Below are 238552 nucleotides of genomic sequence, written 5' to 3'. Positions count from 1 at the left end.
GCATACCAGCCATTCCATGCACAAATGAACCTTTGAATGCAGAAAATGTTGGCATTAGAGCTATCTACTCATTTAGTAGGGCTATTATGTATGTTTAATGATCACTTGCAGCACCATGAGAAATGTCCAGTAATGGTCACCGATTAAAACCATTAAGGAAAGATAAACTATGTGTATATATTAAATTCCTCCTTGGGCTGACGCTAGGTAAGAAAATGCAGCCAAGTAGATTTAAAGTGAATGTGTGACTCTTTGCTACATATTCCAGTAAAGCTGCTAAACTTACAAAGTACGTAATTTGTTGGCTATTAAGTTATGTATGTATGCTAGAATTCTCCAATAACAAACTATACCTGAATTTAAGTTTGAGCAACAGATCTGTCTAATGCTAGCTGGCACACAATTGATTACTACTGATCACTCCAGCTTCACTGATGCTCAGCAACAGGATGTTGCCATTTAGGAAACACAAATTCATTTCTAAGCTTTAAGCAGAAGGCAGTACGTGGGCCATATAGGATTTTCCAATCGGCATCTGTCCAGAATAGATATGATTAAGTGCATTTTTGTTTAGCTATTGATTTATTCACCTGGCTTCCTCAAATGTCAGATATATGTATGTTTCTTGTCCAAGAAAAATAGGGCTCTTTGGAGTATTGATTGCAGCAGTGGAGTCTGCAGAACACCTGCAGGTTTGGTGCACATTTAAGACATTGGACTGTTCTTTAATAAACTGTGGTGGGTTGACCTTGGCTGGATGCCAGGTGCCCACCCAGCCACTCTATCACTACCCTTCCCAGCAGGACAGGGGAGAGAGTAAGATGGAAAACAACTCATGGATTGGGATAAGACAGTTTAGTTGAAGCAAAGGCAAAGCGGAAGCTTGCACACGTGAAAGCAAAGCAAAAGATAACAAGGTTTATTCTCTACTTCCCATCAGCAGCAATGGTCAGCCACTCCCGAGAAGCAGGGCTTCAGCACGCGTGGCGGTTCCTCAACAGGCAGCCATTGGAGACAAGGAGCCTTCCTGCTCCTTGCCTTAGCTTTTGTATCTGAGCTGACGTCATATGGTATGGAATATCCCTTTGGTCAGTTTGGATCAGCTGGCCTACTTGTGTCCCCTCCCAGGATCTTGCCCTTGATTGAGGAAGGAATGTCACAGTGCTGATGCCGTGCTCAGCAATAGCCAAAACACTGGTGTGTTATCAACACCCTACAAGGGCCCTATGAGGCCCTTTCCCTTGAGAATTTTTTCCTTCTCTGAGAACTTGGAAGGCAAAACCTTCCAGGTTATATCTTTCCCAATCTACAAAACATTCCCTGATAATAAAAAACAAATGTTATTTGCCAAGACTCTTTGGATTTGTGATTTTCATAAACTCCAGCAGTTCTGGACTTCTTTTTCTCAAATGTGTGCTGGAGCCACAGCACTCTTACTGCAGATACTTTCCAGCTCTGTGCAGTTGCACCTCTAAGTTTTGCTAGTGTCTTTGCCTATTAAGAACTCCTTTACCTTTCTTTGATTTCTTTTTGGACCTACACTTTCTTCATATTTACTCTGGACTCTTGTTTTCATTATTTTCTCTTCATACCATACTTTTGTGGGACATCTCCTAAATTTCATCATCAATCTTCTTTTTCTCATGTCAAATAGAGAGATTTAACATGGAAATCTCATATACAGTTACTTCAAACACTCAGACTAGATGATCTGTCAAGTTTTGGGTGGGATGGATACGCCACGAAAGTACCTATTTATCTTTTACTGAAAAAAAAACCCCACATAAAAAGTAGGTCAGATTTAGATATTTAAAGCAGGGTGAGATGCATTCCATCTCACAAGACTTCTCAGTTGCCAGTGAAGTCAAAGACAAATTCTGAGTAATTTCAGTACTGAAAGATAAGGCCCAGAAAATTTTATGTCCTGTTAACAATGGTACCTGAGATGATGGACAATGAATGCCTTCTTTTCTAGCTCAGCAGCTACTTCAGAAGACAAGTGACAATTAGTTATTACTGTCTGAAAGCAGTTTGGTAGTCTTGGAAAAAATGAGAAATCCACTTGGCTCTTAATCTATGTTCTCAGAGATGGCTTCATGATAGATGTCACTCACTGAATGGTCCCAGAGACTATAATACTCTTTCTCTTCTGGAGAGAATATCTTTGGAGCTTAATCTAACTATGATAGAACAAGTGTATCAAAGAAATGCTTTAAGGAGCTCATCAGCTATGAACTGGAAGTAACTATGTAGGGAACAAGGTCTTAGGAACAGATTGTTTAACTAAAGTTAAAGCTCAACATTTTCACACTAAGAATGAGATTAAAAGCATACATCTGATATGACTTAAAATTTGTCAATACTAATAATGGCTAAACTGAGACAGGATGCTTTCCTGATTTGGGCCCAGAAATTATGATGACCTCTATATATACAGAAAACAAGAGTAAATGATCACGGCACTTTCTTCTGACTTTAAAAACTATGCCATATTGACAAGGTTATAAAGTTGGGTTGTACCGTCACCATCCTGCAGAACTCTTTTTTTTCTGAACTCTCGATAACAGTTTCACAGTCACAACAGTTTGCTCAGTGTAGAGCCTCAAATAAGTGTTAGAAGAAGATGTGAATTTTTATAGAAAACAAAAAACTGGATTCATCTGCTGCTGTTAACTAGGCATTTGAAACTAAGACTAAAACGCACTAAGACACTATCCTTTTTCCCTACTATTCCAAATCACAGCAGAACTCTTGGGCTTCAGAATTCCTTTTTCAGCAGGACATGATGTATAACATTCTGAAAGACATTATAGAAATGCAAACTTTGCCTGATCTTACCTGAAAAAATATAAAAATAATATTCAGAAACTCCTGACAGGTAATTTACATTCTGTATGTTGGATACACTACAGTAACTATTACATTTTGCAGGCTAATTCTGTAGTGCAAGTTTAGTCTTTTTACATTTCATCTGCTGTCACAAGTGATTAAATGACAGATAAAAAATTTACTTGATAATAATTGAGTGACTCATCTGCTTTCAAAGGCTCACAGTTCCAAAACTGAGAAAGACTGAAAAAGGAGAAATGTATAGTGTCTCATTATACTTTATCTTTCAGGTAGCTAAATATTGTGACTAAAAGTCAGATTAGACAGCTTCATCTAGTGTCATGTTTTACAGAAGTGGAAAGACAAGTCACAGACGTGACAAAGCTTTCTTCAGTACAGACTATTGAAAAAAATGCTTTAGTAGATCTGCTTGTAATTTTTCACGCTGTGTCCTGCTTTGGCACTGAACCATATGAAATTTACAAAAGCAACACCTGCAGCTCTCTAAATCACAGCCATTTGGAAAGCTGATGTCTACATATAACATTCTCACATTCAATCAACCTAAATATGTTAACAGTTAGGTGAATTATGGTGAATCCCTGAAGGCATACGCTTGGGAAAAGATTTTCTTTGTCTCAAGATGTCTTTCTCTCTGAAGAACCTGTCATACCAGTCAGACTTTCAAACTCTGCACTATAAACACTGTGGTGTAGTGCTGAGCAACTTCCTGGAAGTTACTAAATGCTTTCAACTCATATTATATTGTAGGAATTGAAGGAAGTTGACTATTTACAGGAAGAGCCGAGACCTTTAAAGAATAAAGTGCAAATTAATTCTATTAGCTTACATCTTTGTAGTTACTTTTAGGTATATTTTGACATTTTCTATTTTTATTTCTTGACATAAAAGTATACTTGACTAGCAAACACTTTGCTGTCACTTCCTTTAAGATTCTCACACCAGCCATCAACTTCTTCTGTTGCTGTTGATGTTAGAAGACAAAATGTTTTGGAGGAACTTATGTGTAAAAAGCTTTAGTTCTAAAAGTTAATGTGAAGCTCCATGTATTTCAGTAGATAATTTGCCTTCCTTATGCATATAAATGTACTAATGCTGTGAGCTCTTTTATATTTTTCCAAAATCATAGCAGCCAGGTATCCAAAGGACCAATTCGTTTGTGGACTTTTCTCTAAACAATCAACCTGTTTCCAGACCAGAGTTGTTGACTCCTCAATGATCTGTTGAAAGATTCAGTAGCTTTTGGCACATAGATGCTTACAGCATGTCCTTTATTCTTTCTGGCATATAATAGTCTTCTGCTTCCTCCTGCTTCCCTGATTATCGCCTTACAGTGACTGGGGAAGTAAAATAGTATAATTAAAGGGAGTGTGGGTATCTCCAGGTATCATTAGAAAATCACATGGCAGTATATCATTCAGCTTTGTGCTTAGCGTGTTTAGCAGAAATATGGGTTCTGTGCTTTTTTGACATAGGCGTCACTATAATTCTTTGTGATGGGTCTTCACATTTGATGACATTGCAAAAGCAGAGTGGAATAGATTCAACCTTGAAATAAAATGCAATCTGTGAGAATAATTAAACAGTAGAGTGCTTTAACAAGGAAGTGGTAGATCATTGTAACTTAGCTTTTTTCAAAGTAGGAGTTAATATCTTTTTTACAAAATATGCTTAGATCATCTGGAAGAAACCTACAGCCCCTGTGGCTGAGGTTATCAGCTGGAGACACTGCAGTTGCTTTTGGTCTCAGGAACCATGAATCTGTGAAGCATTTCCATTCTTTGTGGATCATGGCATAGTGAGCAAAATTGTGTCCACAGTCCTTGCTTTGCTCATATTACTTGCAGTTCTGTAATAGACCAATGTCTGTAATTAAATGTCATATCTCAGCGCTTCAGATGATTTTCTGAAGTGATTAGGAAGTCTTCTCTTCCTTGCCTCTCACTTGCCTGGGCAAAACTGGACAGATATACTTTTATATATCTTTTCCTCCACCAAAACCATCAAAAGTGAGATGCTGGATAGAGTGGACTGGTGGCTAGAGGGTGGTGAAGATTTTGGACTGGCTAGTGGAACGTCTTATTCACGAGCCAACTTTTGGCCTAGGAAGAGAGATCGGTCAGGCTTGGACCGTAAGGTGGATGTATGTGTTTATGTCAGATGGGAAGGGTTGGGGATTTATGCTTACAGCTGGGTGGAGCTGTGGAGTAGATTCTGGCTGTGGATCAGCTGGTTCCAGAAATATCATTAATGATGGCACTATAAAACATTTCCATACATAACATAATAAGAAGAGAATGTTTTGTTCCTGTTTACCTGTCACTGAAAAGAAGTTTGTAACTTGACTGTAAAGACCTTCCTAGCTACTACATTTCTTGAAAGCTTAAGCAGTGTGAGGGTTAAGAGTGTGAGGGTTATATTGCCATGCAAACTGAACTAGGCAGTAAAGACCCGTCCCTTATAAAACTATGTAAATTTAATTCCACCCCCAAACCTTTTTATTTATTAATATCAGACTTGGAGATTTTAGGAGAAGCACAAGGAACCACCTTGTATAAGCAGTTCTTTCTGGGCTCAGTTCCAAAGTCTTTCTCCACGTTCTATCTGTGGATATAGTATCTAACATTGTATCTGTGGCCATTCTTAATAATTCAGTCCTGTGGATCCCAGAGGCCATGTTCATAACTTTTATTTCTTTCCCTCAATGTTCTATACTTATAATGCAGAGATACATATTGCGCTTCTTTTATTTCAGTGTTGTGAGAAGTGAAAGGAGGAGATACTCTTACTCCCTTCTCCTTCAGTCTAATAACTTCCAAGAGCAGGTGCTACTCAGCATGAGGGACAACAGGAGCAATCTCACCAAGCTGAGGTGGGCATGAAATTCTGTTTTGAGACTGGACCCACATGGAAGCCCACACTCAGAGGTGGGGATATTTGAAATAGTACATTCCTAATGGCTTGAGATTTGGAATTCTAGCTTTGGATCTTTTCCCAGTGGAGATAAACATGATTATGCACCCTAGCAGTTCAAATAATCTCTAGTACATATGGATTCACTGCTATATATGTTTCATACTTCCTCTCATATAAAATAATAGGGATTAGTTCTCTTCACCTCCATCTATGTAGCTGGCTTTTTTTCCTATAAAATTCAATAAGAAGAAAAAATCCAATGCATTTATACTCACAGAAAACCAGTCATGCAAAGCATTCATTTATGAAAGAGAGATGGTTACACTGAGTCAATACTAGTACAATTACCTACTTGAACATGCTCAGCTACACAATGCATTACCTAATTCTGCCTTTTGAGATTCTTGCTGGTTTTTTTTTTCTTTTCCTGTAAGGTTCTCTTTCTGTATTCTCTTATTCTTGTGTTTTCAAGAACCACCAGTAGCTGGAAATGTAGAAGTACACACTGTTGTCATGGAAAACCTGACTTACCTAGACAGATACCTTACCATCACTGTAAACAAAAAAACAGATGCAAGATTTGCAAGCTGTATTTACAGCTCTGACACACAGTAGTCTATTTGGTAGAGCTGACTGGAAAATATTTTTTTCAGTCTGTGAAAATCCTGAAATAACCTTTTCTTATTCCAAATGAGACAGAAGTTTTCCTTATTCCAAGTGGGACAAAAGTTTCTTCTTTTTCTGATGGGCAGGGAGATGAGTGGGATGAGAATTGTCTCTGTTAAATTTTTAAATTAAAAAAAATGATTCTAGATGACTTCCCATGTTTTACCTTACTGTATTCCAAATATTTTGTTTCAATTTAATTTTTTGTATGAGCTTCATCACTAAATGGCATACAGTATTGAAGTCAAACATTTCTAATTTGGAGAATACCAAAAGAGGAAGGTTTTCACTATTTCCTAATAGAAATTGCTTTGAAATTGATAATTTCACATAAACTCCCCACCTCTGTAGAAATGGTGCTTTCAAAGTAAAATTTGGAAATTGATTATATTAAAAAGTGTGACTAGTCTAGTTTGTCAGTGATTCTTTAAGGTGAAGACTTTTGGTTTGAAGTCATTTCTGTGACCGTCTGAAATTAATGAGAATATTCTTCTAATGTCCACTGATTGTATTAATCATTTTTTCATAAATGTTATGTGTCAAGATCATTAAAAAAATACCCTAACAACTGGAAATAGGCTTCACTTCATCTTAGAGACCTACTGAAGCCTGCCATATCTTAACATTGTTCCCCAGCAGTGGAACAGGAGCTGATTTAAATGACTGCACAACCGTCTCTGCATCCAAGGAGTGTGGAGTTGCCTGGTTCTTCCCCTTTAGTTGTAGTTAGAGGAAAATGCTCCACTGTGCTACACCCGTATGGTTGCACTTGATCCTCCAAAAATTTACATTACCCCAGAGTATTGCACTGATCACAGTTTGAAGTCACTTCAGAAGGCACCAGAATCCAATGGTGATCCACATCAGAGAAATGAGTGGTAAAGGTGCTCCTTTACCACAGCAATTCACCTTTGAGTACTGTTACGAACAAATTTAAGACTGTGTCGTACATTGCCTGCCTAGCATTCATCTTAAACTTTCAATAACATACTTACTAAATGAAAGCTCATATACTCCCTGGAGAACAGATAAGAAACCCCATCCTGTCTTTAGTGTTCACCTTAATCACTAAGTTACAAGCCATACTCTCTCAGGTCCCTGTTAATATCAATTATTCTACATATAATGGAATAGCTTCAGCAAAGGTGGAGACATTCAGAGGGCTCTCTAACTTTGACATTATGGCACTTCCAAGGGAAAACAAACTCAAACCTCTAAGGCAAAAGAAGCAACTGGGGCACTTCTGTCCTGGGCTGGATTCAAACTTGAATCCTTATCAGTGAGCTGTTAGGTAAAACACTTATCAGGAGCATCCAGCAGGCACAGCAGAGCTTAGCCTTGAACCTATCTAAAGCAGTTTGTAGCAGTACAGTCATCACAAGATCATGGCTCATATTAGTATGCCTTCCTCTGGTGTTAATCGTTATTTAGAAATAATCACTGCAGTGGTTTGTGTTTTATTCATGCAGAAGGAATAAGGGTAGATCAGCCCTAACACTCTCTGTGTCGCGAGGGGAATGTGAAGCAGTAGCTCTTTAGGAAAGCATACTGCCGGAATTCTGCATCGGCTCAATCGCTCTGCAGTTCACCATGGTGAAATGGCTGGTTTTGTTAAGCTTGTCAGCAATGTGCATCATTCAGTTGACAACACAGAAAGCTGGGGTTGGCTCATGCACAGCAATTTCCAGATGATGAGTGGGATCAATTGATACATCCACTTTAGGAGATACAGTAGGAATATTCTCAGTTTGAGCAAGGCTACACTGCATGAGTATCTCCCTCATTGAAAACAGAGATGATGCCTGCATACAAGACAGGCATGATTAGCAGGAGGGAAAATAAAGAGAAGTAATATGTCTTTTAGAGGGAATTGTTTCATTTATTTTTTCTTGATCTTTTTGAAGGAGATTTTTTTTCTTTTATCGTCATGTATCCCATTTGAAGCCAATGGGAGTCTATGCTTGCACCCTTTCCCCTTTTTCCACATAAACTGCATAGACTGCACAGCTATGGGTGTAACTTAACAGTTGTGCACAGACTGTGTTTCTTCTCTAAAGAAGAGGTCCCATTACTTTGCAAATATAGAATTAAAGACCTAGGAATTAATGACTCTTTTTGAGTGTAAAAGAAGTGCAGCTGGACATAGGAGGGGATCAAACCCTATAAGGTTACAGAATACCAAGAGTAAAATAACAGGAATGATGGATCAGATGCCTAGCAGTAAGCTTCACTCTGTTGCTTAGATTCTGAGCTTTCTGGAGCACAGCAGGTTGTTTAGGGTTTTTGTGATGTTGCATGATATAGTATAAATAAGAGCAATTCATGGTTCAGTACTGCTCTTCTAGATAGTACCTAGTCTTTTTTGGTGCAGGGAAACAATGAGCTCTTGGGGTTTTTTTATTTTTTTTTTTATATGGTGTGCGTAGAAGGAATTCTTCATGTTTGATATATTCAGTTGCTGCTAGCTTTTTTCTGCCACTGGCATTCAGTCTTCTTTGTTGTTGCTACATTTGCCACAGGTCTAAATGCGTCATAACAATACAATACATATTAGCAAAAATATAGTGGCCTGTCGCTATATAACTTCCTGCTATAGCTGCTGCAAGAACAGTTTTCTCTTCCTGTTTCTCCTGTGGGAAGAAACCGTTCACCAGGCCCAAGGGATTGTCCCAGATGTTGTAGCTGATGTCATCTTCCAGTTGGTACAGCCCTTCCACTCTCGTATCTTCCCATTGGGACAACTCTTTGACTCTCACATCTTCTAGAGTTATGTGCCACCGGTAGCCTTGCAATCCTGCAGTATTAATCAAACCATCCAAACAAAGGGCTTATTTTGTTTCTAGTACAGATACAGATCCTTAATTACTCTAGTATTGTTTTAACTACCTCAGCAAATTCTTAGCTGTTTTGTTACACTTCATTGCATATTACATATTTCCAGTTGGAGACTTGACAGGAGGCAGAAGCAATCAAACCATATTGTCTTGCGTAACAGTAGGGAAACTGCCATGTCTCTCATGCGAAAGATTAATCATACACTGTGTGCTGTCTTTGTAAAACAAAAACATGTCTCGCTTAAACAGCTTAAAAGTTACGCCCTGTGTGATGCTGTCAGTGTAGGGACCAAAAGTCAGAGATCTAAAGGAGTCTAATCTTTAAGAAGCAGCTTTTTATTTTCCTTGTAAATCATACCGTAAATTCCTGCAGTTGATCTCAGAGCACGATGTTTACATGAGACTTGCTGCACATAAGAAGGGAAGGGACAAACTGTTGCTGGGCAGATTAGTGGGGAAAGCCACAAGTACCACAGGTGGAGAAGGAATAGCCTGCTATTGCCAGGCGAGGGAGCTGTTTAGGTGCAAGCTTGAATTTTAGATCCAGACATTATCTCTGGAATATAAGGAGCCAGACTGCATTACTGCTGCCCTAAAATACCTGTGAGGACCAGGCATTTAATTGCTATGTCTGACAACAGCTTGGAAAAACCTCCATGGGTGCTGTCTCCCTCTTCACTGTGTTTAATCTGAGGAGGTAGGGATACGTCCAGAATTATTAACTGGAAAAAACAGGAGGAGTAGCGAGACTTTAAGAACAGGCAACAAACGTTTGTTTGGAAGTCCTATTCACAGATCCACTAAGAAATACTTTGGAAATACATGAAGTCATTCTAGAGACTGATTTTCAATCCACGAGTATAGCTACTCCATATGGCATTTACTGCGATCCATCTTGTCATAAAGATCTGAATTGAAGGTAATGCAGCACAGAAGCACTGGATTTTATTAATCTCACCAAAGCACAGGGAAATGGCTAAACATAAAAAAAAATTGCAGGTGGTGGGGAGAAGGCAAATAGAAAGTGGCTGGTGCAGGGATTTATCCTATACTTGCAGGGAATGTATAAACTTCATTAAAAAATTCAAAGCCTGCTTGGCATGGATCCTAGCTGTGTAGTGGTTTGTTTAGTGATGATGGAAAGTTCACTCTACAATAATTCCTAATGGTTTATTGCAAAATGTTCTGTAATGATGACGTGCTTGAGCTGTTAATTGATTATGAAATGCCTTGAGAGCTTTATGAAAAGCATAAGATAAAATTATTGTTGGATTATGCTGCTCATTAACTTTAAAGAAAATAAATGTGCTGTAATTCCAACTGGCCTGTAAATCTGTTTTGTTTGTCTTCTTTCTTTTTCCTGGTAATATCAATGTTTATTGCTTGTTTGAATGGAAGTACATGCAGGGAGATTAAGGGGCCTGAACCAATCTGACTGAAGTCAACCTGAATTGTTCCCATTGACTAGAGAAGGAGCTGGAGGAGTCCTTGTTTGGTCTGTCCAAGTCCAAAATGAAAGTCTATGGAAGACCAGCCATGAGACTCTCTGAAGAGAGGGGATGTGAAAATTCTTTTTTCTCAACTGGGAGATTTACTTCATCCTACAGCTGTTTCAAGTGCCTAGACATCTTTTGTTGTCAAAATAAATTCTGCATAAATGGCAGGTATAGGAAATTGGGACCACGTTTGCAGTGATAAAGCTGTGCCCATTCATTTGGAGACTACTGCAGTACTTCTGCAAACCACTGTCTTACAGCACTTTACATTTTGTTTTGTAAGGAACTGGGAAGGTAAATCCTGTGAGTAAGCTTAACTTGGCAGTAAGCATTTTCCTCTATTCCTGGTCCGTGCTTTTGAAAGCTGCAAGGTCAACTAAGAGAGTGCAATTCTGAAGGATTCCAAAGGCTATTCCATTGGTTAAGCATGGGCCTGATCCTGCCATATCCCTGACTGACTTGCCAATTTATATTATGACAAGCGTCTTTTAGAAAGCAAGCTTAACAGGAGGCTGAGTGCTTTAGGTGTGGGTGAATGTAACCCCAGGGAAGGTTATTCATGCTGCAGATCTGGTCATACACTGACACTGAAAAAGAACAGTCTCTCACCCTGTGTCTCTGTGACCAGAGTGGGGAAGAAGGCAGAGAATGGACAGAAAGTGGAATGGGGACATATCCCTCCCAATCCTCGTAAGATTACAAATCCAAGTGTAAATCATAGATTTCCCCCAGAAAGACTATATCTCATTATCTGTATGTCTGCTTTTAGCATCTAACCCTCATTGTGTTTTACTAGTGTAATAATTAAAAAATAAAAGGGGATATGCCTTACCCTAAATAAGCAAACATCAGCCAATGAAATAGAATTCACTTCCATGGTTATTTGATAATACATTCTGTGAACAAGAAAATTCATACATTTCTAATGTATTGTACAGGAAGGATGTTATTACTGTTTAAAAAGGAAAAGTTTTCCCCACAAAATCTGTTAAAACTCGCCAGCATCTCTCATGCTTTCACTTGCTGCCATGGGAGACAGATAAAAATCACCCTGATGATAAACTGTACCACAAAAAAGGCATCTCTGAGGCATCTCCATACCTTTTTAAATGTTGCCTTTGATTTTTGAGATTAGTAGAGTTTTCTCAACCTCAGAGTCTTTGAAAATTTTTGGAAATGGACTACAGCCTCTAGAGTTCGGCTAAAATCTGAATGGATTTAATTTTCTGCCTCAAAGTTGGTCTTGCAAAGATTTTTACATAATTGATATTCTTATACTCTTACATTTGGAAGGAGTTCCATGTGAAGAAAAAAACCAGTTTGGAAGAAATAAATGTTTTATTTGCTATTTAGATTTTCAGATTTTAAATATTTAATTATTTTAAATTTTCAGAAGATTATCAAACCCCATTGGAATATTAGTTTTAATTTCAGCAAACCAAATTCTATAAGAATTTGCATTTGTGTACTGTCAGTGATAACACTGAACTGGATCATGAAATTTAGCCTCCTTGTTGGTTTCTGACCCAGAAAGCTTTTCAGAAAGTTTTTCAGTCTGCAGATCTGATATTATTTCATCTGGAATACTCAAAATTTAGTTACTGTTATCTTCTGACTTGATATCAAGGGGAATTTGAATTCTTAGGGTACCACTCAGGCATGATAAGAGAACACTGGTCAGTGCATAAGGGCGAATCCGAGCAAGGAGATTAATGAGTGGGACTTTAACATTGTTCTGAGTGGAGCTTAGGCATGAGGCTTGGTAGTGATCCTCTCTGTAAGGTTGAATTTCAAATTCAGTTCCCAGATTTTCAGCAAATCTATTATAAATGGGAGCTAACAATTTTTATAATGGATATATTAGAATTAACTAGGAGACATGAAAGTTGTATTTGTAAGTGTCTTCAAGTTATACTGCTTCAGAATTAACGCTGTTGCCACCACTTACTTGGGAGTGAAAACGTGTTGCAAAAATATTTACTATTTTATCAGAAATAGTGTAGACCCCTAAATTCTGCAGAGCATTTTGTCTAGAGAAGTCAGCAGACTCCCATGTTACTCCAGACCTCAAATGCTGACAGGTACCACTAGATCTGGAATAACTGTAAGCTGAAAGTGAATTCTTGGTATGCATACTGATGCCTAAAAGACTGAGGGAAAAAAAAACTCCAGGCCCAATTAGGTAGGAAATAAGATAAGGAAGCAGAAAGCTTTAATGAGCCTCCACGCTCCGGGAATACAAACCGTCGCACGTGCATTTCGACTCAGGTGTTACAATTTTTGTAATGATGTCCATCCAATCCCCACTTGTCCATCCCTCAGTTCTGCCCTGTTCCACCCCTTGGCACACCCCTTTGGGAATTGAGTCTGGGGGAGTTTGGAACCCCTCTTTCATCACCTTCCTCTTCATCAAAGCACGTGAAGCCCTCGGAGGCCGTTGTCCATGTTTACATTCCTGGGGCAGGCATTAGGGTGTTTTCTGCAAATCTACATTGAAAGAAGACTAAACAACTAACAGACTTAATGGAATTGATATGGGAAGGGGGTTTGATATGTACAACCGTTAGGCTACTGCCGTTACTTCTACTGGAAAATACTGATAGAAGATATAACATCATGAGAAACACACTACAGCTACATTTAAAATCTACATTCACTATGTAACTACTTCTAAAGTTTATAGAAATTTAAAAAATCAAAAAACTCTAAGGTAACAATATGTAAATCAAAGTAACTGATATCCCGTTGTTCGTTTGTTTTCAATTAAAAAAAAAAAGGAAAAGAGGAGAGAAAGAAAAACTAAGAATGCCTCCCAAATATAATTAAGTATTTGCATATAAAAGACTTTTAACTTACCTTCTTTGCTCATTGGCAGCCTTTGGAAGCCCATTATTGTTTTCTGCTGTTAAATTTACCAGAAAAAACCACACTTTTGGACAAGTAGGCGTTAATAAAAAAAAATTTATTGCTGTTAATTTATTTCCATAGGATGCAGACCTTTGTAGACACAACAATTATTTCTCGACACAAGTAGGAGAAAAATGTAAGATTCTGTGGTGGTGTGAGGGTTTTTTAAACATCCTAGATAAAGGTTTATAGATGCTGTTTCAGTAGAAAGTCTTATTATAATAGCAAAGGAAACATGGGTATCTTCAGTTTCTCATCCTGAGTGTGCAGCTTTGTGACTAGATAACTGTGAGCAAATGACTTATTCTTTTGAGGACTTAGTTAGTCTTATTTCTACCAGTGTAATTCTGGAAAAATTCCACAGAAGTCAGTGGAGTTACAATACTAATCCAGTGCTGCTTCCTCATCTGTAAAAGAGGTTAATGACATTACCCTCTCTTGGGGAATATGTCAAGGATATTTAGTTAATGTTGACTCTGTAAAATGCTAATTAATTTTTACTGCAAAATTTGTACTGTACAGGTGAAAGAAACAGCGCACAAGGTACTCACGCTTAACCCACTCTGCTAAAGACACATCATGATATATTGGCTTTCATTATAACATCTCAAACAACTTTCCCATTATCACTTTCATTAGTGAGGGAAGACTGCTCTATTCTATTAGGAAAGCAACCAGATGCATGTAAATAAATTAACACCAAAAGGTTACCAACCGTAGCATGTGCATATGTCCTACACTGTGCAGCTTTGCTTATGTACAGGTCAAAAGAGAGCATTATAAGTTTAAAATAAGCAGTTTTGATTCTGCTAAGTAATTTGTTGTTACATATAGACTGAGAGAGAATAAAATATACTAAGACAAAATGATGGACAGATAAATAATTATTGCCTGAAGTGATCTGCAGCTTTCAGGCAATTCTTTTAACATATTTCTATCTCATTGTTTATGTATATAAATGAGAAATGTCTTTGTAAGAAGTAGCAAGGATACCAGGCATGAAAGCTTTGGTATGTGTCTATCCAATGCCAGCAGGAACATAACTATAATTCTTAGTAACTCAGAATTAGCAATTTATGAAGTGATCATGGGACACTGTCACAAAGCAAGTAGAAGCGTGTAAAACTGCAATAACAATAATTTCCACTCCTGTTCTGAAGTTCACGCTGGTAATTCTTGATACATTTTTCAAAAATGGGTGCATTATTCCCATTTTGCAGATGTGGAAAGTGATCACACTAGGACAGGTGCCATGCCTAAACAAAACAGCTGGTGAATGAGGTGTGAGGAAGCCATGCAGCTGAGTGCAGAGAAGAAAAGGGTAGGAGTGGAGGGTCCCATTTCCAGCAGCAGCCATCCCATGGATCTGCTCCCAATACTGCTCTCACATTTGGAAAGAGAAACTTGGCCTACCAGCTCCCATCATCTATCCACTGACATTAGATTAAAGGTAGAAGACAGAAAGATACCACATAAAATAGTATCAGCTTGTTAGAGAACTCTTCCTTGTGAATGACTGTCTCAAGTGTTTGGATCTCCTGTTTTGTTCCAGATGCCACTCTTCTCAACAGTGTGTTAACACTGACTTTTTGCATTCCACCTTCAACTATCAACTTACCAACCTGCTTTGTTATCCCCTCTACTAGTGCTGCAATGATGAGGAGGTTAATTGAAGTCCTTTCGTGTTCTAATCTTTCCAGGGGCTCAGCTGTGATCTTTTGAATTATAGTACACAGCTTTCCACTGTGAACCAGCTCAGGTTTCTGTTCAGCTTGCAAGGACTGGTGAAATTAGACAGTAATGGTTAAAGGTTCCTTCTGTCCTAGCCAGTGTGACTGTGTCCAGTGAGATAATTTTTCAAGAGAAAAACATTGCTAAACCAGTTCTGTATAAACCAAGAATGTTTTTACACTGAACTCTTGAACTGGCAGTGTAGCTAGAGTAGCTTAGGCACCAGCTGTCAAGTATTTACACAGGATTTCAAGCTGGCTTGTTCAATTCATGCTATGATAGCTATGTTGCTACTGGTTCCTCAGTCATCATGCTACATAGCTTTGTTTTAACAACACGACATGAGAATATGCTAGACTTACCTTTCTTGCCAAAACATTTGCAAGAAAAAAACAAAGACATTACCACATTGGAAATCATACACTGAGAAAACATTTTATTTCCAAAATTAGGCTTTTGTATATTCACATGCTAAAAGGAAGAGACAGTATTTCCTATAAAATTTCAATTTAAGAAAAAAAATAATCAAGTAACTTTTTCCATAGCCTCTATAAATTAGCAATAGCATTGGTTTGGCCAACTTGTCCTGAAAACGAGTTCATTAAATCTAATTGCACACACTGTATAGCAAAGAATCATATGAAAAAGGAACCTATGAGTTTTATGTCCAATTAGGAAAATACTCTGTGGTGTTCAGCACTGATTCCACTGGTGGATGTCTGCCAAAATACATTTAACTAAAATTGATACATTTTAAGATAGAATCAGCCCTGACAACAGGGAAATCATCTATTAGAGGCAATAACTCAAAGATCACAGTAAAATTGCTTGTTAATAGAAATCGCAAACTTTGGGAAAATATCAGTGTTTATTAAAATTTATTATCTGTGATGGCTCAGTGGAAGAGATTAGAATATTCTTAAGATCTTGTAACTTGACTGTAGTGAATCAAAATGAATGAACATATGCCTTGTAAGTAGAAAATAGGGCTCATACCCTTCCCTACAGTCAAAAGCCAAGGGAAAATGCACATTTAAATGATGTGAGGATGAGATCCAGAGTGCCTATTTATGCATCACAAAGTCTGGGCTCAGCAGAGTGACTCAAGGAACTGAAATTATGCATGTAAGGTCCATATTCTCAAAGAAAATAATTAAACGCTTTCCGGAGTAGCCCAGAATGCCACAGAATGGCCTTAGTGGCTGGCTGGTATGAGATACTGAGGATAACAGGTGTCTGAGCAGTTCTCTTTCCCTGGAGCTTGGAGCTTCTTCCTGCTCAGAATATTCAGTACCGAGCCTTCCCCCCACTGCAGTGGCCTAACTGAGCAGGCTCATTCTTTCTAGGTGAATGTAATGGCTGAAGGACAAACTTAACTTGGAGTCCCTACTCATTCATTAACTTTAAATGTTCATCTCATGATTGCCTAATGTAAAATGCAATGATAGATCAGAGCACGGCAGAGAATTCAGTCTTTGCCTGACTTCCAGATCCCCTCACCTTTCTTTCTGGGACCGCCCTGTCTGCTTTCTTTTCAGTCTCATTCCCAGATTCACAGCAGCCCAGTTGGCAGAGGGTGTGACCCTAAGAGACCTTCCTAGCCTGAGACAGGGCATATGCAAGCTAAGGGTCATCCCAAATCTCCACTGCCCTGGGCAACTGCTTTGACTGCTAAGCAACAGCACTGAAGAAGCAATAGAGGCATCACTTTTAAATGGGGCAATTGGCTGTCATGTGTTACACTGAAAAAAAATACAGTCCTTGTGTGATATATATTTAAGTTTATAGTTCACCTAGTCATTTCTGTTTGCATCATGGTGGACTTCTGTTTTCACAGAGTAGACACCTACTCTCACAGAGAAGAGCAATAAACAGAAGTCTCATCTGAAGCATCAAGAGAGCTTCCAAGTCAAGTAGGGGCATGCCATCTCCAAGAGTAGGTTTTCTGAGGAACACAGGATTTTGAAGATTAATTTCTTATGTTCTTCCCAACTTCTTGTCTCTAGGCACTGAAGGGATGTCCCCAGAATTCCTCTGAACTGCAAGGCATGAGATGTCCTAACAGTCCGGGATTCGTTTTGCACAGACACTCAGAGTGTTGGATAGAAGGAAATGGCTACTTGAGGTCTTGGCACAGGGTAATGCACGGTGAAGTAGATCTCTCAAATGGGATAGTTGGTTGTTGTCAAGATGACAACATGAGTTGCCATTGCAGGGAGTCTTTACAAGAGCTTCGTGACTGGATCACGCAATCCAGCTTATTAAACCACTGTTTTGTTCAGTTCTCAGATGATCTGACTGTCCTGTGATGCTATGTGACTCTTCCAGCATGTATATGATCCATTTCTACACGTTATGTTAAACTCCATACAAAAGATCTGCTAACTGTCATAAGTATCTACAAAGGTCCTATGTGACTGTTTTTATATCTGTAGGTAGAGTTTCTACTGCCGATTTACAAATGTCTGGGTAAAGGTTGGTCAGTTCTGCAGCAAGAACCATGTAAGGGTGTCTCTTGACCAGATTCTCCACTCAGAATGTTAACGAACACACGCATATAAATTGATACAGGGACAGCAGGAGCTGTCTGGGAAAATCTCTAGAACTGTCCAAAATTCCTACCTGGAGAGCTGCTGTGAAAGTCAAAATTTTAACTGTGAAGGTGGCTGAAAGTTCAGTCAATTAATTACCTTGTCTCAAGTTGGACCATTGTTTCAAATTAATCTAAATGCTTGATGCAGGTGACTACCTGGGGAGCTCCTAGACCACCCAAGGAACTCATGACTTAAGGGCTCTGGATGTGCATAAAGGTACGACACCCAGATATAGCGCAGTTGCAGCTAAAGGATAAACTTGAGTTTCATACTACAACTTCAGCTCCGTAACTCTTATATTTCATTAGCTCAGTGCCCAGTCTGTATGGTCAGACATGGACAGTATTCTTCAATATACTTCCCAAATGCCATCTTTGCTGGATCAAGTTTCTCAAAACAAAACCTCATATTAAATCTCTAGTGAGGGAACTGAGTATTTTAGAATAGAAATTAAAATACCATATCCAGTATAGAAGCTAGCAAACAAGCAGGAAATCTAACTTTTCAGTAAATCTAGATATTTGTGCATTTCCCATCACTAGAGTACCTGAAGAATTCATTGCCTTTATATATTATTAGTATTAACCTCATTTTATACTTAGGTAACAGAGACTCAGATTTTTTGGGTCCCAGTCCAGTATCTTCTAGTAGCTCAGGCATTTTGGTTTTACTTGATAATTGTTTTTTCTACTAGTGTTGCTTTTACAGATAAGAAAATCAAGAACATAAAAATTGTCTGATTCTATCTCCTTCATTCTTAAACCAGTGTTCATTTACATGGAACAAAATTTAACTTTCAGCAGAGGGCTGAGTAGCATACCTACAAATACTGACAAGCGCTGATTGGCCTTGTGTGCATAGAATTTAACCTTGGTCAATCTTTTCCATCCAAAGAATATCACTGTCTGGCACTGATTCGTGCCTATTTGTTCTTTGCCATCTGCAGTGGAATAAGGTGCCTGACCAGCCAATCCACCCTGTTTGAGAGAAAGTTAACAGATAATCTGCAATAGAGCTTTATTGTTTCCCCAGTATGTGTTTACTCTGCATCACAGAGAATTCATTTGCCAAATATTAATTGAATTCTCCAACATTTGGCATATTAGCATAACTATTATGAAACAGAGTATTATCTCCCCTGGTATTATACCCATTTCCCTTAGATGGTGACTCTTTGATCCATTAATCATGTTTCCTGTATCCTCCCACAGAAACTTAATTGCTCACATCCTGCAGAACCCACTCACAAAGAAAGAAATTAGCTCTATGTAAATCTAAGGTTATTACCTTGCCTCTATAAATATAAAACAATTAAATTATCCTCTAAAAAGGACAGTGATAAAATTCCAGATGAGCATTGATCACCCAAGGAAGCAGATTGAGGCAATTTTATTGCACCAGTGGGAAAAAAGGGTTTTTGCTCTACCAAGGACATTACTGGGGCAAATGATACCGCTGTCTGTGTCTTCCTCTACTACTGTTGCTGTCCTCTTTACTGACTTCAGTCTTACTTTAATATCTGAAACAAAGGGTTAGATTCAAGAGATATCTTCAATTTTAAGGCTGACGTAGGCTTATACTAATAGGTACATCACTTAGGCTTTACTGGAACCTCAAGGTATGATGTGAAGATGTGAGCACACCATAAGGGAATCACATAAAGTCAAAGTTGCAGCTACCTAGCACTAGCTTATAGGAAATACTGAGAAAAGAAATATATTTTAAATTCCACCTCTCAGATCTGGAGGGATATGATTTTCAGAAAATATTTCCTTAGCCTCAAATCTCTACTAAATATAGCAACCCACGCTAAAATGGCTGCATGAAAAACTGGAGACTTGATCTCCAACTGCCTCTTCTCTCCAATCACAGAAGAAAACAGTAACATGTTTTATACAGAACTCTGTGCAGTTGCTGTGTTGCATGTACTTTGAGTACGCTAAAGGTTGACATGTATTAAAAAAAAGTAATTCCTGAATCTTGTTCAGGTTTAGATTCTGAACCATTTCAGTCCTGTCAACATTAGAACAGTTTGAGCATGTAAAGATCAGCAAATATAAAAGCTTAGGGATCTTTGGGATTAAAAAATTTTAACAACTTCTAGACTTCAGTAGCTTAGTGAGGCTGTTCAGGATCAGGATTCTGGGACTAAGCCCAATTTATCAGATGAAGCCCAAAGAGACTAAGCCAATATCAAAGGGACTAAAATCTATGATCTTTTAGAAAACCAAAGGCAAGACTCCAGTTTACCAAGCTAGCATCTAAGTCATCAGTATCTTCCCTTCCACATTTGTTTTGCTCAGACTTGACTCTAAGTTTACCTCTTTGCAATCACTAAAGACCCTTTGTTCTTTCATTCCTCCTTGGTTTCTATAATAGTTAGCAAAATCATGACAGACAATGCCTCCATGTCTTTAGAGAGATTGGTTTCTGTTAAAAGGATAAAATGGGAGCAATAAGAACCAGTATATCACTGCTCCATGCTCACTGATTTCTTCTAAACTCATTTGTTCACTCTAAAGCTTTTCTGAGTTTCTCCTCTTGATGCAAATTCATTCTCACTCCTTGTAAATCTTTCTTCACCCCTCATTCCTTTTGTAAGGTTCTCTTTGAAACATATTTCATCCATAAAGCCTTTTAATGACTTCATCTGTATAATCAGTTTCTTTCTACTAAAGAAAACATCAAAGCTAATTTGCAGTATAATTGTAATCTGGTATATCATATGATCTGTCTGATCATATAGTCTCTTTGATTTAGACTGTGAAGGTCTTGATCAAACCAGGATCCACTCTTTTACACTGTGAACATTTCTGCTGGTATTCCATAAACTATATTAAGATATTATAACAGTTATCCAAGAATAATGGCATGTATTTTCCCAAGAAGAGACCCACATCCTGTATCTTATCCTGTATGTCACCCACTGTGGAGGTCAGTTGTCAGAAAGATGCATTGATGAAAGGGAGCATCTAAGATACATTTTTAGTTGCTTTATATATAAATGATTATTAGGGAAGCAAAAAGGATTCTGAGATTCTGTGACTGAACTGGTCATTAAGTTGTCAGGACCTGAACATTTACTTCTTTATGATTTCATCCAGAACCTTAAACCTCTTCTTTGGAGACCTATAGACTTAAAGCCTTAAGCTATTCTTCAAGATGTTTTTGCATTAATTTTATTGCTTATGGCATGGTATTTGGATGCACATCTGAGAAAAGCTGAAACTTGTGAAAACTTCAGTGCCTCTTGTATTAAACATAATAAACATAAGCCATCAAATGGAGGAGGCAAACAATACAAAACAAGCCAAATCATACTGGAGAAAAAGTAATCATTTTAAAATTAAAAAGAAATTAGTTTTCTCCTCTTGTCTGTACTACATGCTGAAAATACAATGCTTACTACTAATACAGGACTTAACTAAAAAAGCATTTTTAATCGCATAAGGAGGCCTTTTTCTACAAGGTAAAATTTGAAGCCATTTGAAGCCATTAAGAGATCTTGCTGGAGTAGAATCTGTTATTTAAAGGAAATGACAGAAAATGCAGCACTGATCTATTTTCTGCTTGAAACTACCTGCAATAAAGAAAGGAATGTTCAATATAGTTTCTGAAATTGAATAAAAGTAGTTATTACAAGAAGAAACACAGGAAGGTTAGCCAAACAAGATATGGCACGGTAGTTGAGAAAAGCTGGCAAAGCCCAGCTGTAAACTCACTGGACTGAGCATAATTGGCCTATTAGTGCACATAGTTACTATGCATATCTTTTTAACAATTGGAGAAAATTCTATGTGTGGTTCCCATATATTTTAGAAGGCTGAAAGCAGGTTACAAGAATTTTACCAAATTAATGTGCACACACCAAGTTTGTGTTGTAGAATTCTAGATACACTGGCATCACTGAGTAATTAGGCAGACCAGTTCTGAGGACATACAACAGCTACATAACGCTCCTTTTTGTCTGTAAAAACCTGAATCCAGCTCAGTTCTGTTGGCTTCAAGCTTCGGGAGAGTTCATTTTTTTGAGACTTTGGGAGCCCAATCAAAATGACCTTAGGCAGCACCATGGTTCATGCATGAATAATAAGTTCTTAATCACTTGTTGCTGCTCTTACCACCTCAAGGCTGGTTGTTTTCCAGAGACCCAAACCATTAAGCTGGGCTAAGGATGCTGGGAGAAGTCCCAGGAGCATTCGTGACAGAGAATGGGCATTGCTTAAGGTTGCTGTTTGTTCCCTAATAAGAGCTTCTGGACCAATGTCATAGGACAGCATGTTTTTTTTATGTAAGACAACACTATTTATATCTAAAACCGTATCTGAATTTACAGCAATTTCTTTGTCTTTCCAGGACAATAATTTTAGGATGTCCGTTGTATTAAATTTAATTACACATAATTATCCTTTTTCCAGCTACATTTTTATGCTTCATGTTTTACTTCCCTTTTTTTTTTTTTTTAGCTATAACATCTTTTTTTATTAATAGAATCTGCACGTTGAGAATTTATACAGGCACAGCTCTGAATATAGTTGCTTTGGTACTGGAAAGCGTAGCTTAGCAGCTTTTTATTACATGACACAGAGTATAATAACAAAAGCTAGCCTTCCACATCTGTCAAGAAAATTTATCTCCAAATCAGTCTCAGGCAGAGGCTATTACAGGCTGTGCTTGCACAGGCTGACCATAGTAGATTAGTCAGTCTCAAAGAGAAAGATTAACCCTTTTTCCTTCTTAGGAAACTCCATCTATTTTTGCAAAGCTTACACATAAACGCACTTAATGCAAACTCTTTAACAAAAGCACTTTGCAGTTTTGAAAATGTATAAGCTGGAGGATCACAAACATTTGTAAAACAACATCCTGTTAGTTCCTGGCAGTCATGATAACTAGACATCAGGTGTCAGGTACTAAAAAAGAGAGAACAGCATGGGAAAAGTAATCACAGATCAAACCAAAATGAACCACAGGGAAACATTTAAAACTATGTGACAGTGTGGTATGTGACACTGAGGAATACTGAACTCAGAGAAAGGCCAATTCAAACTGAGAGAAGTTCTCATTTCATTCTGATACTTCAGTTATGAGCAAGAAGGAGACAAGAAGCAGAAAACTGCAGTACTGTCTAATGAGGTGTTAGAGAACTCAGGGTGGAGGGGTTTAGTGTCTGAATACGACACTTTCTCTAAAGCTCTTCCTTCAGGGGTTTTCAAGGAGAATACTTAATTCATGCAGGGTGCCAAGTCCTGCACAAGGGTGAGCTGTCAGGTGTTTGTACTGTTCCATTACTAGACCTCAGAAAACCTATAAAACCAGTGCCTCCCTGCTGAAGATGCAGAAAAGCCTACAAGGTCATCCTTCCCTTGTACAAGTGAGAGACAGGAGTGGACAGTGAAGAATTTCTAATGAAGAAAGGAGCAAGTGCTTCTATGTGGCAGTAGGAGGTACAGGTTGCATATGCTAGACCTGCCCATGAGACAGGAAATCTTTTCTCTCAGGCCACACAAAAGCAACTCCAGCCTCACTAATCTCATATTCAGACTAAACGGTCCCACAGAGCACACCAAGACAACGCTCCTGTGCCAAAATCTCTTGCAATGGTTCATGTGCTGATGGAATAAACATCCTGTGATAGGGAAGTACAGACAGGACTGCTCTAAAAAGCTGCTTTCTGGAATAGCACAAGGCCTGTACTGTGATTTGAGCTCCTGACTGCACACTGCAGGCCAATTCAGCAGCAGGCTTCACAGTCATACGACCCCTCTTCAACTTCAAATGCATGAAACTGAAATGATTTCTTCCAAATCTGTGTATTCACATAGACTCACTCTGTGAGACATTTTTTATGTATGGAAAGCATTCTGTTCCTGAAAAGAAATTCAAATTTTCCACCAGCCATCTTGGGACTGTGTAGATAACTGCTGCAAGTATAACTCTTTTTCCGCAGGAGAAATGTGACCAGTAACTGAAGCTCAGGGGAGCCAGTACCTCCAGTTTTATATATGCCTGACTAGATGCACCGATACTGCTGCATCACTATTCACCTTTTATAAAAGGAACACCGTCTACTTCACAAGGGGAAGGAATTAATGCAGGCCTGTAATACTGTAATTCAAATGAGTGTAGTAAAAAGTAGAAAACATTACAGCATTAAAATCACTGGTTTTCAATATACGTATGTAAATTAAGTGGTAGCAGAAATAATTCTGCAAGACAATGACAGAAAACACCCTTGAAACAAAATTCTTACCCAGCACGTGTAGGTTTCATAATATCCCTTTTATCCAATAGTATAATTAAGGAGCACATATTTGACCTCTTTCACATTTTATAAGTAGAGGATTCTAAAATCCATAATCTCAATTACTCCCTTAATAGACTATCTTCAATTTTTTTTATTATCCGTTGACCTGCAGGATAAAGCTATTTAGAAGAGATGTTATTGTGGAAAACGCTGCCATAATGAAAATGCTGAAGGACAAAAAAATCCAATAAGGAGACTGAAAAACAATTTGAAAGTGCACTTCTCAAGTTTAATTTATTCAATATGCATACTGTGAAACATCTCGATGTCTAATCAGGTATTAACTTGGTATCAGCTATTACAGTCAGGAGGTTGCAGCAAGTTGCAAGCACTTGTCAGAAAGTAAAAGTCTGTGAACAAGAAGGTAGTTTAGCAGTGAAATGTAAAAGGTGGGGAAGAAAGCACATAAAGCTGCTGTGTTACCTCTTCTTCCTATGCTCATGTCTTTTCTTTTATAATTCTGTATTTTTTAGCCTATTTCCTGTGTGGCCATGCATCTGCATGCACCAAACCACTAAGTTTTACCAAGTAATCTCAGCCTACTGGTTTCAATCCTGCAGGGCACAATTAAGTAGGTTACTAGGAAAGTTAGCTCCTAATACAAAATTTGTTTTTTCCTTTTTCTATAAGAAACTGCCATAGAAAGTAGCTACATTTTGCACTCAAGTTTCAGCATGAGACAACCAATTTTCTCCTTTGTGCCTGGTTAGTTATGATTAAAAAACATTTCTTCGATTTTTGCAGCAGCAGCTCAGAGCCTGGGAAGGTGCTCTATGCAAAGAAACAGTCTAGCACAGCCTCTCTTGCTTCATCTATATGTGTGGCAGAATTATTTCTCTCAATGTGAATAACATTCACATTCTTCATAAATCGAGGATATCACACAACTCCACTTTCAATTCCCAACTGCTGCAAGTCTCACACATATGATAAATGGTCTCTTCTAGTAAGAAAAGTAAAACGTGTGGAAGAATCATAGATTCATAGAATAGTTTGGGCTGGAAAGGGCCTTAAAGATTGTCTAGTTCCAACCACCCTGCCACAGGCAGGGACACCTCGCACTAGACTAGGTTGCTCAAAGCCCCATCCAACTTGGCCTTGAACACTTCCAGGGATGGGGCATCCACAACTTCTCTGGGCAGTCTGTTCCAGTGCCTCACCACTCTCACAGCAAAGAACTTCCTCCTATTATTTATTATCTGATCTAAACCTACTCTCTCTGAGCTTGAATCCATTCCCGCTTGTCCTGTCACTATATGCTCTTGTAAAAATACCCTCTCCAAAGCAAAGAAGTAAGCACAAAAGCAAGCAAGTATTGCATCATACTTACAGGGAGCAGACTTAGTTAAAGTTAGGTTTATAATGGAAATATCAGCACTAGTTACGAGGTTGATGCAGCAGCAAAGATCTGCTGATTGTAGAAGTCATATGCAAGCCTAGAAGATGGGCAGAGCAGCACTGCAAGTCCAGGGGCACTACCATGACCTAAACAGGGCCGGAACCAGGTGATCTTCAAGGTCCACTTCCAACCTTCCAACCCAAACCATTCTATAAATCCATGATACTCTTACTGATGCAATGCATCGAAAAAGAATGCTGAACAGGGAAGCTACACGGAGGTAACATCAGTGAGGTAGAACTAGCAGGATTCAGTATTATTATGCTCCCTCAGCACTTCAAGCGTAGCCAGTGCCCCTCCCATGCGAACACTTGGAAACTCCGACTGCGGGCTGCTGGTGCACTGCTGTGAGACAGCCGGGGTGACTAACCCTTTCACGTACGTATTCCTTTCACGTACGTATTGAGATTGCACGATTAGGGGAGCGAGGCATTGCCCTGACTTAGATCTGTCCCGGGAAGGGGCTGATAGGAAACAAACTACACCAGCGTGAGGTGACAAGGGTCAAGTGCCTCCCTCCCCCATAACGCCCATTTTATATTCGGCGCGCGCGGCCCCGCTGCCGCCACGAGACTCCATTGGCCACGGGGGGAGGGGGCGGGGCTCGGGTGGCTGGGGGCGGGCGGAGCGGGCAGGTGCGCATGCGCCCTTTACTCCTGGCGGCGGGCTCGGGGTCACGCGGCGGGAGCGGCGGCCGTTGGCGCCACGGCGGCCGGGAGGGCCCAGGCGGCGGCGGGTACGTGCGCGCGGCTCCGCTCCCTCCCTCACTCTCCTCGCCCGCTCCCGCCTTCTCGCGGCCGCTCTCCTTTCTCCTCCTTTCGCGCTGTGCCCCCTCAGCTCTGGTGGACCCAGCTGCGGCCCCGGCGGAGGCTCCCAGTGACCGAGCAGGCTCCGAGCCTCTCGCATGCTCCGTCCCCCGCGTTGTACTGCGGCTGAGCCGGGGCGAGCGTGGCGTTTGCACTCTCCTTTGGCTCTTGTCCTTTCGGTTTTAGATCTCGGCTTTGTGTTGGTCATCCTCTACGTTTTTCCTCTCTTTGGGAGTGTGTGTGTGAGAATCTAGCTTGCTCCTTAGTTACATTGATAAACTTCTGCTTTGTGGCTCAGACGCTGAGTAAGGGGGGGCTGGCAGGAGCCATGGTACTTCTGTCCCTGCTGATGCTGTAACAAGCTTGAGATTCATTGCTTTAATAACCTTGTACCGAGAGTATCTTATGAATAATTACTTCGGCTTTACACCTCACCTGATTTCTTTAGAGTTTTGCTCTTTTATCTGTGATATTGTGTCTATGTCTAAATATACTAAGTATATATACTTATCTTAGTATATATATCTAAATATATATACTTATCTTAGTGTATTTAGACATAGATACAATATGATACATGATGCTGAAAATAAATCTTTCCAGGTGTCACATGTTGGTTAAATCGTTAGAGGGGTGTGAATTGTTCATTAGTAAAAACCTTCTGGTTTTTTAGAATTAAGCAGTGGCTTTTGAAAGTCATTGTCACAACCAAAGACTTTCAAAAGTCTTTGATTTGTTTTGTGAGAGTATTTTCAGGGTTATAAATATTTAAAGATACAATAAAGTATTGGGGAGGGGGTGTGAAATTTTGGAGTAGGCTGCATATCAGATGAAGAAGTCCTTTTTTTTTTATTTTTGTGCAGATGAAAATTATAATAGCAGGGAAAATGGGAAGCAATCCGTAGAACCAGCAGATTCTGATTTCACAGTGAAATCTACAGGGAAACAGAATTTGAAATGGCTGTGTAAGACAGCTTGAATAAAAAAATTGTCAGTAAGCAATTTCAGCTTTCCAGCGAAATGCTTGGCATGCAAACTGTTAGAGTTTCACAGTCGTCAAAGCAGAAAACCTTGGACTGCAGCCAAAATCATTAACAAGCTCTGTACAAGGGCTATGAGAATATTTCAATACAAATCACCTAGGTGACCAGTCTGCTTTACTGTGTGGTGTGCTTTTCAGTAGCTTGTGGGTTTGTTTTTTAAATCTTCCCAGGAATGGGTATGGTGTTCTCTGTTCACTTTGCAAATGTGCATGGCTGGTCCACAAAGTAGAATGTGATACTATTGCAGAGTTTGGTACATAGCTCAAAATAGCTCAGAAACAGTACCTTTTGTGACTGTGACAAAGACAGTGCCAGTGTTGTTGATTATAATTAGAATCATAGAATTGTTAAAGTTGGAAAAGACCTCCAAGATCATCAAGTCCAACTGTGAGTTGGAACAGATGTGAACAGTTGTAGCTCACACACTTAGATACCGTGATAGATTTGGCAAAGTTATGGCAATGCCTGTTTTTTATAGCTGGTTTACCTATGTAATTTATGCACAATTTCTGTTTTTCTTTGTGTTGTTCTCATAGAAGTTGATTATTCACGATATCCAAAGATGAAGAGGAAAGTTACAACAGCTGGGAAATTGAGGCATAGTCCTAATGAAGAAGCCATGCTTCTGAAAGAAGAATATGAAAGAAGAAGAAAACTGAGGCTACAACAAGTATGTCTGTATTTTTCCATGGTTTGTATTTCATGTGATGCTATAACAAATAATTTAGAAAAAATCAACTGAAAAATAATTTAATGTAAGCTAAATTTCAGGGTAATAGTATTGTAGAATCATGGAATTGTTTAGGTTGGGAAAGACCTTCCAGATCATCAAGCCAACCATTAACCCAGCACTGCCTAGTCCACCACTAAAACGTGTCAGTAAAGTATTTTCTGGCCAGATGGTTAATGGAATAGTAGATGAGATGGAAAGCTGGAAGGAGAGTGGACTTATGTTGTGGAAAGTCTTGCTGCAAAAAGTGTTGGGGTTTTTTGAGTTGCTAACAAAACATAAATGCTATTTCTACAGGTTAGAGAGCAGCAGAAGTATATTGCCTTGCAGATAAGGCAGAAGGTAAAGCAGAGGAGAGAAGAACAATTGCATCAGTTAGAGGAGGCACTGAGAGCTCAATGGCAGAAAGCACAGGATCAAAAGATGAAAGCCCTGGAAGAACTGTATTTATCAAACTTAAGAGCAATTGGTGAGGGTCACCGACAGGCCAAGGAGAATGTAAGTAAATACAGTATTAAATTATTGTGTTGTGGTTTAATCCCAGCCAGTAACCAAGCATCACATAGCTCACTCCCCCACCAGTGGGGCACAGGAGAGAACTGGAAGGGGAAAAAGGTCGAAAACTTGCAGGTTGAAATAAAGACAGTTTAACTGGGAAAGCAAAAGCTGTGCACGCGGGCAAAGTAAAACAAAACAAGAAATTAATTCACTGCTTCCCATGGGCAGGCAGGTGTTCAACCACCTCCAGGAGAGCAGGGCCCCATTACATGTAACAGTGACTTGGGAAGACAAACCATCACTCCAACTCTCCTCATCTTCCTTCTCCTTCCCTGAACTTTATATACTGAAATGATGTCCTGTAGTGTGGAATATCCCTTTTGTCTGTTTGTGTCAACCTGTCCCAGCTGTGTTTCTTCCCAAATTCCTTGCCAGTGTGGCAGTACAAAAAGCAGAAAAGGTCTTGGCTCTGTGCAAGCACTGCTCAGCAATGACAAAAACATCACTGTTATCAAACCTATATTCATAACAAATCCAAAACACAGCCCCATACCTCTGCCAAAACCAGCACATGTTGTCAGAGGAGTTTTTTATGTTCTTAAAATAGCAAGATTGCTGTTTAGTTTTGTTTTTATAATAGTTTTAGTTTTAGAATCCTAATACCTAAACAGACAACTTTTTTAAGAATGAAAACTTTTTAGAAATGGTTACGTAGTTTTTTGCAGATGCCTTTTCACAAGACTGCTCTACAGGCCTATCTGCTAAGGCTTTTGCTATGCAGACTTTAAAGGTTATTTTTTTTGCACTAGGTTGTATACATATATTATAGTGTATGTTTGTGCTTGACTAAATTGCATATGGTGACTCCTTGTCTCAATTATGGCAGTAATATACTAGGTTTTTCTCTAACCTCTATCTTGTCTATGGTTAAGATAATACACTTAACATTTTTTCCCCTTCAATGCTCAAGTGACATGGAAAGCCTTGGTAAGAGCTTCAGAGGTCTTTGACTAGATTGCAAAATGATGTCACTTTTTATTCTGCACCTATAAACTGGTTTCACTGTCTTTAAAATCCTGTAACTTGTGTAGGCTCTGTTTGAGAGATCATTGTGGCTGTTGGGTAGAAATTTTGTATAGATTTGACTCTGAACTGGGTTTATAGAAATCAGCCAGTGGTCCCACGGATTTCTTACATGAATTTTGCAAAGTAGCTTACTTCCTGAATTGGTCAGGATCTTTAACACAAGTAAAATAGCATTATGCCTTTCCATATCTGTGTCTTTAGATCAACTTCTTTGTAAAGTCCTTTCCAACGCTAGGATGGGTGAATTTCTGAAAGACTGTGGAAGCAGTGTCATAAAAACAGAGAACGAATGATAAAGAAATGTTTCTGTTGATACGTGACTGTTGCAGTTAATGACTGAAAGGTAGTAACACGCTTTCTCTACACAGTCCACATTTGCTAAGCTGTGTATGTATGTAACTATATTTATATTATCCTCTTTGTCAAACTGATGCAGAGAGAAGCTAAGGTTTCTACATCAATATTTGGTTAAATTGGCTAAGGAATGTGGCAGGTTTGCTGCTGTTGGTGGTAGAGAGGAAGAGAATAAAGATGGCAGAAAAAGAAAAGTTATTATTTTTACCCTAATACAGTTAGAAAGTCGTTTCTAGCTTGTGCTTCTTACCAGCAATACGTAATTTGAAATATCACACTGGCAGTATGAGAAGTGAGTAAAATCTTGTATTAAGTGCTTACAATATTTTATTGTTAAGGAACCTGACTTAGAAGCTCTGGCAAAGCAAGCAGAAGAAAGGAAACAAAGAGCAGAGACGAGACATAGAAAAGCTCTGAAAGAGCAGAAGTACCAGAAAGAAAAAGTTCTTCATGAGCAAGCCCGGTATGCAATAGTTGTTTAGTTTTATTAAGAATGCGTTTTACAGTGTCACAAGGTGAAAGGCAAAAATTTTGATGCTTGGAGCTTTTTCATACTTGAAATTTTATGGGCTAGAGAATTAATGGTCATGGACAATGCTTGTGGCTTTTGATAAGAGCTGTAGCTATAAAACCAAGACAAAAATGTCTGGTATACAAGCTGGCCTTATAGACTCTCCATGAGTGGGGGAGCTTTCATCCCTGTGTTGCTATTTTCAGTCAAGCTTGTTGGCTGACAGCTGTTCAGTGACATGAAGTGAAATGTTCTCAGGCCAGTTTCTGATGAAGAATTACCCACTTGAAGAAAAAGACCTATTGCATTAGTCATGGTCTTCCTTGTTAGGATTTTTTTATTAAGCAGATTGGACCAAAATTGAGCTGGCATGAAAAATTATCTGTGTCCTCTTGGGGATAGTTGTGCTTGAGTCGATCTGAGACCTGTTGATTAAATAGTTAATTTTGTCTACATTTGAGCAGTTAAAATCTGGTGAAGTGACATGGGTGCTTCCTTCAGAAGTGGAAAACAGGGATTTTGCACTGTTCTTTAGAAGGTTGCGTGTATTAACATTTTTGCATTACTTGAAATTAATTTTTAGTGGTGCCTTCCAGCGTAAGTTCTCTTGACTTTTCAGTGTGCTTTTCCTTATGTCTCAAACATTCAGTGCAGGTACATCGAAATCTGTTTGGTTTTAGGTTTGCTTTTTATTTTGTACAGTGCTCTCACTGTTGCTTGAATACTTGAATAATTTTGCTTCTTTTTTTTGTTTGTTTGTTTTGTTTTGTTTTGGTGGGATGTTTGGTTTTTCCCCCCAAGACGAACAGATGCGCGTAAACATGCTCTGGAAGTGGAAAGGCAAAGAGCAGCGAAAGTTGCAAGCCTACCACCCCCTCCACCACGTCCTTTTGAGGTATGTATCCATGATGCAATAGTGATCACAATTTCAGGGTACCATGTAATGTAATGATTTGTTTACTGGTCTGACTCCTCACAGCAGGATATCTAAAATTGGTATTTGCATACTGTAAGGAGAGTGGTTCAACAAAAAACAAGAGAACTAATGAATTATGTATTAACAGACTTCATACTACTAGACTTTGGTATTTTACTTCTGATCTCTTGTTAGGTGTGATTTTTATTTCTTGTCATCTGAGATCTTATTTTTGTGGTTAACGTGTCTTTTTAAACTTTTTTCATTATCTCATTTTCACTTAGTAGCCACAGTGGTATTAACTCTACAATGATCTTTCTCAGCATGTACACACCACCTCAGCTTTCTGTCACAATGATGCAGTAATAGCTTTTTGTTTAGTTCTGTAATAAAGACATTACTACCTTTTTAGCTGTGGGGTTTTTGTTGGGTTTTTTTGTCTCCAATTTCTTTGGTTCTTGTAGGGAATGCTAAATATAGGGTAAGCTGTTTAATTTTGATAGAAAACCAGCACCCAAGGCTATTGAGGAGGCTGTAACCTTTTTAGGGGTAACTTTGTACCTCCATCATGCTGCTTTGATTTTACAGAGATTCTGCATAGGTGTAGAAGCTCCTGTAGGATTGCAGATCTATGCTGCAGAAGGAACATTATGTACATTTTTCTTTGGAGTTAACTTTTAGTAAGTTTAATTTAACAGAACTTCATTAATGCAGAATTTAAGTTGCCTTGTCTGCTGCTGTGCCCTTTCAGACCATTGGGTTCAGGGATTTTCAGACCGTTGGATTCAGGGATATTCAGACCGCTGAAAAGGAAAGGAAAGAAAGGATTGAAGTATACTTATGCCTCTCACAGCCAGTGAAGTTATCAAAACTTTTCCCAGCAACATCCAGCACTATGTACAGGTTAGGGTGCGGGATGATGGGGGTTGGTATTGTGTCTGGAAAAACCAATTAAGGTTTGATACTCACAGTTTGCAGAATGTTTAGAAGGAGTATCTGTATACTTTCATTTGCATCCCTCAGTACTTGCTTTCCGTAGGTCTCCTCACTGTCTGTCCAAGGACTTTCATATTATGGAAGTTGGATATGAATGAGGATTAAAGCAAGTGTTGGAGTGGTAAAGTTTGGGGTTATTTCTGGTGAATTAAGTACATGCAATATTGAAATTTAGAACATTTGGAATAAGAACCTGTATAATACAGTTCAGGTAAATTCACACACTCCTTCATGCTGCTGTTTTCCTCTACACGTGTAGAGGAACATTCTCCTCTACGTTGTTCCTGTTGTATCTGCTGTAGTGCAGATGAAGTCTGTATCAGTCCAAACTTTGAGTCTTTATTTCCTGCATTTCAGATGTTTCTGTTGCTCAGTCTGGCATTGTTGGAAAAGCATGAGGTGCTGCAGCATTGCTTTCTAGAAACTTTTGCAGTTTAGGATGTGTTTTATGTTGCATTCTATTTTAAAAAACCCCACAGGTAGTCACTGCAGTTAACCTCCATATTTGTAGATGATGTAACAGCTAAAATGACATGGTAGTTACTATTTAATATTTTTATCTAGCAACATCAGTAATGCATCCCTGCTTCTGTTTTATAAACACAGAATTTTCTCCTCGTTCTTTAGTCTTTTTTCACAAGGGTAGCATTAGACTTTGTTTTAGGGTTTCCCCAGGTTCTGGTACAATTGAATTTGTGACTGTGTTGGATGACAGGTCTGGGTCAGTACTCTGTTTAAGTATTGCAAAATCATAACTGCCTTTCCTAAAATCGATGTGAAAAAATTAATGCATTTCCACCCATGAGCAAATGTCATTTACTTGTCTTTTCAACAGATGTGATTTTAACTGGTTTTAGCAGAGTTTGCAAACATCTGGATTTTCTACAATGTGTGGGTTTTGTTTCTTTTATGAAGTTCATGCTCTGATAAGGGCAAATTGAATCAGTAATTCTGCAGACATCTTGAGTTTTTGTTGAGGAAAGAGGTTGCTCTGTTTCAATATATCACAGTGTGTCAATTTGTTTCATTTAAAGACTGGCTGACTGTGAGCCTTTTTCCTAGTTATTGTATCTGTATGGATTTTAATCCTTTTGTGGTAGGCCTGTGTTGCTGGGAGGGCACAGGGTGAAGAATAAAGTTATTTTCTTCAAAGAGTTGTTGGGTGCCATGTACTTCATGGGGTAAAATGCTAAGTAATTGAAAGATGAGAAATTTTATTCCTGTTTCTCTTTTGAGAGAGAGAAAACAAAAGATATTGACTGTTAGTTTGGGGGAGGTAAATCTGGGGCTTTATCTTGTAGATGCATTACTGAAAAGGCAGTGAATTTGAATTGCTTAACTTTAAAATTTTGTGAATTGCAGCAAATTACAGGGTCATCTGCATAACCACACTTGTTTTCTTGAATCAATTTGCATAAGGAGCTTATTGAATATAACTATAATCATAATCTGATGCTTTGTTGCAAGAAAATTGACTAAAATTTTATAAAATGGAGCTAGGGCCGTGCTGTTCATTGGATGATTACTTGGAATATAAGAAACACTTTCTGAAGATGCTCCTATTATTGTTACTTTGCCCAGTTACAAAAGAAGTATTTTTACTCTATTGTCATAAACAATTTTAGTTCTCAGAAAGATGGATTTCAGGAATTGAGGCCATATTTATTTAGACCAAATGAGGAGTTACTTAACTGAAGTTAAACTGTAAACACCACTTTATTAACAAGTGTCACAGAGTTCTTGTAAACTTTTTTTTTGGTATGATCTACTAGATTTTTATGTAATGAAAATAAACCCTAAAAAGTGTCACTATACTCTTATGGAGTATTCATAGCATTTGTAGAGTTGGGGTTGTAGCTTTTATTTTGGGTTTTTTTTCCCCCATTTCATGATACATTGCTGTTCCAGTTTTGCCAGATTTAAGTATGAGATTCCTTGCTTTTTGGGGGCAGTAGGGGGAGAGGGGAAAGAAGGAAAGAGTTACAAAACCTTGATGCAGAGTATGGTATTTTATTCAGCCTCAGTTGCTTTTGACATTAACTGGAAAACTGTAGCCTCCAACATAATTCTCATGTCTTCTTAGCTTTTGAATAAAATTCTGAAGATTTGATTGATTACATGTAATTATTAATTATTGATTTGTTAATTTTACGTTTTTAAAATAATTCAGAAGACAGGTTTAATTGTACGTTCTGAAAGTAACACAGTGCAGGGCAAGCAGGTGGTGATCTGGCTAATGAGGTTTAGGCATGGGACTTCTCTGTTTTCAGAGCTATAATCAATATCTACAAGTGTTTTGGTTAGTGTAGAAACTGCTAAAATTCTATGTCTTTTATTGATTAAGAAAGTTAGCAACTATTTTTTTTCCTGCTAGAATAACATGCATTTACTTAAGGACCATAAAATAAGTTACTGAAGTTCTGTTGTGAAGGCTAAAACTAGTTTCAGCAGCTGAGGACCCCTCACTCCATGAAAGACATTGAGGTGGTGGAGCATGTTCAGAGAAGGGCAACAGAGCTGGTGAATGGTCTGGAGCACAAGTCTGATGAGGAGCAGCTGAGGGAGCTGGGATTGTTTAGCCTAGAGAAAAGGAGTCGCAGGGGGACCTTCTTGCTCTCTACAACTACCTCAAGGGAGGTTGTAGCCAGGTGGGAGTTGGGTTTTTCCCCCAGGTAGTAAGTGACAGGACAAGAGAAAATAACCTCAAGTTGCACCAGGGGAAGTTTAGACTGAATATTAGGAGAAATTCCTTTACAGAAAGACTTGTCAACCACTGTAACAGGCTGCTCAGGCAAGTGGTAGAGTCACCGTTCCTGGAGATACTTAAAAGATGTGGTGCTCAGGGACATGGTATGGTGGACTTGGCAGTGCTAGTTGGACTTTATGATCTTCAAGGTTCATTCCAACCTCAATGATTCTGTGATTCTTTGATTTTAATTTAAAGACTTCACTTTCTATAGTCTTTTTAAAATAGTAAGTGATAATCAATATTAAAATTTGTATGCCTAATCTTATGCAGAGATAAGTTTAAGATATTCCTGAGACTTAATGCTGCTCTTTGTGTATATGCATTTGTTTACAGTCATGTTAGTTTTAAAACACTCAGGCTATGAAACCTGCTGTTTTAGTTACTGTGGACCAGAATCTCTTTTAGGGAAAAATCTGAGGAAGAGGAAGCTGAGAGAAAATTAATGGAGGGGATGTTAAAGAAGTACAATGGCAGGTCTGTATCAGGGCTTAATTAGATGTTAATACTTTTGGTCTATGTTTGGCCGAGCCACCTGTGGGAGTTTATCTTTTTCCTGCCAAGTTATGAGAAAACAAGCACTGATAAATGGGAACTTCCTCCTTGAAGGAAGAGTTTGGTACAAACTACAGTTAACTGGTGTCTTATTATTGGCTGACCGCCTTCTAAGGGCATTTGAAGGAGAAAGTGAAGAGGAGGAGGATGAAGTAAGCCCCTAGACTCATTTAGAAAAGACCCCCCTGAGGTATAGCTTGCAAGCTCGGGGGGAATTCCAAAGTACACACGCATGCGCAGTAGGGGTACCACTTACATAATATTGGGAGGGACTGAAGGCCTCTAGTTGGGCATTGCTGGCCACACCTGCCCAGGTAGGCGTCACCAATTAGTTGTATAAAAAGCAGATAGCTCATGCTGGGAGGGAGAAGTAAGCTTCACATCAAAGGACAATGTTGCCTTTTGCGGGGACACCCGCCAACTCATGAGCCTGCCGACACTCCAAGGATGCAACTTCTGCTATGGGTAGTTTTAGGCATTCTGGGGTCAGTAAGATAACTTCATAAGTAACTTCTGGGTGACTGGGGGAGTCGTACTGAGGGCTTATTTTTCTCCTTCTTCCTCTCTCCTGTTTTTTTTTGTTTTGTTGGCCACCTCTTGATGATAAATATTGTTTTTTGTTGACCTTTCAATGATCTTTGGTTTCAATCTTGGCATCCTTCAGAACTCTCCCTGGAACACAGGTCCTACAGAATACTAAGAATACCTAACCTAGCTACCTCAGTACTGAGAACATCAGGCTGAAGCCAAAGAAGAGGGAGTGTCTCACGCATCGTTCAGACTTTCAGAAAAGAGTTGAAATGTGTACCCAAAATATTAAAAAAAACCCAGCAACTTAGCATTGTATCAATTGACACTTTGCAGTGAAGTTACAGAAAATGCTCTTTGGTCAGCTGATAATTGGACATAATTGTTCTGTGTTTCCTGGAGCAAGTCTGTACTTGGAAACTGTTACTTTGCTGTTAGGTGTAATTACATTGTGGATCAGTGGTTGCCCTGCTCTTAGGTGAGTGTGACAGATGTTGTAAGTGGGATTAGTGGGATTTCTATTAGTGCGTTAAACTCAAATGCTTTTGAGTTAGTGCTGTTGAAACATGACGCTGATGAATGTCCGTTTCTGTGGAGGAGTTTGCCTAAGACTTTTAAATGCTCTCAGTTGTTAAAGCCCTCTATATCTACCTTGTGCTGATGTGGTTTATTAATTATTACATGTATAAGTTTTAAACAAAAATATTTTCAGGAGAGAATTCGGGGGGGTGAATTTCTTTTAATAATGATCTAACTTTACAGATCATGTATTTTCTGTTTAATTGCTTTGCTAGAGATACTCTTCTGTGATACAGCTGTAGTTGTACTTTTCTTCCTAGACAGTGAAAAAGATTCCTCTGGTGAAGCCCTATGGTTCTGGCAACTTTTCTGTTACACGTTACCATATTTCTGGAGCTTATGTGGACAGAGAAGTGGACGAAGAGCAGGTGATTAACTCCAAGTGTTTGTGCTACAGGCTTCCTTATAAGTTTCTCTACATTGCATAGTGTCTGGATATCAGCTGTTTGGTTTTCTAGAACTTGTTTAAAGGTATGAAGTTATATAAAGCAGCCGCTACGCAATTCACTAAACAGAATCTTAGGGCAAACTTGTAAAGCCTGTTATGTGCTCAGTCACTTGGGGGATCACACCTGACACTCCCTCATAAACAGACCTCTATAAGAAGGTGAGTTCACAAGACTGGCATGACATTTGAACATCCAAATTGGAAGATTTTTGGCTTACGCTGAATTAATAGTTGCGACTACCTTGCTCTTCTCTCTTCCCTTCTTCTTAGCAATGTCCTCCCAGATTTGTGTTCATTTGTATTTGTGTTCATCTGTTCATGCAGTCAACAGTTTCAGCTTGCATAAAAGGTAGAAGTCTAATCTGGAGAAAAGGAACAATGAATAGATTTTTGCCAAATAGGAAAGACAAAGGCCAAAGTCTGATCAGATGAAGGGGAGGACCTGGAAGAATGAGAGATGGAGCAAGAGCTTAGCTTTTAGAGGTGATTTTTGAAAAGTAAACCAAATAACAGTTTGTTTTATTAGCAATGTGAGACCATATTCTAAGTTCCTGTTCTGGATCAGCCTGTTTTAGACTAGAAAAGGTCTCAATTTTTTTTTTTATTCAGTGCATTCGTGAATTTTTAATTCATAAACTTTTAGGTTTTCTTGATATTTGAAGGACTAGATCTAAACAATAGCAGGGGATACTGTAGTTTGCTCAAGCTTTGTCATTAAAAATTCCAAAATGGTAATTTTTTAGCCTCGCTTACATGGTATGATTTTTTTTTTCCTTAAATATTTTTTAATTTTCATGTTGGTAAGATTTTCCTCCTTTCAAAATTGCAGATTGTTTCTGGTTTCCTAAAAGAGTTTGAAAATGCTTCTGGATTTTTTTTTCCCCTTGTTTAAAATAAAACCGTGAGGGTAGAAGTACTCAGTCTGTGTTATCGACTGTATTACTCACTTTACCATGTATTATTTATATTTACCATGTAGGAAAAATGACCACTCTACTATAACAAATAAATTGTGCAAATGGTCGTCCCCAGTATAGCTTAAAACTGGAACACTTGGATACCTAAACTTATGAAATTTCTTTTCCAAAGGTAAAAAATTGGTTTGGTCCTGCTTTCAACTGAGAGTTATAAACATTCAAGGGTGTTTATATGGCATTGTATGTCTTTTATAAAGTGCTTTTGCTGTGGAATTATTCATTTATTTATTGTTACATATGCTTTAAACTATCAAAGAACTTCGTGGACTAAACTATTGATTGACTGCCAGCCAGATGCTCATTTAGCTGCTGAAGAAGAAGGGAAACGTTTGGAGGAACTACATAGGGAAGCAGAGAGGGAGAGAAGAGAGCAGCTTGAAAAGGCACATCTCAGAGGAAGTCATGCCTTGAAGAAGGTCCACTTGGCCAAGGTAGACAAAGTAGTTATGCCTGTTTTTAATATCAAAGTGACCGCTGTTATGTTGTATGTAGGTGTAATAAAGGAATACATTTACAGGAGGAAAATTAAAGGACTAAATGAAGTTTGCAGAATGTCTTAGAAAAAAAAGCAAATATTGTTTGCTTCTTTTGGCATCTGGAAGGAGTGAGAATGAAAGAACTCTAATTTTTGTTATCTGAATGTTTGACCAGCTATTAACCAATAGGTAATAATCAAGCTAAACTTTCTTAATAGGTGATGAGTTCTACTTTTCTAAATCAGCTTTAGTTGGAGTTAGTTATTCTGTACTTCAGGGGGAAAATAGTTTATTATTAAGGAGGTAACAGGCTTTTTTATTTTTTAAAAACTTTTCAAAGTTTTTAGTTAAAGACTGAAGTTCTGTTAACATGCAAGTCTGGAAATGTTGAAATTGTTTCCTTTAAGAAGGAAAACCCGAACTATTGGTAAAGGTCTTTATACTGAACACTACACTCAAAAGTTGTCTGTTACCTTCACATGTGTTTTTGGTGGCTAGAAATAGCAAAAGCTTCCTGTTTTATCAGTTGAAATATGATTGGCCTTGAATGAGTAACCAAACTAAAATGGGGAACTATGGAAATATTAATGATGCTCCTGAAGTTAAAAAAAAAAAGCCAAAACAAAAACCCACCAAACTTCAACTTTTTTTTTTAAAAGGTCTCATATATAATCGTAGCATGCCAAAGAATACTTAGTTCACATCTTAAAAAGTAGGAATTGCTGAAGTATATACTAACAAAAGTAACTTGCCAAAAGAAGTATTTGTTTACTTTGTAAAGTAGAAGATTTAATTTTGTTGAGGAAAGTTGGCTTACAAGCGTACAGTCTGATCCTTTATTTAACATTAGATATTCTAGGTATTGACGACTCCTGTGTCTAAAGGTCAGATACAGCCTTTTCCTGAGGAAGCATTTTCTCCCCTAGAATAAGATTAACTTTGAACATTAAGGATTAAACAGACATCATGGTAACCAAAGGGATGCATTTTGTCAGTCCTGATATATGACTGTCTGAATGTGAACACTAAAGGTTTATGTTATCCCTTCTTTATACTTGAAGGACAGGGAAAGGCTACTGGAAGAACTGGAGCAAATGCAGAGTATGGATCGGATGCGCAGAAGGCAGGTTGTTGCACAGATGCCACCTCAGCTTTTAGTGCCAGCATACAAACGCCTGGAAGTAAAAGCAGAATGGCAGAGAGAACTGGAGTCTGCATTTGAAGAAATGTACAGTGAAGACAGGAGTAAGTAATTTGTTGAAGATTGCTGAATCTGGTAACCCAGTAGAGGAGAGACTGCTGCAGCTGCCTGTTCCCAGGTCCAGCTGGTAGCAAGACAGCGTGTGCATTACAGTAGGTACACACACAAACAGGCTTTCAGTACACACAGGCCAGCATAGGTAACACAGCATTCACAATAAACACGAACAGCACAAATGGCCTCTTTCTATTTACTGCTCTGGTTGATCAGGATGAAAGACTGTTAGTGGGATGTATGTCTTTATGTGCGATATGGATCCCTCTAGCACTTAGTCTTAAACATTCAGTATATCTAGTAATTGTCCTCTTCATCCCAGATCTCTGTCTGCCACACTACGGATGCTCCAGTAACAGGTCTTAGACACCCAGTCTATCCAGTAGTTCATCCTGGACCCTGTAGCCTTCCAGTTACCTCTCATATCCATGTACGCACTCAAATGCACACATGCTCAAATACGTGCTGTGGATTACTCAGTGAGTAGCTTTGGACACTCGCTCTACCTAGCAGCTGGCCCTTGATCCTTAGTCTCCCAAGTTGCCAGCTCCTGGGGGTGTGAATCCGCAAGGTCTGCTGCTCCACTCCAGTTGTTGCTGCACAGGCCCAGCTGAGCATGTGAACATATGCACAGACATGCACATGCTATGAATCCCTGTGGGAACTGACAGTAAAAACTCGGTCTACCCAGTAGCTGACCCTGGATCATCTTGTCTCGGAGATGCACACACACCTGCTGACAGGTTTCTTAGGATCCCACACTCTCCGTGGTTGCTGGCTTGAATGCTTGGATCTCCTGATCCCTCCATTTGCCAACTCATAGATCTCCTGGCCTCTCCAATATCCAGCCCAGTCTTACGGGTGCTCCATATGCAGCTCGTAAGCCTCTTACCATTCTTGCTGGCTAGTCTGGCTAGTGATTTGCTAGTCACTACATGCTGATACTCATACCCACATAACATTCCCTCATTATGGCCTCTGCATTTAGCAGTGCTCTGGATGCAGGTGTGCCTGTGACTTTTGGTCCCCACTCCAGTTGCTGACCTTTACACTTTTGTGCACACACATGCATACAAAATACAGGGTTCCTCACCCAGGATAACAGCCAGAAGTAGAATTTATGGAGAAGACAGGACAGACTGTCAGGCATGGTGCATGACCAGACAGGTGCACTGACTGTCCCATTTTGTCTCCTTATTCTTGTATTTTTCACACATTTCTTCTTCCCCAGACTAACTTGATCCTTTCTTTTCCCTACCTTTAGTTCCTCCCCTAAGTATGTATAAGCATACAATCCTAAGGTGATCTTCCCATGTATCCCACATCCCTTGTAGCACCCTTAGTTGGTAAGGTGATCATGGCAGAATTTCTGTTGTGTATTCTTCTGGGATTTCACACCTGGGCCATCTGATAACTCTCCAGTGCCAGCTTTGTGAGCAGATAGGTCAGGATGTGTCTTTTCCTTGATAAAGATAGTGGGATCCTGTGTAATTGTTCCTGTGAGCTGTTTTTTGTGTAAAGATGAGCCTTTATCACATCAACTTTTATTTTGAAAGACTGCATATTCCAGTGGAAACCCCTATGGAGTTTCTGAATGAATAGATGGCTAATGATCTATACAGTTTTGAATCTTCTACTTTTGGGAACAAAAAAAAGGTGGATTAAATCTGTTGTGAAACAAGATAATGATATTTGAACTTCTTGGGGATTTGTATGTGAGTGTAGTGTTGCAGTCTTGTTTGCTTTGTATTCCAGTTGATCATTCTGTGTCTTTGTGTTCTTTTAATTAGACATGAAAGGAGACCTGATTTTGCATTTTGAGCCGCAACCTTTGCCAGCCCCTTCTGACAGAGTTCAAGATAATGATCTTGATATCTCTTTGGAGCAAGAATCTGCTTGTCACAGTCAACCAGAGCCTGCTTGTGATATTCAACTAGAATCAGAACATGTAATAGAAGAGGAGGTCCCTAGTGAATCAGAAAGTAAAACTTCTAAACTTCATATTTAAATTAAACTTTTTATAACAGAAGAGATTTAGTTCAATATATCAAATCAATAATAGTATTAGCTAAAATGTCTTAAGTAGTAAAATTTCTTACTGTGTCTGAAATACTTCAGTGGTTTATGATGTTTATCATGGATGATAATACCCTAATGATTATGAATTTAAAAATGAAAATGTGACTTCTTTTTCTAATATGTGTCAATTTGTTAGTATACTAACAGTAATTTTTAATTGTTTTAAGAACTACACTGTTAGTAGCCATAATTATTCTGATATAGTTAGTATAAATTATGGAATGATCCTGGTGTATGAATTTAAATAACTATTTTCCATTTTGTGTTTTGAAATATTTCAGAGTTTAAGCTTGACTTTGTATGAAAGTCTACTTATTGTGTGTCCTTTATGTTCAGGTTTGTGATTGAGTTGCTCCATATTGTGAGTAGGCTGCAAGAGATGCATGTGTGTGTACTGTTTGCTTGTGGCATGTGCAGAGTAATGTGATGTGAACAAGAAGTGTGTTACTGAACTTTGCTGCTTGGCCAAGCGTTTCTGCCATATCCCTTTGTTGGCACAGTCTGGTTTATGGTTTATGGTCTGTGGTGCATTGTGTTGCCAGTGCTACTACAAAGGAGAAGGCAGGAACATGAAGGCAGGTGGGGAGATACTACTGCTTGTTTCTGCAATAGTCTGACTGTGAAACACTGCAACTGGCTTAGCCTTTCTTTTTATAGCTTGCAAAGACAAATTACTGCTTCCCTCTTGCAGGTAAGAGAAAACATTGTTAAGCTTTTAAAAATATACGTGAACTATTTGTCCCACTGTGTAAGCAATAGAAAAAAGTTTGTTTTTTTATGAAAATATTCATGACCTAAAACTCTTAATAGTATATTTTCTTTATAGATCAAGAAGAGGCAAAAACTTGCCAACCTTGGTCAAAACGTGCTTTAAAGAAATTGCTGAAAAAGATTAGAAGCCAAAAAGAAGAGTGGACATCAAAATGTGAGAAAGAGAGTCAGAGTGAATTTGAGACTATTGAATCAGGCACAATTGCTAGCGAAGAGAGACCATTATGTGATTTAGAACTTGACAGTGAGCAGCAGAAAAACACAGTATGTAAAGCCAAAGGTATGTAGTACATACTTAAGGGGGGACTATGACAAAACTGTTTAATGAACTTTCAGTGTTAGTGTTTTGGCATGTTGACTGAAAGTACAGTTTTCTTATCTGTGCCCACAAAGCATTGTGGATTTGTTGAAACCACAAATAGGAGAGGTTTTGGTTTTTGGTCTTATGTCCAACTTGCCAACTTTAAGACCTTGTGGAGAACAAATGTCCAAAATACCTTTCTGTCTTTTAAGTCTCACCCAAATTGTTGTCACACTTGGTGTTGCCCTGCTTTAATAGGTGCTTGCCTCCAGGAATAGGATTCTAAGTGCAAAACGGGGCATTGAAGTTCTATACCTGTTGAACTAAAAAAGCCAGATTCTTTGGAGAGAGTCACAGCTAGAACTGCACAAGATAAGCATGAGCTGATGTGTGTGGGTTTTTTCTGCTTCTAGGCACCATTCTGAAATGGCTTTTTGTAAAATTGGAATTCATAGTAATTAGACAGTCCAATTTGTTTGGCAGCCAAATCATCTTGGAGTTACTTCCCATTTTTATCCTTTGTGCTCTTCTGGTTAGGCTAGTGCAGAGGTTGGTGATCTTGTATGCCATGTGGGATTTCTGAAGTGATCAAGTTGTGGCAAGTTTTTTTTGTCTTTTTGCTCTTGTAGGGTGCTTGTTTTGTAAAACACTCTAGAGAAATTTAGTTCAATCATGTACGTGGATATGCCAGCATAACACCTGGGGGTTGGAGGGTCCAGCATGAGTGAAAACATGCCTTGGGGGAAAGTGTGCTGCTATTTGAAGTGAATAATACAGGATTAAGACTTGCTTTTTGTGCGATAGCCAAATGTTAGATAATTTGCCCTGAGAATGCCAGTTTTAGACCCTCTCTGTTCTAAGAGGTTAATGTGTGGCTTTTGATTCTTGAGGATGATCTTGCTACCTGGGCTCCCAAGTAATCTGTTAGAAGTCATCTTCAGTCCCACTGTAGATGGGCCATTACTGTATATTCAAGAAAGACACGTGATAAAGGGCCATTAAAGACTTAAATAATATAAAAACTTGATTTTCTAACTTATGGAGACAGGCAGAGTAGTGGGATGGAGATATTTTTAAGAGCAGCTTAAGCATTTTGTTTAGAGATATTGGGTAACTGTGAAGCAAAATGTAAAGAAGATCCAAGGCTCTTTCTGACTGCCATTACAGTTAAATAACGTGTATTTTAGACTCTACGTTGGAAAATATAGTTGCAGATGAAAATTCGGTTCTAACCCATCCTCAAGAACAAGCAGCTAAAATCAGAATGGAAGAGGCAGCTAAAATTAGGATGGAAGAGGAGAGACAGAAGTGGGTAAGTGTGTCTGTACCTATTACTATCTCAGCTACAGTGTAAAAAACATGATTTACAGAAGACTTTCAAATGCTTCAGGTTATACAGCAGTGATAGGTGCTTTTAACAGTTAAAATTTTACTGTAACTTTTGCTATACTTTTTAAAAATTATGAAGCTGTAGCTGGAATTTAGAATAGAGTGGAAAACCCCAGTTTCTTAAAATCTAGCAAGTCCTATAGGCAAGATATGTAACCTTGTGCTTAAATGAGAATCCCAATTGTACATTAATACCTTTGCTTTATAAAGGGAGGATATAGTCAACAATACACAACTGAAAACTTTACTAACTCTGTGTAATACTGGAGGAAAGTCTAAGGGATTGTGTTTATACTAGCAGGAAAAACATACAAACCTTGAGTCATTTTTTTAAAAATTAACTAGGAGACAAACGCAGAAAGCTTTTTGTGTCTCTGGAAACGATACATTTATTATATTTAGAAAATAATAACTTCGGGTACTATTTCATTATATGTATCATATTTTCATTTTTGTTGTACCCCTAGAGACCTACCAGCCACTATATGGTAGTTTATCAATTAAAAGTTGAAATTTAGGTCTTAGTGCAGAGTTAAATTGTAGAGTTTTAAGTTCAGAAGTAAAGGAAATGAAAATTTGACAAAATAGTAATATTTTGGAAAAAAAACACAACCGCAAATCCTCTATGAAACTGTGGCTACTTTCTTTAACATTCATTTGCTCCCCCTTTACACCTGATCAGGTGTCTTAGTGTGTCCACATTAACTGTTCTCAGGTCCAGCTTTTTCCCACATTCCTCTTCCTGATGTCCCTGTTCAAACTGGCTCATTAAAGGCTGTTGTCCGTTTCATCTTTGCCAGTGCTTTGAAATTTTTCTTTGCTTCCACTCTAAAAGCATATATACTGTTGCTCTGCGTGGATCTAAGTGAATTGTAGCTGATAGGTACATGGAACGAGAATAAACAATATTCAAAATAAACAAACTACTTCAGAGGTTTATGAGTGCTCTCAAAGCTATTTCAGAAGTCTTGTAAGGCTTGAATTAACACACTTAAATGTGATGAAAAGCTCTGTACAATGCAAAATAGATTTCTGAAGTCAATTTAAGAAAAGGACTTCTTTTGTAGTCTCTGGAAAATCATAATGTTTCTTGAATGGTTAGATCCTGATTTTATCCATTCTGTTAATTTGAGGATTCAGGGACTGTTAAAAATATTGAGCCAGTAAAATAAAATCATTCTTGTAAACTTCGGAACTACTTTTAAAGGCCTCTTGCAATTTGGAAATGCCTTTCACAAGCAATAGGATTTCTGTTGTAATTTGGAATAAAGTTGTGCGTGATGATGTGTATGAGGGGTCTGATTTCTTTGTCATTCTGTTCTAGAGATTCACCCTCGTTTTTCTTTTCAATAGCATGAGAAAATAGAGCAACAGAAACAGGAGCAGCTGGCCTTGCTTAAACAAATCGAAGAAGAGAAAGCACGCCTGGAGGCTGATTTTCTGAAGATCCAAATGCAATCCTGCTTGGAGGAGGCTAGGAAAAAAAAAGAAGAGGAAGAGCAAGGTCAGCTGGTACAAAGCCACAGTCTTCCTTCTACAGATCAGCAAAACCAAGTGGAGCATAAGGTAAAGAGTTGTAGAAAATTGTTTGTAGGTTTTTAATTATTATTATAATAAAAATCAAGAATGCTATTTGCCAATTTTAAATTATATCAACTAAGAGAGTTTTTATTTCTTAGGCTGTAACAGAAATTTGTACATATTGAAGCTTCTTTTTCTAACCTAGAGGCTTGTATTTCACATGGTATCACTGGATCTGAGGGAGTGGCATGAATCTGTGTCAGGGGAGGTTTAGGTTATATAGTATGAAAAATGGTCTTCACCCAGAGGGTGGTTGGGCACTGGAACAGGCTCCCCAGGGAAGTGCTCAAAGCATCAAGTCTGACAGAGTTAAGAAGCGTTTGGACAATGCTCTCAGGCGCATGGTGTGACTCTTGGGGCTATCTATCCTGTGCAGAGCCACAAGTTGAACTTTGCTGACCTTGTGGGTCCCTTGCACTCAGGATATTCTATGATTCTGTGACTTTGACTACTGTATTACCTATGCATAGTCCCAGGGGCAGCCTATGTGTTTAAAATACCTATTAGTACAATATAAATAGAGTCACATAATAATTATGCATGTAGTCATAATCTTTTTCAAGAAGGAAAAAAGAAATAGTAATGAAAGAAAAGGACTAAAAAAATCTATCTGTATGTTTTTGTCTATCTAAATCTCAAGCAGATACTTATAGGAGAGGAATTTATGGAGGATGTTGAAGGAAGGTGATTTTTTTAATAGAAAAGCTTGAATCATTTGCACAACCTGTTCTCCTCTGAGAACCTGATTGTCTTGGCAGTGCAGCTCTATTGGATTGTTGCTCCCTGAGTTTGCTGGATACATTTATCTCTGAGCTAAGTTGCTGCGAGCACCATTGGCTTTGATGGTGTATGCTCGACTTGCCAAGAGAGACTGTAGCTGTAAGCCATCTGTTCCAGGAACTCCTTTAGTTTCATTGCCTCAGGCTGAAATCTCACTGATTTCAAGTGGTGATACAGAGTGGCTTCTGTAAACTTAGGAGAAAGAACATACAGCTTAAGGTTGTTCCTGTAATAGACTTCTGTGAGTTAGTTGTGTATGTGCAAAATTAAATTAAAATTATAATTACTTTATTTTGATTAGACTGGAAATACTACTGTATCAGAAATTAGGAGTCCTAGAGAAGACAGCCGTTTACAGATGGTTCGTGACTTTCAACAACGTCTCCTACAGCAAAATAGGTAAATAAATGCCATTATGAAATGTAAGCCTGTTTCAAAGTAATTTGAATTTCTTTAATTATTGAAATTGATGTTTCTTTTTACATCACTCTGAAAAGATTCATGTTGTCTTTCTATTGAGGCTGCACAAACAGACTATTGAAGCAGCTAGAAAGCAGCTACAGGAGTATCAGAATACACTGAAGCACAGATACTTGTCTCCTTCTGCAACACCTTCAAGCTCAATGGAAACAAAATCAATTAATTTAAAGCCTGTCTCAGAACCACTCCTACAGAGGCAAAGAGTGCCGCCAACACAGTACCAGGCATTGGAACAAGTTAATGCCCAAGAATATGCGCGGTCATTACCAGCACTTTCAGGAACATTGCATGTGTTGGAAAAACCATCTTCACGGAAACAAGAAGAGCAAACACATAATATTTGTCCTGGCAAACCTGTGCAGTTTCCAGAAGCATCAAAATTGAAGCACAGAGAGTTTCACTTGCCGTGTTACTGTCCTTCACAGGAACAAGTGGGAATGTTCAAAACCTCCAGTAATCACATCACAGAACCATCTCAGTTCCAGTTGCCTCCAGGGTCAGTCACAAAAGATGTCAGTGCAATCAGAACACAACTAGAAGCACACCGACAACAACACGTTAGATTTTTGTTGCCTGCAGAAGGTTCCTTGGAGTCTCCAGAAACAGTACACTTAAAAGAGTCTTCTCAGAAGATACCTTATCATCAAACAGAGATAGAAGCTGGAGAAGAGCCTCCACTTAAGATACCCCTCATACCAGCAACAAAGGGGTCTTGTATAGTTCAGACAGCCTCAGTTGATTCTTTGGCCTATCAGCAGGGATCTGTAGAGAGCACCAGCAAAACAAGCCCTGAAAAACCCTTCAGTCTTTCTCAGCCCATGACTTTAGCGCATGAAGAATCTAAAGCCCAGAGTGTTGAGGAATTCTTGATATCAAAATCGGGAGATGCATCTTTGTTAAATTACTCTAGTATACTGAATTTAAGGGACAGAGTGTTGGCCTCATCAGAAAGCATCCAAGCTCAGCAAAAGTATTTGAAAGACTTGCAAGAGAAGCTAGATGCACAAAGAGAAGCTCTTCTTTCCAGACAGAAAATGCAAGAACAAGTACTTTTACAGAAGCAAGATAAATTGAAGGAACAGATGCAGAGACAGCAAGAGGCTTTGAAAGAATTTTTGAACAAGCAGGTAAACTTTATAAATGCTTTGCATGGGGAATCATCCAGTAGGTGATCAAGCTTAGGCGTGAATGCTAGCAATTAGCAAAGTATCCCATGGAGTCTTGATAGTTTTAGGTGATTTACCATAATCAAAATTTTAATTAGGACTTGTGATTTGTAATCAGTAGTTCTTCTCTGTAAGCCCCAAGAGCACAGTTTTGTTCAGTCTGACAAATACTATGAATGCCTGTGCTTGGTCTCTGAACATAACGCCTGTTGAAATTGTTAGATTGTCCGAAATATCTGCAGGTACAGTCTTCATCTCTATAAATGCAGCTCTGTGTGAAAAGCAGCTCTTGTATTAAAAATACTTAAGCAATACCTGAAAGGATATCATAAGCATCTTGAATAAATTATTTTTAAAGCTTGTCTTTGTGTGTACTCGCTAGGAAATTGGTTTGGCAGCTGCAGTCTTGACTTTGCTTTTTCTCAGTAACTGAAGAAAAATCGAAGTTTATTTTTGAGCTTCTAGAAAGCCTCCTTTTGCCTCCCCCTGTGTTGTTTTTTTTTAAGCAGAAGGTATTTTAGGAAAATAATTGTTCCCTGTACTTCCTGTCTTTTGATTTTTCAGTCTCCTAGCAGCTAAAATTCATGAATTTAGGAGCTGAAAAACTAAAAGCAGACTTTTCAGAAATTGTTCCTATTAAAAATGCTGAGTATTCTGATCTAACCTAACAAAGGTCTTGAAAATGTAAATAATTGTGCTTTAGCACATTAGGTTTGTAGAGCTAAGTAAAATACCTATACATTCAAATGTTTCTGTGAGCTAAGCAAATCTGTCTGGTATCTTGCATACTTGAACTACTTTCTCAACATGTTCAATTTTATTCTGCATGGAATACACACACAAGAAAGTTCTTGTTTGATAAATGAATATAAATATAATCTTACATACATTTGCCTCCTGCCCTTCTAAGGTGAGACATATATGCTCAAATGAAGAAATCACAGAGGCACAAAAACCTGACTGGATTAATAGAACTGACTTTTTCAAAGTCTCAGAAAACTACCAGCAAGAAAACTGCAGCAGGAGTAAATTTCATGGAAGTGAAATGATTTCGCAGTGCATTGGTCCAGTTGAGCAAACCGGTAAGGCTGTATGTTATATCCTGTTACAATTTTTATTGCTTTACAGCTCAGATGGAGTTTTCTTCAATTTGCCCAAGTTAATTTTATATCTATCTATCCTATCTATCTATCTATCTAATTGCAACATACAAAACTTTGTTTTACAGAAAAATCTGAGAAAATTCTCTGTAGAGAACAGAAATGGAGATCTTCCAAACCACCTGTGACAAGAGTCAAGTTAGGGCTTGGTTTGGAACAACATGAACTTAGTATTATACCAGAGATAGACACACCAAAGAGTTGCAACCTTTCTTTTGCAGGTAATATATAAAATATGTAATAATCTACAAGAAGTAGATTGGAGGAATTTAATCTTTCCTGAAGAATCTGTGAGATGATTGATTATGAAATAATAGCTGAAGTTGGTGGATAATGTTTAAAGGTTTGGCTTTTGAGCATACCAGGAAAGTGACTGTGAAGTTTTTCAAATAAGGAGTTTAGTATCAAGTTTCTACAGAAATTTTTAGACCATCTTTTTTGTTTTTTGGGTTTTTTTTTTTGTTTTGGTTTGGTTTTTTTTGTTTTGTTGTTGTTGTTGTTATTGTTGTTTTGGGGTTTTTTTTGGTTAGTCGGTTGGTTGTTTTTGGGGGTTTTTTGTGTGTGCGTGTGTTTGGGGTTTTTTTTATTACAAAACACTATAAAAAATTTGGAGAGCAACTACACAAGCAATTATCATTTTATAAATATATTTGTTACAGTCTGTATGCAGTCTTTGTAATTCTTCATAAGGAACATTAATTAACAAACTGATGTTTTCTAAATGTAAACATTTATTTCTTGTTGGACCAATTTGGTATCTTGATTAGACAGCAAGTTTTGTTGGTGAAGGTTTTGATTGAAGAATATATTTATTTTCTTAAAAGCTCTTGGTTTAGTAACTTACACTTAGCAGTATAATCCCATTATCACAATCCACAGGTGGTAAATTCCTATATTATCCAACCATTAGTTATGATAGGTAGTAAAAAGATGGGATTTTTATTGGATTGGGTGGCCAGAAAAGGGCTGTTGTGTGGTCCGGGCTGGGGAGAAAAGAAATCTTTAAACCAGAGCAGAGAAGTTCTAATACCTCTAGATTTGGAGAAATTACTGAAAGTTTTGGTGGATTTGCTGTGTGGAAAAATTTGTTTGAATTTTTTTGGAAGAAATAATTTGGAAGAGCTAGAAATTATTTTTTGATAAGTGTATGACCTGTATAATCTTTCAGCCTGTATAATTCTTAGACTGTGATGCAAAAGTGTTTACTGACCTGCTGGGGCTAATTTAGTTAAAATGGAGACCGTACAAATTCAGCTGGTTGTTTCTGTAGCGTAGAATGTGCATCTTAATGTTCCTCATTAAGTGCAAAACACTTCCTTTCTATACCTAAACTGATTACAAATATTTTAAATCCAGATAAAGCAGATTATGCTGGTGGAGAACCTTCCCCTGTTTCAACCATTGGGGAATTTGCTTATGTGAAGTGCTACAGTCCCACTTTTTGCGAGGGCAGGTTACCCTTGAGCATAACAAACTATGAGGAACAAACCTCTAATGGAAGTCCAAGGCAAACTAAACCATCAGGGAGATTATTACAAGAGTTGCTGATGATGGCAGCTGAAACTTCATATGATTCAGGTGAGGAAATCCTCTTCCTTCAAGGGATTACATGAATTCCTTTCAGCAGTGCTGATTTTATTGCTGTTTATTTGTAGAATATGACCTGACTTGAAGGACATGCAGTGCTATTTAAATGCTGTTGAATTTTAAGTGTAAAAAAGGATGTTTCAATAAGCACGTCTCAGAGTGAATGAGTTTTTTATCTTTTTTTACTATTTACTTTTTACCATTCTAGTAACAAGTCTACACTGCAGTACTGTTCATTGCTAGTCAACAGTTTCTTATCCAAGGCATGTGCTTTTTATCTTCAACTTGTAGAATTGTCTGTAAAGGTTAGCAGGTGGGAGCAGACCACACAGACCACTGGTGTTTCTGATTCAGTACCCAGTGATTCCCTGTATTGACAAAAAGGAAATTAAAGCTTAAAAAGAACTCTGGAGTGCTAACGTGATGATGTAGATGTCCACTGAAAGATTAGTGCATATAAGAAATTACTTAAAAATACAGTTGAGACAAAAAATAGAAGACTGAGGTCGTCATCAAGCTCAAAAAACAACTTTGAAAGAATAATCTATTAGGTGTGACAGACATGAAAATTGAGAATTGTAGAATATCTCAAGTTGAGAGGGACCCATAAGGATCATCGAGTCCAATTCCCTGCTCCTCACAGGATTACCTAAAACTAAACCATGTGATTAAGAGTATTGTCCCACTGCTCCTTGAACTCTGTTGGGCTTAGTGCTGGGATCAGTTCCCTGGGGAACCTGTGCTAGTGACTGGCTACCCTCTGAATGAAAAACCTTTTCCTAATGTCCAGTCTGAATGCCCTGATGCAGCTTCATTCCATTTCCTCGTGTCCTATCGCCCTGCTTAGTGAGAGGTAATTATTTTATATATGCAATTCTTGTTTTATTAGGAAGTTCTGTCTACCAACTTACAATGCATTAGTGTTGACTGTCAGCTTGTGAAAGTAGCACAGTGCTGGAGTTGAGCCAGACACTTGGAATTTTCAAGGGTCTGATCTGCCTGAATTCCAGACAAATTAATTCTGCCTTGGCTTTTCTAGTAGTCACTATACACTTTTTACATGTTCCACTGAGTATGTCAAAAGGAAAAATACTGCAATAATGTAAGGATTACTTCAACTCTGTTCTTGTCCATTTGTTCATTAAGAGCTCTTATTGGACATCACACCTTTGAGGATAGGCTGTGTCCAGCTGTGACAAAGTCTGATTCCATGAAATAAAACAGTTTGTTCAGTTATCAAGAAAACTTTTGTTAAAGTGGTTTGGGAATGTTCAAAATAATTTTGTTACGGGGATGTTTAAACCTACTAAACATGTTATGGGTAACTTGATTGGCTTTATAAAGGGACAAAGATGGCTAGTCTTAGGGAAACAAAGAAAACAGGCTACTAAGTTTGTCAAGAGATTGGACTAACAAGTAGATGTCAAGGTTTTTATTTCCTACTGTTTTTTCCCTGTCTATACAAATCTAGTTTGTCTCTCCAGTCTTTTAACTCAAAGGCTCCAGTACTTTCGATTGCAATGCTTCTTCAAATGCAACTTGCTTCTCTTCAAGTTTACTGCATATTGAAATGCAGTTTGTTTAATTGAAAAATACTATACCTGACTTGCTGGGAACTGTTAGACAAAATTTGTAAAACCCTGACTAAAGGAATTTGAAACTGAGTACAAGGTGACAGTGTTGCATGGTCCAGGACAGTTTTCAGTATCCATTTAAAATGAATTAATACATTACTAGAGCTGCAGAGGAGTTTTCAGAAACTTGGCAGCATTTATATGCACAGCGTTACAAGCAGTACAGCTGTGTAGTACATATCTGGTTTTGCTAGAAATTTCACCACTGCCTCTAATCTTTAGCTGTTCATTTAGTTTGTGTTGAGACATCATTTCCAATTCCATCGAAGCTCATTTTCTTTCAGCTGCTTTTTTTGTTTCTCAGAATAGTCCTTTTGAAGTATATCTATATTTAAACTTAAATTATTACTGAAGAATTTTGTCCTTTAACAATATTTGAAGAAAAGGCTTGTATTTTTCTGAGTAAGTTGTAGAAGCATTGCTAGAGCCGCTGTTTTTGAATTAATATAAAATATCTTGGTGTAGTGTCTTTTTACATTGAGAGTATTATATGACCAGTGCAATAGTTTATGTAAGAGGATTAGGAAACTTTATTTGAACGTCTGTATTTAAAGAGAAAAACCCCAAAGCTTTCTGTGATTTTGTGTAAGAGGATTGTTCTCTTGAGCAGTTCAACAACCAAACTGCCAGTAATATCTTTATAATTGTAGGCTGTGAGGCTCCCTGTGATACTTTCAATAACTGTTGTGGTATTTCAGCAAGAAAATCTACAGTCCCTTGTGCTTTAAATATAAAGTTTCTGAAGGAAGAATTTAAGGTGCATTTTAGGTTGTTGTTTATGATAGTAACTTTGATTATTTTTTATTTGTTTTTTTGAACATTTTTTTGCTACTTGATTCTAACCAGGACGTGTTTGCAGTTTTCCCATGTTTTCAAGGTGTAATTGTGTCTCTAAAAGTGAGAGCAAATGAGTGCTTTGTGTGTGTGATCTTTGACCTTATTCTTTGAAGTTGCATTCTTGGTGGTTTCTACCTTTGACCACATAATGTAAGGCTCTACAACTTAGAAGTTGCACTGCTTTCATGGTTACAGAACCAATAGATGTGCACAAATCCTATCACTGCTCACATGTTTTTTCAAAACAAACACTGAAAATAAAAAGGTAAACTTGGTAAATCTTTTTGGATGCTTTATCAGCACAGGTGACTTTTCTTTGATATGAGATTGTCCTTGAGTAACAGGCATTTTTTAAAGAAACTTTTATAATTAGCTCTATTTCTGTCTTCCAGGAAGAAAGATAACTTCAACCCTCCAAAATTTAGATGCAGATATGTTTGAATTGTAAAATGTCTTAAGGACTTTACTGTGAGGATGGTGAGACATTAGAACAGGTTTTCCGGAAGAGTTGTGGATGCCCCATCCCTGGAAGTGTTCAAGACCAGGTTGGATGGGGCTTTGAGCAGCCTGGTCTGGTGGGAGGTGTCCCTGCTCATGGCAGGGGGATTTGAAACTAGATGCTCTTCAAGGTCCCTTCCAGCCCCTTAGCATTCTGTGATTCTGTACTTCTGTGGTTAGGGAAGGATGAATCCCTGTGCTCAGTACTGAGTGGTTACAAGTGCTCCACAAAATAATCAGCTGGTTGCAGCCAGAGAGGGCAGGTAACTGCTAAAGTGATGTTGTCCTAAGTGACACCAGTGAGACTAAGATCCAAACTGCTCTCTTGTACTATGCCCCTAATGCATGATAAAATGAGTTTTGGGAACTTTGGACATTTGATATTCTTTCCAATCCAGTTTGGTTAGAACTGGCTGATAGAATCCAAATTGTAATTGGGAATTACAGAGTAACCCAGCAGATGAAATGGACAGTTTGATGGCATAAGCCTAATTTCCTTAGTAAGTGAGCCTGAAACTAGTGACTAGATTTGATACATACATCTCTTTCACAGTTCTCCTTCATTACATATCAATATGTTGGTCTCTCATTATTCATCCTTAATGGTTCCTGTGAGTGGTGTTCCAGATGTGATTATCTTCATGTCTCTGTCGCTAACAGCCCTCTTAGAGTTGGGAGAAAACACTTCAGTTTCATTTCAGTTTCACACTTAGCACTTCTTTCTTGAAAATTCTTTCTGGAAATAAGAGTACATATTTTAGAGTTGTTTGTGACAATTCATCTACAGTCATAGAGTTATCAGACTTTAAAGGTGCTTGTCAGCACTGAATGCAGAAATTGCATTTTTTGGGTGCTGCTGTGGTGCTTTTTTTGCACAGATACTCATATTATTTATTTTTATGTGTAAGAGTATTATGGCAAAGGTGATTCAGTTCCGTTGTTAATAGTCATGCTGTACTTCAGTAATTCAGTATTTCTGATTTCACTGATCTACTTGGAATGTCTGCTTTTCTTTGTAATCACTGAAATAGTATATTGTAAAAGATTCCCCCCACCTTAATGAAATGATTGCAGTAACAGTAGCAAAGCCACGTTTCATTCTGCAAAGCCAGAGCATAAATTTTGAGCTCTTCTTGCCTGCTCTTCAGAGAGCAGTCCAAGTAGTTAGAAATTTTAGGAAGGCTCGTCAAGGAGAACTACAGATTTCTGCTCAAATTGGTGGTACAGTGGAGCAAAAAATGTGTTGTAGGTGAGAAGAAAGTGGTTAATGATGGCCCAAAGGGTGAGACAAGCAGCAGTGGAGTGTTACTGCCCTCTGGTGTGCCACAAAACATTGCTCACTATGAACTCAAAAGCTCTTCTTGTTCCTTGTTGCTTTTGTTACGTTTGTGTTCAGCCCAGTCCCAGGATTCTCAAGTGTCTCAAGATTCACCAGTGCTTGCTGCTGAAGTTGGAGAGGGAGTTAAAACATATTCTGGACCATCATTCACACTTGATAATACGGTTGGTCATATCAATGTAATCATATAACATAACCCACTCTTTATTTTGTGTTGTAATCTTTCTTTCTCATATTGGGGGGGGATAAGATTAGGTGCAGTGTTCTAGGTGCAGCAGCATAACAAACACCAAGTAAAGAAGGGTAACTACTGGGATGGATCTGCTGGCTCTGTTCCTGCTCATACAGCACAAGATGCTGTCTGTTGCCCCTCTGCTGTCGGCGCACCGTGGGCTTACGCTCAGCTTGCTGTCTGATGAGGCTCCTGGGCCCTTTTTCACAAGGCTGCTCCTTAGATAGACCCCAGCTGGGACTGGTGCATGAGCTTCTTCCTTCCAGGTGCTGGACTTTGCATTTGCCCTTGCTGAGTTTCACACTATTCCTGTAGGTCCAACCTCACAAGGTGGTTCTAGATGCCAACCCTGCTGTTCAGTGTATGACTTGGTCCTCCCACCTTAGCGTATCTGGAGACCTGATTAAAGTATCGTGTCATCTCCTCTGGGTCACTGCCAAGGGTGTTACAGGGGACAGGTCCTAGGACAGAGCCTTATGTACTCCACTTGTTCCCCACCTCCACGTAGAGTGTAACCCTTTAATCGCTGACCTCCGAGCCTGATTATCCATCCAGTTGTTATTGTCTATCCATTCAGGTTGCCACATCCAAACTGGGAACAAAGAATATTGTGAGTGTTAAAAGCCTTGCCAAAATCAACACCAATCTCCTTCTATTTCCTCACCCAAAGATCCTGTCATTTTGTCAGGAAATAAAAGCAGTATTTAAAAAATGTTATGTGTTACATGTGTATATAGAAGTACGTTAAAATGTAGATGTTTTAAATGTAATATATTTTGTATAAGGTAGTATATAATGAAAAATGGAGGAAAAGGGTTTCTTAGATTTTTTTATTTTTTTAGTGCACATTTGAAGTCAGAATTTCAGAAAACTTTATATCTAATTCTTCAAAATTTTTAAATGCAAAAACTCTCGTTCTCTGCTTTGTGAGTTTGTAGAGCTTACCTTAAAATTAAGGAAGATGATGTTTTAGGGTATTTTGTATATTTTTGGTGTAATTTCATAGAATTAAATTTTAAGTCAGTAACTTGTATGCAAAAGACTCAGTGTTGCAGGTACCTGTAAAATTCCTGAGTTTTTGATGTTTTGCTTATATGTTCCTCTGAGATCTACAATTCTACTAAAGTGGGTCTGTGATGAGAAATAGCCAAATCTGATCACCCGAAGATAAAACAATCTTCCAGGTGTCATGATTTGTATGCCGTCCTGAGAGGCTTTTTAACTGTGTGTGTGTGGGTGTGGGTGGGTGTGTGTTGAGGGGAGGGGGCTGTTGGGAGTGATGTGTCTGGGACATGGGGTGTGAATGTGTTGTACTGAGCAAGGATGAATCTTTATTTGCCTGACTGTGCAAAACATGAAGGCTTCTACACTTGAACTGAGCTCAGAATAAAATGTGTGGGTTTAAAGCTTTAATTCCGGACATTTGAGTACTTCATAATAGGTGTGTTATGTCATCCTAGGAAGTACTAGTTTCAGAGGCTTTCATGCAAGGAATACCCTGTGATTTAACTTCAACAATTTCCACTGGGAGCTTTTCAACTAGTGAAACGTTGGATGCAAGCCCTGTTGGCCCTGGTAAGTGTTTGGGGTTTGTTGTTGTTCTTGTAAAAGGAAAATTGTGTTTTCTATTTGTTTTATGGCAGAATGGGTCTAACTCACTGCAAGTTCTTCTGAAATAGGCTAGTGTCAAACTTCATTTAAGGTTTATTAATGCATCCTACAGAGTTGAGCATAACCAGAATGTTTTGTTAAGTGCTTATGATTTTTTACTTTTATTATAATTTAATATGATAATACATCTGCTTTAGCAAAGGATATTTTGAGTTTTATTAAGCAACTGTAATGCTAACAGTTTTCTAGTGGCAATTTTTATTTTAAAATGATCTTCAAATGATACACTGATAGAAGTTTACTAATCAATACATATCATGGATTCTTACAGAGCTATGACTTCTGTCTTGCTGTTAAGAGAATTGTTCCAGTATCTGCTTGTCACTATAGTAATTCTTAATCACTTATTTGTGAAAATGTCATTTGAATGCCATATTGACCTTTAATAGTTTTCTGAAAAATACATGATCTTATCCCTTTTTTTTTTTTTTTGCAGTCTGCCTCTTGATCTTGTTAGCTTGTTGTAAGATCAAAAATAATTCCTTTATAATAAATATATAGTTGCTCCTGACATTATTACTTGTGGACATGGAAGTGAGCTTGAAAGTGATTAGATAGTGACCTGTAGATTTATTTACTTTAAGGCTTAATATTGTGTAAGTCTGACATCTGATTTCTTACGCAACCTGTGTGTATATGAGTTATTCTATGTTTATAAATCAGATTTGAAGACTACAGTTTTTACAGCCTGAGATTTCAGTGTCTTATTTTAACCCTAATGATATTACATAAACTTCATAAGTCACTTGACAAATCTGTGTTTCATTGATGTAAGAAAGCAAATTCTAAGATCATTTTCTTGTAGCTTTTCTTGTCTATTGTTTCTTAGTTGTGGAAGAAAAATACCAGAAGTTTTGGGTATTTGGCTGCGTGAATAAATTTTTCAAGTCTGGCTGTGTCTTCACCGTACACTCAGTGGTGCTTAGTGATGACCTTTTCTAATAGCTTTGTGCAACAAAGAAGGGTTGATGCGGTAACTAGGAACATGATTTTGGTTACCTTGATCCCTCAGATTTCTTGTGTTGGTATTAAGCAATTTCTCTTTAATCATGAATAAAACTCTTGCATGGTGTCATAAAGATATTCAAGATCACATTGAAGGATTGACATGTTTATATGCAGTAGCAGGTTATTTTATGCTAGCTAGCATAAAATAACAGTATTAATTCTTTTCTGATTTTATAATTTCAGTATTTCCTAAGTCTACATTCTGTAAAAGCACTAAGCTGTACTGGCTGCTACCTAATTAGATCAACTTGTATTTGTGAAAGTGCGTGGTAAGATTTATAGGAGCATTGACAGGAGACAATTAAAAAACCAAAACCCTAGAATTCTTTATGAATATTTCAGGATATTAAGCAGTGTCTTTTCAGATGATGTCATGTAAGTGATTTATATGCAAAATTGTGAACATCTAACTTATTATTTCAGGATTGTCTTCTGATGGTACAGAAGGTGGAATTTTGAGAGAAACAACAAGCCGTCCTTTGAGCTCCTCGCTGTCTTTTACCTTGCAACAGAGGCAAGAGAATTTGGCTGGAGTATCTGAAACTCTGCTGTCTGAAGAAGACATGCACCTTTATAAAGAACGTCAGACACAGCAGGTCCTGGGGAAACATACTGGGAACTTGAACTCAGAGGACAATACATGTTTCCAAGGTATTTGCTATTTTATAGCATTTATGTGCTGTGTTCTCATCGTACAGAATGAGGAGTTAACTCGATGTTACATGTTGGTCTCTGTTATTTATGTCCGGCTTACATTTTAAAGTTAATAAGGATTCTGTGTGCAAGAATTTAATACTGTGATGTTCTTCATCCTTTGTTAGATATATGTTAATGAAGCATCATCTGGTGCAGGAAAGCAAGATAGTCTGATCAGGTCTCTCTCAGTTCTGTGCAGCCCCCTGCTACCATGGCTTGGCTTTTTGCTACCTGTGCCATTTTTATTACTTGTTTATGCACAACTTTTACTTCAGGAAGATAGAAAAATAATATATAATACTTCATTATTCACATGGGGTCACACAGTTGATGAAACGCTCACTGATTAACAGATTGGTGGGGGTTCTGTGCTCTCTAGAAAAATGTAACAAAATTAAGAACATCATTGTTAGCTATCATGACGATAATGTTAGTGTTTTAATTCAAATTGCTTCCTCCTGGAATGTTTGAAAACCTGGAATCATAGAATTATAGATTAATGTAGACCAGAAGGACTTATGTTTATGTGGCCCAACTTCTCCTTCCTGCTCATAGCAGAGCCAGCTTAGGTTGCTTAAGGCCTTGTCCAAGCAAGTTCTGAATATTGCCAAGGACAGAGATTCTACACCCCCCTGGGCAACATTTTAATAACTGTTCTTTTCCTCTTTTTTTTAAATTTTTTTGTTGTATCCAACCAAAATTTCCTGTGTCTGTCTCTTTTTCTTTCATTGAACATGTTCAAACACACTGACTGCATTTTCCTTAAACTCAAGGAGATTAAGTTTAGTTAGATATTAGGACAAAATTCATCACTCTGAGGGTGATGAGGCACTGGAGCTGGTTGCCCAGAGAAGTTGTGGATGCCCCATCCCTGGAAGTGTTCAGGGCCAGGTTGGATGGGACCCTGAGCAACCTGTGTAGTGGAAGGTGTCCTTGCCCATGGCAGGGGAACTGGAACTAGGTGATACAGCCCAAACGATTCTAGGATTCTCTGTACTGTCTCTTAGGAGGTAGTAGGCAGCAAATATTTTTGTACCATTTCCCCCAATTCTTCTCTTTAGATTGAATAAACTCAGTTATTCAGCTTTTCTTTGAACATCATGTGGTACATCCACCCTTTGATCATCCTTGTGGCTCTTCATTGGTCTTGCTCTGCTGTGTCACTGATTTTTGTACTGAAAAGCCCACACTACTTCTGATGCAGTCTCACAAGTGCTGAACAGAGAACTTAAGGACCTAATCTTTTCATTAAAAAAAAATAAATTAATCAGTGTATCACTTTCTTACTGCTTTTTATACTTGCATTGTGTCAGAGTGGAAGAATTGAATGCTGTAAAGGTTTTGGTTTTACAAGCTACTATTTGTATACCTGCAGAATATGCTTTATTTACTGCATAAAGATACAACTGTTGTTTGGGGGTTTTTTCTTTTTTTTGAGGGGGGTTGTTTTGGGGGTGTGGGTGATGTGTATTTGTTTTTAAAATAACCTTTTTTCTTACAGCTCTAGCAGCTGAGCTTTGTTTTCCAGAAAGAGAGAAACCTTTTCCAAACTTCCATCACCATCTCTTTCAGCCTCTGGAACCAACTGTTGACTTTGATACATCATCATCGTGTTCTCAATATGGAATTTCACAAGACAGCAGAGAATTTAGCGAGGTACTACACAAAAACTGGTGGAGGAAATACTTTAGCATAAGGTTTTTGTAAGATTTAAATGTATAATCCCCACGCTGTGTTTTATCTAGAAGAAACACAGGAGTATTTTTTGATATACATAGAGCTTGGAAGTGGTTTTGCTGGTTGTAGCAGAAATGTGATCCAAAAATCAAATACTACCTTCAGCTTTTTATTCTTCACATTTCTGAGAAAATTTTTTTTTTTTTTTAATGCCACTAGACTTCAAAATTTTCAACAGAAAGTCCAGACATGCTTACATTTCTAGAAGTGGGAAACGCTGGTCTGAATGTGCAAAGAAGCAGTCTGCCTTCTTATCTTGAAACAAACAGGCAAAACAACATTTCATCAGAAGAGTCCATTACAGAAAATCTTACTCCAGGTATGTACAGTGTAGTCAGATCAGTGCTTTCAGATTCAGCCTGTTGGTAATGTGTAAATACCAACCCTTAGGATGGGTTTGCCATGTTGAAACGGGGACAGATCTCTTTGCTGCTCTCAGTCCTGCTTTGAAATGTCTTAACTCTGCTGCTGCTCTCTCACACAGTCTCTTCCACTACCTTTAATGGGTAGAACTCCTAAATTCTGTGAAGTTTATTTCCTCAGCAGTTACGACTTTGGTACAAAAGCAGACCTGCTTATTCAAGTCCCTGTAATGGATATTATGTTACTTATTCCTTCTGCAGTAATTATGTTAGTGAAGAAATATCAACTCTGGCTGAAACTGTCAGTTTAAGTCCTTTTCCAGTTATTTGTTCATGCATATCCATTACTTTTTAAGTTTGAGGAAGTTAAGGAAGTTCCAAAAATTGATAAAAATTTTATGAGGTGCATGTGCTAGAGTCTCTGAACTTAATCATTTGTCTTTTATATACATTACGTTCTTCAAGGAACAATTTAATTTTCTTTTCCCACTGTTAAGTCACAGCAGTGTTCTGTACACTGATACTTGCTCTGATTATAGAATTGCTTTATCTCTCTACAAAGTAAGGGGGAGGGACAAGAAAAGAAGAAAGGAACTTTTAAGTGATAATATTGTAATTAACTTAGTAGATTAAAAGTTTATGATTGCGGAGCGGCATTACATTAACTGTAGCTCATAGCAGGAAAAATATTTTTTAATGTTTTGCAGTTGAATTTAACTTGGTATTTCATGTATTCTAAAGAAAAGGACCAATCTGAAATTCCAAAGGCAACTAGTAGCAAACTAAATATTTCGTAAAACATTATTTGCCAAGAATCAGGTATTTTCAGTGTTTTTCAGCTTTCTGTTGGAGCACCTTAAAGTAACAGGAAATGCAGCACAATATCTTAAGTAATAAATAGATGTATTTACAATGTAAACATTCCTGCTCAATTATGTTTGTGATTTGCATATATATATACACTTAAAATTTTTGGACACACATATTTAAAGCTGCAAGCAAGTACTCAGTTGCTATTATGCTTTTCTTTCTCTCTAGCTGGCAGTTGCTGGTACAAGAAAAAAGGAAAGTAATAAAAGATGCTAAAAGAGGTTTACACTTAAAGACTTTGTGACTGTGGTCACAGCAACTAGGATTTAGGAAGCTCCCTTCTAACTTCAAAACACTCTATTTCTAAATTGCTTATAGAAAGAATCTTTGTGCTTTGAGTCTTAACTGCAATATCTCCCCATCTCTTATGTGTTTTTATAATAACAAACTAATTACTGTTGTGCTTTAGAAGTATGGAAAAAAATAACATAAGCAACAGGCTAAGCAAGTAAAAAGCATTTTGGGTTGTCAGTTCAAGGAAGGTAATTCAGGGTGCACTGCTGTATCTTGTAGGAACAGCAGTCCTTATTCCTCTTGTCTTCTACTTTGAAAGTTTCTGTAATGGTGTTTTGGATTGTTTTCTTTGTGGTTTAGAGACTTTGTTGGAAGTGCAAAAGGGACTCGGAGGACTTCCACTTACAGAGTATAAGTTGTAAAATGTATGGATGTCATTATGTCACCACCATCACAAAGTCCATCCCTAAACATATTCTAAGAAGCAACAAAAATATTGTTTCTCAAAATTTTGTGTATAGTGATGGAATCATTTTCTCTAATGTTAATGGTACTATGTTTGAGGAAACTTAAGCAGACTTTTTTAAAAAAAATATTTCTTCCTATTTACTAGAATTTTTGTTATACATTACTGAAAAGTCTTATTATGGGGAGACTTTTAAAGTGAAAATTCTGTTTTGTTAGCAAGCAGTTTGACTTCTGACAATTTTTGAAACAGGATCTGAAGAATCTTTTCACCCTCTTCAATTAGAATCTGCGCTGAGTGATATCTCTCAGAATGCTGATCAGCCAGTGGATTGTAGGGCTGCATTACAGAGATCTTTTGAGCAAGCCCCTGGAACTGAAGATGGGGGCCATGAGAACTGTGTTTTACCTGCAAGAGAATATGAAGAACTGTCAAGAAGTATGGAAGGTATTAGCCTCCAGTGTTCAGTGGAAGGTCTGCGAAATGAAAGTCTGATTCCACTGGAAGATCAAAAATCACTTTATCAAGTAGATACCACGCCAGTTACAATGGATGAAACTTGTTCTCCACACTTATTAAAAGAGACTGTGTCTTCAGAAAAATTACCTTTGGAGGAATTTGATAAGAAGCATGTGAAGCTTCCTGAAAAATCAGTTCCTGTACATGAAGTAAATAATGCTGTGGAGCTGAATTCTCAGTGCAATATGAATATAAAGGAGCCAGAGCAAAGCTTTCCAGAAGGACAGGAATGTTTGAGGGTTCTCAGAGAAACCAGCTTGGAAGACTCAGACATCCATTTGCATGCTGTTGTACAACAAAACAGTTTTTTCCTGGAAAGACATGAGAAACATTCTCGTTCTGTGCCCAGAAGCTCATGTATTCCAGTCTGGGTGAGTAAAACAGATTTCCAAAAGTAGGGGTTTTTGTTGTTGCACCGAGTTATTTTAGACCTTTAATATCTGAAAGCTTGGCAAATGTTGATTTTACAGTTCTGGTTCCTGTTTTCTGGACTTCTGCCCTACTACTTTCAGATCATAGCACTGAAATAATTAGCAGTAGCTAAAATGAGCTGAGTTCCCACAATGGTTTGAGGAACTGTTTCGTCTCCCTCTCTTACTATCGGTTGGTAGAGCACATGCAGCTGGGTTTCATGTCACTGTTACCTCACTGTCCCCATTTAGAAGCCTGAAGGAGGTAAATAAATTAACCAAAGCATAAGCAAACTTCAGGAAATAGCTTTGATGTAGCATTAAAAGAAATTTGCCCTAGAACTAAGTAACTTAAACTTGAGGAGAGTGAAGGAGAGGTGGAGGTTTTTTTGTTTGCCTGCTTTGCATTATTTGTTTCAGTTTTTTGAACTCTGATATACATGTTCTCTTTCTGTATTTCATGTATTGCTTGGGGTGGGTTTTCTTCTTCCTCTTGAATGAGCCTCTTCTTTCTAACAACAGCTGTTGCTATTGCTGGAAATATTTATTATTATTTTTTTTTTTAGTTTTTCTGTTTTTACATTGGTGACTTGTATATTTTCTTTTCTAGGAGACTGAGTCAGGGCGTGGTATTATGGAAGAACCAGAACTCACTCTGATAAGCTCAAATGACATCAGTACTGCAGAATCGGACATTGAACATATTAACCAACAGAAAATTGAGGATAAAATCAATAACCCAACCTGTGTGGGTCAGTCTGAATGTAATGTTTTTCCTGAGGTGAGCATTATCTAATGTAATACTAACTTAGTATTAATCATAATAAAGAGAGGCCCCACTGTAGCAGTTAATCCACTGTTGCAAAACAAGAGAATGTTGGGTTATCCAAGCTTAGTAATTGCTTGGATCATCCTAGTTTGACATTAGGTTTTCTGGAGAGATCTAATAGATCTTAAATTTGGGCTATTCTTTAAAATTACTACCTTGTCATATTGGTGTAGACAGAGTTTGGAAGACTTGCTGCAAGAAACAAACCGTCTTGCTGGTGTTTGCAAGATTAAATTGTATCCCACTAGTTGAAAACTTGAACGAAATGAGAATGTAGGACAAAAGAAAAAGGAAAAATCCCCTACCTAGCAGATGGAACCATAGCAGGCTCACACAGCAGTTTGAGGTTTATGGGGAAAAAATAACCAGCTTGTCATTCTGCCACGCTTAGTTAGCCCATGGTGTGCTTTTTGCTGTTTGCTTATATAAAGCAAAGGCTATAAATTGCAGAGGGGCTGGGTTTTAACGAGACAATAATTTGGGTGCTGAAGCAATAATGTAGAACCAAGTAATCTGTGTCAGTTAGATGAAATCATGCTTTAATTGCAGGAGGCATCTACAGAAGATCCTAAAAGTGGCCAAGGATGGGTCTTTATAAAGTAATTGATACGAGGGAGAAGTGAAGGTTGACAGCTGGAGGCTGTACTGCTGCAGTGGGTGTCACCCGCCACTGACAAAGAGAGAAAGAGTCAAGTGGGATGAGAGTAATGGGGGAGAACTAGAGAGAACAGTAGGAAATGAAAGCAGATGGAATTATGCTGCCCTGTATTAAGAACAACCAATTGAATCTGGTGGGCAAAAAAGTCTTCAATGGATTTTTTTTTTAAATTTTAAAATGTTTTTAGAAAGTAGATTTTTCATAATTATTACAAAGATCCATTTCTGATTTTTCTTTGCATCTGCTATAAGGGCAAAAGAATGTATTTTATTTGCATTGGGTCTAAGCTAGTGGTACAGTAGTACCGCTCCACTCAAATTGGCGGTGTATTTTAAGCATTTCCAGCCACTGATTCCTTTTGAAACAGGAGAGAGAACTTTTACCACTAGCTCCAGATGCAGATTATTCAGCATTCACAAGGCCTGACAGCTCTCCCAAAGCCCAGAGTCCCAACAACAGTCACTGTCCGTCACATCGGACTGCAGGTAATTATGTGTAACTTAAATATACTGAAGCTGAGATAGAGATAGTAAATTTTTTTATTATTAAAATAATCAGTAAAATACACCTCTCATCTGGAAAATTTTTTAGAGCTGCTTTTACTTAGGCGAATGCATCTTGCTGTTCATGCTTGGTTTGTTGTACGTTTGACCCAGGTTTAGTGTGTGTCATATTGCTTGTCTCGTCCACTCCCAAGTTATGAAAGTTCTACACTACACTTGTTTTTGTATTGTGACAGCTTAACTTTGAAAAATTCTGTGTTGTTTTGTGATTTGTTTTCACAGTTGCACATTCACTTATTTCTCATTTCCTGTTAGTCTCCCAAGCCCTGTAGCCAAAGAAGGTTTTTTTGTTTTTTTTTCTCTATTCTGATAACAGTGTGGAACCAGCAGTAAAATACTGAAATATTTTTTGTCTAAAATGAACCACAGTAACATGAAAGACAGGAGTTGACAGAACTTAACTGTGTTAGGGACTTATTAGGTCTTTGATATGTTTTGAGGCATCAAGATGCTTTTGATGCAGTATTTGTCTCAGCAGACCTGCTGACCACGACTAGATTTCATAGGTCTGAATTGCTGCCTGTTTTGCAAGATGCCTCATCACTCACAATGCCATTCTCCTCGTGCCATTTACAAAAGTGGTCAACTTCAGTATATTAGGAGAAGTACATTGAAATGCATGACTTACTGCTCGTTGTTAACAGTGAGAACTTTGCTTCACAGTGATGCTGCTGGAGTTTGCAGCTACATCTGGAAGTTTGCAAAAATCCTTTTTAAAAAGAAAGCAGAACTTCATCCAGGAATCTCTGAAAAGAGTAGAAGAAATAAAAAAGAGAGAGAGAGAAAATGAAAAGCCGGAAGCCAGAAAGCTTCGAGGAGGAAAGTCTAAGGAGTTAAGAAGCAGACAAAAGGAGTTTTGTCTTCTCTCTGGTAGGTTTGTCTGGGGACAAGACACACCATTAGGTACCCTTATAATTGCTGTTGTATATCAAAGAACAGAGTTTATATTTGTTATGTGTTTGCTATTGCAAACTGGGATATTCTTTGTTTTCTTGGGAATGCAGGGAGCTTCCCCCCCTCCACTGCCCTGCTACCTCTTCAGTTCAGTGTTGTAAAGAGTTTTATGGGTGCTCTTTCACAATCAGCCCACATTTGTTGTTATAGGTATCTTTGCAAGCAATGGCTGTTTATCAAAGAACAACCACATTACTCGAACTGGTGCATCTCTAGTGCCTGTTACTGGAGACTTGGAGGTCGGCTGTTGAGAGCCATGGCTGGCTTAAAGCACAGGCAGTAGCCTAACGAGTGAGACTGTGAGGATTTATTTTAACACAAGACATCATCTCCATTGTGTCCATTCTGCTAGCTTGTTTCTTTTTTTGTCATGTCATTTAAAAATCTTTGAAAACCTGTCATGCTTTTGAGTTAGCTAAACTAGAGAGTTAAATTTAAGATATGTTTGGCTTTTTATTTTTTTTCTCCCTAGGAAAAAATGGTGCAGTTGCCAGTCAGTTGAAAAAAGTAGGAGAAGTGAGAGTATCTTCTCCAGAGGACAGGAAGGCCGGAGAAATTGAAATGCACCAGCGTACATCCAGGTAATGCATGAACAAAAGTGGGAGAAGTTTGAATTAAAACCAACAGAAGTAGTTAATCTGTGTCTTATGAAAGCTCTTGGTCAGACAAAACAGTTTGTGATCTTCCGGCTGAACCCAGTGCTGCTTAACACAACAGTTGGGAGAGAGGAGCCAAGAGTGTTTGATCCAGGTACCTGCTGGGAAAAGGCCCTTGCATGGGTGGCAGTGAGGAACACAAGGTCAGCCTGCTGGTTTCACCAGGCTGAGGCTGCTGTGCCACTTAATGCCTGACACTAGATAAAATTTGAAGCAAAGTTCACAGTTGCACTTGGGCACTTATGAGCAGTAACATGAACCAAGGGCAGCTCCTGAACGTGGAGGGGGTTTGTTTGATACAGCTGAAGAATTTGAAGTGATTCTAGATTACTGGAGAGATGTGTCAAATTTTCCTAATTGCTAGCAAGTGAGCCAGTATAAACCCTTAAGCTTGTTAACTTACTCCAGCTTTGCCACTTCCTTTCTGCCAGGACTCAATTTTCTTCCTACTGTTCCCACAGACTTTATAATCAACTCGAAGAAGTAAAAATCAGACAGGAAGAAAAAACAAGGCAAGAAACTTATGCTAAAAACAGAGAAAAAGCTAAAGAGTTTCAAAAGGTAATAGTTTGTTACACTGTCCTCCTGGCTGTTGAGTCTTATGACTTCACTGAGCTTCTAATTAGTCACTGAAGCATAGTTTGAGTGCAGTTGAAATGGAGACCACCCAACCAGTCTGGATTTTAAGTGATGGCATTGGTACATCCCACATAAGAATTTCCTTGTCAACACTATGACTGAGCTGAAAATTCATCTAAAATGCATGGCTGCCTCAGGCTGAATTTTTCTGGTGATTTGAGCTTGAGCAAAAAGGCTCCAGCTGTTAGAAAATCTATATGGCAAAAGAATGGCAGGGTTTTCAGTAGTTCAAACTAGACTGAATTTCCATTATAAGGCAACTTCTAGGTTTGGTGGGTTTTGGGCTGCTTTGGCTGCTTGAGGTTAGGGTAACATTCTGAGCATGCCTGAACTTCAGGTCGCAAGAATCTTGTCTGGGTTTTCCTCTAGTTGCTGTAGAAGAGGGCTTGAACTAGAGGACTGGAGTCATTAATTCCCTGTTCTCTTGCTGGGCCTTGGACAACTGGAAGGAAGGAAATGCTTGATGATCTTGAGAGGCTGTGACTACTCCAGGGGGCTCCAGGCCAAAATCCTGCCTTTAGCATCGACCACCCCAACTTCTTTTTGGTGGAATAAATTTTGGTGCTCTCATTGCATTGCTTTACAGATTCCATAATTAACATAAAATAAATAAGCACACCTTCTCTCCCACCCTGCAATCTGTGGCCTTTTTGAAGCCCGGACAGTCACTGAACTCATCACTGTCTATTACTGATGTTCAGGTCAAACAGATGGGGCAGTACCTCAGTTGTGCCCCTCTAGCTATGCTGGTTTTTAGTGTAGTCGCTTAAGCTGCACTAGTCTCATGGTTTGTTTTATTTGCAGAAAATGCTGGAAAAACTACGAGCCAAGAAGTCTTGGAAAGCACTGTGACAGGCAGCAGACTTTGAGCAAAAGCCTCGCTATGGTATTGGTACAACCCAGACAATGTTTAATTGCAAAGCCATTAGGAATCCTCAGCTTTAAGCTGTAGGAAAACAGTGATTAACCCAAACCCCCTGTACTACCCTCCTGTTTAGGGAAATCACTACAGAAGCAGATGGCCTGCTGCTTTCAACATGGTTTGTCTCAGAGTAGACGGGAATGAAAGGCCTTTCTAGATATGCATTTATGTTTTAAAGGGAGATACTAACTTTTGTAATATACATGTATAAAACATTTTCAAATAAAGTTGCGTTTTAAAGATGACTTGAATCATTTTGAGGCAAGACATTTCTGTAACGCTGGAGTTTTTATCAGTTCTTTGCACTATGATTTAAGAAGTGTGGGTTCCTGTACACATGCAGTACGTCTTTCAAGCACTTGAAGAGAATAAAAATCTTACTGTTGCTACTTCCACATTTTTCTGTCCATGTTTGATGAACTCCAATTCATAGCTAAGTAGTTAAAGCACCAGGGCAAATTATAGCAAAAATTGTGCTTTAAAATTTGAACTTGGTTATCAGCAGGTGCAATAGCAGAGATGTTTCATTCAATCTGATCAGGGTTAAAACATGCCAGTAAATCACAGAATAGGTGGGGTTGGGACCTTTAAAGGTCATCTTGTCCAAGCCCCTGGCAATGATGGTGCTATAAAGGTCTCCCTGGAGACTTCTGTTCTCCAGGCTGAACCCCAATTCTCTCAGCCTGTTTTAACAGGAGAGATGCTCCCATCCAGTTACCCTCATGGACTCCTCTGGACATGTTCCACCAGAAAGCTTAGCTTAGTTTAGATGTACAATTAATTACACTGTACAGGTCCTTTCACTGATTTCTTTGAGTCTGGTGCAGTTGCATGTACTGGAGTAGCAAAACAACTTACCTCCTGCATAAGTAAAAAGCCTAAACCAGAATCAGTTTGTTATGCCACAGAGGTCAGTGGAGGCTGTTTGCAGTGCAAATAATGAGCAGTACAGCAGGTATATGGTCTCAGCTTCACCTGGGCAGTTCTGCAGTATTCTAGCTCCTTTCTGAGAATATGATCAGAAGGGAAGAGACCAAGGCTCAGGAGATCAGCTGTGAGGATTTTCTCACCCTTCTTTGAAAGCCACAGTGTAGCAACAGGAAATAATCTCAGGCTGCAGCTCAGATACAGTTTTATTTAAATGCTATGACATTCTGTACAGAATAAATACCTATCCAGGGCTTCAGTACAGTGAGAATTCAGTGACAGGGAAGTGAGGGAAAACACCTGATCAAGTTATTTTCAGTCAAATTACAACACAATATACTCAGCTGGGTCTTTTCTAACACACAGGCACCTTTATATCTCACAAGAGGGCAAGAGGCAAGTCACAATATGCACTACTTTTAATGCCAAATAACTGCAATAAACACTTTAGGTAAGATCTTTCTCCATTTGGAACAGCTGTGTAGCTCACTGCAGCAGACTTTCAGCAATATCACCAGAGCCTGAGGGAGAAAAAAAAAATCTATTAGCACTTTTACTCCAAAAAAAGCCATTTTCCTACTATCCAATCTAAATGTCCCCAGCACAACTTGAGGTCATTTCTTCTCATCCCACGGTTTCTTAATTGGCAGACTGACCCCCTGACTGATCCCTCAGCTGCTCCAAAATGAACTTGTGCTCTAGACCCTTCACCAGCTCAGTTGCCCTCCTCTTGACACACAAGCAGCAACTGGGCTACAAGACTGCTCATACCACAACCCTTTTGTTCTCCAGCTTTAACTTTCCATGCTACAAATGTCAGCTGGTTTCAGAATGAAACTGAGCAGCCTTTCCTCTACATCAGCATCACAAAACCCCAAGGGCAGAAGATTAGCATCCTTTTTCCCCTCAAAAGGCTTAAGGACATAAGGTGTATCTCCTCATAAATAGACCATAGCACACACTACGTGTCCACGGCATCCTGCAGAGGATTTCAATTTGCGGTCACCGCGTTAAGAGCTGCTGGTTTTTCAGCCATGCAAACCCTCTTTGAAGTGACCTTGAATCTCTTTATAGTACCAACCATTTTGGTTAAGTGCTCTTACCTTCACACTCACTTTGGTAGCACTCAGGTGGAGTTTCTCATCCCTCTGACATGCAGCAACTTGGTAGCAGACACTGGAAGTTAAAGAGTCAGGTTTGGTTAGTGTAAGGGAAGAGTTAACAACACACAAGTTGGATATAAATTGCATGGAGCAGCCTTAGTCTCCCTTTTTTGCTTCTGTTCAAAAGCACTACCTTCTCAAGAGCAGCTGTGGAGTCCAATCTACAAAGGTTCCAGCTAGAACTTTGGAGGCACCCAAGGATACCAACCACATACCTACACCTCAGCAGCAACTTCCTCCTAACAGCAAAGGGAACATTGTGTCTGTGACCTACATTGAAGCTTTATTCCCAGCAGCCTTGGTGCCACATCGTATGGCAATACAAGAGTCTGATGGACTTGCTTTACGGTCATGTCCACAGCTCACCAGAAACAGTAACATCCCAGCAGCCTTGGTAATGACCAGACACTCCTCTCACCACCCGTACCAGGACTTCACTCTGCCCATCCTTTCCAGTGATGGACCAATTAATCCTGCCAACATTAAAGCCAATTTGTGTACCAACAAGACTAAAATCTTTTAAAATCTTAAAGTACAGAGGAGATGTACTTGATTCCTCACAACCAACAGCAGTCTAAGACACTAGTACTACAAACCACTGCACAACTGTGACAGCCATTATATACACACACAAGAATGACTCACAGATGAGTGACCTGCTCAGATACTGCCAAAATCTGGAGTGATCACCATCCAGTATTCTCTGGTACTAGACAACCATTTTTATACTTCTTTCTAAAACAGTTTACTTAAGTTTAAATGTCCTAGAATCATACTAATTTAGCACACAAACTGTGTAGTGTGAGAGTAGTAACTCACTGCTTACCTATAAAACAGGCTGCTTTTACCTTCCACAGCTCATCTTTTTAATACAGGGAGGTTCACTTTGTTCAGTATCCTAAAGCACCTGTTAGAAAGAAGAAACTGAACGCACTTGCTGAGTTCCAGAGGCTAATACTCAGCTCTCACACTGGAACATGAAAATAGAAAGCAAGTACACTTAAATCACTGAAGAGGTCAAAGACTGTTTCAGAAAAAATACCAGGTTTAACAGACACAGCTGAACAAAAACCAGTGATGCCAAACACTGCACTGCTGTAGCACAGCTTTTTGCACACCTCATCAGGAGAATGCAGCTGGGTGGAAGTGCCATACAGAGAAACAGCTGCAGTTCTCCATCCATGAACAGCTCATTTTAACATTCAGCCTTCTTCCATGCACCAGTTAGTGTCTGGGAATAAGAGGTACTTGTCATTTCACAAAAGCTGCCATGCAACTGGAGAGGGAAAACAGACTCCATGAATTTCACCTAATGCTCCTTTCACCTGAACAGCAGCTGCTCAGTGTGAAACTGTGGAGCATCTCTTGACACAAAACAAACGCAGTAAGTTACTTCAAGACAGACACCACAGTGCTGTCTCTTCTTGCCTACAGCCACCACAAGAATAATTACTCCATGATGAAGGGGGAATTGACTGTTTCAAGCCATCCAGAACACTCAAGCAGCAAAAAATAGTGTTAAAAGTCAGGTATCTACACTAAAACCTGGGTGAAGAATAAATTCAGCCTGTGTAATTTAGTACGTTAGTTGCACCTGATGTCCCAAAACACTCTGTATTTTGACTCTTACCAAGCTTTTCCACTTGAATAATTTTTTTCATTTCTATCAAAGCATGTCACAGTACACCTAAAGGAGAACACGGTGCATTATTACAGTTCCTAGGATGCTACATGAAGATGTCTTGCAGTTTTATCCCACAGAGCTAACAGGTAGTTCAATGGGTAAAGCGAAACCACAAGTTTATTCTGTGAGGCGTTTCCAACGACACGAACCTACAGAGAAGATCCTATCGGGATAGACCTCAGCATTCCTTGTACTATATATTAACATGACAGATAAAAATCAAGCAGATCGGAAATGTATCTGCTATATATCCCGCTGAGTGTCTTTTTTAAGTCGTTTCAAGATATTTTGGGGAAGAAGGAGAGTAAATGATTTCAACAGCTGGCACCTGGAGAAGATGAAGTAACTCCTTCATATTAGCAACAGTTTTAACAGTAATAGTTACCTGAAAAGCAAACATCAAAGGCAGTTAACTACAAATATGTACAGAATCCTCCCTATAAATTTACTGTAAAGTGCAACTCACTTGTCCAAGCAAAACTGTCAGTTTATGCAGTTAACCTGATCACCTCCTTTCTGAATGAGAAATTTGTATGAATGCTTTTTAGGCAAATCAAAGTTACAATAAATTGTTCCCCTAAGAGAGTGAATGCTACAGTAATGCAGTGTTGAAACCAGTTCATGAAACCCTCACAAAACAGTAAACTAGATTTGATAGGACTTCCAGCCACCAGAGTCCTTCAGTCATTAAGGTATATGCAAAACTTCAAATGTCATACTAACCCTAGAGAGAGCTTCGGATTGCTGTGAAATGGCATCCTGCATTTCTTCTGTTATTTTCTCTAAATACATGCCTCCTGAAAAAGCAAAGTAATGTTATAAACCAGCATGATGTTCCTACAAATCAGCAGAACCTACAACAGCACTTAGTACTTAAGTGGTTCTAACTACCACAAGCATTACTGAGAGTCTCTATTTGGAATCACATTTCAAGCAACTATAGTGTCTGAATATTATGCTATTTGACAGCTCCTTTTAATTTCCTCTTTATTTTTAAAACAAAGTCACAGTCATGATCTTTCCTCACTAAGACAAGACATTTTCATGTAAAAATAAAGTGACTTGAAGAGTACATTTATGTAGTAATTTGTTCAGAAAGGCCATTCTCACTCACTCTCTTCAGAGCAGTTGAACATTTTGCCAATCATCACAACAATTTTCTCACAGCATTCTCAAGTTTGGGGTTAGATAAACTCATATTTTCTAAACCACTGCATTTTCTCAGTAAGAAAAGAACAGCACTACAACCAGCTTACCAAGTGAAAGACAGGCAGCTGACCTGCAACAGGAAGTGTTAAAAACCAGTCACACACACTTACCAAGACGGTAGTTCAGACTGGACTATCACATGGACTTCCTAAAACAAAGTAAATTGTTGCATCTGATCAATATGGTCAAGATTCTTCAGTATTTCAGTAATTTATTAGGACTTGAGTACTCTTATACTCAATATGAAGCAGGTAGACTGTGGTCCTGTTACACTGCCTGAATGCTAATGACATAACAAAGCACTTCAGTTGACATCAAAGCCATGGTCCAGTATACCACACAACTACCAACAAGGTCTATCTGCAATTTAAGAAACTGGAGCACTGTGGCACAGAAGGTACAACTAAGGGAGTTACCTCACAAAGAAAACACATACACCATTTTAAGACATCTTAAAAATATGTTCTAACAAACCACGTACAAGAACTCTTCACTGCAAGTATTTTTCCTCTACCTGCTAATTCTACTTCCTTTAGTAGGTAGGATGCAGAATTCAAGCACATCGGAACAAGTGAATTGTTAGATTTTACAGTAGCTGCATTAAGTATGTTTGCAGAACTGTCCCACAAAGTAAACTGTTACAGGTCTCATTGTCACCACTGCAATTAACTTTACAGTGAGGAAAGCATAACCTGTCACTCTTCTAGCCACGTTTTTCAATTCAGACACACAGCAGGTTGTGCCTATTTGCTGAAGAACGAGGCATAGCAACTCCACAATGGCTGTGGAATAGACTGTTTCTTAAGCCTAGCCAGTTAACTTCGAAAGAAACCTGTTTAGTGGTCACCTGCTACTTGGATTTATGTCTCAAAATAAAATGCCTCTTTTTTTTCTTCAGAAAAAGGCAGCCAAAAACCTAAGACCTGAGCTTTTATGATCCTCGTCCAACTACCTCCACCAAGGAAAAAGCCAACTATTTCCTTAATACTTACAACTTAAGTAGAGGCCTTCTACTGCATTCCAGACACCACAAGAATGCCCCTTAAAGAAGAAATAGTTTGGAAAAAGGTCACTTATTTAACTACATGTTAATCCCGTAACAGTTTAACAGTTTTTTAATGTATTTGACAAGCCTCCCAGTTTGGAAACACTAAACCTACTTGTTTCAACAGAAATACCAAGTTTAACAAGCACATCTGCATGAAAACCAACGATGCCAGCTGTTGAAATACTGTAGCACTGCTTTTTGAACACTCCATCAGGAAGACACTGCTGGGTGCAGATACCATACAGTGCACAAATTAGTGGGATTAACTTGCTGTGGAAACAGTATGTCTGAAGAAGTCCAATACTCATACTCTGAAGCTCAAATGAAATTCAAAGCTTACCTCCTTCACTCCCATGTTGAACAGAAATTCACTGAACTGTCAGATTTGTGAATCAGTGGGCCAGCAAACAGCCATAATAAATCAAATGCTCCCCAAAAAATTAAATCTGCCCACTGCTGCAGCATTGGTGTTCTCATCTGCAAAGAAAGAGATACAACTGAGCTACCTACACTTCTACAAATCTGGTACATTAAACTCATGCCTGAGATTGATCAGTGGAGTTCATGCAAATATTGTCCCTTCATATAAGTAACACAACTAATATGTTCATCAGCTGTGGGTTGCAAAAGAAGGGTTTTTTCTAAGCACTAGGTTCCAGGTTTTTGTCTACAGAAACAGACAAAACCTGATCAAGTGCTAGAACAGACTGAATGCATTCATCTTTTACTATCTTTGAAACAGCATTTGAAGCTATTTCCCAATTCACTGTAGTTACTGTTAAAAACTGTCACCTTCCACTACTATTGTGTTTTCTCATTCTATAGACAGGTAGGTTAAACCAAAAAGTAACTGTGGCAAGGAGTTCAGCATCAGACATGCCATCCTAAGAACAATCTATGCTGTGTTGAACAGCGCAGTACTCCTAACTACATCACTGGCCAAGTAAGACGCCCTGTTCCTATCCTCTTTATCCTCTTACTAAAGAATGTTCTTGTAAGGTTTCATTACTTGATCACCTTTAGCTCAGCGCTTCCCATGTTACAGGTGTTTTCCTATGCAGTAACCTTACACGGTGCTTTCTTCCATGCTATTTCCTACACTGTCCTGAAGCCACACAAACTTGATAACATCCTACAGTAAGAAGCTTTCACAGCTATGTACATGCAAGACTACCAGCTCCTCTCTGCTGTCCCTACTGTTCTTGCATGGGACATGATTTAAGATGGAATTTTACCACAGGGAAGCCATCAGAAGCTGCAACTGTATGATACGCCCTGGTACAGAAAGTGTGTGTGAGGCACCACGATGAGACTAAGTGTACAGTAGTTCCTCAACATCTTCAGCAGAGAAAATCCCAGGTAGTATTGTCCAAACCAGACAAAGTTGCCCTGCAGCACGCAACATCAGGTAAAAACAAAGTATTTCAATACAAAACTTCTAACAAAAACTGCACTTAACAGATATTCAAGAACTCAAGTTTTTGTTTTCATTCAAAGAGGCTATAGGCTAATTATGGTCAGACTGGTGAAAGAGATGTGGGACTGAACTCTAGACCTTGGAACCTTCACACACAAAAGCTGCGCAGCTGTGAAGCACTGTAATACATCCACTTCAAGTATAGAGCACTGTTTTTTCAAAACCTCTTGTGAAGTACAGTAAAAAAAGCTACCTGAAGGAAACAAAACTGAAACCAACAGCTTACCTCTTGCAGCAAGAAAAATGAGTGGTATTTCATCCTCCAAAAGCAATATAAACTAGAAGAAAAAGCAAAGTAATAAGAACTGTCATATACGGTCAAGTCAAGTTCAAAGCTAGGTTTCAGCAATCAGTGTAACAGTTGTAATAAGTTGATTTGCACGTGTACTTATCCAGTTCTAATCAGAATTAAAATTTAGTTCATTTCTGAGTCACTCAGCAGTTGAACAACAAAATTCATCACATGAACTGCAGAATGAGCAAGACTCCACATACCCCCTTCACTATGCCTTACCAAGCAAGAACCCCACTCCTAGATCCAGGATTGAGTCTTTCAAGCCATTGAGTATTTCTCAGGTAGACGCCTAAAGGAGTTACACCTGGCCATTAATTATGGACTATTATTAAATGTGATCTTCAAATACTGAAGAGTAATTTTTCAGTCCTAGAACCACCAAGTTGTAATTGGGAAACTTCCTTCACAAAGGTCTGGTACCTTAGTTCAAGCATGTAAATAATGCAGCTTGACTTGCTCTCAATACTGAGCACCTACTGCCAATCACCTCAGACTGCCATTAAACCAGTAGATAAAACCTTTCCTGGACAACATCCTTGTTCAGCACAGACTACTTCTACCTCCTGAACAGCTGCTAGTTGCTGACAGCAATTTGGTTAAGAGCATCTGAGGCAGGCAGATGACTGTTTGGTCTCTAAATCTTGTTTATTGACAAGGAAACTTTTTAAACTTTTTTTTTATATTTTCAGCTACCATGACACACAGAAGGACTTGGCTGTATTCAGACCATTTCTAAACACTTACTGGTCAGGTTTCCTACTGACTAAAACACCTTAGAGAAAGTTATTTTCTGCTGGGGCAATGCCTGTTAAGAACTGTCATTATGAAGAGCTTTTATCTTCTGCTAAGTTATGTTCACATCAGAACCCATTCTGGATAGCAGAGGGCAAGAGGGGAAAAAGAATTTTTAACCCAAGATTCACTATACTGGTACAGTTATTTTTAAGATAACTTACAAAGTCAGATTATTGTATTAGATTCAGGAGCAGAGAATTAGTTTTCTGAAAAGTTATTCCACATGGAATTGACAACCTCAATCATACAAAATCAATTTTATGATTATTTGAATGCATTAACCATGTTTTGCAATAGACTTCTGTTGAAGTTGACCAACCACTTCTGCATTTTTGTTGTTGGTACTTATTTGCATTAAGCTTCAATTCTGTCTTCAGCCTCTCAACTCTAAGTATTTTAAATCTGCACCTCTAAGCCACAGGCCATTCACAAAGAAGTCAGCTATGAAAACTGAAGAAAGGCATTTAAACTGCCCTTTTAACTTGAGCATACAGGTGTATGCATGCAACTGCATACTATTCTATACTGTGCTGCTGCTATGTTACGGTATTTGGACCTTGTTTGCCTGTTTAATTACATAAATTCTATGATCCACTGGTTAACAGAGGTCAAGTTGCAGAAGCCAGAACTTCAGCAAGATTATCAGCCATTGAACCAAGGATATTATATTCCTGATAGAGAATAGCACAGAACACACTTAAAAGCTTAACAAAACAACAGATTATACTTGCTTTGTAACTGCATCAGACACAAGCCCAATATACTCACATTACACCAGATGTGACTGGGTAGCTTGGTAGGTAGCTCAACACTGACTTCAGACCAATGCTTTAAACGAAGCAGGTCATGAAAAACGACCGCTGACACCTCATTTGTCCCATCTGCTGTTCACAGAGGTGAACCTTGCACAGGCAAGGAGTTCTCCTCAGCACTGTCTTCGTCATCCTCTATTTCAATCACTGCAGTTGATTTTGCACGTTTTGTTTCTGGCTTTGATTTTTTCTTACTGGGAATTGTGCTGCTTATAATGAAAGAGCTGTTCTCCTAAGAAAACGGAAGACAAGTTGGGTTTTGAGATTCTTAAAATACAAGTAAATAATAAATTTGCAAACTTCAGTAACTCTTGAGAGAACTGCAGAATTCCTACACATTTCAGCATGTTATTTAAGAGAGTGTGGACTCTCAAAATAACCTCCTTCTCCATTACAGATCGAGATTCACGGGTATCACACTTAACTCTGGATCTAAGCTCAAGAATTAAGTACTGAAAACATTATTATCTACTAATTCCTTACATTTAGCAGAAAAAGGTTAGAGAGTTTCTGAAGTAAAGTATTACTTACCACTACTCTGGCATCATATTGCTCCTTATTGTCAGAATTCAAGCTGTCCTCATCATCACTGAAATATAAAAAATTCAAATCAAACTCCGTACTTTTACAGTAGCTCAAAATGTATAAACTATTTTCCTACTACAAGCCCTGTTTTCTCTTAGTGTCTTCTAAAGTGCTACAGCTTGTAGGTTAAAGATACTTCTACATAAGGTCATTCTCAAATGATAGTTTTTGACATCCTAACTAGTAACACCAGCAGGACAGAAGGAGTGCTTAGGGGCAGAACAAAGATTTAGTAGCAGATAACAGCAGCATTAAGATAATTTGGATTACACTGCCAAACAAGCTAGAAAGCCAGCAAGTTGGAAAGGAAGTAGAATATAATCACAAGCAAGAACATAAGAGGATAAGCCTCAGCTAATAAGGGTACACAGCTTTCTTCCCAATATTTTAACTGAAGTTTCTCCATAGTGCCATGAAACACCAGTTATGAACTTAATTCCACTCTCAGCCACAGATTTTCTCTGAAGATAGAAAGGACTACCTAAAATCACACAAAAATCACATGCTACTACAAGCAACTGTACTACCTCCTGAATTCCCGAACTGTGAAGAGTGGCAGACTACTGGTCTGGAGTCAGTCAGCTCTCTTCACAGCACCCTGTGCCATGCGTTCTTTGGATTTGTGACTAAGTGCTGAAACCCCACCCATACCAGCAAACTGGCTGAGGGCAGTGTGGGATGTCATGCACCTACCTGTACACACACATTTACATTTTAGTTAAAAATAAGTCTTATAACATCTAAAAATAATAAGATCAACTTACTTTGTCTCCTGAATAGGAGAAATGGGGCCTTCATCATCTAGGTATTTGTGTTTCCTTAACACCACACATTCTTTTTCTAAGTCTTCACCAGCCTGAAGGGCTTTTAAAGCTTTTTTAAGATGTTCTTCATATTTAAGCACTTCAATGTACTTGAAATATCCCTTTGCAGCTGCTTGCTGAAAACAAAAATTTATCAGGTAAGATCTTATAAACACCACTAAAAGCATTTATATTATGAACTGAATTTGTAATATTACATTGACACTGATATATGTTCTTTCTGTTTGCCTTAAAGGGTATTAGACAACATCAGATGTCCTGTTTAATTGAAATAAAATCTGTTTTTTTAATTGTTCTATTCAAGCACATCAGGTAGAAGCACAGCGCAGCCAACTTACTAAAACAGTAATACTTATCTCACAAATCAGAAGACTTACCTCATAGCCAAGAACCATCTTTAAGGGAATATGTTTCTCCCCATAATGCTTTTCGACAAAAGGGAACTGAAAACCTCTGTCCAGCAGCCTCCTCTTTTGCTCCTGAGGTGAGGCTGTCAGTGGTGGCCTCCCTGTGGGCATCCTTGTGCCCTCACATTTTTTCTTTTTCTTCCTTTTCTTCCCTGAGCCAGCTTTGTATTTTCGGTGTGCGGCGGCTTTAAACTTCTTTCCCCTGAAGTGATAGGCAAAAATGGCTTTCAAATTGAGTTTTGACTTCTGCTGCTTGGAAACTTCCGATGATTTCACTGGACTTTGGGGAGACAGAGAAGAATCTGACGAGCTTTCATTGTCAGGCATTTCTGCAACAGATTCAGCTTCTTGCCTTGAAGATTGACACCTCCTTTTTTGCTTTGACGGTGCAATGGAGCACCCAGGACGGCACTCACTGCCAGGAGCAACAGAGACATCACTGAAGAAGAAAAGAGTATTTACTTTCAAAAGAATGATTACTTCTATGATATCTGACACAGGTTCTTCACAGTAAAAAATTCTAAACTAGAGGTAAAAACTCACATTTCTGAATCGCTGCTGATAAGTAAAACCTCAGCTGAAGCAGTTGATGATTCACATATACTGTTAAGATGATTCGAAGACTCCCCAGGAGCAGCATTCTTCTGCCTTGACTGTGAACACTTCTTTCTTGTATTTGTCTGCCATGCATACTCCTTGGATGGCTCCTGATGACCATGTATCTGATCTTGGGCACCATGGTAATCAGAGCCAGAAGCCTGAGGCTCATCTCGATCAGTCATGTTTCAATTTGCCCTAAAAATCAATGAGAGTTAAAGAAAATAAAGAAAATCATATGTTAATGAGGTAACAAGCTTTCCACTACTCCAGTCTCACAGGATAAACTTAAAAGACCAATGCTGAGCAAACTTCAACATAGATTTTCCTATGAACCAGAAGCAAGTAGATTAAACTTAAAGAGCAACAGTTAAGTCACAGCCACTTATTTCAGGATATTCATAGCATTTAGGTCAGAAAGAATTTTTACAGCTCTTTTGGTCACCAGTGGAGTTTCCCAAGGCTCAAGACTGGGGATCAAGTGCACCCTCAGTTTGCAGATGACACCAAGTTGGGCAAGAAGGATTTCCAAAGGATCTAGACAGGTTGCCATTTATGGGCTGAGGCCAACTGTATGAGGTTTAACAACGCTAAGTGCTGGGTCCTTATTTTGGGTCACAACCACCCCAGGAAGTGCTGGAAAACTGCCCCACAGAAAAGGACCTGGGGGTGCTGGTCAACAGCAGCTGAACATGAGCCAGCAGTGAGTCCAGGTGGCCAATGGCATCCTGGCCTGTATCAGCAACAGCGCAGCCAGCAGGACCAGGGCAGTGATTGTCTCACAGTATTTGGCACTGGTGAAGCTGCACCTTGAATCCTGTGTCCAGTTCTGTGCCCCTCACTGCAAGACAGACACTGAGATGCTGTGTGTGTCCAGAGAAGGGCAACAGAGCTGAAGGATCTGAAGCACAAGTCTTATGAGGAGCAGTTGAAGGAGTTGGGGATGTTAGCCTGGAGAAAAGGAGGCTGGGGGGACTTCTCACTCTCTACAACTGCCTGAAAGGAGGCTGCAGCCAGGTGGGGGTTGATCTTTTAAGTAGTTACAAATGACAGGACAAGAGAAAATGGCATCAGGTTGCACTGGGGAGGTTTATATCATTGGAACAGGCTACCCAGGGAAGTGGCTGAGTCACCATCCCCGAAGTGGAATGGTGTAAATGTACATGTGTAAAGCCAGTGCTTTGAAACTATGGTTTTGTGCTGGACTCGTCAATACTAGGTTAATGCCTAGACGATTTTAAACACCTTTTCAAACCTAAACGACTCTTTAATGCTATGAAAGGTAATTTTGGACAGCAACCTGCACCTGTGCCCCAGCCACACTATGCCTTACGAGGGCACACTGCTAACAGGGGTTAAACCAAGGCCTGACAAACACAATAAGGAGACAGATCAGCCCAACACCAGAGCCAGGACACAGGCAGCAATGTCACCCTGACTACACAGGCTGTGGCTGGTACTCACAGATCGCAGCTCAGCATCCTTTGCGGCCTCTCCTGCAGCTCCGTCCTGGACAGCTGGTAGAGCACGCAGAGCCCCTAGGGAGAAAAACAACCAACATCTAGACTTACTGACTGTTTCACAGAGTCACAGTATCTCCTCCCAAAAGAACCTCAGGCTGAAAGGTGCCAGGCACACCGCTCGGCCTCTCGCCAGGCTCGGCCGCCGGCATCGCGCCAGGGCCGGGGCTGCGGGAAGGCATTTTGAATGCGGGCCCCCACCAGGTCGCCACGGCCGAGGACACCCCGCGGCCCCTCGCACACTGCCGCCACACACCCCAGTTCTAGGGGGACGGCTCAACACCGCCGGGACCGTGACCCCGCCTCCGGTTCCCTCGGTGCCCGGGTCCCCGCACCGCGGATGGCGGCGGATGCGCCGCACCCCAACCCACCTCCAGCTCCACCGCTGCCCCACCGCAAAGGGCGCAAAATGGCCGCCCCGCGGCTTAAATAGCGCCGGGAGCTCGCGAGAGGCGCGCGGGCCGACGGGAGGGAGGAGGGGCGGGAAGGAAAGCGAAGGAGGGGCGAAGGGAGGGATGCCAGGGGTGGCAGTAGGGTGGGCGGTCCCCGGACCGGGGCGGGGCGAGCCGAGCCGAGTGAGCCAGCCGAGCCCGGACGCTGGGGCAGGTACGTGCGGTCTCTGCGGAGCAGGGATCGGGCAGTTCCCGGGTCCCTCCACCCGCCTCGCCCGGGACGTCCCGGCTTCCCGCTCGGTGTCGTTACTGCTGTCAGGTTTCTCTCCAGGCTTCTCCGAGCTGGCGGCTCCAGCCTGAGCAACCTTTTACTTCCTCTCGCAACCGTGCCAAGCGTGCTGCCAGCTTTGGTGCTTCCTCGCTCCAGAGCTCCTCGCTGCCTTTGCCTGCCGGGATGCTCTCCTTCCCTAAGGACCCCAGCCTCGCCTTCCACGCCTGTTCCTGTCCCGCCGTGTCCCGTCCCTTCCCCAAATCCCAGCCGCTCAAGCAGCCCTCTGCTGTCCCGCAGCCTTCCTCTGTCCCGTACGGGGTCTCCTCGCATCGCTCCAGCCGAGCAATACGGCCTCTGCATCTATAGATGTTTTGCTCCTCTTGGTGTCACGCTGAGTTTCTCCTCTCTCACTGACTGCCATCTTCAATTTTTTCTCTTTCTGCCCCCACCAATTCCCCTCCCTGACTCTTCTCTAGCCTGCCTATAGCCTATCCCTTTTGGCTTCAACCCTCCAAACTAGTTGTAATTGAGGTTTTGATGACAGACCCCCCCATCATTAATATAATGGTTCACATTCCATCCGCAGTCTCCAGACACTTAACTACTCTCTCTGATGCTTTCTTCCTGCTTCAAAGGTAGACTTTCAGTCTTTACATGCTTGTTCTCTCCGTTCTTGTTGCACTTTCTTTGAAAGTCTTCTGTAGCAATTCAGTGACAGTACACCCCTCTGTGATGGATCTAATTGTCTGCTGTTGTCTCCTTTCAGGTTCACCCTGTCCCACACCACACAATTCACTCCCCTGTGAATGCTTGCAGCGCTGGCTCACAGATCTAGCCTTTTGTGTCTTTCGTGGTAAGGACTACTTTCTAGCAATCAGATCGGGTTTGACTACGGTACATCAAGATTTTCACAGTCTTTCCCTCCTTTCTTGATTGCAGGGAGCTCACTACTGTCCATTACACAGCAGGTGATAGTCTAGGTGTTATATCCAAGCCTATTTATTTGAATTGCGTCCAAGTCTTACCTCTGCCTTTTGCACAACAACAGTTCTAGGTTGTCTTCTCAGTCTCAGGGCAACCAGTGTGCTGAGTGCTGGCACAGCCTCCTTCTAGTTGTGGCAAGAGGTTCCTGAGGGGATGAGAATCATCTAAAACAATGCTGCCAAAGCCATCTTGTCACTTTCTTTCTCTGGCTAATTAATCCCTTTCTTGGTGCACACTAAAAGCCTTGGGCTGTGATTCGCTCCATCTGACGGTAGGCTTTTACCAGAGACACCAAATCCAGCCTTTCTCCTTTGTTACTTTGTTTCTCCTCTGTTACTTTCTCCTTTGCAGCCTGAGGAGGGAGGGAGTCACCCGTGGATATGGATAAGACCAACTACAGGTTGCAGTCTTTCTTCTCTACTGCTTGCTACAGCAGTAATTTGGGGTGGCTGATCGTTGATCTCAAAGACTTCAGTTAGGTGACTCCTATAATCTCCCCACTCTTCTTATTTCTTTTTTTCCCCCACTGTCTTGTTTTTTTTTCCTTTATGCAGGCTTAAGAGGCTGATTGTATAAGGACAGTTAAAATTTTTGACAGTCATAAAAGGTGGGATTTTTTAAAAATAGAAGCTAGAACTATACATAAACAGCTAGCTCACACTGTAGTCCTTCCTAACAAAGGTTCTGCCATGTCTGGGAATGTAGTTAGGATTTTGGCATTTTCCTCCAACACCTGACATCTGGATAAGTGGGATTCATTTTGTTGGTTTGGGTTTTTTTTTTGCTGTGCACAACAAGCATGTGCCTAAGGAGTTAATAATTGCTGTAGCTGATTTTTAGGTAGTGTACGATCAGCTGTTTCTGCCCTCAGCTGGTCGTTTGCCCTAGTTACTCACTTTGCTGTTGCAAGGCTGGCTGAAGTACAGTTCATTTGTGAAAGCATTCTTAAACTTATGTTCAAACAAAACTTTTTGTTACAAGCTCAGTACCCATACAGAGACTCATACCACAGAACTTGTTGCTGTTGTTTTCTATTTTGATTCTTGCCTTTTCCCCCTGGAAGGGAAAACACATGCCCAGAAACAATTGGAGACCATATCATAGCTGGGGTTGAAAGTCCACTGTAGCCAATGCTGGCAAAGTAAATATTAAGGTTGGGAAGGCCTGAGGAGGCAGCTAATGTGTCAGAAAAGCCCAGTTTTCTTTCAAAACCAAATTGTGATTCCAGGCTTACAAAGGACACACAGATCTCCTGACCTGTCCCTTGAACTGAATTCAGCATAGGATGTGTTGCCTACACCCAATTGCAAGCTTGAGGACTAGCATGTGTAATGTTCTGAGCCAGCTATAGGTCTGACAGACATGTCTTTCAAAATCTATAAAAACTTTAATATTACTATTGAAGCCATTAGTCTTTCCTGATGGCAGAACTACAGTTCTACTGTTGTCTTTGCATTCTTGAGTGAAACTGAAAAATAATTCCCGTACTGAAAGGAGACTGTTTTAATTGTTAAACTATTATCCTTGTTGGCAGATCAGTTGCTCCTACGGTGTGCTGTACTGTAATTTCTTACCTCAAGAAATCAGCACCAGTTAAGAAATGGCCAAAGTCGAAAGGTTTGCTTTTCACGTTCCAAGTCTGGAGGAGCTTGCTGGGGGTAAGTTATGCAATGTGTACCTTTTTACGAACTTATAATGTACTCTTCAAACTTACATTAAAGCTCATGCCAAAACCTTCCTACAGGCAGTACATGGAGAATTCCTGCTCTTAACACACTGAGATGTAAAGAACATCATTACCTTTCTATATGTTATGATTTTCGTAGCGCGAACAATGACTCCTCCCCCAAGCCCCCATGATATTTAAGCACACAGACAGGCTCTCAAACCCTTTAAAACTGTTTGCTGCATTTGCAAATTCGTGCACGGGTTGTGAAATTTTGACAACTACAGAGCAAACTTCTCTACAGATACAGGATCATCTGCCCTCCTCTACCCTCCAGTATTTCTTTATTTTTCAGGACTACTCAAAACACAGCTGGCAAGATGCAGTGTAACATGGCAGATCCTCTCGCTTGAACATAGTTGGCTCCTCTTTTGGTGATTGCCTTAGAACAGGGCTGCAGGAAACATCTTCTTTAGTTTGTTTCTTTCCAAAGCCTTCCCAAAATGTGCTCAGAGTAACAGAATGGTTGAAGTTGGAAGGGTCCAACCCAGTTGCTCATGAGCTTCTTTCCTTGCACTAGTAGAAAGGTAGTCTCTCTCCTGCAGCAGGTCTACTAAAGGTTTTTATCTTTCAGATTGACCCTCAAGTTCAGTTTGCCACTTCCCCAAATCTGTGTCAGTTTGACGTTTCCATACATTGAGAAAGTGTGATCCCAGGATTACTCTGGGTGGTTCTCAGTGCTTTTCTCACTCAGTCAGACTAGGGCAGTAGGACACAGCTGCTGTAAACCTGTGAGCTCTGGAGAAAACACCATGTACTTGCAGTAGAACAGCTTGAAAGAGTAGCAGAAAAATTTCATCATAAAGCAGAATTTTCCATTTTTCCCCCCGAGGACCTCCTGTAAGCTGCGAATTTTGTTGCTGTTCAGCCGTTGGGTATAATTTGAGGAATGCCCTTTTACTGTCTTTGTCCACTTACCAGAAGGTACTGAGATGTATTTAGAAATGTGCCAGGTACTTCTACTGACCCTTTTGGTCAACAGCTTTGTAAATCTGCTCTTGAGAAGTAAGGTATGGCTGAAATCCTAATTGGAGGAAACAAAGGCTCAGGAAAGTCTTCTGAGCAGATAAGGAACTGCCTGATTTGAGAACACACTTGATCTTGTGTTCTTTAGTTTGAGAAATCTGTCAAAGCAGATCCCCAGGCATGAAAGAACCTGGACCTTTTGACATAATATTTGAAGCAGTGTATGTGAAGACAATCCCACACTCAATTTAGGTTTGGAAGTTGTTTCCAAACAGTGCACTCACCTAATCCTCCCTGTTGTTTGAGTGACTTTGCAGGTTCTGAGCCTAAAAACCATTGATATGAAGCAAAACCAAAATTTCAGATTTGGTTCATTATCACCAGCACCATTCATTATCTTTCTTGTACTGACAGTGGCACTTGCCAGAAAATCTCCACAAGAGCATGAACATGGTAGGCAGTATGCTGTGGCGGCAGAAATTTCCAGACAGCAGAGACGGTTTCAGCTTATAATCAAGCTATTGCAAACAGTCTGGTTAATGTATTTGAAGAACCGATTGTCACTCCATCTAAAACTTGCTTTCTCCTTTGTTCTTGCATCATATTTGACTGTGATCATAATTATCTGCTCTTTGAAACAAACCGACTGCTGAATGTGATTTAAGTTTACCCATGTTACTTCACATTGTGTTGCTCCTAGTGCTACTAGGAGCAGTCAGTTATTATATTTCAATGAAAATGTTTTTAAAATACTTTAAATTAATTGATGTGGCAGACAACAATTATCTGAACAAACTTTTGCTCTTCTCCGAAGCTCTGATGCATGAAACAAGTGCCTACAGACAATTAAATCAGTGGAGTTACTTAGGGTAAGCATAAGTAATGTATCTTGCTGAAATAAATCTAAACAGACATATTTATAGTTGTTAGAAACTTGTCAAACAAACTCCTGGTAATTCTCCATCATCAATAACTTTGCCGTTATTCTTTATTACAGTTTTGCAGAAAGGGCTTAAAGAGAACTTTGCCGATGCTCAAGTCTCTGTTGTAGACTGTCCTGATCTGACTCAGGAGCCCTTCAAATTTCCTGCTAAAGGTAATCTAGTGTTTCCTTCTTCCACTAAGTCTTCTCCCGTTCTTTCTACCTGATTCTGCTTGGTTTTGATCTTCTGAAGACATTGGGAGAATTTAAATTGTTTTTCAGATAAAGAATATACATGAGAGGAAAGCTAAATTTTATATCTCTGGATATGCTTTGTAGTATGAACAAGGACAAGTCATTGCTAAGTACTTGTCATAATTTTTTTTTCTTAATCTATCACTGCAATACCCACTTATTTCATAAGATATATTTAGTGTACTGAAAAGGTTTTAAAATTAAGTTGTTTTCTTCCAGATGGGGAAATTTTTTAGATCCATGCCAATCACTATCTGAACCTAAGGTGTTGTGCTTCCATTAATTTTTAAAGTCCTGCCATTCATGTATGTCAGTGAAGTGAAACTATCTTACTCTGAATGGGATTCATCTTCTTTGAATTAGCTGTCTGGAAGACAGACATGTCATCTGTGCTACTCATCTGAGTTCCCTCTGGCAACAATGTAGTGAAAGAAACACTTCCAGAAGGTGATTCATCCCTTCTTAAAATACATGGCCAAGTAAGTGGGATGAATTGTCCTGAAACTCAGACAGCTTCCAGCTTTGCTAAAATTTTGCAAGGGGAGCCCCAGCAGAGATATCCACTGTGTAGTGGAGAACTGGCAAATGGAAGGTGTTGCCCACTCTACTAATTTCTTTGTGCTTAGAGAACGTTAATTTTACAACAGGTTGCATAGCACTGAATCCTACTGTGAATCATTTTAGGCCTTGGACTTCTTAATAGTGCAACACTTTGTCTAAGTATTTAGAAGCTGGAGGAACCAGTTCTTTGGGGGGTTAGACTGCATGCTCATTTAGCATTAGTAGGAAAAAATATTTTACCACGCTAACTGGCTGTATTCTTCCAGGAATCTGCGGAAAGCCTAGGATAGCAGATGTGGGAGGTGTTCCTTATCTCATACCTCTCGTACAGAAAGAAAAAGTGAGTTTTTCCTGTAACTGTGGGGTTTAATGTCAAAATAAAAGCAGTATCTTGTTGAAATATAAACAAAACTAACAACTAAGAGATACTATAAGATTCCTCTTGTGAAAGGAACTTTTCAGTGTTTTACGAGATTGATTCTGATGTGTGTTGAACATAGACTATGTGACAACATCTTACACATTGTAGCAAAAATAGGGTATCGTGGTTGATGGTTCATCTTCTGTTCTCAAATACAAGTTAGTTTTAGAAACATACAATCTGTGACAGGAACCATGGAAGGAACTACTGAACAAGGGGCATGTCTGCATATTCGTGTATGGCTTGTTTCATGCCTGCAATTTCAAGTGACAGCCACACTTCTTTGTAAAAACTGGCTGTATTTGTGTTTTCAGGCCAACACTGGATTTGCATTACCCTCCTTTTTCAAGAATATCATGCCTTCTTGCTGACACTTCATTCAATCTGTCTCTATATTATATTTCCTTCCATTTTTTCCATGGAAATTTCAACAAGAACAATAATTCAGTTTTTGAGTATAATGACAGGGGAACATACAGGCAAAATCCACCTGTCAGAAGACAAATGGACATCTACCAAATTTGTTATTACCAAATGGTTTGTTGTGTTCAGAAACTGTGTTCAGCCTAATCATCCAAAATATTAATTAGGGTGTTGTGAATTAAATGCATCCAGAGATTACAGTGAACAGAATGACAATTCCAGCTCAGAGCACCACACTAAAATCGTAGAATCATAGAAAGGCTTGGGTTGGAAGGAACATTAAAGATCATCTAATTCCAACCTCCCCTGCTATAGGCAGGAATGTCACCCACTAGATCAGGTTGCTTAGGGCCCCATCCAGCCTAGCCTTGGACACTTCCAGGGATGGAAGGGTTGTTTCTATTTTGCAGGTTTACGATCTAAATACAGTTGCAAAAGACATAGAGCTGCCCGGAGCATTCATTCTTGGAGCTGGAGCTGTTTCATCTAAGATTCTTGGAGTAAATGCTGAGGTCAGTAAATAAGTGCAGTGGTTCTCCATGAATTCACAGGAGTATCATAATAATAGAGCAGTGTCATACACAGTATTTCCCATTTACCACAAAATACTTTTCATGCCACAAGCACATAAAACACATTAGAAGGAATTCAGATGAGGGCCATCCACTGAGGTGCACACTACTGAGATAATAAAGATTAATTTTTAACTTGTAATTCTTCAGGAAGCATGTGGTTGCCTGGGAGCATGCACGAAACATGATTTTTTTGAAACTAATTGACAAAGACCTGACCAGAGGTTTTAACTCCAAGATTTAGAAAAGCTTTTCAAACTTACTGGTAAATGCCTTTAAAATACTCCCTGTATTTCACCCTGTCGGATGACTTTACCACTGTAAATTTTAAAAATGCCACATACAAAATGGTGAACTGCAAGAGAGGCAGGAGATAAAAACTACTGCCTATGGAGACTGGATAATCAGAGTTATTTCAGGCATAAACCTCTGGTCTTGCCATCTCCTTTTAATGGATTTATTGGTAGGTGAGATAGCCCATCTCAACATTAAATTTGGGCCATTATTATAGTGGTTGTTACTGTACACTGACAAAGTATTACATAGAATTCCAGTACTTGAATTGGACCTCAGATACTTTTTTTCCTTTTTTTTTTTTTTTTTTTTAACACTAGTATTTATCTTCACATGACATTAAATTTAATTGTCCAGAAAAAGAATATCTCTTTTCTGGATCTTTCATTTACATTACAATATTAGTGCATTTTTCTTACCAGTTCAAATGTAATCCTGAGAGACAGAGCTATGTGATGAAGAGGATTATTTCTTGGGTTCATGGTCCAAAGCTTAAACAGTGTTTAAGTGAATTCAGTTCATTTAACTTGCTCTTATGTGTTCTAATTGACTCACTTAACTCTTATATGTTCTTTTTCTCAGCTTATCCCTATTGTTCAAACTAAGAGTGAAAAAAAGCCTGCTGTAAATGGGAGCTATGTTGCTCAGATAAATCCTGCAGACAAAGGGTGCCTGCTTGAGAAGTACAGCAGTAAATATACTGACTGTGAGTTTGGACTGTTGGCCAATCTTTATGCCAGTGAGGGCCAACCTGGTAAGGTGTGTACTTGGATCAAAGGTGACTTGTTTGTAGAGCTTTGCGACTGAAGGGAAACTCATGATTTAATGTTCTACTATGTGTTTTCTGTGGTAATAGTAAAGTTGTAATTCCATGAGAGAAACATGCAACCATAAGGAACTGATGCCAATGAACAAGACCGAGAGGCATATGAATTTTTGAGGCATAAGTATTAGCTTAATAAAACCTTTCCATCATCATAAATCATTCACCCAAATCCAGTCCAAACTAGCAGTGATTTAAGGTAATGGTTGTGCAATGTACTTGTGTAAATCAGATGTGGGCACTTGTCTAGCTTTTTGTAGAAGTGCTGCCCCTGACACAGCCAGCACAAAGACGTGTTGGCAAAGCAGTCAAAAACTGACTATTGCATGGAAACTGAAAAGTCTTCTCTGTTACCAGGAGTTTCTTGGTAACAGTGGAAGCCAGCTGATACACAGAAAGGGGTTGCTCATATCACTGTCTCATGTATTGAGTAAATCTCTTGCTGCCCAGCACCCTTCACAGGCAAAGCTAGCACTGAACAGAAGTCAGGAAAAGAAAGTTGGTCAGGTACTAGAAAGAGCAGCACTCGCAGGGAATTGCATTTTCAGAAGGTAATTTTGGGTTATCAGCTTGAGAGAATTTCAGAACAGCTTTTACAGACCTTTGCAGACTGTCGCAGCAGGAGACAGCAGTGACCAATTAACTTTATTTTCCAGGTCATTGAAGTGAAAGCCAATGGAAGAACTGGGGAACTTAACTTCGTTTCCTGCCTGAGACAAACTTTAGAGAAACACTATGGAGAAAAGCCAGTTGGGATGGGTGGTACATTTATCATTCAGAAGGGGAAAGCAAAGATTCACATTATGGTATGTTGTTCTCAATTCCTGTAACTTTCTTTGTCCTCCTGAAAACAGAAGTATAAATCGGGGTGTAACATCTTAGTGCCTTGACTTTGTTTTGTATTGTTAAATGTATGCATAAACTATTAGGATAAGCACTGTATTAAAGCAAGGAGCTGACATTACAAAATCGGTGTTACAAAACTAGTGATGCTGTTTTACTTGGCCTTAATACCATCATCTCTTGAAATCCTTGGGCAGCTAAAGAATTGGAGAGCTATTGTAAAATGAATTGAAATGAAATATGTGAACTGAGATGATATTTACAAGAAGCATTAGACTCTTTTGAAAATAACCGAGCTTCTAAAATGTACCAGGAGCAGGAGAATCTTCACTTCAGTAGTTCTTCCACTACCTATGCTATGAAAGAAGCAATATTCTGGTCACTTCTTTTTCTGGCAGAAACATAGTGATGGGCACTGGTGAGCTTCTTTTCATTGAGAAGTAAAATGAACAGAATAGTGGAAAGGGGAAAAGTGAAAGAAAATTGCTAAAGAAAAAGTATCTGGATGCAAGTGTCTTCCTTTACTTATAAAGCTTTCTTTTTTGCTGTAGCCTCCAGAATTTTCTACCTGTCCCCTGAATACTGATGAGGATGTGAATAACTGGCTCAAATTCTTTGAAATGAAGGCTCCACTGATTTGTCAGCCGGTAATAGTTTCCAGAGATCCGGTGAGTCTCCTTGTTCATTTCTGAGTGTAAACCGAGACTTGTAATGAATTTTGTCTTGGCTGTAATCTTCCTTTTAAGAACAGGAGTGTGTAAGTATTGGGTTAGACTCTTCCAGAGGTGGTGTAATGAAATAGAAGTTTCTCGTTTCTGTGACTTGTTTGAGTTGAATCTGGGTCAATCTGTTCTGAAACATAGTTGTTGTTCATAGTGGATTGAACTTAATGGTTCAGTTCCAATTGCAAGTGTGCAAGTGTTTGCATTCCAAATCCAACAGCACGGTTTGCATTCACTGCTGGCCACGCTGGAAGAAATGCCAAGAGCATGGAAGCTGGTTCAGCTGCGTGTGTTTACGTAGTTCACTTTCATAAGAACTCTCTCTGCTAATGCTGTGTTGAAATACATGAAAGCATGTGTCTTGTTGCTGATGGAAATTCAAGTCTGCAAAGCCTTATGCTGGAAAGTTATCTAGCATCTTTCACAAGCACTAAATTCAACAGCAAATAATTCAGTAATAAAACTAATCTGGTTTCAAAAACCATGAAGATGCTCATCATTAGGAAAACTATTTATTTAAAGGTAAGCGGAAAACCATAGATGAAAATGACTATTTTATAAATAACAATGCAGTCATAAGTAATATAAAAACATTTTTCCAGAGTTAAATGAGACATACTGTAGGCTTAAATACGTTCAAGGGTGTGAGTTCATTGTGTCAATACAGGGCAGTCTTTGGCTTACGGATAAATTGTGTGCATCTTCCCAGAATAAACTGATGTGTGCTGTTCATCAGTGTCTTCTTGTAGCCCAGAAAATTCCTGGACCGCATCAAACAAAGCATGGCCAGGTCAAGGGATGTGATTCTCTCCCTTATGAGACCCCACCTGGACCACTGCATCCAGCCCAGAGGCCCCAAGAAAGATGTGGGCCTGTTGGCATGGGTCCAGAGGAGGGTCATGAAAATGATCAAAGGCCTCGAGCACCTCTCCTGTGAAGACAGATTGAGAGAGCTGGGGTTTACCGTGGAGAAGAGAAGGCTCCAGGAAGACCTTATTGCAGCCTTCCAGTACCTAGAAGGAGACTTTTAGGAAAGATGGAGAAAAACTTTTTAGCAGGGCATCTTCTGACAGGAGAAGGGGCAAGAATTTAAAATTGAAAGACTTTTAAATGCTGTTCACATGAATGCCTTGTTGATCGACCTTTCTTTCTCTGGTGACAGGGCTTTGATCTGCGCGTGGAGCACACCCACTGTTTCAGCCACCACGGAGAAGGAGGGCACTACCACCAGGACACCAGCCCGGACAACGTGCAGTACCTGGGGTACTTCCAGCCTGCCGAGCTGCTCTTCCGCATTGACAGGCCCCAGGAGACGCACCTGGTCGGGAGAGATTGAGCCTCCTGCTGGGCAGTTTAATCTTCCCGAAGTACAAATGCTGATTTTTGTAACGCTTTTAATTATGCGCACTTATCAGATTTAAGAATAAATATGAGAGCAGTAAACTGCCGACTTCTTAAGTGTGTTAAAGGGAGGAACTCGGAGTGTACGTGTTATTGGAGTTATGACCCAATTCAAACTGTAATTTCATTGCAATGTTATTGTACGTTTTCCTGATGTTTGGTTGAGCTTCCTGCGTGGTCATAGCTAACGAGGGAAAACCAGAGGTGGAAATTATGTTTAGAACGGGTCATTAAACCAACTTCTGGTCAAAAATAACGCTGTGAAAGAAAAGCTTCAGCAGCTCAGGGCAGCAATATTCCCCACCGTCCCCTCAGGGCGCTGGCGCCGCCCCTTCCCGAGCATCTCCGGAAAGGGCCGAGCCCTCCCGGCACTGGCCCCACCCCTTCGCTCTCACGCGACGCCGGCCCCGCCCCTGCGGGCGGGAGGGCGGGGGTCGATGCAAGATGGCGGGAGTGCCGGCCGTGCGCATCAGCATCGAGTCGGCGTGCGAGAAGCAAGTGCAGGAGGTGGGGCTGGATGGCAGCGAAACCTACCTCCAGCCGCTTTCCATGTCCCAGAACCTGGCGCGCCTGGCGCAGCGCATCGACTTCAGCCAGGGCTCTGGCTCCGAGGAGGACGAGCCGGGCTCGGCGGGCCGCGCCTGGACTGAACCGGGCGAGGCGGAGGATGAAGAAGGTGAGGAGGGGCGGCGGGGCCCACGGCCCGGGCTCTCCCGCCGGGATGGAGCTAGTGTAGGCCCGCCCAGGTGTGGCGGTGCCCGGCCTGCAGCCCCGCCGGTGCTTGGGCCTGGCCTGCCTTCCCCCTGGGATTCCCACGGTTGGCTGTGGATCAGGTTAGGATAGTCATGACCGAGTCCCTGCAAGTTGTAGTGGAAAAGGATAGCTCCAGATACGTCATGTTATATTTCATGCCGTTATGGTCTCTTCGTGGTTTAAGAATGAGCCTTAAACCATATCTTTTAAAGTTCTTTGTTTTCCCTTTCTTTATTTTTAGGGTTGGTAAAGTTTCAGCCATCCCTCTGGCCTTGGGATTCAGTGAGGAACAACTTAAGAAGTGCCCTGACTGAGATGTGCGTGTTGTATGACGTTCTTAGCATTGTGAAGGATAAAAAGTTCATGACTCTAGATCCAGTCGTGCAGGATCCCCTTCCCCCAAAGCAGGTATGTTGTACCTAAGTTATGCACGTCTTGTAGCTTGATGCTAAAGATTTTATTTTGGTGGATTTTTTTCATGTGTGATGTGTACAAGACTTTGTAACAAACTTTCCTTGTGCTAGGACAGTGCTTTGTGGGTCAGGGTAAGGCTGGGAATGGGAGGTGAGGCCAATTTCAGAGGCCTCTATGCTGAAGTTCTAAATCAAAATGCTACCTGTGACTGTATAATGCTGATATGAAAGTAATTCCAAATCAGTGGATATCCAGCAGTAACAACTTATCAATTGCTGTCAGTTAGTTTCCATTAATAATAATAAAAAAGAATGATTTTTTTGAGAATTCAGGTGCAAGTATCTCTGTATCTTTTTTTTTGTGTTGTTACCAGAATCCTCAGTTTCTACAGTTGATTTCAAAAAAGAAGTCATTAGCTGGAGCAGCTCAAATCCTATTGAAAGGTGCAGAAAGATTATCCAAATCGGTTGCAGAAAACCAGGAAAACAAGCGACAAAGAGACTTCAACTCTGAACTGCTGAGACTGAGACAACACTGGAAGCTGAGAAAAGTGGGAGACAAAATTCTTGGTGATCTGAGCTACAGAAGTGCAGGTAAACAATAGGGTCTTTTTCACAAGAATGTATATATTATGAAATTTGCTTTTTGTAACTGGAAAAAACAGATAGAATATCTAATAATAGATTATTTCAATATAAGTTTATTATAATTTTGAGAGAGGATTATAAAACTCCTGTTTTATTATCAGGAAAAATATATTGCCATCCTCAACCTAGAAAGTACTTTTAAAGGCTCACTGTGTAGGATTTTAGTAAGGATTTCTTTACGGAAACAATTTGGCATTGACAATGTAGTTGATCAGTTGACAGGGAGACCTTATTAAGTCTTTGGCTTTTATCTACATTTGGTCTCTAAAGCATTTAAAAAAAGATGAGAAGTGTGTTACATTTTCTTCTGAGTGAAGATCATAGAATATCTCGAGTTGGAAGGGATTATCAAGTCTAACTCCCTGCTCCTCAGAATTCAGACTAAATAAAACTAAACCATGTGACTAAAGGTTGTCATCAAAGATAGATTTATTATACCTATTATTCCTACACTTGAGAGACATGATACTGAGAATATGCCTTATTTCATGGATAAGACAGTAAGAGAGGGTGACCAGAGAGACCAGGGTATTAAAGGCCATGATGGAGTGACAAAGTGAATACAGAATCCCATGGAATTTAAGATATAGCTACAAAGCAGGCATCAGAACTGGGTGTGTTGGGTTTCTGTTGTCATCAGTGAAGGAGGGGAAGGACAAATTTGGGGTTGTTCGTGTTTCTTTTATTTTTCCTCTTTCCTTGCATCTATTGACACCATTTTGAAACAGTTGGTTTTCCCTTGTAATTATTAAATACTCCATGCTAATTTACTGTAAAACATTACATGTTGCATACTGGAGGACTGAGATACTGATGTGCTGAAATTAGCTTTCTAATTTATCTGGGTTTTTTTAAGAAGTCATTGAGAAATATGAGTAAAGTGCACCTCTGGAGGTTTGGAGACTTGGAAATACATATTCTTCCAAAATAAAGGAATGAGGGTTTTTTTATTTGCAGAAGTTGCTTTATGTTTAGTATGTATGTCTTTGCCCTTCTTTTCTCAGGCTCTCTTTTTCTTCATCATGGCACATTTGAGGTGATAAAGAACACTGACATTGACCTGGATAAAAAGATACCTGAGGATTACTGTCCTTTGGATGTTCAAATTCCAAGTGATTTAGAGGGATCAGCGTATATCAAGGTTTGTCAGAGAAACTGTAATAACGTAGCATGAGTTTTGTTTCAGTATGTGTATGCTTGCAACAGAACAAACACCAAATAATGTTCTCTCTTGCCTAGGTTTCTATTCAGAAACAAGCTCCAGACATTGGTGACCTCGGGACAGTCAATCTCTTTAAAAGACCCTTGCCAAAATCAAAACCAGGTATTTTGTTTTGTGAGCATGTTCTCAAGAACTGGGTTTGAGTATGATGCTTGTTTGAAAATCATAGCATATAGCTTAGGAGAAGAGTGAACAAGAATATCCTCATTTAAACTGAAATTTTCTGTTTAGGTGCTGCTTGGGCTTTGAAAACGTGATGCTTTCAAAGCACGCTCCTTCAGTTTTTCAGGTGTTTATTCAGTTCTGAAACAAAAGTATGGGAGTTGTATTTCAAGTATTCTGGAGCACCTTCTGTTAGTCATTAAAAGTTTGAGCACATCACCAAAATCAATCCAAGGTATTGTGTTTCAGCCAGTTACATCCCATAGTTCAGCTGAACTGTATGACTGTTCACTCTTAACTTTGCCCAAAATGCATTACTTGTGTCTATGGCTCATATGTTTTATCTGGATCTGAAACTGTGATGGCAGTCTGTGCGTTAATTACTGACAGCCCACCTGGCAGAGAGTAGATTGATTCATTTGATATGTGCTGGTATTTGAAGTTGTAAACTATTGGGATTAAAAATTCATCCTTTACTCTTTGGGGTTAAAAATAAACTGGCAGGATTTCATTTCACAGTGGTCTGTGACACAGATGCTCATGCTGTCCGGAACATAGACAGAGTGCTGTACTATGGAAGTGTTTCATATGGTACTCAGGATACATTATAGAGCTTGTGTACTTACACCAGAATCTCCCAAGAATTTTGGGCCTATAAATCCTGTGAAAGCACATACATGAACTGAATATTATTTGATAGTTCATTATAGAGTGAATTTAATAAAGCTGGAAGTATCATTGAAAGTAAATTGCAACTTAGGAAGCAGAGGTTTCTAAGCAGAGTTCACAAAAGGCCTGGGAGCGTAATACGTGGTTCCAGAAGGGCCTTTCACTTCGCAACATACATATATGTTAAATTGAATGAAAATGCATTAGTGTTACCTTAAAGTGCTTGCTTAATTGAGATAAAATTCTGATAATACTCAGTTTGGCTATAAGGTACTGACTGCTTTATCTTAGCAATTGTGCCTAGCCTACTGCACAGTGTCTGGTATCTGAAAAGAAAGGTGGCTTCTCTTTACTCTTTTCTTCTGGAAACATTGATTTGTATTTTTCAGGTTCTCCGCACTGGCAGACAAAGTTGGAGACTGCGCAGAATGTTCTTTTGTGTAAAGAAATTTTTGCCCAGCTGTCACGAGAAGCTGTTCAAATTAAATCACAGATTCCTCACATTGTTGTGAAAAATCAGATAATCTCCCAGCCTTTCCCAGGTAGGAAACTTTCCAAGACTTTTTAGCAATTATTTGCTTAAACGTGAATTGCAATTCCTGATTGACGTGACCTTTTTTAGTGCTCTGTTCTTAAAAAACAGACTCCTTGGTTTTCAGAGGTTTTGAAAACCAGAATTTCACAGAGTTAGAATTTTGTTTCCTAATTATAGAAAAATTCAACTTATGTACTTTAGTTTCTAATTTACTCTGTTTTCCTTTGTGGTTATGTTTTTTGTCAGCAGCACTCAAAACTGTCCACTGTAATGCCATGTGCACATGCCAGTTTGGAGCTGTGCATAGGTCATTGCTCCTGGATTGCACACAAGTGAAATTTAAGGCTTGAGTTAATGGGTCTTCAGAAGAACAAAGGCTAAAGCTCTTCAATGAGGATAATTAAACAGCATGAGGGTGGCTCTGAGTCAGCTGCTGAATCCTCTGTTCTTACAGGGGGTACACAACTGATTGTATCATGTGAAGAATATATTTCTGGATTGCTTAAAATGTGCACGATGGTAAATCATTCCTTCTTTGGGGAAGGAATGGGGTCCTGAGGACTTTTCTTTTTGTGTGGGAGTCATAGAAATTGGTGAGAAATGCAGCTAGTGAGTTCATAGCTGGCCTGTCAACACTTCAGTGAGTAGCAAGTCTTACTTGCCTTTGGTGCTGTGCTCTCCACCACCATTCTTTGATTTTTCTCTGATACGGTGAATTCTCGTTGCTAAACTACTCCTATAAAGCGTGAAGAAAAGTAGTTCTCAGTAGCAACCTTGACAATTGTTAGTGCTCTCTTTTGGTTTTTTCTTCCCATCTGTTTTGTACAGGTTTGCAGTTGTCTATCTCTCTGTGCCACTCTTCCAATGACAAAAAGTCACAAAAGGCTGCTTCTGAGAAACAGAATCCAGAGGATCATCTCTATGTTCTGGAACATAATTTGCATCAACTTATCAGAGAGGTAATAAATGCATTTATGGTCAAACAGTGAACAGTTTTTGGGCATTTGTTGTCTTTTGCCTGGTGTGCGGCACTGATGTAACAGCCGAGTGCCGCTAGAGGCCAGTCTCTTCCCATCCATTTGTATAAGGCAACCTATTGCTCGGTTTCAATGGGTGTGGGTGGTTCAGTAGTTCCACTTCATGCTTTCATGGAATGCTAGTTCTTTACTTAACCTCAGGCCTGGCTGCTCACTTCAGAATAGTCATGCAAAGCTTTTCCACTAGAGCTCATCAGTCTCCCTTTTTGCATTGTGTCTGATTAATGCTTGGCAAGCACTGTAAGGGAGCATCTAGTCAGACTGTATCCCCATGAAGGAAGAACAATCAATTATTGTAATAGCTTTGCTTCTTTTAAGATCCACTTCTCTGCTTCAGTGTTTAATATTCTTGTATAATCTAGCAGAATGACCTAGGGTAGAAAGTTGAGGTTGCGTCTGTTCAGGAAAGGAGCGCAATTTTGCATGTCTGAGCAGAGTTGAAACCATATTCCAGTGAGTGTTCATCTCTTAGAGCATGGCTCTGCAAGTCATGCAGCCATGTGGAATAGTCCAGTGTTTTAAATGCTGATTTAGGTTTCATGGAGCTTTGGCTCAGTGCCCAGCTCTGCTGTGAATTTCCTTTCTTTACTTTGGACAGGTTGCTAAAACTTTTTGTACCTCAGTTTTTTTTTCCTCTACAATGCTTCCTTTGTTTTTACTTGACCATTCTTTCTGTCTCCAGAGATGTATTAAAGGCACGGTTCCAAATTTTGGTTAGCTAGCACTTTTCAAAAAGAAAAAAAAAATCACTTTCCATAAGTTTTGACAGACACACATAAAGTTGGCTTTGAAATGCTGTCAGGTTTCTAAAGTTAAAATGTTGCACTGTTGAAAGTATGTAAACTTAAAAAACCTGATGTGAAGCAGCATATTGTATGTGTAGTATTTCTTGCAGATACGTTATTTGGTCACTTCATTTTATAACATCTGTTGTTTGTTTCAGTGTCACAAGCAAACCCTGAGCTCGACAGTAATGCCACATCCAGCTAGTGCACCTTTTGGCCATAAGAGAATGAGACTTGCAGGACCCCAGGCTTTTGATAAAAATGATATCAGTTGTCTACAGTCGAATGAAGGACTTCTGGAAAAGATAATAAAACAGGCAAAACATATCTTTCTGAGACGCAGGTAGGTCACATGCTCTTCTTGTTTAAAGTTACAATAAAACGTACCATTAAGTAGAATGCAATTGATCTTTTTTAAGTGTTCTTAAAATTAGGCACTGTTTCCTTCACAGTTAAAATAGTCTTTATTTGCAAGTACTAAGAAACAATAATATACGATAAAATACGAGCAAACAATACTCAGCTAGTAAAAAAAAAAAGTCAGATTTTTTTGAGATTGCTGTGACAGTTAGGACATACGCTGCTGATAATTGTCCCTACTTATCTTAAACTGCATAAAATATCTTTTTCCATATTCTTTGCAATGCAATAGTTGATACTGAGTAATACCGCTTTAATATGGCTGCTGAATGCTTGAGAAATGTACATAATAAACAAGTGGCCTTCATTAGCACCAGAATGGTGCTGAAATAGAGCTTTGATCCACATGGTTCCCTTAAATGGAATAACCTGCTCAGTTCCTTTAAACAAGAGAACAGCACAAACTGTCTAGATCATTGTGTGTGGGATATGGCTTTATCTTCTAGAACTGCTCGAACCATTGACAGTCTGGCGAGTCGTATTGAGGATCCTCAGATTCAGGCTCACTGGTCCAATATAAATGATGTTTATGAATCCAGTGTTAAAGTTCTAATAACTTCTCAAGGATATGAGCAGATCTGCAAGTAAGTATGAGAATGCATGTCTCTCTTTACTGGTAGAAGCATGCAGCAGAGAATGTGTATCCAAGTTGTGCTTTAAAGGTTTAGATTCTTCTCAGACAGACAAGTAGGAGTCCATTATTTGTGTGTGTCTGTTTGTCTGAGTTGTGGGGTGAGCAGCCACCCTAAGAAAACTCTTCACCCACTTTGCACTTTAATGAAGAAATGTATTACATCTTTAATTAGCACAGTTTCCTTTCAAAGAAGAAAATAGAAACGAGAGTGGCCATTTAAGGGATTTACTTTTGGTAGAGATGACTGAATACAAAGTATCATTTGATATGCTGGATTCTAAACTTCCAGGCTCCTTATGGAAAGCTAATCAGTCCTCAGTCCTAGCTTGGTTGTATAGGTACTGAAATGTGGAATTCGTGTAATTCATGCAATTAGTTATGCACATTGGTATCAAAATAAGTAATGTCGTATTCCAGAAACAAATGTCTGGATGCTGACCAGCAGTACATTAACTAAATGCATTGACAGTGGTTTTTTTACATTTGGAGCAGTGTTCTGTGTGCACAGTGTGGGGCAAACTGCTGTCACTGGTGCAATTGCCAGTCTTGGTTCCAGAATGCATATGCTGCCCAAGTCTTGGCTGTAGTATAGAACACACCATTTTCCCTGCACCTCTGGAAGGAAACTTGGGCAACAGTGGCAGGCAGGGAACTGTGAGGCTTCCTTGACCTGAACAAGCAGTGGGACAGGTCTGGGAACACGCCACAGAGTATGTCCCCTGCAGTATAGAGGGAGCTGTTGTGGTGAGTGATGAAACTGAAATGGTTGGAGTTGCTGTCACATTCCGTAGGCTTTGCACCATCCATCTTGAGAGTTCTTGTCAATGACTGGGGGGATTCTGTGTTCTTAGTTTCCTATTTTCTTTACTGTTGTAGTGCATTTTGAATAAATATGCCTCTTATCTTCAAAGATCCATTCAGCTACAGCTGAACATTGGAGTTGAACAAATCAGAGTTGTGCATAGAGACGGAAGAGTTATTACATTGTCCCATCAAGAGCAAGAACTGCAGGATTTCCTTTTATCTCAGGTAGACTCATACACATTATTCTTCCCTTTCTTGTACTGTTTGAAAAACAGAAGAATCTCACCTTTATCTGTATAGAAAATATTTAAAAACTTCAAATAAAGATAGTGAAAATGAGAAGGTGGATTACTGAATTTTCACTATGTTTGTATAGTGACTTCAGCAACTGCTACTAAAATATAATGCCAGTTTTTACTAAGGTCAGTAGTAATAATGATTTTCCCCTCCCATTTAAAATACATTTCTTTATGCTGCTCATTATGGTAGAAGCAAGTCAGTGAGACTCAACAAACAGTAAGGTATCCTATATGTGAAACTTACTGTAACCACGTTCTTAATGAGCCTACAATTACTGTCATTTCAACATTGTCTGTTAGTGCTCACTTTGCATCAGTCATTACTAAATCAGCTGATATTTGAATGAACTGTATTTACTTAATTGCTTAGAACAAGCTGCTGGTTTTATTCAGAAGCAACAATCTCCCTACTATGCATTATAAATAGTCAAAATACAGGTCTTTAATAATAGTGGTTGGCCTGTTGCAGTTATATAAAACTCCACGACACAGAAAACAGGTTGAAACAGATTCTGCTGAGGGCATGTCTTTTTGGTCAAGTGTTGTCAGACTTGTTCACAGAGAACTGCTGAACAGTGCTAGATAGTTCCTTGTTACAAGTGTTAAGTCATAATACAGAAAAACAGTAGCATTTAAACTCCTAAGCTGTTAAAGCTCAGTGCTTACACTTGAGCATTAATGGAGATAATCATGGATACGAGAATCTCAACTTTTTTTTCTGAATTGTTTCTTCTGATACTTTTAAGATTTTTATATATTTTACAGCAGAAGTCTTGTTTTTATTCACAGACAGAATTGTTTAAAAATCCCGTTTGAATCCCTTGAATTAGTTTTTGAGACCTAAATACAGATATTTCTAAATTGAAAGCCATATTTAAATAAATTGCATAAACCCATATACCTATGAAAAATTCATCTAATTGAAAAATACAGTGGTCTCCTCTATCTGCAGAGGAAGTAGTCTAAATTCAAATAACACAAAGCTCTACCAGCATACATGTAAAAAATAAAAAAGTTCCTCTAAAAGTAGAGAACTTAAAATACAAAGTCACTTTTATAAATAACTATTGTATAGAAGAAAAAAAGGCTTGGTAAACCCAGTAAGCAGTTCTTCCTGTGGTGTGCAAATACTGAACAGAAGGCTAACCTCTTATTATCTTTCAGATGTCACAGCACCAAGTACATGCAGTTCAGCAGCTTGCAAAAGTTATGGGATGGCACGTGCTGAGTTTCAGTAATCATGTTGGTCTGGGGCCAGTGGAGAGTATTGGCAATGCATCAGCAATAACTGTAGCATCACCAAATGGAGACTATGCCATTTCAGGTAGTATTTCTATTGCAAATGCGTGCCAAGTCATAGAATTCTTAAGTGAGATCTACAGGCTTTACAAGTCTCTTTCTGAGATTTTTTTGTGGAGCATTTTGCTATAAATTGATACTATTCTATACAAGCGTACAGACTAATTCTTTTGTGTATGGAATTGACATCTGCATAGAATCAATACTTTCCTCAGGAATCCACTTAATATAAACTTGATTTAATTTACACAAGTTTGAAAATATTTCTGACAGCATAAAAACAAGAGATTACAGAAACCATCATGACCCTGAAGGAAGGGGAAAAGGTAAACAACAGGATCACAACTCTGGACTTAAGGAGAAGAGAGTTTGGTCTCTTCAGGGATCTTTGTGAAAGAATCTTACAGGATATGATCCTGTGGGATGGAAAGAAGAGGAGTTCAAGAGAGCTTTTTTTCAAGGATGACTTCTTTCAAGCTCAAGAATGGTCATACCTATGTTCTGGCAGTTTTGCAAAGGTGACAGAAAATCTGTGTGTATGAACAGGGAGCTCATGACTGAACTTATGACAATAGAAAAGAAGCTGCAAGAGATTATAAGCCTGACCAGTTGACCTGGGAGAGAGAGAGAGAGAGGCTGTCCAAGCATGCATTGGCAAGGATAGGAAAGCTAAGGTCCTGAGGGGTGTACAGGGCAACAAGAAGAGTTTGAGCAGGTACGACAGCAGCAAAGGGAAGATTAGGGAAAATGTGGGACTCCTTTCAAATGGGCAGAGGACCTGGTGGCATGGGACATGAAGAAGGCCAAGGTACTCAGTACCTTCTTTACTTTGGTCTTAAGACTGGCCTTTAGGAATGGGTCCATGAGACCCATGGGAAATTTTGGAGCAAAGACAGCCTCAGTAGCAGAGGAGCAAGGTAGAGAACCTTTGAACAAACTTAGACATTGACAAGTTCACGGGACCAGGTGGGATATATCCATGAGTGCTGAGGGAGCTGATTGATGTCATTTGTAAGGCCACTCCTGATCATCTTTAAAAGGCCGTGGTGATCAGGAAGGATTCCTGAGGACTGGAATAAGGTAGATGTCACATCCTATATTCAAGAAGGAGAATGTGGGGGAATTACAGTCTGATCAGTTTCATTGCATTACTGGGAAGATAAGGGGGGAAAAACTGGTCCCAGAAGTTTCCAAACATATTCCATAGAAGGTGGTGACTGAGAGTAATTGGCATCAATTTATGAAGGAGAAATTATGTTCAATCAGCCTTACACTCATCTGTAGAAGGCTGGCTTGGTAAATGAGGGGAAAGCTAAGTGTTGCCTCCCTAACTGCTATTTAAAAAGCCAACACACGCCACTACACAGCATCAAAACACAGAAGTGCATCCAACCAACAAAACACCACCAGCCCTCCACCAGTCTTGCAGAATTTTGAGATTAAAAACAACAACTATGCTAGTGACTTTGTCCCTGTCCATTTGAGATAAATGCACTAGAAACAATACATTTTTGCTCACATTTTTCAAAGAATAGTTGGAATACATGCAAGGAAAGAATAAGCATAATAACCTTTGCCCTTCCTGGTATCTTTAGGGAAAAAGAAATGTGGTTATAAGGTGTGTGTGGGGGGGTTTATCAAATGTATCTCTGGTTTAATCTAACCAGAATTAGATCCAGTTAAACAGTTAGTGCTAAAGCAACAAAATCGTAGAGAACTGGGAGATGAGAGAGAGAAAATTAAAAGAAAAAGCTTTTTTTAAAAAAAAAGAATTTTCTTTGTTTGCTTTCAGCATGCTTGGAATTGAGTAGGAGTAATGTATAGTATACACAAGAAAGAATATTTAATAGGAGGAATTCGTACAGTGTAAAAATGCTCGTTAAAATCTCTGTTCATTGCAGTACGTAACGGTCCGGAAAGTGGCAGCAAAGTTATGGTTCAGTTCCCACGGAGTCAGTGCAAGGATCTCCCAAAAGGCGATGTACTGCAAGACAGCAAGTGGAATCATCTCCGAGGGCCATTCAAGGAAGTTCAGTGGAATAAAATGGAAGGGCGTAACTTTGTGTATAAAATGGAACTGCTCATGGCTGCCCTAACTCCCTGCTAATGATGCGTCGGCCTCTCTGTGGGGGCTTTGAATAGTCTCTGTGCAACAATCACTGCCCCTGCAGCAAAGGGAAATGGAAGCTATGGGCCAACACAAGAAAGCAAAACCAAATTTATTTCCTGTACAGATATGTCCATTGTGGAGTTTGTAATAAAACTTTTTTCAATGGCATATAAAATACCTATAATTTTTTGAAAAAGTTCCACTCAGCTGTATCTTTGCTGATTGCTCTGTCCAGAGTAACATAACTGAGTAACTAACGTATTTTTTGTTTATAAAATTAAATTCAGTATTCCTTTTACTACATGAAAGGTGTCTGCTTGGAATCATTCCCTTTCCTCTCATGCCCTTATTTTTTTCAATAGATCTTTGCAAGTATTTTTGAAAGATTAAAAATATTAGAACTGAATTGGGCTCTCAGTGGGGCTTTTAGTGGTTTATACCACAGAACCTGGCTATCCCTGTGGATGCTAATGGCCTTGTTTGATGAGAAGTGGGACAACAGTAGAAGCAGAGCTCCTGTGTCAAGAATCGAAGCTAATCAATACTTAAAATCAAGGTAACATCTTCACTGTGTGGCATTCTTGAGTTGGATTGTTTGTACATTGATGGGGATTCTGGGTGACCCATTTATTTTTGAGAAATATATTTACTTGGCAGTTTGTTTAAGTTGAGAGTGTTACAAAGTCACAGCTTGTGTTTTCTGTCTCTCTTTTTTGCAAGAATATAGAGGAAAGGTCTTACTCTGCTTGCAAAATTCTGATAATTTGAGTTTGTGAGTGATTTGTGTAAATTAATGTCTGGATAGAAGGTGGTAACTCTCATGCAGTAAACCTTGGATCTCCACACGTGCTGCTGGGCTTTTATCCTGCACTCTCAATGATTATCGTCCAGGGAAACAATAATATCCTCCTGAATATCGGCTCTTTTGAGTTCTTTCAAAATAAAAAACGTCATGGTTTTGATGGTTTTGGTTTGGTAGTTGTAGCCTTGAAGCTTCTAGTAAGGTGTTAACAAAGCTTTTATTTTGTTTGGTACTTAATTGCTAAAGGTCTTTTTGAAACCTGTCTGTATGAACTGGTTCAGATTCATTTCCATGTTGTGTTATGAGGTGTGTGTATATATGTATATATATATGAGAATTTCTTGCACATAAACATGTTTGAATTGAACATCATACTTCTATGATGACAGTTATTATTTTGTTGTACTCTCAAGTAATAAAGAATAGTTTTGGCAAATACATACTAAGCAACTGCTTGTGGCAAGCTGCTGCTCAGTGTGTATCCAAAGCAGCTCTTGTAGTTCTCTTGATTTTTGCCAGCATGGAGCATCTTGTTTCAGTTCCTGGATGTACTGGCTTCTGTGTAACTAATCTGTGAGAGAGAAATGGTTTTCCTTTCAGGTTCTGATGAGTTGCCCAAGACAACTGATGAAAATGAAAAATATTAGTAGAAAATAGTCTCCTGATCTTCTTGAAAAATGGGTGAATCTTATTTAACACCCATCATGTCACGTCCTGTATTGCTGGGCTAATAGACACTGCACCACTACAGGCAGGGAGGGCTTTTGTTTCTTGGTGAACAGTTCAGCCAACAGCCTGATGCATCCAACTGTATGAGGCTGTTTTGACTCCTGCCAACACAACAGATCTTTCCTTACTAATAATTAGAAGATGAGTCTATGAAACTTGAACATGTCTTTACACTTCACTGTTGTTAACCTAAATTGACAGATCTGCATGTAGTGATAGCCTTTTCATTAGGTAAGTTCTTCATTACCATGTAATCAGATCACTACAGAGCTATTAGAATCTCATGGTTGCAGGACTTGTCCCCTGAAAAGAAATAACAGATGCAAGAGGACATCTAATGTGTTGTGGAAGTGCAAGCACTGCATGTTAGCAGTGAAAACATTTGTCAAGACTTCCACGTCTAGCTGAAAAAATAATAACAACAACAACAACAAAAGAATTCTTAGAGACCTGGAGCATCTGTATTTTAGTGTTGAATATATAGAGATTCCTAATTTTAATGGAAAACAGACTGATTAGGCCTCTAACAGAGGGACAGTCTTGAAAATTGGTAGTGCATCTTTGAATATGAGATGAAGACAGAGAATGATTAGGACCTTTACTACTGATTGCCAAAGCAATCTTGTGAACTTGAACATCTCTTTAATTAGTTTAAAAGTAAAATGCCTTAACCCGTTTGATCATCTAGAATGCTCTAAATGTTAAATTCGCTGGTGTTCTGCAGGGAGTTTACAAGAGGAGTAACAATAGCTATTAGTTTCTGAACTTCCACTGTAACAACTTGCCATGAGGCTTTAGATGCTCCAGGGTAGCAAGAAACTGCTATAGACAGCTTAGTCTCACCTTCTGTACATAAAATAATACTGGCATTAATAATGCATATTGACAAACATAATTTTCAGGAAAATGTTAATATTTTATAAGAGACCCTACATGTGTATGGTAAGCATGTTAAATTCTGGGTAAAATTTGTGAGTGAGGAATTGTCTATAAGGAAAGCTGTACGTAGGCTAACTGTACTGGATGTCATCAGTGAATGTTGAGTCCCTGTTGTTCATCTGGGATATTACTGCCTAAAAGCGAGGTTAGCACCACGGTCAACAGCCAAGAATAGGTGCCTGAAGTTGCAGTGACTTTGGCCAAGCTAAGAGAGGTAGAACAACTGTGCCAGGTGGAAACTTGTTACTGCTGTTGTAGTACATCTTAAACTGAAGAATTTTAAGTGGTCGTTTCCTACTTTCATCCTAGCTTTCAAATATTGTAGTTTACAAGTGTGCCTACAATCACAGCAATGCACTTGAATGATGGTCATTCATGTCTGGATGTGTTTCCTGACTTCCTTTGGCAATTGGAGTGTTCAGGGCAATGTTAGCAGATAATAATGGTGTTAAGTGCACGCTGCACTTTTTGTACTTTCTAAATAAGTCTGGCAGAGCACCTACTACATATTCAGTTCAGCCTAATAACTTCACATTCAAATTCTAAGATTTAGGGAATAAAAAAATATGGAATAGATAAACAGAAAAAAAACAATAATGTTTTCCATATGCTATAAGTATACTTCACCAAATACTTCAAGCTTGGTGATTGAAACAGATGCACTTAAAGAGTTTCTCTGTTGTCAAAGCTTAGTGCACTCAAAGATACTTTAGATTGGTAATACACATTTAAAACAGAAAATTAGAACAAACTGTCAGTCATCTGTGCTGTATCTGAGATCTTTAAAATTTAATTTCTTCCCTTTTTTGACCTGTTCTCCTAAATGCAGGAAAGAACAAACAGCTGAATCTAGTACCTGAATTTATGAGTGGGAGAGAGGCCCTCGTACTACAAATATCCAGTTCAATCTGGGGATGACTTAAAGGTATTGTGTACAGGGTGCTTTGGAAAAAAGCTTGTTTGACACCTACCTGCATCGTTTTTCACTTGGTGAGAAATTCTCTGAGTTTTTCCAAATGGAACCCATAGTACCTCTGCACCTGGTCATCCTAGTCCCTGACCAGAGGGGAAGCTCTGTCAGTCTGTCCTGTAAAAGGTTTTTGCAAACAAGTGAGACAAAGAGTGAGAGAGGTTGTAGGAACAGTTTGACTCAAACAGCCGCGTGGCAATCTACACGCACAGACTAGTCCACGGTCTCTTACATTTTCAAAGTTTATTTCACACTGCAAAATTCTCATTACAAAAGCAAAACAAAATAACTTGAAGCTTGGTCAGTTTACTGCTTTCTCACTGACAAACGCAAATGTTATGCCACCTGCAACAGATCTGCAGGTGGAGGATCGCATTAAGTGCAATATGCACATTCAAGAAAGTATTAGTTGGATCACTTCATGTTTTCTTTGAACATAGGGAAAGCAAAGGTGGCTTCTCAACAAGAGCAATTTCAGAACTGTATTTGTAAATACTAAATTTCAAAGTAATGCTGTTCTAACTTTTCTTCTCAGACTGTTTGTCGCTGGGCTAAGTTTGCAAAGGACTGGACATCTTTCACAACAAAACTGTTTAGTACTTTGCCACCTCACTGGTGCGGTGTATCAGTATTTTGTGACCCCTCATATCTTTGTAGACAGCGTCCTCTTTAGTGCCTGCACAGGCTTCCTTGTATAACCATCTGCTCTAGTAATGTCATAAAATGTGTGTTAATATCCATTCTGGGGCAGTGTAAACAATTGCAAACATAAGCGGGAGAACTTTGACCAGCTCGGCATTCTTTCCAAGTCAGTTTTGTCTTATGAAAAATTACAGTTTGTCTTCAGAGGTTCAGGAAGTTCCTTACACCTGAAAGTAGCAGCATAGCTGCAATAAACAGGATTCAATGCTTGCAATTAATTTTTAATGTAATACTGTAATTAGATATTAAATTTATTATGTTGAAGAATGCTAATGACCACTCTGTCTTAATAGGAGACTTGCTGTATCCAAAATACAGGTGTCCTTCAAGACTATGATAATTTCCTTTATGGGTTGGTCTTAGAGGCTTGGTTGCTTGGTTGGCTGGTTGTTTTTAAGAGTGGTAGAGGCTGTAGATTTCATTAGCCACAAAAACGTGTTCATGCTTAGCATGAAAGCATTCTCTTTTTTAATGTGACCTTGACTAGCAGAACCGAAAACTTAACAGGTCAAAACAGCTCCATCAGACACTGCTGATTTAATTGCAAGTCAGGATGTTTCTGCAGTAGTCACAAACATTTTACCTTCTAGGTTTGTTCTTGCTTTCTTGGTCAGTATTTTCTCCTGAGGTAGAATCGTTATTTTTGCTATGATACAGTCCTTGGCTAACACTCAATGGTTTCCAATTCAATCTCTTCCGTTGTACTTGCTGTAAATAAAAGCATATTGTTATTGATTGGCAAATGGATTGGAAGGCCAATGTTCCAAAATTATATGTGTTGTGCTAATAGCTGAGATATTTTGAAATTTTTAATATTAACTCAAGCCTGCTCATCTACAGTTAGGTTTTAAATACATCTTTTCAAAATATTTAGCTGCATAAAGAGGCCCTCACAATCTTTAAAGTGACACCGGTTTCTTCCAGTACAAGGCTAAAGGCATTATGAAAACCAAAGTCCACAGGGCCCATCCTTATACCTCTCTTCATAACTTCTGAAAGGAGGGCTCTTCTGAGCTGGAATTGGGGCAGAAGTTAGGTCCTTTCTTTGGACCACGTTCTGGGAGATGACACAACAAGTTTCTGGAACTGTGGTTTTCCTGAACTCTGCTGAATAACTGTATTCAATTCAGCTCTGTAGAAAGATTAGCTTTAACTGGAGGAAGAGGCTTTATCCCAACAAAAGCCTATATTTTCTGGCATGATAGGAAAATTTTCAGTAGCTACAGAACCTTGTGAATGGTGTGTGTACCATGAAAACAGCAGCAGCCCTTAAGAACTGTATGTGACTTACAGAAAGGAATAGGCAGCTCAAGCCAAATTAATTTCTTCTTTTATCAGGTTTTGCAGAGTTGACACAAAGTCTGGGCCATGAGGCTTAGGATGCTCGAGTATCTTTTGGTCTAGTAAAATCCTGATAGCTATGCTGCTTGTTGTAATGTAAAAGCTTAAGCAGCACTCATTAGAGAAGAAATACAGACCTATTACCTACAGGGCAAGAAACCACTAGTGGATCTGCACTTACAAAGTATGGAGGTAAACATCTGGAATGTTTTGAAGTTGTAAAGAAACCTCCCGTTCCAAGGATGCACCTAAAGAGCTTGATCCCAGGTCCATAGAGTGGTACCTTGTCTTGCTGCCTGGGCCAAATATCCCGGGCAGTGGCTTGGAAATTTCTTCTCTAGTATGTGAATGTTCCCTTCAGTGCAGCCCTCATGTTCCCTTGACCTGCTTTTCATGAGTGTTGTCTTCGGTGTGTGTCAGGAGTCTGGTTTTGATATTAGTCAGTGTTTGTTGCAGTCTGCAACAGGATCAAAGGTGAGGACAGATGAAGGGGGGTGTTGAGAGGAGTGGGAGAGGTGCAGTCCTTCATGAACTGAGGTGAGGGCCACTCCCAAGGGCTGTTTGATTATTTTCCCCTAGGACATACTCTTCCGGTGTGAACTCTGAAAGAATTGCTGATGCTCTTGACTTTGTCTCCTGCCCTCTGATAGGGGGGTTATTGCAGCTCTTGCCTTTTCTCCCCAGGTTTTGCAATCAGCAGTGTTGGTAAGTGTTTTATTATTTCTGATGTGAAGTGTATGAGGTAGATGTCCTGTGGCTTGTTCTGCAACTAAACACCTGTTATTCAGTTGCCTCAGCTAGTAAAGAGTTAGAACAGGATAACTGATTTTGAGCCCTTCAGTCTTATTTCTCAGTGTCCCTGTTTAGCACCCTTATGGCACAAATTTTAGGCTCAAACTTCAGACTTGAAACCCCTATACCTTGACTGCATTCTTAGAGAGATACCTGTGAGTTTGTGTGTCTTCTTCTGAAACAGATGCAGAGATTTATTACACAGCCACATGAAGCAGATCAGAATGGCAGAGACTGCAGCGAGAAAGGCAAAGAGAACTGCTACAAAATGTAAATCTTCATAGATAATTTCTGTAGGGAGAATGGAAAAAAAATAATATTATAAAATTGATTGCAAACAGATTGGTATTTAAACACAGGGTAAAGCCAAGAAGTCCCATCTAGTTTGTACCGTAAACATTGACTATGATGGTGCCGTAGGCGTTGTTTCCATACTCCTCTGTTACAGTGACAAAATAGTAGCCAGCATCTCGCATGCCCACGTTGTGAAGCTGTATAGAGCCATTTTCAAAAGTAGTCACTCTGTCCTTGTAGACTGTGGATATGTTGACATAATTCCCAATTTTCCACTCAACGATGCTGGTGGTGCCCCAACTTGACACATGCTTCCACTCAATGGTGGCAATGCCTCTGCAAGAGTATTCAACTGAGAGGAGGATGTTTTGTGCCACTGTTGCATTGATGTTGGGTTGTGGGACAACTAATGATACTCCTCCGGGAGCTGAAAGACAAAGGAGGGTGATGAGTGTGGAGGTGATGCTGCACCAACCATCCAGGGCAGGTTTGGACCTCTGGGTGTGATTCATCCTACCTATCTCAGTGGTCTGTTTTAAGAGAGGATAGATTACGCTTTGCAGTATCTCTTTATGCTGTCCGTAAAAGTAACATACATCCTTAAACACTAAATACACATTTGCAATTGGTGATAGCAAAAATGTTTCTACTATAGAGGATAAGTAATTGTGTGTGTTTAAATGTTTTCATACCCAAATCAAAAGGAACTTTGGAAGGGTGTTTTTGGATAAGGGAGCATAACATCTTCTGAAAACTGAGCAACACTTTTGTATTCATCGATAACTGGCTTTCTTTTAAAATCCTGCATTTAGATGGAAAGTTTAATTGTCATGTCCAAGGTAACCTATTAATTAATTACCATTCCCCAAAAGCAAGAACTGTAGTAGGCGTAAGTATGTGAAGACTCAGCAAGGACTTGGTCTTGTTTTCAGGATGTGTAATCAACATTTGAGACATGAGCTTCTTACAGGCAGCCAGTTATATGCCAGCACAGATAAACTGCATGTAATCAAAGGTATGCAGTTCCATGAGAAGCCAGGGACTTCATGTTCCTGATGATGTCCGGGCAAAAATGCACATTAAAGAATATTTAATTCTCATCTAGTTCCTCCTGATGTGATTACAGAGCTGTGAAACTGAACTGACCACTTAGTTTAATGTGTAACAGCAATAATTTCTGCTTGCATGTGGGTGTTTCTGCATGAAGATTTGGATGAACACCAACATCTGAGTTTCAACTGGCATACATTTTTTCTTTTTATTAGTGGCATGTTAGAGACATTTGGCTAGAGGCTGAAATCCTGTTATCTCTCCACAAAAATCAAAGCAGACAAAAGGCAGATAAAGCACAGAGTAAGGCTGAAAGCCTTTTCCTGGTTTGGCTTGGAGTAGCTCACTTACTCTCCTCTCTTGCTGTGGGAACAGCCTGACTGCAAGAGCAGAATGAAAAAGTAATGCTGACCTGCAAATGTCTGTAACCCAGTGAGGAGTGAGAATGAGACCCTTAGCTACACTGCAGGAGTGCAAAGCAGGACCCCTGGGGATGATCCTGGAGGTTCTGCAGAGTCCTCAGAGATAAGAATGATTAAAAAAGGCAAAGAAAAAAAATCTCCAAGGGAAAGAAATATATTTAAAAATCTTAAATTAAGAACCCTCCATGAGCAACCAGAAATGGAAGACATGGGTAAATTAATTACAAGCTGACTTCACTGTATTTGGGATATGTAGCAAAATTCACTAACTCTTCTGGTCAAGGTAAGGCAAGGAAGCTCGAGAAGCCATTTAGATTCCCAGGCCCTCACCTATGGGACCAGATAAGATCTAGGCTTTTCCCAAGATAACACTTTTGGGATTCTTCCTTCATGGGCTTTGTCATGATCATGCTGCCCAGTCGCTCTGCAGGAACATCATCACACTTTCTGGGCAGCCCAGTGCATCCTCTGCTGTTCAGCCTGTGTGCAGGAGAGACTAACCAGAGCTGTGAAAACAGGGTTTGTGCCAGCTACAGACACAGAACAGCCGGGAACCTCTGGTAATCGCTGCAAATTGTTCCAATTGTTTTCTGCTCCATGTGTTTATTTAAAGGCCTTTCCCACTGTTTCTGACCAGACAGGAGCTGAGTGTCTGCCCTCAGTGACTCTTTTGTTTTGATAGAGGCATCTTTCCATTGAATTATTTGCAAACGTGTTCTGTCCGTATCCAGCATGCAAAGCTACAAAAGGCAGTGCAATATTTAAGCATTCAAAAATATTTTTAATAGGCATTGTGCCTAGATCACCTGAACCGGTCTAATCCCAGCACAGCTGCACCAGGCCGGAGAGCAAACATCACACCCACCTGCAGGGCCCTTTGCATGCCGCTCTGCTCTGCTGCTTGCAAAACCAGACCCTTCACGCCCAGTAAAACATGCACCCAGGAGAAGAGGGCACCGGTGCTGCTCAGAGCACAGTGAGTTTGCTGTCCTGGCATGCTGCTCTGCTCCGAATTATTTGCCTGGCCGAGTGTCAAAGGGGCAAGTGTGGCTCTGCGTACCAGACTGGCCATAGCTGGGGAGTGGGTGGGAAAGGGCTGGCAGTGAGGGGCCTCCATGCAGGAGCTCTAAACTGGGGGGACAGCTCTAAAACAAAGCTCTGAAACCCTTGGGACAGTTCCTCCACCCTTTCGTGTCCTGTTTGTGCATCACATCTGATGATGGAGTGTTGTGGCATGTCCAAACCAAACTCTGGTGGCAAGGATATCCCAGTCCCCAGGGGTGGGTGGGGTTGGCAGCAGTCTCCTCCATCCCTAGCTGGAAGAGCGAGGATGGTTCTCTGAAAGTTGTCCCATCCCCACTCACCCATCCTGGGGCGCTGGGTTGGAACCCACCTTCTCTCCTCACCGCCGCGTTTCCCAGCGTGACCCGACGCCCTTCGGACTGGTTAACCGAGCTTGATTCCCCCTCCATGCCTTGTTCCCTCGGTTGCTGGAAAAGCAGGGGGCGAAGAGCGGCTGCCGGGGCCGCCCCCGCCGGGAGCGGGCGGGGGGCGCGTCTCCCCCGCGGCCACGGCTCCCGCCCGGGCGGCCGGCCTGCAGCCCCAGGCCGGCCCCGCTCGGCTCCCCAGCTCCCTCCGAGCAGCAGGAGAGGGGACGAGCCTCCCCAGACCATGTACAGCCCGCAGAGAGTAGCGATGCCTGCCTGAGTCCCGGTATGTCCCGTCCCCAGCAGCTCCCGGGAGCACGGCCGGGTCGGGAACAGCGCTGGCCGCGGGCGGGTGCGGCAGGCGCTCTGCACCGCCCCGAACAGGTGCCGGGCGCTGGGGCTGAGCTAGGGTATCGCGGCGAGGAGGAGGAAAGGAGTGGGGGAGGAAGCGGGGGGAGACAGGGACGGAGTCGGACACTTACTCTGCAGAGCCCACCCGGCGGCCAGGCAGAGGGTGACGGTCCCCACGACGACGCCCCGTCCGCGGCAGCCCTGCAGCGGTCTCATCAGCGAGAAGCCGATGCCCCAGGGGTGGCATTTAAGTGTCTGGGCCGGCCGGCGCGGCCCGCCCCCGGGGGTTGCCTGCCCCAGGCCTCTCCCTCGCTTTCCCTTCCACTTCTTCCTCCCCCTCCCGCCGCGGCGCCGGGGCTGCTCCCAGCTCCCCCCCGCACCGGCCCCAGGGCGCTCCCCCGCCTCACGCCCCGCGATCCTCCGATCCGCGCTGGAGATGCAATTGGTTGAGGAAGGGAAGGCACTGCCCGGCCGCCGGCCGTCGCCCAGCCGGGAAATGAGATTGGGCGGCCGCGGAGCCGCGCAGCCCTGCCCGGCCCTGACGCTACCCGCCGGAGCTGGGAGCCGAGAGCCGAGCCCGCGGTCGGGACACCCGGCCGAGGAGGCTGCTTTTAGGTATGACTGTGCATCTGCGCGGGAAATTTCTCTTCGAGGTGTTAAAACTAACTTTATTGCCCTGAAGAGCCTGGTGATCTTGCAGGGAAGACGGTGGGACTGGGCATCAGCATCTCCACCTCCAGGAGTCATCTTTGATGACCACGCTGGAAAATAAGACTCGTTCCCATCCCATCGTACCCAGCACATGTGCAGGTGCTCTCTCTTCCTTCATTGTCGTCAGGCGAAGGTTCCCAGACTCCCTTGTTCTTCTTTCAGAAAAGCACAGGACAGTGTGAGTTAGTGGGAAGCGTGATTAGAAAACGTGAGAGTGTCCCAATCCTGAAATTCATCCTTGCTCAGAGGCAGCCTTATATATGGCTGCCAGAAGCCATATACATCCCCAGGAGAGCCGCTCCTCTGACCAGGGAGTTACACACCAGAACGGCCCTTTTGCAGGTCTTCCATCCTCCTCTTCCTCACATTTCCTTTTCCTCAAGTTCTCTTTCTTAGATTGTGGGTGAAAGAGACACACTTCAGTGTGCTGGTCAGCCATGGCTCCTCAGGGCGGGTGGGAGAAAAGGTCAATCCCCCAGGTGAAGAGGTACAGCTGGGATCTGCCAGAGCTCTCTGTGCTGGGCAGTCACATCTCCTGCTGCACTGTATGGACTAGTTTAGGTTTCCCTGGTACTGGTTGTCTGTGAGGATGACAGGTGAGTCCCATGGGGGTCTGGGTGGCTGAAGCACAGCTCTTGGCAGGGGGCTGAGCAGGAGTAGGGCTGGGCTTGCACAGGGATCAGCTGTGGGGGACCCGCTCCCACTGGGGCTTTCCAAGTGTGATGCTGTCATGTGCAGCCAGGTGAAAACCTCCCTATGGCATTACAGCTTCCTTCTTGCACACCTTAAAGGAGACTTCTAGGACTTAAGTGAGGGTGCAATCTACATGGCCTCCAGGGCCCAGATTTTATTCAGGTGCAATAAAATCTCCAGCTTCCCCAAATTTTGGTGTCTCCCTTGAAGCTTCAGCAATACAAGTCAGATAAAGGGACTGGGGGAGAGAGGCCAGTGAGGACGTACTGCTCAAATATATAATCTCACATAGGTTTTTCAGCCTGCCATGGTGCTGGGGTTGCACGGAAGTGCATTTGCACTTAATCTTCAGAGGCAGGCTATGGATTGCTTACCTTCCACCCCATCTGGCATCAAGCAAAGCATCGCCAGCCAGTTGAAGGAGGTGATTGTCCCGCTCTGCTCCACACTTGTGTGGCCTCACCTTGAATATGGTGTGCAGTTTTAGTCACTGCAATATAAGAAAGATATCAAGCTATTGGAGAGCGTCCAAAGGAGGGCAGTGAAGATGGTGAAGGGCCTTGAGGGGAAGCTGTATGCGGAGCTGCTGAGGGCACTTGGTCTGTTCAGCCTGGAGGAGAGTGAAGGGAGACCTCATTGCAGCCTACGACTTCCTTGTGAGGGGATGAAGAAGGGCAGACACTGATCTCTTCTCTGTGCTGACCAAAAGCAAGACCCGAGGGAATGGCTTGAAGTTCTGTCAGGAGAGGTATAGTTTGGATATTAAAAAAAGGTTCTTCACCCAGAGAGTGGTTGGGTGCTGGAATAGGCTCCCTGAGGAAGTGGTCACAGCACCACGCCCGCCAGAGACCAAGAAGCGTTTGAAGAAGCTTCTGTGATCTGTCTGAGCTGCTCCTGTGCTTTGCCAAATCCCCTCTGCTTCATCAGGCCAACATCATGCCCAGGTGTCACTGCTGAGAATTAAGAAGTGTGTAGCCCTTCCCCTGGAAGAGATTCCCACTGGCAAAGCTTCTTCCTGATCCCATCACTTTATGGAAGTGCTTCAAAGCATTAAATAAGGTCTCGTGGTGATGTGACTTAATGTGATTTTCCTTTTTCATTTCTTTCAACCTCTATTTAAATTATTTTTGAGCTTTTGGCCCAGTGACCTATTTTGGCAGCACAACATATGAGGCATCTGCTCATATAAAATGAATTGAACTTCACCTATTTGAAATGTATCAAACTGGTTGCATGGATTTAATCCACCCTATTGGAAAGACAGATGTGAGTCATGAAATTGAAATCTGCATCTGGAGCTCTTCTCAAACGTTGAATTTTGGCTCTGCAGTATAGGTCAAATGTTCAGTCCTGGGATAAGAAATGAGTGTTTGTGTTTGGCATCAATAATTACCAGCAAAGAGCTTTTAGATTCCTTCTTTTTAAAAGGAAAACTATAAAATATCTAGAGGTTGGTTTTTTCCAAGATAAACTGCACATCAAGAAATACAGTGACATTACAAAATGCCCAGCATTTAATCAAGCTATTATAAACCATATTTATTTGAAAGCTGGCTGGTTCCTTTCTCCTTGACAGTCCATTGGAAACAGTGCTCCTTTCCTCTGTGGTGCAAACATTCCCTCTGAAAGGGATAAGGCTTCTCTTAAACAGAAATACACCGTTTCACCGTGTGAAATGGTGGCAATGGGTGAGTGCTTTGGGCAGGGTGTGAGCCCAGTGGCGGGGAAGCGGAGCAGCGGAGGGCAGGGGGTATTTTCAGGGCAGGCTTCTTGCTAGCAGCCTGTGGAGGAGTGTGGCCATAACAAGCTGCACCGTGGGGGCTGATGCTGGGAACCACGAGGTGCAGCCCCATCAACAAGTGACTACAGAGAGAATCACTTGGCTTCAAGGAATCAGAATCATTTAGGTTGGAAGAAATCTCTGAGTTCATCGAGCTTGACTGTTATCCCAGCACTGCCAAGTCCACCACTAAACTGAACATGTCCCTAAACACCACATCTACAGTCTTTTAAATACCTGCAGAGATGGTGACTCCACCATTTTCCCGGGCAGCCTGTTCCAAAGCTTGACAACCCTTTCGGAGAAGCAATTTTTGCTAATATCCAGTCTAGACCTCCCCTGGCACAACCTGAGGTCATTTTGTCTTGTACTGATGATAGCTGTATAATTGATTAGCAGCCAATCTAAGTTTGATGCTTGACCCCTCTGAGTTCCCTCAGCCTCTGCCTGCCTCTCAGCACCCCCAATGCAATGGGGGATGAGCCTCAGCAAGTATCTCCTGCTGTTGGGATGGAATATGAAGAGGATGTGCTGTGGATAAGCTGGTGTGTAGGTCGTGGGCTTTGGTGCTTGGGCATCAGTGCAAGGCTTCAGCAATGGAGCTGTTTCTGCCAGGTGAGAGCAAAGGCATGCATCCTGCCTGACTCTTCTGCGGGATTGCTAATTTGGTAGCTAACTCAGGGTAACTTTACAGGAAGGCCAGATTAGAGTGTTATTCCTGATTTTACTTACCTTAGCATATTCATGATGTATTTTCCTAACAAAGCTTTTTATTAAAGTCCTGTCCAACCACACCCAGATGAGGCTAATGATATGCCACTCCTGGTTATAGATGTTTCATCCATTAGTGCTGCTCTACTGGTTTTACTTTTCTCCGCTTGTCAAACAGCAGTTCCAGGAAACAAGGACATATCATGCAATACAATACAGACTGTAATAGATGAGTTTTTCTTTGTTTATTACCAAGTGGCCTTAAACTAGCAGGCTCTGGCAATGATTTACAAGGCTTGTAAGAGATTTGGCTCACAATCCCTGCACTGCTATAGATATCTGCAGATTTTATTGCTATATGCTCAGTATTTTAAGTTTCCTTTCCCCTTCCCTTTGCTTATTTCCATTATTTTAAGCATTTTTTCCTTCCTTCTTGCTGGAAGATGTCAGATGACAGTCTCTCAACTTTGTGTGGAAGGCCTGATTTCTTTTTCTGGTGTCATTAATAATGGAACAAAACCACATTAACAATTACAACAACAGCCAGATAGGAGCCAGAAAGCTCCTTTTGCTCTCTAATATGCTGCATAAGTAGTCTGAAGTGCTTTATACAGAGGGCTTGCTTTTTTTTTCCCTCACCCTTTTGCATTCATATCTTTTTTCTACTTGACAAAATGCTTGACCTTGTCTTTGTCTGCTTGACCAATGTCTGAAGAAAATATAAAAAACACCACAGTTAAAAATTCAAAGAGATTACAGACAGGAAATAGCCCTTTAGAGGTAATTTCATCCTGCAACAAACCATGGGAAAAAACTGAGCAAAGAAATGTTAGCAGGGGCTGCAGGACATTGTATCTGCAGGGTCAGAGGGCTCCAGAGGCTGCTCACCACTGCCTTGAGATGCTTTTGATTGATGCAGTGAGCTGGCAAACAGCTGACAGAGAGCAGGAAAGAGCTGCAGGTTTCTGAATCAGCAACAGAAATGTACACCAGGCACAGGAGTAGCCAAAAAATGGGTAACATCCTGCTGGCCGCTCCTCTTTCACATGGAGTTGGTGGTCCAGGCTTAGCTTATTCTGGTCTTCTCTAAGTGAAAAGAACATTCATCGTGAGGTCTTGGTGTATAAAAAACATTAATTCCACTTGTATAAGAAAAAAAAAGGCTTTTTCATCATCTTAAGTAGAACCTGGCCAAATCTGCACTTTGCATGTCAGTGGTTTCTTTTTGCCTTTCATCTTTTTGGCAGAGGCACAGTATGAAAAACCCTTCTCTTACCCCTAATCAGTCAGTAGCTGTAAGAGAAGAGGCCATGATCTGTTCTGGTCTGTCAGCATTCCTCCACTTTTTAAGCTATCTGGACTGCCTGAGTCTCCTTTTGAATTTGGTCTGTGGGTTTGCAGGTTAGGAAAACAGGGGAAAAAAATCAAATGATGGTGCAGAAATGTGTATCTGAGAATACACAGATAGTAGAAGGGAGACATTGGGAAACAGTTGTTATCAAATTGGAGGTACTTAGAGCACACCTTTGAGCTGGGTGATTGCATTTGTCCGTGAGGTACTGCTGTGGCATTAAAACTCTTCCAAGATCATCCTCCTTCTGTTTTTATAGGGAGTGTAATATCCCCGTGTTCCTTCAATGGGAAACCAAAGCACAAAATTACTTTTTTTTCCTAGGAAGTTTATGCCAAAACAGAGAAAATAAATCCTCACTGTCCTGAGTCTCTGAGGAGGTCTTTATCCCACCTCTCTGGGCAACCTGTTCCAATGTTTCACCACCCTCACTATAAAAATTTCTTCCTTATATCTAATCTAAATCTAATCTCTCCTTCAGATTAAAACCATTACCCCTTTTCCTATCACTACAGTTCTAGCTGTGCCTTGGCCTTCCTCACCCCATAGTTACACACCTGGGCAGTGTCCCTATACTCTTCCGGGGATACCTGTTCCTGCTTCCACTGCCTGTGTGTTTCCTTCTTACCCTTTAGTTTGGCCAGTAGGTCTCAACTCAGCCATGCTGCTCTCTTGCCTTCCTTTTTTGATTTCTTACAGCTGGGGATCAAGAGCTCTTTTGCTCTGTGGAAAATGCCCTTAAAGATCTTCCAGCTCTCTTCCACTCCCTTGTCCCTGAGGGCAGTTAGTCCTATTGACTAACTCCTTGAATGGCTGGAATTCTTCTTTCCTAAAATTCAGGGTTCTGATTTTACTCTTCACCTGACCTCAGGACTGTAAACTCCACCAGTGCATTATCACTGCAGCCCAAGCTGCCTCCAGTCTTGATGTCACTGATTAACTCAACTCATGTTGTGGTAAAAATAAAGCAAAATAATAATGCCTTTCCAATTAAATAAAAATAATTATGTTCTAGTTTGGCACATTCATATAACCCTTCACCTCACATCAATGTCTGAAGTTATTGTCTGTTGCCTAGAAAAGGGCTTGGTTAGTGTTACACTGTACAAAGAATATATAAGAGGAGCCTTTATCGCATATAAGATTCATCTGACCGTTTTCTGAGGTACTCTAGTTCTACTTTGCTGGCCCATGGTAATTTTCATTGTTGATCATTAGTGGTATGAATATTTTCAATTGCAGAATTCAGCAAAGCAAAGGACATGTCTATCCACTATGTGCAAAATGAAAACAATCTCAAACAGGGGCAAATGCAAAAGGGTCTCTTGTGTTTTCCCTTTTTTCCTGTGAGTTTCAATGCTGTCCTCTCCATTACCAGAATAGCACAAGCTTCCATCATCTCAAATCTTGGGATGCCCCAGGTGCTCAAGCCTGTGTTCTATGTCCAGTTTGGTCACTTCCTAAGATGCAGGAGTACAGATGGAGTAAGAAATTAAATAAAATTAAGCATGAGTAATAATTAAGCAAAGCAATGATTAGACATGATTAAGCTGGTATAGTTGAAATCAACTATAATTTAAATATTCACACTTTAGTCTCAACCGCACTTTTATATGGATCACATGAACACCTCTCCAATTCATTTGGCATAAATTTGGTGCAAAGAATTTACTTTGACCTGCCCTGTCAGCACAACAGTGTCCTCACAGGGTGTAACTGAGCTGCCCAAACCAAAACTCTCTTTTTGTACCACTGATTAGGCTCACTCTGGGTTTGCTGAAGCACTGAGCTGAGGCTGCCACAGGGTCTCTCTAGAGAGCTGGGCTTGATGCCGGCTGTGTTGGTTCCTGTGTCTGGAACAATGCCTGCAAGGCAGCTGGGAATATGGAGCACTGAAGCAAATTGAGTCAAGCTCAGCTCGTCTGGCCCTGTGGAATGACTGGTGAAGCATGTTAGGCATGTGGCCTTTCAAATAATAACTATGATTGAGCAATGGTGGTATAATTATGGTGCCTCCCGTGGAAACAAGTATGGGTAACTCAAGGCAGTCACAGCTCAGACCTTTGCACACGCATCATGGGTGGTTTCCTCCTGGAGCACCACAGACATCACGATGTCAATTATAGCCTTGGCCTTATGCCCCACCTCAGCCTGGGTGTGTGGAGGATTTAGGAACTGCTCCAAACATATCAGAGATGGAAACTTCATTGATATTTCACCTCTAACTTGCCGGAGTACAATGTGGGAAGGTGGCTTCTGGAGGAGGTCACACAGCACCATCGCTGACAGCAGAAGACCTTCCAACAACTTCAACAGTGTCACATTGTGGGTAGTGAGCTGTGACAGGCTGCAGGTGTCTTTCCAGGGCCCAAAGGCCACTGGCCACTTGGGGAAGTGTGTATCTGACTGGGAAGTGGCAGGCAATGGTGCTTGGTGGTAATCTGTCTCCTGGTACGGACATTTCTGGTGATACTGGGAGGGCCCCACTCAGGGTGTGGGGAAGGGCGTGCTCTGCAAGGGAGGTGCTGGTCTGTGTTACTGGGGACTGAGCTTACGCAGTGCTAGAGTGTAAATATTTAAAACATCTCTGTAATTTGGGTATCTGGGTAGCGAGTTCAGCAACATTTGTCCCTAGAAAATCGTGTGAAGAATGGTGATCAGGTGGACTCAACACATCCCAATAAGGCACGTCTCATGGTATGTGCCAGGGAGCAGTGATTAAGGAAAAACCATCTTAAATTCTCTTAGCAGTTTAGTACTTTCTCAAAACTCAATTTGAAGGACAGTAGACCCTCAGGTTTTATCCACTATAATTCTGGATATGTTCTCACCACAGCAATATTTAGAATGATACAGTCCAAATAAAAATGCACAAACTGAACAGTGGCTTATGCATTCTCTTGCCTATAAAGCGTAACTGGGGGAGCAGTGAGCTCAGCCTCTGTCCTATTTCCCCTATGTCTCCCGCTAGTCCTATTTCTTCCAACTTCCCAAGAAACTGCTTTCTCCTTTCTTGTCATGTAAATCAGGGTTTTGCATTGCCCAGGTTTTTGCATTGCCCAGCAAGTTGTGCCAGGGATTTTCTGTGATGAAGAATCTAGCTCAGTCCTTGGCAAATTGTTCTAACATTTAATGGATCTTACATTTAAGATGCTGAGCCTTGTTTGTAGTCTGAATTTGTCTATTTTTAACATCCAGGCACTGGATGTTGTCATAAGCCCTGCCTGTGAGGAAAAAAAAAAAAAAGTAGCAGAAGCGTGCTCTGGGTAAGATTGATCTCCTTTGAATCTCCACATTACAGTGCATAGAGTCACTTGGACCTTCTTTTTAGAACAACACAGCCAATAGCTGGGTTTAGACTGTGATACACCTGATCTATCTATAGACACCTGCATTAGATCGTCCGTGAGCCCATACTGACCTGCAGCTCATTTGACCAGCTGAGCACACAGTGTGGACTGGTCCTCATTGCCTACCCAGTCACTGGTTAAGTGCAGTAAAATTGCACGATGCCAAGAACCAACCTCGCTAGAGGTTCAGATACTGGATGATAATTTCCTACTTGTAATTACATTTCAAACCTGTCAGTCAGTTGTTAATCTACCTAATGCACATGGCATTGATTTGGTATTGTTTTTCTTTCATAATCAAATTTCTGTCTGATACCATCTCAGATGCTCCGCAGATGAACTATAAAAATGTCAAGGAAAACCAAGACAATGGAAGCCTCAGGGTAACTCGGTGGATCCTGCCAGCCCAGGCAACAACAGAATGCTGCACAGATGCTGGTGTTTGGTGCTTTAAGTCTGTCTACTGCAAATATTTAATCCTTTCAGTTCAGTCCCAGGTCCCAGACCATTCACTGTGCATTTTGTGTGAATGTTAGTGCATTCTCTGGACCTTTTTTGAGTGAACCAACTGGTTTAGTTGAAATGAAAACTCAACTGCTATTCTGGAGACAGTTCACCTCAGATGACTCCAGAGAACAGAGACTGGACAAGATTTGGTTCCTCCAGCTTCTATAATCTACCACTTCTATTCCAGCAGACTTTGCATCCCCACCTGATTACATTAACTCTACAATTTGGCTTAGGGCCAGGGATGCTCTATCATGCAGAAGCATTTAGTCATGTAGACATAACCTTTGAGTCCACTGGGTCCTCTCCCTGCCTCATGGAGTGACCCTGTCCAAGCAGTGTCCAAGAGGCTTTTCATCTTGTTTGAGGTAGCAGACTAAAATCCAGTCCAAACACTCTTTTAGTCTGGAAGCATCTTTTCCCCATTTTTAGAATCTTTCTCCTCATTGTCATGCATAAACTACAATGGCACTAGAAGCATTGAAGAGTTCTTATCACACCCATATCCACAGAAATGATCCAGACCTTTCTGGCCTTTTTATCCCAGCTTTTGTTAGTTTTTCATACAGCCAACTAAGCTAGACTTGTGTTATTGTGGACAATTTTAGGTCCAGACCACTGTATGACAATAAAAAAAAATACCTTTACGATAACTTTAAATAAAACCTTTCAAAGATGGAACTGTTTGTTATTGCCAGTGGCTAAAGTGAGAACATATCTAAAAGTCGTCCCAGCCCAGCCCACCAGAGGGATGCTGCAGCTGAAGGCATTTACACTGTGCCACGAGACTGTCATTGTATTCTTCCAGGGTCACAAAATCACACAAAGACTGAGGTGAGAAGGCATCTCTGGAGATTCTTTAGTCCAACCTCCTGTTCAGAGCAGGGTCAGTGAAAGAAGGTTGCTCAGACCTGTGTCCAGTTGACTTTGGATATCTCCAAGGGTGGAGATGGCTCAGACTCTCTGAGTGACCTCTTCCAGTGCCTGACTACACTTATAGTGAAAAAGGCATTTCTTATGGATTATCCTGGTTTTCAGTTTGTGCCCATTGCCTCTTGTCCTCTCACTGGGCACCACAGAGAACAGTCTGGCTTTTCTTCCCCCAGCCCTGCTTCCCTGCACCCCCCAGAAATTTAAATGCATTGGTAAGATCTGCCTGAGCCTTTTCTTCTCCAGGCTGAGCAGTCCCAGCTCTCTCAGCCTCTCATTGTATGACATATGGTCCGAATCCTTAATGACCTCTGTAGTCCTTCACTCGACTCTCTCACCAGGGCTGAGCAGAGGGGAAGAGTCATCTCCTGCTGGCAGTGCTCTGCCTTATGCAGCCCAGGAGGCTGTCGGTGTTTTTTTTCACTAGAACACATTGCTAGCTTGGCTCCCAGCCTTAGTGCCTGGTTGGTTCCTCCCCAGCTGCAGGACTTGGCACTTAACTTTGCTGCAATTCATGAGGTTCCTGTCAATCAGTTTCTCCAGCCTGTTCAGGTTCCTGTGGATGGCAGCACATCCATCTCTTGTATCAGCCACTCATCCTTGTTTTGTATGATCTGCAAACTCACTGAGTCTGCTGTGCCCCAACACTGAGGCCGTTAGTGAAGATGCTAAACAGTAGTGGGCCCAGCATTAAACCCTGGGTCACACTAGGTTTTGGCATCCAAAACCATTGCTGTAGATCACAGATCTCTGAGCCTGGCAGTTCAGCCACTTTTCAGTCCACCTCACTGTCCACTTATCTAACCTGTAATTTATCAGCTTGCCTTTGAAGATTTTGTTAGAGACAGTGTTAAAAGTCTTGCTAAAGTAAAGACAAATAACTTCTACTGGTCTAGTGTGGGAATTAAACTGACGGGGAAAACTGCCCTCCAGCTCTGGACAGAAATTCTCACATGATGCAAAAGGACTGTTCACCATATGTAGCAGAGCATTCTTCCAAAGATCTCAAAATCCTCCTCAGAATGAATTAAAATGCTGTCCCTCTTCAAGGGACTGGGTAAGCAAAGCACGAGTCAGTCAAGTGTGTTGCTTAAAGGAGATCTGTGAAGTTGAACTCGTGCAACAGTACCTCAGGGTCAGGTAAGACAGCTGGTGGAGGGAAAACTGAGGAGGGAAGGAGGAAAATGGACACCTCTGCCAAGACAGGTACTGCAAGAGATCTGCCAAAAAATTTTTTAAAAAAACACAACCATTTGCCCTTTTGGCCGAAGAACCAAGACTGTTTGTTCTTGAGGTTGTTTAATGTTGAAGAAAGACATTTCCCAGCAGAATTCAGGAAAACTTTATCTGTATATCTTTTGGGATGTTCATGCTTTTGTGTCTGATAGTATAAACCTTACTCTAGTTCATGTTATTCTACTTCTTTTGGTTATTCCGGACAGCCCAAATTCTAGACACAGAGGTGATCCTGTCCCTACTTGGGGGCAGAGAAAGCCATGCAGCAGCATTCCCATCCCTGGGGATGATAAATCATCTTGAAGTTTTAAGGATCAGCAAAGAAATCTGTTTTTTTTAAACATATTTACAATTGCTTTGCTGTGGGAGATTAATGCCTTTCAATTCTTCTTTTCTTAGAAGAGCACAAGAGTCAGTGGTAGTCTAGAGCAGGAAAAGTTATTAGAAGACTAAAAAGCTTTGCTAACTGAGGTGATGTTTTCTGCAGCAGAGGTTGTAGCAAAGTCTAAGAACTGCAAGGCAAGACTGGTGTGTGTGGCATGTGGGGAAAAGCCAGAGAGCACAGAATTTGGAAACAATGAGAGGTTCATCCTGGCCCCATGCAGCTCATAGTTCACCTGGAAGTATCTCCCTGGCAGTGCTAGAAATGTCTGGCAAACCTACATGTGTTTGTTTGCTTTCTTGCTGAATGCAATTGTTATTCCATTGAGGACATATTTAGGAAATCCTAAAAATTAATAAGTGAAAAAGGGAAGAGATGCATATTTCCCTTCAGTAGTGTTATCTGATTTTTTTGTCTATATAAATAAGACATCTGAAGATGCCTGGTGAGGATCTGATGAGATGCCAGGAACTCATAGTAAACCAAATGCTTCCAAAATTGCAGGTTGGGTTGGTTTTTGTTTTGGTTTGGTTGGATTTGTTTGGTTGGTTTTTGGTTGTTGGGGTTTTTTGTTTGTTTTGTTGTTGTTTTTTTGTTTGATTTTTTTTAGTTAAACATGACAGATAGGGTATTATTAAAGTCAGAAAACATCAAAAATGCCAAAACCAGGTAGCAGCTGTCTAGGCTGAGGAAAGTTTATGAAAACTGAAACTGAATAGAGAAATTGGCATGGACACATCTAAGGGTCAAAGGAGATAAATCCATATGTGGAGAAGTAAACTGAGGCCCTCCAGTGACCAAATGAATTTTTTATAAAGAGGGAGAAAGAAAAATAAAGGAATACTGAACTGGATGCAGTTCCTATGAGAGGAAGACTTTCCTGGGAGCTGGGTCGTTTTCCCCCATCCAACACCTCAAGGACTTTGGGTGTGCTGGACTGGAACAACTAGGCATTTGGTCATTAAGTATAGGTTAGAATTACTTTTATATTTATTTTACTTGCAGCTAATTGCTTTCAAAACTTTGTCTGACCTTGATTAATGTTTTCTTTTTAAGCTTGATGGGGGATGTTCTGAGGAGGGAGTCATAAAAGGATGGAAAATGGTAAACATTCAGGAGAGCTACAGTAATTGTGTATTTGCCATTTTCCTCTCTTCACACAAAGCCGAGCATTTTTAGTGGTATGAAATTTAGGGAGGCTTTGAAAGGGAGAGTATGGCTGAGTATGCCCCCTTACAGTGCTGAGATGTTCCTATTTGAAGTCTCTGTGAGTTTCTGTGGTGACGCTGGGTGATAACATGGTGGTGGTGGTGACGCTCTTCAGCAGTGTCCTTCGACGCTCTCTCGGGAAGCTGTGGATCTACTGTCCACCACGCCAAGCATGTTAGCACAGAAAGGCTTTAATGTCAAACTTTGGGACTCTGTGGGGAAGCAGCCGGAGAAGTTGAGCACAACAGTGTAGAGAAAAAGTATCTCAAGATGTAGGCATTTGCCTTTCAGAGCTGCTGTGTGGGATGGCTCCTGGGCTGCATCAAAAGAGATGTGGCCAGAAGGTCAAGGGAGGTGATTCTGCTCCTCTACTCTGTTTTTGTGAGACCCTACCTGGAGTGCTGCCTCCCAGTCTGGGGTTGTCAGCTCGGGTAGGACAAGGACCTGTTGAAGCGGGTTCAGAGGAGGCCACAAAGATGACCAGAGGACTGGAACACCTCTCCTATGAAAACAGACTGAGAGAGTTGGGGTTGTTCAGCCTGGAAAAGAGAAGGCTTCAGAGAGATGATATTGTGGCCTTCCAGTACCTAAAGAGGGCTTGTAAAAAGGAGGGAGAGGGATTTTTTTATGTGGGTGGATAGTGACAGGACAAGGGACAATGTTTTTAAACTGAAAGAGGGTACGTTTATGTTAGATATTAGGAAGAAATTCTTTACTCAGTGGGCAGTGAGGCACTGGAAGAAGTTGCCCAGCTGTGGCTGCCCCATCTCTGGAAGTGTCCAAGGCCAGGTTGGATGGGGCTTTGAGCAACCTGGTCTAGTGGCAGGTGTCCCTGCTTATGGCAGGAGGGTTGGAACTAGATGATCTTTAAGATCCCTTCCAACCCTAACCATAGTATGACTCTGTGGTCAGGGAGCAGGATGCTGACCTTGGCACGAGGACATCAGTTTCACTCTCAGCTGGGCCATGCAGCAAATCTGTGCCCTGGTTCAAGTTCAGTATGTCAGCTTTGGTCTGCTCCATGCAGGGGGAGGTACAGGTCCCCAGACTAGGTCAGCCCTATATCTTACAGGGGAGTATGATTGAATCAGCATACAGCAACTGCAATTTAACAAGAGCCCTGTTCTTCTGGTGCTAAGATAATGATAGCTTTGATGTCTCCCTTAGCTAAGCACAACCTCACATGCTCCCACTCAAATCACTGGGGTGTGGAAGATTTCAGTGGGTGACCACCTAGGGCCATAGTAAATGATAATGCTTTTAATTTTCAAAACAAGTTTTTTTCCCATTTTCTAGACACATTATAATTAATATTTCATGGCAGTCTCTAGAGACATAGGAAAGAATTTCTGGTCTTGGTTTAATAAAGCATATAAACAAGACTGCTGTGCACGGGGAGCTAAGTGTTTCCAGGTGTTCACTAACACTAGGGCAAAGCATAAGGTTGTGTGATATTTATCTGATGGGGAGCAGAATCTCTACCTTACTGAGGATGAATATTTTAAAGGAGATGAATGCTCCCCATGGGGAACAGAGTCATCAAAGCCATATCTACAGCAAAGAGCTGTCAGTCCTCTTCCTGAGACATAACACTTGCCTTGGTATAGTTCAGAGTGACTTGTGGCTCCTCGCTGAACTTGGTGCAGCTGTGCGTTGTGGCACCAGTGGAGTTTCTCTCCTTGTGCATACACATGCTGGAAGCAATTCATGGAACAGCATATTGTTTTCACCCTCAGCAGCTCAGTTGGCTGTGAGGGTTGCTCTGCTGTAGCGTATTTTGGTTATGCCAGTAAGTATCTTCCCTCCAACAGTGCAGGTGTTTCCACGCACAGCAGCTTCCACAACCACTTTGTAAGGGTATTGTGAGCATGATTCCTGCTGACTGATTGCAACTGATCCCTGGTGAGCTGCTGCACAGCTGCTGAGGGAAGTATAAAATGACAGCTGTCTGTGAGCAGCTGCTGCAGGATCCTCCTGAATCTTTAATTCATCTCACATCTTAATGGCCTATCCCACTGTGGGATGTTCTTAGTCCATCAGACTTCAGACTAGAGGCCAAACTCACTACTTAGCCGAGTTCCTTCTCTTCCGAGCCATTGAGAATTTATGCAAACAAGGTATCAAGGGCTTTTTGTACTGACCTATGGCTTGAATCTTTTGGGATCTTGTCCTTGGGATTTCATGTCTCTGCAGAAAGGTTCAGGATTAGTTTCTAGCACCTTTCTGTCATCACAGTCCTTTGAGTTCTCACACAGCGGTCTGTGTGTGTGTCCCTTGCCATCCTATCACTGTGCTAGAGTAACACCTTCACATGAGTGATTTACCAGGTGTTTTAGAGAAAACTTATCTGAGAGTCTCTCTGGCACCTCTATTTTTTCCATCTGGTTTGATGCCAAAAAATTGAAGAAGACAATGAGTCTGTAGACTCATTTAGAGTATAGAAAAAGCACATGTTTATTGTAGCACCGGGTGCATCGAAAAAAATCCCAAAGAACGCACCACAAATCACACAGATTTTATAACTTTAGACCATCCTCTAATTACAGATTCAAGGATTACCTCACCCATCCCACCTCATTTTCCCCCACAGTACCCCCCCCTCGAATCACTTGTTTTTCTCTTGACTCCTTGGTTCTGGCATGGTTTCCTGCCTTCTGGACCTGGTTCAAGGCCTAAATCCTGTTTCATCTTCTTTCTCACTTTTATCAGTCTCTTCACAGGTGCAAGGAACCATCTCTGTTTTATCGGAATTCTTGCCTGTAACAAATCTTCACAAGAAATTACGAACTACGCACTTTCCCTTGAGAACTTCTACCCTTACTAAGATACATGAATTCTAAGGCTAACACTCTCCTTTTAAAATGCTTAGTCTAAAATACATAAATTCTATGACTAACAATTTCTAATAAAGTACTTAATTTTACAGCTACAGATTAAATTTTTGAGATAGTGGCTTATTGAATAATTAAGGGCTGTTGCTTCGTCTTGCACATCTGCTTCTGCCTTTTCAGATCATATGAGAGATGATGTCTCACACATCCCCAGGCTGTGGGATCCACACTGGCTGTGTGGCCTGGTACCACAGTGGGGAGAGGTGTAAGCAAAAGTTTTTGCTGTATCAAGGAAAGCTTTGTAAAGCATACAAGGAATGGTGCAGAGCTGATATTACTGCTGGACTACTGTGGTGGTTGCACTGCTTTCAGTAATCTGTGTTTTTATAGGTCTGATATTCTCCCCAGGGATGGTTATGCTAAACCTCTAACTGTGTAATAGAAACAGGTTTGCCCACCTTTTTTTTTTGAATCAAGAATATCCAATCTATTAAACATTAATTTGTCTCCTTTGTGGTGAGAAAAGTATGTGACTTGGGAATGCTCTAAATGTTGGAGCATGATTTATAGCTTTGCTTTCAGGTGGGGTACCCGGAGCACCTCGAAGCAACCACTGCCCGGGCCCAAGGTGCCCGCCCTGTGGTCACCACCACAGGATTGTGCTCCATCACCATGTGACTTTAATCACTGCAGAATTCAAGCTCACACATAAACAGAATTTGGTTTTATTGCTCTGTGAGGACTTTAAATAATTCATACCAGAGAGAGCAAAGGGAAGAGCTATGCTGTTTGTGCCATGCTCTAACTGCTGAATGCACAGTGGCCTTTCAAATGAAGCCCCACGTTTAGCCACGGTTCTCTTCTAGTGCAATGGTTGGTGAACCCCTCTGTTTCTCCATCTGCTGCAGGAGGATGAGGGTGCCGGTTCCCCCTATGATATTGCAAACATCCCACCAGTGGGGAAGGAGGTTTCTCTGAAATAAAACCTTGGCCAGTTATGAAACAGCAAGGATCGTGCTGAAGGTGAGAAGTATGGTGAATGTTTTAAAAGGGAAGACCTGGCTGTAGATCCCGTTCACCAGGGAGCAGACTGGGTAGCAGATGACAGGGGGGATGCTCAGGCAGGCTCCCCTGATAGTAGCCTCAGCAGGAGCCCAACCAAGAATCCAGCAGCTGAGCCGTAGGTTTTGGTGCTGGGAGCGAAGAGGGCACAGCAGAACTGGGGGAAGAGGAGGGCATGCACCAGCTCCCTTCTGAGGAACCAGAGGTCATGGACAGAGCTGGAGTAAAAAGCCAGACTGGGAGCCCCAGCCCCAAACACCAACATGGAGGTCCTCATAGCCCATAACACCTCTATCTCTGTAGCCTGTAAAACAGAGATTGTAGCGTTAAAGTCATGACATTTACTGGTGGGATGGCCAGCACTGCCCTGTCCTGGGCTGGTGTTCACCAAGCCCTTGATGCTTTCAGGCACTACTTGCTACCAGCAGCCACCCAAGGCAGGCACCCCTGGAGATGGAGCTGCCCTCTGGACTTTTAAGGGTCCTCGTTTTATGCTTTTTCCATTAAGACGTTAATCCAAATTTTATACCAGTCATATTAGAATGAGCAAAGCTCACTAGTATGGATATCGGTACCCCTACCAAGGATATGAACACCCTTGACTTACTTTTGGAGCTCTAGCTCCAGGAATTAGTTCAGCAGGTGAAGGACTGATACCTCCAATCATGGACTAGATTAGAAATAGTCTTGAAACAAGACTGTCTTTCCTGACACCAAAACTGCTGAATGCTGCAACCAAGTACCTTTTTCCTCAGAATTTTCCTGTAGATATTGTGAGCGAACACGGAGCCAGCAGAGAGAAGAGCTGACTCTGCAGAAGACATTGTGACAGCAGCAATGGCTCCCAAGCCAGCAATGGAGATATATGCTGCGCAGAGATAGTGCAAAACAAGTGGCAGTGTCATTGCTGATTCCCCTCTCCCAGACTTGGAAGATTACAGCTTATCTGATTCCAGTCTTTTAAACAAAACAAGGAAAAGTCACAATAAATCCTTCATGGACATTTCTGCTGCCTTTGAAGTTGCCTTATCACAGGGACCAGTCACAGCAGGGCTAAGAACTGAGACCCACTTGGTATTTTAGGACTTAGATTAATTTTTTTGGTTCTTTTGTGATCTCTTGGGATTCCCCTTAGCATACTGCAGCTCTCACTAGATCAAAGATTTTCCTTTTCCTTTGCAGCATCTCTAGATACAGCTGTGCTTTGTGTGTTTCCAGAATTGGGATAGCTAAAGGTCAACCTCTAGACCCGGCTCACAGGAGAAGGGTGTTTTGCTCTCATATCCCTAGTGACAGATGAACTCGTGACTTCAACTGGTTTCCTTAAATGTTCAGCGATATGTCTGCTCTTCAACCCTTGCTCACCAACACAGGACTGATCACCTGGGTGGAGGCTGTGAGTTTACAGGACTGAACTTCTTGCTTCCTTCAAGCGAGTTTTCTTCAGAATCTTGTTAACAATCTGTAGTAATATTGCTGGGTCTTATGTGCAAAAGGCATTAACAGAAGGAAACATAAACTTTCTTCTAAAATAGGATTATACAGGGTTTTACAACTTAACACAAAGTCCATGAAAATCATATCATGATTTTCATATCATATCATATCATGAAATAGCTTTAAACAGGTCTTGGGGCTGTTTAAATGTCTTTAGGTAGTTGTGCACTGAACCTCAGAGGGCTCCATATTTCTGGTAGAGATCACTCATCTTGGTGGCCAGGGCCACAGGACTGGGTAACTTGATGTCTAAATCACGACTTCTTTGGATCCCACTTTAATCACTTTTGACAAAAGCATGTTAATTACTCAGAGGCAACAATTAGTTTTACCTGTTGATGCTGCGACTGCACCAATGAGCACAGAGAGGATGGCCGTTGCAAAGCATCTGAATCCTGAGATGTAGGAGAGGAACCTTGTCTGTCCTGTCGAGGCAGCAGAGAGCACCCTTTGGAAGTAGGTTTGCCATGGGATGCTTCCAAGCACCTGAAATATTCAGATGTTACCAGTGGTACTCACCAGGCTGTAGGGCATCATCCGTCCATCCAGATGGATAATAATATTTAGTGTTATAAAATTTTCATTTCAAATGCATAAATGTTGCCCAGCTCTAACTCTTGAGGATGGTATTTCTTATGGTTGAGGATGTCCTTTTCTTTTGTTTTCATTGGGATGAATGTAAAATTTGAATGAAAACAGGTTAATGGTTTGGCAGACTGAGAAAGCTGAAAAATAGGTTGCTTGCAATAGTGAATCAGGTACTTGGAATAGTGAATCAGGCACAGAAGAAGGGAAAGTGAATTTTTTTTCAGGAATGCCACTTCTGTAAATAAATCTACACAAACTTAGCTAGATTATACTCTAAAATGAAAAACAGAGTAGAGACCTCCCATAACGCTAAAGTATGACAGTGCATGCTGAGACAATGATAGTCAAAGAGCCTTCAATATCCAAGATGACCCTCATTGTTGCTCCTGCAGAGAAGAACGGCAGTCAAGTATTTTAAGACAGATTTAATATGTGCAGAATACAGAATAAATATGGTTATGTTATTCTTTTGATGCCAGCACACCACACTACATAAGAAAGGCGGTCTACAGAGAGTGCAATGAGTGAGAACTCGGGAGAGCCTATGTTCCCTTTCTGCTCTTGCTGGTACATTGCTGTGTGGCGTTTGCCAAGGCACTTTGCCTTTTTTGGTCTGCTCTCCCACAGGCAAGAAGAAGGTACAAACTCATATTGCCAGACCTCTCTATTATAATATAACGAATATATACTACTGTCATTTGTTTTAAACCTAAAAATATATTTTCCAGGAATAAGAAATGATTGTTTCTCTCACAAAAGGAGACATGAAGCACAACTTTCCACAGCTTAATCCGACATAATTCCCAAATGTGTTTTATACTCTGACAGTTGTGCCACACTAACAAATATAACAGGAAAGTAAGTATTTACCCAGAGATGCCAAGATAGCTGCAAAACAGAACACCTTTCTTAGCACTGGTGGAATGAAGAGTAAGCTTCCCATCATGTTCCCATAAGTTTCTTGTATGGGGTCCATCACTGTCACGTAATTCTTGGATCTCATTGGATTTACAAAGAAGTAACCACCTATCAGAAGTGATGACATGTTTTATATTCCAGGAAAAAAAAATAAGAATAATATGGTATTTGTGTATCAGACCCATATAGTGAGTGTGGAATTCATATATAATTCATATATATAAGAGAATGATGCAACCAACTAGACACCAGGGCCTAAATTCACTTGCCTAAACATGAGGGTTTGTCCATCTGGGAGTCCCAGATTATAAAGATATCCGCTTACAGCTGACAGATAGAACCATCCACTTTGGCACATCTACATCTTTCTGGAGGCCTGGTAGGACCCTCTAGGGCACCCCAAATGGCATAAGATACCTGTGTGACTGTAACAGGAACTTAGCTCAGAGGATACCCACATATAACCTTCTCCCCATCCCCAATGACCTCCCAACATGAGACATAAAGTTTTCTGAACTGCATTCTGTGGAAATCGTCATTAGGCAGAGACTCATATTTGTCTAAAAAAGAGACAAACTTTTGTCCTTGGCCATGTGAGGCAGCATGTTGATATATGTTCCTTTTCTGATTACATTTTCGTTTTGGTGGCTTCATTGCCTTTTCCCAGAACTATATTGTTTTAATCTGTGCATTGAGCTGAGTCCCACCCACCTTCATCTAAATATTAGACTTCAGATGTGCAACCATCTCATTTAAACCAAAGAATACGTATAGTGCCTAACCCTGAAGCCAACAGGACTGCTTGTCTGGACTCTGCTGACCTGAGCAAAGATTGCAGGATCAGACCTGCACTCCTCAATTTCATTAGTAAGAATTACTCACATTAGCAATGCTTGCAATATATTTCCAAGCCTGATTCATATTCACGTCAGTTGGACTCCTTTCTTTGACTTGAGAATAAAGGTCATTGTTATTTTAGAAATTCCTATGTAAGGTCCGCACAGGTCTCCTTGCTTTCATCATACTGTGTCCCTAGAGAGTTATGGTATAACGCAGTGTGGCCTGGAAGAAACTTTATTCTTGCAAGACAGCTGAACCTCAGTGTGTGTTCGATAATTCTCAGAGTTAGAAACGGCAACTCAGATATAGAACACTGCACATTTAACTTAGTTACAACACGGTAGTGACCAGCTGTGAAGTGGGATAAGCTGGATGCACTACACATTTGTGATAGTTTTCACCCTAGGCCTTCCTGGAAACCAGCTTGTAACCAGGAAGGAACTAGGAAAGTGACCAAGGAAGTAGTCCATGTTATTCCTTTACATAACCTGAGGTATAAATAAGCTGACTGGAGAGACCTCGCTCTCTTCTTTTCTGGCAAGGTTCGAGAACAGTAGATCCCTACGTGGTCTTGCTTATCTGAAGTTGAGGCCTGTATCGACTGCTGTTGTCTGCCGCTGCGGGAGGGGAGAGTGCTGGGCTGTGGTCTGGCTGTCCTGCTTTTCTCAGGGGAAGTGGTAAGATTTTGCCAGTTCTTTAGTTTGCTGGTTATCAGGTTTTTAGACTGTGCATACCTGTTTTGTTTCTGTCCCTTTTCGTCCTTTTTTTGTCCTTTTTCCCTTCTCCTCTTCCCTTTTAGAAAGCTATTTGGGGTTTCTGGGGTTATATGTATATAATATTCTCACTGTATAGATCTGTTTTATATGTAAAATATATATTTTTTGCTATAGCTTTGGCTGTTCGGTTTTTTCTCCTTCCCTCTCTGGGAAGCAGTCTCTGTCGTTGAGTTTCGGAGACTTGGCGGGAAGCCAGATCGAAACTTGTACAACATTCGTCCTGAGATGACACTACTCAGAAGAATGTACTTTAGAAGAAAAATCATGATGGTGTTATTTCATCCCACAGAAATTTCAAAGAAAAAATAAAAGATAACAATATTCTCAATAGTCTGTAAGTAAGAGACCATGTTAAAAAAGCAATATGCACATAGCCACGGTCTTCTAAACTTGCCGGATAAGATTTTTGTCCTGTAAGTTGCTCCAAGCAGGCAAAACTCTACACTAACGGCAAGCTACCCTAACTTGTTATGCTTCAGTTTAGAGGATAGCATTATAAATGCTTATTCTGGCTCTATGGGAAACTGAAGAATCAAAACCACCTTTAAAATGTACTTTATGCTCTGTTAGATATCTTAATATACTCATATGATATATTTTTAAAGCTTGTGCGTCCTAATTGCATGAATTATTTACCAACAACAAGGGACAAGGCAAATCCCACAGGTGCCTGGACCCACAATAATCCTTTTGAAGGCAGGTAGACGATTTCGGCTGTGCCATTGATATATGCTCCTCCAACCTGGGTGGCTGTAAATGTGGAAGACGAGAAGATGAGAATGGCAACACATATTCTCAACTAGTCTTGTAGAACAAAGTGAGAGCTTGTAAACCTTTTTCTCATACAAATATTTAATCACGCTTCTATTTTCTTTTTTTCTCTCATGCTGAGATGTGCTGCTGAGTTTAAACATTTAGAGGCAATTTGAATATATTAATTTTTAATTTAATTTTTTTTTTCTCAGAGGAAGGCTTTTGCTACAGCAAACAGAATTGCCTTTGTTATTCTGCCATGACTGATTGATCATCCTTCATGAGCATCACTTACATGGTCTAAGAAAATGGACAAGCAGACATTGCAGTCAGAAAACAAACCTACAACACTGGCTGAAGTGTCTTAGACAAATACCATTTGGGAATGCCTTCACAAAAAAACAGGTCAGGGAAGCAAATTTCAGATGACACCATGCAACAAAGAGAGTAAAGGGGAGCAGAGGGCAGCAGTCAGTGGGGAAACATTTTTTCTTTAGGAGAGAGTCCAATGGTCACCAGGAGTGGCAATTTATTCCACACAGACCTAGACTGTTCCAGGAGTAATATTGTTCTGTAATGCTGGATAACAGAAACTGGTTCAAGAATAAGACCACAGTTGTCCTTAATGAAAAGTGTCATATTCTTCAGTCACTCTTAAATTAAACTCTTTAACTCTTAACTAAACTCTTAAATGAATCTCTTTAATTTAAAAGCATCTACATAAACATTAGGTTCTGCTCAGTGCGAAAAGGTTTGGAAGAATCCATCCCAAAATGATTCATGAAGCTGTAGCCTTTCAAAGTCACACTTAGGTAAAATCTTCCCTGACATTAAAGAAGTTAACTTGCTTTGAAAGAGAAGTCACCCAGTTCTATATAATACAAGTGCTTTAAGAAGAAATCTGAAAAGAAAACTTACCAGTTGCAGTAAAAAATCCAGTGAAAACATTTATATTCTGGCCTCCAACTATGGCCATTTCTGTTGTGTTCCTGTTCTGCTGATCCTTTTTGCTTTTCCAAGAAGCCCAAATTCCAGCAGCTAAAGTTAATATAAAAAAACCACTTGTAGATACTAAGCCTGGTATATTTAGAGGCATTTTCTGTTACTTAATTTATATCAGAGAGAGGAATAATGTCATGATGATAATATTCTTTGAGTCCACAATCAGAAAAATATAGAAAAAAGTCAATAAGAATAGTGCTGCCTTGTAAAGAAACTGCGGAGTATTTGCTGTACTTTGCAAAGGAAGATGCAGTATGAAACGGAGCAATAAGCCCTAAAGTCCTGAGAACTTGATGCAGTGTCTCTGTCTTTGGAGGAGTATTGACAGTTCTGCAGTCTTCCCCCTTTTTCACAAGATATGCAATCTTATGTTGTTGGGAGCAGAGTTAAGAGCGTAGTAATTAGTGTTTATAAAAGTAGTGGAACACTGATGTGAGGGTTAATAATAGCCTGTCGTAAAGTGGGGGAAATGGTATGTTTTGTATTGTATGCAAATAATGCATATTTCTCTAGGTTCTAGGCACAAGGCTGACGTAGAAGTTAGGGCTAAAAATTTATCTGTTTAAAGTTGAGTGAACTACACTCTCAGTAAATAAACCTAGGAAACAGTAAACAATTTAGCACTGACCAATGGAAGGAGCTGCATGCTGATACTCAAAGCAAGCATGTTATCATTCCTTTGCTGGAAACCAGTAAGAAAGCAAGGTGATGTTGTACCCCCCAGTGAAGCTATAGGAAGGGTACAGACTTTTAAACTACTTTTTGAAGCTCCCTTCAAACAGACATAATTCTGAAAAAAAGCCTCATATGTGCATTAAGGAATTAAATTAGTTACATTTATTATAGAGTAGCCATACCAATATCCTTTTAGTTGCTCTGTGAACCATTATTATCTGTCAAAGTATAATTCTTCATAACCAATTCTATGTAAAAACTGCCATATTTAGGGCACATGTATGGCTTTTCTGGATACCTGCATTCACCTGTGGAGTGGGGGACATCACAGATTTCTTCTTCACAGACGCACTCTGAGTGAAAGGCCAAACCTTTAGAAAGGCTTTTTGCAGTGTGTCATCTCCTGCAGACATCCAGGAGTAGCTGTGCATAGAAATGTCAGTGGCAAAGGCTAAGCATGTCTCATGAGCAGGACATGGTAGGAACACGCAGGCACATCGGTGATGGCTGTGAGAAATGAGGAAAAGTGCAGGAACCCCATGGTACCTGTGACACCTTTCTGTACAAGGGGAAATAAGGGTTTTGGTAAGATTATGCAGTGGTCTGGTTGGAAGTGTTTACAAAGAAGAGAAAATTAAAAGACATGAAAAAGCCTGGCGACCTTATTTATCCTGCCTTATGAGAAATATTCCTTTATATTTATAACCAAATGCTATTTTAACTGAGTAATGGTTTTTAACATTGACCCAATTATCTAAGTACAAAAAGGGACACTGTGCATTTTAAAGGTACGTTTTTCTGGGTGGTAATTAGAAACACTCCCTTCCACCCTAAATGAACCTGCTACAAGGTCCTAGAAACTGCATCTGTCGGTGGCAATGGATTCATTGGTTTCTCTGGTCTACCTTCCTTTATCAAAATGGACGTTTCAAAAACTTTTAAAACATTGTTTACACACAGACACATGCTAAGCTTTTCTTCTATGAGCAAATGTTTTACAGCATATTTCCTAGGGAGGCAAAGGATAGGGCTGAGAGTGCATGTGGCTGAAGGTGCACTCAGCCAGGTCTCGGCCTGCTCTGCAGTCAGCCACTCCTGGGAGAACATACCTGACATTGCACCCCTCATGTTGGGGTCTACTAAATTCAACATGTCCAAAGCAAGATTTGAATTTGTTCTTTGACATCTGCAGAGATTGTCTGGTTTTTTTTCATGTCTTGGGGGAAAAAAAAATAAAAAAATAGTGGCAGGCAGGGAAACTTCATTTAAAGACCAGGGGGGTGGAGGGCAGATGTAGTGGGACAAAACCTAAGTAAAAACATTGCACAATGGGATGAAGGAGACTTAGAGAAAAAGGATGTGTGAGGTAGTTCATCTGAATCTGGAATGTTTTTGATGATATACAGTGCATGGAAGGATTAAAAAAGCACAGGCTTATACCAACAAGACCAGTTCCTTGATGAATCTGTCGTTGTACTCTTTTGCCATTAAATGACTCTCAGATAAGGAAAAAAATGAAGAAATCTCATCAATTAAGAGTTTTTTGAGGTGGGCTTCACCTTCCTGCTCGTGATGGGGGGCTGCAGCTTATTATACCAGCTGCTGCACCGCTTACTTCATGCTCCTTGAGTAACCCATGGGGAGAAATATGCAATTTTAGGGCGTGATTTACTGACCTGTTTAGGTCTTGTGAGGCAGGACAGGGTGAGGGCAGGTCTCAGATTGCTGAACTCAGGGCTGCTTTTAAGAGCAGTGTCACTATACACATTAGATGTTTCAGAGCTTGATTTGAATTTTCACATAGAAATGAGCTTGTGTCACCTGAGATGCTCTAAAGCCACTGAGATGTCCACATGGGCAAGCTGATGTTTCACAGCCCCTGTGGGAGACGCATGCCCCTCTGGAACAGCAGCTGGGATATTCTGGTGTATCTCCAATGGTTGTGAGAACTTACTTGCAGGATACAAGTTCCTGTCAGTACCTGAAGGGGCTACAGGAAAGATGACGAGGGACTTTTTACAAGAGTCTGTAGTGATAGGAGAAGAGGTAGGGGCTTTAAACTGAAAGAAGGTGGGTTTAGATTAGATATTACAAAGAAATTCTTTACTATGAGGTGGTGAGGCACTGGAACAGGTTGCCCAGAGAAGTTGTGGATGTCCCATCCCTGGAAGTGCTCAAGGCCAGATTGAATGGGGCTTTAAGCAACCTGGTCTAGTGGGAGGTGTCCCTGTCCATGGTAGGGCATTGGAACTAGATGATCTTTAAGATCTCTTCCAACTCAAACCATTCTGTAATTCTGTAATACTCAGCTGAGTTCTTACTCTTACTCCTTATCAGTTGACCTTGATAGAACAAACTATGGGCTGTTGGTAAAAGTAGAGGAATGCCTGAAAGAAAGCGAGAAGTGCTACATACCAGTGAAGTTTTCTATCTCTGATGGAAATGACCTGCACCATAGTGAGCACTAACATCTACTTGGCTTTGAATCTAACTGACAGGAAGAAATAAAGAGGGACAAAGCGGTGGCCTCTGGGCCTAAAACAAAGTCTTTACCCTGCCTTTATGGGTTAAATGTGCTACAATATGGCTGATGGGCTTCAGATGGCTCTCTGTGGCCCTTGGGCTCAGGATAAAAGGGGTGCTTTGGGGTAAGAGAGGTTCTGCAGGGAATGGCATTTCTGAAGGGTGGCTGTCCCCTGTCAATCCTCTGGAAAGGGACAAGCTGGAGCTCTGTAAGAGATAAAATAAAGTAGTCTGAGAGTCTGGAAAGACTTGGTTTTTTTCCCTAATTTCCTTTGGGATTTTTTTAAAGTTTGTTTACACAGAAGAGGTTGCCTGGGAGGAGAGGCACAGGACTGGGACAAGTAAAGCAGAGGCTGTGTCACTCAGAGGTCTGTGGGGACCAACCTCTCACTGGTTTGTTTTGCTGTGAGTGCCAACAAAAACTGAGCAGTGGGGCCTGAGGTGTCTGAGCCATTTGCATCAAAATGAACTGACAGTTCCTCTTGAAATGAGATGTTGTGAACTAGTCTGCGGTTTACAACACAGGCATTTGGATTGTGTCCTTGATCCTGACAGATGAAACACTGGTTTTCAAACATTTACAAATTTTCAAATGGTGTCCTTGGTCTAAAGTTTAATTCGTATCCCAAGTCAATCCCAGGAATACTTTTTCAACCAACAGATTTGCAAGTGGCTGATCTCCTGCATGAGTTTCAAATGCAGAAGACGGGGATAATTTGATGAGAAAATAACATATTTTTAATCCTTCTATAAGAGCTTGGGTGGTGCAACTGCATGGTAAATAATAAATATCAAAATTAAACACTTTTTTCATTATGTCTAAGTTTTTGACCATTAGTTAAAGATCATAGATACAGAGAAGACATATTAATAGGTAGAGAGAAAGATCAATAGAGAGAAAAGAGATATAGAAGAATATTATGAGTTCCTTAGTTTTACTAAATTCTTCACATGTACAATACATAACAAATTTCAGGGACAAAATTCCTCTTTTTTTAAGGAGATTTCTCTGAAATAACTCTTTTCATTTTGGGAAAAAAAACCCCAACAACTTAAAATTGATAGTAAACTCAATTATAAAGCATGATATCTTATCTGTAGTCAAGCCAACTCTCTGTTCAAATCAAAGTTTTTATTATATTTAATATTATGTAGACGTTGTACCAGGAACAGTGTGGCCAACAGGTCCAGGGAAGCGATTCTTCCCCTGTACTCAGTGCTGGCAAGGCCACACCTCGAGTACTGTGTCCACTTCTGGGCCCCTCAGTTCAGGAAGGATATTGACGTGCTGGAGCAGATCCAGAGAAGAGCAACGAGGCTGGTGAAGGGACTCGAGCACAAGTCCTATGAGGAGAGACTGAGGGAACTGGGGTTACTTAGCCTGGAGAAGAGGAGGCTCAGGGGAGACCTCCTCACTCTCTACAACTCCCTGAAAGGAGGTTGTAGCCAGGTAGGGGTTGGTCTCTTCTCCCAGGCAGCTGTCAGGAAGACAAGAGGGCACAGCCTTAAGCTCTGCCAGGGGAGGTTTAGGTTAGATATTAGGAAGAAATTCTTTACAGAGAGGGTAATCAGACATTGGAATGGGCTGCTCAGGGAAGTGGTGGATTCTTCCTCCCTGAAGGTTTTTAAGATGAGACTGGATGTGGCACTTAGTGCCATGGTCTAGTAACCATGGCAATAGTGGATCAAGGGTTGGACTTGATGATCTCAGAGGTCCCTTCCAACCTGGCTGATTCTGTGATTTTCTTTTGAAGCCTTGCCCATCAGAAGAGCTTGGGTTTGCAGGTCTCCCTGCAGTGCTTGTCATGAGGAGCTGCCTCTGTTGCAATGTGCTGGCCAACTCCTTGAGAAGGCCCTGATGACACTTCTGAGAGGTCAGGCTTTGATTCACATAGAAGGTGATTTGGGGAGCTGAAATGATTTAATCTAATTTTAGCCCCCTTAGGTATCTTGGTTAAATGAATTTTTAGCATAGAGGCAGGTGTTTGCTTTGGTCACCCACACTTCTGTGTTGCTAACTCCATCTGAGATATTTAGGTCTCTAGACATCTGTGAGTGGCTCTCAGGTGTGACAGAGGACATGGGAGACACCCTTGCCACCTGGAGTGGCAATTTAACTCTGCTTTCTATGTCATTCCATTTCTCTTCCTACTGGAGGTACTTTGAAGTCACAAGTCCTTTACGTCGCACAAATCAAGCCAGAAAATAACTTCAGAAGAACAATATTTAATATTTACATATATTAGTGAGACCAGTGATCATGTTGGCAGGACAGAGGGTGTCCCCAGGAGCACAGAGACATGGCACTAAATATCTCCAGAGCGGGAACAAGGAGATGGCAGCAGTACAGTGCACTTAATTTTCTGTGCTGGAAGTGTGCCAGTGGGTATCTCCCTCTCCTGGTGCTGGCACAGCCCAAATTGGCTTTATCAGAGAGGTGAGAGTCAGGGAGTCAAAGCTAAGGGATGAGGGCAGGGACTGTGAAGAGTTCATAGAGCCCCTCTGCTGGTGAAGGAGTCTCTCTCCACCTGACTACATGTGAATATTTCTAGCTGCCTCCTTGACTCTTTTCCTGGTTTGATGTCTCCTTTATGTGGTAGCACTGTCCAGGCTTCACTGCTGACAATGAACATGAGCTTTTTAAGCCACCTAGCAGGCTTGGATGCACCTAGTGATGATTACAAACTTGGACAAGTCTTATGCTTTATTTTTTACAGAAGGTGCTTTTAAGTTTTATGGGTCAAATTTCCTGCTTCTAGAGGTAAAACTGTGCTCCAAGGTACATATGCTCCTCATCTAGGCAACTTCTTCCCCATTTTTGTATAAAGGAGACATTTATATGAAGCATTTTGTATACTACATTGGAGGACAGCACAAACTGTGTGTCTGCAATCACTGTGTTCAAATAGCTTACTCCAATGCAGAAATATTAACTATGACTGGGAAAACACAAATGTCTCCTCTTTGAAAATAGACTCCAAGTACTTTAAATATATTCAGGTTTTCATAGCTGTGTACATATGTTCAGCACGGGTAAAGATTGATTAAAAGGCTGACTGAGGGAAGACAGTTCAAGTCCAAGAATTAACCTTTGAGGAAGTCACTGAAATGATGGGTTTTCTGAAATTTCCCAGTCACGGACTTTAGCTCAAGATCAAGGGTTTGTGCGATTATGCAGATCCTGGTTGGGATAACTGTTACTATAACACTAAAACTGATGCAGTTTGTTGCCTTCAGATTATATCTTTTGTTTTTTACTAAGCTGAACATAATTGCTACCTTTATCTTTGGTTATCTTTAGCTAGTCAATTGGTTTGGCCATATGATCTATTCTAGAGCAACCCTACAGACCTGTGTGGAAGTTAGTGAAATTCCTATGTAGTTTCATGAGGGCAAAATGGTTTTCACCCCTGTGTTAAACCAGATGTTTCTAAACTCTTGCTCCAAACCCTGCTGTCTATATTGAACCAAATGCCCCTCAAAGGCTCCCACATCTCTCAGATACTCCTGAAGAACCGATTTAGAAGTGCACTGGACTTTGTCAAACATGAGAGCAAGCTACTGAATGGCACAAGGGGATTTGGCTCCAGGGTGGCTGAAGGATGCTGAAAACTATGTTCTTCAGTTGCCTCTGCAGTGTCTCAAAAACTGCTTGATATATTCTCTGCTCATCCTAATTCAAATCTTTGAGTGCCCAGTTAGCACGTTAATAGGAATGGACAGGTGAGCCACAGTGGGATCTGGGGAGGATGGGATGTTATTTACATCAGCCAGAGAGTGCCTGCTTCATACAGTTGATAAATGTATACATGAACAACAGTTCCATCTCCCACATACACAAGAGGGCAAGTGGTGATCTTTTATCTGAAGATTGTTGTGCTTAATATGCAAGTCAGGACCAGGTAGAATAACGTTTTTGCTGGTACCTGAGGTTTAGCAGGTATAGTTACAGAGATGAAAATGTGGAGTCTCAGATCTAAATGATCTAGCCCTTTTCCACCCTGACGTGTTTTATAAAAAATTCGTTTTGCCCCCAAAAACTCCTGAACATTTTGTTTTTAGTTTGTTGTTCCCCCATAAATACAGTACAGTGCACTATCCTTATTGTATGTGAATCGGCAGCTCGGGGCTTGTCCTGGCATTCCCTGTAGGTCATTCACATCCCAGAAATATTTGTCTGTAAGGCAATGAATGAAAGACGATTAATTAATATCCAGGGGGATCTTAAGCTTACTGCAAATATCTTGTACAATGAAAAGAAACAATTAAAAGGAAGCAGTAGTGATAAATGAAACTTGAAAGAGTTTTTCTTCCATTTTATAAAATAACAATTTAACTGCTGTTGACCAATTTAAAACATATCTACTTTTTGTCGCTCTCTTACAGATGCTAGGGAGGGTCATTACACTTTATCAAAAAGGCGTCTTGAATAGGAACACAACCATGCAAGTGAGTATGTCAGTATGTCATACTGCTCTGCTGTTCAGAAATATCTGAGGACCGGGTTATCCCTGACTGCAATGTGATGGAGAGAGAGCAAGTGTGTGTGCAAATAAAATCTGTACTGTCTCAGCTCCCCCGAGGAGCTTGTTCAGGGGCTGTGCACATCTGTCAGCTCATGTACCATTACAGAGCCTGAAAAATAAAATTGGTAGGAATGTAAAGCACTCTGATATCTTCTACTGCATACCAACCTTTCTTCTCCTCATACATGTGCCACATATGAAACCAGTAAGTCCATTGATGACTTGAATAAAACAAAGAATAGCTTCAACAACACCGATGGCCAGGAGAATAGAGAAAAGAACAATATTCCAAAGGATGATGTTTTCAGGTTCTTTGCAAATACTCCATGTTGTCTGGTTGAACAAGTAATTGTCTCTGTGTTAGAGAAAAATAATTGGCAAAGTATTAGAAAATAAAAACTGCAGAATGCTTTCTGTGTTTTCTGGCATTACATTTTCTGAGCTTGATTGCACAAAGTGAGTCTCAAATTCTACTAGTTGGTAAAAGCTGGTGATTCTCTTCAGAATTCTCTTTGCACAGATGCAATTGATAGCTAGTGAATAGAACCACATCTGTACTTTGTTGCATACACAAGAAGCTCCTCTTTGTTCTGTGGCTGAATTGTATTAGTTATTTTGTGTTAATAACCAAAGAGAAAGGTCTGTAATGGTTTTAAGATGTGTCTCCATATTCTCCATTCCTGCTGTGGTATCTCAGCCCATCTCTAGCTCTGACTTGAAGAGCATGATTGCCAAGGTTAACCTTAAAGATTCAGAGAAGATTTTTTCTTTGCTTTTCAGAAGTAAGTAGAGCAGGCTCAATTCTTGATGATTTAACAGATTAATGTGGCACAGTAATCAAACATTTCCCTTTGACTCCTTTGGGAGTTCCAGCTCACCAGCATTTTAAAAGCATGATGCAAATTGCACAAAGGGCCCATGACAAGCACAACAGAAGAAACTCAGGCAATTTGCCAAAGGATGATTCCTTGGTCAAAGAGGTGACCAGCTGGAACATGCTATTCAGAGAAATGTGAGTTTAGTCATACACAGGGTGGTCCATCAATTAATTTTGGAAAAATTCAAGTTTGCTATAAAAAGATGGGGGAGAGATCAGGGAAAGCGAAGTTGGAGGAGCCTGTAAGCCATACTCACTTCAGAGTGTCATTCCTGAAAGGGTAGAGGTATTCTCCATCACCCGTGTCACACAGAGGACCCCCAATCAGCCCCAATGAGGAGATGACCACACAATATGCTCCTCCTGCAAATCCCAGCACAGCCAGAATCACTGACAGCAGCATCTGGAAGGGAAAAGACCTTCAACATTGCATGCACAGAGGTTTGAGTGGCATGGAGAGTGTGGGAAGATGACTGGGGTTAAAAAATTAGAGGAGACTAAGAATTACAAGATAAAATGCAACTGCTACTCAATGGATGGAACACGGTTGACATGCCCCATGAGAGTTCCCTATACAGCAATAAACACCTGCTATGGGGGATGGATGGAACGGAGCACGGAGCAAAATGGAGATGCTGCGGCCTCCCTCCATAGAAACCCCTGCAGGGAGGGGAGCACAGTGGTACTTTGTAGTTCCTAAGGCTGTATGGCACTTCTCAACCAAGGGAGATAGATGAAGACATTCTGCTGCTGAGCAACAACTGTTGAAATCCCATTTCTTAAATGCCAAAATACTTCCACCTTCCATTAGGCATGAGAAGCGAAGTGAGAGAATTTTACACCAGTAAGAAATAAAAGGATTTATGAGTCAAGTCACTCAAGTTCTACCTAAATATAAAGAAATAGTATAAAAGTCAGTTGAGAATAAGGGAAAATTGAGGAAGACTCCACTCGTCCACTTCTGGGACGAGTCAACGTGCTGAACCTGTCTACCCCCCTATAGGGACATCTGTTGGGTAAGACTCATACTTCACGTGCATTAAATACTGATATTAGGATTAGAACTTGCTTTATAGTGTAGCAGATTGTTTCAAACATGTTTTTGCAGTCAGATACTATCACTGGCAACCCTCAAACCTTATTAACCTGCCACAATTTGTATTAATAAAGAGTGTTATTCCATAAGCTGTTAGAGTAAGTCCTTTACAGGTGCTAGCAGTTGACGGCAGCAGATAACACATTGGTAAGACACACTGAGGGGTCTCCATGCTGGTGGCTTAGCCCCCTGAAAAGGGCAGTCGAATTACCCTCTGATCCAGTGAATCTGTTCAATGAAGGGTCCCCTTGTGAGATGCTGACAGACTAGTCAGGTATAAGGGTTTCAAATTCTCTGGGGCACTGACAGACAAATAAATCACTAAGGGTTGAGAAAATCTCCTCACATTAAGGATTGGATGAACCCCCCCTTTTCAAATGACAGAGAGCTTACACTGAATGGGAAAAAATTCTCTTTATTTGTTTCTTACTATATGCTGAAACTACTACTACTACTTTTTCTACTACTATTAATAATAAATTTGTGGGAACAAAATATAGTTGACTTTTTCTGACTGTTATAGCTATTCTAGATGTTAAAGGACTTATTTGCTTAGCTTTTAAAAGGTTGCAAGCCCAGAGCTTTACTTATTCAGAGTTTTATACTTGAACTATCAGTCTTTGCGAACGAAGATTTGGGAAAGGTCTTTACCTTTTTTAGGTGAGACACAGTGTGCGCTGAACTGAGCCCACCCTTTAATCCTAAGGTTCATCTGCCAGGGCCGAGTGAGCTTGGACGGTGGCAGTGAGGTCCTCAGGACATAGGTTTGTTTAGAGTGACCTTCTCTTAGATGGATGGCTTTATAGGGCTGACGAGCTCCATCTGCCCGGAGAAGTTCCCTGACCGGGAATCGAACCCGGGCCGTGAGAGCGCTGCATCCTAACCACTAGACCACCAGGGAACCCCGAGATTTCATAATAATAACGGATTAATAACTTTTTTTTTTTTTTTTGCAACGCTGGATACTCTTTTTTGTCTTTATCTTCATGTTGGCTGAGTTGGCTCTTAGCAGAGCTTCATTGTCAGCAAAATGTGGGTAATTTAGCATATTGTCCCAGACCAAAGGAGTGCCTGGGTTTCAGCTGATGCGCTGTCTCTCATACTAAGATCACCAACCATGCCTTGTGGTGAAGGTGAGTGACTGATACTCCGTTTGAAACTCCTACCTATCTTGAATCACTTTTCTCATTTACTTTAACTGTGCATTCTGGTTGAAGGATCTTAATAATGCTAACAATTCATTTTAGCACAGTATAGCAGTATGGGGCATCCCAAACATAATTATGAGAGAAAAAGTCAAATGGTCTTTTGCTATTACTGTGTTTTATGATAGTAGTTAGTACTAGTAATACTTGTCAATGCTATCTTCGATGACTGTTCTCTGTCACATGATTTTATCATTTGAAATCTGTCTACTGTATGACTAGCCTCGAGCCAACTATTTCCCTTACTGTGTATAAGATCATATAGACAAAGACATTAATTGTCACCGAAAGGGGAGTCTGAGGTTACTTCAGCTGTTAGATTGGCTCTCTTGACATTTTCTAGACATGTAGTGGCATTTTCCAGTTATATGTACTGTTCTGGACACTTTTCTGAAGGTTTGCCTCATAATCTGTAGAAATCTAAGAATTTTATTAACTAATTCATGATCTCAAATTTTCAGTATTTTCCCTACTTTTACTTTTCATTGACTTCCGTCAACGCTGCCTCCATACAATCCTAAACATCCACTGGTCAGATTATGTGACCAACACATCTGTTCTAGAACAAGCAGCAGTCACAAGTATTGATGCCATGTTGCTGAGAACACAGCTGCACTGGGCAGGGCACGTCTCAAGGATGAAGGACCACCGCCTCCCTAAGATCCTGCTTTATGGTGAACTTGCCACCGGCTGCCGCAAGAGAGGAGCCCCGAAGAGAAGAAACAAGGACTCCCTGAAACAACATCTCAGCCTTGGCCATATTGATCAACATAACTGGTCTACTCTGGCCTCCAATCGGGAGACCTGGAGACACACCATCTATAACGCTGCTGTCTCCTTTGAGAACACACGCAGGATCACTCTCGAGGAGAAAAGACAACGCAGAAAGAATTGTGTCTTGCAGAATATACCACCTAAGGAGTCTTTCTGCTGTGCCTTTTGCAATCCGATATGTCTATCTCGTATTGGCCTCATAAGCCACCAGCGTGCTTGTAACAAACGTGGATAGAGCCTTCCCAAATCTTCGTTTGTGAAGCCTAGCCATGAATGAATGAACTTTTCATTGAAATTTTTATTTCCTCATTTGTGTCCTTGGTTGCAACACAAGGTGTAAACTGGTATGCTTGAGTTTGTTGAAATTAGTTTCCTGTGGTGTTGACCTGTTCTCTACTTCTCACAAAGGTTTTGCTTCTCTTTTTGCTGATTTTCTTTTAATGTTTTCCCTGCTTTATTCTTCACACAATTGGATTGCCCCTGGTGAGATGATGAAGACTTTTAGCATTTGTTCTCTGAGAATTTGCATCAACTGCTTTGGTGAAGTTACCAAGTTCCTCCTGTCCTAGCTTGTGTTGCTCTTTATTGCCCTGGTTCTTGTTTCATGCACATTTCTTTCTTCTCTGTTTCTCTGTAGGTGTGGAGTGGTTGTTTTTTTTTTTTTTAGTTGGTTGGGTGGGTGGGTTTTTTTCTTGTTGTTATGCTGTCTGGTTATCCAGATCTTTGCTTTTCTAGGTCTGTTTTTCTGGAAAGCTGCTATGGCTATTCTTGTTCTACTGGTAATTCTTAAGGAAGGCTTAGAGAGAAATACTGGAGTATGTGTGCTGATGCAATGAGAGAAGCTGTATTTTGGGTGGGCCTTTTTTCCTCATCATGCTAGTGCAGTGGATGCTTTTAGATGTGCATATGCTAAGCTGCAAAGCTTTCTAAATCTATTACTTTTCAAAATCATTACTCCATAATGCAAGGACAAGAAGCCATTTATGCATATCTGAAAGTAATAATTTAAATTGTATTAATGAAAAAACTTGATGCAACACATAATCATTGTGAACTGAAGAAGTCAATAAGGTGACTAAAAAGTATGAGAAATATAGTAATTATTACTGTTGTAGATACTTTGGCAGTGTGTAAAGTCTTTGATGAAATCTGAAACTATTAAACCAGAAATTGCACAAAATACAATAGGATAGAGTCCCTTCCCTGAGGAAAAATGTTATGTTCTGATTGAATGATAATTCTGATCAATAATAGTGCTTTAACCTTTTTTTTTCCGTGTGTAAACCGATGCTGAGTATTCAGTGTAGATTGTCGGTTTATACCTAAGATCTCCAAAGCAGAAAGGTGCCCAAACTAGCCTTTGATTTACAGATGCTCCTGAGTGGCTCCAGTGAGGGCTATTTCCCTGGCAGTAGATGGAAGCTGGTGGACAAGAGCTGGGGACCCCTTATCAGGTCCACCCAGATCTACCTCACAAGGACTTCTGGTACTTTGGGAAGTTGCTCCCTTTATACATGTTTGAATGGATCCCAGGGGTCCTTTGCTCTCCAGAGCCTCACACCATCCCCTACCTTGGATATGCAGCCTGTATGTTCAGGACATCTAAGCAACCCTGCTGTGGATGTCTCTGCATTTTCTTCCACTATCCCCAAAGCAAATTTTCCTTGAGCTTCCTTCTGTTGAAGAAGCATATCATTGGCCTTCAGATCTCCCTGCAATACTCACTTGTTTTTGCATGCTTGGAAATCACTCTTCCCCTGGAGCTGTGCAGGGGAAACTGTTATTTTTAATGCCATTCATAGCCACTCACTCTTTGCTCATGTCCCCTTCTCATCTCTGCTTTGAACCACATTCTGTTTAAAACATAGGGTGTAGACCTTCACCCTTTTCAACTCACAGAGGTGTGTGACTCCCATAGTCCCAGAAAACAGCATTTTAATTGATATGCTGTCCTCACTGAGCCTATTCCTTAGTTTGCTCTGGATAGCTTCATCACCTGGCCATCAGCTAGCTCTCTTCATATGAATATTTACCACTTTGTAATAAGGGTTAGTGGGTATGGTGGTATTTCTTTGAAGGTTGGTCTGAATGATCTTGAAGATCTTTTCCAACCATAAAAATTCAATGAGTCTCCTGATTGTGTAAAATATCATCATGCATACTGAAACTACTTTGTCAACATCTATTGTATTCTCTGTAAGTGAAAACAAAAAAGAGGAGGAACAGCTTGTAGGTTACTGATCAGTGATTGGAAGGTGCAGACGGTATATCTGGCATTCATATACTGCTGCTAGGAATGTCTCAGACTGTGAAAGGTTGGTGGAGGGGAATGGAGGATAGTGGGAGGTCTGTGGATGTGGGCTACTGAATGACACTGTGCTAACAACCTTTATTGTTGGGCTGGGGAGTGAACCCAGCCAATCTGGGAAAGTTCGACTCTTGGCTCTGTAATATTTAGTGTTGGAATGAAGGATGGGGAAGGAACGTCTAAGATGTGTGAACTCAACCCAGTTCAGCTGGATTTCCCCTCATAACTCACCACATTCAGCAGAGTGGGAGAACCACCACGGTATGGCTCTTTTTCACCACTGCTTTCTACATCACACAAGGTCAGGCAAAGCAGCTGGCTCAGGCACTGGGTTCAGGGTGCTTGGGCTCACACCCCAGCTCTGCAACTGGCCTGCTTGGCCATCATTAGCATCCTATCTGCTTGTGACATTTGGTAAAATCAATGTAATGGCATGTCCCTTGGGACGTACTTGCTTACATCCTAATGAAGAATGCTATTTTGGTATTATGAATAATGAATTAATTTAAGTAAAGCATCTTGAAGAGATAAAGGTCTTCTCATGGATCAAACTAAATATTAGTTGAAGACTAGAGAAGATAAATGCTTGATTGTATAGAATCTCTCATTCCAGGTTGCTTCTGGGAAGGATGCAGACTAAAAAAATATTTCTACGTCAGTTTATTCTTGCCAATCATGATAGCCACACAGAAGTCTGTGCCCAGGGCTTGAGAAATAATGGAGATGTCTGTATAGTGTGTTGCTTTATAATATTCTTAATTATCAAGGAAAAAAGTCTTTCTAACCGTTCTTTAGATGACAGCCTAAATTGCATTTGCATGTTTCATGTGCATAACATTTGGGCAAATACAGGCTACTAGTCCAAACTGTGGGAAGCAGTGTGGGCTCCTTAGGGCCAAATGCAGCGGCTCAGGCTTTTAGCATGGACCTGCCAATAGGGGACCTATCTACCCCTACAGAGGAAAGCAGGAATGAACCTGTGGAAAAACAAATTGCCATGGAAGGGTATGGAGGAAACAGGGCCTGGTGGAAGCAGAAGGGATAGGTAGCTGTCTCAGCCTTTAGTATTGCCTTCAGCAGGGGAAGCTGGACCCACGTTTTACTTTATGTAAAGCAAAGCCATGCTTTACTTTACTTTATGTGTAGTACCCCTCTGCCCTCAGCTTTGTGCCTTAGTGCTCCAATATCATCCCTGGCTGATTTCCCTTGTACCAGCAGCTGCAACATTGTAACATTCTTGTTGGCTTAGCTGAGCTCTCAGCCCCAGCCCAGGGACGCTGTAGATCAAGCTCCCCTTCTATGTTTCCCTGACATGGCTGTTGATGGTGGCGTGATGGTTTGTGACTGCACATTTCCACCTGCTGAGCAGCCATTTAGGAGCTGTTGCACAAACTCTATAGTGCCATTTCAACACATAAATATCCACTTACCCCACATCTGTTAGCGCAACATCCTGCTCCTCCTGCTCCCAGCATCATGAATGCCGGCAAAATAACCTGTGAGAAAAGCACAAACTGAATTGGTGTGCAGCACTTTTGCTGGGATGGTTTTTAAATTCTGAGAGCTGGGGCATCATGTTCCTCAAATGCAAACCACCTTCCATCTCTTCTCTGTGAGTTACACCTGCTTAGATGTTGGTGCTGCTGAAGAGTTATTTTGAAATAAGTGTGGGATTACAGCTAGAGCTGTCTGGCAAATAGCTGGTACATTAATTCTGGTTGCTGAAGCTATACTGCTTCTTTTCAGCAGGGTATTGCTGGTTTTTTTCGGAATTTATGTGTGCAGTGTGAATATCTCTGTTAGACTGTGTAGGACAGGGTTATGAAACCTGCTTAGATATGCAGGCCCCCAAATATTTTTCAAAGGATTTATTCTCCGTTGCCTTTTATGCACACCCCAGAGGCAACCTATAGCACCTGCAGTGGTGGCTGGACCACAGCTGGAAGCCTGAAGAAGTAGAGTATTGAGGTTAAAAAGGTGTTCCTCTTCCTGGAAAGAAGTCAGCTCTTAAACAATCACAAGTGGACCCCAAGGCAGCATCAGCCCCAGTGTGCTACTGTCTGGCACTCAGAAGAAGAGTTAATACCTCTGCCCATCAAGCCAACACTTCCTTTCCTCCAGGGCTGTCTTCATTCTTTCGAGGTTTTCCATCTAAGCTGCAAAGACCTTTTTGTCATCTATTAGCCTGGCTCAGGATGAAGGGTTTGCTTGGCAGCTTTCTTTTTATGCAGTGCCTGATTTTAAACACTGGCCTTTTGACATGGGAATGAGAATTTGCTAGATTTGGCTGTTGTCAGTAAAACAGGAGCTGTACATGAGCCATGGCTCAGTCAGGCACTTCCCAGTGTTGCACATAAGCTTTCCCTGAGGAGAGATGTTACAATGACACACAGAGCCTCTCTTTACACCTTAAATGTCTGAAATAAGGAAACAGAGAGGTGCATGGGGTATTGCAGCCTCATCCGTAGAGCCAGGATATGGAACAGACTCCAGTCATGGGACATTCGTCCCCCTGTTTAACTCTTTAGGAGGCCCAGAAGTCAATCCTCAATTTTCCATGCTTCCAGCACCTAGAAAACAGAGCTGATAACAATGCTTTCTTTACCCTTTTCTTCTCCTGTGGGCATTTCTCATGCTGTTTTCTGGAAAACCTGTACACCCAACAGCATTGCTTGTGGATCAATAATTACTCCTAATGCTGTGTTTTGAAGCTCAATGCAAATTTTTCCTCTCCTCTTACTTGCTGTTCTCATTTTTGATGTATGTGGTGCTGGCCACAGGCAAGTCAGTGTGGAAGCCTTAAAAGAGAGCTCATTTTCAATGAGCCAGTGATGCTCTTATGTCTAACATCTGCCTTTTCTTTCATTGAACGCCAATGACTCCTGGGCTTGCAGTGATATGAATTTTCCACAGGTCTCTCATGTAGTTCCACTTCTTCCTTTTACAGACTCATGCTTACGTTCAAACTCAGCATGAGTAATAGGCCCAAGCAGTAGCTGGAAGAAGAAGCAGGCAAGCTGCTGGTAGAGAACAATTTATTGAATGATCTTATACCATGTCTCTGCTTTGGGATATATGAGTCTGAACCACATCCACTGCAGGTTTTCTGTAGACTTAAGTGGCAGCTGCATCATAACCTGACTGTGAATGATATTTGCTTTATTTCTAAATTAATTCTTAAATGTTCTTTCTTTTTTTTTGGCATGCAGGTAGTTAGCTCTGTGCCAGTTTACCATTTGCCTAGGCTGCATAGCAGCTTGTATGCTGGTCATATGTACAGTACTCTCTCAGCTTTTTAACTGCCCTTGGGTAGATAATTGGAAGAGCACAAAGGGAGCAGGTTTTCTGATGAACTGGAAAGATAACCATTCCCCAACATGTTCCCTTCCAGCCATGGATATTCATATAAAAGCAATCTTTCCTGAGACCTGGAATGGAGAATTAGTTATAGAAGAGCACATTCAAACCAGATCAAACCCAAGAAGGTGTAGGTGGGAGTGCGGGAACATGAGGCATTCAGGGTTTAAGGCATTTGCAGCTCCACATTTGTGGAGTGTTAGTTGGGTTTTTAACTAACACCTACTGAAATGTTTCAGTTTTGCCCTTAAAGTTTTTGAGAATTACGTGTGCATAAAATCAGTTAGAGGAATAACGAGGCCGTGCAGACAATAGTGACCTCCAGCTAATCTTAGGACCTCAGCTTTGCTTTGACTCATGGAGAATGAACACCCATGTAACCCTCCTCAGAGTGAGCAGTCAGTCTTAGTGCTCCTTTCTGTCTTGGAGTCCTGTTATGTATTTCAGGAATACCTTCATTAGCCACTTTTTTGTCCTAAATACATTTTCTCAGTCACATTACCCAGCTTCCCAGTTAAGCTGTTCATAAGTTTATGCAAAACACATTTCTATAACTTTTTCTGTTAATGGAGGTTTTCTTGGCCCTGAATTTAAAAGAAAACAGAACAAAACCCCTAAGAAACATTAGAAACACCTCTCTTACCAGTATCCCAGCTCCTAGAATGCCATGGAAATACCAGACCAGATCGGTTATCTCGCTGAGCTGCAGAACTTGTCCGTTGGGGAAGTACAGGAGAATGTTGGAGATGATGGCACATGTCGCCAGTGGGAACAGGGTAATCCCAATGCACTTTGAACACTTCCCCGTGCACATGGCAGCTCTCTGCTCAGGAAAGACACAGGGAGGTTTGGGTTACTGCAGCGCAGGTAACACAGGATTTCAGCAGTTTTTTTCTTAAACAAAGAATCTTTAAAGAAGAATCAGTTTTGAAGAAAGAAATGTTCCAGGTAAAACTTACACAGATAATCCTATTCTACAGACCCTGTTCCCTTCAGTGACTTTATTTAGAATTGAATTGCTCAAAACTGGAATGTTTAATTGGATTTATTTAAAATTATAGGACTAAACCTGTGTTGCTATGAAATTAACAGAGAGTTTGATTTTAATTGTTAATGTACAATTGTCTGTCCGTTGGGAACATAAGTAACAAACCCATGACCACACAGATACCCTGGCTGGCAGTCTTCATGGTGGGGCTAAGGCCTTGAGTGAAAGAGGAGATGGATGTACTGGGTTGTCTGGGACCACTGTCTTGGGAAGCTGGTTTGAAATGTCTTGTACTGAAGGTCTAGAAGAGCAGGAAATGGCTACCAAGAATACCATAGGAATGTACAACCCTGCCTTGGCGCTTTGGAAAACAGAGAAGCCTTACAGGGACCCCTACCAGCTGCATTTCCACTATTTCAGTCAAAAATACACTGTCAGCAAGAATTGGTGAAATGTTCATTACTGTTTTCTGTGATATTCTTATTCTGCAGTTAAGAGTAGATAAGACTGTGAGTTGTGGGCTTGTTTGGCATCCATGCTAAAATACCTGAAAAACTATAAGCCTGTCTAATCCTGTGACTATTTGCTAAGGACAGGTCAAAAAGCCATCCCACCTCATTTTCAGAGATCTACCATAACATATAAAACAGTTGCTTAGTACTTCACAGCATTTGGGTTCTTATTTTAAAATAAAAGAATCAACATAAATGAAGCACTGGTTGAAAGAGATCTCTGCAGGTCTCCAGTCCAACCTTCTGCTGAAAGCAGGACTATCAACAGCGCTAGGTCACTGTGTTGGCCTTGGCTTTATGTAGCTGAGCTTTGAAAACCCCCAAGGATGGAACCACAACCACTTCTCTGGGTGAAAAATGTTTTTTCGTGTCCAACCTGAATCTCCCAATCTGTAAATGGGGCTATTGCTCCTCATTATATCCTCTCCCACTACTCCACTACCTCTGTCACCCCCAAGTTTGTTGTAGGCTGCTATTAGATCCCTCTTCACCAAAGTCTACAATCTCAGCTCATTCTGTGCACATGTTGTGATCTATAGCCAAGGAGAAAAGACTGATCAGTACAAAAGTGGATCCACAGATATTTCTCCATGTCAGCTTGGAAATTTCAAACCACTAAGGCAGAGATTACTGAACTTTCACATGGCCATGAACTTTATGACACAGACGGATCACAAGTTCTTCATGATGTTTTATCATAGCTTCACTCCAGCTCAAGGCTTTCAAATGCATAAAGGTATAAAATATGCATGAAAATACAAAATACCAATCTGTGGGTTTCTTTCCTCAGAGAGAACTGACAGTTTACGACAAAGAGGGCTTTGCTCTCCTGTGAGCAAGTTACCAAATGCAAGAGAAGGAAAAGGATCTGGTCACACTCCGTTGCAGTACACACACCTGTAGCCAAGCACGCGCAGATGCCTGCGCTTGCTACGTGCAAATGGTTATTGTAATAACTGAGACAGTAAACAGGAAATGTCCCTCAATTTGGTCATATGCAGTGGCTAATCCTTAAAGTTTTATAACACAGGTTGGTGTTGAGAAGGTATTAAGCAGGCTAGGAGCACAGAAATCAGCCAAGTTTGGGTTCCCAAGCAAAAAAAGGCCCAGGTGAAAGATAATATGAAGACGTTTGAGAAAGACAGAGGCAGACTAAAACAGACTTTGCTGACAAAACAAAGACAGCGAAGAGGTAAGGTAAGGCATGAGGACAGACAATGTCCTCAGACCTCTGTAACTGAAAAGGAAAACAGAAAGACTTTATCAGGTGCCGTATATTGCTGTGAGGCAACTGTGACTGCCAGAGACTTCTGAGTTTGCATTTTTATAGCAAAAAATTTGCATCATTCTCTGCCGCTGTGAGTTCAATAAGAGAACTGTGCTTCCCTGCCTTTTCTTCTGAGCACTTTGCAATCATGTTGTACTTTTTAATCTAGCTTTAAAACAAGTTAACTGGAATTAAACTATTCCAGAGGGGAAGATTTTTAACAGAGATACTTCTTTGTTTATGGTCATTACCTATTGTTTATATAGTGCTCAAAATTTGACAAGGCATTTTGCAAGCCTCTGGAAAAAGCCCCATCTCAAAGAGGTAAAAATCTAAACAGAAAAACAATGTGCAAGTGAAAGATGAAGTGGGGAAGGAGTGAAGGGACATGGGAAAAATATTGGATATTTCACCTGTCTTTGAAATAACTAATGTGTAGGTTATTTTCTACATTGACTTTTGCCTGTCTGCTTTCTCATCTCATTCCAGCTTTAGCTTTTCCATATGTTTTCCCAGCCTCACGTACTTCCCCTCCCCAGAGAGAAGCAAACAAGCACAGGCATTGCCTGGCCTCTTACAAAAGCTAAGTCTTGTAGTTGAGTTATAAATCCTCTTCTGCGCCTTTCATACAACATTGGAGAGCCCAATTGTCATCCAGTGCAAAGCAACATGACACTGCTTTGGCTGGAAGAATAGGGGTCAAGAGCCTGTTCTCTCTGACCTATCTCAGTACCACTTCAAACTGCAGGGAGAACTTATCTAAACAACAATCACCAGGCGTAGCGAGAGCCTCTGCCACCAAAATCAATGCCACTTTGCTACCTGTGCACAACAGAGGATCTGACTGTGTTATTACAGTTTAGGAAAACACTCTGGACTGCCAGAAGCACTTAAAAGACATTATTAATTCACTAAACAAAAGCACATTCTGCAGCTTCGTTAAGCAAGGTGGCTAGAGCAAGCTTCTAATTTTTAATGAGGGTTGTAGAAAGTTTTGCTTTTTAATGCTAAGGAAAGCACTGTAAATACTTTTGGTTACCTTCTAGACAGAGCTAAGATGGCCTCAAGGCTCCAGAGTTCCCCTCAGCTGGCTTCAGGCTTTCCAACTCCTCTCTCCTGGAGTGTGGCGGTCCGAGGGAGGCTCAGAGATGTTTTTGGGTGACGGCCTCTATTAAACAAATAGCTGTTTCTCTTTGGAGAATGAGGAAATACCCCAAGTTATCCCTGGTTGGCCAGCACAAGGTTGGCGTGTCACCCAGGGTTATTGATTATTTTAAGGGCAGTGTTCCAGTGGTCAATGCCTCGGCCCCCGGGACACGCGGATTGGAACAGTGGAGACCTTTTTACAGCTGCAGCCGTTTCAACCATGTGCAGTTTGGGAGAAGAGGAAAAGCAGGGGATAGCAGAGAAACAATGGGTGCTTGGCAGAAAATGTGATTGAAGCACAAGGTGGTGGCCCAGCAAAGTCTGGCCACTGGTGTGTTGTTGTCTTCTGCACAACAAGTTGTGGCTGTTAAAATTCAGTACTGGTTGTGCTCCAAAGGATGCTGCTGGGAGAGCTAGACGAGGAGAGTGGAGATGGGAAGGGAAGGAAAGAAAATTCACAGCAAGCCAGGAGAAAAAATAGGAAGAAGGACAGAAAGGCTGGAGAGAAGGGAGAGATGTAACCAAAGGGGGAAGCAAGCAAACAAAAAACCCACACTATTCCAAGGAGGAGAGAGTGGGAATATGGAAGGGAAACTGAATTTTGCTTTGGCAGAAGAAAAAAGGTAAAAGAGACACTAGACATGGGACAAGAAATGTAAAACACAATAAAGTATTAAAAAACATTAAAAATAAACTGGGAGAAGACTCATACCTAGGAAAAAGGGAGTTTCTTTTGTAGAAAATGTGATAATAATAACCACTAAAATACATCCAAACGCTAAAACATATAAACATATATGTTACTCAGTAGGTCAGATTTGGCCCAATCATGCTGAGAATATGCTCAGATCCCTCTCTTCCACTGGAAATATCTGCTCTCTGACAAGGCCCTCCTGTTGCCTTGTTCTCAACATTCAGATGGAAGGATGACATGATCACAAAAACATCTGTGAAAAGGACATGTGAGTGAAAGCAAAGATGCAAAAAATTTCACTCTCTACTCTGCTATCTCTCACCTTCATCCTCTAAATCCTCTATGAAAGATTGTTCTAAGGTGGAATTCATCTCCTGTGACTTTGGGTGTCCATGAGGTAGCCGTCACCCTAAACTGCATTTATTCTTAGTGAGAGAAACAGACAAGTCCAAGGAAAAGAATCACGAGATCTCCTGTAGGAGTAGGGCTACAGTAAGTCATTAATGATGAAAGAATCTCACCACTTTTTCAGATTTAGATGTCAGAATCTGTGGTCAGATGGATTGCATCTATGAGGACTACCAGCATGGCAGGGTGACTGCAAAACACAGGGACTTCAGTCCCCAGATTGCATATTTAATATGAATAATAATATAAAATAATATTAAATAAGGTTGTCTTCATCACTGACTCACAGCCAGTGAAAAATCTCTATTGATCTCAGCGTGGTGTCAGGTAAAGAACCTTCATTACAATACAGAGGGCAACAAGGAGGAAAACAGAGCAAACTCACTGAATCCAATGCCCCAAACTTCAACTGACATCAGCAGCAACAGCCTTTCACCATGATTTTTGGGGTGGTACTTTGACCCCAAGGTAAAGGAACAAAGTAAGTCTCAATCTTCCAACAGAACAAAGGTGCAAGGCCTAATACCATTTAAAGCAGTTAAAGAATTAAATTTAGAACAACTTGAAGACCATCAGCATTTAGCACTGACAGCTAGGGCAACCGGGGGGATCTGCCAGCTTATGTAGATGGTTAAGAAGCAGGTAAGGAAATTTCATAATCATACTCAAGATGAGTCCTCTCCCTAAATTTCATATCCTGGTTGCTTGGAGTTTTTATACAGTCCTACTCTGTAATATCTCTAAGGCAGCACCTTTCCCATCCTTATATACCTTATACCCTCAGTTAGCCTCAGCATCCTTGATTTTGATTCTGGTTTGCCTGGTTCATAGCCCTCCAGGGTAATGTACAAACCTCATCTCTGCAGTTTCTCACCTATACTATGTCCCCAGCACTACGCATTTTTTTTACTGACCTTTTTAATTTTCTTCTCTGCACTTTCCAAAGCTTCTACCTACTATGTAGATTTTAAACTATTTGGGGCAAGTTTAGTGTTTTCATCTATGTTTGTTCAACATTTTGCACTCAGGGGCTTAACCAAAGATGAGTACTTCTAGCCATTAGAGAAAAAATGAAATACTAGTAAGATATTTTAAACACAATTCTCTTACTGCTTCAAGAATATATTTAGATTTTCTGATTATTGAGTAATATCTATATTCAGACTATGATGAGATCTGAACTAAATACTGCTCATTGTGAGATACAGAAGGAATGCCAAAAAGAACATAATAAAAACATGTTTTAGCACCAGACAGCCTGATTCCTACCTGTTTTTCTGAAGTGACAGACTCATCCAAAAGAAATTAAAGAAAGCAAGCCCTAAAACACCTAGAAACACCGAACTTTGAGAAATGTTTAGTGGCTAAGCTGGGTGTATATGATTTTGTACATCTATTTTTCCCCCTGCAGTATCGGCTTTTAAAGGCAATGAAAGCATTTTGTGTTCCACTGATCAATGCCTCCTGATTATATTGACTTACTGTACAGCAGCTCTGGTCCTCCTTTTATTTCTACCCTTTTAGCCATAAACTCTTTATTAATTTTCCAATTACAAGTAGTAGCATGGGTACTGAGAGAAGAATTGTAAATATGTGAAAAATCCTGTTCATTATGCTAGAAATAAAAACCATTCCAGCCCCACCATTTCCCTGGGTGGTACAATGTGAGAGCTAGAAACTGAAGAATTATAGCCCTGTGCAGGTTTTTGAAGGGCATATCTGACTGCCCACTTACTCTATTAATAGATCTGCCCCATTTGGAGTGTAGCTGCTGCACACTAAGGAAAAATGCCCTTTTTGCTGTTGATACACTGTGGAAAAAGGAACCAGGCAGCTCTGCTCTCGTCTATTCTCATTTTACATGACTCCTCTGAAGTCAAAGCTTTACTCCAATACACAGTGACACTCCACTCAATTTAATTTATTACACTTTGACACCATGACACAAATTATCTCTTGCTGCTGTTTCCTATGACACTTTGCTGTTAATGTTCCCTTCCTTCAACTGAGAGAAAGGGAGGTTGATTTTTCTGAGGAAGAATCAGGGATCAAACTGCTCTTAAGAAGCTTTTTCCAAGAAGAACTGGCTCTGCGAATGTTCATGAGTTTGGGCACTGGAGGTCACCTAGGCCAGAGCCCCAGCAGGTACCCAGGTTAACATACCTGCCTGTATCCAGGAGCATGCAGATGCTCTGTTAAGGTAGAAACAGCAAGATGGAAATGGTACTAGCAATGTTATTCAGGTTTTCTTTTTTCTGGAGTATCCCAGCCCCACATGACCCAGGCAACGATGAGCTAATTGCATGGCAAGAACATCAAGGAAGCTGAGGAGCAGCTCAATGGAAAAAAGCTCAATTTGGATCAGGTCAGAGGTAGCTAGAAAAAAATAACATTTAATAATTGAGTGGTGCAAGTTATGGTGCTTATATTAAGAATATATATGAATCTGAAGGGGTGGAATGGAAGTTAGTCTGGACAAAGTTTGAAATAGGCTCTCCTCAGTCTTTGGGAATATGTTGACTGCATGGTACCATCATGCACTGGAGGTCCTAAGACACAGCATTTGCTGGACATGCACTTCACAGCAACAACAGCTGAAATGTCATATGAATGGATCTTTCTTTCTCTTCTGTTTTACCTATTTTTCCTTTTTTTCCCTTTCTTTCTTTTCACTTGTCTCTCCTTTTATGCATAATCCCCTTTCCTACCTACTTAGACTCTTTCTGGTCCCTGAGATGACATCCTGCTAAGCATAGGTTTCCCCTTTCAGTGGTAGCACACACATCATTGCCTCTGGGGACACTAGAGTCATTGTCAAGGGACCCTTTGGGAACAAACCCCATGGTTATCAGTGACTCTGTGAGCCCAGGGCACCCTAAGGTTGCACAGAGTACCCTCTACACCTTCTGGAGTGAGGGGGAATGGTCCTGAGGCAACACCCAGTGAGTTCTGCCCGTCCACTGAAGTATTACCCATTGCTTGCTTGTGTGTATTTTGTTCATCTGATTTATTGCAAAGCTCATTTTATTTAATTACCTGAGTGGTTTGTCCAGGGACAGCACTGTGCCAATCCCAATGTTTTCTAAAATAGCAATGAACCATGACCTGTGGCCAAGGGTTGTTTGTGTTCCCAACAGAGAACAACACTGTCACAATCCAATATTAAAATAATTAGAGGTTTGTGCTTTCATTTTGCTGGTTTTGTGCAACACTTCTTTCTGGTTTTGGCTGAAGGGCATTTCTCATGCCTGTGTTTTGACACTGGGGTTTGTCCAAGTATGTACTCAGAGTGCAGGTGAATTAGGAGCTAAAAGCAGTACCCACTGGAAAATGCTCCTTTTACCTGAGCAAATAGGAGAAATGTTATTGCTTCCGATGATCCTTCTCCTCCCTTCCTGTCTTGCCTCTGGGTCACTTCTGGAACCCTTCAGAAATGAAAGCAAATATTGGGAATGTAGTGAAGAAACACTATATTTCTCACGTTTCTCAAAACACGCTCATTGCATTTTTTAGAGCTGTTTGACACTGTCAGGAGGTAAGGTTTTTGTAGTCCAGAGTGGTGGTTTTGGTCAGACTGAGACTCGTAGCTTGTCCAGGTAACTTGAAAGAGATTAAAAATTTCTGTGCAAGGCTGAGGCACCTGGGGCAGCGACTCCCATCAGAATGAAAGAGGAGGGAAACAGCCAGGATGTCAGAAGTGATCATTAAGTGTTTTGTTATTGCAAGGGGGACTGTCCTCTCGTTCACCATCTCTGGTTTTGTGCCAGAAGGAAAAAAAAAGGAAAATCAATACTAGCTCTGTGTGCCTAACTGTGATGTTTTGAACATCACACACGAGGTCAGGTTTGTAGCTGGAATTATTGCTTGCTAGTGAAAGTACTTACTGCTTACTTTGACTGTGTCAGAGAAACAGATATATGTGGAAAAATTGTATAAGTCTTAGGAAATACAGCTAGTCTTCAGATCCTGAGGTTTGTCTGTTTTTTTCCCAGCTGATGCTGGCTGGTTGAAGGCAGGACAATGCATCCCTTTGCTGACCCTGAAGTTGTTAGTTTGGGCCCACTGTGGGACAGGATAGTATTGGAAATCTCTACATGTGTAGTAGAAGGGTCTGAGGCAATTAAGTCAATATTTCCCAAAGTGGGAAGTGCCTCTGGGCATGTCTTAGCACTGCATGAGTTTCTAAAAAGGATTCTCTGCTTGCACAGACAGCCACATCACAACTTCTTCCCAGAAATGAAGCAATCTCCATCTTCAAATTATTTATTCTTTCCTGCTCCTAGGTCCACTAGAAGGCAGATTCACTCTCACTTTTTGGAGGGTGAGGGGATGTTGAGGTAGACTGCAGGCATTTTTGTTTGTGTCTAAAATTGGGAAGACATAATTATAGGTCCTTTCTGAAAAGCTGTGAACTGTCTCTGTTCTTGAGATATAGCATCTCCATCCTTGGAAATATTCAAAAACCATCTGGGCACAGTTCTGGGCAGCCAGCTCCAGGTGCCCCTGTTTGAGCCAGTAGGAGGAAGACCTCAAAAAACTAGACTTAAAAACTGGACTTGAACAAACTGTCCAGTGTATGCTCTTGTCATTCCTCAGTGGTGTACTCCATTCTTTATAGTAGGTGTGAGCCTGAATTGAGCTAAAGGGCAAGGCGTCCATTAACTCTGCAGTGATGGAATGTCTCCAGTGGCTGGGGAGAAAGGCAAGAACCTGAGGAAGTATTAAGACGACAGATACTGGGTGGAGACAAGATCATAAAAGTGCTAGGCGAGAGATGAACCCACAGGTATTAATAAAACAAGAACCTGGAGGGCGCCCTTTTTAGGCACATCTCGCCCTGTGCAATGCTGGGGCTTCGTGCCTGTGTCTTGCCCATGTGGTGCACACACAGAGACAATGACCCACAATGTCTGTGACCATTAGAGGGAGCTTGGTGAGAGCCCAAGGATGAAATGCAGCCCTGGAAAGAAGAAAGGTTGCGTGCAGAACAGCTGGTTCAGCATTTTAAACCTATTTGTAATATCCTTGAGATGCTTAATGAGATAAGGACACACCTCCCAGAAACACTGCAGCTTCTTCCTTGAAAGAATTGTTTTTTGAAAGAGGCTGGGATTCTTTTAAGAGTAGTTCAAGAGTTTAATTACAGTGCGTGTCTGGTGGTAGTTTCCATCAGGCATCCTCATCCCATGAATAGTTCACCAAAAAAACGCAGCTGATATTGTCGAAAACACGTTCACTAGCTATTATTAAATCAGCTGGATGACTTATTTGGGAAAAAGCTAACAAGAAAACCATTTGGATTCATACAGCAGTCAGATTCACCCAGGACATTGCAGATCCACTCCTTCCACAGATGGGCGGAAACAGACCCTGAAGGAGGTGAGGGATGCAGATGCCTGATTGCCAGGCTAGCCTGATATTCCCTGACCCAAGATCTACCTCTGGGACACTTCACACCCTGAAAGAAAGGTGAGATGTCTCAGATTGGTCCATCTCAACTCAGAGCATCCCAGTCCTGCTGTGCTACTGGTCTTGATCATGCTTCCCACTCCTTAATCTGAGCCATCACCAGCCCTTTTGCAGTGATGCATGAGTTTCCAGCATCTGGCTCAGATCCACTTGATTTTTCACATCTCTGTCTGTATGCCTCTCTAATCAGGTGTTAGATAAAGGAACAAATGACTACGGAGCATCTCATCACTGCATGTAGACTCCTGTGTGGTGTGCACTCAGCCCCTGGTACCTTGGAGAGAATGAAAACTAATTGTGAGAGACTCATTGGGTGCTTGGGAGGGAAGAGGGATGAGCTGCCACCAAGCCCATGCTCATCTCCTTCCTGTTGAGCGCTGATTGACAGCAACCTGTTACTACCAGGAATTTGTCTTACCTATCCAAATATTTTAAATTGGTTTTGGACTGAAATATTTTCAGTACTTGTGGCTGCAGAAAAAAACTTCAAAACTTGATTTGCTCAAAAATCAGAGGCCAAATAAGGAGAATTAGCATTTACTAGCTTTTGTAAAAAACTTTTCCTTTTTTGAGAGCCTGACTTGGGATTTTTAAATACCTCAGAACAGTGACATTGTGCTTTTTTTGACTAACAGGACACTTTTAAAAAGCAGCTGTTGCAAAAACCAACTCGTGTGCAGTAAGTCACTACATGCACTGCATTTGTCTGCGTTTGTGCTCATTTCCCCTCTCCTTGTCTCGTTGATCTGGCTGGTAAGATTAGGAGCGCTGCAGGGCAGGGAGGATCCCTGTCTGTGTATTTGCACTGTGTCCTGACACTTGTAAAGGAAGTAATCATCACTCTTGCTGCTTTCATGTCTGCTTGCACAATAGAAATAATTAATAATAATGGCAATGCTTTGCCTATCTGCGGCTCCTTTCATCTGAAGACCTGAAAGTGCTTGACAAGCATTAACTAAATTAGCTTCCAAATACCTGGAGAGGGAGTCAGATATAATCATCTCCACTTTTCGGATGAGCACACAGAAGGAGAAGCTAAGACTAACTGAGGGCTTACAGTTAGTCAGCTGAAACCGTGTTTCCTCCATTGGGGGAACTTGCTCAGCACTTCTGAGGCTCTGGCTGTTTTCTGAGGTGACCAAAGGTGGGGTTTGATGTCCAGTTTTTTCCTTCCAAAACATACAGACTGTGGATGGACCTGTGTGATCTGCCCCAAGTCCTGCATGAGCTGGAGGAAGCATGTCAGGCACTATTGTTCATGGAGTTTCCCATTCTAACTATCGACCTGGCCTGGGAAAGGAGGAAGCTCTGCTGACAGCATGTTGGCAAAGCCAGGGTGCCTCTGTCTAAGTTGGTCCTGATTTCAGAAATGTAAGTGAACTCCAGCACAGAAATGCTCCAGCTTGCACCCCAGGGTGGTGCAGCCATATTGGCATCATACTGCCTTTCACTTCATAATACTTTTGGAGAGGAATCTGCACCAAAGTCAGCAAATTTCATCAGTTTTGTATACAAAGTGTAGGCTTACCAGGCCACATCCCTGCCATGGTGTTTACAAGCCCTTACTTGCAAAAAAAGATGCCAAGACTCCTGATCCAACTCTGGAGTTTTAAATGGCAGTTGTCTTGTCTCCTGCATGTCTCTCTTAAACCAAGGGTACTCTGCAGCTCCCAGGACTGTACTCAGCAGGGAAAGGAGAGATTAAGCAAGAGCTGGGCAGACAGGAGAAGAAATTCTCAGTAGCAACTGTATAAGATTTGGTATTAATAAGGAATTGTAAAACAAAGACAAATGATGTCTTGAAAGACACAACAAGCTCTTCAAACTGATAACTGGGCTGGTGGAAGAGAGAGATTTTTTTCCATAGATTACGGAATTTATAATGCCCTAGAAATTATTTTCCTTTTTAATATCAGACCTGAAAGTTCCCATTCCAGGAATGGCTCTCTGGCAGTAACACAGGCTCCTTCAAATAGGAAGTACCAGAGTCAGTGAAGAGTGCTCTTTATCGCAAAGCTTTGTAGACGCAGATGAAAGACGCTAAAAGTGTTGGCAGCATATCCCATAAATCACATAATTTCACTGTGGGCAATCATCCAGGTTTCCACAAGGTTGTGACATTTTCCACATTTTCTCCTTTTCAGGTAGAGAAACTGGATAGAAGTAGTTGTCTGGACAACAGGTAGCTCCTCCACCACACACAACACCCTCCCATTTAATCAGCAGACTCCAAGCAAAGTGTCATAAGCCTGCTGGGAGTGTGCAGGTTAATAGCACTCTTGGAGGTGTCTTGCCTGACAGAGTTGAGTTTGCAGCAGTTTGGAAGCCACTTGTACAGATGCAATCACATAAATTCTTCCATTTCTGCTCACAGTGCTCGATACCTTCTTTTCTGCTACCTGCTTTAAATAGCCCTGGCTGCGTTTCCAGTGCTGGGGTTTATTAACACAGCTCCCCTGTTTGCCCACAGAGAAAATGAGGCAGTGATCTCACTGGAGAGAAACAAAAGGGCCACATTTCCTCTAGTAAGTAGGTCAGTGCTGTGAGACGTGATGGAAGAGGATCCCCTAGTGCCCATGGGGCATCTGGAGGAGGCTAGGCAGGCAGAGGAGCTACTTGAGGTGGACTTTGGCACTGGCCCTTCTTCTGGCAGGCAGCAAAGGTGGGTGTGAAAGGGTTTCAACATGCAACCAGTCACAGCATCACTTCCACAAACAGTGAAAGTCCAGTGAGACCCTGGTCTCCACCACTCTCGTGCTCAGGTGAAAGGTTATGGGGCAGAGGGGCTGTTGCCTTGCTCCCAGCTCTGGACAGGGAGTCAAGAGATCAGGCTGCCTTACTGCCTGAGCGTCTTTTGTGTATAATAGGGTTAATAAGCCTGCTCTGTCCCACAGTGCTGACGTAATATTAAGCTCTTTCATGTTTGCTAAGTGCTACAATGGGCAGCACCATAGAAACCCATAAAAAATGTACCTTGAAGTTCTGTTGAGGTATTAGCCTTGTTTTAACAGTGCAGATATTACATGAGTTACCACATGCAAGAAGCTTCTCTTAATTAGGATCAAAACGTTCTTTTTTTTAGCTTTGTTTTAATGGCTTTTGAGGATAAGCACATTTCACTTGTCCAGCCTATTTGGCAATTTATTGTAATCTCTTCAAACTTGCAGCTTCTTTCAGTACACTGGTAAATGCCTTCCTTCTCATCACTGCGTTCCCTTACATTTCTCAAATTTAAATATCTTCAGTTTTTTTCCCAATGTATAATTGGTTTCTCTAAAGTCTAAATTCAGCTATGATATTGTCCTTTGTTGTCATTGTGGTGCATACTGGATGTGGTTCAAAACTTTGAGAAGAATCTGTGTGCTGCTTCTGATATAACAGAAGCCCTTTTCCCCATTTCACACCTTGACTCAAGATTTGTCCACAACTGGTAATGTGCCAAAGTAGGTGTTCTGGAAGGAAAACATCTGCGCAGAGATATACAGAGAAAATTATTCTGCCCTAATGATCTCCAGACAACCACTGTGGTAAATGTCCAGTTGTGTCCCTGAGCTGGGTACATGGACTGAGCCCAAGTGACTGGAAGGTAATGCCATGGAGCCATGTGGGCTCTGACGTGGGAATCTGGAGGGATGGGTTCAGTCTCTGTCCTGTCACAAAGACTTCTGTGCAGATATGAGTCAGGTTCACTGTGTCATGTGGAATATGGGTTACAGCTGTCCTTTTCCTCACTGATCAGAGATCCTTGTTATTCTTGGAGTTCCAGCAGCTTTTTTGTCTTTCTGCCTCCAACAGTTTCAGTGCTTATACTTGGAGTGTTCCTGGAAAGTGTTGTATATGCCAAGGAAGCCTTTCTCACCCAAGTCCTATCCAGAATTGTAAATAGAAGTTGTTTGTGTCTTGGAGGGCAGATGGTTTTTGAGATTTCCAACCTACCAGTGTGAACTCAAAAGATTTAAGTCACTCAGATACACCTTGTGTGACTACCCAAGGTAACATGGGATTTACATTCTTTCACTACTGCTGCAACTCAGAAAATTATGAGAAAGTGCAATAGAAAGTGTTTTTCATCAGCGTACTATGAGTCTTTTGTATTTAGTATGTGTTCATGACTGGACAGCATAGGAAAACTGATGAAGGGAGAGGATGTCTTGATTAAAAGAGTGATGTGAAATTTATGAGGGTACAGCTGAGTTCCCAGATGTACCACAGGCACTCTTTGTCACCTTGGGATGGTCACTACAGGCACAGCTCCAGGGTTGGTGGCAATACCAGCTGAGGGCAATTTTATGCTGGAAATAGACAAATTCCCAAACCCGGATTGCAATGGAGACACAAACCAACACAGCAGAGGGACCAGGAAGGGACACCTATGACTGGGAATTCTAATGCTATCAAGAAGAAGCAGAGGGAACAGAGTAAACAGTCTACATGAACATCAACTCATACTCTATTCAATGGAGAATGCAAGGTGGGCTTCAGTAGTAGGCAGTCCTTTTGTGAGCTGCCTGATTTCAAGGAACTGATCAAGATCAGCTTATCTAGAATCTCTCTTTATAAATTTTTTGGCAATCACAAGGTTACCTTAAGTATTGTAGTTAAATCACTAACATTAGTTGGCACAAGTCTGGTCTTTAGTGCATTAACTTAAGATAATTGTTTCAATCATTCCTATTGTACTTGAAAAGAGAGGTCTATTGGTGATGTTTCAGGGCTCATTCACAAACTGGTACTCAAAATGTTCACCCTTCAGACCTATGAGCATTGCTTCTCATTATAAAATTTTGAAACCCAGCCATACTCTAATTTTAGCCTTCAGAGGGACAGAAAGAGGAACCAGTACCCAACCCCTTTGCTGAAAGGATCCTGAACAAAGTGACAAACTTAATCCCATTACCTCACCGCTGGAGGGGAGCTTCCCAGAAATTTTCCTAATGCAAGGGCAGAACAGCTATTCTTTCATCTTTTTCTGAGTCACGCCCACAGCACCTCTCCGGAATGTAAATGTGCCTGGGTTTAATGATGTGACAAGGTAATTAAGTGTTAATGTGTGGACGCAAAGGGTATACAAGTTGCCAGATCTAGTAAGTGCCAAAGCAAAGCTAAGGCGTTTACCAGATTTACAACATATTACTGATATAGGGTGGTAATGCCTGCACATTATTTCAGTTACATAAATAAATTTTATAGTAATAGACAAATAAATTAACTTCATATTTGAATTTTAAATAGTTATTCTAAGAAGAAAGCTACCAGGACCCAATCCTGCATGCATGAGAAGCAATAGAAAAACTAGGACATAGCACTATTATTATTTAAATTACTATAATGCAGTCAAGTGCCAGCTCAGAATTGAACACTCCCCCTTCCTAGTCCCCTACAGCTTGATGCTCTTGAGTTATATGAGTCCATATATACAGAAATTTAGTTAAACATATAACAAAATTCTTTAGTTACATAAAAGCAAACAGACAGGAGGTCACAAGAAAACAGTCTGGATGAAATTGCCCTGTACCTTAGTCCTTAAATATCTCTAATGCCATGCGAGTGGCTGATTTAAGCAATTGAACTCCACACAATATTGTTCAAAGTGCACTTTACCCTATAAATAAACATATTTTCTATTCAAATGCAAAATGCTTACTACTTTATGACAATGAATATTTGCATAACAGGCACCCTGTTCTGAGTTCTGTAAACTCATGTGCTAGAGTGACAGGACATGAAGTCTGTATCTTCCCTGGGCTCAGGATAGCTACTCCGGGCAGTGGAAGTATTCTCTGCTGGAGGGTCCCAGGCCCTGTGCAAAGACAACAATGGGGTCCTGTTAACCTTCAAGCATCACCTTGACTTTTTCACAGCTTCCTAGCTCACCAGCTGCCCTGTGTGTCCCAACCAGAGCCATGTTTGATGTCTATGCCACCAGATGGAAAAGCTCTGCCTGTCCTGAAGTCATTGTCTTTTCTTTTGCTTTCTAATTATTCCTTTTAGAATCACAGTAATTTTAGTTGTTATCCTTCGAGTAACACAACAAAGTGACACCACAAAGCATTAGAGATGAAAGACAGTTTCTAAGTGTCAGTGTTTTGGAAGAGAAGATACAGACTGACATGAGAAGCCAAGAAGCTGGGTAGCATGTGGTTTGCAGCCAAAGAGTAAAGAGACAAGCAAGATATCCAAGACTATTAGGAAGACTGCAGGTGCAGAGGATCAGGAACTCTGTACAACATCTATATTGTCCTATCACCTCTCCTCCTTCTCATTGTTCATCAATTAACTGACATGAGAAAATGAACATCAGCATGTATCAAGGAGAGAAGCTTTCAGCTGAGGGACTCCTGTTTTACAGCTGTGTCAAGCCAAGCATTTGCAATTGTCCGACTGTATCCTTACCATGCATACTGGGCTTTCAGTCCTCATAGCTCAAGAGATGCCTGAAACAACCAAGAACTTCTTTAGCAAAATACTCTGTGTGTCTGTGTACCTTGTCTCTTAATGTAGATGAGATCTATCATGACTGAAGACTGGGCTGCTGTGAACCTCACCTGTTTTTTGAGTTATTCTCTGTGTGACTTCAGAGACACCTGCACACCAGTAATGGAGAGAGGTGCTCAGCACAGCTGACTGCGCGTGGAGGCATGGCTGTTGCATGCCAGGAGGTGAACCTCACACGACTGCCACATAAAACCTAATTCACATCACTGAGCTATGTCTTAGCTGACAGCATTAAACCTGTGACTACCAAACCCATTTGTGAAGCCTCTTGAACCCCTAGCCATGAGTTACCATTTAAGAGGATGAGGTCAGATAGTGCTGGAGCTGAAAGGGGAATTTCACAATTGTTAAAGCTTGCAATGAGTCTCGAGAACTGTATTCCAAACCTGCAAGTTTTTTATGCCTTTATTTAGTTAAAAATTAGAAAGAGAGTGGTATGATTTTGCAAAATGTCTTGTCACCTAGATGATATTTTTTGGGATGTTTCCTAAGTGGTTTAGAATATCCTATCCCATCAAGTATAGGTTTACACTGGGCTTTGCCAAGACAGTAACACAGATATCCTCTTAGAGGAAGTTAAACTATAAAGGGAGGGACTGCTTTTCTAGAGAACTACATGTGCATGTTAATTACCAAGGTTAATAAAGGGGTGATCTTTGTGTGCCTCAATTCTTGGTGTCCAAATGAAAAGACTTTATAAGAGCTCTAATTTCCAGAAATGTTTGTAAAAAGAGGCCTCATTTTGGCCTAAATGGAATTTATTCAGATCACTTGCAATCTTAATAAATGGATCAGAAAATCCTAGAAATTGGAGAAGTACTGGCCAATGCTTTTTCTCTCTCCGATAATGATGGATTACAGCTTAGTGTTATGCCATTGAAAAAAACCCCAAACAATGAAGGTGGCAAGATGCTAGCTTTAGAAATATCAGACATGATAAAGAAGTTAAAATAAAAATTTTTTAAAAAGGGTTTTTACAGGGGTGTCAAAACCACGATCTGCCTCAATATGCCATATCATCTAGTCTAGAAAAGAGGACAAAAGAGCATCCAAACTTCTAAAAACCAGTGACTGGCTCTAGCTTGGGCAGGTAAGTGAGCAATTTATGCACTCACCAAAGCATTGGCAAAGGTCCTGCCATGACAGCAAGCTCCTGCCTAGCCCTGCTCTGCATAGCCGAGCTCTCTACCTATCCGAGTCCTAACCTGCTGAAAAGGAGGAGCTTTGCTCTGTCCCTTCCTTACTTATAACTTGTTGAGAGCTGGGAGGGAGGGAGGGGTGAGCTCCCTGTGGTGCATCCTGCTGCTGCCTGCCCGCTGCCAACCTCGCAGTCACCACCACAAATGTCTCCTGAGCAGCGTGGTGGCTGCCTCTGCACCCTGGGGTTCCTCTGGCTGCTTGCAGCGGTAGAAGCAAAGACCAGAACATACTACTTGGGAATTGTGGAAGAGAACTGGGACTATGCACCATCTGGGAAAAATCTGATCACTGGACAAAGCCTCTTAGAAGACAAGTAAGTGACTGGAGGCTTTGATAAGCTGAAGGTGTATCAACAACTTTAAACAAAATCGGTTAACATGGTTAATATTGCTAAAATGTTGTGAGATGGCTTTTTTTTCTTGGTTTTATTCTAATGACATTGTCATAGTTGGGATTTCAGCTTTGAGGCAAGAGTAGACTTTGATAGACTTCTCTTCCATCACGGTTGATTAAGCAAGGTGATAGTAAATGTGCATTTGAAGGGGATGTTAAGGAACTGATATTTGTCAAGAAAGCATCAAGTAGTGGGCTTAAAATCCCCTGTGTGTCTTTCATGAAGAGGCAGGTATTTCTGGGATATCCAAAAGCAAATCCCAACTTTGCTATAATCAAACACAGCATCTTCCAATAAGACACAAAAGTCTGTTTAACTGCCAAAAGATTCTAAGTTTTCTCCCTGTGAGATGATAACATTTGGGGAACTTGGTATGATATTGTGAAATGTGTACAGTACCTGTGAATGAGATACAAGTCCCTATATCCCTGAAATGTATACAGCTTTGGGGACCTCCATTTAGAAAATCTATTCGATAAATGCTTATATATACAACAGTGAATGGTCAGATAGAATTCCTGGTGATCACCGGAACTGAAAATGGAGAGCCTGGGTAAGCACTGTGATGAACTGTGCCTTGGCCAGTGGAAAACAGGTGTCTGCTCTTATGTCTGTACTTCTGGGGTTGGCTGTGTGTTCCTCCCACACCTGGACATTAGATGGAGGTAGAACTGATCCTTGGTGTCTCTCTAAAGAATAATTTGGGGTGGAAGGGACCTTTAAAGGTCATTTAGTCCATGTCCCCTGCCATGATCAGAGACACCTTCAACTAGATCAGATTGCTCAGAGCCATTTCCAACCTGACCTTAAATGTTTCCAGGGATAGGGCATCCACCACCTCTGTGGGCAGTGTGTGCCAGTGTTTTACCACCCTCATTGAGAAAAACTTTTTCCTTATATCTAATCTAAATTGACTCTCCTTTAGTTTAAAACCATTACCTTGTACAGCATGGGTTTCAAGCATGTGAGGGAATATTTGTAATATTTCATTGATATCTTTGACATGATAGATATAGTTTGGAGGTCCTTCCTCTGAATCTAGACTTGGGATTGAGGTGGGAACTGTGAGTGAGTGAGGAGTTCCTGGTGCCCATACCAGATCTGGAAGCACACTGGGAGCTGGATGGTGCACTCCAGGAGTTAGAAATGGAAATGTCTTTTCTGACTTTTCAGGAAATCTCAAGCAATGCTGGACTTTTCTCTACTGGTCAATAATGTTTGAATCACTCTCAGCTGTATTTCATAAAGAAAATTATTTTGCCACAAGCAGGAGGTAATAAAGAGTTTTATTTTTCAACACAAGTTTATGATTATACTTTTAATAAATAAAGGTCCAAGTCAGTAAGTGTTAACCTTTATAGGGAGAATTCAGGAGAATAGTTTGTTCCAAGCCCATGAAAACAAGCATTTCTGGCAAGGTTATTCCTCATTTGTGTTAAATTCTTGAATTTCTCACTTTCCTACTCTTTATAGCAGAGGGTAACTTTCTCCACTCACTAAACCAGAAGACCTCTCATTATATAATATTAAATCCACTCCAGTACACTAGACAGATTGGAAGTTGTTCTGTAAATTGTATTTCTGAGGTTGTCTGCACTTTGTGTTCCCTGAACATCAAGTAGCACATTTACTTTTAAGTCTGTGACACAAATGCAATGCCTTTCACAAAATAGCAAGACAGGGAGGGAAGATAGCTTGTGTCTTCAGTCATCACTGTAATGCAATAATTACAGAATGCTAATTCCAAAGGATTTACCCACAGAGGATTTTAATGTGGAGTACACATTCAAGGCTGAGGAGCTGTTTGCCATGAACTCCCTTCATGCAGAATAATTAAGTGATTCTTGTTATTATTTTATTCCATTTTCAAATTGTATTGACTTGAGCCAGAATGAAGTGCTTTATTCTGGAATAATAGTGTGTCTCCATAAGCATGTGGGTTAAATACTGAACCAGTAATAACTATCTTGACTATTCAGTTCTTTAGGATAACCTCTAATGTAAATTTAAAGCAGTATACTAATGGGCTGCTTTTCAGCTAATTAATTGGTTCCTATGGATGTTATAAAAAATGTAGTTCTATAAGCAAAGTTTAAAGATTATTTCCCAGGTACTGACAGGGATACATTTTAAGCCAGCTGTGTTCTGCAAGCAGTAACGCTGTGCTCGCTGAGCCTAGCACTTCTCATCTTGTGATGTATCCTCATAGCACCCATCTGATGGGGCACTATCCCAGTTTTATTGTGAGGCAAGTGAAGATAAAGAGGTTGCAGACAAACTGATTATCTTTAAAAGAATTGGTGCATACACATAAAGGAATGCACCCTTTGATTCCCTAGCTAGCCCACAGAGATATAATCAAAACCACTTATTCTTCAGTACTTAATGAAAATCCTGAATTAGCAAGTCTGCAATGGAAAGTGTTACGTTACCTGGATCAGATAGTGACATTTAAGAGATGATTTTCAATGTTGTTATGCCAAAGTCAATAATACCTTCCTCAGCCTTCAGTATTTAGGAATAAAGAGGATAAAGGAGGCTTCAGTAGCTGAGGCATGGGGCTGGAAATCAAGTGAGCTGATTCTGGCACCAAACACAGCTATGCCACTCAGTTCCTGCTGTGCTGGTGCTGAGTGAGCTGCCTCTGGAGCCAGGAATCCTAGTGCTGCATCAGAACCTCCATGGGTGTGAGCTGAAAAGGCTGCCTCTCCCCAGAGCCGATTAGCCCAAACCCAGCCCTGTGTTAGCATAACTATTCTGCTTGGATGATAATTTTTATTATGCCTTGTCTTACTGCAGTGCTCAAGGGCCAGTCTACTGCTTGCACAGAACAAGTATCACAAGTATCTTGCTGCACATCAGTACTTTTTATGTAAAGAGAATAATGAGACTGTTCACCTCTTCCTTTTGTTTTGTCTAATTGAGGCCTTAAGCTGTTGTACCAATTCTCATAATTTGGAGTGTTATGAATGAAACAAAGAAATTTCATTCTCTGTTATCCCTTCAAAATTAAACTTACACTTTCTGAAGCACAAGGGCCTTTGGAAGTTGCAGATCCTAATTATGGCTACTGGGCATAGGTGAGCTAAGAAGGTGTTCAGCATCCCTTCCCGCCTGATATAACTGGTAAAAGAGTTGGCATCATTAAACCATGCTGGACTAGACACACAAGGTACAAGGTGCTGTCAGTGCTGCTGGATGTGCTGCAGACTTTGTGAGTTAGGGCATGGGTATTACTGCAGTAGGAGGGTGAGCTTGGATGTTACCTGTTCCCTTTAATGGTCACATGGGAAATGACCTTTCAAAAGGAAAATACACCTAGGTGTTGTGTCTTGGCATGCATGAGTCATTCTCTCCCTACTGTAGCTCAGCCTTCAGGATTAAAGTTTAGTTGATAATCCCTTTAAATTAATTTGATACTAGTTTATACTATGGACACTTAAATCTTGCTCTGCTGGTGGTAGAGGTTAGTAAGATTTGCCTGATGTAACAGCTCATCCCTTTTCTTTAGAACACCAATTCTACATTTATCTGGGCCAAGTCTTGCACGTACCAACACTAACGGGTGTTTTTTGTTACCACAGCATCAAACATGTTTTGAGCAATTTGCCTATGAGGAGATCCCACCCAGACAAATGACGGTGAAACTGTCGTCACAGATGCTAAACTAATGGCTGAGTCATTATGTGGCCAAATAACCCAATTGCAACAGCAGAGATGATCATTGTGGGAAGGGTCAACATCAAAAGGGCATTGGAGGTGAAATCCTGGCTCTAATGAAGAGGTGACTTTTATTATTGACTTCAGGGGAAGTACAAGTTTATTGTAGGAGAGGAGCCATCATCCCACACCTCAGAGCTTCATCTAAGATTTTATGAATTTGATTGACCTTTTCCACGGCTCGCGTGGGTCAGAAAAAGCCTAAAACATTCTTTGAGGACTTTGTATCTCTCTCTTTTGAGGACACACAACTTACTTTGTTGTTTGATGCTTTGCGGCCAGGGCACCATCTACAAAGGTGAGTTGGCACCACCAGTCCCCCTCCACTGGCCATTCCTCAAGAACAGACACTCCATTGGCCTTAGTGAGGGAGTCATGGTTTGGCAGACAGTTACCCTAAACAGATTATATGACCCAGGGCTTAAAATGGTAGGGGCAGTCTGGAACCATGGGCACTATCCCTGCTTATTTCAGCCACAGGAAAAATCTGGAACTCTGAGGTAAAAAAGATGTTATAAACTCAGTCATTGAGTATATGAAGAGGATAGAGAGTAAGGAAGGTTTCACCACCAACAGATTTTAGGGAATAAACCCATGAAGATGCTTGTTTAAATGTTTGCCAGTGTAAAATCTATGGAACTTTAGAGGAACAATAAAAATAAAGGGAAGTTTTCATTTGCCTACAGTTTCACCCAGGACTGTACAGCAGCTATTGGCAATGTTAACTACAGGAAAAAAATTGGAAGTCCATATCTGCTAGTTATTCTGAATGCTGATTTTTTGGCACTCAATGGTGATTACAGCAGCAAACAAACTCAGAAGCCTTCAAAATTCTATTAGAGAGGATCTGTCTCCAGGCTACTAGGGAGCTGTTTACTTGGCCATGCACACTATAACACAGTACTGGTGTAAGCACCTCTTGGAAAACATAACATCTGTTAGGCTGTAACCTTAAGATAACATAAACATGGTAAAAATCATGGCAAAACACTTCTGTGTGGTAAAAGAAATAAGTGGAGAAATTACACTTCACTCATGATCCTGTCCTAAATCATGATCCTTACTGGACACAGCAGATTGTCTGCGTTTCTAGTCTTGAAGTAGAATCTATGTGACACTCTTGTTTTACTCCTTCTCTCATTTGGAAGAGGCTTACTGTTCATCATTGCAGGGACATGGATGTCTGTAATTATGTTAACACTTATTTTAAGGAATTAGAGTTAATTCCATATTAATAACTCACTGTTCCATTCATTTGCATTGCCAACTTTCCTTGGATGTTAGGAAATACTGAGAGTGGTCAGGCAGCAAAATTAAACCAGGCACAAAAATAAAGGCAGGACTGCACGGCTTTCTTAGTTTGAACAAGATTTTTTATGCCCTAATTTGCAAGCCTGCTTATCTCTGTATGTAACCTCAAGACTGCCCTGACTAGAGGAGATGAAGGAGGAATTCAGGAAACTTTCATGGGTACAGCCCCAGAGGATGGAGTATTGCCCTTTGCTATCGGGCGTGGAGCTGGCAGAGCATTATGTGCAGGCTGACAACTGAGTTGGAGGGAGATAGTTAAAATTTAGAGCAGCAGTTCTTACACCTGCACAAGACCAGAAAGATGGAAGTGGTTCAGGCAGTGATATCACAAAATCACCGGGAGGATGAAACAGTTTGCAGTGAGCAGGGAAGTATGAAGAAGGAGGGAGAAGGTTTGTCTTCTTGTGACAAGAGAGGAATTACAGATAAGAAACCTTTTGGCGCAAGCTCCAACGTGGGTATTCCAGTGATCCTTGCAGGTCCTTTCCAACTCAGAATATTCTGTGATTCTCTGATTCTGCAAAGGACTTTAAGCACTGTAATGTGCAGCACAATATACCTGTAAAGAAGCACAGAGCTACCAGCTACTTGCAATGCTGAGGTGGGCACCCAAAATCCTCCTGGGCACCTAGAGTGGGACTAACAACCACTGGTGAGCCCTGTTCTCAGGTACTAAGGGCAAACAAATGGATGTGCTGAAAATACATGTCTCTGTGCATGCAGAGCATCACCTACACTGTGAGTGCTGCAGCTGATACCTATTGCACTGACAGTGGGCTCTGCAGCTCCAAACAAGGGGATTGTTTGAATAGGCCCCTTTCAGAAAACTGCCACTAAAAAGGCTTCTTTTCCTGCCTCCTAGATGGCTTTAAGTAGGAGACAAGCAAAGATCCAGATATTATAGCATGGCTTTATATGAGAAAGTCTCCAGTGCTTAAGCCTAGAGGATTTTCTCAGGCTTAAGCATCAAACAAAGCCTCATTTTGTCAAGCATCAAACAAAGCCTCATCAAGCAGTGCATTTTTCTGGGGTATGATTCTCCTTCTTCAGGAGAGACAATGTATCCCAGGTGTGTTATGGGAGAGTGTGCAAAATTGTCTGGCATGAAAGCCAAGGGCATAAAGACACTGTCACCATGGGGAAAGTATGGTGCCATTGCAGCACCTCATTAAAATATTGGTGGCTGATGAAATTGGAAAAAAAATCTCTCCTGAAAATAGGGACTTTTCAAAAAAATCTATTAGATATTTTTCTAAAGAAAAATTCTTATAAATAGTTAAAAGAATCAATTCATAATTCGAATTAAGGCATAGCCACATGAATATGTTGCCATGAGGTAAGGAAGCATGTGCATTTACACTGAACTCCTACTGACACTATTTACTACTCTATGGTAAAGACTCTTGTAGCAGCTCTTCCCCCCAGGCAGTGGAAGGTATCTTCTCCTTGATGAATGCAGTGTGACTTGCCAGGTCTTGCTATGTGCACAGACAGTTACCACAGACCTGCTAGTTCACTGAAAATCCAGATTTCTTGGCAACTCATTCCTTAACTGTGCTTTTTGGGGTGTATTTATCTGACGTATGTTTTTCTACGAAGAAGCAGACTGAGAAGTTTCTGTCCCTTCCCCGCCATCCCCACCGACTGTTTCTGCCACAGCAGTATCATTGGCAGTGTTTCAATTTGTGCCAAAGCTTGTGGCTTGTTATAAAACTCATGTTTTAAATGAAAAAATATTCTTTTTGGAGGCTTTTATATCTGAATCAATTCAAGGGCCTGTTTTAGACAGTGACAATGGAGATGCAATGACCACATGGGGGATGTTGTGAGTTATGGTGTCCTAGAAATCATAGAATCATAGAATGGTTTGGGTAGCGGGAGTAGTGTATCTTATGGTGAAGAGCTTACAGCAGATCATACCTTTCAACTCATGCAATATTCACCACTTAGGTTACTGGCACTTCACAAAAGCATCTAAAAAAAATTGGTTAAGCAGGTGAACTGACCAGTCTCAAAAACTCACAATGAATATAAAGTTGCTGTATTTCTGCCAGTGATACTTCAGGAAAATTTAGTTCAGCTTTTTTTATGAGTTTGTTAGGAACCATGAAAGTTCAAAAAATCTTCAGGGAATGAAAAAGCTCATGGAGCAGTCAACTAAGTTGGTTATACAATCCGCTGCTGGTTGTGTAGCAAAGCATTTCATTTCTGCCCTCATTGTGTGGGATAATTAGGGATTATCAACTGTAACCTGGAGAGAAGCAAAAAATGGATTTTATATCATCACGGGATGAACACGGGTTGCGAGTATGATGCTATAATTAAAAGGAAAAAACTATTTCCCAGTTGTGTGAGAAATATTGACTGGGAACACCTCTGGCCCTAGCTGGAACATTATGTACCTATTGTGTGAGTTCTTATGTTTAGACTTCAAAAGAGATAGGGAAATACTGGTTTTCAAAAAAGAGCTTTGGGAAAGATTTGTGGCATAAAGAATGTCAGTGTACTTGGTTTGTCCAGAAGAAAGGTAGGAGGCAATTTAGTCAATTAATTAAAACTTATGCAGGTGTCTGCATAGAAAAGAAGTTCTTGATGGCATGTGGCTCTTTTGATCTGAGAGAGGGCTTGATGGAAACCAGTTGGAGTGTGGAGCTGGATGATATTAGACTGCAAATACAATTCAGGTTTCTAAGGAAGCAGGTATTTAAAAGCTATAATATGTTAACCACTGACCATATGGTGGGTTCTCCATCACTTGAAGTTGCTATAAACACGGACTCTGGAATGTAGAAATTATGCGTTTCATGCAAAACACATTTAATGTTATTCTTCCAGGGAGTCAAACTATCTGATTAGAATTGCTCTTATTGACTTTTGAAAAAACTTAATTTGGGTTTCTTTTCCTACTGAACAGTCATGCTTTCAGAGGTGAGGTTTCAAACCTTCAAAAGAGGGAGAAGCTGCTAAAACTGTACAGAAGGGCTTGAGTGGCCAGTCCTCAATGAAGACTTGTAGCAACTGTGCTAAAGACCAGACCTGCAAGTAGATGGTTGTTATTGTACAGAAAGGGGCTTGGACCCTGCTAGTCCTGTTCAGATTTACTCCTTAGCTCTAATTCCACCAGCTGTGTGACCTGTGCAGGGAACTATTTATCTTCACTGTAAGCACCAGTTATTTGACCAATTCTTAAGTGAGGTTTATTGTCTCTAAATTATTTTCTCTTCCCAACACTAGGTTTGCAAGTGTGTATGCGACAAGAGGAGCCAACCGAATAGGACGTGTGTACAAAAAGGCTATTTTTAGGCAATTCACAGATGACACTTACTCCCAAGAGATCCCCAAAGCAGTATGGCTGGGATTCCTTGGGCCAGTCCTGAAGGCAGAAGAAGAGGATGTCTTTATCATCCATCTAAAAAACTTTGCTTCCCGCCCATACTCTGTGCATCCACATGGGGTCTTCTATGACAAGGACTCTGAAGGTAAAAGCTCGTTTGCCTTTTCCTCTCTTTTCCTCCTGGAGTAACTTGTATCATGGCTAAAAGTCTGTTTAAGTATTTCTTGTTATGGACATTGACATCAGAGTACTTGAGATCACTAAAACCAGGAACAGCCTCATCTCTTAAAACTTTTTAGCACAAACTTTCGATATTTGGGATAAATCCAGTACTGAAACAGGTTAGATGGGTCTTTGTTCCGGAATTATTTTTCTGAATTGTAGGTAACCAAAACATCTTCCCTCCTTCCTTTTACATATTTAGTCTATTTGAATGCATGGAGTTCTTGCAACTAAATGTTTTCCTCTCTTTTGGGTTATAACAGGCATGATATGGTTTTCAGAATCCCAAACCTATGTACGTATATCTTTGTTAGAGGACTGTGTGGATTTGCCTACATTCAGTACCCTCATCAGTTTTCCGTGAGAAGATACATAATGTTAGCTGACAAAATGTGCAGATGACTGATGAAAATAAAGACACAAGAAAAAAACAGAGCATTTTAAAGCTTTTTCTGCTGATAAAACATGGATTTTAACTCTAAATATTTTTGTGATGAGATTGCAGGAATATTGAGTTTTTTCACAAAGTTTCAGTGATTCTGTGTTTGAGTGCTGTTATTATTTCATAAACAAGTGTTAAAATAGAATAAATTACACATTTATTTAACAAAATCAGTTAAGGAGGGGCTAAAAGCTTCCTTTTTTCTTTTTATGTATTAGGAGCACTTTACCCTGATGGAACCGGTGGTAAAAGCAAGGAGGACGACTTTGTTGTTCCTGGTGGAAATTACACATACACATGGCCAGTAAGGAAAGATTATTCCCCAACTTTGGCAGACTCAAACTGCTTGACTTGGATTTACCATTCTCACATTGACACACCAAGAGATATTGCATCTGGTTTAATTGGGCCTCTGCTGGTGTGTAAAAAAGGTACTGAGCTAGAAACACTGATAGAGCAAGCCCCTCTGCCAAGCTTGGCATCTTAACAGTCATTTTTGCTTACAGGTATAATCATGATGGTCTAGAGTCTATCCCTACATAGCCCATAAAAAGGGGCAAGGAATAGATGGGCCATTCCAGCAGCATCCCAGGGTAGGTATTGTAGCTCTGGGACAACCCCCTTCCTGCTCCCCTTTGGCTTCATGAGAGATTTACCTCAGCTGGTGGAGGGACTGCAGCATGCTCTGTGACCATCCTGTCGTGGCTGAGACCAACTATAAATGTTCCCAAACTGGGGTAATTTCAGGAAGAACAAAGGACTCATTGCTCTGGAAATGAAATTAGGGCTGGGCAGATGACTTTGACAACAGTGTTTACATACTTGAAAGCCCAGTATTTGTAATTATTTCCCCACACAAATCATATGTTTATTTTTGCTCAAAAGTTGTATCTTATAACCATAGGGGGGGGTGCACTGAACAGCCTGTCCTGTGTATGTTATAGCCTGCTAATGTTTTGCTGGAGGCATCATCTACCAGCCCTCTCCCCTTGATAAGCTGAGCCATTGCCACCTGTCTCTGGGCACGTATAACTGTGCCCCTTCTTTCCAGTAACTCCCATAGTACAAAATCAGCCCAGACTTTATGTACAGAACATCTAAATGAAGCAGGTTTTACATATGAAGAAGATAAAGACTTCAATGTGGAAAGGACAGGCCCTGTCTCCAGCTTAACTCACACAATTAAAATGTTTCTGACTTCTATTCTCTTGGAAATTTCCTTTGAAATCTGCAGAACTGCCTGAATATGTGAAACTGAGCTGATAACTACACAACAATACATGAAGCTAGGAGATAACACATTCTAAACAATCCTAGCCTGAAAGGCCAGTGTTATCTGCATGTTTGCTGTTGAATTCATCAAGGTGGATATCTACATAATGTTACTGCTCTACTCATCCACACAGCAGTGGTGGACACAAGACTGACAGCAAGTCTCTGAGCTCTCTCCTGTAGAAGGCAGGAGAAGCAAAGGTTTTCATGGGCTCAGAGACAGACTGGACAATTAGATGAAGTTTACAGCTGCCAATGGATAATAAGACTCCTGGATATGGCCACTCCTATAGTCTCAGGTTGCTTGCCAAGTGATCCTTTGCATAATTGTATTGAACTTACCTGGAATAGATTCTATTCATCCTGCCTTCAGCCTTTTTAAATTTAAGTATCTAGTCCTAGATAATTTGCAAGGATTCCTCATTAGTCCGTGGAGAGTGAGCCACATTTAAATGGCCTTTCTGGTGGTATGATTCAGCAGTCGCTTCAATGCAACAGAAATGCAGGCTACCACTCTCCCCTCCTTAATTCCCAGTCAAAAAGAACCCTCCCTGCTTTCTGGCTAGATCCAGCCCACAAACTGGCTCACTGTGCACAGATGCTAACTAACACTGACTGAAGGGCAGGGTTGGGTGCAGCAGGCCAAAGAGGGGGAAATGGGACAACAAATATTGACAGGTACTTGTGCTTTTGTCAAAACAAAGAGGTACTGAAATATCAGCTTGAGTTAGACAAGATGAACTGCCTTCTGGAGGCACTCATCTGTTCAAAGTCTGTTGGAGGGGAGTCAAGATGTCCTAGAAGAGCAAAATTAGGAGATTCATCCTGCCCTGTAGAACATGGGCAGCGCACTGTATTTCCTTGAATGCTCCAAGGTTATCTTCACTTTTAAATTCAATCCCCTCCAAGGCTTTTTTTATCACTTTCCTTTTTGTTTGCAATTTAGGAACTGCAGATGACACCACAATAGAAGGGACTGGTGCTGCTAATGCTTTTGCCCTGATGTTTAGCATTGTAGATGAAAACTTCAGCTGGTACCTCGATGAGAATATAAACACCTTCTGCTTAGAACCAGACACAGTGGACAAAGAGGATGAAGGTTTTCAGACCAGCAACCGAATGCATGGTGAGAAGGACTCTTGAGCAAATGGTGACCTACAGCAGTCAGCAGGCTCTTCACTTCAGTAGAGCTTTCTGTCCCCTGTTATGTCTCTTCTTTATCTGTGGCAGCAAGAAGTGAGTCAGGATTTTGAAGTACTGTGTTGATAAAAACCTCTCCCTAAATAAAGCATGACACGTTGGTTTGCAGAAAGGAGATTTGGCTTTCATGCCCAGCTCTACCACTTGTTTAGCATTTTATCTTAGGCAACAGATTTAAGCCATTTGTTTGTCCAGCTGTGAAAAGAGAAAAGAAAGCTGCAGAGCACTTAGAGATGTGTGTATTGGAAGAGTTCTCGAAGGACTTGTGACTGGTACAACCACTCTTGCCCTTCAGAGATCCATTGGCCAGTAGTGCTTTGTGCCATTTGGACATCTGGTGTAAGAAGTTAATTCCAGATAGTTCAGTATATTTTGGTTGTTCCAGGGAGTCTAGGAGCTAAAATACTTTGCAAAATATGAGTCTCATTCTCTGAGTGTCCTGATACATTGTCAGATGTGGAAGCTGAGGAAGAGAAAGCTGACTAGACTGATTTGACTGATATCATAATTTTCAAATCTGAATTGCTTAAGCCTGGCATATAATGACATATTTATGACTCAGCATAAGAGCAAATAGATTTCAACCATGCTAAATAGCTGCAGAACAAGTTAACTTCATTATCTGACCTTTTTGATTGTGACTCAGCCTTTGTAACATCTTGGTATTACCCAGGAAGTTTTTCACAGACACAGACAGAGAATTTGGGGCATTTGATCATCTAGAGCTGTAAGCTGTACGTTCAAACTGTTACTCTTCATCGAGGAGCCTGTGAGGGCCTTATTCAGTGTGAACATTCAGGCAGTTTCTTTTCTGGGCTAGGAAAGAATCATCCTTAGAAATGGGATCAAAGGTGCTTGGCACTTTTCTTTCACCTCTCATAAAGTCTCATACTTTTGTTTTTAGCTATTAACGGTTATATTTATGGCAATCTCCCCGGCTTGGAGATGTGTGCTGACACTTCCATGTCCTGGCACTTGTTTGGCATGGGAAGCGAGATAGATATCCATGCTGCTTATTTCTACGGCCACACGTTCACTAATAGAGACCAGAGAGCAGATGTCGTCGGCCTGTTCCCGGCAACGTTCATCACAGCGGAGATGACTCCCGGGAGCCCTGGGAGGTGGCTGATAACGTGCCAGGTTAATGAGCACTTACGAGGTATGCTGCTATAGATCCCCCTCATCCTTTCAGAAGTTCCAGACTCTATTATGTTCGGAAAAGAAAACTGAGGGATGTTTCCAGGAAAAGCAGGGTTTGACACTTTTTTTGTGACTTTGAAGCACTTTGGAACTACTTCATCAGATAAACATCATGAATATGAGTTTAGTCACCAGTGGAAATTATACACGTTGGCCCAAATCTTTAGCTAGTATGAGTGACTTGGTTGTGTAACTCATATGAGGAAGGCTTGCCAGACTCAGCACTGTCACCACGCTTTCTACATAAACAGGAGATTTTTATGAGCAATGAGAGGAGCCTTTGTCACCACTTTTTGTTGTAGACAAGTACTTACATATTAAAAAAACCATGCCAGCTGAAGGAATTTGATGGTGATGCTGTGATACTTGTGTGGTGCGAGACCCCAAAAGCACATATCATAAAGCAGGTCTCACAGCAGCGGGCAATGTATAATTATCATAGCAGAGATGAGTTGGGAGAATTTTTACTTCTGTGAGCTTGTACATTGATTTCAGTGGGATTTGCATCAGGCAAAACAGACTTGATTCTGGCAAGCAACAAATACCTTCAGTGGAAATACCCAGCCTCTATTTCAATGAAAGTCAAGGGGAGATGATGCCATTTTGCAGACTTCTGGAGGCACTCTGGTGCCCCAAATCATTCTACCAGCCTTACACCGATTAAGAAATTGAGTAAATAAGCCAACTAATGAGTGCCACTGTTGTCAGTGGGTTTCACCCATGGTATAAAGCACCACCTGGCAAAAGAAGGACGCTGGCATCTGGCCCAGTGTAGGCAGAGAAAGTCTTTTAAAACAAAAATTTACTCTGGTAGTTATTTTCAATCCATGTAGCTCCCAGAGAGTTTTGAATGTGCATTTGTATCCATGAGATTGCTGACACTGCAGCTGGTCAGGGACTGTCTCCAGACTCTTTCTCCTCCCAGGTGGCATGGAGGCACTATATGATGTTCAGATCTGCCAAAAAAACCTGTCTCACCCTTCACCAATCAGTCATATGAGAAGATACTATATTGCTGCCGAAGAAGTGCTCTGGAATTACGGACCTGATGGTTATGATAAATTCACTGGGCAGGGTTTGAATGCCACTGGCAGGTGAGTTTTCTTGTCCTCTCCTGTTGTGCTTTAATTTCAGGAGTCTGTGTGAGACTTCCCCAGTGATTCACCAGGGCTAGGACCCACACTGTTATTAATTTTAATTGAAAGGGGCAGGGAAGAATGGATTTACACAGCCTTGCCAGGAAGTTAGATTCATAACTGTGATGCTTGTAGTTGCTTTCTGGAAACACTTATCTTGCTCCATTAAGTACATGAAGAAAGTGACCCCAGTGAGGCACACCAAGTTCAACAGAGTTAATGACCCTTTGTCAAGACTACTTAGGCAGCTTTCACACCTGCAGTCAGTGCATTTCAGAGGCACCATAACAGTAGAATTTTCCCCTCTGCTATTACTGATGAAGACAAACTGCATTACAGTGTCTCCCAGAAAAGCCAACAAGGATTAGAGACACACTGTGCACAGTTCTTGCCCTAAGGTAAGTCAATACAGATATCTCCCTAAGTAAATTGGGGTTAAACATTAAAGTCTAATGCACAATGAATGCTCATTTGTTAACTAATTCTAACTGGTAATATCTCTCTTTGTCTGCTAAAAAAGTGTATGCAAACTAGTAACTTCTGGGGTCATGTCTCCTGTGTCTGGAATAATAACTTTATCTGAAATGAAGGGTTCCGTCTGAACCTCCAATTATTTAATCAGTCTGATTTGCTAATTCCACAGTGAATCTGCAACTTATTTCACACAAGGGACTGACAGAATAGGAGGACAATATTGGAAAGTTCACTATGTGGAATACACTGATGCAACATTCAGTAAGAAGACTTGGTCAGAGGACATGAAGCACCTGGGAATACTTGGTATAGTGAATATTTTCCCCTCCTGTCACTATATCAGGTTTGAATGCAGAACCATTTGGATGCAGAGGGGAATTTAATGCTTGCAGTCCCCTCTTTTTTTGGTGGAAATATGTTAGAGAGTAGTTCTTCTAATAGCTTCCCTCACTCTCTTTTTTAAGGTCCCGTTATAAAAGCTGAAGTAGGAGATACAGTGCTGGTTACTTTTGCCAACAAAGCCAGAAGAAGCTACAGCATTATGGCCCATGGTGTAAGCTTCAGCAAGCTGTCAGAAGGTGCTCCCTACCTAGATGGTAAGTTTAGACTGTACTACTATATCATCACATCTAGAATACCTGAGTTTAAAAATCTGCTGCTGCTCTGCAGTTTTGTCCTTTTTGTGGGTACTAAGGCATGGAAGGGATGATTTTATTAAGTTTGTGTCTACCGTACCTGTCACAATCCATGGGACTCCACAGTGTGCAAATGTGTTCTTCCCCTTGGATATGTGCCAGACAAGATGTCTAACACTAGCTGAGGTCCATGTTGAACAGAAGTCACAAGCACAATCCAATTTATATTAGTTCTAATCTAATATTACTCCATGGCAATCAGTGGGTCTCCTCTGGACAGACTCCAGAATTATGAATCTTAGGATCTGGCATGATGGCCCTGCTGAGTCTTTAGATATAGCTATCCACTATTCTCTAATCCAGGCCAGCATTGCTCTTGCTTTACTGTTGGGATAGTCAGTGTCAAAGCCAATTTTTATCTGATTGCCCTGAAATGTGAAACAGTGATAATCCTTATTAACTCTCATAAATAGATAAACACTGAAATGGAGCATTTGAGAAAGTCTTCCTCTAATTTTATGCAATGACAGGAAATTTATTCCTTAAGTTTAACTATTAAATGTTAAATGGCATGTTTAATCAGCAGGCATTTTTTACAGTCAGTGACAGGAAACAAATCCTTCAGAGAGTGATGAGTCCCATTTATATTTAAAACACTTATTTTAGGAGACAGTAGTTCACCCTCTGGAGATACGATTCTGTCTCCATCAACTACGGAAGTCTAGAATTTGGATTAGGGATTGAGTTTGAGATGGTTCGATTAAGGTGAGCTGAATCCCATCCATAGCCTAGAGATAATGTTGTGATCTCTGAAAAAGTTTTTGCTGCATTTGCAGCACTGAAAAGAAAGGTAGTTTTCTTGTTGCTTAAATTGCTTTGTTTCCACCACAATACATCAAAAAGAAACTCGTGGAACATAATCCCTCCTTTGAAAACTGTACTAAGAGAACCAGGTCAACATGTAAAACTCATCATACAATAAAATCAATGCAAAAGGCTTTATTATATTGTCATGTCTAGTTGCTGACCTTGGAACTCGACAAATTTGCCAGCAGGCAAATCACAAAGAAACCCAACTGGCTTGAGTTCAGCCTTGAAGTTATCTGCACAGATCCTAATGCCACCCATGTCTGAGGTAGTTCCCCAACGGAAGAGCAGCTTCCCTCTGCTCTCACTCCTGTCGTGCTATAATTTAGCACTCTCTTGCCCTCCAGCATTGCACACTTTGGCCTGGAGCAAAATCAAACAAAAACCTGCAATTCAGCAGCTGTGTGATCTGCACATCTCTGGGTGTTTGGAGAGGAACCTGACTCCAGATTCATCAATAATATTTCCGTTCCCCCTTCTCTCCTTTAACCATTGTGCCTTTGATTTCCATTACATCTATCTACAAGCGTAGAAGTCCCACAGCAGCTGTGGGTTTACACAGATAAATGATTTTTCAAAGGCTGTGCATTGTCTGAGTGCAGCCTATTCATGGGAAAATACTGTATATAAACGTACCTGCAGATATCTACAGATGTTTGCAGACACAGGTTTTTTCAGTTCTGCCCTCAGGAAACACCCTTCCATGCTGTGATTGACACTTGTCCAGTCTCAGAGGCTTTTTGACTCCAAATCGATGTTTTCCTTATTAAGCATTGTTGCAGAATGAGTCCAGTAGTATAAGATACCGTTGAATCAGTACTCTGTGTTGCAATTTGCAGTAAATAGTACGTCTTCAAAATTAATACTGTTGTTTTCACTTGTGTCTAAGTTTTTAAGAGGATTCTCTTGCAATATTAGAGAGGAGTATTAGATCAATGTGGTGTGCTGCTGCCTGACTCATCTGACTATGATGAAAAAATCTAGCCAATGGATGCTTAAGTGTTAAACAAAATTTCTGATTTGATCTTCCTCATAGCAAAGACCAGAAAAGTTACTCTGCATTTTTTTTCTACAAAGGTTGCAGGGCTGACCCCTTTTTCTGACTTTCAAGTCCCTTTTGTAAGTTCTCTCTGAGTGAATACAAACACTCTTTTACAGTGGCTAAATTACATGAGAGGTGCATGGTAGCAGACAATGGCCCAAATCCTTTAAAAGTAGCCTTCAAAAAAAGTAACATCTGCCACTCTGTGCAGATGCTGACAAAGGATCCTGTGCATTGCTTCAAAATCAAAAAGAAACAATTATCAGGATCAGATTTGTTTAGAATTTCTAAAGACCCACAGCTACAGATCCGCTTGCTAATGTAATTGCTTTGTTGGTGCTTAATGAAGTGCCAGAGTCTGAGTTTGTGCCACAGATAAATCTCATGATAGGGCAGGTAAGCTACAAACATTAGAGGAAGCCATTTAAGAACTAGGATGAGATCTCCTGTATTGTCTGATTGAATCCAGATAATCCACAGTAGCGTCGGAAGCTAAACTTGTTCTTCAGGGAATGGGCTTGGGTGTCCCCATGGTACAGGACTCAGGTGAAACGTCCCCATGGCATAACTGCCGAGACATCAGGATGGTGCTTGAGCTGTGGTTGAAAGTAGGAGCTTCTCCACAGAAATCAGCAGCTATGTCTTCCTGACTCCTTGTAGTCAGAAAGACAAAACCTTCCTGTAATCTTATTGCATCTCAATTTTCTCTCTGCAGGCTATCTGAAGCCAGGAGCCCATGTTAAGCCAGGTGAAACCTTCACGTACAAATGGAGGGTGCCTGAAAATGGAGGTCCAACAGAGAGTGACCCGCCATGCCTGACCTATCTGTACTACTCAGCCACTGATGCTGTCAAGGACACCAACTCCGGCCTCGTGGGGCCTCTGCTGGTGTGTCGGAAGAACACACTGAATCATGATGGGACACAGGTGCCAAATGTGAACATCTGCTTGTCCCCAACAGGAGGGTGGTGCACTGGGGGGGGTTCCCATATGGGCTATTTGCCCAGTTCCCCATTCAGTTTGCAGAGATTAAACAAAGATTAGTCCTCAGGGTAAAAGCTGACCTCAGGGGAACGTTAAGAAGATGAAACTGTCATTCCTTAATATCCTGGCTTGTCCCTAGTTTTTCCATCTTTTTCACGCAATGAATGCCTTTTTTCACCCCAAGTAATGGACAATTTATTTATCCTTCTGGCTGATGGAAGAATGACAATCACTGTCTCTACATAGACTTAGTAAGAAGGCAGCTTCAGATTTTTAGGGAAAAAAAAATTTGTTAAAAAAAGAAATTCATTCTGATTGAACATACTTTTAAAAAGTCTTGGTTTCTTTTTTGGCTACAGAAAGGAATCGATAGAGAATTTTACCTCCTCTTTTCAATCTTTGATGAGAATGACAGCTGGTATCTGAACAAGAATATTGAAGCATTTACTGGAGACCCTTCAAAAGTAGATGAAAATGATGCTAATTTCAAGGAATCCAACAAAATGCACGGTATGAAATGCCTAATATCTGTTAATGATACCTTTTCTTCAATCATAATAGGAAGATGAGTTGGTAGGTTTTATCATCATTCATAGCCAACTGCAGTGCACTGGAGAGTGAGGGGGAAAGCTGTCAGTCAGCTTATGGTCAGCTCCTGATGCCCTTGGAGTACATGTTGAAACCCTAGTCATAATACCAATGAATGCATCCACCTACCAACTATACCTGGAGAAAGAGAATAGAGTGTAGTTTTCAGATACAATACTTAGGTCTATAGAAAGACATAATGCCAGAAACAGGCATCAACTTCAGAAGAAGCCAATGTACACTAGTTTTAAATTTCTCTGATGGCCTTGGCACTGATTCAGACAATAAAGGTCCACCTGCTCTTCTCTGCCATCTCCCACTTGGGCAGTGACCACCTCTGGGAGAGGAGAGGCAAAGACTAGTGGAATGGCCAATAATATTTAAAACATCATCTCTGTATGTAAGTATCTGATTTCAGTATGGATCTCCTCCAAGGTAACCCTGACATGACAGACTTGAGCAGATCGCATAACCGGTCTTTGCTTTAGTTTTCTGAGGAGCACTGAGACTACATATGGTTACAAAACCCTAGGGCCTTCTGGACCCATCTATTTTATTCTTCCATTATTATGTGGATCTCATACTAAAGTTTTGTTCTGTTACAGCATCTTTCACACACTGATCTCAGCAAACATTTGAGGATTAGGGGATTTAGCCTCATAGCACCCTTGTAAAAGAAATGGATACATTTAAGAAGTAAAAGTGGAAGTCAAAGATCGAAACAACTTAAAAGGGCTCCATCAGAACTGAATTTATAACCAAGAGTCTTTGTGACTCTCTCCATAGCCTTGATGACACAGTTATACATTCTTCCAGCTGAAAGGAGGTACCTAATTTATACACTTAACTAGTGTCTGGAAGATATGCTGAAAAGCTCAGAAGAGGAGTGCTACATTACTGCAAAAGGCTATTACAAGACTTTACAGGCTAAAATCAAAAAGGTAGAAGGTCAGAGGTTGTAGGAATAGCACTTATATATTAATTTGGTGTCCTCCAACACTACCTTTGCTTCACAAAATACCCCTTTAATGCTGTGACTTGCTGAGCCATGAATCTCTTGCCAGGAAGGTGTCAGGAGGCTCTGTGTTGAGTTTCTGTGGACCTGTTGCTAACTGGGATCTTTCCTTCTCTTCCAGCTGTCAACGGCTACTTGTATGGTAATCTGCCAGGCCTGACCATGTGCAAGAACGACAAAGTGTCCTGGCACCTCATCGGGCTGGGCAGTCACTATGACATGCACGGGGTTCATTTTCAAGGGAACACCATTGACCTCAGAGGGACAACAAGGGATGGACTGGCCTTGTTTCCTCATTTATCGGGGACAGCACTGATGCAGCCAGATCGTGTGGGTATGTTCATGAATTGATTTTGGTGGTGTGGCACTTGCAGATACCAGTCAGTCAAAATAACAGTTGGTGAGATGCTCTGCTCTGCATAAGGAACCTGAAAGCATGGAGACTGTGGAGACCTGGCATAGCTGAGAATTCAGTCTGGGTTACTTTTCTGGGAAGGTGTTATAAATCAAATATCCATGTGCATCAAAGAGTGGAGGCTTCAATGACCTTGGGATGGGAAGAGCAGCAGGCAGAGAGATAGCTAAGAGGATGCTCACAGAATTTCTATAATTCTTAAAAACAGGCATTTTTAGAAGAGCAAATTCACTGTTATGTGGACAGTCAGCATCATTTAAAGTATTTTAGGACTTCAGCAATAACTTTCCAATAATAGTCAGTCTTTAGGAGTTTCTTCAGAAGCAAACACATTAAAGACACTTTTAATTCTCATGGGTAATCCAGTATTTCATACTTCAAATTAAGAAGGGGTGAATTGTTTGTGGGAGACTTAGCAAATAAGTTTCATAACCAAAACTGCAACATTACTTTGTTTTACATTGGTGCAACTCTGTTTAAATCAAGAGAGTCATCAGAGTTGTGCAAGGCTATGCCAAGGGCCATCCTTGGCCGCAGCACCTGAGAGTTGGTATAGAATCATAGAATCATAGAATCGATTGGGTTGGAAAAGACCTCCGAGATCATCGAGTCCAACCCTTGGTCCAAATCCAGTCCATTTACTAGATCATGGCACTCAGTGCCACGTCCAATCTGCGTTTAAAAATCTCCATGGATGGTGAATCCACCACCTCTCTGGGCAGCCCATTCCAATGCCTGATTACTCTCTCTGTAAAGAATTTTCTCCTGATATCCAACTTAAATTTCCCCTGGCGGAGCTTAAGCCCGTGCCCCCTTGTATTGCTTGCCTGAGAGAAGAGACCAACCCCCACCTGGCTAGAACTTCCCTTCAGGTAGTTATAGACGGTGATGAGGTCACCTCTGAGCCTCCTCTTCTCCAGGCTAAACCACCCCAGCTCCCTCAGCCTCTCCCCATAGGACTTATGCTCCAGTCCCTTCACCAGCCTTGTTGCTCTTCTCTGGACCCGCTCCAGCACCTCAATATCCTTTCTGAACTGAGGGGCCCAGACTGAACACAATACTCAAGGTGTGGCCTCGCAACGCAGAGTACAGGGGAAGGATCACTTCCCTGCTCCTGCTGGCCACGCTATTTTTGATACAGGACAAGATCCCATTGGCCTTCTTGGCCACCTGGGCACACTGTTGGCTCATGTTGAGCTTCCTGTCAATTAGTAGGTCCCTTTCTGCCTGGCTGCTTTCCAGCCACTCTGTGCCCAGCCTGTAGCGCTGCAGGGGGTTGTTGTGGCCAAAGTGCAGGGCACTTGGCTTTATTGAACTTCATCCCATTGGAATCAGTCAAGTCTATCCAGATGCAGAGCCCTCCTGCCTTCCAGCAGGTCGACACTCCCTCCCAGTTTGGTGTCATCAGCAAATTTGCTGATGATGGACTCAATCCCCTCATCTAAATCATCACAGGACTGGACCCAACACAGACCCCTGGGGAACACCACTGGTGACCGGCTGCCAGCTGGATGCAGCTCCATTCACCAGCACTCTCTGGGCCCGACCCTCCAGCCAGCTCCTAATCCAGGAGAGGGTACACTTGTCCAAGCCATGGGCTACGGGCCCATGTTGGTGTTGGTGTTGCATACATGCCAGGTGAGATCTCTGGTGCAGGTGTCTGTAAGACAAAAGATACTTTTCTTATGCATATCCCAAACGTTTCCACCATCTGTCATGAAACTGCATTGCAGGACTCACACAAAACAACTATTCTAAGAGATTATTAATTTTTACCAGCTAACCTTCTACTGGCAATAATGGAAATTGAATTAATTATCAGATCTCTACAATCACCAATGTATGTGATTTTATTTAACTGCATGTTATTTTATCTTTTTCATCACTTTTGCCCTAGAATCACAAGGAATGGATTGAGATCCAGACTGGACAGAGCTATGTTTCTAATTTTGGTTCCATCACTGACTCACATGCAGACCAGCTGTGAAAGTGCTTTCCTCCTTCACAAAGTGCTAGCAGGTGGAGCTGTGTAGGATAACACAGTGGTCAGCTTCTGCTTGAGTAAATGGGAAAGAGAGAAGGAGAGTATGAATATTAAAATCTGCCTATGGATATGCCAAAAATGCTCCCACTATCGCTGCAGCCTTTGACCATCAGAGCTACCAAAAAAACCCGAAAGGCCTATGGTAGCTTGACCTTTTGTGGAGTTTAGCTCAATTGTTTTTACACCATATAGGTGCATATCCAGAAATGGTTATAAGCAGGCATTATGGTACAGTGTGTCTGTGTCTGAACTGCAAAGAGGCCTCCATTAGCCTGATTACACCGAACAACTGCAGGGTCTGAGTGGGAAGTCTCTTGCAGCAAAGGCTGATACAGTGGCTCTGTACTCAAGAACAAGGAAACAGCATCTCTGAAACACACCCCTTGTTTCTCTGTGCCTTTATTGAGTTTTGCAATGAATGCTTCCTCCTACGTCTTCTTGTGTTCCTTGTGGATATGTCTGCAACATGGGCAGCATTGGTGAAGGCTCACCGGCAATCCTATTCCTGCTGCCAGACATCTAATCAATTGCTTTTTAGAGTTTCTTGGCTAAGCTAATCTAACTCAAATTGTTAGAGGTAGTTTAGGGTGATTTTTGAGCAAAGATGGAGCAGGCTAGTGGTTCACATGGAGCAAAATAAGGCCATGTTCTGCCAAGTCCTCCACGTGGGTCACCGGCTCGTGGAAGACTGGCTGGAAAACTCTCAGAAAAGGACCTGGGGGTGCTGGTCGACAGTGGCTGAACATGAGCCAGCAGTCAGCAATAGTGTGGCCAGCAGGACCAGGGCAGTGATCGTCCACCTGTACTCGACACTGGTGAGGCTGCACCTTAAATCCCGTGTTTGGTTTTGGGCCCCTCACTACGAGAGAGGCATTGAGGTGCTGGAGCATGTCCAGATGGGCAACAGAGCTGGGGAAGAATCTGGAGAACAAGTTTGATGAGGAGGGTCTGAGGGAGCTGGGGGTGTTTAGTCTGAACAAAAGAAGACTCAGGGGGAACCTTATCACTTCTCACAACTACCTGAAAGCAGACTGTAGTGAGGTGGGGGTCAGTCTCTTCTCCCAAGGAACAAGCAATAGAACAAGAGGAAAACAGCCTCAAGTTGTGTCAGGGAAGGTTTAGACTAGATACTAGGAAAAAGTTTCTTCACAGAAGGGGTTGTCAAGCACTGAAACAGTGGAACACTGAAACACTGAAACTTGCTGCCCAGACAAGTGGTGGAGTCACCATCTCTGGAGGTATTTAAAAGACTATAGATGTGGTGCTTAGGGACTTGGTATAGTGGTAGAATTGACAGTGCAGGGTTAATGGTTGGCTCAATGATCAGGGAGGTCTTTTCCAACCTAAAATATTCTATGATTCTATATAAACCTCCCCTTGTTTAACTTTCCATACAGTATCACAGATTAGGTTTGTCTGAGGACAGATCAGAGAGGTACACAGGGCCTAATTTGCCAAGCTTCTTTTTATTTTTTTTAACTGATTAAATCTCATGTGCTTTTTTTTTTTTTTTTTCCAGGCACATTCAAAGTGGTTTGCAGGACTTTTGATCACTTCGTTGGTGGGATGAAACATCTCTATGAGGTCAGCAGCTGCCACAATACCACCCAAGCCCAGCAGCAGTATGGAGCCATGAGGCTTTACTACATTGCTGCGGAGGAGGTTGAGTGGGACTATGCCTCAAATAAGAGCTCAGCACCAAAGATTTACAACATCAGCAGCAATGAGGAAAGGTACTCAAAGCAAAAAACCCTTGTGGGCATGGGACACACTCATAGTGGAGGGGAAACTTTGAAACATCATTTCACAAGCTAGCCTTGTACTTTTTAGGAGGAACTCTTTGCAGAACAAAATAACAGAAAACATATTTATAAAGTCGTAGCCTCTCAGACTAGACTAGTCCATAGGCACCAGTTTCAAATGTTTTCATCTCAGTGTGTCTTGTAATGCTGTTGAACTTAAGAAGGCTTCCAACTCCCTAAATCCATGTGCGTGTTTCAGCCCTGGCTCAACCTTACAGTGATGCCCCCCAACACTCTCCTCTCCCTTACTTTTCCCAGTCTCCCCATTACAGTGGTCTAGTTTTGACATAGGAAAAACCCAGGTACCTCTCCCAGACATGAGCCCCTGTAGGCAGCGCAGATGCATGAGGGAGGTGTTGAGCCTGCTTCTCTGCAGAGTAGTAACCCCTGGCTCCCCTGAAAAGGTGAGAACATAGTAACCCCTGCAAGCAAATGACATCTACACTGCACTGTGCTAAGGAATAAAAATCCTGTGCAGAAAATACCTGTTCTAGATCATATTGCTTAGGCTGGTCCTTGAGGACACTTCTGTGAAAGCAAAAAGGAACAAGGAACATATTTCAAAAATAAACCTTAAGGATCTGGAAAACTTCTCCCTGTAAAGGGGAAGAGGGTTCTGTAAAAAATATACCTGAAGAATTACAGGTGGTGAAGCAAGTTTAAAGAAAATATTAACTCCAGTAGTGTCAAAGGCTGCTGTTGCAACACAGTCCATTACTACAGTAACCAGTATCCCTGGGGCATTTTTTCATTTCATTTAGCATGTTGTGAGCCAACCTTGCAACTCCCCTACCAGGGGCACCTTGGAGATGAGCTGCCAGGAGACATAGCTGCTCTCAGAAGAGGGTGAATGCTCTGCTGCACAGTGGATGGCAAGTGTCCTCTGCCAGCGAGTCAGCCCTCTAGGATACCATGGGAGCAGCAACAAACTGTGGGCGAACGTGTAAACCTGGAGGGCACAAAAAAAGCATCCTCTACTAGGTGCAGAAGGGAAAATACATTTCTCACTTTAATGTCATGCTGGGAAAGCATCCAGCCCTACGCAGAATACAGCAGCAAAGGGCAGAGTAAAGCAGCTGCCTCTTATCTCAGATGGTGGCATTTGCTTTCGAAGGTCAAGCTTTGGTTATCATCTTCCTATGGCTGACTAATAGCCAAGGTAGTGAAAGCAGCCATCGTGATAAAAGGATTCAGGTTTTCAGGGACAGGCAGTATCTTTTATTGGAAAGAAGAATGCAGCTGGAGACAGTGGCTGAACCCACTCTTATCTTGAACCTCACCCCTGCTCTCACAGCTCTGGTGAAGGAACTCCCAAAAGTTTGTGGTGAGTGCAATTTGTCCTCAGCTTTACCTGTTTGAAGAAGGTGTGCATTTAGTGAGGATTATCACTCTTATTATTTGCTGTTTAAAATCTCTTGCAGTACTCAAGGGCTTCACATCAATCATTACATTGCATCAAGATGTATATGCTTTTCAAATCTTTTGTGAATAACACAATAGTTAATAGCTTTTAGATGTGTAAAGTTTAGTGGTTTTATTGCCTTTTTATTTTGCAGCTATGGGCACATTTTTCTGAGCCAAGCAGAAGATCTGATTGGTTCAAAATACAAGAAGGTGGTTTACAGGGAGTACACTAATGGCAACTTCACACATCGCAAAGTGAGGACAGAAGAGGAGGAACACTTGGAAATCCTGGGCAAGTAGCTCTCACGTCTCTCAGACCAAGCCTGGTCAGTGAGAGGATTGTTTTCCAAAAACCAAGAATTTTTTCATCTTTTTTAAGATGGAAAACAAGCAGCACAGATTATCAATGATTTTATAGACAATTTATATAATTACTGAGTTTAAAGATGCTTTCCAAACTAAACAATTCAGTCTTGATCATGAATAAGGAGTTTCCTAAGGAGTACATACAGGGAGAAAGCTAAAATGGCAATTCCAGGATTCACCTTAGCTTTAGAGTTTGTAACATAGGGGGAACTCTTGTAGGCAGATTTATGTCTGCATTGGGCAAGACATATTTTACATGTCATAAAATAACCATCAGCTCGTTTTTTATGGGGTGAGAAGTGGGCAACAACTGGTCATAAAGTAGTCATAGAATCATAGAATATCCTGAATTGGAAGATCATTGAAGTCCAAGTCCTGGCCCTGCACAAGACAGCCCCAAGAGTCACACCATGTGCCTGAGAGCATTGTCCAAATACTTCTTGCACTCTGTCAGGCTTGGTGCTGTGACAACATCTCTGGGGAGTCTGTTCCAGTGCCCAACCACCCTCTGGGTGAAGAACCTTTTCCTAATATTTAAACCTAAACCTCCCCTGACACAGCTCCATACTGTTTCCTGGGGACAACACTCCCTAGGCATGTATTTGATGTTTCCTTTTTCCTTGAAGTAAAAAAAAAAGTTAAAAAAAAGGCAGTTACCAGCTTAAGGAATAAAATATTAAAAAATACAAAAACCATCCACAAGAATTTTCTTTAAAAACAAGCTGTCCAAAAACCTGCCTCAAGAGTGAACATTACTCTTCATTGACTAAAAAGAAAAGTGATTATTTGTATATATGGAGCTTTCCATGAGCTGAGATAACTAACTAATTTTGATGGCTTTGCTGAAAGAATAGAAAAGCCCAAGAGTTTTGATAAAATCCTTGGCTCCACTCCTAGACCACCTTCTTGAAAGTTTATTGAAATCAGAAAAGCAGCATTAATCACAAGCATTGTCTGTTTGAATTTAGGGCCATTACTCCATGCTGAGGTTGGTGACTCTGTACTGATTGTATTTAAGAACAAAGCCAGCAGACCTTATTCGATAAGTGCACATGGTGTAGAAGAAGTGGGTTGTGAAGAACAGCCTGAGACACCAATTACCCTCCCTGGTAAGCCTCTTCTTTTTTATTTCTTTTTAATCTCTTTTCTTTGAGCTAGAAATGTTGTATATAAAATTATTTAAACATATGAATGATAATCCCTTTTTCAAGCTTGCACACATCCATATGTTGACCCAGGCATAATACACTGAATGTTTACTCAGCTATGATTCTGAGTTGTTATACATGTAGGTTCCTGATCAAGTGAGCATATTTGGGCAGAAACTGAACCTTTGTTCCGATCAGGGATAGAAAAAGGAATGTAATATTACTGGAAAACTTCCAAAAAAACCAGAAGCAGGACCATAATCATGGCAAGAGAAGTGTAAGCCAGTGCTTCATTTGCCTCCAGACTGACACTCTAACAATATTTTAAAAACTTTCAAACTCAGTGGTAGTTCAACATGGCAATATTTACTCTGCCTCTCTATTAGGCTATACAGAATTGGTATTTGCATTCAGAGCAAATATAAAATACAAAACGTAGCTGTCATATGAATTAAAAATCTTTGAAGAAGGGTACCAAATATGCCTCAGTTGCTAGTGAGGAAAATAGTAGAAAATAATTCTCACAGCACTGAAATTTTTTATATAGAAAAATTCCTGTTAAACTTTTTGAACTTCAACTTTTATGTTGGTTTTTACATTCTAGTAGGAAATTAAACTCAAACCCAGGCATTATAGTCAATCCAAAATGTATATACCTTTGCTTTCCAACACCCATGCAATTTTTTTCATAGTATTTGTGAGCTTCAGTGTGAAACTGAATGAAAAGAAATTCTGATGTAATAAACCTCTTTGTAAGCTGAAATTTCTTTCCTGTAAGCAGCTGTACCAGTACAGTATAATCACACAGAAACTCACGGCCAAATGGGAGCCAACATCTGCCTTGCTGGATTTTCATAAACGAATGCCTGTGGTTAATACACAGGGAGAAAAAAATACAGCTGATTTATATGATTCCTTTTGTTTGTTATTTGCTCCATGATGATGGTGCCGACAGTTGAGGTATAACGCTGGGAACACTACTGTCGTGTCTCCTGTGTCCACATGGGAGCAGGCTTGAGATGAGTTAGACGAGGGAAGGAGTCTGTGAGAGTAAGCCAAAAGGATTCTTCAGCCAGATCTAAGGACAGACTTCTCCTAAGGCGTTTGGAAGAAACAGTTAACAAAGAAAACAAATCCCTCAAAACAAGAAAAATTCCTGGGCACTTCAGTCCCTACCACTGTCATCTAGAAATCATCGCTCTCTGTCTTCCTAGGCCAGGCTGGACTGCTCACCCCAAGCTTGCCAGTCCCTCTAATTCTCCTAAGTCAGTCATCAGACAGATTTATATCCTGATAAATTGTGCTCCTGAGAGCACTCCCAGCTCCCAAACAGACTGTGGAGGGCATGGTAAATAGATGCAGAGAGCGGATTCACAGCAGCCTAAGCCAAACCAGCTGCCACAGCTTTGTCCTCTCCCTGGCCATTCTTCCATTTACCCAGCAGCAAAAAGGGAGAAAACATCCATTTTCCTCATGTTTATCAGTCTTTTCAGGGGTTATGCTTTATTTACTCTTTAAAGATGGCTCTTCAATGCCTTCTGAATTGTCTCAAGTTTTAAGTAGAGTCGAAATTTTTTCCATCTACAGCCTCCAAACATCCTGAAGTGGGGAGTAAGAAGTAAGGAAGCGGTGGGGGACCATGACCTGCCTCCCTTCTCACATCATACCCTCTAAAAAGAGGTGATGACATGTGGGTTAGATACAAGTGGATGACAAACTCTTCCCTGGTTTATGTCTCCATGACGTGAATGGTCTGGAGACTGAGGGCTTTCTTCTTAGTGTTTTCTGTCCTATTAGTCTAGTGCTGTGCCTTGTAAGCCTTTCTGATCTCTGCTGAGGTGTGTAAACCCATGCTGTAATGAACAGAAGGTGCTTGTCCTGTAAGGTAAAAAGGCACTGCAATACTTGATGAGACCCATCTCATATTGTATGACAGTTGAGAGACACCTTTTTTTTTTTTTTTGTTATCTCTCTGTGCAATAAAACCCACTACTGCATGACCTATCAAAACAATGTAGTGGCTCAGTGACACAGATCTAGGCTCAGTCACTTCACAACTATTTAGGCTTAGAAACTCTCCTTGTCTTGATGCCCACAGCTGTTAGCAGCTGTTGGGTTGTGGCTGTAATACCATGGTCAAGAGTTCTATGATTTCCTTGTTTTACCCTGACTCATAACATGTCACAAGATGCTCTTGGCTGTTGTCACCCTGGAAGATTTTTGGGTCTGAGGTTGCCTGGTTCAGCATTTCTCCACCACTTAACATGGCAAGGTGTTGACCACATCTTGGTCTCCTACTCTTTCCTGCAGTACCAGCAAAAAAAAAAAAATTAAAAAAAAATGCAGAGACACAGCACAGACAGTTTATCTGAACACAGATATTTGTGTTCAGTGTAGAGAACTGATCCACACCCAAATAGATAATTTCCTCATCAGTTTATTCTGCTTCTTTTTAAATCAGAGGTCAGGGAATTTCTGCTCATGGAGGATGTGGCAGATGTGATCACTTTGGGAAAGGGACGGAGGTTTTGGTAATTGCTGTGGAGCAGAGGCTTATCTGGTAGAGGACAGGAGCCCCCAGCTGCTCCCAGTCAGCAGGTTGTTCATATTTAGCTCTCCTCAGGCTCCCAGCTACTATACTGCTGCAGCACCTTCTGCAAAATCCCAGTGGCAACTGCCACATCTTTTTGCCCTTTTCAATTGAAAAAGTCAAAGAAAGCTTGGCTCCCAACATCTTCAACTGACCTTAGGCATCAGCAGCCAAGATCATTGAACTGCTACAGGTTTTGCCAAGGAGGAAGATGAAGAGTCCTGTCTGTAAGCTTCCCTCTGTGGGATGCCACTGTTGTAAGTATCATTTGCAGATCTTTTCTGGGGCAATATGCCTTCATTTACACCACTGGAACTTCATTGACCTCCTGGAAGGCAGAATCATACTCCTATCCCATTACTGCATGCTTCCACAGATAGTTTTGATGCAGATCATTTTTTGATGAGGAGAGTAGCAGATCTGAGTTACATACTCTTCAAAGCCTCTGATACCCAGCTGCTCATGGTAAAATTGTTCTCTCTGTTTCAGGGGAAATAAACACTTACAGGTGGAATGTCCCAGAACGATCTGGTCCTGGTAAAACAGATCCAAACTGTATCACTTGGGTTTATTATTCAACGGCAAATTTTGTAAAGGTAACCAAGAAACAGCCCTTAAAGCTTACATTACTTTGGCTAAAGCATCCTGCCTTGCATAATGTTTCTGAAAAGATTCTGTTTCTCATTGTGGGGAGGATCACAGGCCAGAAGAGGCCATTACAGAGCTAGATCCTTTGTCCTCTTTGATAACAGTTGCACATACCTGGGTAATTTCATCTACTGAAATCCCAAGGGAGACACCATGGTATTGTGATTTCCTCCTTAAAGAATAATTGAAGGGATTTTGGGTGAAGGCAAAACATTAGACAAAATCACAGAATCACAGAATGGGTAGGGTTGGAAGGGACCCCTGGAGGTCATTGCTTTGGTAAATTAACACAGAGACATGTTGAGAAAGAAATTTTTTATCAGAGTACTGTTTCTTTTTCTCATCTGATAGGGAAAAGGAATTTAATCTTTAATTAATCTTTATCTATTCCGTGACTGGAGGAACTGAGAATCTGTAATACATATCTTTATTTTATTTCAGGACACATACAGTGGTCTGATTGGGCCTCTTGTAATTTGCAGAAAAGGAACTCTAGATGAAAGAGGTCTAAGGAAAGACATTGATCGCGAATTTACTCTTCTGTTTATGGTGTTTGATGAAAATGAATCCTGGTATTTGAAAGCAAATATTGAAACATACCTTCATAAGAATCCCGATGATTTTAATTCCACTGAGAACTTTGTAGAAGGCAACAGCATGCACGGTATGTAGGACTCAGTGGCTGCAGCCAAGAGGACAGAGGTTTATTTTTAGGAAAACATTGGACTCAGACTGCAGTTACTCAACCATGTGAGAACTTCATAAACTGCAATGCTGGAAACAAAAAGATTTCCTGAGGCCCAGCCAAGATATTTTTCTAACAAGACGGTTTAGTTGTATACACTTGGGAAGAGGCTGGCCTGCCAGACTTCCCTTGCTATTTGGGAGCCATGTTCTTCGCAGGCTTGTTCTGTAGGAGTGTAAGGATGATATTTTAAAACTGTGGTTGTAGTAGCAACCAGCCCAGGAGCCAGGCAGAACAGACTGGATGGAGACACGAACAGCCCTGGCAAAGCAAACTTCTCTTTCTACAGGTGGTACCCATTTTGGGCAACAATTCTGTTTTCCTTTTTTTCCATGTAGCTTCTCAGCAAAAATCCTGTTTGTTCAGGAGTTCAGTCTCAACCAGTAAAAAACTGATTTGATGCTTTTCAAGACAATGTTTGCTGATGTATACTTACACGATTTGGAAACATGCTGAAACAAAAGCATGACTGTTTCCCCACAGTGGCAGTGGGTCACTATGGAGAGCCCTTGCCCTGACCATACATGCCTGTCCCCTCTCTGCCTGGCCACTCCGAAGTGCCTCGAATGCAGGTTGTCATCATCCATAAGATGGCCAGTTATTAATCATCTCTATTTTGTCATTCTTCCAGCAATCAATGGAAAGATTTATAACAGTCTCTTGGGTCTAACAATGAATGAAGGTGACAGGACGAACTGGTATTTGATAGGAATGGGCAATGAAGTGGATGTCCATACAGTTCACTTCCATGCACAGACCTTCATCTTCAAGGTTAGTAAAATAAATCAAAGTAAAACTTTTATAGTGTGATGGGAAATTTCTGAAAAAAACCAAACCAAACCAAACCAGGTTCCAGCCTTGTTTTGTAGCTTGGGCACGGAGCCCTGGGCTGATGCTGAGGTTGGTGGGAGTTTTGATGTGATGGAAATAGAAAATGAATTATATTCTTGCAAAGCTTCTATAACTCCGAGGCATATTCATGTTATGAAACAGGAATACAGGGCACTATTAGAGGACATGGTTAAGTGGGTTAAAATATATGTTTACCCATGGGTATAAGGGAAGATACAGGGACAAAATTAGAGCTACACCTGCTTAGAGTACGGTTTTATGTTGTGATAGCTTGCAGGCAGGACTACCTAAAAAAATCTGTCTTTCAAAGAAACACCTCTGCTTATCCAGTATCTGTAGTCATCAGGAGGAGTCTCCTGTTGTTATTTAGTGGATTAAATGAGAGGTGTCCACAGACCGCAGTTTCCCTGGATGAGACTCTCTTAGAAATGTACAAGAAGCAGCATTTCATCTCCCTTGAGGAGCCGGAAGTTTAACTGGAATATTTCAGTGCTTGTGAGGTTATTTGAGGCAACTCTCCGCTTTTTCCTTGCCACAGACAGATAAGGACCACAGAGGAGACGTATATGACCTTTTCCCTGGGACTTTTCAGACAGTTGAACTCTTAGCAGAAAACCCTGGAACATGGCTTCTGCACTGCCACGTAGCTGATCACATCCATGCTGGCATGGAGACAACCTACACCATCAATAAATCAGGTGCAGTATCAGGAACTTCCTAGGACTCAGAGATGGTATTGCAGCACATTTGGATGAATGGAAGGCAGGGAAGAAAGGAGGAGATCCAATGTCACCGCTGCACCCTGCACACACACCCCCAATGACATGGCAAAGACAGTAATCTTTGCTGCACTCTGCAACTTAAAAACAGTTGGTGCTTCACAAGTGCCCTTCTGACACAGTGGCAGTCTGTGGACCATTAGTCATCCACAGGTGGTGCAGAAAACATCTGCAAAGCTGATTTTCAGCCCTTTTTGCCACACAGTGTGTGGGAGGGCCTACAGACTAGCATGACTCTGGTTCCTCCTTGTGATCACTGCTGACTCACACAGGCAGAGACCAGCTGAGATAAAAGATGCTCCAGAAAATGATTGTTCATCTTGTCCAAGAAATAGGCGATCCCTTGACTAAGAAAAGTTGGCAAACCCTTTGAGTGGTGCTGGTCCCTTCCACCACATGTGAGTGAGTGAAGCCAAAAGTACTCTGTGAGCCTCTCTGCATCACGTAACTTCACTAAACATTGGGATCCAGCATGTCCTGCCAGGGTCCCCACTGTGATGTCTACACTCCTCTGCAGGGGTGGTAACAGTGCCAGCAGGCACTCATACCTGTAACCACGTAGCAGCAGGATGAAAAATGTAATGGCCAAATGTATCCAAAATATTCCTTCCTTGGATAAGGTGAGTTTATTTTATATCACATATTCCTGTGGGCTGTGAAATTTCAAATGAACAAGCAAGTGCAGAACTGAATCATGGAATGGTTTGGGTTGGAAGATGCCTCATCTAGTTCCAACCCCTCTGCCATGAACAGGAACACCTTTCATTAGGCCTTGAACACTGCCAGGGATGGGGCATCCACATGTTCTCTGGCAACCTGTGACAATGCCTCACCACCTTCATCATAAAAAAATTATTTCTTATGTCAAAGCTAAACCTACCCTCTTTCAGTTTAAAACAGCTACTCCTTGTCTTATCACCACAGTAAACAGTGAAGTAACAGAGATGCCTATAGAGAAGGGGGATGTTGCCCATGGAGCTGCCAGAGCAACAGCTGTGCTGATCTAATCATGATTTCTGTTCAGATCAACTAGGTAGAAATAATTAAATAAAATCAGCATTACTTTTTTTCAAAGAGAAAAAATTATTTATTAAGGCTTTCAACTTAACTACGCTTTTCTTCTCCCTGCACAGAGTGGAAAGTTCCGTCAGAAGGAGGACTCACAACTGGAGCATACAATACAACGACTGCGACAAATAGAATCACTGAAAAGGGTAAGGATTTTTTAAATTGTCATTTCAAATTCTTCAGATTCATGCGTAGCTTTCTTATTAACAACTTCTCTTTTAACAGATGATGACAGCAAGGGGGGCAATTTTTTTGGCAAAACTCTGAGTCCTGGAGAAACCAGCCTGATACTTGCAGTTTTTTTTTTCATTGGACTTGTTCTGCTGTCAACGGCATTAATCTTCTTCTGCCTCGTCACCCATCAAGGAAACAGGATCCATTACATGGCTCTGCATGACAAAAGTGCACTTCTGACAGATTCCTTGTAAATGCCCGCTTTTAATATCATTCACAGGGCCACACTGGATTTCACGACATAGAATCATAAAATCATTAGTGTGGGAAAATACCTCTAAGATTACTGAGTCCAACCATTAACCTAATACTGCCAGGTGACATGCTGCTAATGAAACTGGAGCAAGGCATATGCTGATAGTCCTACCCCATAGCCATCACTCACAAAAGTGAACATGAGCTGTAGGGCTCAGCTCCGAGAGCCACTTACCACCCACCACCACTTCCAGTTCTCTGGAGTTCAGTTGAGCTTTGCCTGAGATCCAATCCAGCAGCTGAGCAGAGCAGCACACCTCTTGGCATCCACATTGGCTACACAGGATTTCCACAGGAGTAAGGAGCAAGCGGCAGGGCATTCATGCACTCTGTGCAGAAACATGGGGCTCACACTGGGAAAAAAACACCACCAGGGACTGTTTTAAGTTGTTGGCTTCTGAAGGAACAGGTGTTAATAGTAAAGTCCCTGCAGTTTCCCAAAGTCTGGCTCAACGATTTCACCAACATTTAAGTGATTCTCCCTTCTTTTTCTTCCCTGTCAAATGAGGAAACTCTGCACTGGGACAGATTTTTGAAGGCATTTAGGGACCTACCAACACATTTTAGCACATGATGGGTTCAGCAGTGCCCCTGTTGATAGCTTCTAACAGCTTTTATTAATCTCTTTAAAAATCTATCCCTGAGCAAACTCCAAGAAAGTTAGTTGACTTTATAATTGCTGCTTGTTGTGGTCCTGATTCTGTATCTCTTCTTTGCACCAAGCAGCACCTCACTCCCTACCTGTAAAGAAGCCATCAGGAGGCTGACCTTTGTGCTCTGTGAGGGAGAGAGGCAGAATCAGGCCATGTTTAGTGATACTTGAATGTTTATAGCTCATTTTTAGTTAGACAGTGCTCATTCTTGCCTGCTCATGCCAGCTATAGGTCTTGCAGAGGAACTCCACAACAAATGCCTTTGTGAAACTCTCTATCCAAATTTGATTTTGAATGTAAATTCAAGTTGCTGGTGGTTTTTTTTTTAATTTTATTTTTTCCACTTCTGTATTTTGAAGTATATTCAAATGCAGGAAGCTTAGCTGTGTTTCACTCCTGCTGTAGCTTAATGGTGTCCTGCACTGATGTCCAGTCAACTAACATGTTGATGTTTCTTGGATGTTTCTCAGATGTTTCTCAGTTATTTCTTGATTCTTTTTCTCCTCAGTCATTTAAGAGCACACATGTGAGGCAGAACTGCAGGACTGAGCCGTAACAGAGTTTATATCATAACAACAAACACTTACAAAATCCTTCTCAAAATCTTCCATTTGAGCTGGCAAAACCAGATACTCTAAGCCCTTCCATCTTCTTGTTTTGTAAGCATTAAAATTGGGGTCTCCTGTTCTGTGCAAAAAGACTGTCTGTCTATGCAGAACATTTGTTCTCTGTTTACATATAAAATTAAAGCCTTTCACTTAAACATGCAATGTTAAGAAAGAAAATTATTTGGTACTTCCCTTCTTGAGTAGCTAATGCACCTGATGTTCTAGAAACAGTTATAAATATCTTTTGACTGTAGAAACTAGCCAGCCAAAGTGATTACAATGATAATAAAAAATCCAGTTATTTGTATGGACCTCCTGGCACAATTCTCAGCTGGATGGTGGCCATGAAACAAGAACGAAGCCTCCGAAGGGCCCCAGGACGTCACCACTGCTGGACCTGCCACACAGCCTGCCACAGAGATCATGAAGCATCACAGAAAGCTTAAAGCACTGAGTTTACCATGGCCTGCCTGGTGCAGGCAGCCCTGTGCCAGCTGTGCCCTAACACTTGTGATGAAGGACAGCATTTCTGTTGGTCTGAAGCACCAGCAGGAACAGAGTTAAGAAACAAAATGAACAAAAGATCAAGTCACTAGAGCAGGCATGTTCTCCACATATTGCTACAGGCCCTCAAGTATGAAAGATCTGGATTATGAACTCGGGTAGCCGTTGGGAACTGTCCTAGAACCGAAAAGTTTCCAGAGCAATAGGCAGCTCTATCAGTCCCACAACACGAGCTGGGCTGAAACCCTTCTAAAATAAACCAAACCCCAAAAACAAACAGAAAAGTGGCCAAGGGAACAAAAGAGAACATGGAAGAATTTAAACTTTGGTTTTTTCACTAGAGAAAATTGTGCCTTGGGAAGGTTTTTGAAGGACTCAGTGCATAGATAAGAGACTTGGAAGAATATAACCTGCTTATATTTCCATAAGATGTTTGAGAAGGTTTTTAGTTAAAGCTTCTTAAGGAAACGAAATCACAATGAGTAGAGATGAAGAGTCCATGGAGGTTAATTAACTGGTTAAAAGGCAGTGAAAAGTGGTCAGATTTCATGTTGAAAGTTACTCATGGAGTGCTACAAGTACCCTTGCTCTTCAGTATTTTCTGTAATTGTTGTGAAAAAGGGTGGCCAAGTTGAGGGAGAATCTTAAGTAAATGTAGCATGAAAAAATAAGTGATAAAAAGACAAAATTTAGTACTGATGCATTTACAATATTACTTTGTGGAAAAAAGCAATCCTAGCCTTATGTGCATCATACTGTCTAAGCATCTCAGAAATAGGATCTTATTTGTAGTAGTTTAATGGCAACATTATGTCCAGTGTTTTTTAGTGGGTAGAAGGGCAATTCAATACTAGGAATCACTAAGAATTAACACAGTAAACCAGAAAACCACTTAGTACCATTACATAAATATCTGAGGCACCTGCATCTTGAATGTAGCATGGGTCAAATCCCCAACTACATCCAGACAGCAGCACAAGACCAGCACAGAATGAACAAGAAAGGGAATCAGTGTTGTAGAAGAGTTTCCATATGAGGTATGATTTCCTTGGATTATGGCTTGGAAAAAATAAAAAGGAAAATTGAAAACAGATAGGATGGTGGGTTTGTAAAGGGACAGTTGAGTGGAGAAGGGAGCAGTTTGTCCTTTTTGGCAGAAGCAATGAGCTGGCAGAGCGTTGCATGAAAGCACAGAACAGGAGTTAGCTCTTCATGGGGCAGACAGCCACCTCTGTGGCTCCTGGGCTGAGAGGGCTGAAGATACTCCAGGTTTACAGAGGTCCAGAAACCAACAGGAAAAATACAAGGGTGAAAATTAAAGTTATTAATTTTCTGACTGACTCTCCCAAAAAGTGACCTCAGAAGTGGTGATCAAACAGTTTGGGTGGGGAAAACACCATAGCACATGGTGGTAGGTTAGGGGCTTGGAGCATCTGTCTAACTGGGGTGGGGAAGTGTGTGCTGAGACAGCCGGGGCTCATCAGCCTGGAGAAAGTGGCCCAGTGGATCTTCACAGTGTGTGCAAACAGTTGATGGGAACATAGCATGGGTGGAGCCAGGTTCTTCTTGGCGGTGCCTTGTGAGAGGACCTGAGCAGATGGGCACAAACTGTGACACAAGAAGTCTCCATCCAAATGCTGCACCTGGGTCAAGGCAATCACAGATACGAGTACAGACTGGGAGAAGAGCTCATTGAGTGAGTCTCCTAACTGGAAGTTCTCATGGATAAAAAGCTGGACATGAGCCAACAGTGTGCACTCTCAGCCCAGAAGGTCAACTGCATCCTGAGCTGCATCAAAAGCAGTGTTGCCAGCAGGGCAAGGCAGGTGACACTATCCCTCTACTCTGCTCTCACGAGACACCACCTGGAGTACTGCATCCAGCTCTGGGTCCCCAAGATAAGGACATAGACATGTTAGAGCACATTCAGAGGAGGCCACAAAGGTGATCTGAGTGAGGGCTGGAGCACCTCTGCTAGAATACAGACTGAGAGATTTGGAATTGTTCAGCCCAGAGAAGAGAAGACTCCACAGAGACCTCACTATGGCCTTCTAGTACTTAAATGGGGCTTATAAAAGAGAGGGACAGCAACGTTTTACAAGGATATGCAGTGATAGGACAAGGGGAGGATGGCTTTAAACTGAACAAGGACAGGTTTAGATTAGCTATTAGGAAGAAATTCTTTACTATGAGGGTGGTGAGGCACTAGCACAGGTTCCCCAGAGAAGCTGTGGATGCCCCATCCCTGGAAGTGTTCAAGGCCAGGCTGGACCGAGCTCTGGGCAACTTGGTCTAGTGGGAGGTGTCCCTGCTCACGGCAGGGGATTGGAACTAGACGATCTTTAAGGTCCCTTCCAACCCAAACTATTCTGTTATTCTGTGACCCCTGGGGACACCCCACGGCGCCCGGCATGGCCCAGATCCCCTGCTCCGAGTTGGGAGGGCCGCACGATCCCAGTTCCCGCCAAGAGGCGCGGCCCAGCCCGGGCACAGCATCCCCAGCCTCGCCGTGCCCGGGCGGGACCGGTCCAGGCTGCGGGGGCGCTGCGGAGCCGCTCCGGGCGGAGCCCGGCACAGCCCAGCCCGGCCCGGCCCAGCCCAGCCCAGCCTAGCCTAGCACAGCCCAACGCAGCACAGCCGCGGCGTGCCGGGCAGGCAGGGCCGTGCTGAGCTGAGCCTGGCCACCCCGTGGCCGCCATGGCCATCGCGCACATCGCCACCGAGTACGTCTTCTCGGACTTCCTGCTGAAGGAGCCGCCGGAGACGCGCTACAAGGGGCTGCGGCTGGAGCTGGCGCTGGACAAGATCGTCACCTGCATCGCCGTGGGGCTGCCGCTGCTCCTCATCTCCCTTGCCTTCGCTCAGGAGGTCTCCATCGGTAACCCCGGCAGCCCCTCTCCCGGCCCGCGGCAGACAAAGGGCTCGGCGGGCGGGGGGCGGCGGAGCGGAGCTCGGGGCGGGGGGACAGCGCTTCGGGGGTTCCCGCTCGGGGCAGGGCGAAGGGCGCCTTTGAGCCGCGGGGAGGAGAGCTGCCTTCCCGGGGAGCGTCCGTGGCAGCAGGCGGTGCCTCCGTGCGGCTCACCCAGGTGTGCTGGGCTTCCCAGCCAGCCCTCCCCGCGCTTCCCGGCGCCCTTCTCCTCCCTGGGGCATTCCCTGGCCGCTGCCGTGCTTCAGCATCTCCCGAGCAGGAGCCCTATCAGCCCAGCCACCGCATCTTCGCTCGTGGGAGCGATGGGGAGCGGTGGAGCCGCGCTGCCCTTTGTTTCCGAGCACAGTTCAGCCTGGAGCGGGAGCGGCGAGCCGGGATGTGCCCCGTGAACTGCCCATCTACTGCCGTTCCCGGTCCTCGGGGTATTTTGCAGTCAGATCTCGAGGTCGTTCAGCATCTGTCAGGGACAGGTGGCACGGAGAGGGGCTGTCGGACCTCTGCGTTTGCACTGCGGTACCGTGAGGCTGGTCACCGGCAGGACGGGCAGTGGGAGAGCTCTCCAAAGCTTTCCCTTGCTCTGCTGCGCTTCTGCAACTGTTCCAGTTCAACTTCTTGTGGGACTCGGTAAATGAAGCTGTGCTTTACAGGAAAAGGGCCAAATTCCTAATTATTTTGCTATCTTTTTTTTTTTTTTTTACCCCTATTCCCAAGTTACAGAAGTACTTGTGCAGCAGCCCTTGGTGTGGGGAGTGGAACTAGATGATCTTTAAGGTCCTTTCCAACCCAAGCCTTTCTGTGATTCTATAAGAATTACTCTGCATTTAAATAGCACTATATGAATGAAAATTTCAAAAGTGAATAAGCATTACTGTCCATTTTGATACAGGTGTGAATCACAGGACTTCCACCCTTTCAGAAACAGTTTGATTTGCTGCATGTACCTGTTGATTGGCATTCAGTGCCATCTATAGGATTGAGTCAAGTGAATATCAGAAGAATGGAAACTGGAATAGGGCTGCGAATTAGTGATGAATCTGTGCATAGCATTAATCAGATACCAGATTGCTAAAGAGATAAGATGCCTCAGACTGCTGTATTCACATTTAGCTACACATGTGTTGCAGTAGGTGTGGGTTTGACCCAGAGCACTGTGGCCCACAATATCTGCACAAGAGAATAAAGGACAACCAGGCTGGGAATACTAAGACCAGATCTGAGCCCTCTGACTCCTTTGGTCGTTCAGAAACTGGATGTATACAGCCGTATTCTGTACTCTAACTGGCTCCTTTTAGTTTTAAATCTGCTACTGATTTCCTCCTCTGCACATTTCTTCCTCTTAAAGCAATGAAAAAGAAGGTTTGCACTTCCATATACTAGCTTGTATATGGGCCCTTTAGTTCTTCTTTCTGCTTCTACTCTAAAAGTGCTAGATCCAGTTTGAAACAATGCCTGCGTGTCAGAGTTTCTTTTATTTCTTTCATTTTCTTTCCTTACATAAGGAGTGAACACACAGTTGAACTGCATAGCTCAGTAAAATGTGCCTTTCTTTCAGATGAATTAAGTTCTCATCTTTCAATTATTTCAATATTCAACTACTTCAAATTGAATCTGTGACTGCAGTAGATTCATAAAACAAGAATTAAAATGTGTGCTACATCTTGCTTGTGCTTTATTTTGCTTATAATCCCGAGAACCTGTTAGAAGAAAACATGGGGTTAAAAACTGAGCTCTTTTAGTTGAAAAATAAATATGAAAGTAAGTATGAGAAATACATCCAGCCCCTGGAGTGGGTGAAACTGCACCACGTGGTTTCCATACAGAAAGTGATAGTATATCGGCCATGCTGCTGTTACGGCTGTTGCCTATTTCCTACACAGTCCTCACAGCTAAGCAGGCTGGCTGCTTATGAGACATCCCAAAGCTGTTTCCATTAAGGCTTTTGGGGAAACAGAGAGGGTCTTGGGGTCTGGATATGCCCAGTTCTGTGAGTTCTGGTGTTCGGCCAAGGATAAAATAAGAGAGCAACAATTGGTTTCAAACACTTCCTGATGTAATCATGCTTTGAAAAAGCTCAGGAGTGCTAAACTGAGAGAAAATGTCAGGGTCCATTTTTAGGTCTGAAAAAGAGCAACTCAGAGGTGGATGTGAAAGTGTTTGGTGGAAACACCTGCCTCCGGGTACAAAAACTGAATACCCTTTCTAAAAATGAATGCTCAGCTCCTATTTCTGTTGGAATAATTGTATTCTTCCCACCTCAGATTCTCTTGGCATCTCATCCTGTCACCTTTCCTTCCCTCTCTGCTTTCCTTTCCATTGCAGTGTGGTATTAGCTACCAGTAATTTTCCTCCCCCACCCAGTTGCTCTTAATTGTGAAAAGTGATTAAAATGTTTACAAAGGCCGTGGAGGTTTTCTGAAGCCATGAAGTAACTTTTAGTTTTGATAGAAGTTTCAGGAAATAAATGAGATTCCGGCTGAATTGCAGAGGATTTCTCTGCCAGGGGCATGGAAAACCCAGCTGCTATGCCCAGCCAGGGAGCACTGAGGAAACTTCTGAGGTTAGTGCCCATACCCCGCTTCAGCACCCTTCAGGGGCAGGAAGAGATCTAACCTGAGTTTACTTTTGGCTATATTTTAGAAACCCAGATTTGTGAGCACTGTGAGCTGGTTCTGGTAGTGCTTAGCTGTGGTTGAGCCATTCTCTGCTTGCCATGGGAATCTTTGCTACTTGAAATCCTTTACCTGCTATCTCTTTGCAGCTAGGCCTTGTTTTATACAATTTTTGTAATTTTATATATACTGGAAATGTGAAAATGGAAATAACAATAGAATTGTGAGTATTGTGTTGTACATGCTTATATTCCTTAAGTTATGGCTTGATATTATTTCCTTATGTTATTTGGCAGTTCTTGGGTAAACATACTACAGATGAGCAGGTATTATTGTAACAGAAACCATCTAAATGAAGCTAAATCATGTTTTTAATAAGAATAGGTCTGAGTCGGGATTGAGATTCCAGTTTTTGAACTCTGTGTGTGTATATTGTGAGATGTGCTTTCTTACTGTAAACAGCTTGGTTGAAAACATAGATATTTATTCCCAAGGCACTGTTTGGAGCAGGATACCACAGCCCTAAGCAGGTAGTCAGACGAGCAGACAAGAAATGGAAACAAGCTGCTTAATTTTGGCAGCTGTTTCTATGTTAGTTTTGGGAAAAGTATCTGGCTGTCTTGGGTTGAAGCTGAAAGAAAAGCAGATGTGAGAGCTGTCCACTCAACATTTGCATCTTTTCCCATAGGAAGGCAATTGGGAATTGCTCATCTGTGCTTATCACCAAATGATGTTGTTTGATCTTTTGTGTACAACAGCTTTCAGGCACTGCTGTGCAGTGGGCAGTGTGTGCTGGCTGCTTTCAGTGCAGCTTTGCATGGGAGGTGATGGCTGGGAAGGGATAAGAGGAGGGAGGGAGACAACTGGAGAGGGGAGAGGAAGGGAATTTTGTGGTGGCCACAAAAAGCAGCCTTTACTATGTTTGATTTGGGTGTTGGTTGTGCATGGCTCATACAGAGCTGGGATGAAGTAATCCTTGTGTTTTAGCATCTCTGTTTGTTTTATCATATAAGAAAACACCTTGGAAACCTTTTCCAGGACACATAAACCATCACATGTTGAGTGAAGACATCTAAGAAACTTGGTTATAGTCATCATGAAGGCTTGGGTAGTGCTACTGGCTTATCAGTTGTGGCAGGATGTTGGGTTAGGAAGTGCCTGGCCATGGACCAACCCACAGCATCTGCATGAATCTGTCAAAATGTCAAAATGAAGATTTGCTGCACTAAAAGCATCTCATATCCCACTAATGGTCTCTGGTGCATCCTATCCTGCTGGAGGGTGCTCAAAGGTGGGAATGTGTAGCCTTGCCCTACCCTCTACACACCACAGGGTTAATGTCCCCATTGACCACTTTGGGCTTTCCCAGTGGTGACAATCCTTGCTTGCCCTGCTCAATTTCCACCTAATTTCTGGGCATTTTTTCCCACACTTTGTTTTTTTTAGTTCACATCCCTGCAGTTGGCTGCCTGTGGGATTTGAGGTGCTTTGGCCAGCAGGAAATGGAGGGTGTCAGTGGGGAACTCTGGGTGCCGCATCCCAACAGCTTCTGTGGGTGCTACAATGGCAGCAGTGCCCATCTGCAATAACCCCTATTGCGTGTCCAGCTGTCTCTTGACACAGGTTAGTCATATTTCTCAAACAGTCATAAGAATAAAATGTATAAAAGGAGAAAATTGAGACACTAAATCACAACTAATACACAAGATAAAACAGTCTTAACTCTTGAATTAGGCTCCTTTCCTCTCCTGCTACCCCCTCACTGGCCCTCTCTGTTTTGTCCCTTCCCCTTCACGTTCACAAGTTGGGGAGGCTTTTGGGAAATAATCCTATCTTGTGACTTCCGTAAGAGCCGGGGGTTAAGGCTGGGTTCAGTTTTAATTAGGCCAAAGACTATTACTATGGCAGCTGCTGGCTGAGAGCTTGAAAAACACCTCCCAGTGCTGCTGAAGCAGGCTCTATGCTAATAGTTGATGTTTGCACACCTTGCATTTAATTCATCAGGATGCTCCGAAACCCAGGGCCTTAATGACAGAACTGAGTCAACAAGTGTGTGAGTATTCTCAGTCTGGAGCAGCCAGACAGGCTGTGAACTTCTGTCATCAGATATGCAGACCCCAGAAGCATGTGCTGCTCTTTGGCATATAAGGAGTGCTCAGGACAGACTAGAAGTTCCAGCATCGGGCACAGGCCTGCCTGGGGAGCCAGGACAAACTTGTGAAAGCATTTACTTTAATAAAATTTAAATTGTCATTGGGTGAACATCTTCAACTGTTGGTAAGATTTTTTTCTGTTTAGCTCCTGCAGAGCCAGCTTTACGTTTCCTATGGGAATGATGGTAAGCTGCTTTTGGTGCCAGAGTAAATTTAAAAAGCATCACGGGCCTCTGATGTTGCTTGAGATTTGGGGTATCACCAATGTTGGCAGTGAAGCTAGATGGTCATCGCCACCATCTTGAGAGGTTTCTCCTTCAGATGAAGGGAAAGTTTTTTCTTTTTCCTTAAGTCTCACTGGAGTGAATTTAATTCACAAGGTTTTTTTCCCCACAAATCAAAAACCTATCGCTCTGAAGGCAATCCTTGATAAACACCCAGATCTTTTATCACTGCATGGTTTTGAGACTCCTTTGAGAGAAAACTGGCAGCCCCATGGAGAGGGGAAGATACTTGCTGGCTTCTCCAACCCACTCCGCTTACGCACTGCATCGCATGAGCGTTACATTCTGCTACTACTCCATTGCCAAAGTAAACCTTAGGAAACAAGTTCTTTTCTCCAGTGCACCCATTTGTGTCTCTCCATACTTCCTTCTTCAATGTGGTGTCTATTCTGTTTCACCCAACCTGCCACTTTTGGTCTATGAGAAGCATCTATAATCTAATAGAATCATTCCTACTGGTTTGCTCTTAATGTGTGTGTGTACTCCCACACGTAAATTTCATTCTTCTTTGGCATGCATTGAGATATCTTTTGTCAAATTTTAAAATATTTTTTAATGTTGTTGTGGAGGATGTAACTTTGGATGGTGCCTGGCAATCTGTACATTGTCTATGTGTGCCTTGTTTTTCTTGTTTGGGTTTTTCTTTAGTGGCTACTCAAGTGCATAATTCTTGCTAGATAAAATCAGATGTTTGGGTATCATGGCTAGTTCATTTTGCCTTTTGGAAAATTACAGCAATAATTAATGGCTAGGTTTTCCTTCAAGCTTATGCAAATCTTTTTTGCAGTGTATTAAGGAAACAAATAATTACTGAAGGCTTAGTCCTGTCAACTACAACCATCTGATCCTGGTTCATGAAAAATAATTCAGCATCTGATTAACATGGATTCTTGGAAGTACTCTATTGCAGAGAGTTAACTTTGTTAATTAGATGGGTAAGTCAGCAGAGAGATGATGAGCCACTGGAGAGGAAACCAGTCTGGCTTGCTGATTTTGCGCTCTCTTTGGTGAAGGATGCAGCCAGAGAATGCTGAGCCCTTGGCTCATCCTGCCTTGCACCCCAGCAAAGCAGTCAACTATTGAACAGATACTGTCCTTCAGATTTGAGATTTTTCCTTGGGATTCTAAGAGTTTATTTTTGTAGGTAGTTTTCCTTTTTCAGAAAACACCTACGGGGCAGTAGGGTGGGAATCACAGATGTGTCTTGTATCCTGCTCATTTAGCATTGATAGCAAAATTTCCACCTCCACAGGGCAAAAGGAGCCAGAGTAGGTCCACTGCTTGCATATCAATTCTGAGAAGTCCTAGCTGGGGCTGCGACATTTTCTTTTAGGCACCTGATGGAGGATCCTTTCCAAATGAACTTGCAAAAGTTAGGCAAAGTGGATGCAAAGGTGTTATCCCAGGGCAAACGATCTCCACCTGTAGTTATGCTGGCTTTTACAGTGCTGTATAGGAGCTGCAGAGGAGCCAGCTGCAGAAGAAGAGGGTTATCCCGGTACAGACATGGAGGAAATAGCTGGATGTTTGCTGGCAGAGCACCCACGAAGACGTACCACAGCTGGGTGGGGCGACAGCTCGTCCTCAGTGCGCGCTGGCTGCAGTGACTCAGGCTTGTACTCTGCACTTGGTTGCATGCCTGCAAGTAATCCTTGCTGCCAGCGAGCAGCTCCATGTGGCAATCTTATCACACTTATAAAAGTGACATTTTATTACATGTGGCTGCACACCTGTTGCTGTCTTAGGTTTCTGCAGCTCTTTTGGGTGGTCTCTCTTTAGGATACCATAGTAAGTGGCAATTTTTTAATCCTCATTTGTTTGCAAAAGTATAAATCAGTTGCTCCCTCTCCAAAGCTGATTTAGGACCAGGGATTGCCAAGTATAATGATAAATTGGCCAAAGACTGCTTTGATAACTGCTTAAAAAATGCAGTCATTTGTTATTCCTCATCCTTCTTGCTGCGTATTTTATATCTATGTTGTTATTATGAACTTGTCTGCTGCTTTTCTCTTTCCCCATCTATTACATGTGGGAGCAAAAGATGGGAATGGCTTCATGTCACCAAGCTAGGACATTTTTCCTTTGATAGTAGAGGACTAATAGCCATTCATAAACTAGCTGTGTGCATGACTGTGCACAGTGTGTCTGTGGAAGGCATTTGGCCCTTTGCCTAATTTCTTCTCTAATGAAAACTACAGACTTTTTAACTTTCTAGAATAAACAGTATAGATCTATTGCTATTATTCCTTTGGAGGGGAGAAGGAAGGAAAAAAAGATGGAAAATTTTACCATGTTCAGAGACATTTAATGAACTGTGTTCTGTGTATTATGCACAAAAACGTATTCTCTGTTTTAAAGTCTTAACATTACCACTATTACTGCAAAGTTGTAATTTACATTAACAAGTGTTTACAAACAAGACTGCATCTAGTTAATTAAAAACCAGTACAACAGCTGGAGTGTCCCCATCTTCTGCTTGATGTGGAGCTCTATCTGCTTGGCTCCCGGGTCAAGTTGCCAAAGGTTTACAACCTCCATGCTGAAACACCAGAGTTTAGGAGAGTGATGTTAACTGCTCTGCTGCAGCACTGGCATCGCTGGAGCTATTGTGGTATGAAGTTGTGCACATGACGTTATGGAGAAGAAAGCTGGCTGCCTTTTTCATCACTAGTTTTGGAGAAAGGTGCTGTTTGCCATTTTCCTCAGTCCTGCCTTTTAAACACTCCATCACTTTCAGTGGTGTCTCACCCGTTAAGGAGAATGAACACATGGAATGTGTTTCTTGTTGTAGATACACAGACATGAATAAGACAAAGCAACACTCCATTGCTCTCCCTTTGAAAGGGTCACTTGTTTGCTGCTTTGCACTGGGCACAGCCAGCAGCTGGAGGTTGGTTAAATGACGAGAGCAGGGCATAAATGGTGCCTATCCAGTCGAGAGCAGACACTCTAATTGCCTGCTTTTTTATTTTCTTTTTCTCCCTCCTTTTTTTTTTTGTTTTTATTCTGGAGTGTATTATTTCTTGAGCTTCCACAACTAATGGAAATCCCAAAGCTTTGGGAGAGAGCAAGTGTTTGTTTGGTGCCAACTCTGCTAAGTCACATGAACTCTGCTCTCATAAACAGTAACTTGTTTTCCATAAAGGAGGCTTGTGACAGGTCAAACCATGATGATCAAACCATGCCCTTATGATACTACAGCTTAAGAAAGAATTATAATAGTGACTCATATGGAAAGGCTTTTATTCATAGAGCTCCTTGACTATGCTACACTGTAAAGAGGCTGTACAAGTTACAAGTGAGTGTGGTTGGCTCCTTTTCCAAAAGAAGTTCTTATTCTCTGAACTAGTGAAAAGACATGGCAAATGATACAATCTTGTATAATATCAATTCCCATAAAGCTCACAGCAATGCCATTAGCGCAAACTTTGATGGATATATTGAGGGGGAAAAAAGGTAGCAATATTTTCCCCCGTTAGTCTTTCGATATTTGTGAAAATATTGGAAGTTGAACTCTTTGAAGAGTTGCTCGTGAAAGAACCATCTCCACTTTGTGTAATCATTTGATGAAATGATTTCTTATTTGAACATTTATGAAAGTCTACTGGAAACGTGTGTGGGGGCATTTGCTTTCACTATCAGAGCTTCAGAAGGAAAACTGAATCCCCTCATCCTGTTTTGCTGGCTTAATCTGAGGAGCCACTGATACTTCATGTCCAGTAACCACTCTTTCTTGTTGAGATATGCTGCAGGAAGTGTCACCTGGTGCCTGGACCTGGTCAGAGCAGAATTTGACCCTAAGGCTGATGCTGACTAAATAGCTGCTCTTGCTGTCAATTAATCCTCTGATCTTAATTTGAAGTTCTGAGCAGCTGGAGAGGTCCTGGAAATGAACGGGGATGACAGTGTTATGTGTGACCTTGGGCACAGCACATCACTGCACTGGTGAGGAGGGGTCTGGCATCCTTTGGAGATATCTGAGGCTACAATTTCTCTGCCAGAAGTTACAGGAGGAAATCCTTGTTTTCACAGATATAACTTGAACCCCTCAAAATAATTCGCAACCTCAGAGGCAGGAGAAGTGGCAGCACCCTCGGCCAAACTTGCCCTTCCATCATTGCAAGGACTGCCAGGTTGCAAGAAAGGTGTTTGAGGTCTTGTTTCAGTAGACGTGTGACCTGTAGGTTGTGCTTTTGGGCACGATGGTATGTGATGGCAGCTGTTGCCTCAGGACACCAGCCTCATCTGGTCACACTTTGTATCTGCTCCTTCCCCTTTGGCCAGCCTCAGTTAAGTGCAAGTGAGACAGGTCTTCGAGGCCACATTGCTCGCAAAACTTATGGAAATAGGCCTGAAAGATAGGCGCTTCTAATGTTCTATCTCAACCCTTAGGAGACATCAGAGAGTCCCTGTGGGAGTTATACCCTTTGGATGCAGTGGGAACTTAGTGACCCTCCTCCCTCAGAGCTGCTGTGTTATGTCCAGTTGCTTAACCTAATAACTTAGGATACCATAAAATCTGGAGTGTATGCTTTTCTTCCTAAACTTTTCTTCTTTTTTTTTAATCTTTTGAGGATGTGATAACCTTTGCTTTGTTTTGCCAGGTGCTCAGATAAGCTGTTTTGCACCCAGCTCTTTCTCCTGGCGACAAGCTGCTTACGTGGACTCCTACTGCTGGGCAGCTGTGCAGCAGAAGCAACCATCCCAGAACAACTTAGAAAACATACCTCTGTGGCTGCATAAAGTATGTATAGATCTCCATCTCCTAGAAAAGTTATTCCAACATAGAAATCTACCTTTGCCTCACTTTTCTTACTCCTCTGCTCTGCTGTAGTCCTTGGCTTTGACTTGACTCTCTATTTTTAGAACTTTTTTTTTCCCCTTACTTCCAAAGATGGTAGTAGTGGAGAAGGTATTTTCTGCTTTTAAATAAAGGGTCACCAGTTATCTGACACAAGAGTAATGTTAGGGTTGCTGTGTTGCCCTGGAGCTGAATGCTTTACCTGGCTTTAGCCAGGGACTATTTTAAAACTGGAACACCGGACAAAACAACTGCCTTAATGCTAGTATCAAAAGCTTATTTTAGGAGAACAGGGTAGTAAAAACATTTTATATTTTTATCGTGTTACAGTTGGCCAGTTATGCATGGAGACAGACTTGTGGCAGATAGGCATTTTGGGAGAGATGAAGTTAATCACTGGTACCAACAAGTCTAACCCCTGTCTGCAGTGTGCTCTTCTGCATGTCTGCAGGCTGTTCCCTTTCAAACTGTGAGCTGGCTTTCACTGCTTCAGGTAAATCAGCATCATACTGAATGCACAGAAAGAGACTTATTTTATGGTAAAAAGTGCAGTGGATACTAAGATACCTGAGCTGGCTCAAAGCAGTTAGCTGAGCTTTGGCAGGAGTTACAAACAAAGTCAGGGCCATGCCAATGCCTGGAGCTGACTCAGCTCAAGAGGCAGCATTGGCTTGCTCGGGCAGTGCCAATGCCAAACTAAGAAGTGCTTTTGGGGCTCTGCAAATTTGTGTGCTGCCTTCCCCAGGCCTTTTATTACTTGCCCCAGCAAATGTTGAGTTTTATGTGACAGTCACCTGCTGACAGCTTTAAGTTTGCCAGCCATGACAAATAGCTTAGGCAGTCATACTGTTACGATGCAGCCCATGTTATTTTGCTGAGTAGTGCTGTCTCGGGAATTGTTGCAATTCCTTAGTGACAGCTTAGTGGTTTGTGATGTTTCCTTGTAAATACCCTGCAGACTGCCTGCAGGAAGTGTGAACAGCAGAGTAAGAGGCTGTAGCAGAGGCTGGGCACCTCGTCTTAACCTCCTAGATCTATGATTAGCCACCCACCCTCCTAATTCAGGCATTGGAAGCTGCAGATGCTATTTGGAGGGCAGTATTAATTAATATCCTTCTAGTGGTTGTTCCTCAGCTTCCATGCTTTACAAGTTTACAGGGAAGGAGTGGTTACAGCTATTAACAGTGAACTTTGGTTCCCAGTGTGGTATCTGAAGGTGTCTGGTTGTTCTTTGCATCCAAGGCTGACAGGTGCTGCATGACATGGGATCACTTAGGCATGAATACTGGGCTTGCTTGGGTTGTCTCCCAAATCTTGCACTGCAAGGTACATGCAAGCTCCTTACTCTGCAGATTTTGGCTAGATAATGAATTTAAAAATGGGCAGGGCAGAGCAGAGCCTTTTGGGGAGCACAGTGATGTTAACGAGAAAAGGGAGCCTTCCTATGCTCAGGTCAGTGGAGACCTGACTCTGCAGTGCCAGGGCAGGGGTGCACACAGAGGGACAGCAGGAATCGTTAGGCCCAGTTCTTCTTAAGACAACACTTAAAACTCTTTCTGATTTCTGGACAGCAGGGCTTTTATTTACAGAGCATCTCAGGTTCTTTCCAATACTCTGACTCAGTATCTCACTGTATTGGCATGCTGGAAAAGCTCCATAAAAAGTACTTAAGGAGGCATTATGCAGTTTTGGGAGAATGAGATTGTAGGTGCCAATTCCTGATTAAAATGGATGGATTTTCTTATGGTGTGCTCTCTGTGCTCTGTCAGAAGTGCTGTCAAAGGTTTGCCTCTCAGGGCAGTGCTCAGGGTGGTATAGAGAGTTCTTCAGTGAAGAAGCCAAATCATAACAACCTGCCCTGCTTCTGTTTTAAGCATCTGATTGCCTGGAAGGTTGAAGGTTCAAACCCAGGTTAAATTACAGAGAAGCTGAAAACTTCCCATTTTCCTCCTATTTCAGAGTACAAGTTTGGACTGGGATTTTTGGTTTCTTAAACAGTAAAATGTACGTTTGAGTTCTTTTGGGCAATCCCCAAAGCTTGGTACCTTTACTGGTTGTCCTTTCTGCTCTGGGAGATCTCTCCCAGTGGTTGAATTTATCAGTTTGGAAACTTGTTTTGGAGCGGAGAGGAGGAGCACACTGCAACTTTCTGGGTTCCTTGACTCTCCAGAGATCCGTGTGCTCCTAGAGGGTGCCCAGGACCTCTCTCTATGCAGGACAGGAGTTCTGAAATTTCCAGTGATCCTGGAACAACTCTTCATACTGGATAACCCTGAGGAGAAAGCAAAATGAGTTGTGTACTCAAATGCACAATTCATTAAACAAAATACCTGCAGGTAGATAAATGTAAAGAAGAGACTGTGGTAGGTCGTGCCCATATTCTTGGTTTAACGCTAAGATTTCCTCCTCTTTGTCACTGAAAGAGCTGTCAGAATGATTATATGGTTGAGTCCTCTGACAAGACACCTCTTCAGGTTTGTCATTGATGAAACCTACTGCGATCAGGCTTAACTCTTCTGTTGTCTCTGTTTTCTTCTGGGATTGTCCATTCAGGCTTAATTTTCTTAGGGGTTTCTTGTGTCTGTCAGAAGTGTCAAAACAGACATACTGGTTTCTAAAGATGAGTAGTAAATAGAGACAGACAGTGGTGAGGTGGGATAGAGGAGATATGTGTTTGTTCCTGTGCAGATAGTTCACTTATTGTCTCCAAAGGTGAGTGCTGCACTTGACAATTTGTTTTAGTAAAACTTGTCTTGATCCTTAACTGGAATAGAGACAAGCTTTTGGCCATTGTGTGTGGGCAGTCTAGTGGAGGAGGAGACTGCACCATGAAGCCTCTTTAATCCATAGTGCACAGAAAAATTTATAAAACTCACGCAGGAGAACAGTGAGCGTTATCTTACTGGGTCTTGATAGCCACTAGACATGACAGCAACCAAGCAAGTTGAGAGGTAGTTGAACACTGAGTGATGACCTCTTTATAGCCCTGAAATCTGGATTGCTAGGATGGAGCTGCCTATGATCAAGAGTCTTCTAGGGATAGATCTTCATGGTCTTAGGCTCTGCCAGGGGAGGTTTAGGTTGGATATTAGGAAGAAATTTTTTACAGAGAGAATAATCAGACATTGGAATGGGCTGCCCAGGGAAGTGGTGGATTCACCATCCCTGGAGGTTTTTAAGATGAGACTGGATGTGGCACTTAGTGCCGTGGCCTAGTAACCATGGCGGTGTTGGATCAAGACTTGGACGTGATGATCTTGGTGGTCTTTTCCAACCTGGTTGATTCTATGATTCTATGATTTTTTTAATTACTCTCTTTTCTAGTCTATTATTAGTTAATGACAAAGAGGAAGATAAAGGTAAGCAAAGTAGAGGTAAAGGGAATAGAGAGTTGTTCAGAAGGCAGCAATTTGTACTGTGCAGGCAAACAGTTCATGTGACTGACAGCAGAGAGAAGAGGTCTTCACACATGGCACAGCTAGGAGAGGTCAGTCATCTGGCTCAGATCTCTCTCAAAGTGCAGGGCAAGTGCTGTGGGACCTGCTGAAAGCATTGCATACATAGAGTCTGTTGTGAAACTTAAGTTGTCAAAAACCCTTACTTTTTGTAAAAGAAGATTTACCATGAACCTTGTTCTTTGAATTACTTGTCTGTGAATACACCAAAAAAACCCTCAAGATTATTATATTCATGGTATAGTTATAATCATGATTGTTCTAGTTAGTGTTTGTACAGCTTCTTAGTTGACGGAGGACTCCTCATGTTTCACCTGTAAACCCTACCCAGAGGGATTAAGGGCTGTCAGAGTAAGGAAGTCTGAATGCAGATGTGTTTATGAACAATTCTTTGAGAGTGTAGTGTTAGAGCTACTTCAATCTGTTGCAGTCATGCACTTTACTCGTAAGAGAGAAGCAGCAATCTGTTGATGTAAAAGAGTGAGTTAATATAGTTCAATGGGAAATGAGACAGTGGTTTAATAAGATTCGGTGGGAAGATACACTTCATTATTTAGTGCGTGGAGGATAGAATCAGACAGAACTGTAGGGGGATCCTCCTGTTGAGTCATGAGGTTCAGAAAGGACCCCCTTGTTTTCTAAACTCCTCTTCAGAGGGGAGTTCAGACTTAGTGGCTAGATTCAGACTTAGTCCCAGACTTCGGCAACAGTTTATTTCTAAAGGATTGTGTGTGCACAGTCAATCCTTTATATCACTTAACTAAGATTTCAAGGTTTAGCATGCTTTTGATCACTTACTGACAGTGTGTTATGGCAAGGAATCCCCCAGCCTTGAGGAGTAACCTTGAGAGGTATCCATACTCAAGGTAGGCAGCCTGCAGCCATTGAGGAAAGCTCAGCAGGCTCTGGGCTGCTCACTGGTATAGAGTTTGATAATTGACTTTTAGTCAATCTGTATACCAGCAAGAGGTCTGGGTCACCATTCCAGACAGCCCTTGACTACCAAGCTGCCATCTGTCCACCAAAGTCCAGAATAAGCTGGATGCAGCCATCACAGCCTACACTGTTGAGTATGGCTTGAGCTAATTGAAACTGGTGAAATACAGTTTTTCGGCTATATCAAAACAGAAAATATTTAACAGATGGGATATGGTGTGGTTTGAGATTCACTAGTAGGTTTGAAGACAGGATAGGATCTCAATCAGAATGATGAGTCATTTATAGCTGTTTCTTCTGAACACCAATGAGACGTCTCCCATTGCTGCAAACAGGAATAGGTTTGTATCCAGAGGGAGTTTAATACCTTTGCTTCTGGAAACATGTAATTGCCATCATTGGCCTGTTTGGAGAAACCTTTGCTTAGGCTCTTCCCAGTGACAGAAATTTGGAACTGAAGAGGGAGGCAGACACTTCACCATGTTCATATATTTTAATGAGAAATATTGTAATGTCAGGTGAGGGAAGACACTTCAGTGCTTCCTTCTTTGTTGAATACTATCTGCAAATTAATTTTTTCAAACCTGTTATCCAGACCTGTGCAGCTTAAAGCTTTGTGCTATTGTACTTGTGCTATTGTTAGTCTTTGACTGTGGTCAGATATGGTAGAAGTCAGAATGCTTGCAATCAGCTTGTATGGTGTTTGCTGAGAGAAAATAAGGACTGAAGATGCAGTAAAATTAGAAAACTGTAGTTTTCTAAATGCCATTAAAGTGGTTTTCATCTTCTACCAGCCATCTTTATCCAGACCTTGGCAAGCTTTTTGCAGACTTGGTCCTTGAAAATGCCTTTTATGTCAGTCCATCAACACCTGCTATATTTTTTCTGGATGATAAAAGTGTATTTGAAGTTATAAAGAAGTTATTTAAATGCCCTTTTAACTTATTTGCTGCATATATACTGTGTTTTAGAACAGTTGAAGCTGGTGATGTTATGTAATAGGCTGTTTTGTGTTTTAGTCTGATTTTATCTTTCACCTTCAGGAGAGTGTGGTGCCCAATGCATCTTTAAAAGACAGTTTTGTGATTCCAACATCTTATGTGCTTAAGCAAACAGATTACTGGAACACTTCTTCTATACCCATGCATATATTCTGGCTGAACAGTGAGCTGGTTACTAACAAATATACTTAAACTGCCTATAATGTACACTCAGCTCAAAGGCTTGTGAAATGAACTGCAGCAGTACAGAATAAGGGGCAGCAAACCTCTTGGCTTCCTAGTGTTCTGCTTCCTTGGGAACCTGCTGTCCCACCCAGTGTGCTGTCAGACTAAGGGTCAAACAAGGCAGGAGAACCTGCTTCCATCATCTTTAGCTTTCAGGAGCTCAGCAATACTTACCAGAAAACACACGGGGGACTGCCATTCAAGTCCTTGGTGTGCGTGCCACTCATTTTGTCTGTCTCATACTGAATGTTAATCAAACAATAGCTGTATCTGGTACCTTCCAGAATCTCAGATTAGCTTAGTTGAAGCTTTGCTACTCTGTTTTTGAGCGCCAAACTCGATGGGCTCTTGCCTGTCCTTTTCTCCTTGCAACTGGGTGGCAGTGAAGACTGAACATCCAAGTTGAAGATGTGTTGTAGCCCTCAATGTACTTTCACTAATGAAGTTCAGAAAGGAGCATTTTGAGGCATTTGATGTTTTATCTATTCTAATGTGTCTGTTGTAATCTGCTTTCAGAGGACCTTTCTTCAGTTATGCAGTCTCATACCATTGTGAACTTTCTGTTGAAAAGGAACTTGATAACTACACAGCAAAGGAAAAACTGAGTTTTACTTCTAGGCCAGTGTCTTTCTTTGTCATGTCTTTGACCACACAGTACTTGGTTGGTGGCACTTCCCATTTAACTTCAATCCTGCAAACTACCCAGGATTGAAGTAGCTTTTTCTCCTTGTGTATTTGGTGCCTTGGAAGCAAATAAACCTTAAAACTATAAACCATAAAAGAAAAGTGGGTGGCATATGGTCATCTGTGCATGAATTCCATGGAGTCCTCTTCTTAAAATGGCAAGTCATTATGTGTGACTGTAAAATGTAGTCAGACGAGCTGGATAATCTGAGTCTGTTGCTCTGAAACCTAGGACTCATGCCAGATAACTTTGCATTTTCACTTCTGCCTGTTGGTTCAAGGCCTTAGTTTTTAATGATTCAAAACAATTTGCTAGTTATCTAAGCCTACTGTTAACAAATAGAACAAGCGTATCTTTCATTTTCAAAAAAGCCAGAATCCGAGAAGGATGGAGTCGTGCGTCAAGTGCTATGGAAGGGCTGACAAATACAGGCTTTTGTTTCCAAACAAAAAGAGCTGGACTAATGGTCACGCTGCTGCTCTGGTTTTGAGACCATTCAGAACAGAGCTGCGTAGTGTTTTCTCATGCTGCCATAAGCTACAGCTTTGGGAGTGATGAGAACGTGGCAACGGGAAGCCCAGCAAATGCATGGCAAATGTGCCTTTGCCCCAGTGGTGTGATGCTTCTAGGTGAGGAGGCAGTGGTGAAGGAGTTGGGGAGAGGAGGATGTGCAAGAGAAGATGGCAGAGGCAGGTTTTCTTAAGGCAACAGCCCAATGAGGTAGGGGAGATGGGGGGACTGGAGGACATCTAGGGCAGAACAAGAGGGCTGATGCCAATTTGCTACACAAGTGCAGAGTGTACCCACAGTCTTTCAAGGTATAAAGGAAGAGATGGAGACTGGGACAATGGAGGTTTGGGGCTGTAACTTCAGTGTGTAAACTATCTTGCCTCTTGCCACATGTCTTGTAGGACTTGGGGTAAAGAAATCTCAAGGATTAATGGGATACCACTAGTGGCATTTCCACTTTTGAGGATCAGAAAGGAAATTCATAAATCTCCTATGCCTGTAAAATTTTAAGTGAGTGAGTAGTAAAGCCAGGTGGTATAAACCAATGTAAGGGGCTTTGTTTGCTCCTTACCAAGTCACATGTTTCTTCATTGTTTCTTTCCCTACCTGGTACCAGTGGAAGGGAGCTCAGAGGTGTCTGACACAGAAGTAAGTGTAGTCAAACAGGCTTTGCAGCAATTTCTACATAATACAGAATTCAGAGAACTGACGGAGCCTGGACATGCAACCATAAAGCTGTGGGTAGGCCAAGGCATCCAGGACTCAGACCTCTGAGACCTAGTGGCATTGTCCACAGGGATAAATAAGGAGAGCAGATTCTTGTGCTGTTGGGCTTGAGTTGATGAGATGTTTATAAAAACATGCTGGACATGCCAGAGCTTTACATCTCAATTGGAAAGGCTAGACCTGGAAAAAAAGAAAATGATCTGAGGTTATCTGCTGTGTGCAAAGAGGAAAGAGAGGTGATAGTGGGGGCAGAGCTCTGGACAGTTTTTATGGGGCTGCTGGGGCTAGGAGAAGTGAGTTTTTATTTATGATCTAATACATCACATGCATTCCTACTATCAATAATAACACAGGATTTAGCTTTAATGGTAGATTATATTAGAAGTAACTTTCCTGAATAAAATGTTCAGTAACATAAAATTACCTATTTTGTGCATGCAAAACTTTAATCCTTCTTCATTAATGCAAATACAAGTTAACACAGTAATATTAGGTTCAGATTCTCATCTTGTTAAATACCTACAAATGTAAGTGGAGCTTTTCCGCTGGCACTGATTAATGACTTCAGTCCAAGTTTCCTCTAAAATTCTCCACTGGCTTTTTCAATGACTGTGCATGTGCACATGGCTATACCACTTAAGATGCCTTACATCTGTTTCACATTTATTCACCAGAACTAATTTAAAATTCCTTCAGAACTCATGCTAGATTTGAGTTCAGTGTGCTTGTTATCAAAAGTTGAATGTAATGAATTAGAGTTTGGCCAAATTTGCAGTACATTTCATTAACTAACTGCTTGTCTAACCAGATCTTACATCATGTCTCTGTAAGTGTAATGTTATGTATGATTGTACACCTTGAATTTAATGTCACAGTAGATAGAAAATACCATCTTTCCAGCATCTGGAGGGAACTAGAGTTAAAATCTCATGATAAAAACCTCCTACTTGCTTATGAGTAGAAGGAAGATGGAAAGACTTAAAACTGTTGTATTTATACCTGCTTCAGCCCTTTCCCTAAGCCATGGGGACTGTGTAAAGGCTGACTTCTCAGTGCTGCATTAACACCAGATGATTCTGGTGCTGTATGTTGGTTTCCACTTAGGAGTTACCTGAAAAGAAATACTCTGAAATATTGCAGCCAAACTTACATCCTTTACAGTTATTGTACATCATGCACTCTAAACAGACGTGTTTGCAGGCAGATGCAGAGCTATTATGGGTCTATTCATTAACCTCCTGACAGCTAATGGAAAGCAGGAGAGATTTTGCTGGTGTTTGGAGCATTCTAATTGCTATGAACAGTAATGACATGTCTGGGAGGGGGTGTGACGCTATCCTCTTCTTCCAGTCAGCCTCTCTGATAGCTGCTTTGCTTTGCTGTTTGTTGTTGCCCAGGTTAGTGCTGTGTTTCTCAATGTCAGCTTGAGCAGTGCAGTTCTGAATATGTTTGTGTGTTTGTTTGTTGTGGTTTTTTGTTTGTCTGCTTTTTGTGGGGGGGAGCTCTAAGCAGCAGCAAGGTCACTGGAGCTGTCCGGAAAGAGATTTTGCTTCCCTGCATATCCCAAAACCTGCAAAAGTGGGTTTTACTAGAAGGATTTAAATAAAATGTAAGGGAATTTAGTAAGGCTTATAGGGAACTTAATACTTATAGGGAATGATTGGCTGACTTATTTTGTATACAGGTGAAGCTTAATGAGGATTTTTTTCTCCCTTCAGTTCTTCCCATACATCCTGCTGCTCGTCGCTATCCTGCTGTATCTACCATGTTTGTTCTGGCGCTTCACTGCAGCACCTCACCTTTCCTCAGACCTGAAATTTATTATGGAAGAACTTGACAAAGCCTATAACAGGGCAATAAAAGCTGCTAACAACATTCGCAGTGGAGACCCCAGGGATCCTACTGACTTGGTTCCAGCTGTTAATGAGAACTTGACACAGAGGTAAGATGTTGGGGCTTAGCTTTCTTTGCTCTTTTCCTCAAGTTCTTAACAGATGTGACGTCTGTACGCTCTTAGAAATTTATTGCAAAGGTTTGAATGGTGACCTGACATACTTAAATTTGGTTAAAAAAAAAGAAGATACCTGAAATGATTACTGTGGGCACTTGGAGCTGGAGCTTATAACTTTTTTTTTTCAAAGAAAACATGTAATGAGCTTTTCAGATTACTAACTACCTGAAATGTTCTGATTTCTTTAGTTGTAGTAGGTGTTAAGTAGTTTTACCCACCGCAGTGTAAGAAAACAGAGATGCTGCAGTCCTCAGTTCTTAATGTTCTTGCACACTGTGAGTCAGTTACTTGTCATCTCCGGTCCTTTAAGATCTAGGTCTGCAAAGCTTCTGATCAAATTAAAAAACAATAAAAACTAAATACCAAAAGCAACCTCTCCCCTCTCTGATCAAATTGGTGCTCTGTTCTGATCAGATGCAGTTTCTGCTTCCTTCTACGACAGGGTACCTGTTTCTCTCTGCGTATGGGGGTTATACTAGGGACTTAGGTCCATTCTTTAAAGTGTGGAGTTAGATCTTAACAAGTGAGAAGCCTTCCAGTGTTCTATTATTGAACAAGTGCTTGGGAAGTCTGATTTTCCTCATTGATTTGCTTACTAGACTTGTTTTGTATTGGAAAAGAACAAAAATATTTTTTTGCCATGAAGTCTATACTCTTTTTCAATTTTCTAATGTTTGAGCTCTTTTGTCTCTTAAGTGACTTTTCTATATTAGAGTGACAATATTCTTCATTTATTTGCTATTCTGTTGGTCTTCTACTGACTTGAATAAAACTACCCTTGATCTACCCCAAAAGAGGATGTGGACCTGTTGGAGCAGGTCCAGAGAGGGTCACCAAGATGATTAGAGGGCTGGAACACCTCTCCTATAAAGACAAGCTGAGAAAGCTGGGGTTGTTCTACCTGGAGAAAAGAAGGATCTGGAGAGAGCACATTGCAGCCTTCCAGTACCTAGAGGGGATCTACAAAAATGCTGGAGAGGGAGTTTTTAGAAGGGTGTGTAGTGACAAGATAAGGCAGAATGGCTTTAAACGGAAAGAAGGCAGGTTTAGATTAGATATTGGGAAAAAATTCTGTGAGAAACCTGTGAAAAACCCTGTGAGAGTGGTGAGGCTGGCACATGTTGCCCAGAAAAATTGTGGATGCCCCATCTCTGGAAGTGCTCAAGGCCAGGTTGGATGAGGCTTCAAGCAACCTGGTGTAATGGAAGGTGTCCCTGCCCATGGCAAGGGGGTGAGGCTTGGTTGGAAGTGTATGATTTCTAAAGAACTCTTCCAACCCAAACCATCCTGTGATTCTATGATTTTAAGAGGGATTTCAATCTTGTGTTTATTTTAGATTACTAGATTTTATTGATGTTTGAGGTAGATGAATGCTGCAGCATCTGCTCTATATGATTTGGTGGTTTTTTCTCTCTCTTTTCCAGTTTGTGGGAAATATCTGAAAGCTACTTCAAATATCCAATTGTGGAGCAGTACCTGAAGACGAAGAAGAATTCCAGATGTTTAATAATTAAATATATTACCTGCCGTTTACTCACACTAGTAATTATTTTCATTGCATGCCTCTACCTGGGCTACTACATTAGTCTCTCCTCTTTGAGTGATGAGTTTCTCTGCACTATCAAAACTGGGATCTTAAAGAATGACACAACTGTTCCAGAGGTGGTTCAGTGCAAGCTTATTGCTGTTGGTGTTTTCAAGGTACTCAGCTATATTAACCTGATAGTCTATCTGCTAGTGATGCCACTGGTAGTGTATGCAATGTTTGTCCCTTGGAGGTGGAATTCAGGTATTCTCAAAGTGTATGAAATCCTGCCAACTTTTGATGTTCTGAAACTTAAGTCAAAGTGTTTTGATGACTTAAGCCTTTACCTCCTCTTTCTTGAGGAAAATGTGAGTGAACTTAAATCATTTAAATGCCTCAAAGTGCTGGAGAACATTGCAGTTTCTGAGAAGTTTGATATCATGCAGCTTTTGGTAAACCTTGGTACTATTAAGACTGATACCATAGATGGGAAGCCAGGGACAGCTGAGTTGGAGAAGCCTGAGGAAACAACTACAGAAGAGCTGGAAAAAGATGCAACAGAGCTACAAGGTAAGCTGATCTAGATATGTATTCCTACCAAAAACATTTTAAAATATTCTGTAAGACAATGGACCCACCTAGTCCTTGCTATATTGTCTGCAGTGTAACTGCTATAACCTCACATCTGTGCCAGAAGATTGTGGTGTTGCAAGTCAGTGACACAGGCTAGACCCTGAAGTGTCTGTTAAGTTGTTGGTCCTTGCTAACACATCTGCTCGAGCACCAAGAGCCTTCAGCTGTCTGAACTTGAACTTCTTGGACAGCCAGCAGTGCAGGACAAGCTTGGTGGCAGTTCCTTTGTACACAAGAAGATCTTGAGTGGTTTTATAGCTCATTCACTTCTAAAGTTTTACTTTCTCTGTAGTTTTGACAGACCATAATGCAAGTGGCAATGTGAATCCAAGAGAAGACAAAAGACTTCGCCAGAGACTTATAGATTCTTCATGCTGATACTTCCCTGCTGCAGGAGGCAGGAGCTCTGTTCTGCGGGAAGGCTCCTCCTCTGCCTCTGCTGTGCTCAACACAAGGTGCTGCTCTTTGAATGCGACCGTCTCCATCGCCTGACAGTTCCCCAGAGGCCAAACTGGTTTACAGACTACTTGATATATATTCAGGAGTCATATGCCTGAAAAAGCAGGTTGTAGACTTTCATTATTTATTAAAAAAGACCCTAAACAAACCACACCCAAGAAGCAATAAGAATAAAAGATTTCTCTCCTGAGTGACAAGTGACGTGCATTGAATGCAGTCGTAGCTGGCAGCTGGAAAAAGCTCACACCACACTGTACAGGGATGGCAAACGTAACCCTGCATGTAACAAAAAGAGATGGCCACGTTGCATCCTGAAGTGTTGGTCTGCTGGGAGTGGCCATCTCAGTTCTGGGGTTTAAGTAAGGTAACTTTGAGCTCTCTGCCCTGGAAAAGGGGTTGGGAGATGGGGTTTTTTAGTGAGTCTAGTTAATCTCTACCAGGTGGTGGCTGGCCACTGATATTGGCTGTGTCTTCATGGAAAAGGTAGAGGTTGCTCTGCAGCCTGAGAGGTCTTGGTTAGTCATACCAACATTCATGTCTGGCATTAAGTACGTGGCACTGGTGGAAAAGAAACTACAAACAGGCTTAGAATAAGGGAGTACTGTAAACATTAGGGATTTTGAATTTTCCATGCGTTAATAAATTAATAATGTCTTAACACCTTTTTTTACAAAATGTACTGATATGTAAGCTAAACATTAGTTTAATTTCTCTCTCTTAGTTGTTTTGGTCTTAGTGTCTAACAAATCTGCCTTGGCGTTTTGGACTGAAGATCAGTGAAGTTGGTTCCATTTTTGTAATGCTTTGTTGAAGTTGTTTTGTAGTGTTTTTGTGCGTGGAAGCTTTTTCGACGTGTTTGTAGTATCAAATGCAATATTAGTTTTGCTGTTTTCCAAGCCATGCTTGAGAAGACAGACTTACTTGTATTACAGTAGCACCTGAATGTCTCAGCAGAGCCAAACACGTGATAGCCATGGTGAGGTAGATGTAAATACGATGAAAGGTGGTTCTCCCCACACACCATGTGACTGTATTAAAGATAAGATGCTGAAGTGGATTAGAACAGACAAGGGGGAGTGTTTTTAAACTGGAAAACTCTCCTGGTTTGTTATTGAACTCTTTGGAGAAAGCAGTATTCAGCTTTAATGTTGTCCCTTGGGCCCAGGACCTCAACCTTCAATGAGTATTAAAATGACCTTTGGCTTGAAATTTTAGATACAAGGTGGATGGGGGGTGAAGCACTGCAGTAGTGTGTATGTTTCACAAATGTTATATGCTGATTTGTTTTTCTGTATTGTCCATGTAACTGAAATTATTTGCCTTTTACCTCTTCCAAGTTGTCTTTTTAACCTGCCCAGAAGTAGGACTTCTTTTATAGCTAGATAGGATGTCCCTGTTCCAGTTCCTCACTGTTGTGATTTTGTCTGCTAGCATTCTGCATGTGGCTGTGGATGAGGGAAAAGCAGAAGTGATTGGTGTTACCATTTTTGCACAAAACTCTTTCAAAGAGAGTGCACCTACTTGAATTCAGCAGCTGTTGTTGAAGAAGTGGATCCAAAAGTGCTGCCATACTATACTTTGGGCTAGCATTACAAGAACTTTTCAGTTATTATATGGCTTTTAGCTAAGACAAGCCTTATTTTAAAATAAATCTTTAAAGCCATAGTATTATGCTACCTCTGCACAGGAGAGCAGCACAGCTGCAATCCTAATGTCTGTTGCATTACCAGCAAGAAACAGGGCTTGTGTTGGATAGTGGTGGTCCAAACTGCTGAATTTTTTTGCCATACTTCTGACAGCAAACCTACAACCCCTCTGACCTTTTCTAGATTCTTTGTGGCTGTGCTGATGTGTTGCTGATGGTCCTTCATATACGGGCAATGCAAGTGCATGTTGTGCATTGTGTGTTTTGGACAAGGAGCTATAGTGCAATAATAAGATTTTGTGATGTGGATGTATTTGAACTGTAAGTAGAGTTCTCAGTCTTTAAAATTCAAAGCTCCTGAAAGCCATGTGTTCATGTTTCAAGTTGGATATGTACTTAACTTTTTAGTAATTCCCCTTTTGTATTTAAAAATATGACTTGCTACAGTGAATCTCTTGTTGTCTCCTAAAGTGCTCAATAAAATACATATAAATTCTCCTTGGTTATTTAAATAAATCAGTTCTGTGAACTACAGCAGCATAAGTGACTGAAGGTTCCAGGAACAGTCATGTGTCACCATCTGAAAACATGTAGTACAAAACATGTGATCTGATGCTAAAGCCTGAGCAAACATTTGGACAGTAGTTAAAATTCTGTATTCTCATAAAATTGTCAGAGCAACATGAATAGGTTCAAAATCTATATAACCTTTAAAAACTATTGAGAAAATGTCAGCACATGATAAATAGACTACCCATTGTGTGAGTTACTGTCTAATAATTGGTCACAGTTTCAGCATTGCACTTTTCAGCTGTATCTTTCTGTTTTCAGATGTGTTTCTGAACTGCATAGCTCAATTCTACTTACATTTTAGTGGCCCTATGCCTGCTGTGTTTTGCCATTTTCAAAAGCTGGGCTTAATTCCAATCTAGGTCTTAAGGAAAAGAGTCCATCTTCAGCCTCTTTGTCACTACACTTTTTCTAGAAACAGCTACATGCATCTGTCCTGTTGTAAATACGCCAGAAAGTAAAATGGCAATGTTAAGATTCAGCTTTGGTCCATGCCATCCTTTTTTGACCCTTATCTCTCCATCACTTTGATATTAATAGTCCTCCAAATGCAAGAGAGTTGCAACTAGTGCCTCTGCATGCTCTTTGCCTTATAATGGCTCTTAGCTTTCTTGTGAGATTTAAAACTTGTGATTTAAAACTTGTGATTTAAAATGCAGAGAGACGGTAAAAATGTTTATTTCATTAGCAGATGGTGTGCCTCTAAAAGCAGCTGTATCCCGCTGTTTTTCCTCCTGTGGATGTTGCCAGTCACTTTTAGAATAAAGAGTATATTTTAGGCCTTTTTTTTTTTACTTACTGGGAACAGTGGGTTTAGTTTTAGTAGGAGCTTTGATGACTAGTTTAATGCCCAAGCCTAGAGCCCCATTAAATGAGCAAAGGATGTCCTCGCTGCACTTTGTGAACAGGAAGACAGAAATCAGGTCATGAGTGGTTTTTTGAAGATGGAGGTGCTAGGAAGGATTTAATCCCCACCTCCACCACCACCACTGTCTGCTGTCTATGGTGGCTTCTGTCTATCTGAGTTAAAGCTTTGG

The 238552-nt window shown here is 41.1% G+C and overlaps 8 protein-coding genes, 9 non-coding genes and 1 pseudogene across 31 annotated transcripts; 6 read left to right on the top strand and 12 right to left on the bottom strand.

Annotated features, from left to right (window-relative positions):
• The first annotated feature begins 26395 nt into the window (after nt 1-26395).
• CEP295 (centrosomal protein 295) lies at nt 26396-69627 on the top strand. Of its 6 annotated transcripts, none has more exons than XM_027735593.2 (29): nt 26396-26436; nt 28086-28219; nt 28577-28777; nt 30556-30680; nt 31530-31623; nt 37309-37416; nt 38764-38904; nt 40011-40194; nt 41995-42186; nt 43110-43334; nt 44543-44667; nt 46098-46310; nt 47407-47504; nt 47626-48712; nt 49662-49833; nt 49980-50132; nt 51268-51489; nt 55864-55970; nt 57499-57613; nt 59141-59368; nt 60915-61069; nt 61310-61469; nt 63335-63972; nt 64622-64792; nt 65866-65983; nt 66725-66931; nt 67488-67596; nt 68133-68232; nt 69115-69627. In XM_027735593.2, exons 2-29 carry the CDS (start codon nt 28112-28114, stop codon nt 69160-69162), a joined length of 5604 nt encoding a protein of 1867 aa, XP_027591394.2. In that variant the 5' UTR covers nt 26396-26436; nt 28086-28111; the 3' UTR covers nt 69163-69627. The 6 variants fall into 6 exon arrangements, with proteins under 6 accessions (XP_027591394.2, XP_027591398.2, XP_039235976.1 ...); XM_027735594.2 differs by lacking the exon at nt 26396-26436 and adding an exon at nt 26544-26705; XM_027735597.2 differs by lacking the exon at nt 51268-51489.
• Nucleotides 57167-57250, top strand: LOC113995490. Its single transcript, XR_003543411.1, has one exon. It is a non-coding gene; the product is annotated as a small nucleolar RNA U2-19 (small nucleolar RNA).
• A 720-nt stretch (nt 69628-70347) lies between the features above and the next one.
• TAF1D (TATA-box binding protein associated factor, RNA polymerase I subunit D) lies at nt 70348-82969 on the bottom strand. Of its 6 annotated transcripts, XM_039380048.1 has the most exons (15): nt 82947-82969; nt 82520-82593; nt 81002-81253; nt 80429-80919; nt 79992-80167; nt 79174-79231; nt 78599-78874; nt 75604-77018; nt 75208-75256; nt 74326-74363; nt 73730-73803; nt 72953-73009; nt 72149-72229; nt 71263-71335; nt 70348-70680 (listed from the first exon to the last, which is right to left on the bottom strand). In XM_039380048.1, the coding sequence occupies exons 3-7, from the start codon at nt 81225-81227 to the stop codon at nt 78719-78721; spliced, it is 1107 nt and encodes a 368-aa protein (XP_039235982.1). In that variant the 5' UTR covers nt 81228-81253; nt 82520-82593; nt 82947-82969; the 3' UTR covers nt 70348-70680; nt 71263-71335; nt 72149-72229; nt 72953-73009; nt 73730-73803; nt 74326-74363; nt 75208-75256; nt 75604-77018; nt 78599-78718. The 6 variants fall into 6 exon arrangements, with proteins under 6 accessions (XP_039235982.1, XP_039235980.1, XP_039235981.1 ...); XM_039380046.1 differs by having other exon boundaries at nt 72953-73803; XM_039380047.1 differs by having other exon boundaries at nt 72149-73009.
• LOC113995496 lies at nt 71089-71218 on the bottom strand. Its single transcript, XR_003543416.1, has one exon. It is a non-coding gene; the product is annotated as a small nucleolar RNA SNORA25 (small nucleolar RNA).
• Nucleotides 72345-72483, bottom strand: LOC113995495. The gene has a single exon (XR_003543415.1). It is a non-coding gene; the product is annotated as a small nucleolar RNA SNORA8 (small nucleolar RNA).
• LOC113995489 lies at nt 73058-73189 on the bottom strand. The gene has a single exon (XR_003543410.1). It is a non-coding gene; the product is annotated as a small nucleolar RNA SNORA18 (small nucleolar RNA).
• Nucleotides 74092-74164, bottom strand: LOC113995488. The gene has a single exon (XR_003543409.1). It is a non-coding gene; the product is annotated as a small nucleolar RNA Z40 (small nucleolar RNA).
• Nucleotides 74849-74980, bottom strand: LOC113995497. The gene has a single exon (XR_003543417.1). It is a non-coding gene; the product is annotated as a small nucleolar RNA SNORA1 (small nucleolar RNA).
• On the bottom strand, nt 75374-75512 carry LOC113995494. Its single transcript, XR_003543414.1, has one exon. It is a non-coding gene; the product is annotated as a small nucleolar RNA SNORA8 (small nucleolar RNA).
• On the bottom strand, nt 75836-75962 carry LOC113995491. Its single transcript, XR_003543412.1, has one exon. It is a non-coding gene; the product is annotated as a small nucleolar RNA SNORA40 (small nucleolar RNA).
• Nucleotides 77138-77209, bottom strand: LOC113995493. The gene has a single exon (XR_003543413.1). It is a non-coding gene; the product is annotated as a small nucleolar RNA SNORD5 (small nucleolar RNA).
• Nucleotides 82970-83114: 145 nt separating the features above from the next.
• On the top strand, nt 83115-94193 carry CUNH11orf54 (chromosome unknown C11orf54 homolog). Of its 3 annotated transcripts, none has more exons than XM_027735576.2 (10): nt 83115-83181; nt 84005-84091; nt 85757-85880; nt 87912-88010; nt 88919-88992; nt 89907-90008; nt 90945-91121; nt 91842-91991; nt 92580-92696; nt 93913-94193. In XM_027735576.2, the coding sequence occupies exons 3-10, from the start codon at nt 85823-85825 to the stop codon at nt 94084-94086; spliced, it is 951 nt and encodes a 316-aa protein (XP_027591377.1). In that variant the 5' UTR covers nt 83115-83181; nt 84005-84091; nt 85757-85822; the 3' UTR covers nt 94087-94193. The 3 variants fall into 3 exon arrangements, with proteins under 3 accessions (XP_027591377.1, XP_039236013.1, XP_039236012.1); XM_039380078.1 differs by lacking the exon at nt 83115-83181 and adding an exon at nt 83213-83286; XM_039380079.1 differs by lacking the exon at nt 84005-84091 and having other exon boundaries at nt 83135-83181.
• Nucleotides 94194-94554: 361 nt separating this feature from the next.
• On the top strand, nt 94555-107189 carry MED17 (mediator complex subunit 17). The gene is made up of 12 exons (XM_027735574.2): nt 94555-94827; nt 95146-95312; nt 95692-95911; nt 96970-97106; nt 97205-97289; nt 98408-98560; nt 99382-99512; nt 100534-100718; nt 101242-101379; nt 102341-102458; nt 103697-103856; nt 105733-107189. Exons 1-12 carry the CDS (start codon nt 94596-94598, stop codon nt 105936-105938), a joined length of 1932 nt encoding a protein of 643 aa, XP_027591375.1. The 5' UTR covers nt 94555-94595; the 3' UTR covers nt 105939-107189.
• VSTM5 (V-set and transmembrane domain containing 5) lies at nt 100780-116023 on the bottom strand. 3 transcript variants are annotated; one of them, XR_005563063.1, is made up of 6 exons: nt 115892-116023; nt 112608-112937; nt 112370-112507; nt 110667-110791; nt 109383-109498; nt 100780-102493 (listed from the first exon to the last, which is right to left on the bottom strand). XR_005563063.1 is itself a non-coding variant. In XM_039380080.1 (4 exons), exons 1-4 carry the CDS (start codon nt 115974-115976, stop codon nt 110748-110750), a joined length of 597 nt encoding a protein of 198 aa, XP_039236014.1. In that variant the 5' UTR covers nt 115977-116023; the 3' UTR covers nt 109605-110747. The 3 variants fall into 3 exon arrangements, 1 of the variants encoding a protein (XP_039236014.1); XR_005563064.1 differs by lacking the exon at nt 115892-116023 and adding an exon at nt 115376-115538; XM_039380080.1 differs by lacking the exons at nt 100780-102493; nt 109383-109498 and having other exon boundaries at nt 109605-110791.
• Nucleotides 116024-131963: 15940 nt separating this feature from the next.
• LOC113995454 lies at nt 131964-138981 on the bottom strand (annotated as a pseudogene).
• A 7249-nt stretch (nt 138982-146230) lies between these two features.
• Nucleotides 146231-157060, bottom strand: LOC113995485 (transmembrane 4 L6 family member 1-like). The gene is made up of 5 exons (XM_027735635.2): nt 156872-157060; nt 154302-154367; nt 147746-147891; nt 146780-146966; nt 146231-146262 (listed from the first exon to the last, which is right to left on the bottom strand). The coding sequence occupies exons 1-5, from the start codon at nt 157040-157042 to the stop codon at nt 146242-146244; spliced, it is 591 nt and encodes a 196-aa protein (XP_027591436.1). The 5' UTR covers nt 157043-157060; the 3' UTR covers nt 146231-146241.
• A 26159-nt stretch (nt 157061-183219) lies between these two features.
• On the top strand, nt 183220-209326 carry HEPHL1 (hephaestin like 1). The gene is made up of 19 exons (XM_027735607.2): nt 183220-183311; nt 184049-184261; nt 186049-186228; nt 187207-187461; nt 188428-188596; nt 189282-189418; nt 189577-189708; nt 192372-192583; nt 193000-193150; nt 194365-194577; nt 198222-198435; nt 200061-200200; nt 201243-201383; nt 204502-204608; nt 205102-205324; nt 206037-206176; nt 206796-206955; nt 208170-208250; nt 208330-209326. Exons 3-19 carry the CDS (start codon nt 186105-186107, stop codon nt 208530-208532), a joined length of 2802 nt encoding a protein of 933 aa, XP_027591408.2. The 5' UTR covers nt 183220-183311; nt 184049-184261; nt 186049-186104; the 3' UTR covers nt 208533-209326.
• A 3650-nt stretch (nt 209327-212976) lies between these two features.
• Nucleotides 212977-237443, top strand: PANX1 (pannexin 1). Its single transcript, XM_027735608.2, has 5 exons — nt 212977-213236; nt 222938-223077; nt 232391-232614; nt 234108-234778; nt 235134-237443. Exons 1-5 carry the CDS (start codon nt 213056-213058, stop codon nt 235217-235219), a joined length of 1302 nt encoding a protein of 433 aa, XP_027591409.1. The 5' UTR covers nt 212977-213055; the 3' UTR covers nt 235220-237443.
• Nucleotides 237444-238552: the final 1109 nt, after the last annotated feature.

Source organism: Pipra filicauda, unplaced genomic scaffold, assembly GCF_003945595.2.
Source record: "Pipra filicauda isolate LSUMZ 115617 unplaced genomic scaffold, ASM394559v2 scaffold184_size3518187_pilon, whole genome shotgun sequence".
NCBI classification, from domain to species: domain Eukaryota; kingdom Metazoa; phylum Chordata; class Aves; order Passeriformes; family Pipridae; genus Pipra; species Pipra filicauda.
This window is presented reverse-complemented; position numbering and strand designations above follow the sequence as displayed.

Excerpts from the sequence above, each read along its gene's own strand:
- PANX1 (XM_027735608.2), top strand. The coding sequence starts at position 213,056 with ATGGCCATCGCGCACATCGCCACCGAGTACGTCTTCTCGGACTTCCTG. Across the intron at positions 213,237-222,937 it reads CGCTCAGGAGGTCTCCATCG|GTGCTCAGATAAGCTGTTTT; the intron begins GTAACCCCGGCA and ends TTGTTTTGCCAG. Across the intron at positions 234,779-235,133 it reads AGATGCAACAGAGCTACAAG|TTTTGACAGACCATAATGCA; the intron begins GTAAGCTGATCT and ends CTTTCTCTGTAG.
- LOC113995485 (XM_027735635.2), bottom strand. The coding sequence starts at position 157,042 with ATGTGCACGGGGAAGTGTTCAAAGTGCATTGGGATTACCCTGTTCCCA. Across the intron at positions 154,368-156,871 it reads TTCTAGGAGCTGGGATACTG|GTTATTTTGCCGGCATTCAT; the intron begins GTAAGAGAGGTG and ends CTTTTCTCACAG. Across the intron at positions 146,967-147,745 it reads TTCAGGAATGACACTCTGAA|AGACAATTACTTGTTCAACC; the intron begins GTGAGTATGGCT and ends TCTCTAACACAG.
- CUNH11orf54 (XM_027735576.2), top strand. The coding sequence starts at position 85,823 with ATGGCCAAAGTCGAAAGGTTTGCTTTTCACGTTCCAAGTCTGGAGGAG. Across the intron at positions 91,992-92,579 it reads AAGCAAAGATTCACATTATG|CCTCCAGAATTTTCTACCTG; the intron begins GTATGTTGTTCT and ends TTTTTGCTGTAG. Across the intron at positions 92,697-93,912 it reads TAATAGTTTCCAGAGATCCG|GGCTTTGATCTGCGCGTGGA; the intron begins GTGAGTCTCCTT and ends CTCTGGTGACAG.
- TAF1D (XM_039380044.1), bottom strand. The coding sequence starts at position 81,227 with ATGAGCCTCAGGCTTCTGGCTCTGATTACCATGGTGCCCAAGATCAGA. Across the intron at positions 80,920-81,001 it reads ATCAGCAGCGATTCAGAAAT|TAAATACTCTTTTCTTCTTC; the intron begins GTGAGTTTTTAC and ends TTCTTTTGAAAG. Across the intron at positions 79,232-79,991 it reads TCTCCTATTCAGGAGACAAA|TGATGATGAGGACAGCTTGA; the intron begins GTAAGTTGATCT and ends TTTATATTTCAG.
- HEPHL1 (XM_027735607.2), top strand. The coding sequence starts at position 186,105 with ATGTTTAGCATTGTAGATGAAAACTTCAGCTGGTACCTCGATGAGAAT. Across the intron at positions 186,229-187,206 it reads GACCAGCAACCGAATGCATG|CTATTAACGGTTATATTTAT; the intron begins GTGAGAAGGACT and ends TTTTGTTTTTAG. Across the intron at positions 189,709-192,371 it reads AGGTGCTCCCTACCTAGATG|GCTATCTGAAGCCAGGAGCC; the intron begins GTAAGTTTAGAC and ends TTCTCTCTGCAG.
- MED17 (XM_027735574.2), top strand. The coding sequence starts at position 94,596 with ATGGCGGGAGTGCCGGCCGTGCGCATCAGCATCGAGTCGGCGTGCGAG. Across the intron at positions 98,561-99,381 it reads AATCTCCCAGCCTTTCCCAG|GTTTGCAGTTGTCTATCTCT; the intron begins GTAGGAAACTTT and ends TGTTTTGTACAG. Across the intron at positions 99,513-100,533 it reads TGCATCAACTTATCAGAGAG|TGTCACAAGCAAACCCTGAG; the intron begins GTAATAAATGCA and ends TGTTTGTTTCAG.
- VSTM5 (XM_039380080.1), bottom strand. The coding sequence starts at position 115,976 with ATGAGACCGCTGCAGGGCTGCCGCGGACGGGGCGTCGTCGTGGGGACC. Across the intron at positions 112,938-115,891 it reads CGCCGGGTGGGCTCTGCAGA|CTCCCGGAGGAGTATCATTA; the intron begins GTAAGTGTCCGA and ends TTTGTCTTTCAG. Across the intron at positions 110,792-112,369 it reads GAAGACACACAAACTCACAG|CAAGTACAACGGAAGAGATT; the intron begins GTATCTCTCTAA and ends TTTTATTTACAG.
- CEP295 (XM_027735593.2), top strand. The coding sequence starts at position 28,112 with ATGAAGAGGAAAGTTACAACAGCTGGGAAATTGAGGCATAGTCCTAAT. Across the intron at positions 40,195-41,994 it reads AATGTACAGTGAAGACAGGA|ACATGAAAGGAGACCTGATT; the intron begins GTAAGTAATTTG and ends TCTTTTAATTAG. Across the intron at positions 65,984-66,724 it reads TCCGTCACATCGGACTGCAG|TGATGCTGCTGGAGTTTGCA; the intron begins GTAATTATGTGT and ends TTTGCTTCACAG.